This window comes from Myodes glareolus, chromosome 7, assembly GCF_982192425.1.
Source record: "Myodes glareolus chromosome 7, mMyoGla1.1, whole genome shotgun sequence".
In the NCBI taxonomy this organism is placed as follows: Eukaryota; Metazoa; Chordata; class Mammalia; order Rodentia; family Cricetidae; genus Myodes; species Myodes glareolus.
The window spans coordinates 35,304,910-35,593,267 of NC_142032.1; the positions used below are offsets into that span (position 1 = coordinate 35,304,910).

At 44.4% G+C, this 288,358-nt stretch overlaps 1 protein-coding gene and 1 long non-coding RNA gene across 10 annotated transcripts; one reads left to right on the top strand and one right to left on the bottom strand.

Annotated features, from left to right (window-relative positions):
- Positions 1-21,150: 21,150 nt before the first annotated feature.
- On the top strand, positions 21,151-60,883 carry LOC146893617 (uncharacterized). Its single transcript, XR_015738368.1, has 3 exons — positions 21,151-21,239; positions 50,495-50,564; positions 59,259-60,883. It is a non-coding gene; the product is annotated as an uncharacterized LOC146893617 (long non-coding RNA).
- Positions 50,560-219,490, bottom strand: Smarca2 (SWI/SNF related BAF chromatin remodeling complex subunit ATPase 2). 9 transcript variants are annotated; one of them, XM_085693742.2, is made up of 35 exons: positions 219,345-219,459; positions 215,169-215,270; positions 204,097-204,362; positions 199,749-199,878; positions 193,372-193,800; positions 184,191-184,452; positions 177,196-177,322; positions 175,184-175,357; positions 173,637-173,810; positions 171,502-171,672; positions 161,644-161,697; positions 157,637-157,767; positions 157,365-157,422; positions 155,140-155,240; positions 153,826-153,973; positions 150,239-150,402; positions 148,085-148,151; positions 147,314-147,424; positions 143,953-144,195; positions 142,490-142,603; positions 135,073-135,180; positions 133,916-134,002; positions 128,505-128,551; positions 126,294-126,460; positions 120,343-120,506; positions 115,028-115,255; positions 110,292-110,369; positions 105,458-105,676; positions 72,996-73,213; positions 65,335-65,427; positions 57,312-57,417; positions 56,759-56,860; positions 54,401-54,533; positions 52,568-52,710; positions 50,560-51,505 (listed from the first exon to the last, which is right to left on the bottom strand). In XM_085693742.2, exons 3-35 carry the CDS (start codon positions 204,319-204,321, stop codon positions 51,470-51,472), a joined length of 4,812 nt encoding a protein of 1,603 aa, XP_085549868.2. In that variant the 5' UTR covers positions 204,322-204,362; positions 215,169-215,270; positions 219,345-219,459; the 3' UTR covers positions 50,560-51,469. The 9 variants fall into 9 exon arrangements, with proteins under 9 accessions (XP_085549868.2, XP_085549870.2, XP_048294706.3 ...); XM_085693744.2 differs by lacking the exon at positions 219,345-219,459 and adding an exon at positions 217,050-217,309; XM_048438749.3 differs by lacking the exon at positions 215,169-215,270 and having other exon boundaries at positions 65,374-65,427; positions 219,345-219,490.
- Between the last annotated feature and the right edge of the window lie 68,868 nt (positions 219,491-288,358).

The following is a 288,358-nucleotide window of genomic DNA, read 5'->3' on the forward strand; positions in this document are numbered from 1 at the left end:
CTGCGCTCTTGACATGGGTGGTAACTGCTTCCTGCCTTTCCTCTGTTTATCTGTCATGCAGGAACTCACTCCTGCAGGCTATTGTCAGTTTCATCTGATTTCAAAAATATTTATGTGAAGTCTTTTTTGTAAAACCTTTTTATTCATCAGTGTATTTGTGAAAGTCATCCATGTTCTATTTGAAGACTATCAATCTCGTTGCTGGACTGCAGTCAACTTGTTACTGTGTCGTGGTTTGTGCTACTCTGTGAACATCTGCCCTGTTTCTGTGGGGATTGTGGTGAGCAGTCTCCCTGCCCCCCAGGAGTGCATTTCTAAAGATGTCTCTAGCAATACAAAGGCAGGGTGTGAAATTTGGGCAACAGAGACTGAGACTAGTGAGGGCTTCTGTAAACTCAAAGCCCTCCCCAGCTGACACACCTCATGCAGCAAGGCCACACCTCCTAGTCCTTCCCAAAACGGTTCTAGCAATTAGGGGTCCAGTATTCAAACACAAGAGCCTAGTGGAGCCTTTCCCATTAAAACCACCACAGTATCATATTCTAGATTCTCTCTGTTTGGTATTTCCATCTTTCCACAGTTTTCCCCACTATAATATAAAATTACATATAAATTGCATATATAATATTATAATATACAACTATAACCAAGTTATAATAATTAAATTATAATATAAAATGTTTTAAAAACTGTTTTTATTATAATTTCCAGGTAACCAATGGCCTATGTACCTTTAGTTATCTGTATTACTGTTGTTTTCCAAACTACTATTTTATGCACACATGTACACACACACACACAAATAGCCTTAGTGATCAATGTTATACCAAATTTGTTTCTATTCAGCCATCAAATTCAAGGAAAATTGTTTCTGAAGGTTCCTATAGAATACATTTGTTTAATCTCTATTCACATTAAATGACATTACTGTTTTAAATTTGGTTAACTAAATAATAGAAATTCTATTTATAGAATTATTTGGCTAACTTTTCACTTGAAGGTAATTCTAACTAAAATTTGGCATTCGTTCCTGTTCTTCTTTTGTGCCTACTGGATGAACATGGTAGCCTTAGAAGCTAGTATAAAACAGCAATCCTAAAAGAGGCCTGGAATGAAAGGAAACAATTTGGAACTATTTCATGTCATCTCAAAGTAGCCTCAAAGTGGCATTTTGTAATGAAAGAGCAATACCAGCCAGGTCTAACCAAACATAACTTGCCTCAACTATATTCAACATTCAGTAACTTCCCCCTTTTGCTCCCGTCATTTTTCCCTCCAGTGTCACTAAAGGATAATGACAAAATATAAAGCATGATGACATTTAATGAGAGGCATTGGGGTGTTAAGACATTAAGATATGGCTTTTGGATTCTAGTTTTGCACTAGTCCATCTAGCCCAAGGATGGTCAATGGGATTTATTTCACACATCAACACCAATTAATTACGGCACTGTATGGAGAAAAGTCCCAGAGTCACCCGTGGGCTTTGAAGGAGTTTCGCAGTGCTAGACATGCCTACTGAGATGGAATGGTCTGTCACCTGCCATGCGGAGCAGCAGTTCTCGAGCTTTCTACCTTCAGTCGGATTCATCTGGTGATTGCTTACCCAGACCGTATCCAGGGAAGTTAGGGCATTTACATGGGAAGCTCTGGGAAGAGAGGCCCGAGCCACCATTTTTTTCCTGAGCAAGTACACAAAAACATAAACATGATACATTAGTAGAGTGCGGTCATGTCTGACACATGTACACATGGCATAACATTTCAATCAATACAAATATACACATGTCCTCAAATAGTTGTCACTTGGTAACAGTGAAACTTTTCAAAATGCCTCCCTCCAGCATTTGGAAATGTGCTCTGTGTAATTGTTGTCGACATTTGCCATATCGTGTGGTAATACCCCAGAGCGTCGTGCTAGCTGGATCAGAGGAGCCTAGGTCAGTCTTTTTCCACCTCTTCTCTTTCTTTCTCCCCAGTATCTGCGGAGAGTTGTGTTCTCAACTTTTATGGTATCGGTTATTGATTCCATATGAGATCGAGCATGCAGACCTTGTGTTTTCATTCATGACTGGCTTCATTCAATCTAAGGGTCTCTGGGTCTATTCACATGGTCACAAATGACAGGATTTCCTTACTTTCATGGCTGTGTAGTGTTCCATTGCATACATGCACTCTATTTTTCTTTAACCATTCATTACTTCATAGACACCTAGGCTGTGGGATAATCTTTTTGTACACTGTGAAGGTGTGTCTCTGCCAAGGCACCTTCTGATTGGTTTAATAAAAGGCTGTACAACCAATAAGAGAGGATAGCTGGGACTTACAGGGAGAGAGGGGAACATGGGGGAAGAGGGATTTACCAGTGAGACACAGGGAGTCAGATGTACATATAGAGGAGAGGTAATAAGACATGTGGTAGAACATAGATGAATATAAATGGGATAATTTAAGTTTTAAGAGCTAGCTGGGAACAACCTAGGCTAAGGTCAAGCTTTCATACTTAATAATAAATCTCTGTGTCATTATCTGGGAACTGGCAGTCCTAAGAAGACCTGGCTACACACCTAGGCTGCTGTCATGTGTTGGCTATTGTGAACCGTGTTGCAATCAACATACAAGAGCTGATATTTCTTCAGCATTTTGATCTCACTTGGGGGGTAATATATGCCAAGAGGTAGTATTGATGGATTAATAATATTCACTCTATTTCTAATTTTTTTTAAAAAACTTCTCCAAATTGTTTTCCATCATGGCTGCACTATTTCTATTATACCCTCAGTATATAAGAGCTCTCTTTCCTTCTTGCAGTAGTAATAGCCTACATCATTTTTTATTTGTATTTCCCTGATGACCAGTGAGACTTTATTTTTTCATATACCTGTTGGCTAGTTGTATGTCTTCTTTTGATAAAAGTATATTTAATTTTATTGTATATTTTAATGGAGTAAGTTGGTGGGGCCTGCTGTTGAGTGGATACGCTGGATATAGACTCCTTGTCCGTTACACAGTCGGCAAATATTTGCTCCCATTCTTTAAGCTGTCTCCACTATAGTGAGTGTTTCCTAGTCAGCAAGAGGACTTTTAGTTTCTTGCAATCCTAGTAGTCCATTTAGCTCTCACTGCGGTTTTAAGGCCTGGGTCAACAGATTTTTACCCATCACAGTGTCCAAAAGAATTCCTCCATATTTTCTTTTAGTGGTTTCATAGTTTCATGACCTGCATGTCAATCTTGTTACATTTTGAGTTTATCATTGTAACTGGTAATGAATAGGAATCTACTGTCTTTTTTTGCATATGGATATACAAATTTTCTCATACTATTTGTTGAAAATGTTAGTTTTCTGCAGTGTACAATAGATGTCTGTTGGTTCTATTTATTCTGTGGTGAACTTTAATTTAGTGTTTCTCTGGTGATATTCTGTCTAGATGATCTACATCTCCTGTGAAATAATGCTGTTGTACACTGTAAAGATCTGTTACCCGTATTATTTTAATAAAATGTTGATTGGCCAGTAGTCAGGCAGGAAGTATAAGTGGGGCACCGAGACTAAGAGAATTCTGGAAAGAGGAAAAATAGAGAGTCAATCACCAGCCAGACACAGAGGAAGCAAGATGAGAATGCCTTACAGAGAAAAGGTACCAATCCACATGGCTAAACACAGACCAAAATTCTGGGTTAATTTAAGTTGTAAGAGCTAGTTTATAACAAGCCTGAGCTAATAGACCAAACAGTTTATAATTAATATAAGCCTCTGTGTGTTTACTTGAGACTGAACAGCTGTGGGACTAGACAGGACAGAAACTTCCCTCTACTAATGGCGCCCAAATGTTTGGCAAGAATTTCCACATAAAACCTGAGAAAGCTTTAAAGGGGGGGGGGAGTCTAAACAAACAAAACCAGGGTAAAGTGCAGATTCTCGATAACCATCTTTTCTCTGGTAGGTTCTGTTTGCAAGCAGAGGTGTGGCTCCTTTAAGAGAGACTTCCTAACTCAGTGTTAGTAGCAAAAGCTGTGCAGCTCTCTTAAGAGGCCCTGCTACCTAACACTTAAATGTTGTTTATGAGCAGCTGGTAGCATGCTTCTTGGTGGTGGAATAAACCCAGAAACTCTGCGGAGCTGTGGCAATAAATGTGGCTTCTGCCAGCACCTCCATCATGAAGCTAGACTTTCAAAAAGTGAAGAAGTGGTATGGAGTCAACTGCCAAAGCCATAGCTTTAATCCCAGCTATTTAATCCCATCGTTTAGGAGATTATTGTTGTGCAGGTAAATTGAGTCTAGTTATACTTGCTTTATGTATTTAGGTACTCCAGCATTTGGTACATTGTCATTGAATACTCTACTTCCTTATGTCTTTTTATTCCCTTGGTCTTATGGTCTGCTTTATCTTAAATTAACTTGTCTGTTCCTGCTTCTTTTTAAATTCTGTCTGCAAGGAATGTCTCATTTCATCACTTCCTTTTCACTCTGTGTGTGTCCTCGGAGGTAAACTGAGTTTCTTGTAAGCAACTTATGGTTGGATCTTCCTTATCCACTTAGTAATTACTTTTTAATTGGCAAATTTAGTTCTTTTACATTCCGAGTGATTATTAATAGTGAAGGTCTTACAGCCATCTCTCTTCCTCTCTCTCTTTTCTCCCTCTCACTCCTTCGCCTCTCTTTCCCTCCCTCTCACCTCTTCTATTCCTTCCTCCTTTCCCCCCCTCCATAATCTTTCTTGACAGTTCACTGAATTACTTTAATAGTGTGTTTTGATTCCTTGCTCATTGACTGTTGTTTGTATACTATCGATGTTTCCTTTTTGCTTTGTGGTTATCATGAGGCTCATCTAAGCAACACATTTTGAGAGCTTGCTTAAAGCTTCTATCAAGGGTTGCAGATACCAATCTAATATACACTTTACCAAAGACCTGCCCTTCTCTATAGGGGAAATTTATTTCCTTCAACTGATGGAGCACACAGCTTCTGGAGGGAGGAAGGGGACAGACACCCCCACCTAGCCATCCAGATCAGCTGAATCAACCCTGGCAATCAATGAGGTAACTGATGTCACCGTCAGATCTCCCTCACATCTAAACAAAACCTTTTGAATATAACAACAACAACAAAAAAATCGAAAATACAGAAACTGAAAATCATTAGGATGGGAATAGAAACAAAGGTGACCAGTAAGATGGTTCAGTGGGGAAAGGCACTTGCGGCCAAGCCTGATGGCCCGAGTTCAACCCTCAGACCCATATGGTAGAAGGTAAAAACTGACTCCGGCACATTGTAATTGTCCTCTGGCCTTCACATGAGTACCATGGCCTGCACCCCACCCCAAAATATTAATGTGAAGTGTTCCTACATTAACTCGTTCCTGTTTTGGTTTAATCTGAAGAAAAGCTGCTCTGCCGCCGCAGATAACTCCAATTAGACCAGATTAGACCAAATTAAAATACCCACATTTAACAAATGCAGCACTCTTAGGAGGCGGGGGCCGGGGGGGGAGGGGACTGACCCTTGTGCAGAGAGGAACAAGGATTCTGCGGAACTGGGCTAGGGCCATTCATGCCATATTCAGGCAAATAAACTGGCTATGCCCGTATCTTGAAATTTTGAGAAGCTAAATTCAAAGTAATGGTGATATTTCAAGATAGGAGAACATTAAGTAAGGTGTAGTTGTTGCTTTTGTCTTTTTTTTTTTCAGTTTTTCGAGACAGGGTTTCTCTGTGACTTTGGAGCCTGTCCTGGAACAAGCTCTTGTAGTCCAGGCTGGCCTCGAACTCACAGAGATCTGCCTGCCTCTGCCTCCCAAGTACTAGGATTAATGGTGTGCACCACCACCACCTGGCTTGCTTACTGTCTTAAGCCAACTTTCTACTGAGAGTTGAGAACACAAAGCCGAGCAGGAAAATATGAAAAATGTCTGGTTTGTCAAGGAAAAGTCATGAATGTGTTATAAAGTGCAGACAAAGTGAGGGCAGGTGAAGTAGCTGTAACTGTTACAGGGATCATTACACAGAAGAAAATAGGGGAAGAGCCTTGGGGGGACAAGTCTACCCAGCGAAGGCTCCAGGGAGGAAAAATGAGATCTTAATTTGAAATTCTTTTGTTTAAGAAAGAAGTCTATATGTTTACAAGATGAAAGACCCTTGCACAGAGCGTGTTTCATGCTGGGTCCACTGTTCCTACAGGAGTACCTTGGGAGAAGCTTCCCTACATTCTTGCCCACAGGCATTCAGAGGCCACTGCAATTGAGCTGAGAAAGGACCACGCTACCTCTCCAGTTTGCTGCAGAAATTGTCCGTATGGGTCTGGTTTTTCTGGCAGGCCGAAGGCAGCAACAGTGGGGTCGTCAGGACTAACAGCAGGTTCCAGAGTAAAGCAGGTGGGGCCAGCCAATGCAAGGCAAGATCAGATGCCAAGTAGACCTGAGGAGGCCATTGTGGGAAGCGTGGAGGGTGAAGCCTAAGCCGTAATGGAGGCCTGTGGTGCTGGTCTTGCTAGGAATATAGAATCATTGCTAAGGAAAGTCAGAAGAACCCACCTCGCAGAGACAGCATATGTAGAGGATCATCGCATCACCGCAAACCAAGCCTGTCGGAGCACAGATGATCCTACCACATGCTCCGGCTACCAAGCATGGGGCTGCAGGAAATAATTTTGTCCTTCTGTCCAGCAGCTGAGTTTCTGTCTTGCTTTGATCACATCTTCTGCCTTTTGGAGTTTGATTTTTAAAGAGTCATGGGTCTGAGTTACATTTATCAGTGACTTCTGCTCTTTTTTAAAATACCTATACTGAAACCCATTTCAAGGGTTCCAAAACGTTGCAACCATCTCTCTGAATGAACTTTTGGCCCCCTTGGAATTGTGAAGTCCTTCCTGAATCCCAATAGCCCAAACATTTGTTTCTGATACTGCCTCGAAGCTCCCATAAGCTGTCTCATCCCTCCTTATTTTGTTTCCTCTTCTGCAACTGCGTATTTTCAAATACCCCGTCCTCAGACTCACAGATTCTTGCTTCTGTTTGATCTGTGCTGTCATTGGTGCCTTCTGTTGCATTTTTAATTTCACCACATGCTGCTTTCAGTTCAAGACCATGTTTGATTTCTTATTAATTGCTTCCATCTCTTGGTTAGGTGTCTGCTTTGGGGTGCCCTCCCCACAATCACTGAGCCTCTTTGAACAGATGTTTTAAATTCTCTGCTAGTGCTGCCATCCAAGGCCTGCCCGGTCAGCTGCTAACACTTTGAATATGAGATACAGTTCTGTCTTCTGAAAGCTCTGGATGTTTGTCGGCGTGGGACACCTCCTGGGCACTGAAGGAGCCCTATTTCTTCCTGTGTCATGGCTAAAATATGAAACAATGCTCACAGGCTCCTGTGTCTGGTTATTGGTCCTTAGTCGACCGTGCTCTTAGGAGAGACAGTACGAGCTTTGGGAGAGAGAACCCAGACGCAAGAGTGTTCCGCTGGGAAATTCCTTTGAAGGATAGATCTGGTCCCCGTACTATTCTCTCCTTCATGCTTCCCATCCACCATAAACATTCTATTGTGCCATGTTCTTATCATACCTGGCTGTAATCTCTGAGGCTGTGAGCCAAAATAAGTCTTTGACGCCTTAAATTGTTTCCCACAGATTTTTTTAGTTGGTTTTCTTTTTTTACAGCAACACGAAGTCCCAGCACATTCCAGTCTTCTTCAACTGGTTTTCTGTGTTGTTTGAGGCAGAGTCAAACTATGTTACTAAGGCTGGATTGGAGCTCGCCGCATAACTCAGGCTGACCTTGACCACATAATCCTCGTGCCTCATCCTCCCAAGTGCTGGGATTACAGGCAGGTACCATCGAAGCCACCCTAAACTGTTCCTTCATTTTCTGAGCCTATATTCACTTCCACTAGATCAGCACTAGGTGGTGCCCAGGTCCAGATTTGTCAGGAGTTTGCTGTCCCTTCCTCTGTACTATAGGGCAATCCAAACCCAGGGTTGTCTCAAATAGTCTTTTAGTCAATCGTTTGGGAGGCAGGGGCAATATTTAAGGAAGATAGTATGTTGCCACAAGCCCTCTCCCTGTTCCAGGATAATTCCAGATGGCTCATCTGTAATGACTGACCTGTGCTCAGATAATTCAAGGTTCTGTCTAGCTCACTGTGGGTAGTCACCAAAAAGAGACCGCCTTTGTCTTCTATGTCAAACCTCTGCTCACCGAAGTCATAGGCTCTCTCATATCCTGATCCCACAGCCCACAAAGATCAGCACAACAGTAGCAATAGTTAGGATCAAGGTCCATACCGCTATGAGCTGTGTTGCTTGGGTGGCCCTGTGGTTCAAGACCCCTGATCTGTGATGCTGGCTGGAAGAGACGTGATGACCTGGGGCCGCATGTTCTTCCCCTGGCATTAGAATTGCTGCAGAGGCTCCACCCACAGTGGATGAGCCTGAGAATAACTTTCCCAGGTCGAGCTCTACATCCCAGGATATAGTCAGTCTTATGGCTACTACCCCATCCTCTTCCAGAAACAGACTAAGAAGCACACAGAAGATTAGGAAAGTAAACTTCTGGGTATTTCTACAGAGGGTCAACCGAGGCAAGAAAGGAGAAATCCATCATAGCTTTTATTTTTCTCTGCCTCCAGGTACCAAGAGGGAGGTTGTTCTGCTTGACCACATCTCTCTACTAAAATGGGTTGAAAGCTTTGAACTGTGAGTCAAAATAAGCCCCCCCCCTTTAGTCGTTGTAACAGACACTGTATCATAGCATCTCTTACAGTGATGGAGGTACTAAAGGATACCATTGAAGCTGAGACAATGCTAATACTTTGGGGTGAGAAAATGACACTGTGAGCCTTTAACAAGGCAGGTACAAAATTTTGCAGGGTAGCCACTGATTCACTGAGTTGTGCTGTTAATGGTGTATAGAAATAATTAAAGAATGGTTAAGGAATAAAGTTAAGTGAACAGGGCATTGGTTAGTTCTGAGAAGTGGAATGTTTAGTTTACTGGGGGGGGATGCTTCTAAGGTAAAAAAAAATTCACAATTCTTGTGCAGTCATTATTTCTATTTTCCATTATCAACAAATTATTATTGCCTATGTGATTTTTCTTTATATATTTTTCTACCTTTTGGTGGGCTCCAATCGCTCTGTTATTTCTCCCTAGTTTAATGGAAGGCTTGGCTTGAGTTTTAAACTGGAGGAAGGCATTTGTTTATCCATAATGTGCTCTGGTCTTCATCATTATGTGTGCATACTTTTGCCTTACAACTGGGAAAAATCAATATTTTATAAGGTATGTTGAGTAAATACTCGCACGAAGCTTTATAATTGAGTGAAGGGGAACAAATTTATTTTCTTACAAAGCCTTAAGTGTCCCCTCCACCCAGTCGCCGGCTCCTCTGCCACCTCTGCACTTGCTTGTCCGCTCCCTTCAGGCGAGTAACTTGATTCATCCATTCCTTAGTTTCACTGCCATGCTCAGAACTGGGAACACCTGCAGGACAGACGGCTTCAGGAAGAACAGATGTGCAAAGCTGATTTGGAAAAGCAACCAGCGCTGCACGGATGAAGTAAATGGTGGCCCGGGGCCATCCGTGAGCATTTATTAGTCACCTTGGTTCCATTTCTGCACTTAGCACACTGAGCCCCAAAAGGAATGAGATACTCACTTTGCCCCTCATGAAATCACTTGCAGCTTTCCTGCCACCAAGCCTTGCTGGCGGCTTTCACTACGTGTGGATTCCCGTCTCTCAAAAGAGAAGTAATTCCTTGTCCAGATAGGAGGCTGAAAAGAAGGGGCCAGGCCTCCTGGGAACAGTGCGTAGCGGGGAAAGGTGTTGTGGCTCAGAACCGTGAGTGTCGCCATGGGTTTGGAATCGCCATTGCCTCCTCATGAGGTGACATCTGATCCCACAGCTGCTTCATGATCACTGTGTGGCCGCCGCAGGACCCTGTCCATCTGTCCACTGTCACCACGTGATCAGTATTGGAGTACCGCGCCTTTGACAGCAGGTTCTTAGGGACTCCGTAATTTCCCCTGTCTACAAGCTCCAAGATTCCTGATTGAAATTATAAACTGACTGGCAGGAAGAAAAATTGATGAAGGCAAGGTGCTGGAGACAGTGAGTCAGACTCTGGTCTCAGCAGAGTCCCTCCTAATGCCTTTGTCGTCAGTTGCAGGCTACATCATGAGTCTCCTTTGAAATGACCAGTATTCATTTTCCCTTGGCTTTGTCTCCCATAAAATCCCCAGACACCCAGTAGGGAGCAAAGCTGGCCCTTTCCTATGACCCTGTTCTTTCTTGGCTCTCCTGGCCTCACTGCTCCCTTCTCTCACCAGCCCCAGGGCAGTGGCTTTTAGGACTCTCATTTAGCAACACACAGAAACTAAAAACGAGTGTTTAAGCTGAACCTGCTGCCAGAGCATGTGGGCCTGGGAGTGCTGGAGGCTTCCCCATCTGCAGAGCATGGTCCACTGCACAGATCCCATTACCAATAACCAGTTCTCTTCCAGAAGCGAGGAAAGATGGTCACTGCCCACTGGGCTCATGCAGTCCCAGGCTTGCAAATACCTCCAGGAACGTGAGAAAGAAAAGCCAGACCCAGGGAAGGGTTTGGCTGAGAGTAAAGGGCCACATAGCCATAAGCCACCTTAGCCTTGGGGTAAAGAAAGTATGCTAGAGGAAGCTCCCTTGGCAGGCTCCCCATGAAGCCTGCCAGCCTTAAAAAAAAGATGCTTCCCTCTCCTGGCAATTAAAAAGCCACATCCTTGTCATATTCATGTATACTGCCCTCATAAAACTGCAAGCAATGCACTTCTGCAAATAGATGTGGCTGGTCCTCCAATCTCAAGTTCATCTGGGCTAAAGCTTTCAAATCTTTTGCTAATGAAGACATGACATAGGCCAGCTGGTCAGAAGTGGAGCCTAGGGGCCCTGGTGTCTCAGCTTGTCGATGGCCTAAGAGGGATGCCTGGACTCGGGAATGGTGAGAACTTCTCCGTGTGCAGCCAATTTGCTCCACTCAAGGCTTCCTTCAAAGTTCAACTGCTCTTAACTGGGCAAGAAAGTGCAGTGTGAAGCTGGCCATGGCGCTGGGATGGCAGTTTGTTAATCTCGTGTTCTTGAAAGAATTCGACAAGTTGGATAAAGTCTGAGAAAAATTTGCGGACCTCGCAGTTTCACCAAGCCCGAAGACATCAGACGAGGGCAAGTGGCCCAAGAGGCCCCACACTTCATCTCGCAGAGATCCCATTTGCATCTGGCACGGTTCGGGAAAGCATGGCTGTTTCCTTTCCAGTCATCAGAGCCACATGTTTATACTATAAATAAACATGGCATTATCCTCACCATACTGGAGATGGTTCTTTATCTAGAACACTCTAGGAACTTTTTAAAGAGCTAGCCACTTCCTGGTAGAGTTGTGCCTGCTTGTGGCAGATTCAGAAGTCGTGGGTGGTGCCTTAGCCTAGTTCTGTTTAAGGTACCATGGTCCCCTCCCTACTCTTCACAAAGGGGAACCTGTTCCCATTCAGGTCCCTCTGCATCGGTATTTCCATCCCTCCTTCCATTCAGAACAAGGATACGGACACCTGGCTTGCCTAGCTCCTAAGCCTATCTTTAGTCATAAGAGAGAGGAAAGGGAAGATGAACTGTCTAGTTCCATAGTGTTTATATCTTCTAGCTACAAAGAGTAATGATTTGCCAAACTGTTGCCAAAATGTAACCTGTATTCTCAGCCCTTTTATGTTGGCAGCTTCCTGAGCCAGCAATTCTATCACGAACAACCTGGCTTATGATGCTAGCTTATTGTAACATCCTCAGCATCGGTTCACCAGACCTGTGGGGCTTCTCTCAATGCCAACGCCTCCATACTGGAGCCTTTGGGGAAGAGGTGAGCTCTTGAGCAGTTTCCCAGCATTCTTCGGTGCCAGTAAACGTTAACAAGACCCACATAAAAAGATTTCCATGACCCAAAAGGTTTAGGAACCATCAAAATGTTCCTTTTGGAAATTTTCATTGGAAATTAGCATAGTAAAAACTTTATGAAATCCCATAATAAAGTTTTTAATCCAGAATTTTCCAAACCCATTTGACCCTTGAATGCCTTCTACCTACACACCTCTGCAAACACAGTAAAAGTTTTAGGGGGATGGGACACCCCCTAAGGTTAAACTGTTAACAACTGAGCATAGACTTACTTATTAAATGAGGCTCAGCTATGGCTTATTCAGGGGCATCCTGGGCCAGAACTCAGTGGAACATGGTTAGTTCTGACATGGTTCTTATAAACCAGGTACTGTACTAAGCCTTTAATCCTTCTCTTACGTCACTTAACCTTCACCTCAACTCCATGAGCAGGATCCTGTATACATCTATTTTGTAACCCCTTTTTTCTGCCTTGCCATAGTCCCAAAGTGATTAAATAGCCTACCAAGGTCACATGTCTTGTTGGGTGAAAATGAGTCCAGGTTTGCCTGGTGCCAGTCTGTGGCCTTAGTTAGAGAGCCTTCCGCCTCCTGGTAGATGTCAGTCTTCAGTGCATTGGGATAAGGGGTGATATGGATCAGGAAGGCAGAAGCTGCTGACAGCGGGCTTTGGAATCGAGAAGGCAGAGGCTTTGCTGTGTTGACTCTATCCAGGTCAGTTGCTACAGTCTACTTAACCACTGGAATGATGGATCTCACTCAGTACCTACCATGAAGAATCCTAAATTGGGAAATCAGAGCTGCTCGTCTTGGGGTCAGTCATGGGCTTATATATTGTCTCTCCATCCTGAGAAACTCAGGGTTAAGCCTCAAAATGAAGGCTTGTAATTGCTAAAACCATGATCATGTGTCGTGAAACTGAGATAGCATCTAGGTCAGTGTGGTCCCTAGATCAGCAGCATCAGCATCAGCTGGAAACTTGACAGATGGCCAAGCCCTTGGACAACATTCCAGACCGACTGAGTCAGAATCCCTGGCAGTGGGGCCCAGGGAATTATTTTAAGGAGCTAGACATTCAGAAGATTCTTAGAAACTCTAAAATGTGAGGTGCCCTGCTCTAAGTAGTCCCAAATCTCTTTTTATAGATGAGAAAACTGTGTCCCGGAGATCAGGTGACTTAGCCTTTGCCCTGGGGTGCACAATGGTAGAACTAGATAGGCCCAGTAGAACTTCCACTTGTCCAATACCCATAGTCTTTTCTTTTGGTAGCAGTACCCAGATTTTCCTTGCTATTACCTTCTTTCTCATTTTGTTTATGCTGTTTGCATGGGACTAACCCAATGTTCCAAGATTTAAGGGTTGCGTCATGATTTGGTCTGGCCAAATAGCATAATTTATCACAACTGCAATGCCAGTCCAGCCTTGGATACGCCATGAGGGAACAGACATATGACTAAGCCAGGGCAATGAAACAGGCTTATGGGATTTTTCTGGAATCCTAAGAAAGAGGAGTGTTCTTTTTATGAGGTTGATAGCTATCAGGATGCTGTCAAAATGCTCTATGTAGCATGAAGCCCACCCACAAAGACATCCTGTCCTGTCTGAGCGATGCTTCTCACCTTGTTTGCCCTCCTGTGAGCTTGAGAACTTTGGTTTGTACCATCAGCTCAATTGTCCTGGGTGCAGATACCTATTTTATACCCATGGAGACCGTCAGCTCATTTTGTCATGGCATACTTCCTGAACACATGGCTGCCTCTTCAGACTTGAGATTTATATACGGTTTACTAAACATGATAATGGTCACTGAACTCTAAAAGCCATAATGTGGACTGAGATCAGAGTCATTAAGTCATCAAGGACATTATGGTTCTTATCTTGTACCTAAAGCTTAAGGTGTTGGAAGACATGGAGATGCAAGGGGGAAGGTCTTAGTTGGAAGATTAAGTCTTCTGGGGCCTGAATACCCTTTAAGGGTGTATTGAGACCCTGACCCCTCTCCTCTCTCTCCCTCATTTCCTGCCATCATAAAGTCAACAGTTTTGTTCTGCCACATGTTCCCTGCCATGTTTTTCTGCCTTGCCAGAGTCCCAAGGTGATGGTCCAAGCAGCCATGATCTGAAACCTCTGAAGCTGTGAGCCAGTTTCTCCTCCTTATAAGCTTATCAATCTCTGGTATTTTGCAGAGCGGCAGAAAACCTAAGAGGTGGTGATCCTTAACTAATAAGGCCAGAGCCTTAGCGTCGCTCTGGCCCCTCCCACTAAAGAGAAGCATGGACGTCAGAAAGTCTAGGATGCTCTCCAACCCCTTCAGAGAGGAAGCAATAGCTCAAGGCTTTCACGATAGCCCTTCTGCGCTCATGCTGTGCAGCTTATCAAAAATCCTTCCAAGTGTCAAAATATTGGCACTTAGATGTTAAACTCTTCAGTTCCGTTTCCTTCCAGATCAGCTCGTAGTCAGGAGAAAAAGCAGTCAGTCAAGAAAGCAACCTCCAAGCCAAGTCCAAGTGCAAGAGCACATTTCGTGAGCACCGTTTTCCAGGTACTGAGATAGACTTCAGGAAGCCTCATCCCCTAATCCTGGAGCTAGCCCCGTGAGGTGCAGGCTGTCTGCTAGCATCCTGTATGTGCCTGCTGGATGCAGGGCACCATTTCCAGTACTCGCAGATGTGTTTAAACGCACTCACTCATTTTGTCCTTCCTGACTATGACGAGGGTTCCATAATTACAAACCAGCAGGCAGGCACTTTGAATCCTAGGCATCCGGCACAGAGGCTGTTCACTTAACTGCTCTCTAGTGCAGCTTAGGAGGTGTTGGCACAGCAGACAAAACCCACAGGATAAAGATATGACCCGCCTCCTTTCAGTGGTCAGTAAGCCCAGCGTGTTCCAGGTTGGAACCCTCACCCTGAAAGCAGGGACTGAAGTCTGTGATACCTCAAGTTTCTGTTGCTTTTGTCTCTATTCCAAAACACTGAAGATTTTTGTTTCACTACCCACAAAGTAATGAGACCTCCTGAACTTTCTCCACAACAGGGTTTCAGAAATGGAAGCCGACTGGGGATCTGAAATGAGGAAACCTGACACTCGGTTGTATGAGCAGCATGCGGTAGGAATTGGGGCACTGTGCTTATTCAGAACAGACCACAGAGGCCCGGGGTTGAGAGACAAGATGGCCTTGTGTTGGGTTCCCAGAAACGTCCCTAGTTGTTTACAGACACCCCCACTTGTTTCAAGAGGGTAGAAGGAGGGGGCATCTGATGTTGGAAAGCCTGCTTTGTGGGTGGTCTGGAGTTGAGGGTTTTCTCTTCCTCAGTTGTAAAGATTATGTCGCCCTCCAGAGAAGCCTCGGGGAGACCCCAGTGACCGTGCACATTATGAAGTACTCACACTTTAGCCCTGGACTAAATCATGTCCCTAAGGGTTATCTTAGCTTATAGTGAGACTCTGTGTTTCATTCAGTATGATAAGAGCCTTTCTTTTTTTTCTTTCCTTTTTTTTTTTGTTTTGTTTTGTTTTGTTTTTCGAAACAGGGTTATTCTGTAGTTTTTAGAGCCTATCCTGGAACTAGCTCTTGTAGACCAGGCTGACCTCAAACTCACAGAGAAGCCTGCCTCTGCCCTCTGCCTTCCAAGTGCTGGGATTAAAGGCATATGCCACCACCGCCCAGTTGATAAGAGCCTTTCTATGTGAACCAAACAGGATACAAGAACAGGAGGTGCTGGTGAGCGCCATTTACGAGCCCTTGCTGCTCTTGCAGAGGACTTGGGCTCAGTTCACAGCACCAGATCCAGTGATTCCCTACTGCCTGTTGTAACTCCAGCTCCAGGGGGCCTGACATCCTCTGGCTTCTGGATGTGGTGCACATAAACACACTCAGGCACATACACATCAATTTTAAAGAAAAAGAGTAAAGAATGGGAAATGTGTGTTTTCACAAATTTGTGTGATCTAAGTGTACTACTTACAGCTCACATGCCTCATGCAGTCCAGTCTAAAAATCAAAAACTTTGTTTAAACATGAGATTTAGAATATTTATATAAAACTTGATTGTACAGTTCTTGATCAAGAATGTTACAGATGACAAAATCATGTGGCAGTGTCAAAACGTTGGGCACACGGGGAAGCCAAAGCTGCCACACCATTCTAGTTCAGTGGTGATCTCTACAAACCCCAGAATATGTGGGTAGGATAGTCACTAACACTTTTCCCCTCTGAATAAACCGTTTCCAAGCTGTTCCATCCTCATAGCTTAGTGCAGCACCATGCTTAGAATCCAGTTCCTAGCTGAATCTGCAGCTTAGCTCTTCTCAGCTCCTCTTTGTTTTCCATTGATTTCTTTAAAAACAAAAGCAAAAACAAACAAATGAAACATAATTTCAAATTATTTTAAAAACTTTTAAAAAGTGTTTGTCTGCATTAATGTATATGCACCATGTGCATTCAAGTGCCCAGAGAGACCAGAGAGGTTATCCTCTTCCCTGGAACTAGACTTGCAGATAGTTGTGAGGCACTGCCTGGCTGCTGGGAACCAAATCTGGGTTCTCTGCAAGAGAGGCAGGTGCCTTCCACCCTCCTCTGACGCCAGCTTTGGGGGATCGGACATCCCTGGCCTCCACATATGCTGCACATACATATACTCAGGTACACACATAAATAAAACAATTGAATGACGAGTAGGAGATGCAAGAGTCACATCCCTGCTGAGGCATCTCCCCACCCTATCACTATTCTAAATGGGATATAACAAAATCAGTTTCTTAAGATTTATTCTTTAATTGACAAAATACATAAATATATGGACTTATTCTATTCATGCTGTTGTGACATTTTTAAATATCCTGGGATGGCTAAATCAAGTTGACAACATCCATTTCCTCACATACTGACATATTTACCTTCATTTATAGTGAGGAAAATTAAAATCTACTCTTGTCACTATTTTCAGTCCTGTGCTATTTTTAAATTTTGCTCATTATGATGTATATATTTGTATGATATATGGAGGGGTACAGACACACTTAGGTATGTATGGTGCACTTTAGAGGACAACTTTCAGAAGTTGGTTCTCACCTTCTCCAGTGGGTGACTGAACTCAAGCCACGAGGGCTGCGTGGTAAACAAACACTTCTACTCTGGGGGCCATCTTGTCAGGCCCAACAATTAATCATCAGGTTTTATAACAGATACGAATTTATTCCTTTAGTCTAACTGCAATTTTGTATCTTTTGACCAACAACATCCTTCTAATCCCTTCCTATTATGCCCAGCCCCTGGTAGCGTCATTCCTTTCTATTTCGGCAAATTCCACTTTATTATTCTTGTATATAATTGATGTCTTGTGGTATTTGTTTTCATAAAAGACCGTTAGAAAATTTTTTTATAGTTAAATAGTATTCTATTGTGTACACGTGCCACACTTTCTTTAGCTGTTCACCCACTGATGGGTACTTTGCTCGATTTCACACATCCCAGCTCTTGTGAATAAGACATCAGAAAGCGTAGGGACCCACATGCACCTTTGTTGTGTTGATTTTATGTCCTTTCAACGTACACTCAGTAGTTACATCTGGTAGATGCTTGGTCCTGTGGCAGTTCTAGTTTGATTTCTTTTGAGGAATTTTCTATTCGTTTCCATAGCAACTCTACCACCTTACATTCCCAGCAGCAATGGACCAGGGTTCCCTTTATTGTACATACTCACCAATCCTTGTCATTTTTTCAGTACGGATAGTAGCTGACCTAACAGGTGTGAGGTGGCAGCTCCTTGTGACTTTGATTTCATTTAGATTTTAATTAGCAAGGTTGAGCTTTCTTCCATGCAGCTGTTGGCCGCTTGCTCATCATCCTCTTTTGAGAACCAGATCTTCATATCCGTTACCCATTTGTAATTATTTGTAATTCGAGTCAAGTTCTTTCTATAGTGTGCCTATATAGCGAGAGATATGGATGTATAACATGGCATATTTAGAGTGATGATTGTTTCTTCTGTGATACGTAAGTCATTTAGTTTGGCGAAATTTCCCTGAGGTTGTCTTGGAAACTGTGAACTGTCCCAGGTACATGACAGACAGGAACCAACAAGAGAAGTACAGGAGGGGGAATTCGGCTGTCATTAAGATTGATACCATTTGCAGAGTTCAGTGCAGAAAATGTTAGTTTGAGGGGTCAAGCTACCGGCCATCACTAGGTCTTTTGACATTCACACTTTCCTCTAAGACACAAAGCTAACGTTCTGAGGACTCTGAGCTATTGATATTTCCTTCAGAGTTAACAAAAAGCTGGTATCACCCTCCACTCTTGCATAACCTTCTTGGGTTCAGTTTGTATGCTTGCCAGTTATAGAGGCATCCTACAGAGGTCAAAGTGGAAGAGGGGCCATGGAGGAACTGGAATCTCCTGACAAGCTATCAGATACCACAGTGTGATGTGACTGACCCTCACAAGATACTCTATGACTAATACAACATATTTTAAATCCGAATCTAGTCCAGCTTCGTGCTATCATTCTAATATACATCTATTCTTGCTATTTCTACATCTCTCTAGTCATGGTTAGCGGGGATTTTTCTGCTCTCTATATCTCCCCTCCTTTCCCTTTCCCCTCCCCCCTTACACACATCCAGACAAGCCCCTCTTGCTCGCCTCCATTAAATCCCAACCTTCCCAGTTCCATCACTTTCTTTGTTCTAGCCTCTGAGGATTGCTTCTGTAGCTTTTCCCTTGCCTGGGTACAGTCCATAGGAGCCTGATGATTTGGCGCCCTCCAGGGGCACATTTGTCAGCCCCGTCCTACTCAGCGGTGAAGGGGAAGGACCACAGGGGCCTAGAAGGACCACAGGCTTCCTAGTGTACCCGGGATTTTATTTATTTATTTTTTGTTTTTCTTTTTTTTCAAACATTTTATTTTATTTTTTGCTTTATAAATAATATCATCCTCCCCTCCTCCCATTTCCCTCCCACTCTCCCCCTCTCTCTCCAGTCCTAAGAGAGAGCAGGGTACTCTGCCTTGTGGGAAGTCCAAGGCCCTCCCCTCTCCATCCAGGCCTAGGAAGGTGTGCATCCAAGCAGACTAGGATCCCCCAAAGCCAGTACTTGTAGTAGAATCAAATCCCAGTGCCACTATCATTGGCTTCTCAGTCAGCCCCCATTGTCAGCCACATTCCGAGAGTTCAGTCTGATCACATGCTCATTCAGTCCCAGTTCAGCTGGCTTTGGTGAGCTCCCATTAGATCAATCCCACCATCTCCGTGGGTGGACGCACCCCACTGTGGTCCTGAATTCCTTGTTCATCTTCTCCCTCTTTCTTGCTCTTCAATTGGACCTTGGGAGCTTTTATTCCCTCCAACTCTCCTGTGCCACCCCTCCCCCACTCTCAAGTTGTTAGCCTCTTCTCCTGTGGCAATTACGTGTGTGTGTGTGTGTGTGTGTGTGTGTGTGTGTGGTCTGTGAATATATTTAAAAACAACCCACTGAGTCTATTTTTGTTATCTGTGTATATATGATTTCAGGGCTGACCAGTCTTCACTGTACAATAAATCAGGGCGTTCATTTCTGGGCGAGACTAATTCTCCTTTATCCAGTAGTCATTAGTTGACTGTAGTTCTTGGTCTAGGCATGGACCCCATGACCTTTCCCCTTCCCGTGTTAATACATTCATTGATACTGCCATTGTTCCAATCTTGTCCACGAGCCATTTCTAGGAGAAACTGCTTCACAGCAGACTTCTTGGTACTCTGACTCTTACAGACTTTCTGCCCCCTCTTCTGCAATGTTCGCTGAGCCATAGATGCAGGAACTGTGATGTAGATATACCCACTGGGGCTAAGTCCCCCACAATCTGTTTATCTTCTGCATTGTGTCTAGTTGTGGTTTCTGCAATGGTCTCCATTTGAGGGGTGGTAGCCCCGCTTATTTGTGCTGCTTTCCTATCAGAGAGGGTCGTGGGGAGGGAAGGTGAAGCCCCTGGTCCTTCTTGGTGTAACTGGAACTTGTATGAGACTTGAAATGCTGAGAAATGACAAAAACCTAATTCTGTTCTCTCATAACCCTTTAATATCAGAGAAGCACCTTTTCTTTTTCACCTGTAAAGTGGGGTTGATGATATATAATTTGAACACTTGGTACAGAATGAGATTGGATAACCATTTAGAGATTAGTGTGAAATCGTCCAGAGGTGTTCATATTCTTAGTCCCCAAATCTTAGGGGTAAGTCCTTGGTATTTCTGGAGGTGAGGAGAGTGAAGACCAAGCAGGTGCTGCTCCTAGGAGGTCATTCGCTATCTTGAAGATTGGATCAGATCCAGAAATATTGGTCGATCTCAGAATGGAGGGATGGATGCTTAGGTCTGGTGGTCTGTGTGTGAACATGAGGACCTCCACAGTGTCCTGGTCCCCAGTTCATGATGCTGACTGCCCAGCTTTTCCATGGGCCCTGGGCCTGTGTGGGCCAATCAGACAAAGACAGAGGCTCTTGTTTGAGTTTTCCCCTATGGCTTTAGGCGTCACAGTCATTGCTTTGACAAAAAAAGAAAAACAAAACAAAAAAAAAACCTTGGATTTTATCTGTTCCTTCCCTGAAAATCAGGTCATGTTGTTTCCAAAGACAGTTTTCTAAAGGAAGATGTTTGTACAGGGAAAATCCCCAGACTTGCCAGCATCCTCATAGCGATGTTATCAGCCGTCCATGTCAGCACTCCTAGAGAACGGTTTGTTCTCCTCCCGCTCGCGATATCGGTGGTGTGTCTCATGGAAGAGGGTGGGAGGGCTCGGCTAGAACTGACCTGTATAATGAAGAGCCCAAGCAGAGCTTCAGGGTTGTTAAGCCTCCCTCGGCGAAGTTAAATCATCACTAGGACTTGGGCCATCTGTGGAAAGATGAGCCGAGCCGTCTGCTCTCAGGCATTGGTGCCTTCCATCATAAAAATTGCAGACTATCAAAGCTAAAAAAGAAGCTTGAAGCTTTTGTCACTTCAGCTCCTTCCCATGACACACGTGAAAACTCAGTGCCAGACAGGCGGCAAGTTTCCCATGGTCACTAGAAAGGGAAAGCACCAGGACTTGAACCTGTAGCTTTTGACTCCCCCGTACAAAACTATCGTCTCTTTAGCTGAAGGTGCCGAACCTTGAGGAATGAAGACAGAAGGATGTTCTCAACCATATTTACAAGCCCACAGAGGGCCTGGGCTAGGAAAGGTGGGGAGGAAGTGGGGCGGGGTGAGCGGCAGCCCTTTTACAGGCCAGGGCAGATGTTTGGGTCAGCCAGGAAACCTCTCTGAAGTTGGTGTCCTGGGAGGAAGAGAAAGGCTTTGGCTCTGGAACATCTCTTTAAGGTGTTTACGGACTATTAAATCATGTGTATGTGTGGGCGGGTGAGCATGGACCATGGAAGTAAGTGTGTGTGTGTGTGTGTCCGTGTGTGCGTGTTTTAGGGGTGAGCATATGTCTCCTTCACTCCTGTGGCCTCGGTGTCAGCTTGCTCACTCCCACATGAATATTTAATACAGTGTTAGAAGGGTATATGCTGGTTCTGGGAAGAAACCTCCTGTTCTGTTTCTTGTGCATAGATGAGATGTGATCGGTCTGCTTCCTGACTGCCAGGCTGGCCCCTCCCCTCTGCTCTCATGCTTTCCTGACACAATAGTCTGTATCTTCTCTGGGACAGTAAGCTAAGATAGACGCTTTCTCCTCTCCATTGCTTATGAGCCCGGAATTTTGTCATGGTGTCAGAGGACAAGCTACTACAGGGCAAGTTTGTGCTGGCATCTCAAGGAGGAAGGAAGTTCTGTGTGCAGAGGGACCATGGAGAGTGTGGCAGGAGGAAACGTGGCACAAGTGTGGATCCACAGGACCTTAGCGACTAAGAGACATGATAGGTGAGAAAAGACAGCAGAAGTGGGCGGGACATAAACCACACACACGTTCATTTTAAGAGTATTGAAGCTGGTCCTGGGAATCATGGTTGAGCAGGACGTACGGTAACCAACCTTGCTTTCAAAATGATGGTTCTCACTTCTGTCTGAGAGAAGAACTGGGCTGTGAGGGGTATAAGGTGTAAGCAGGAATGGGGAGAGCTAGTAGGAGGCTAATAGAGTATAGATTAAGATATTGGTAGCTGAGAAGGTAGGTTGATTTCAAAGGAAGAAACTCAAGAAGTAAATGGTGATGTTGTTAGGAGCTAATGCAGGAGCACAATGGAGAGAAATGACAGCCACCAAGAAAGACTCCCAGGGACCCCTAGCAAGAATGACCAGGAGGTGGCATGCGACAACTGTGCACACATGGTTGTTGTCATTGGTGAGTGTCCCTGGCCTGGGCTATAGTACTTCCCTTGTGTATCAACGCCTTCCCTTGTTGTCAACAAATGCCCTAGAGAAACAGCATCGGAGGAGGGATTGTTCATGTTGGCTCCTGGTTTCAGAGGTATCAGCCCATCTTCGAGTGGAGACAGTGGCAGATAAGAGCAGTCTTTTGGTGACTAGGAAGTAGAGAAAGAGAATACAAGGAGAAACCAGGGCAAGATATCACTTTCAAGGACACAGCCCAGTGATCTGCTTCTTCTGCAGCCCCCACCCCTCCGCCACCACCAGTAATGCCAGAATACTATGAATCCATCAAGAAATTAAACATTTAACGAGGCAGAGCGCTCACAATCTTATTTCTGGAGCCATCATCATAGACACACTCAGAAATATTCTAGGCATTTCTCCCTCCAATTAGGTTGTCAATCAAGACGAACTCCCATCCCACATGATGTTTAGGATCTGGGAATTGATTTACCGATGCATCCCAAATCCTTCAGGGAATTGTTTTCATTCTGGATAATTCTATCAGACAGATCAATTGGTAGAGTTTTTAGTCAGAGACAAAGCTCAAATTAGAGTACAAGGCTTCCAAGTGAACTATATTTTATTTCTTTTCTGATGGATGTCCTTAGCTCCCACGTTTATATCATAAGCAAAACACTATGGCTAATGGAATTCTTGGAAAGAGAAGGGTATGTAAAGTTAATTTTTTTCTGAGCTTTCACAGGGAAAGTAATGTTCTAGCAAGGTAAAAGGAGGGAAATAGGGTGGGACCAGCTTGCAGAGGTTGGAGAAAGGACTGTGATGAGGGGAAACAGCCCAGTCGGAGTAGTTGAAGAGTATAGCAGGTGACCTAGATGTCCCCAACTCCTCCAGCATATAGAGATACTTCTCCCTCCTTTCATGGCCATTGCCATGAATCTGGAACCTCATCTCACCCTTGATTTCCTACCCAAAGTATTTCTGGAACTTTCCTATCATTCATTCCACTTGTATGATATATCCTGGTCACCTGTCATCTCCAAGCCCAGGCTCCCTTTCAGGGTAGATGCTGCAAGTTCATAACAGTGGGCTTAGTAGCTGCTCTCTCTGTGCTGGTATGTGGGGACAGTGACCACTGCCAGAGTAAGAGTAGTCCACAGTTATGTAGTCATCCGTAGCCTTCCTTTCCCAGGCCTGGGTAATGGCTCCTTCTGAGAATAGTAAATTACAATATCTCAGAAAATTTAGTGGAGGCTTAGAAATGACAAGTATAAAGAGAAACTTGAAATTAGATACAGGATGTGCTGTGTCCTAGATCTCATCACAGGATCGTCTATTAAATGTCTCTCTGTCTAGAGCTTGGCAGAGTGCCAAGCACAAAAACTATCCCACCCATCCCACCTCCTTTCAGTAGTGGATCCATCCTTATACCCCTTCCAATCAGGGTCCAACTCTCTGAGCTCTGCAGAGAGGAATACCAACAAGGAAAGGGATGTCTAATTTCTCATCTGGAAAGTCAGGAAATTGTATGGAACCACACTGTTCTAACCACAAATATAAAGTAGAATAGACAAATAATTAGCAGCCCTTCTTATATCTGTTGTAGATATGAGGTCACGAAGAGAACAAATGGGAAAAAAAAGCCAAAAAGTGGGGGTGGAGGGTACCAGAGAATCATAGAACCAATGACCGGACAGCAGTGCTGGGATAGGAAAACCGAAATGAGAACTCACAAGCATAAGTGGCTTAACGGTAGACAAACCAAGTTTTAAAAATCCCAGGGGTACCCAATCATAGGAAGAGCCACACCAGTTTTGTGAGCTTGACCCCTAGATGCTCACTTACATAATCAGAAGAAACCCCCTGATACTGGAGAAAAACATTTCGAAATATCATATAGCAACTGACGATTCTTAGACCAGGATCGAAATACAAAGGCGGTTTCTAGAGTGTAAGCTAATGAGGATATGTTGAAACTTATCAACCCTGAGAAAGGAAAGAAACACCCAATTCCAGTCAATAATAGCCACCCTGTCTCCTCTCCAAAGAGAGATGAAGCTGGACCACACTGCCGCAGTTCACAGGAAGTGCAAGTTCAATTAAAGAACTGGGCCTGCCCATAGGACCAGCAATGCTACAAGATGGTTTCCCTGCCACACCTTGTCAACACACCACTCATGGCCCGTTGTCCATGGTCCAGCTTGTTTAGTACATCACATCTGCCTGACAGAAAAAAAAAATTACAAAGCATATTATTAAGAAAAAGTAGGGAGTTCTGGGAGAGACAGCATCAGGATTAGGAATGCGGGGATGTTGGGACTGTCAGACTGGAAGCGAAAACAAGAGCGGTTAGAGAGGAAGGATTCTAACGGGGAAAGGAGGCGGTGGGTGGGACAGATGGAGACTGTCAACCAAGAGGAAATGCCAGAGATAAAAAGTACTAGCAGATGAAGAATGCCTTTGAGGGGCAGGGCAGGGCTGAAGGATCACGCGTGCTCATAAGCTCGGTGGATGCTCGCATAGCTGACGATAAAAGGGAAAACGACTGTGAGAATACCTAGAATGTATGAGAATGGTGAAACAATTACACACTCAGGAATACCAGGGGGAAAGAGAGGAAAAGAACAGAAACAGTAGAGGAAGCCACCGTGACAGAGAATTCCTGCAAATCAACGCGGGATGCCAGAACCTTCCCCACAGGCATATTAGCTTCAAAAGGTACACATTAAAATTTTAAAACCTCGAAAGAAACCCAAAGACAAAGAGGTCCTGCCGAGGAACAAAGACAAAAGCTATACCCAGCTTCTCTTCAGAAGCCATGTAAGCAAAGAGGGGGAGGGTAGCATATTAGAAATCTGAACAAGTTGCTATGGCTTACACATGGTTTACTATGAGATTCCGTGGGTTCCTGTGCTGAGATGTGGTCCTCTGAGTGACAATGTTAAGAGATGGTGGGGTGAAGTGGCATGTCCATAGGTCACTGGAGACACTACCGTGTAGTGATTTAAATTGTTCTCAAGAAACTCTTGAGTTTCACCCATGTAAAAGGATTGGGAAGAGTTAGGCCTGGCTACCCCTGAACCCCACACCCATCCCCTGACCCCAACATCTCGCTGGCTTCCATGGTCACTCCCTCTCATGCACATTCTTGGTTGTGAAGCCATAGGCCCTGGAATCCTTACCAGAGCAGTGTTACAGCCACACCCTTCAAAGCTCAAGAGATTTGTGAGCTAAATGAGACTCTTTCATTTGTAAAGTACGCAGGCTTGGGGACCTCATTATAAAACAAGCAAACAAACAAAACAAACAGGCCCATAGACCTGTTAAATTAACTTACAAAAAAAGGTGACTTTCCCAAGTGAACAGAAATCAAGAGTTTGTTGCAGATAGGCCTATCTAACAGGATATAGTGAATTTTTTTAAAGTTCTTTGAGAGAAGAAAAATTAAATAGGCCAGACACACAGGTCTACATGAGCAGAGGAAGGTGCTAGGACAATAGGCATGTACCTCCGTGGCTCTTTTTCTTGGTGCTGGGGACTGAACCTGAGACTTTATGCATGTAGACAAGTATTCTACCACGGAGTCATATCCTCAGTCCTCTTATTTATTTTTATTGCTTCGGCACACACTTTGTTCAAAACTGTAACATCAATGCGTTCTATTGTTTATGTTTCTACTTGTGCATATGTTTATACATAGATACTTTTGCATGCACATGCATATTTTAAGGACCATGGCACAGAAGCAGAAGGTCAGTTTAGAGTATTTGATTCTTTTAAAAAAATATTTATTTGTATTTTATGTGTACTGGTGTTTTGTCCACAGGTATGCCTGTGTGAGGGTGCCTGATCGCTGGAACGGGAGTTAGAGACCAGTGTAAGCTGCCATGTGGGTGCTGGGAATTGAACCTGGATCCTCAGGAAGAGCAGCCAGTGCTCTTAACCACTGAGCACTCTCCCTGGCCCTGAGAATTTGATTCTTAAAAGAGATACTACCCATGAAATGGTAAAGTGTTATCTAAATGTGATACTGAATTTAGTAAAAATATATAATTATTATACATTAAAATTATAAAATATATTATAATTATAATATATATTAAAAAGAAGAAGAAATAATACAGTAAGACAGAGGAAAGCAATTGTTTAAAATGCTCAGTTACAACTACCAAAAATCAGAAAAGTGGAAGATAGGAATCATGAGAAAGGCGGTTGAAAGAAAACGTTAACAAATATATAGATAACTATCCAACTATACCAGTAAAAGTCTTCAGTGGCAGTGGTCTAGTTATAATAATTTTAAAAAATTATTGCATCGGATTAAAAATAAAGACCCAATTATGTGTTGTCTAAAAGAAGTCCACTTAAAGATGAAGCTGCATATAGATCTGAAGTAAATGGGCAGAGATCAATTTGTCATGCTAACTCTAATTTAAAAAGTAAAACAGACATCAGAGCAGGAAGCTTTATCAGAGACAAAAATGGACAGCATGTCATGACCAAAAAGTTCATTTTTCAAGAAAAGATAATCCATAGTGTATTCACAGTCTACAAGAGAGTCAAGTTATGTGAAGCAAGAGCTGATTGGACAGGTGCATCCACCCGTGCTGTTGGAAACTTCAACACCCGGCATCAGTAAAGGACGCAGCCTGATGGCAGAAAATCAGTAAGGCCAGAGTTGAGTTCAACAGTACCATCCATCAGCTACTGAGACACTTTATCCAACACAACAATGAACACATTCTTTTCAACCTAGTAAGGAGCAGTCATCCAGATGGACCATATTCTGGGCCATCAAACACATCAAAGAAACTTGAAAGAATGCTAACCATACAGTGTTTCCTCTCAGACCCCAATGCAATTAAACAGAAATCAATTAACAAAAAGAAAGGAAGAAAATATCATAATATTTGGATACTAAAATACTTCCAAATGACCTATAAATAAACAAAAGACTGCATTTCAAGATAAATTTTAAGATTTAAAATTAAAGGGAAATAAAAACACAATTTACTTAAAATTGGCCCAACGCACTGGAAACAGTGCATCATTCTGAACGTGTTTATTAGAAAAGGAAAGAGAGAGAATTAGTAGCTTCTACTGTGGGCAACTAGAAAAGATGAGCAAATTATGTCCAAAATACGTGTGAGGAAATAAATCAAACTGGAAACAAGAATAAAAAATAGAAAATAGGAAGCCAGTACAGAACAACAGCAAAATTTGGTTGTTCAAAAAAAATCAATAAAATCAGGTTACAAGTGGTGCTTGCTCTTGACTATCAAGTTGATTAGATTGAGAGACACCCTGGGAGAGGGTAGGAAAACTTACTTCTGGTTATATCTAAAAATAAGTATCTAGAAATCATTAACTAAGGGGAAAGAATGGTCCTGGAAATGGTTAATAGAGGGGAAAAGAAGAGAACCTGCAAGAATAGATATCCCGTCCCGGCTTCCTGGCTACCATGACATGAACTGCTTGACTCAGACACATCCTCCTTACTGTGATGCTCCAAACCGTATGAATCCATGAGCAGTACTAGGTATTTATTACAGCAATTAAAAAATAGACAAAACATCGCCTAAGCTGTGCGGAGTGGGTGGAGGTGATAAGACTATCACTGCCAGAGGTGAAACAACCTGGCTATAAATGTCACCCCTTTGAAAGAATCATTAAGTGATAAACTAAAAGAAATCAATTGATTCCTTAAAAGATGCAATCAGTTAGCCCCCCCACAGGAAGTTATAAATAACTTGAAAAGTTTTACTCTACTTGAGAAATTTAACAATGACAACAAAAAAAGAACTTTCTAAACCAGAAAGAATTATGCCCAGAATGGTTCACTGGTAAACTCTCCCACAGACTGAAGGAAAATTATCAATTATAAACTGATGTGGGATTCCCTTTTTATTACTATTGGTTAATAAAGAAGCTGCTTTGGTTGATGGCTAGGTAGAGCGAGGTGGGAAAACTAAAGTGAATGCAGGGAGAAAGAAGGAGGAGTCAGGCAGAAGCCATGTAGCTGCCAAAGGAGAAAGACGCCAGAACATTACCTGTAAGTCACAACCTCATGACAATACACAGATGAATAGAAATGGGTTAATTTAAGATGTAAGAGCTAGCTAGGAATATACTCAAGCCATTGGCCAAAGAGTGTTGTAATTATTATAGTTTATATGTGATTATTCAGGTTTAAGCAGCCAGAAAATGAAAGAAGAGTCTCCGCTTACAATATACAATATTTTTTAAATTTATTTATTATTTATACAGTGTTCAGTCTGCATGCCAGAAGAGGGAACCAGATCAAATTACAGATGGTTGTGAGCCACCATACGGTTGTTGGGAATTGAACTCAGGACCTCTGGAAGAGCAGCCAGTGCTCTTAACCTCTGAGCCATCTCTCCAGCCCAGTATACAATTTCTTTCAAAAGAGAGAAGGAAAGGCATGCTTCGTAACTCATTCCATGAGACTTACATGTCCCAAATCCCTAAACTAGGGAGAAATACAGATTGAGCATCCCTGATTCAAAAATGTCAAATGTTCTGAAATCAGAAACATGTTGAACACTGACATGCCCTTCAAAAAGTGTGAGATTGTGGAACAGTCTGGATTTGGGGGGGGGTTGGTTTAAAATACTTTAAATTCATGCAAATATTCTATAATCTGATACACTCTGAAATCTGAAAAACTAGTTGTTCAAAGTATTTCTGATAAAGAATATTCAGCCTATATTGCAACAGAAAGCAACATCAAAGATCTCTTTCTTAGGAACAGATGCAGGCGGCTCTCCAAGAACATCCCCCTGACTGACAGGATATGCAAGAGCTCAACATTTAGACCCCAGAGTAAAAGGCCACTGTATTATAGGCTCAGTCATAAAGTCATACAAGTAGATCCAACACCTATGCATGATGCTTTAAAACTCAATATACTAGGAACAGAAGGGGAACATCCTCAGTTTACAAAAGAAAATATGCAAAAAACAAAACAAACCCATAGCAAATATCACGTTAATGGTTAAGATCCTCAAAGCTTCCTCACCAAGGCCATGAACAAAGCAAGACTGTCTTCTTCTGCACTGGTCTCCCAGTTTTCAGGAAGTCCTAATCAACACAGTAAAAGAATTAGAAGAATCCAGATCAGAAAGGAAGAAAGGAAACTGTGTTCATAGGTGATGTGATTGTCTTTATAGAAAACCTGAAATGACAAAAATGTGCTGGCAAGTGATGGTTTCACATGAGTAGAATATAAGATTAACAGCAAAAGCTGCCACTCTCAGACATAGTAAAAAAATAAACAAGCGGAATTTGAGGATAAGAGAAAATACTATTTGAACTGACATTTATAAAAAGTACAATATCTAGGAGTAAATCTAGCAAAATGTGTACATAATCTACATGCAGAAAATTGTAACTCAAATTATTAAAGGGCAAAAAAATATGGAGAGAAGAGAACCCCATGTTCATGGATAAGATCTGACATTAATTAAGGGTCAGTTCTCTTCCTGTATTCCAAGTAAAGAGCAAGCAAATTCTTCTGTGGAAATAAATAATGAATTCTACAATTTTTATACAGAGAGGAAAAAAAAAAACCTCAGGAGAGCCAAGACAGGAGAACAAAGTTAGGAAACAGATGGTATCTAATGTCAAGACAGTACGTAGCTGAAGTAATGAAGGTAGTGGGGTACCAGGGAAAAAAAAAGACAAATCGATTGATGGAGGAGAACAGAAAGGTCAGAAATGCATCATGTCGATACAGTCTACTGAAAAGGAGCAAAAGCAGTACAATGCATAATCATCCCGCAAAGGCCGCGGGACAACTATGCAGCTGTACCCACAACCCCACACACTATTCACTTAGACAAAAAACACAAGCACACACAACACACAGTGCACAGACATGTCACACACAAATATACCACATGTACTCTCACCACTTATCATATACACATACAGAGAGAGAGAGAGAAAGAGAGAGCAACACCACATACAAGTTCATAAGCACATACCACACATGTGCAACCAAACAAACACACATCACATACATAGGCATAATACACAAATACACACAACAAGCAATATACAAACACTCTCACAATACACACAACCACCATATACCACATACTGCACATAAACGCACACATCACACACATAAATATGATATATAGAAACATCCCAAAGAGTACACAGATGCACCACACATAAAACATGCTCATATACATGCAACCATGCACACACATCACATATAGACATAACACATACAACATACCTAACTACACAAGCACAGAAGGAATAATACATAGACATATAGCACACAAAAATATACCACATACAAATAAACACATAAACCACACAGGCAAAGCAATTACACTACACACAAATGCACAAAGACACACAGATACATACATACATACATCACACAAACACACACCACATATTACACACATACACACTAAATACACACACACACACAAAATGGAAGATCCTAGAAAAAAACATCCCAAGCCCTTCACAAAATGTATGTGAAGTAGCCTATAGATTGGAATGTAAAATACAAACCTGTCCCCAAAGATAATATCTGCATGAACCTAGGTCACTTTGGGTTTAGTAGTGATTTTGCAGACATAACAAAGGCACAATTCCCGAAAGAAATAACAATAAAATGGTTTTGGCTAAAAGAAAAATATCTGCCCTGTAAAAGATATTCTCACTGTCAAATGAGTGAGATGTCCCTGACAGAGACAATATTGGCAAAGGCATGTCTAACAGAGGGCTGCTGCTTACAACACACAGGAAACTCTTAAGTCACAGCATTAAGAAAACAATCTAGTTTAAAAATGAATCAAAGACTCGACAGAGATTAATCAAAGTCAGCACACAAATGGCACATAAGAAAGATACTCTCTACCTGCTATAACCAGAGACATGTAAATTGGAACAGAGCTGCTGCTGCCATTGACCCAATCCGGAGCACTGCCACCAATAGCTGGGGAGGTCATGAAGCAGCAGGAAGCCCCCTCTTTTGCTGGGAAAAATGTGAAATAGTGCAACTGCTTTGAAAGACAGTGTGCACACAAACACCATAGAGTCCAGCAAGGGTACTGCTGGCTACTTACCAGGGAAGCTGGAACATGTAAGCCAGGCATGGTGAAGCTTAGAACATCTGAGTTTGCTTTCTATTCTGTAATAAAAACGCTGATCAAAACCAACTTTGGGAGCAAAGTTTGATTTGGCTTACATTCCAGTGTCATATTCTAACACTGAGGGAAGTCAGGGCTGGAATCTAGAGGCAGGAACTGAAGCAGAAACCTCGGAGGAACGCTGCTTATTGGCTTGTTCTTCATGACTTGCTCAGCTACCTTTCTTATGCGACCTCGAACCAGCTACCCAGCAGGATGGCACTATCACTACACAATAAGATGGGCCCCTTCACATCAATCCGGAAAATGCCCCCATAGTCTTGCCCCCAGGCCAATCTGATGGAGGTATATTCTCAAACAAAGTTCCTCTTCCCAGAAGACTAGTTTGTGTCAAACTGACAAAATATAATAATAATAATAATAATAACCAGCGCATTAAGTATGAGCCAGCCTTGACTACAAGAAAAAAAGAAAAAAGGAAGGAAGTGAGGGAGGGAAGAAGGAATAAAAGAAGGAAGGAAGGAAGGAAGGAAGGAAGGAAGGAAGGAAGGAAGGAAGGAAGGAAAGAAGGACATACAAAAACCTACAAGTGGTTATTTACAGCAACTTCATTTATAACTTCCAAAACTTTGAAGGAGCCAACCAAGATGCCCTTTTGTAGGTAAAGAGAAAAACTGTGGTACAGACAATGGAATGTTATTCATTGCCAAAAAGGAACAATTGAGCCACGGGCAGACATGAAGGAAATCGAATGTATGTTACTGAGGAAAAGAAGCTAAGTCTGAAAAGGCTATAATCTGTCAATCTCTGGACATTGAGGGAAAGACGTAAGTACGGCAGGAATAGAAAGTCAATAGTGACGCACATTCAGGGCAGCAAAGTTATTCTGGACTTTCCTGTAACGGGGAATGCAGGTCATTGTACGTTGATTAGAACCATAAGCTGTGCGCCACCCAGAATAAGCCTGAATGCAAACTGTGGGTTTGGGGTAATAATGAAATGGAACGTAGGCTAAATAATTTGGACCAGATGTACCCTTTAGGGAGATGTTGACAAGGGGAGGCAATTCATTCAGGTGTGGAGGCAGCAGGCACGCAAGCGTCTCTGAGCTTTCCTTTCAATTTAGCAGCGAGCCTAAAATTGCACTAGAAATTTCCCAGTTTTTAATATGGCCGTGGAAAGCATGTTTTAGAGTCGCAGCTCTGCCCACAGACTGAATTTTCTATTGTGAAACCAGAGAACAGTTATTCTTGCCAGGCTCATACTGTGCATTAAGAGTTCTTGCCTTGTAAGTCTGAAAAGCCCCAAACAATGTTCCCAGCTCCTTCCATCCTCCCTCCAAAGTCACCAGAGGCCCCCAGAGGTGAACCCCAAGCAGCTTCCAGGAAGAAAATAACATGGCTGAAGTTTGAAAAGGTTGTTTCTCTCCCACATCTACCTAAGGGCAGTTAGAAAACCACCAGATTACCAACTCAGTTAGGCCACCTCTTCCCCAGCACATAACCAGAGAGAACAGGGCTTGCGATTGAACAATATAAAGGGGCACTAAGCCCCTGCCTCCAGGATCCTCATGGGCTCCTCCATTCTTAGTTGTCAGGGATGCTTCTGCAGATGGTGGTTTAACAGAATGGCAGCCTGAGCCTGAGGAACGTTGGCTCTGTAGTTCCATGCTCAGCTAGGCTTTTAAGCACTAGGGTTTCCCATGTTGAACGTTGCCCTAATTCATGCCTGACTCTTGTAGAAGACTGATGGGGTGTGGATTCAGTGACCTATATACTCTTGGCATAATTAAGCTGGCAGGATCCGAAGAGCTCACTTAGCACTTCGAAGGAATGAGACACCTAAAACTAGCCAGCTAATAAGAGGCAAAGTTTATTCATGAACTACCCACCTAGGAGCCACACACCGTCACCCAGCCCAGCCCACTGTATTCCACAGCACATCTGAGTTCTCGGATGCCTGGGAATTCCACCTAAATGCTATCCAAGGCTCCTACGTTAGAATTATTTTCCGTCCTCCCTCCCCCCGATGAGAAGGCCTGCATTTGTCAGCACTCATGCAGCAAACACATGCATCACTTTGTTCTCAGTTGCAAAGTCTAGGCCAGTTCCCAGGACAGAGTGACAGGCAGCAGAAACGAGGGTTAGCAAGCTGAGAGCCTGGAGAAGGTGGCCCCGATCAGTCCGATTTCGAAAGAGAGACTGTGTCTTTGTGAAGCATCTCTTGATCAAGGGAAGGCAGAGTGGAACTGTGTTTCTTCCGGGTCACTGCATGGTAGAGCATCTACATCCTGTTGCTGTCTACAACAGAAAAAATCCCCCAAGACTGCTGGAGATGGACCCTTTCTTCTGTGACTGGAAACTGTGTCACCATTTTTGAATGGTGTCGTTGTTCTATAACTTGTAAGATCTGTCTCTTGGTTTAAGTTTTGAGTTTAGATGCTTCAAATAGCAGTGCTGGCTGTAGCGTATAAAATCATCAGGTCTCTGGCTATTTTAGTCAGTTCTAATCTTCAGCACAGGAAAACAAACTTTTTCCTCATTGACTTCAGTCTCCTGGCTATTTTTTTTTTTAAATTGTAAACACGAAGAGACTTTGTTTGTTGAACATATAGTCATTTCTACCCAGTGCTGCCTTGTCATTAATTGTATGCTCAGGAGGTGGATGGCCCGTGTCACTCTCCTAATTCATGATACACTGTCACTAGCCTATAAATAATTAACAAAAGGGGACTTTTCCAGAGAAGGAAACTGTCATGTCCATTAGATTTAAGTCCTCTTTCAGATCCCTTCCTATAACTTTTTATTGAAATTTTTACTATGTAGAATCAGCTTTTGGTAAGGCAATAAAATGACACTAATTCAAATAGTAGGCATGTGGGAGTGGGGAGGCCAGTTAGAATAAATGAAAAATAATGAGTATGGGAGGGAGATTTATTCCTGCAAAGAATTACCATGAATCTCAACTCCTGCTAAAATCAGTTCCGGTGAAGTTCACTTGGCCTCCAAGAGGGACTCACTCCTGCCTAAGCTGAGGGACATCGGTGGGCACAGCAGAGGTTCTTGGTGGCCTGTCTGGGACACCTCAGCATTTACTGATATGTATGTGCTGAGGGCTTCACAACAGAGGCCCACCAGGGTGCCAACTCTGTCTTACGATGCCTACATTGGACAGATAGAGAGAAAGCTAACAGCTCTTGCATAGGAGCCCCTCTGGCGATGGAAGATAGGAACTGATTCATCGCCAGCCTGATGGGACAACTCTGGTCACTTCCTCTATCATCTCTACAGGTTTCCAGTTAGATGATTTTCCAGCGGCCGGAAGCCAGAAACATCCCACATCGCACTGGTTTTCTTTCCTTCGTCAGTTTGATGTCTAATGATTCTTGGGGCCATCTTCTGAGTCCGACCGAACTGAAATAATCATTTCTAGGAAAACCCATTGAGACTATATAGAAAGTAATGGGGGACTCCAAGAGATGATCTTCCTGAGCAAAAGCTCAGGGAGCTGAGATTCCAGGCAAATCAACAGCCACTAAAGCCATCCCAAGCCTGCGGCCTCTGGGTCGTCTGTCTTGTGAACTTGGAGAATGAATTTTATAGGCAATGGAAGGGTGAGTTTAGAAAGGGGGGTTATTATAGGAATGTGGGTGGGAGCTCGAGAGAAAAAAAGATAGAGCTCCTACACGACAGAATGGGGTCCCCAGAAATGGCTCACCACCGAGCTGCTGGACCCAGGGCCTTTGTTAGGACGTGAGGTAGAATCTGGGGTGAGACATGAGGGCCTAGGCTAGTACATCTTGTCAGCCCATGCAGCATGTCCACATGCCTCTCAGTTTGGGTCATGTGACCACACACAGCCTCTAGGAAGCAGGGCTCATTTAAGATGTGTAAAAGAGGGGAAAACAGAACAAGAATTCTTTTTGTCACTTCTGGGTCCTGTCCAGAACAGACCCAAGGATGCTTCCAGCCCAGGATGAGAAACCAGATCCCTGTCTCTGGACTTCTGAACCAGCTTCAATCCTCTACTCTCATCCTGAGGACTAGGATCACGTATATGCAGGTAGATAATGAAGTCAAGACATCTATGGCGAAATGGCGCTCCCATGGGTCATCAGTGAGAAAAGCAAAAAGTCTCAACGTGCTGATAGGCTCACAGTGGTTTGTTTTTTGTAACTATGGGAACATTTTCTAAGTGAGTCTTTTAAAAGTGTCAACCCTTGCCTTTAAGGCCTGCCCTCCCATCTGAGCACGGAGGTCTCCCTCTGCTTCAGCATCTCCAGGACCACTGTCTCTGCCAGTCACTTGGGTGAGGACGATCCCTGTGTTCTTGGGGCAGTGCCTGTCACACTTATGCCGAAGTGTTATTTTAGAACACAATTCTGAGTTTGTTGATTTCCTCAAGTTACATGGGAACGTGGATTAGAACTTTAAGAACTCATGCGTGTCTCCAAAATCTGTTTCTCATCCTTGGATCTTTTCTTTTCTTTTCTTTTCTTTTTTCCTTTTTGGTTTTTCAAGACAGGGTTTCTCTGTATAGACCTGGTCATCCTGAAACTCACTCTGCAGACCAGGCTAACCTTGAACTCACAGAGATCCATGTGCCTCTGCTCCCTGAGTTCTGGGATTAAAGGCATGTGCCACCACTGCCTGACTGAACCTTTTTAAGAGCCTCTATCTGCTTATTCCTCTTACTTAACCGTCTCTGTTTAATTACTTTTCCTTGCTGTTCTGCCATTTGTTCAAACAGAGTAATACCTAAGCATTGTTCGTATGTCTTTAACTACAAAGGGGAAGGAGAATTATTTCAGTTGAGCTTGTACGTTAATCAAACTGTAGCAAGAAGGATGCTCACCCCTCCAATATAGGTTGGCAAGGGTGGTGGTAAAGGACAGGTCCAAGTTGAGAGGGATGGACTTAACATTTATATAAAAATCTATATAACAAATATTGAAATCATAATTTTTTATTAACATGTGTTCTATGAGCATATAATAAAATTCTAAAGTAGCAATTAAGGTCATTTGCAGAGTGTTGACTTCTATCTATCTATCTATCTATCTATCTATCTATCTATCTATCATCCATCTATCTATCTATGTATCTATCGACTATTTCTTTCTGAGACAGGGTTTCTTTGTGTGACCCTGGTTATCCTAGAACTGTCTCTGTACTTTAGACACCTGACTGGCCTTTTCCATCTGAGTGCTGGGATTAAAGGTGTGTGCCACCATTACCTGGTTACAGTCTTTAGTACAAGAAGAACCTTCTTCTTCAGTTTCTTCATTGGTAAATATGCCCTGAATTTGGCCAAAGATAATATCTAATTAGTAATGTTTAATTCTACTTTCTTTCCCATATTACCTCTAATGATTTTCAAGCTACTCTCTGGTTCGGGAACAGTTGTATTTCCGGTTCATTTTTATAGTCTACATGTTGCTGAAAGTGAAACTTGAGACACAATACAAAAGTTTGTCCAAACACAGAACGAGTCAGATGTGCGGCATCTGCGTGAGCCACACTGAAGTGAATGCTGTCGTGCTTCAGTCAAAAGTAGATAAAAGGCCTGAAAATGACGACATCACTGTCTGGAGGGCACAGACTATCTGATTCTATGTGCATGCATAGGCCAAGGAAGGTAATTCTTAACACGTAGAGGAAACACAACCCCGGAAACACTCAGAGAACTCTGCCCGGCAGTGGAGCTGTGGGCTTTTAGAGACCGCAAATAGAAGTGTAAGACAGGAATTGCCTGATTGGCTGCAACTGTACTTCTGTCTAATTTGGGTATGCCTTGATGGGTTGGTTGCCTGTGATTGGCTAATGTTCAACTGTTTGTGATTACTTGAAATCAGGCTGTTTCTCTCTCTCTCTCTCTCTCTCTCTCTCTCTCTCTCTCTCTCTCTCTCTCTAACACACACACACACACACTGTTAAGTTAGGTTTTAGTTTGTTTATATTGAGTTAGGTTGCAGTTTGTTAAGTAGAAGTTCAGATACACAGACGACCTCAGGCTGGTGAACTCCTGCCTATTTAAACAAGACTCTAGCTTGCTGTTTTTCCCAAAACTCGAGTAGAAAGTTAAGCATGAGAAACTAGTATGTACAAACTGTTCTTTCCATGCATGTGCACAGTGTCATGGAAGACCATTCTAAAACATTTTCATGAAAATGAAAAATATTGGCTGGCTGTGGTAGCTTATGATTTTCATCCCAGCAATCAGGAGGCAGAGACAGGTAGATCTCTGTGGGTTTGACAGCAGCCTGGTCTGCATAGCCAGATCTAGGCCAGTTAGGGTTACATAGTGGCATAGTGAGACCCTGCCGCAAAAGACAATAAAAAGTATTGCTTATAAGGTTTACCACTTATAGATTGTGGTGAGGCTGTAACAGGAGAAAGCAAACACAGAATCCCATCCATACACCAGGGACTTACTGTACATGACTTTATTCACGCCGTTCATTCACATGACTCACCCCAGATTTATGTGGTTCCAAATGCATCATGGTGCTCTTGCACCTAAATAAAGTTAACTCCTTGCCCATCTGTGGCCAGCGAACTAATGTAAGAAGGCAGGACCACGGATGTGAGTGGGTCCATCTTCTGCTATGGTGATGTGGATGTGGTGATTCCCTTTCTGTTGCTATTTTTCACCTGTTCAAATTTGTTTCTCTTTGAGACCACATCTCACTATGTAACCTGGGCTAACCTCGAACTCACAGAAATCTGCCTGCCTCTGCCTCCCAAGAGATGGGATTACAGGTGTGAATCACTACACCAGGCTAGGCAAGTACTCTATTACTGAGCTGTACCACTAGACTGTGTTTAATTTTGAGACTAAGCCTCACTAAACTACCCAGGCCACACTGAACTTGGGGCATCCTCCCGCCTACGCTTCTGGGGTAACTGGGATGATAGGCCCATTTTACCAGGCCTAGCTTTTCTCTTTTCTACACAGATAAACTCACCAAAATTCAGCTTCGATAAACTCAAGACTTTCAGCATCCTAGCTCCCCACCTTCAGCCCATATCCCTGATTTTTCTTGCTTCAGGGGCCTTGTTGTAGATTGGATGACTCCCATAGCCTCATGTGTTTGAACGCTTGTTCATCAGGGAACGGCACTCCTTGAGAAGCGTGAGGAAATATGTCACTTCCTGGAGGGTGGGCTTTGAGGTTCAAGCCAGGCCCAGTGTCACTTTCTCTTCCTGCTGCCTGTGGATCTCAGCTACTTCTTCAGCGCTATGTCTGTCTGTGTAGCCCGACATCTGCCTTGGTGCCATCATGGCTCCTGCCATAATGATGAGGAACCAAATCTCTAAAACTGTAAGGAAGCCCCAGTTAAATGTTTTCATTTATAGACATTGCCTTGGTCATGGTGCCTCTTCACAGAGGTAGAACACTGAGTATACAAGCCTTATACTTTTAGCTGGAATTCTCAGCGTGTTTAAACCCACTGTGAAACCATAGCCCCGAATCTAAGGCTATATGATCAGTAAGTAGCTCAGCCTGAGGGCTGGCCCTGGGCCCTATGCTTCCTTTTGTCTTTGACTTCCTGACATTCCAGGAACCAGAAAGACTATATTTTACTGTAGTGTCCCACTAGTTGGGACTCTTTATTTTATTCTCAAATTTCAGTAAAACAACTGACTTTTAAATATACCAGACTAATTTGGGGTTTCTTACCCTGCAGGCTTGCTGCTTGGAGAGTTGTTTTCAGTCCGGGTAGTGACTCTGTCTTTGCTCATGAATGTCACTGAGTAGAGTCTACTCTGACTGCCAATATTCCATTGTTAAGTGGAGATGTATAAGGATGTTCCTGTGGGAGGGGACCTCCTACTCATCCCTGCCGATTGCATTCCGTTTATATCAGTGCAAGATTTACATGCAAATATCCTCATCAGTGATGAGTAGGTGTGAAATAAACAAGTAAGCAAATTAAGATCATGCTCATTACCAACGGCTTTGCCTGAAATATATTAAATGCCATATCTTAGGATCTAATACACTTAGCAAAATTTATCTGCACGCTCTCCTTCCCCCAACCCTTGCCGGTTAAGGACTAATGAAATGCCACTTATTTAATGACACACGTAACGACTATTTCCACTGCATTTGGGAACTTACTCATGCAATCCTCTTTCTTTAATTATCTGACTCCAAAGAATATTTCAAAGTCTTCCCAAGACCTTCTGAAGTTATTATTTCACTTTTGAATAAGATTTACTCTTCCCCTCTAGACACATAATCTCTAATCATTTTCTTCAGAATAAGGTTGACACTTCATTTGTCTCCCAAGCAATAAGACACGACTACCTCTGTGCATAATGAAAGACTCCGAAGCCTAAATTTATTGTGAAGCACACAGCAAAACTAATTGCATGAACCACAGATGTCTAATCAGTATAAAAATTAGAATTTAGACACTCATTTGAATGATAATACCAGAAAGGACTTGGAGATCATTCGTTATCAGCTCAGCTTACAGATGAGAAGAGTCAGTTCTGGAAAAAAACGAAGTAACCTCTGAAGGTCACGGCCTTGCCTCTGACAAAAACCGCTGCCCACATTTTGTGGCTCAGGGACTTCACAATGCGCTCATTTTTCTTCAGTCGGGTTACTTTCTCAAACACTTCCCATTTCAAACAAAGACTGACGAGATTTTTTTTTTTAAAAAAAATGTAGTTGAAAAGAATTTTTAATTACTTTGTAAGTCACTCACATTTTAAACTTTGTGGCCCAACCAGATCGGATGCCATCTGAGTACACTGGGAAAGATTTGTGTCTTCTCTGAATTCCTAAGTGGCATCTTCACCTGCCGTGCGGACAGGTGTGCCTTGCTATCTAACATTGCACTTGCCTATGTCCAGATCTCCGCGGATGTCGAGAAACTCCCCCGGATGACTGTGAGGTTCCGTGGCAATTTCTCCATACGGAATTCTGACATTCTCTGGAATAGCACGGTGGGGCCACACTGTCTGTTTAACAAATGAAGCAGTAGTCACAGACCATCTCCAGGCATGTGTATCTGGAAAATGCCATGGCATTTTTCAAGCCAAGCGCAATGAAGCTTGAGTTGCAGCACAAGCTAGTGGGGGTATTTTAAATAATTAAGGAGTTTAAATTTATTTCTCTTCCGAAATGGCAGTTTTAAGGGAAGTTTAATTAAAATTACATTTTTTATTATTGTTCCTCTAAAATCAGGGATATAAACTAAGACTCCATTGCAGTCACCTAGGGGGGAAAGGCAAAGATTGGATAATATTATTTATTACATTCTAGTTGTGTTATGTCTTCATCCACTCATTTGACCAGGAGGTAATACAGGGGGATGTGGTAGCTTCACTGGAGATGAAGCTGTATGTTCCGGGCCACTGTGGGAGCAAACAGAGAAATAGCTCCTCTCCATCACAGGCACAGCAGACCAAGATCATGGGAAGGGGTGGCCTCTCCGCTGAAGGCAGAGAGATGAGTGAAAGTCAGGCTGCAGCAGCAGCAATGGTAAGAACATTCCAGATAACAGAAGTGCATAAGCAGAGTCCCAGAGCAAGAGAGAACTTGCTGTAGCTACCGAGAGAATTGCAGGAGGCCCAGGGCATAGAATGACATGGATTTCAATGAGAGCTCCATGTTAGGGATGAATAAGTGGCTCTTTTAGTTTAATCAAACAGGAAACAGAAAATTTAGTTTCTGCCATGTGCTTCCCCAGTTTTCCAACAGAAGCATCAAATCTGGATTTTTAGGAGATATATCTGTTTCTAAATGTCTGTGACAATATGTAATGCAATAAAATGTGCTGGCCAAATGTAACTGAAGACTCGCTTGTAATCAGGAACAGTCAGTCTCAAGGTGTGGTCCAGAGGCCAGTGTAAGGTCACTGCTGACATCTCAGAGACCGGAATTCTCAAGCCTGGCCTGATGCCTTAAACAGCAAAAAGTCTATGATACATGGAACGCGGAGATCTGATTTCACAAGCCCTTCAGGTAATTCTGGTGCAGTTGATACTTGCTTCCTGGCAGCCATTTCTCACTGATGACTTGAAATTTGAGTATGCTCATGCCATTTTGCCAGTGGCATTTGGAAAGGGTTTTGTCATGGTCCAACCAGACTAAGGTGCCAACAATGGTTTCACTTGCCTTGGGTGTTCCTCTCTTCAGCTTTAAGCCATGTTTCACATCATCCACTTAACATTCAGATTCCTCTTAACAGCCCCAAAGAAACCCTCTCAAGGCCCCTCTACACCTTCAGCACTTGGCTACTCACCCTATTCACACCATCCGTTGTTATCAACAGTGACAGGCACAGGCTAGACACAACCACACTATCCGCATGGAACAGATTTGATAACTTGCAATGATGCAACAGAATAGTCACCAAGTGGAAAGAATGGTGTGCTCTTTGTTGAGTGATGGTGTTTCTCTCCAGAATGTGTGTGCTACTGTATATAAAGCAGGCATGAAGAAAAAAATATTTGAGGGACTCAACAGCACCATCGAGAGTAACCAAGTTGTTATTTTATTACTAAGAAACAAATTTTTTGCCAGTTGAAATTGCAGCAACATAGACTTTTAAAGATGGGAAAAAAAACCCGTGGGCTTAGTATTAAATCCTTCTGCATAAATATGTAAGCATCGGCTATCTTGTTACTACCACTTTTCAGAACCTTGGGGGACTAAGCTGCTGTGACCCAGTGGGCCTCTAACTTTGGACACCACTGTCCCTATCAAGCATACATTGTTTGCACTGCTTGCCTGTCAGTTTGGAAATCACCAGAAGGGAAACAACTTTGAAGGAAAACCAGGTTGTGATTTTTCATCTACTGCTGACCCCAAACCAGACACCAGGTTTATAAGGCAAACCAAGAGCACAGCACCAACTGGGCAACAAGGCACACCATAGGAGTCTTACTTAACTTTGGCAGCTACCACATCAGATCATAGAGAAGGCTTCTTGACCGGGGTAAGGGAAAGAATAGTGGAGCGTGCAATAAAATGAGGTCCTCCTAACTTCAGAGGACGTACAGGACAGACACACGAGTGGTGGGACTTGGTCTTTGCTCCACACTGAACGTAGGACTCAGTGTAAGAAGCCCCTGATGTCTGTTTTAAAGAAAGGCCATCGAAGAACATTTGGAAGTGGTGAAAGCTGGTCCTGACTCTAAGGAAGCTCTCCTTATCCACATGGGCTATTAAGGACTTTGACTCCTATACATGTTCCCAGAAAATGTGGAAAGCCACCTGGGCTGGTTCAGATGCCACTGAAGGAAAGTGTTGGGGAACTGGACACCCAACACTGTTTTTAACTACCGTGTCTTATGACATTTTGTGTGGACAGAATTTTCTGGAAGTGGCGCTTATGTGCACAAGGAGCCCATGCTTGAATCTGTGTAGTAACTGGGTACTACACAATCCTGGAGTTCTATTTCTACAATTTAACCTCCCTAAACAAACAAACGCAAACAAACACCACAATTGTAAGTTAAGAAATCCCTAGGAGTCCTTAAGTATGAATTATTGTCATAGGCTTCCTTCTCAAGGAGGGCGTCTCCTTGGTGTCACAGTCGCTACAAACACTGCGCATCTGAAGTACACGAAAGGGACAAACAGTGGTGTTTCTACCAAAGCACAGCAAACAGCCATGTTTGAACCTTACCAACAATGAGCTGGTGTCTCCTTTAAGGGCCAGCCTCCCCAAAAACTGCCACTGTGAGAAAGTTTCTTGAGAAGACCAAGGGAAGAGAGAAGCCTCTGCTGGCAGGACTCAGGTTCTGCCAGCCCCAGGGACTCATGGAATGACATAGTCGGTCCCTGCTGTTCCCAGCCCTTGCATTCCTGGGAGACCCAGGCTGTACAGGTTGTGGACTATTCACTATGAAATACTACTCAGCAATAAAAAGGCGCAAAAACAGTGCATCGTAAATCTCCAGAAGCATAATAGGATAAAACAAAACCAAACCACAAGAGACTTCACAATGTGCGATTCTCTTTGTCTGTGAAACTAGGAAGATAGAAAGTGGGCGTTGCCTGAGGCTGATGTCAGGAGGGACTGGGGACAAATGACCCTGAGAAAGCCTCTGTGGGTGAGGAAAATGCTCTGAACAGCTTCTGTTAGCTTGCTTTCTGAGACAGAACTTCATGCTGCCCAAGTGGGCGTCAACCGAAGTAGCAGACACAGGCCTTGAACACCCGATCTTCATGCTTCCCCTGATGACAGGCACACACCACCGTGTCCTGCTTTAATACCCTGATTATAGAAGTGTTCATACTAAGGTATGCAACTCCAAAACCTTCCTGCTATAACAGGCAAACGTGTTGCACGCTTATAAACTAGTAAGTCTGGGGAAAAGGTGCATGAACAATAGCAGAGAAGGAGCAAATTTGAATTGACATCCCAATTTTCCCTTTCCTCAATATGTAGTAACCCTTTTTACTCTGAGAAGTTTCCTCTGATATTAAATCAATGCCTAATGGGAAGTTATCCTCTCTTTATTCTAAGTATCTTTATGTTTGGAATGAGTTTGTTTCTTGTCAACTCTGATAGTCTCTGCCATTTTATTTGGTATGTCTAGACCATTGCCATTCGAAGTGAGGGCTGACATAGTTGAATTAATAATTAATCAATATTCCTATTTTATAGCCTTGTCTTCTGTCTTCCACACGTCCTGCCTCCTATGTGCTACTTTTCATTCCTTAGCGTACCAGTTACTCTTGGATCTTAGCAACCAGACAATCAACTCCAAGGTCTTAGCATGTGAGGCCAACACCCCACCGCTCAAGTACATTTTCGTCCCTCATACCTCTAAAAGGTTTTTAGCTAAAAGCTTTTTAAATAATTACCCTAGAGACAATACATAGCTACAACCTTGTGGGCAGGTCTATTTTGCAGCAGTGCCATACCACAAGGGAAGAGCCTTCCTTACAGCAAGGCCTTCCCCGCTGGCTCCTTCCAGACGGCGTAACATTTTATCCAGCATTCCATCTGCCCACATGCTATGATCATCAGGTATGCTGATGCTGTTCTTCTGCCCAAGTTGTCTGGGTAGGTGAATCAGGAAGAAGAGAAGCCAAATATTTCATCCTCCTCTGAGGCTGCTTTTCTGGGTTCCTTGAACTTTCGAATGACACATGATAATCCCGCATATTTAAGGAGTGGAGTGTGATGTTCTGATAGGCTTCTGCATTGTATGCTGAGGAACGAGGATAGCACAGTCACATCTGTCTTTGAGATGAGAACACTTACAGCCTGCTACCCCGACTGTGTAACAGAATGGATAGAACGTTGTCTTAAGAATAGTAAAATTCAGACCTCAGCCCCATCACCCCGACTCCCTGCTACCCCCTTTCCCCTCTGCTTCTGGTAACTACTATTTCACTCCTATGTGTTACCAAGTTCTTTAGAATCCACATGCCAGATCACTCTTGAGTGAATGCAATGCCCACCAGGCTAACACTGCTATGCTGGATGGCTTACTAGGATTCCTAGTGTGTAGATACAGAACGGGCAGACCATGCAATATTAGCCATTCCCTTTGAGTAGATACGTAGATTTAGGTCTGGATGTTCATAAGCAGTGTAGATGTTTCTTCTGCAAACGGACTTCATGTTTTTTGGCTACGCACATACATACATACAAACATGTACACATACATATGTTAATTATTTGAAGTTTTGGAAGCTCCTTGCACCGTTTTCTGTAATGGTTGTGCTAACTTGGGCTCCTGACAATGCTATGTAAGTGCCCCTTTGCTCCATTTCTGACTGACTCTGAGCCGTCTGTAGAACAGGTGTCCTAATTGGTGAGAGGCAGGAGCTTACCGAAGGTTTTATGTCTTTCCCTGATTACATAAGTAATGTTAAATACTTCTTTCTATGCTGATTGGCAGTTTCCACATCTGAGAGATATCTATGCAGATCCTGAGCCTGTCTCAAGTCAGACGAGGGAGGAGAGGATGCTATTTTGTATATTACATACTTTGGGTCACAATCCCTTTCAGATGCATGCTTTGCAAACACAATTCTGTCCTCTAGGCTCCCTATGCAGAAATCTTCCATTTCGTGACAAACAGCCCCAAAGGTCTCCTTTGCTTTTGTTACCTATAGTGTGAGCATCAGACGTACTTTTTGTCCAGTTCAAGGTCTTGAACCTTCTATTGTCTTTCAGTAGATGTACTTATTGCCTGTATATATTGTATATAGTTATTGTACTTATTGTATAGTTTTTATTTATAGTCTTCTACTTTTTTACCCAAAAGAAGGGAAATGTGATATTTTATTTGTGTTTCAATAAATAAAGCTTGCCTGACGATCAGAGTGTAAAGCTAGCCACACTAATCAACCATACAGGCCAGGCAGTGGTGGCACACACCTTTAATCCCAGCAGCCACACTCGTTAGCCATAGAGGCCGGGCACTGTTGGTGCACGCCTTTAATCCCATCCCTAGAGAGGAATGTAAGACAGGATGACAGGAACTCACTCTCTTTCAGTCTGACGATTTCATAGAGATAAGAGCTCTCTAATGGTTGGCTGATTTGCTTTTCTGATCCTCAGCTTGAACCCCAATATCTGTCTCTGGATTTTTATTAGTCGTGCTACCTCTGGCGATAGCAAGTAGTTCACAGGTCTCGCGCTCACAGTTAAGTTTTAATCCACTTTGGGTTGATCTTTGCATATGTGAGGGGCCCATTCCATTCTTTTCCATGTGGGCAACACCATTCATTTCTTTTTTAGTTATACATTTAAATTAGCTTACAAAGTAACAGGTTTCCATATGGGCTTACCACCCATACTTCATTTGACTTGGCTGTCCCATCTCTCCCTTCTCTGCCTCATCTTCCCCTCTCTGTCCTTTCCCCCAATGTTAATGTTCATCCTTCCACTTTGTTCTCTTGTCTTCTTTGCCCGCCTTTAGTCTCTTCTAGCTTTCTGACCTTTACCCCTCTTCTTGGACACACATATGTAACAGAGGCAGAGATCTGTGTATGAGAGAGACATACGGTTCGAGCCTGGGTTACCTCCCTTAATGTTCCCCAGATTCAAACATTTTCTTGCTAATTTTACTTTTCTTCTGCACAGATGAATAAAATCCCATTGCATACATGTGCCACATTTTCATGATCTTTTCTCCAGTGGACGGCTACCTGGGCTGACTGTATTTCTTGCTGCTGTGAAAAAGGCAGTGAAAGCTGTCATAGGACGTGAGATCCTTTGGGTATATGCACAAGAGGCCAACAGTTTTATTAAAGGGTCTTTCTCCCACTGCATGCCTTTGGTCCTTTTGTCACATATGTATTGACAGTAAGTATGGAATTTTGTTTTAAAGACTTTTTTCTTTTTAGTTCAATAGAACATACGTTGTCTTTACGGCAGTACCATGCTACTTTATTTATTATAGGTTTTTATCATATTACAAAGCTAAGGAGTACTTTCTCCAATTTTTTTGTTTTGCTATTCTTTTGTGGCTTTATACGCATCTTAAGATCTATTTTTCTATGCACTATAAAAATGTCATTGGTATTTGGCGGGGACTGGATCCCAGATCGCTTTGGGACTCTTTCTTCAACAGTACAGTCTCTGCCCTTTATTTTCCTTTTCCCCGAAGGAAAAAGATGGTCCCACTCACAATAAAAACGAAAAACCCTCAATTTTTTATAAGAAACTACAGAAAATCAAGGACAAAGAAAAGAAATCTAAGAAACTATTAATATAATTAGTATGCTTTATTCCCCCTTCTCTCAGTCTTTGATATGTGTGTGTGGGTCCTCACTAGATAGCCCAGGCTGGCCTTGAACTCAAACTCCTTCTGTTTAGACTCCCAAATGTTCCTTCACTTATGCGGAGCAGTTTTCTCAAGGTTTAGAGTACTCTGTTGCTAGGGGCTCTGTTTGGGTGAGACAGCCTCACAACACAGCTCCAGCTTGTGGTGGAGATTCTCCCACCTCTGCCTCCAGAACTCTGTGAGCCTCACACACTATATGACTGCATATCCAAACAAGCAAAAGCCCATGCTTTATCTTGGCACACCTCTAGCAAATTTCAAAGAATCAGCTTGGTTCTTTCCTGCAAGGCATCGGTGCAGCAAGATTGACTGTTCATATGAAGTTCCTATGGTAGAAAAAGGCTGTATCCATTAGCAGGAGACTGTCGGGACTGTTCCGCTAAGCAAACCAAAGATATTTCCCCCAAGTATTAGACCGTATCAGTCAGAACGAGGTTAAAATCAGACACAAACGAAGAAGACTGTTGCCTGTCACACACACAGGACAGGAAAGGAGGTGAGAGATCAAATCCTTCCACCCTGTTATCTATTCTCACTTACGCTGACTCTCTTTAGAATGATGGTGTGCTGAGTGTTCACACTGGACATAGCAATAGAAAAGATGAATGTGGTCACACGCTGCTCTCCTGAAATGAATTAACAGAATCTTGCCACATTTAGATTTGTGGTTTCACACACCAGGTAAGGTGTGTTGGATTCCAGGGCACACCAGGAGTTTCTGCTCGAGTGGGTCTTGAATGAGCCTGAGTCCCATGTCCCCAAGTGATGCTGGTTATGTGGGTCCAGGGAACTACACTCTGTCAAACATCAAATCTGAAACCATCAACACTTGATGAGCCTTTACAAGAGCGGTTCTCAACATGTGAGTTGTGACCCCTTTGGGGGGTCCTGTATCTGATATCCTGCACATCAGATATTTACATTCCAATTTATAACAGTAGCAAAATTACAATTATGAAGTAGCAATGAAATAATTTTATGCCTGGGGGGGGGGGGTCACCACAACATGAGGAACTGTATTAAGGGTCGCAGAATTAAGAAGGTTGAGAACCACTGCTTTACAAACTACCTCTTAATTCTGTTATTCTTTAATGACATTTGTAAGTTAATTTTTTTCCCTAAATAGTAGAAACCTTTACTAACAAGGCTGTATGTGAGCTATAAGGTTAGACTTCCAGACAACTCACTCCACATTGCAGAGGACACTGAAGCTCAAGTGTGTCTGGGGCAAAGTCAGGAACAACCCACACATTTGATTCTAAGTCGGGGTTATGATCTCAGCTTTATAGTGTGTGTGTGTGTGTGTGAGAGAGAGAGAGAGAGAGAGAGAGAGAGAGAGAGAGAGAGAGAGAGAGAGAACAGCTTTAAATTAGGTTTTAAAAACTTTAGCCATGCCTGTTCCAGAGTAGTCACTCACTGCATAGTGACTTTCCATATACAACAGTGGTCCCATAGAAGCGTCTGGCACCATTGCTACTGTTTCACATAAGCATGATCTATAATATTCACACAGTGAGGACATCATACGGCACTGTTTCCCCCAAAGCACTGTGCTGTTGAAGGATGCATGGCTGTATCTGGCGCACTTGCCAGATGTCCCCCAGAATATCCCACCCTAAAGGGCAGACCTATGGAAATCACCTCATTTGGGACCATGAGGCCCCACGCTCTGAGCACAGGTCTTACCTTAACTCAGGTTGAGGCAGTCAAGGTGTGTGCCAAGCTAGGAGCACAGAGGAGACTGAAGTCAACTCTGAGGGACTTAACTGTGGCAAGGCTCCCGGGATCTCCCTGGAAGGGTAGCTCTGGTGTTTACATGAGGGGAAATGTCGAGGAATGTCTTCCACACAGTGTGTACCTGAAGAGCTTGACCGAAGCTATATGTGTGGTAACTATCCTTCCCCACGGGGATAGTCTAAGACCCCTTCCAACTATCAACAGTACTGATTCTGATATAATGGGTCCACTTTATAAATGAACAAAGTTCAATTTATAAAGCGGGTAGAGACAGGCTAACAATAACTGTAGGAAACACTACGCTTTAGGATATTATTTTGATGTAGTTTGGATCTTGAATAGCCCCCAAAGGCTCATGGCTTACATTTCTCAAGGGGGTGCTTTCGGGAGGTAGTCATAGCTTGAGCAGGTGGGGCCTAGCGTGAGGTCTTGAGGTCACTGGTAGCATGATTCTGAAGGCGACTGTAGGACCTTGGCTCCACTCTCTTGCTCTCAGGTATTGGTTTCACTGGGATGTGCAGCCTTAGCCAGAACAATAGGGTGAACAGACTCTAGACAAGAAGCTCTAAAAGTGTGTTCTGGCAACCTTTTCCTTGTTAGGAGTTTAGTATCTCCAGCACTTGCTGTAGTAATGGAAAGGTAACTCAAAAAAAATTAAGAGAAAACCCATATTAATATATTTTTTGAGTGAATTACACATCAGAGAATAGTGCCAATAAGAAGCTAGAGCTAATGGGACAAGCAGTGATTTAAATAATAAAGTTTCTGTGTGATTATTTTGGTTCTGGGCAGCAGGAACCAACAAGTGGCTCTCTGCTCCCACAGTTTTCTCTGAACTGATACTTAATTGCCTCAGAAAGGAAACTTAATATGGCTTCTCCTTTGAAGTTTCCATGAATCTCACAGCAAACCAAGAAATGAGATACAATATTCTGGGATGCTCAGGGTGACCAGAAAGCCAGACAAGAGCTGACAAGAAGATGATGTTTCTCAAGACTGTGTTCTGGGCATCCCACCAAGCATAATCTCAGGAACCCTCAACAGCTCCTTAGAAAACATGCTCGCCCACTTGTCAGTGGTGCAGGAAACTTCCATTTGACTCTGCCAGTGGTTCCTCGGGAAAGGATGCGCCAATCTCTGTGATGTCTTTTTGAAGATTTTAAATAGACTTTGAGATGTATAATTGAAAAAACAAACAAATTTAGGACAACTGGGAAACATGTTGTCAACTAGTCCAACAACTATTAAGAAATGGACACTAATCCCTTCTGCTGTGACTGTGGGACAGTCTCCTGCTCTTAGATTTGTGCTGAGTTGGTGACACGGTGACTTACATCCTCACAGCTTATTAAAACGGGGAGTGCGGAGCACAAAATATTATTAAATCTCAGTGGGAATGGTATGAAGGTATTCACGGGGCCAGTCTCCACATAAAAATGTTACCTTTATAGATTTTCTGATGAATGAGTGAAATTTAAGCTATGAGACAAAGTTGACAGGGACAGTGTGGTTTGATCAGCAGCCGCCCCTCTTTACGTTAGTTAGGAAAGCAGTGGTCTGTCTCCTTTGCCTTTAACAACACACAGATCATTTCTGGAGAAGTCCCCTCTGCTCATGTGATCTGTATAGCAATAACCTTCTCCTACCTCTGCAGGAAGCTGCCATGTCAAGCCCAAAGGTTTCAGTGCCCCCAGACTCATAAAAGAAGAGGCGACATCGTCAAGGTAAGCTATCGGTTTATTAGGAAAGTACCAACACCACATCCTTCGAAATTACTGGAATTTTATTTGCCTCAGGCTTATGACTTGCAACCAAAGACATTGTGCAAAGAAAGCAAAGATTAAGTACACTTTAGGGAGAAGGAGACCATACACATTGGTAACACAGGAGCTCAGGTGACAAAAGAAGCCATCGGGACACTCTAGACACTGTAATATTCAATAGCGTTCTCAATAAAACAAGAGCAAAAAAAAATCTGCAATGTTTACAGTAGACATAAATCTTATACAAGTCAAAAAGCTGTTTTTCTTTTGTTCTTCCGATCACAGAGCATAAACTGGAAAAATGTATATGTAGGTGATATCTAACTACTGTACATTTGTCACCTAGGGAAGTTGCTTATATGTACCACAGTGTAAAAAAACAAACAAACAAAAACAATACTGAACAAATGAACATCGCCTGATGAAAAATAAAATAACCAGTGGCTTTCAGTGGCTTCTCCTGGTCATCAGCACTGTAGAAGATAGAAATCCTCTCACCAGGGCAGATGACAGAAGGAAGCCCATCAAACCGCTACCAAATCCGACCCACCTGTAGAAATATACTATCCACCCACATCTTTTCCATCAAAAGCTTTTGTTTGTTTTTAATCTTTGAATCTTTGAGGCCCATTTGGTCACAATATGTTACAAATGTGTGTGTGTGTGTGTGTGTTGTTCTGTTTTTTTTTTTTATTTTTACACCATGATATCATATGTTTGTCTGGCACTATCCTAAAGCTAGTTCTAGATGAAAAATGAGGACGGAGAAATAACCCAGTGCCCAAAGGGCAAATGAACTCACTGGGGAGAAAGGAGAGGGGAAGAAAGTGTTCGGTTCTGCCACGGCCAGCTCGAGTCCACACTGCTCACTCGTCGTCAGTCCCGCTTGCTTCGGACTGCTCCTGAGAGAGAAAGGTAGAAAGAGTTGAGGGCGCCACATCTCCTTCCCTGGGAAGACAGGCACTGTGGAGGCATGGGCACTCTCTATGCTGAGGAGCGCTCCCAGCCAACAATCCCCAGGCAATGCCTGCCAGCCGCACTTGCTGTCTGCCACTTCGGGTTCTGAAGTTTATGGCGAACTCTTTCTATTTTTATCTGAGCCTCGAAAAAACTGTCCGACAACAAGAGAAAGACCGTGCCTTGAATGTCTGCTCGCTGGTAAGCCATCTCAAGAAAATACAGCGTTTTAAATCTAACCAAAATAGTATAAGCCTAATTCTAGAACTTCCCAGTCGAGCCGAGGTTGCAAAGTGTTGAAGGAGAATCAAATTCACAAATATACTAAAATGGAAAACGGTCTTTCCAGGATGGAAACTGTGTAGGGACTGGGTGGCAGGGAAGCCGAGAGTTAATGGAGGGGACCGGCCAAGCTTCTGTCTGTTGTTCTCCCGGACCAGCAGGGACAACAGCCCTAGGCTGAAGGCTGGATTGGAGAAGGTCCTGAAATCTGAATTCAGCCCTCTGCCATTCCCTCCCTAGGGATCTGCTGAGGACCCAAGTCACATCTACGTGACGATGTGCATACAAACATTAATTGTTCTTCAGAGCGGAGGGTACCTACTTTGACAAAACACTCCTTAAAAATTTTCCCGATAAAACGAAAGCCTCGAGATACCTAATCTCAGGGTGCCACAGCCCAAAACTCGGACACCAAAATGCTTTTTCCTTACCCTCCTCTAACCATTATTTTATCTGATCTGCTATAGGCTTACAGCAAGCTGGGTGAGAGAGATATAAAATATTAACCAGCCATGAAGAAAACTGTATTCGCACCTGCGTGCACTAGGAGATTGAAAAGGGGGGTAGGACTGATGGAGGAGCTTCTCATGTCTGCCGCAACACACACTGCTTTAGACCCCTCGTTATAAGTTTCGAAGCTCTGTTCCCATCCTCAGTATAACCGAGGAGGGGCATGTACCCCAAGACAGCCTGAGAGCCGGGGATGCCCAGGCATGTGCACTCACGTTCTCATCCTGTTCCTCGTCGCTGTCAAAATCACTCACTACAGGTTTGGCTTTGCCTCGATTTGGCCTTTTCTTGCCTTTCCCTGTGTCCCGACCTTTCTCTTCTTTTTTATTGAGCTTGATTTTCACCTTCACAGATTTTGCTAGAGTACAAACCAAACACACCACAGTGAGGATTCGAAATCAGTAAAATTATTATCCCACCTGCAGATGACAAGCCTGGCTTCCCAGAGGGCCAGAGAGCCTCAGGAGCGCGCCAGCTCACCCTGTCTAGTTAATCCCTGTGTCAAGTGCAAGCATGCCTCTATCTGGAAGGTAAGTGTCATAGTCACAGGGAGGAAGACCTCAGCGTAGGGGATGGATCCTTTTCCTGGCTCCTGAGGGCTCAACAGGGCGGTTATCAAATGAAAAAGATACATTAACTATTAACAAATCTTACAAAGGTTAAAAAAGGATGATTCCACTGTGTAAGTTACTCTTTAATTTAAAATTCTAGTAGAGTTCGATTATCATTTTTTTTTAAAGAGGACAAAATGGAAATAAAAAAGACAACATGTTTCCTTTGCCCTATTTCATGTCTCTCTAGTGATTATTTACAGAAAAAAAGTCCTATAGACTAGCACACCAAAAATCCAAGTATGCTAGACACACACACACACACACACTTGAAATTTTCTTTAGTTATTACATGGATCTTCAGGCACGCCCATTGTCCATGCCTTGCTCTTTACTTACACACAGGAGAGAGCCCAATGTATTAGCTCACACATATAGCTTAATTCTTTTCAACACCTGAAAAGTTCCCATGCTCGATTCATTCTATAACTGATTTAATCAGTCCCCCAGAGGTAGGCGCTGTAACAAACAAAGCCACTGTGAAGCCATGTTGGCGGCCTTTGGTGGGGGTACAGTGGTAGTAACCACATCGGACATTCTAACGCTATCTGTCAAATGCACCTTCAGGAAGACTGCAGCCACTTCCGCTCCTACTCAGAAGACTGCAAAGTGCCATGGCTCCAAAACAACTTCTAGAATAGGTAACCCATAGCTCCCACTCCCAACTATTTGAGGGTGAGGTCATGGGAAGGAAGGTGGAGCTACCACACGAGCCAGTGTTCATAGATCTCAAGCCTGGCCATACATATTACAGCGGGGATGGGGGATGTGATCACTGCAGAAAGAATATGTGAGATGAGACTCCCAATTTCTTGGGAGAACGGAAGGAAATAGCCTCAATGGAACAATAGAATTAAGACATTCTGATACATTTTAAAAATGTTTTTAGATCTGTTATGTGTGGAAACTTATGCTACAAAGTATCATAAAACTACAATACACTTCTCACAATACTATAGATTATACCATTTATTTTCACCTCCCAAGTCACTAAGCAAGTAATTAGCAGTCAACCACATGGTGATCTTGAAAGCCTGTCTCTAAGCAGACCAAAACTGACAGGCGTCCTCACTCAGATCAGTTTGACAATTATTTTCAAAAATCAATGACTGACTAAGTGTGGCCTGGGCCAAGCAGCACCCCGTGGGAACTTGTTAAATGTGGGGGTAGGGGATGGGGCTAGCATGTTCTTTAAGCCCTGTGGCTGTCAGGCTACGGTGCTAAGGAGTGACAGGTGGCGTGCACACCAGTGTTATTCCAACATCCAAAGGCAACATGGGCAGAGTTTTCTCAATGAACCTTGGCGGGCCTGAGCTCCGTGGCTGCTGTGCTCAATTTTAGCAGCTGAGAAAACTGGGCACGAGTAGGGAGAGTACCTGGCCTTAAGTATCCGTGGAAACAGCCCAGTACGTGGACAGGGCCCACGGCGGGGCTTACCCTCTGACTCGGACTCCTCTTCATCATCTTCCTCCTCCTCCTCATTGCTTTCTTCCTCACTCTCTTCTTCTTTGGCAATTTTCTGCCGAGCGCTCTTAAACACTGACTGTAGGACAATGGAGTCTTCGTAGATCTAAATGGTCACAGTGTCAAATGTTAAAAACCATAGGCTGAGGCCCGCAGACCCACAACTGTTGTATGTGCCTCCCTCCTTCGACAACACACACACACACACACACACACGCGCGCGCACACACGTGCATGCACGCATGCATGCACACAAACAAGCACAAATGCACATACACACAGATACACATGCACACACACAGCTTTAAGAGATGTCATTATTGGCTCCCCCTACCCGCTCCATGTGTACGGTGTGTGTGGCCAAGCATGTGGGCATGTGGACATCAAGTATCTCCCTCAGTCACTCTTTTAGTCACTGAGGCAGGATATCTATCTGCTAGAACTATAGGCTAGCCCCTAAATATACCCAGATTCTGGAACTCTAAACTGGTCCTCATTCTTGTGTGGTAAATGCTTTCAACACTGAGCCACTCACCAGGTTACCATTAACTCTAGTGAAAACCCAGAGGCTGAACCGTTGAGTCTAAATACTGGCACAAAGATACTCAAAGGAAGACCAAACACACGAAGCCAAACTCAAAGGAGGTGCTGTGGCAGATGGGTGCAGAAGGCAGTATCTTTGACAACAAAATCAGTATTTTAAGCCACGCTTATTTAAGTGGCTCCCTTAAATACCATGACAAAGAAACCCTTTACAAGGTTGTTCCCTGTCTTTGAGCTTCAGGGCAGCCAAGTCACCTAACACAACTGTGCACAGCAGTGTGCAGCTACCCGTGCAGAGACGAAACACCACTGAGAAACAGGAAGTCTACCTAAACACGGTCCTTTCCCTCAAGAAATTCAAACAGAGCCACTCTATGATCCAGCAACCTCACGTCTGGAGAGACACCGAAAATAATGAGACACAGAATCATGGGGAAATGCGTATCCTCCACACGCCCGTGTTCCGAAGATGTACCATAGCCAAGCGCTAAGAGGGAGCTCAAAGATCTGCAGACAGATGGATGACTAAAGACAACATGGCAGATGCAGCCAATAGGATTCAGCCTTTGGGAGGAGGGCCCTCTCATCACCTGCTACAACACTGGCCCTAGAAACCCAGTCACCAATACATGGACTTGAAGTGATCCCACTTACGTAGTCAAACTCATGTGAGGTAAAAGGGTGGTTAGAGGAACTGGGGTGCGGGGGAAGAACTATTAAAGTCATACAGTGTCATCATTTCTAAGAGATGAAATACGGCCACTGACCTGTTAAAGACCCACAGGGGCAGCCTTAACATGACTGAGCTGCACCCTTAAGAAACAGTTAAGGTGGTAAAGTTTATGTTGTCTTTTGACCACCGTTCGAAAGCAATGTGTAAAGGAATGGCCTTTGCTCTCTAGGATTGAATTCTTTTGCTGTCAAGATGACCCACATACTCGAGGAAGTGATATGGCAGCCCGAGGCAAAGGTGAAGACAGCAGGGAGAAGGAAGTATAACATGGTGGGATGGGATGCTGGGGGAAAAAACTGCCAGAGATCTGAGTTGACAAGCCGGGTTGAGGATGAACCGGCTGGGGAGAGATGAGCGCGCACAGGGGAGAGGCTCGAGGCCAGGACGGAGAGAGGTGTGGAGCATCACTGTCAATCCCTGGCTGTGAAAGTGGACGCTGCTCGGCAACAAGCCAAGGGCAGGGTCTCTGTGTAACTTGACCTGGCCTCTTCCTTCTCTTCTGCTGGATATGGGAGCGTCAGGCCAGAAAGACAGACCGGAAAAAGATCAGTTCCCATCAAAGGTAAGTGGAACTGAGTTGTAATTAAAGGAGGAATGTCCTCCTCCTTATGTTCATAAGTTCACTGTTACTTACAATGACTTCCTGACTATGGAGCAGGGAACTCAAAGGAGCGCCCCCCCCCCCATTCTGTTTTAAATCACTGTGCTTTGAACTCTTCACAAAAAGTTACAGTTAGAAAAACGAAGGTAACTATTATTGCATACAGTCTCTGTGAGCACAGACGGTACCCAGCCTCAGCACTGCCTTCAGTGGCTTGCTTGAATTCCTCCTCTAATGGGAAGGTGAGCCTTGAAGGAAGTATGAGAAGAAGGCCACACAGCTACGGCACAAAACCTCCCTCTATTCACACTGGCAGCAGAGAACACGTCCTTTCGGTTTTCAGTGTTTCTGCTGGGGTGGAGGCAGGGGTTCGAAAAGTAGAAACAAGAAGCTTCACTTCCGAGAACCTCAGCGTGGTGAAGGTTAGACACTTCTCAGACAACTTGATACATACCTGAGATCCCTCCAAGTTGAATGTCTGTGCATTGTGACAGAGAAGCATGACATCTTTCTCCAGGTCACCCAGGCTCCGGTACTTATGATTACGAATTCTTTCCTGATGGGAATTTTGAACAAAACAGAAGAGGAATATGTAACTGTCCTTGCTTGTTTAAGGAAGCCCAGGTTTCCCTCTCTCTTCATAGCGGTCAGCCTTGTTAAGTGGGCGAGACTGCACAACCCCCAGGGGTGCCATCGAGCAAGACCACCCTCCCTCCCGTGTTCCTAGGCATGGGGAGGAAGGTGCACAGAATGGGGACTGAGTGGCAATGGGGGGAGATGAAGATTCCCAACAACATGCAATGTATATAAGCTGAGCGTCCAATGATCAGATAACGTGAACGAAAAGGACCAAAGCCATCCCTTCCCGACCTCTCCTGGGGCAAGCCTTGTGTAGGTCAGAGCTTAGCAACCGGGAGACCACTACCCCAGCCCCACTGAGAATCACTCCAGCACAGTCATGCATCTCCTTTGTTTACTCCAAGAAGAACAGTGAACAGAGTATCTACCTTGATCTTTTTGAAATCCACTGGCTTCCTAATTAATTCATAGTATTCTGGTAACTCTTTCCTGGAAGGTAACTGAATGAAGACTTCACTGAGCTGTCGCCCTGAACTGCAGGATGGGGGAGACAAACAGAAACAAAGCAGATGAGGCACTCCTCAGGGAAGGGGTCATTTCAGAGACTGTCAATAAAGCAATGGAGGCTCCACCAATACAGGCACGGTGTGTGTGTGGGGGGGTGCTCTGTATGTGGAGGAAACGCCCACCACTGCACTGGAGGCTGCCCCCCTCCCCCGTGCCAGCTTCAAACCACATGAAAGCACGGTTGTGTCCCCATTTCTGTCACACACACACACACACACACACACACACACACACACACACAAACACACACGACGTGGCAAGTATTCTGTAAACTCCCCTGTCAGGAGATAATCCCTTTTCATCATGACATAAATATGTAAAATAACTTATTGAGCCCCAAGCCTCATTTTAAATGAGTTAGAGGAAAGCACACTGACATGACTCCCATGTTCCTTTTGTCTTCAAATTCACTGTATATTTAGAAAATATGCTAAAATATACAGGGAGATGCAAATGCGAAGCTGTTGTGCACTCCCCACAGTCCTTTCTGTCTCATTCCTTTTACAGTGTTCGAATGCCATGAGTCCCTTCTATTATTCCTTGCCCGAGGAGCCCCTTCACGTCTCCTAAATGCACTTATGTGTGTGGAACAATTTGTGGAAAAAAAAAAACCAAACCAAGAACAATTGCTAACATGCACACTGCATGTTTCTAGCCTGTGCTGCGCCCTCCCCCCCGTGCACGGTGGTTTATTGAAAGCAGGTTTAGTAGAGAAATGCTTTAGCGTTTTGTCATTTGTAAGAACAGGCTGCAGAGCAACAAGGTTTTCACATCACTTAACGCTGGAAGTCAGGCACAGTGAAGGCAACAAAGAAGGCTAATTGAGGTTCAAGATCCCAATACCCGATTGGGCCTCTCTAAATCAATAACAGCTTATGATATATGGTCTACTCATTTTCCACAAAAATCTCGCTGCCCTTTTGATGGCATCTCCAGTTCCTTTGTGAAGCCAGAAACATCACACGGTAATCATAAACCCCCGGCATGTAAATTTTGGATGGTTACTGCGCCAGTGTTCGGGAATGCGCAGAGGCAGTGGCAAGGCATGGGTGACAATATGTTGCTTTAATCCACAGTCCCAGTTGTATAATTAAAAAATAATCATAATGACAGTTATCATAAAAGAGGCATGCGCAGTAACTCAAGCGGTTGCCTAGCAACCGGCGGGGAAAAAGCTGAAGTGCAAAGGGGCCTGCATAAATTAACCGACAATCCTCAGTCAAGGGATGGGCAAGTTTTTCGGCCATAAGCGGGTCACTGTTCTTCTTTCATTTTTAATGCATAGATACCTCATGAATACAACACTGGGGATAAACACAAGAGGTCTGAAAACAAGACTACGGAATGCTAGGAAATTAGATTCTTGGATCTCTGTGGGAGGAACCAAGGTGTCCTCTTACGCCTCCATCCCGGCAGGCTGAGATACCTTTGTGCATCTGTAATTTGCATCATAGTATGTGGTACATTGGTTTACAACCAATTCCACAATTTTCCTACTGCTATGAAATTTATAAACTCATAACTCATATTTTACCTGTTTTAAAAAGAATATCTGAATAGCACCAAAAAAACTCTCTCTCTCTCCCCCTCCCTCCCTCCCTTCCTCCACACCCCCCCACAGAGCACAGCACACACACATACATATTCTAATTCTGAGTATTTCCTTTAAAATTAACATTCTTCAAAACCTAGCATCAATCTAAATGCCAGACCTTTCTGTAGTTATGGCTTTAATACCTGAACCTCAATGACATCGTCAGTGTCATTTCCTACATTCCCAACAGATGGTGTCATTTTTCTATTGACAGATTACAAGCACATCTTTGCTCCGGACCCCCGTGATGGACAGACTCCGGATTTCACCTGTGCTCCCGTGAAGGGAGAATTAAACACCAGGGACTAGACCCAGGAATACACTAGAACTCGGAGAGCAAGAGGCCACAAAGGCCACCTGTGCCCGCCTTCTCTGTCCTGTCAAACCCGCAGATCCCAGGTTCACGAGAGGGACAAGTCCAGAGGTAACCGTGCTCAGAAGAGAAGAGCTGAATGTTCCCAGGCTTCTGGTGCTGCTATTAAATGAGAACGAATATATCTTATCTTACTTAAAAAAAAAAATAAAGCCCCACTGGACTGGACATTCCAGCCTGCTTTTTCTGTCTCCCTCGCCCCTCAAAAGAGAAGGAAGCATAAAGATGATGAGGGGGAAGCTATTGAAGGAAGCTGTCTTCCAGCCCTTCCCAGAATTTTCTCTCCTTCCCACAGGATGCCAACAGGTTCTATAATCCTCGTACTGCACTGTCCTTTGATTTACACACATGTGCCACAGCATGCACAGACACACATGAACATACAACACATATGTAAAAGTAAAAAAGATTAGGATGTTTAAGATGGTCATCGTAGGGTAGCTTAAAATAATTCAAGTCAAACAGCCCAGTGATGGGATGCTAAGAAGTCTAAAGCTGGGCGGTTTAAAGGAACAGGAGGAGGAATTTGTTTGTTTGTTATGGAATTGAAAAACAAAACAAAACACCCAGAGGTTATAGACTTTTAAGTGTAGTCTGTCCAGAAAGTTTTGAAATAAGCACAGGTGAACGAGATCAGAGTAATAGGGGCATCTTTGTGCTCACAGTAACATACTCTGTGCCGAGATTTATAATCCAGGGCAGCGCCGAACCACGTCACCCACAGAGTGGGTCTCAACACTTTGATTGGGTTACCTTGTTCAACAATGTGCTGTAGGTCAAGAATCCCATTTTATTTCCCTAACAAAACGACGCGTGTGTGTCAGATGGCAAGCTTTGATTTCTATCAAATGGGCAGCATGCTTCGCTACTGACTCCTTTAAAGTTGACCAATAAAGCAAAGTGAATAAGCAGAATAATTAATTACATGACAACTTTACCTAAGATACTGTAGTCATAAGAATCTACCGATCACACTTACAATATCGACCACTGCCAGGGACACTCGGAAAAGGACATACACTTGCAAGTATTTTATTTTCTTTCTTCACTGTATATTATTTTTATATTTTCACCTTCAACTCCCAATCCTCCTGCATCATCTTCCCGGGTACTGGAATTACAGGCATGGACTACCAAGTCTGGCTCTTCTGTTTTCTTGGCAGGCATCTTGAGACATTTTTAGTAGACTTACCACCTATCGCTTGACTTTTAGAAATACTGACACAGGCCATCTAGTTTCCTACACATTTTTTTTCTCACTTGACATTTCATAACAGCAAGAGACGATATGAATTCTCACCTCCCTCTGTCTGACGTGACAGCTAAATGGCTTGTCACCTCCCTGGCCTGTCACCTCCCTGGCCTGCCAGCTCCCCATTGCCTTCACCATTTCCTCCTGGAAACCTGAGATGCTGTCCTTTCAAAATATAAGGACAGACTGACTCTCACCTTCTGAGTATTCTGCCCTTTGGCCCTTACAATATCTTTACTTCTGTATGGTAAACGTGTGTCAAAGCTTTTGGTTGATTTGTGGCACAAATCTTTTAGAAACAAATAAAATCTAATGTTTCTCTACCTGAAGAGCCCAGGGCTCAGATGCTGCTTGCTTTAAATGGGTGGGTGGTGGCAGTTCTCTGAGGACCATTTCCCGCATTAGACATTTTGGTAAATTCTAGAGTGCGACAGATCTGACCCATGAACACAAAAGGGTTTATGCATATAAAATCCATCTAATCCCTGCTATCTTCAGTATCAATCCATTTTTTGATTAAAATGTTCACGGAACCGAGTTTGAAGGCAGCATTATCCCTATAAAAGGATACATTCTACTACTTCCAAAGGGGGTTCTTCCCTCTTCCCGAGGGGTCAATTGTGGTGCTGGAGCCTGAGAGGAAGAGAAGGCCTGTAGGGCCAGAGTAATACTAGAAGCTAGGGGAGGCCTTCTGTCTTCATTTGCTTTCTGTTGCTGAGCTAGAATTCCATGGCCAAAGGCAACTTGGGAAACAAAGGGTTTATTTCATCTTAAACACACCTCTCTGGGTCTCACTCTATCACTGAGGGAAGCTGGGGCAGGAACCCAGAAGCAGGAACTGAGCCAGAGGCCACGGAGAAATGCTACGTACTGGATTGTTCAGTCTTTCTTTTTTGTTTTTGTTGCTGCCTTTTTGTTTTGTTTTGTTTTGTTGTTGAGGCAGGCTTTTTCTGTGTCCTGCCTGCCCTGGAACTCTCTGGCCTCAAGCTCACAGAGATCTGCCTATCTCTGTCTCCTGAGTGCTGGGATTAGAGGAGTGTGCTACCATTGCCCAGCTCAGCCTGCTTTCTTATACATTCCAGGACTACCTACCAGGGGTGGCACCACCTAGAGCAGGCTGGACCCTCCCACATCAATCATCAAACAAGAAAATATCCCACAGGGTTGCCTACAAACCACTTTTTTTGGAGTTATCTTCTCAATCAAGGTGCCCTCTTCTTAGATGACCCTAGCTTGTGCCGAGTTTACAAGCAACAAAACAAACAGAACCAGAAAACCTCCCATGCCTCAGAGAGCAGATGGACCAAGTGTCTTTGTCCATCCACCTTCTGTATGTGAGTATAACTCAGTGAGTACCATAAGGGTCATGTCACCAGGAGTCACAGCAGCCTGTCCCAGCAACACTACATCAGCAGGATGAAGGAAGACACCAGAACCCACAGTTACCCACATACACTCTAAAGGAAGTATTAGACCTCTAAGCCAGCGTTGCTCAAAGAGTGTACCACAGCACACCAACGTACAGGGCTATTGGCTATTAACGATGTTTCCTGGAAAGAGAGCTCACTGGGAAAAAAAAATGAGTTTGGGAAACACTGAGCTAAGGAAAATTAGGCTGTTGATGTCACAGCAATACCCCACCCCTACCCCAAGTCTATAGCTGGACTGGATATCCCTAGGGAGCTAAAGACCAGTACTGAAAGTCCTGCTCTGGGAGACATTTTCTCAGACTGAACGTCAGGCTGGAACCTCTCCAGGAAGTCTAGGAGAGAAACTGGCAGCTGTGTGAGCTCTAGAGTGGCTGACAGAGAATGAGAAACTTCTCGGCACCTAGAACTCGAATTCTGTCTAAATGCATCCACCTAGTCACGATGCTGCTTCATGGTCATTCTTCTGGAATCCAGCTGAAGCCTCTACGTGCAAAGATGCCAGGGCACGAGAGCCGTTCTCGCAGCCTTTCTCCTCCATTTAAAGAAATACAGAAAACCTAATGTCAAGGCTGCTAAAAAGAGGTTTTGTCTAAAAGAATTTGTTGGCTGGTTCTGAAAGAGCAGTCAATACTAATGATATAATCACGACATCAGGGGCTGCTAACAGCCACGGAGATGACTTAAGTGTCCTGCTGTGGAGTCTGCAGGGCTGGGTTACCCCCACCACACACATGTATGCAGAAACGGGTATACATGCTACCACATGTATACCCCATTTCCTTTCACCGCCATTCCTAGAGATGGCACAGGAAACACTCGGGGCCCCACCTCAGTCTCGGTCTGCTGCCGTCTAGCAGACGTTCTGAGCATGTATTCTGCCGTCCTCCTCCCCAACGCCACTTCCTTATCAGAATGATGTTTGCCCCTTTACCCAGTACCACCCCTGTAGCTCATTCTACCCCTTAACACGCCTCATTCAGTCCCTGTCTCACAGTGCTAACAGAGTGCCAGCCCCAACACGAACATGTGACATGGTCTAGAACCCTCTCTAGACTCTCCTTTCTCACAGCCTAGCCAGTTCCCTCTGTGGGCGGCATCCACCCCACCAACCACAGCACACACCACACACTGGTCACTGCGTCCTCTCGGCAGAAACCCAGATGTATCCTCATCTGCGTCCTCAACGTGGGACACCAGACAGTCGGCCACCAGGACACGGAAGCTGCCTCGGAGACCTGAGATCTTGAAGGTTACACTCAGGCTCCTCACTTTGGAGTTGACCGCCTTCCAGGTCTGCTCTGCTGCTTCCTACGGAGCTGGCTGTTCTTTCTTTAGACAGGGAAGTCTAGCTGTACACGGACGCATGTCTCTAGAGGCAGTCTGCTTACCCACATCTCCCTCGATAGCTGCTTATGCCCACACTACTGGGTGCTTCGGTTTGTATGCTCTCATCCCCCATGCTCACTCCCATCTAATTCCAGTGCCAACCACAAGCCAACGGAGACATTCCTCGACCCACCGTCCCTCCACTTTACTCTCACCAGGAGTCTTCACTATCGCAATCTATTTTACCACCCCCACCCCATTTTCAATACTTACACAGAGACTGGTATAGAAATCATTGGGATTTTGAACAGAAAGAAAGGACTTTGAGCAACTGCTCTAAAGAAGGGTTAATTTATCGTAAAACAACTCCAAATGCCACACATTAGCTCAGGCTTAGGGGACTAAGAAGCAGGGGGCAATATGGGAGGACACCAGCTCCAAAGAGCATCCACGGAAGCAAGGCAGACAAGACTCTTCCAACCTCTAAAAACGACCATTTTTAAATGTGTATTTAGTGAAAAATGGATTCATCTGGGTCCTAACTGCATAAGGTTATATCCTCTACCCTTAGAAAGCCCAGGCATGACATCAGAGGTTTGCAGTAGCCTTTAAAGTCATTAATCCTCTTTTTCATGGTAACATGACTGCTTTGATGGAGGAGAGGAGGAGGAGCAAAGGGAAAAGGGAAAAGGGAAAAGGGACTCAGACAAATGACTGCTCTGGGGGTGGGGGTGGGGCAGGTGTTTAGCCTCCACTTTGCCATTTAGACTCTAGACTTCCTTTCTAGGTCCAAGCAAGTCACTTTAGTATGTAAACAGCCCAGTCTTAACAGAGTCAGTGTTGTTGCAAGTCTGCCTGAATCCTTCCTTTCTCCTGAAGATAGAGACGGAGCATCCTTGGCCGTGCTCAGCAGGCACTGTGGTTTGTGTGCTTTCTAGGACCGGACACCAACAATCCTGCTCAAGTTTTCTCTCTACAGACTTGTCTTTAAGGCCTTATTTTAAAAGGCCACAGATGGGGACCTGTTCATTCTAAAATACAGGACACAACCTCAGTTCTCTTCTAGTTTCTAGGTCAGGTCCTGCACTGACTGGGTGAGGGTTGAGGGTGTAGACAACATTGCTGAATCATTCGACAACACTGTAGGACAGGAAGCAAAGCACTACCATGATAATTTCAACAAGTCAGCTTGATCGAGAGGGAGGAAAACCCCACCCTCAATGCACTGATAATTCCTAACTGGGCATCTATCTCCCATCAACCAACACCATCGAAGTTTAGCATCTTCAGGGAAAGAACACTTCTGATTTTTCACCCAGCCAGGGCAGAGGCACATGAAAGGAGACAGATTGGCGGAGGAAGCTTAGGTCCCACCACAATGGGACGCTCAAAGGTCACACACCCTGAAATCCAGCCCAGCATGCACTCAGGAGTAAATACAAGAAACACCTGCCCCTTCAACCCCCATGCCAACTGCAATCAACTCCAGGATGCTCAGCAGTGTGAACATGCACCCAAGTTCATGTTACATACATCAGGTCCCTCGAGTGCTTGGAGTACTTGGCGTTAAGCTTCTACACCTGGGTGACATGGAATTACAAGGTCCATCGGACACATACCAGGATGAGGGGTGGAGGGGAACAGGAGGCAGAGACCTACCTCTGAGGTGCTGCAGGCTGGGCAGGCCAGATGACTCCTGCCAGCTTTGTAAGGCACGCATGTACAGGGGGGCTAATCCAGGTGAGCACACCGCACAACAGCCTCAAAAGCAGAGCAGGTATTTAAGGATATGTGTGCCTGCAACCCCATCCCAAGGAGAAGCGACTGGTGGCAGGGGAGCAGTGACTAGGTCAAGGGGTTCCCAAAGACCAAGTCATTGCATCGGCTTGCTTTGTGTACCAAAGGATACCTGTGTTTAGAGACATGGGAATACAAGGCAGGTCCTGACCTGTTTCCTTCTATTTCCAACTGAGAATTACAGGGCACCTTCTCCACGTTACACCTGCGGCAGAGTAAAAAGAACACTAGAGTCAGAAGACCTGTGTCCTCCTCCCAGCCCAGCTCCTTCCTCAGGCTGGGTGACCTGGAGCAATTATCTGAGGGTTAGCCTGGCTGAGCTGATCATACAAAGTATCATTCTGCAAGGATATGCATTTCTCCAACGTGATGGCGGTTGGGGCACAGCTTCCCAACATCTTAGGGCCCTTTCTGTGTCTCCCTGTTCCCCTGTTCCATTTCTATCCACACGTGGTGTCCCTTTTGTAGTTCCCAAAGCGGTGGAGCATGAGAAGCCACGGTAGGGGTGTGTTGGTCTTGTTTGGCCTCTCATTTGTACAATAGGGATCATACTTACCAAGACAACTCCTGACTATGAACTAGATAGATAAGGTGGTCTTGTTCACAGCGCCCACCACAGGAACGGATTCCAGGCAGCAGCCTAGATTCTGGTCACTAAATAGACATTCCTTTCCCAGACTCTTATTTTCAACAGATCACTGAGTAAGCACTCTTGACTGAGAGTGGATTTGAGCCACGCTGAGGGTTACCTGACAGTTCTGGACACTAACACATAGGTGACCTTCTGTGTGGGAGCGGAGGAAGGGTAATCAGGTGGGTGGGTAAGGGAAGCCCTTACGCCTAGGGAAGCCCTCCATCTCTCCATCTCATCCGGGTTATGCTCTAGAACAAACTAGCCGCCTCCTGGGGGCAGACCCAAGCCAGCCCACCTCTGCATGACCACTGTTTGCTTCACCCACAGCAGGAGACAACTGGACAGGGTCAGCCAACACTACACAGCGGAGGTATGAGAGTGTATGCAAAACTCCAAATATGCAGCCTTAACTGGGATGTCTGAAATCCAGGCGAGGACGGGGAGGGCCATGCTAGAAAACAAAGTTGTAAGGTTGCTAGGTTCACAACACGGAAACCTCCTTTTCCAAGGTCAGAAATCTGGAAGCTCTTAAGGAATAGGAAGACATGTTTAGATACAGGCCTCGGAGAGAAGGCTGGACAGCAAGAGATGAGAGACTGGCTTCCCACACGAGCGAGCGGCAGACGTTCCAGGATCTCGGGGAGACAGTGCATGAAGATGCAGGACAGGGAGATGGTGGGTGAAGATGCAGGAGAAACCTTGCCTTGGAGACCCTATGTGGGGAGGGAACTTTGTATCTGAGAGCTAGACTGAAATGTGGAAAGGGACATTGTTTTCTACTTGGGACCTCTGGTTGATGACATTGATTAACACAGAAGCCAAAGCAGACCTGGTCTGCTCAGAAGGCCCAGCAGCAGAAGGAGAGGAAGATGGAAAAGACAAACACCATGCCATTTTATATAATATATTGTTCAGAAATTATCAGGCCCACGTTCTACGCCTGGAGACCAACAGAGGCTGCAATGTAACAGAGGGGCCAGGTATTAAACAAAGGAGATTCTAACAGAAAAAATTCCAGTCATTCTGATACAGGTCAGGAGTCTGACTGGCTTGGGGGAAAACCTGAAAGTCAATCCACAGTGGCTGCTAAGTTATGTCCAAGATTTGAATTTGTGGATGTACTTTGCAAGTTTGTTTTGAAAGGCTGTAGGCAGTAGGCAATGTGGTGTGAGTCATCCCCTGGATAGATGCCTCCAAGTTGTTAGCAGAAGGTTTCGAACTGGGGCACACCTCAGTGAACTTTTAAGGAGAACTCTGGGAGAGAAAACCTTGAAAGAAAGCAGTAGTCTGAACAAGAGCCCAGCCCTTTTGGAGAACCGACTGGTTCTTTACAAACAGTGACTACAAAATACTTCCTAGTATATGCAGGGATTAAACAAGGACAATTGTGATTGGGTTTAAAACAGGCCATATCCTTTAAAAAGTGTTACAATGTAAAGAAATACTGCCTGTTTTTTTTGTTTGTTCCTTTGTTTCTTAAGAAAAGTGTCATTATGATGACTGTTCTTCTCAAAAAACAAAAACAAACCTCAGTGCCTCTGGGCTGTGGTGTTGGTGGGCTCTTGACTCTGCCTTCCTCCACTTCCTGCCTACAGCAGCAGCCCACACCTGTCTTCTCTGCCTGGGCAGAGCAGAGGCGGGAGAGTACCTGGGATGAGGACCCTATGGCTAGACTGTGCAGTCCATCGCTGGAACTCAAAACAGTAAACTTCACCATCCATCAATTTACCACTAAGTCAGAAGGGAGGGGGGAATACATGTCCAGGAAGGTAGGACCTGCCTTGCCTCCCGCACTGTCTGGCAGCACTGTAGCCTCGAATTGGACTAGCCAAGCAGAATCTCCTGCCTTCCCCACTGCCTCATGCCATCATTAGAGTTGGACCTCAGGTCCACATCCTTTGCAGACGGCAGGTCTCATGGAATGTATCTTCAAGTCATGTACATATTCAACAAAAGAAGTTTACAAAAAAAATCAAAGTACAGATGCATATTCTGCTTCCAGATTCTTGGGATTTTATTAGTTTGCTTTTTTGTTGACATTATTGTTAGGGTTTTTGTTTTGTTTTGTTTGAGACAGGGTCTCATTATGTTGCCCGGCCTGGCCTCACTCTGAGTGTCCTTGTGCCTCAGCCTTCTAGGTCCAGTTAACAAGTGTGTACACCATACACCACTGTTTCCAGATTCGTCAGGGATGAGAACACAGGTTTGAAAAGCAAGGCATAAGAAAAATCAAGCAGAGGCTCTTGATAGGAGAGTTGATTTAAAAAAAAAAAAAAAAAAGAACGTATCAAGGTGCTTCAAATAAGTTCAAGTTCAGCTGCAAACAAATTAGATCCTGAAAGCGTATAGATTGCTTCTGCTAACCATGTGTAGGAAACCGCAGACAGGGGAGACGGAGGCAGAGGTGGGAGAGCAGCAAATATCCCTGTTTTGAAATGAGAAATGAAACCCGAGACTGTAAGGCTTCATGTTGACCCTTGTTGAGAACTTAGACTAAATTACTCAGAGGCTAGGGGGCTACTTAGCAAAGATAAATAACATCATTAAGAACTAGCAGGGGGTGTCTTTGAGAGAGCCATGGCAGGCAGGCAGGCTAACCTCATTCCACTTCTTCAGCAGGGTTTCTAGGTTGATAGATGGGAAAGGCTACAAACACAGTGTATTTGGTTGTAGTCTTTCCTGATACCCTTGAGAAGGGACAGATGAATGTGGGTGACTTGATAGGTTGGCCACGCGGAGTTCAATGGCACTTGACCAACTTCAAGGATTACTGGTCAATATATCCACATCAATCCGCACTGATGGCAAGGGCATGCCACAGAGACTTGTCCTGGTTCCTTTTACAAACATGTGAGCAATAGTTTATGTCACATCTTAGGCTTAACAAAAAATAAAACAAAAAAACAAAACCTCCGGAAGACAAGCAGATACTTGTTTAAAGAACAAGAAACAAGCAACGTTAATGATAAGAGCGCACACTGCAAGACGGAGTTGCGCTGAGCCAGTGAACTCAGTATATAATGGCTGAGCGATAGCACCGCTTGTTTAGCTCAAGGCCAAACTTAGCAGCTATTGAGAAAAGACCTGTACGGTGTATGTCTTAGGTGTCCAACACCAGCGGGTTCTGTGTCAAGGATGCTGGAGAAAGCAAAGTAGCTCTTGAGCCATAGGCAGAGAATTTTGGTGCCCAGAATAAGCAAGCCAGCTACCCCATGCTCTCAGAGCACAGTGAGCAGGTGCATGTTTCAGATGGGACAATACAAGAGTAGAATGCGTCGAAGGAGGGACCTAAGTGTCGCTCAGGGAATAAAAGGGTATGTTTCTACTTGAAGAATGTGGTCCTGGGCTGAATAGCCAGTTTAGAACCATTTTAAAAGGACATTTCATGAAATGAGTCCGGACTTAGTCTCTGAAAAGTTTGTGGAATAAATAGCTAAGATTCGGTGGGCAGGATTTAAACATGGCAAAGGACTACCCTACCTAAGTCGATCCTGCAGCGTTAAGAAGTTCCTCCTGAAACTGTGTCCCATGTGGGATCCATATCTGCAGGCTGGAGGACTTTCTGTCACCAGTGCTGCTGTATCCAAGTCACCGGAAACCAGACCAGGCAGAGCCAAAGCCCAGAACTTCAAGGCTGTCCCTAGGTACCTGTCATCCCGATAACTGGAGGCTTTTTCCTGCGACCTGAAAGAGCTCTGCCAGGCCAGGCACATCACCTTATTTTCCATGGCAACTCAGGGCAATGGAAGATGAATCCTTTCCAAAGAAACAAAAGTGTCCCGGGTCAAACCGTATAGAGGGCGAGATGGGAGTTTTACAGGCCTTCAAAACGGGCAGAAGACAAAGTATGTCCACCAAGCCAAAACAAAGCCTTTGGTACAACTTGAGATAAAGGTTTTCTATTCGGGAGAAATAACACAAGAGGAACCAACGGCCATGGCCTTGTACTACCTAACAACCATCCGTTTGTGAGTCACAGAGTCAATGACTCTTCAGGGTCACATTTTTAAACTGTCAAGCTTTGAAATACAAAGCAATAAATAAACACTTAGATTATTATGTTAAGTCTTTGTGGAAATATCAAGCCACATCTGTCCCAGAATCATGCAAGGACTTTTAAACAACTGTTCTTGAGAGTTAATTAATTTTTCTTCTGTATCACTTAAATAGAGATGGAGGGCTCACGCAATATACTGCCCTGGTACATGGTCATCGGTACCCAAATGCCGGATGGGGGCGTTAGACAGAGTTTAGTGCAGGGAGCATTTTTTCTTTAGGCGGGCTGAATTACTGTATCAGTAACTGACTCTAATGCTGGAGAAACCTCAACACAGCAAGATGTACATTTTTTTTCCAGTAGGTTTTCTAAAATGAACCAAAAATATGACACTGTATCTAATTAAGGCCCTCCTAATTTGAGCGCCTCCTACTTGAGAACCAAATTTGGTAAGAGAAATACATAATATAAATAGAGCCCGTTGCTTTTTCTAGAAGACCACTGCCATGAAATATACACGGAACATGCAGTGGTGGAAATTTAGCATACGATCTCCAGAAAGTACCTAAAAATGCAGGAACTAACAAAATGAGTCTTAGGAGGGCACTTTTCAAGGAGAATTCAATAGGCAAATAAATAAAGCCAGGAAAAGAGGAACGGCCATTAAATATCCACATGCTGTAATATTGAGATAGCCTCTGCCTACAGTACAACTAGAGACATGCTCAGTAGCCAGTTCCGGTGAAACCGCAGTTTCTGTTTCTGGCACGAAAACCATGGAAACCAGTATCAGCAAGGACACTTTCTTCTCTGGGCTCAGAGGCCCCTTCACCTGCTTGATTAACTGCAAGCAGTCTGAAAGTTTGATTATTAATCACTAAACTATTCAAAGAATCTGGGGTTATATTAACTGCCCAGGACAACAATGCTAGAGGCTAGGGAAGCACAGGGAAACTGAGGATCAGGGAAGTTAAAGAGTCTGCCAGCTAAGGGACACCAGAGTCAAGGTTGAAATGTAGGCAGCTGAGGCTCAAGGAACTTGTTCTGTGAGCCCCTGAGCTCTGCCCCATCGGAAATAAAGGAGTTACGTTCATGTTCACACAGCTCTGTATGTGGGAACGGGCTCAGGGGAAGTCTGTTGTGGTCATGTACCCCAGAATGTCACAAAGGCAGCCAGCAGGCAATGTAAATGAGCAATGCAAAGCCTGTCAACAACAGGCAACTCATACTCCATACTGGCAGTAGGGATGGCGACAGCTGAGATCTCCCATGAGCAGCAGGTGGAGAGAACAGTCATTTCTTCCCTCCTGCTGAGCCCCCTACTCCCGAAAATTGGTCAGATGCTTCCAGATTTTTAAGCTTTTCCAAAGGGGGGAGGGACTGGTTTGTCAAGAAACGAAGCATTATGAACTTGCCTCCCCAACAACATAAAGCCAAATCAAACAATCTGCTTGCAACATGAGTAGGTGCTGACCCCATAGGCGATTAAAGGCAATAGCATCAACAGTCACTACTCAAAGGCCCAGTATTAAAAGTCTCCACAGAGTCCCTCAGTCCTTCTTAGTGTTCCAGAAGACCCAGGTTAACTCAGGAAGCAAGGTGACCATCAAAGACCTGCCAGAGTCCCGGACACATCTGGTCAGAGAAACAGCTGTTAGACTCCCCTGACAGAATGGCGGAAGAAGTGAGAGGTCTCGGCAGCTCCCTACTTAGCTGCAATTTCCTCACAGCAGAGGTCCATATGAGGTGTAAACCAGGGCTGAACAGAAAAACTTCAGAGTTACTAATTCTTGGTTTGGACAAACAAACAAACAAATAATTCAAGTCTAACTCCAGGTCAAGAATGGACGTGGGGTCAAGTTTCGCTCCCTGGATTGTTAATGAGCATCACTGCATCAAGAAGATGCGGGCTGCCCTTTGGGCCACTTTAGGATATGTAAAAAGATGTCCGCTTCTTCAAAAAGAATACACTGAAGCTGGATCAAACACAGGAGTGTGGAGACTTGGTGGGCCGAGAGAGACAAGAAATTCTGACCCCAAAGGGACCTTTCTCCTCCTGTCCCCATCACGGTTTGGGAAAATGCCACACAGTCAGAGAGGCTTAAGAGCGAAACTCCTGAAGGAAAGTTTTTTTCTTTTTTGTTTTTTTACTTTTTTTTTTTTTTTTTTTTTTTTTTGCTACTTAACCTTTCTAGCTACTTCTTCCTGCCTGCCATGCAATACACCAAAGCTAGAGGGAAAAACTCAAATCACAATTGAGCCCTTCTCGGGCCATTCAGCGGGTACACAGAACAGGAGCGCCTAGTAGAAATGAACGGTCTCTGGGAACTGATCTCTATGACCATGCAGTTTAGGCAGCAGAGATGTCCTCTTCCAGGGGAAATAAGAGAGGGCTTTCGAAGGAAAATACCACTGCTTCAAAGAAAAGTCATAGCAAGGGACCCAAATCAACCAATTTCAGTAGAGCCAAACTGGTGAGCTAGCACAGGTCGACTGGCATTCTGAAGTGTCTCTGCCTCAGTTCCCAAATAATTAAGTTCACTGTTTAAAGTGGTCTTGCCTGTGTCCAGCACCACCTTCTTATTGGTCACACCCAAGAAGTCCATGAAAAATGAGCGAATTTATGGAAATACCACTCTGAGTACATATAGCGGTAATAAAAGAGAGAAGACAGCTTCCAGAAATGCTCCAAACCCAGGCATTAGAAGGAGAGAAGCACAATAATTTTGTACAGGTATCTCCTTTTTTTTTGTTTGTTAATAAAAACAGGGCCTTTATTAACATAAAAGATTTACCTTAAATATATAAGCAATTCTTTTTTTTTTTCAAACAAGTTAACTTAAGAAAAAAAAAAAAAACTTCATCCCATCGCCCCAAGACCTCTCTCGGCAGAACTCCTGGAGAATCCACTCCCAAAGTAGATTTCTTTACAAAGTCATCTAATATCATTTCCTGGCACCTTAAACAACGTACCGCAAAACATCATACAAAATACCACTAACGGTCATTTCTCAAGGTACAAGGCAACTCGCACCTTCCAGGACGAAACTGCAAATTAGAAGGAGTCCTGTAACCCAAGTGAGCATCTTCTTAATTCCTACCACTCGTGGGTTTGGTGGAAGGGAAGGAGCCACACACTCACCTGTCTTTGTAGTTTATCACAGTATCGATGATGGCGTTCATCTGCTTTGTCAGTTTTGGGGGGTTCGGCGAGAGTTTCTCCGCTGGAGGGCGGCCTCGTCTTTTCTTCGCTTTTTCCACATCTTCCTTCACAGGCTCTTTATCTACATTTCTTCGTCTTTTCCTCTTCTTCAGCCGTACTTCCTCTTCCATTTCTTCCAAATTGCCGTCTTCGATGGCCTGTGAGGCAGAAACGAAGGAGGAAAGAGATTCAAGGAAGGAAATAACCAAGGCAAACCTACCCATACCTTTACAATATAAGAGGCAGAGACACATGTATTTTGAATTCATTAGAATACAATGAAACTCACTAAAACTAAAAGTAACCAGCCATCTATCAAGAAAGAGAGAGAGAGAGAGAGAGAGAGAGAGAGAGAGAGAGAGAGAGAGAAAGAGTGAGCCACTACCATACTGGATAAAATACATTTTTTTAACCTAAGTCTATATTGTAAGGCCTAAATCATTAATTTAAAAAAAAAAGAATGGCAGATGTTAAAGTATCTATACATTCAAGAGCTTGCATATGACTGACTCCACATAAAATTTATCTCAATATAAGCAAAATACTCTAAAGGCATCATTACTGTCAGGACAGTAATGATAAACAAAAACCAGGGGCATGTGAAGAAAATAAAATAATCCCCTAAGAATGTATCTCTGCAGTCCCAAGAGCCCCGACCTTTAAGCTTTTACACCAATTTATTCATGATTCACAACATAAATCAACAATTCCATCCAGAATTTTGTTCTAACGTAGAAAATTAGTAAACAAGAAAACAGAAGGGAAGCATGAAGCCAAATCCATGGTAGACGCAATGAAATCACCCGAGAGAGAAAACACACAACTCACAAACAGCAAAAGCACTTTTCCTCCAATTACCTGCAAACGCTCGCTTTAACCCAGAGCCAGCAGCACTAATACAGAGAGATAATAAAATAGCTATAAAAACGGCCAGGTGTGAAGGGGACCTGTTCAGAAAAGGCTAAAAGAGCCATGTGACAGGACCCGCAAGTTCAAACTTTTCTTTTCCTCCTGGTAAGCCTCGAAACTTACTAAGAAAAATTAAGAGACAAAAAGGAAAAACGAAAAAAAAAAAAAGGAAAAAAAAACAGACAAAAGAAAATCTGACCATGGAAAAGAAATTTTCTCTAAAAAAAAAAAATCTTAAAATGACACTTTGAGATTGCTCTCTCACATAAATAACTCGAGTTGCTGTTTGTGCCTCCGGCCTCTCGATATAGCCTCCAGTATGGAAATGCTAATCAATCCTCCCCTCGGTGAAAGAGCTCTAATCATAAGGCAATTACCTTCATTTCTCCACAGCACCAAACATGGCTAATATTTATGATCATGTGAGTATAACAATCAATATAAAGGGTGATTACAGCGCAGACATAATTTCTTTCAGTTATGTACAATGCCTCCTGAAAAAGAAAGGTTTCGTGAAGAAAACCTGGTACAGAACACAAAACACCCTGGCATGTTAAGAATGCCAGTGGAATAAAAAAAAAAATAAAAATGTTTCCAGTGCACTCTCCAATGTGCTAATCCATAGAAACGACATGCACACAGACAGAATCCTAAGGGACAGCCTGAGCCAGGCCTTAATAATCAAAAGACATTTTCCATCACGATTCTACAGTGTTCAGATAACCACTATGAAGGAGGCGAGACCTGATGAGTTATGAAGAAAAAGGAGAAAGAAAGAAAGAAAGAAAAAAAGCTCCCCATTATTTCATTAATATTCATTTGCCTAAAAGCAGGACACCCACTATACAGCTAAACACACTGCAGCTAAGCAAAGAGAAGAGAAAGAAATTGTCCCGCAAATCTTGGAGGCTGAACATGCTAATCATAAATACAGCATGCAAGCCTGTCAACAGTTAATGGTACTGCTCTCCTCCAGCACCCAGCTGCACACAGAAATACGGAGAACACCGGCTTTTGATGTGTTACACACCTACACATGCCTGGGATGTAGTTTCTACTGAATCTTCAAGACGGCAACGAAAAAGGATATTTACCTTACCACTATCAGCAGGCCGGCTATCGGAAATCACAGTTAGTGGGGATAAAATTAACAAGCCAGCAAAGCAGCGAGCTGCTAGTCTCTTCATCAGCTGATCAGGAAAAAAAAGAGAGCTGGGAAAGGCTATGTTTTCATATACAAGTAATTTTATTTTACTGAAAATTTAATACTGGAAGGATTGTGGATACTCAAATCTGCTGTTTCATTCTACCTACGACCAGGCCCCAAGCCTTCCTCCTCCAGCCTGTTTTAATATTGACAACTACTTATCATATTGTTCCCCCCTTATTATTCCAGGCGGCAGAATTAGAGATTTTTGCTCAGGTGGTTTCTGATTCTTGCTTGCATTTGAACAATTAAGCCAATAAGAAAACAAATGAATATTCAAATGTATTTTAAAATATTAAAGCAAGATATGCTTTTTGTTGTATTTTATGCTTCATCTTAGTCGGGGTTTTTTTTCTCCCCTTTTTTTTTTTTTTTCAGAAAAGATCTGCTGCGGCTTTGGAGCAGTCTCAAACGATTTTTAACCCAGGAGAAAAACAGCCCCCCCCCCCCAACTAGATGCATGGAAGTAAGAGCGAGGTGCATGGGCTCAGGTTCCCGTATTTTAATACAGTGTTGTTTTTCTCTGTAAAGAAAATCCTGAATAGCTGTCACACTTCACTTTCGGTTTTCAGACTGCAAAAATTTTTCATTGTTTTTCTTTTCAGTGGGTTCCGTGCGGAGGGGGGAGGTGCTGAAAAGAGTATTTCTGCTCTAACCCCCCCTCCCGACTTAATTCTTGAAAAGGGGGAAACAAAGCTTAAGCTGGTGATATTTGGACTTTAAAATCTCTACGTCTGTGAGTACCTAAGAAGGGAAAAACAAATTAAATTGCAAACAGAACTAGTCAAACAAATTTTTATTACAGCTGCTAATACTGCAGATTCTTATTAAATTTAGGTTCTGGAGTTAACAGGAGAACACACAAAGTACTGACCATTATTCCCCTTAAATTAAGGTTTTTATGCAGGAATGCAGAGAGCTACAAAAATCTTCCCTCCTCCCCAAAGACCCGGAACACATCTATATGCAGGGTTCAGGTTCTGTGGTTTCTATGGGGCTTTTTCTAATGGAAATCAATTCCCTCCATATTTCCCAATGCTTTTCGTACTTCAAGAGTTAGACTTAAGATTTCTCCTGCACGTAAGGGAAATTATGGGGGCTTCTCTGCTTTAAAAAAAAAAATTCTATTTGTTAAGCTAGCTCGACGGACAACTTAGCTGGGGGGGGCGGTATCAAAAAAGGAAAAAAAAAAGGAAGAAAAGAAACCAAACAAAAACAAAACAAAAAACTTGCTACACAATGCTAAAAGTATCACCCCCAGAAAGAATTCCCTTCCAAACCTTTTACCAGCACAATAATGAAATAAATCTCAGGAGCAAACCCCCAGTTTCCGACTGGTGACGTGTTGCGCAAGAGTGCGAGCCCTAATTCAACATACAGACGGCTCCCATGCTGAACTGCCTCTAGATTTAATGAAGTGAATAGGAAGGAAGTCGGGGGAAAAAAAGTGTACAAATAAGAAATTAACACTTTCCTTCCCTACCTAAATGGCGAGGCACAACTACAGGGAAGTTTGGTGAGGTACCTCTTTCCTTAAAGGCACACTGCACTCATTTGGCTCCGGATGTCACGAAAGAACCCCATATGGTGCTAAAAAGGCCCAGCCAAGTTAAAAGAGTTAAGCATACTTCAGCCTGCGGGTGTGCGTGTGTGCCTGTGTGTGCCTGTGTGTGTGTGTGTGTGTGTGTGTATGCCTGCCTGCCTGCTTGCTTTTTTTTTTTTTTTTCCTGAATGAAGCTGGAAATTACGCCTTCCTCCACTGGATGGCAACCTTCTTTCCCCCACCCCCTTCCTTTCTCGCTCTCCTTTCTTTCTTTCAATTTTGCTCAAAAGAAAAAAAAAATACGTTTTCACGAAACAGGATGTGCATGCAGAAGCAAGGGAGGGACAGGCTTGCTCTCCAATGATTCTTAAGAAAGCAGCAGTTCTGACGAAGACGGGCAGGAGGGCAGGAGGCGGCCATGCAGGAACAGCTGCTCTGGAGCAGACACTGGATGCTTGCAAGCACATGGCAGCCCCCGGTAACCGGCCACACGTGCTGGCTTCCATCGTGGCTCTCTGTCATCCTGACACACGCCAACTACATCTCCCACTGAATGACGGCAGGTCTAGAAAGCAGGCATTATGCTCCTTCTCAGCCGGGGGTGGGGTGTGGGGGGGGCGTTGAGGTGGAGTTACACGTGACGTCCCCCCATCACAGCCAAGCGACTGCACGATTGTGAATAGGTAAACAGGGGCATGTGAACAAAAAGGCACTCTGCCCATTGTTCCCACACTTGCCTCTAAATGCACCAGATAGTGTGGCAGGGCTCCCTCACCATGCCCCCCCCCCCATCTCTAGATACACGTAAAGCAGCAATTATGGGGATCACTAGACTATTAATCAATGGTAAAAGGGGGAAAAACAAAAAACAAAAACAAACAAAAGGAATGTTCTGACAGTAAGTCCGATATTTGTTGTACCCCGTTCCTGATACGGATTTTTCTTTTTCCCCTGGGTGGTGGTGGAGGCTCCTCCTTTAGGGGCTCTAGTTGGGGCGGGGGGTGGGGAAAGCAGGCAGAAAGAATGAAAGAGAGACAGAGACAGAGAAGAGAGACAGAGGCAAGACATATACAGAGGAGACACAGACACAGAGAGAAACAAGACATACATACACACAGAACGAGACAGAAACAAGACACACACACGGGGTGGGGGAAGGAGGGAGGGAGGGAGGGGAGATACAGAGACACCAGACACACATGGGGGGGCAGACCCTCTGCATTAAGGAAAGGATGTGAGGAAAAACTACAAAAAACTAAACAGCAGTGTTTATAGGGACAATTCATATCTCCAAAGCCGCGGATAAATCCCAAGAGGCTAAATCAGGTTCCTTCAGCCCCAAGACCTTGACCACTAGGAACACAGACATGACCCCCAAACCTGAAGAGTAATGCTAACAACCAAAACGTAGAATTTTCAAGAGAATTTACAGTTCCATTGAGAGGCATGTTCTTATAATATGAAATAGTAACGATATTATACCCTGTGTCTTTCCGTCACAGGGTATAAGAGCAGGTGGGTGGTAGATCTCCAGACCTAGGACCTAGACCAACAGCTAAGGTTTCAATTATTATCATCCCCAAAAGCAAAGACTTAAGAAAGGTGTACATAAAACTGAATACCCTCCAGGGCAATCCTCCAGACAAATACTGCAAGCTGCCACTCACAGGACCGGAACTCAGTGATCACCTGGGTTGTAGGGTTGGGGACCATAAAGGAGCCCTGGTGTTGACAGCTGCATAAGAATTCCAATGGACATGTGAATTTAAAACAGTGAGAAACAAACGCTCAGTATGTGATCTTACTAAAAGAAATGGCTTTAAAAAGCCAAATTCTCTGCATATTGAGATGAAGAAGTATCCCAATACTTAACTGCAGGCCCATGCGTGTTGCCACGGCCTCAGCACAAAGCGCACACTACAGGGACATTTTTGGCAGCCTTCCCATGGAACTCACATCTTTCAGTACTCTAACAGGTGGCACGTTCAGTCTTGTCCTGCCCAATGACTATAAACCCTCTCAAGAAGCCCTACTTATCCGGTTACCTCCAACCACCTTTACTGAGGAAATGCCCACGGATGTAAGAAAATACGAACAGAGAGAGCATACCTGTTCTCAGATTGTCTGTTTGCTAACAAACGCCTCGCCTCGTCGAGAGATGGGTTCATCTGAAGCCCAAGGAGCTCACAAAACAGGATCCTACCCACATGATGGTAGAATGGAGACTGTGACATGGTGAATGGATGGCACACTCATTCAGTGGGCAGACCCCCATTTATGGAAGACAGGTATGGGCATGGAACCCACATTGGTCTTGAACTGGTCATCATCCTGCCTCAGCCTCCAGAGTGCTGGGATTAAAGGCATACAACCGTTCGCTTATGGGACGCATTTGTTGTCAGACAACTTGAAAGTCATCTGTACTTGCAGCTCGCCCTGAACTGGATTTAAATGTTGGCCCTAGACCTGGATGGGAAGCAAGCAGCCTTGGCAGGCTGCCTTTTCTGATACAGTGAGTTTTCTAATTTCTGTTCAACAGCCTCAGGTCACTATGAGAGCGAAGGGAACCAAGGCATTCCCTTGGCCCCGGTGGCATAGGAAGCCGTTTAAAGAGCTGGGGCGGATGCGAGGTAACAAAGAGAGCCGAGGTATGTAAATACATCATTTCAATGTGGAATTGAAAACAGGAAAGTTAGTATAGGAAGAGGAAAAGTTATCCCAAGCCACGAAATCCACGAAGAACTCATTCACAGGCAGGGTATGATGACACACACTTGTGATCTCAGAACCCTGGGAGGCTGATCACAAGTTTAAGGCTACCCTGTGCCACACGCCATGACACCCCCTCATTTCCCCCATTTCACCCCACCCCCACTTTTGAGCAGTTTGAAACTCAATGCTCTACTCAGGAATAACTTTTCATAGACAGACACTTCCAAAACGCCTGGCTCCAAGGACCCTACCAAACACACAAGACCATTGAGACTGAACTTATAGCCAGGCACATGCAGTGTCCCAACTTATGGAGCAGAACAAAAGAATCAGAGAATCTGTTACCCTGAGAGATCCTTAGAGGAACAATGGGCAACAAGAAATGCTGTTCAACCTTCGTGTCCTGGTACCTCTGATCCAGCCACTACCAAGTCACACATTGCTGAGACCTCTGCCCATGTTCCCTCTGAGCTCTCCAGGAAGGCCTAGGTCATCTCTAGTTCAAGGAAACACCAAGAGCGGGGGTTTTTTGGTGTAACCGGTCATTGCTTACTGAGGGTAACTCTCGTTAACACCAACAGGGAAAAGTGCATTGATTAAGATTGAAACCACACTTGGAGATTACCCAGGAAAGATATGCCAAGACACCTTCACGAATGCGAGGCTTGTGCCAAACCATCTCTACCAGGTGTCTCTGGGGTGGGCTGGTCCAGGAGTTACTGAGCCCTGATCCAGGGTCACATTTTACTACCACATGACAAGTTCTCCAGCCGAGGCACTCACTCATTGGGGATGAAAGCATTAAAGTAACGAGCCTGTGCTAAGAATGGGGCACTTGTTCTGCTTGAATCAGATGTAAAGAATGCTCATGAATAGCCCAATAAGGAGGGAGGAGAACACACACATAAAACAACACAAGACATCAAAGTGTAGTGGTCTGAGGCTCTCTGAGAGAGGAAAGCTTCAGCCTCAACCCCAGTTAATCTTAAGCTATAGCAGCGCCACTAGGGATTTGTATTAGTTCTTTGAGGAATTCACTCAATGTGTTTTGAATGTATACACTCCTTTCCCCAACTTAGAAGTTCTTCGACAATCTTTATGTCATTATAGTTTTCCGTCAGTAAATAAACTAACTCCTGCACTTTTGCCTGAATACCAAATTGTCTGGGAATTATTATCACCATGGTCTTCCATCTAGAGGAGAATGCTCAATTTTAGCCATAAGTAGCTTCCTCTTCCTAGTGCAATTTAAATGGGAAAAAATTAATGTTTTGATGTCTTTACTGGGATTTTACAGCAGCCAGTCTATTTCTAGACGGGGTGTGCGGTACCTCCACACAGGTTCAGGACTCCTGCAGGTTTCACTGTGCTGCTGGTATCTCAGATCTCCTAACACATCCGCTTTCGCATTCTGAATTACTTCTTGTTTCTTCACTCTGTACTTTCACCGTTAGTGTCTAATCCTCTCTTTTGACGATGTTGGTAAACTACCACATGGGTCTACAACTGGGAGACAAGGAGGCAATGGCCTTGTCGGCCTCACATGTGCCAATGACCAATTAGACATAGACAAATCAGCAGCAGCTTTGAAAAGAGTAATGAGCCTCAGACTGAGGCTCAATTCACAGTCACCATGAATTATAGCTCAAAGACTAGCAACATCTGTACGTTATACACAACAATTCATAAGTGCTACACCCATGGTCTTTCGGTCTAAAATCCATCAATTGGGGTCTTAATCCACAGTACCTCAGAATGTGGCTGCATTTGGAGACGGGACCTTTGGAGGAGTAATTAAGATAAAATGAGCAAGATGAAGTCATATAAGTAAGCTCTGAACTTACAGGACTGCTCTACACAGGTACACACAGGACCGTCATGGGAAAAACAGGTGGGCGTCTCCAAGACAGAAAGGGGCTCCGAAGAAACCAGAGACGCCACACCTTGATCTAACATGGTCAGTCCCCAGAGCTGTGAGAAGTACCAATGATTGTTTAAATTCTAGTCTGTGGTATTCTGTCATGGCTAACTAATACAGAATGGCAACTGAAAATGTACTGTTGGAAAGTCATGCTTAATTGTGCCACAGTGGTGGCATTGTGTACCTACTGGCACAAAGCAAGTCACGTGTGTGCACATCCCTTTGAGGAAGTGATGACAATCTTTGTCTTTCTGGCCATTCGTTAAGCTAAGCAGAATGGCTCGCATACTCCATACCTGCTGCCTGGGTAGTCATATCCTAAGGTGGACAGCTTCTCCCTGTCCCTGTCTCACCCAAAGATCTCTCGTTTCCAGGGTGTTTGGGGGGGGGGGGTTTCTAAATAACGTAAGTAAGAGACTGGATGCTGCAGGTGTTGAAGAATACATCCATGGGAGGAGAAGCTGAATGGGGTGGCACCTAGGCCAGGGAAGTCATGAGTTGGAAACACGACTCAATAGAGAACTACATGGTTCAGAGCACATAAGGAGCAAAGGAGAGGAGCTGGTCCTAGGAGGACTGGACTTCCTTACATACAAGACATGCATTTATTTAGGCTGTGCCTAGATAAAAACATGTTCATACACACACACACACACACACACACACACACTTATTCATATATTGCTGGGGCTCCCGGACAAGGAGAATTATAGGTCCTACACTTCTTACTCAGTATATTGAGATAATCTACTTACAACATATTAAAATAATCAATTACTCATTAATTGAGATCATGTAAAGTATGACTGTCTTAATAAAGCCATAAATTTTGGGTCTTGGCGAGTCATACATATAAAGCAAACAAAACTTGATCTCTAGTAAAGTCTAAAATTCATCCATAATTCTGAAGTACAAAGAAATAAGAGTCTGAATTAAATGTGACTAGGTCTTGCTAAGAAACACATGACCCGGGAACCTTGTATGACCTCTGCTCCTTGTTGGTGCTCTAATCCTCAGCAGAACTAGTAAGTAGGCTTGCTATGATTCTACAGTAGAAGTCAAGATGGGGAGAATGAGTTAGCAGATAAGACACCCAGAGCAAAGTTAACTAAAGTTTACTAAAAAACTAAAGTCAACACTCAGTGACTGGCAAACACAGGCAAACATAAGGACTGGCTCTAAATGCATAAAGCAAATGGCCCCTAAAACACATTCCAGAAATGGGCCATCTCGAGTTTGTGAGGGTACACACCTGCCTATCAGTGATTCTGAAGACAAGGGCCTGCGGCATTGACCTCTGAGGATCCTGTTCCAGCAGAGATCGTCTTGCCAGTCTCTCCGACTCAATCCACAGACACATTCTCTGTGTTCCCAAATGCGCTGACACCAGAACCACAGAATTTCTTTTGGGGTTACATAAATTAATGAAATGCAATTGTGGAAAGCAGTGAGGTTCCCGGGCTGGCAAGATGATAAAATTGTTTGCCTCAAAGTCTGATGACCTAAGATCTCCTCAGGATCCCACATGAAGATAGGAGGAAAGAACTAACTCCACGAAATTGTTCTCTGACCTCTGCACACGTGCCGTGGCGCATGTGCACCCCATACATCATACACAAATGTAAGAGTAATGAATAAAGAAATTGTAAGGTTCTCATTTCTAAAAAAGGTGACCACACACTCAAAGATTCCAAAAGAAGTATGTTTCTTTTAAAAGTAATATCAGCATTGGATCAGGCGGGGCTTAACTGTTGTAATTTGGGAAGATTCTGTATTCAGTGAGCTTTGTTAGCATCAGTTTCTCACTTGCTCTAAAAACGCCCAAGCTGGGAATCCTAAGCAACACATTATGGCTATTTTCCTGCAGAGAAGACCACAGAGTGTTCTAGTCAGCAGGCCCGAAGGGGACCTCAGCCTCCCTCGGAACAACATGGCAGTAGGATGCTCCTGAGTCTCTAACTTAATGCTTCACCTGCAACAGTCCACCTGTGACCCCCTGCGGGGCCTCATTCATTTACCTTTTCTCAGCTTCCCAGGTGCTTGCTCTGACCCTGTACTTGCTTCTGATTGGGTAGTTAGGAAGATGCCTTTGCTCCTTTAGGAATAAAGAAAGGGGTCACATTACCCTGCTATTTGGCCCATTTGTTCTTCTTTATAGAATGCTATCATAAGACCTGAACATAGACACTATGTCCGCTGACCCCCAAGGCTAAGAATCTAAACAGGTAAGGGGCACACTCCATTTGCCAGGACCTAAGTCTTCTTCACCTTCTTCTTCTGCCCTGCATCTTCCATTCCTCTCCTCCGGTTGGCTTATCAAGTCCAAACTCATGTGCCTTTAAGCCAAAGAGTTAAAATTACCCAATCTCATAAGTCATTCCCTCCATGGCCTGCGTGGTCCTTGCACCCTCACAAGTCCTATGCTGAAATCCTACCCCCCAAGTCAATAGCGCCAGCCTGTGTGAAAACTGGGAAGTTATTAGTTCATGAAGGAAGAGACTCTGTGGCGTCTAGGATTAGTGTCGTTAGAACACAGGCTCCATTGTGCTCGCTGGACCCTCCGACTACAAGAGCACACCTATGAACAAGAGGCAGAACCACCACATGGCATCTTCTGTGACTTTAAGAAGATTCTTTTGGCCTCCAGAACTTTGAGGACTAGACTGTTATTATACATAGCATACACAGCTTGAGGTATTTCGGTATAGGAGTCTGTAGTAAGACACCAGCAACGTAAACATTCTTCATGCAACAGGAACACAAAATCCAATGTCTTCCAATAGTAGGCTGTATAGATTCCCAACTTGGAGATTCCCTCTTTCACCTGGGATGCTGGTCCTAACCCCCTGTCCCTGGGCACATTGTATCCAGTGTATATGCTGCAGCTATTGCAAACACTAAGTCAGAAACACAAGGCTCTCTCACATCTTCTCACATACAGTGCCGATACCGTACCACCCTCCCTTACTGCTAAACTTCTATTACTGCACTAATGAGTCCACTTTCTGAAAACACAGAGCACTCAGGAGACCACAGGTTTTTTTCTTTCTCAAAGGTTTCTGATTCCCATTCCATCTCCTCTAGCCTTTTCTTATTTTGCTCTCCACTTGCACTGCTCCCCTTCCTGCACTGCCAGGCTTGTGTTCCCCTGCTTCATCTAACCAAAGTTTTCCAACTTTACCTGCAAATTCTCCGAGTTTCTCTCTGGTTCTCTCCCCCACGAACTATAAACGTTCAGGCATATGTGACCAGTGGCTCAGAGACCAGAGCAGACACCTTAAGGAAGGAATCCACATCCTCCATCAGTCCTTAGGGAGGCTCTTACTGATCCTCAAGAGTTTGCTGTCAAAGAAGTGCAGAAAGACGGGTCCTGGTGGAGCACAAGCTATGCGCACCAACCTACTGGGAAGGCTATCAATCTAGCTGCTCGCGGAGAGGAGGCTCCTGTGTAGCTTGGACACAGATCCATAATTTTCAATATATGAGTGTCTTTTAACCAGCCACTAACTAACTAATAGAGGTGTCTGAGCATGTCCCCCAATTCTTAGGATAGATAGATAGATAGATAGATAGATAGGTAGATAGAATAAATTTCCTGAGAAGATCCAGTTTACCCAAAATCTGTGACCCGGATTTCTTTTTGGAGCTACCAATTGGAATTTCTACATCCTACCCAGCACCCGAAATGATTTTTATCATTTTCTCATCAGCCAAGCAAGTATTTGTCTTTGTGGATCTTTTCTGATTCACCCATGGGAGTATCACACCCTCCACTGTCCAGCCTAGAGACTTCTCTATTCTACCAGCCACCCTATAGGTTGTCTCTTAAATGACATGCAGACTTTTCCTCTGTGGTGTCTCTGCTCTGGAAAATGGTCTCTGTTTTGAGTGAATGGGTCATTCTCGCTTCCTTCCTTTCAATAAATGCACCTGGACATTGCAAACAGTTTTGGCTCTGCCTAAGAGGGTGAGTGCATCCATTCTGCCAACTAAAGCATGCTTTGGCTCTGAATTCTTCCTGCAGACCACAAGAAAACCACAGTTTTGGGCTAGGCAGAGCTTCCAGGGGCTGACCACATCCTAGCTCTCCCTCTCCCCTTGTCTGTATAAAAACTCTGTGTTTCCAAATACAGGATCACAGCCTAGAGGAATCACGTCTTTCCAAGCCTCCATGGGTTTCTGTGAGCCTAGGATTCTACCCCAAATTCTCCTTTACTATCCACATCATACGCAGCTCTCAAGGGTTAAAATGCCATGATCTCGATATATGACCTGGACCCTCCTTCCACAATACTTTCATGACATCAACAATCTCATTATGTTGGTTTGATTCTGGTTATAGATAGTTTATTTTGTTTTGAAATCCAGGCTGAATATCTTATCAGGAAATTTTTTTAAAAAAAAATTATTTATTTATATCACTGCTCTATTTGCATGCATTCCTGAATGACAGAAGAGAGTATCAGATCCCCTTTTAGATGGTCACGAGTCACCATGGTTACTGAGATTTGAACTCAGGACCTCTGGAAGAGCAGGCAGTGCTCTTAACCACTGAGCCGTCTCTGCAGTCATGAGAAAGCTCACTAAGACTGATACCTTGCTCACCATCCTGTTGACTTAAGTCTTTGTCTATTCCTCTGCTTTCTTGCAACAAGGACTTGCCAAGGAATGACATTTTAACACCAGGTTTCAGTGATTAATTCAAAGACCGCACAGTGCATGACGAACTAAAACAAGCCAGACAAACAGGGCTAGGGAGGACCCAGGTGTTGCGGGATCATCTTTTTGTACACTGTGAAGATGTGTCTGTCTGTCCTCAGCTGCCTAAAGCACCTTCTGATCGGTTAAAGAGCTGAATGACCAATAGCTAGGCAGGAGAAGATAGTTGGGACTTCCAGGCAGAGGCAGGAACTCTGGGAAAAATCTGAGGTGGGGATTTGCCAGCAAAAACGAGGAGGAAGTCGGACATACGGTACTGAGAAGAGGTAATGAGTCACACGGGAGAATGTACATTGATATAAACAAGTTAATTTAAGTTGTAAGAGCTAGTTGGGAACAAGTCCTAGTAAGGCCAAGCTTTCATACTTAGTAAGAAGTCTCCACGTCATTATTCAGGATCTGGCAATCCAAAGAAAGACCTGTGTAGCAAGATTTCTGGTCGAACTATCCTTGGACGGCCAGCCCACAAATAATGACCCAGAGACTTCTTTTTTTTTAAAAATATTTATTCATTTATTATGCAGTCAATATCTGCCTACACGTGTGCCTGCAGGCCAGGGAGGGCACCAGATCTCATTACAGATGGTTGTGAGCCACCATATGGTTGCTGGGAATTGAACTCAAGACCCTTGGAAGAGCAGGCAATGCTCTTAACCAGAGCCATCTCTCCAGCCCCCGACCCAGAGACTTCTTATTCATTATGAAAGGTTGGCCTGAGTTTAGACTTTCCCTCAACTAGCTCTTATAACTTAATTAACCCATATTTTTTAAATCTACATTCTGCCACGTGGTTCCGGTACTTCTCAGTCCAGCACGTTAGACTTGTTCCGAGTCAGCTGGTGAAACCACACACCTAGATTTCCCCTCCCAGTTCCTCTCTACCCAGAAATCCCCTACTCTCTCCTACCTAGCTATTGGCCACTTAGCTCTTAATTAAGCCAATCAGAAAGTACCTTAGGCAGAGACACATCTTCACAGTATAAACAAATATTTCAGAACAGACCCGTTGTACCCATTGTTTTAGCTTACCCAGCCGCCACCCATCCCGTTTTAGTTTGGTTATTTTAACAGGTACTCCTATACTCTTCTGACCTGTTTTAGCTTTACAAGTTGAGTGATATTAAGAAAAAAAATTCAGTCCAACAGGCAGTGCTGCTATCTCTGAGCTGAGAAGCCATGAAGTCCTCAGTTCAAAGGCAGAACAGTGTCTGTATCGTGATTGAACAAACACAGTGGAGGGCAGCTAAGGGCTGAGCTTCCCAGAAACAAAAGCAAACCACGGTGGAGACACTGACCTACAGGTATCAAAAGCCCAGAGTCCAGCTGCTTAGCAGAAAGAAATCCACAAAGGAGATTCCCTGTAGTTGTGACAGAGCTAACCGTCCTGAGAAGTCTCATGTTCACCCAAGAGGCTCTCTTGATGCTCTCTCTACCCTTACAGTCAAGGCTTTCACAACCAACCATTTCCCATCTACTTCAAGCCCCACTTTTCCAACAGGAGGGCAGAACACATTGGCCAGGTGATCATCAACAGGGGTGGGAAACACTCATCTCTTACAAAACTTAGGTGTGCATTATCAGAACAAAAAAGGCAGTGGATCCAGCACTGAACATTCACTCAGCAGATACCCCTGGCACGAGTAAGAGATGAGATCCCACACCCTGCTCCAGGCCTGAGAGGTGTAGGCCTTCATCTGTGAAATGGGAGAAATCATATCGATTCCGAGTCTTTTGGTGATTAAATGGTGGGAAAATGGATTTACATCATCTAGCCTGGCATTGTTTGACACAGAGAAAGGCAGGAAGGAAAAGAATCCAGAGAATGGGCCTGATTTGGCTCAAAACCAGCCCTGTGAGTGTGACTCAGTGATAGAACACTTTTTTAAAAAAAATGCACACACATACACACACCTTTAAACCCAGCACTCTGGAGACAGAAGTGGTGGATCTCTGTGAGTTGAAGAACAACTTGGTCTACAAAGGGAGTTCCTGGACAGCCAAGACCACATAGAGAAACTTGTCTTAACAAACAAACAAACAACAACAACAGAAGCTAAAAAACAAAACCCAAAAACTATGGGAATGAGTTTTAGTTAAGAATTTAGTCTTTGGAAGAAGAGGGTATGTTTTGCCCACTTTCTAACAATTAGAAACAAACAAGAATAAGCTCACCAGCTGTATAACACAAGGGAGAGAAAAAGCATTTTGAAGGGAGCACAAGCACCCTGTAAGACACTAGAGCCCTATTCAGGGGCAGGAAGAAAAGCCATTTTTCCAGTGTAGAAAGGCACGTCGTTGCACATCCTTCAGTGGCCCTAAATGCCAGAGTAGTCTGCTGGCACCAAGTGTCTGTAAAAGCAGGCTTTCTCCTGGCTAATACCACCAACAGGCTGAGGCTTGATGGGCATCTCAGGTGAAGCTGACTGGGGCTAATGCCAAGTGCGGAGCCCCACAGGAGCTTGAGAACAACCTGGATGCCACGCCACCCAAATGCCACCCAAATGGCCTTTTAATAGGATTTCCCCTTGGCTCTTTCTCCAGTACACACAAAGGTCAGGGAGACGATATTCTCTTCCTTCTGCTTTTCTGTATCTTACTCTTGTTTGTGTGGGTTTTTTTTATTTTTTTAAAAAAATATTTATTTATTTATTTATTATGAATACAATATTCTGCAGGCCAGAAGAAGGCACCTCAATACAGATGGTTGTGAGCCATCATGTGGTTGCCCGGAATTGAACTCAGGACCTTTGGAAGAGCTGGCAATGAGCTATCTGAGCCATCTCTCGAGCCCCTTGTTTGTGTGTTTTTAAAGACGGGGCCATGCTCACATCTCTGACATAAACAGCACAGAATTCGTACATAACCTAGGCACACCTGCTCAGCCTAAAACCAGGGACAGTCAACCTACTCACATTTGGTTTCTAATTTGATGCAAATGCGATGTAAATGGCTGTTGCACCACATTATTTAGGGAACAATGACAAATGTCTATATTCAGGTCAGATTTTTTTTAAAGCCTTTTGATCTGTGAGTGTTTGATTCCGAGGATGTGGACTCTGTGAACGGCAGGGTTGTCGGCACCGCGACACTAAAGCACTGAGTTTTTATTTCTTTACATGAATGCTAACGGATTTGATCTTGATAAGTTAGGGGACAACTTGATGTTTCCAATGAATACACTAGACCTACTTAACATCTTTAACACCTGGCATACACTCTACTAGGCAGTAGTGGGCAAGGGATTTGAAGGCGGCTAGGTGAACTAGACAACCCCAACTCTTGGTCTGGACAGAATTGATGAAGTTCCAACTTGGTGCGGGAGAATTGTCTGTATTCTGTCAATCATGTTTTAAATAAAATGCTGATTGGCCAGGCAGGAGGTGTAGGTGGGAAAACCAGACAGGAAGTGGTAATGATGCAAAGGGAGCAGGAGAATTCTGGGGAGGAGGAAGTTGATTCCTCCCACTCCTGCCCAGATCACCGAAGCTGCAGGATGTGAGCTGCCCCACTGAAAAAAGTACTGAGCCACATGGCTAAAACAGATCAGAAAAACGGGTTAATCAAGATTTGAGAGTTAGCCAGTAAGAAGCCTGACCTAATGGGCCAATCAGCATTATAACTTATAGAGATCTCTTGTGTGGTTGATTTTCTCTGGGGCCTGCCGGTTGTGGGGTACCAGGCGGGGACAGAAAACACAAACAAGCAGGCCCAACATGTTACACCAACTCCCTGTAAGAAGTGGACCCTGAGGCAGTAGCTGCCCCTGCACCATGTTTTACCATGTTGGCACCTTACCTCATGGCCCGTTACAACATAGGACTGGTCTCACTTCTGCAAATGTCATGTTTACCATAATCAGGATGTCTCTGAAGTCCACACAGGGGATCGGTTACTAAGTCTACAGTCACAGCTGAACACCCTCAATGGTCAAGAAGAACAACAATGAAGCATCTCTGAGAGCTAGTCCCTGAGAACACAATCTCACAGAACTGGAGGTGGCCCAAGACAAGGCTGAATCATCCGTCCTGTGATCACCAAAGGCAATGCTCCAGTGTCCAGGCAAGGAAACTGAGTCACTAGGTGGCGATCCAGCTGTCTGACCCATATTCTCCTACTAGACCATCAGAAGTCACCGCAGCGTAGAAGAGTAACTAGCAGTCTCCAAAGGATCAATTTTTAAAATAGTCTTTGTAAAAAGATTCTATAAGACTCAAATGCAAGATAATCTTTAAAAAAAATACGTATCACATATGTTAGAAATGGGATTTCTCTGCTCTTTAGTGTTTCATTGTAAGACCATGAGCTGGTTCTACTTTTCTGTTTATTTCCTAAATATCCTCCTGTCAGTCGAAAGGAGTCGTGGGAGGCTTTCTTCGAGCCATCCCTTGGGCTTGGGAAGAATACCCAGCCCCACAGACCGTTAATGTATGTGGCAGTCATTTTATAACACTAGTAGAACAAAACTTGACCATGTCAAATTAATGCTGTTACCCAGTGGGAGATTTCTTTTGTACTAACCATTTCTTAAGAAAACAGGTCCTCTAAGCTGATCCCTTTGCCAGTCCATCAGAGGCTCTGCATATGTGTGTACCCACTGTGTACTGGGAAACATTACTTTGTAGATGTATTTTCAATAAATAAAATAGTTCATTTAAGAGAGAGAGAGAGAGAGAGAGAGAGAGAGAGAGAGAGAGAGAGAGAGAGAAATGTGATTTCTGTGATGGGCTCTGAGCAGCATGGTGACCTCCAAAATTCTATTTCAGCAAAAACGGCCACACAAAAATCAAGCTTTGCCTAAAGCAAAATGTTGTGGTCCTGTCCATAGAGTTTTTGATTCCTGCAATTCTTTCTCTAAAGGGAAAAAGGAAGGAAGCCATACAGAAAGCATGGTGTTGTTACCCTTGCTCATGGTGTTGTTACACATACTCATACGTGACCCTTGCACAGAATAAAAAGAGGAGCATCCAGTTCATTTAATACTCGGTGTTTTTGAAGACAGTTGAGATTAATCCAGCTTTCGCAGAGGAGTCTAAGTTAGAAGGCAGCTGGTGGAGAATCCAGCAGGACTTCTGGGAAGCAGCTGGGTGTAAACAATGATGGTACTTTCTATGGATTTTTAAATAAACCTCACCCATGCTTTCTGAAAGGATGTTGGAGTCTTCATGTTTCTGAAAAGTGTAAGGGTACTCCCATATCAAAGTAACACACTGTCAGGATTTTTCTGAGTAGGAAATCTTTATGAAGGCACGGATCACCAGGATCTCATTGGAGAGACACCGGCAATGCCTGTCGACCCTGACTTAGTAGAAAGAAAACAGAGCATTCTACTGGCTTTGCTGAAAGGATAAGGGCTGCAGCCAAACCTCCTCTCCTAGCTCTCCCTGCTGCCTGCACCGCATCCATCTACTCAGGCTCTTACCAAGTGCTTGCTAGGAGGGTGGTGCTGCTCCAGTTTCCGGGATACACCAGGCTATCCCAGGAGCTCAGGACTGATGGGTGAGAATGGTAAGGTGTCCTTTAGGCAGTAGCAATGCCATGAAAACAATGTACCTTACCAGACAGTAACAAGCACCATTCAGCAAAGGGGACCAGGCGGCATCTCTGCTGAGCTCAATTGGACAAGGAGTGAAGACCTGGGAAGGAAAGTGCGGGGAGGGGGGTAGGCTGGGGGGGGGGGGCAACGACCAGAAGGACAGCCCTGTGGGTGGGCCAGATGTGTAAGAGTGAGGGAACAGAAGGCCATGACCTTACAGATCGCATACAGGTATTTGGGTTCCGCTCTCCAGTGGCTAACTACAGTGTGGGGGGGGGGGTGGGTGCAGGTGGGGTGATTGGAGTACACCTTCTTTCTAAAAGGTTCCTTCTGGATCCTTTGGACAACCCTCTAACATGACAGGAACTTGAACACATCACACACTCCCGTCTTCATTACTTTGCACCCAAGCTCCTGTTTGTTTTGTCAGTGAATGTGTGGGCTGTATTTCTCCTTCTCTGCAGGTCGAACAGAGCTGACGGTAACACACACCCAGCTGTTGCTGTTGGAAAGTCTGGAGTCTTCCAACCCCGGCAGGAAGACAAACCCAGACCTAAGAGCCAGCAGCCCTTTTCTCCTCTACCAGTCCGAAGGCAGGGATGACGCTGCTGTGGTAGCACTATGCAGAATACATGTTGTTTAAAGCCTGCTCGTTCCCTGAACTGTCACAAATCCATCTTTCCGCCTCTGCTACCCATCAACTTAGACCATGAAACCCAATATGGACAAGTCCGACAGAATGGCCATATACGGGCTGCCCATGCATGCTGTAGCATTGCCAGGGCATAGCTTTCATTTTTTCAAAAACTCTCACTTGCTGTAAGATCCATTCTGCACCAGCCCTGGCAGGTGGCTAACTTGAAATATCATCGCTAAGAGCACCTCTCAACTGCGTTAATAAATTTGCTCTTAATTGCATTAATAAATGTGGTCGGCTGTAACTGTATAGAGTGACCAAGCACATCTAGGGCTCAATGGAATCTATCTCCAGCACATGACCACTGACTTGCGTCTGCTTTTATACAGTTCCTGTTCATGTGCTCATGAATGACAAAGCTGGAGTGGATCATTATTTTTAAAATTGCAATAAACAGCAAAGCAACCCGAGCTTCCTGTGACTTCGGAGGTTTTCTTTAGACAACGAACGGAAAGGCTCCGCACATGGAAGCTGCAGATGGCCGACACCTTAGTTGGAGTTGCAATAACAAAGTACCAGGCAGGGATGGGGCAGACCGCAGAGCAGGGAGGGGGGTCACACTAATGTGATGGTATGTCAACTTGACAGCACAGAGGGATGGATGGTCACGTGGCTGTCAATAACTATTCAGGAACGTGTTTGTGAAGGTGTTTCTGAAATAAGAAATAAGTTTTTTTTAAAGATTTATTTATTATGTATACAGTGTTCTGCCTGCATATCAGAAGACGGAATGAGAATTAAAGATGGTGAGCCACCATGTGGTTGTTGGGAATTGAACTCAGGACCTCTGGAAGAGCAGCCAGTGCTCTTAACCCTGAGCCATCTTTCAAGCCCAAGAAATAAGCTTTTCAATTACTATAACCACCAATGTGACTCTCTCTATCCAATCTACTGAGGGCCAGGGGAGAAAAAGAGGCAAGAGAAAATAGATGAAGATTCTGTTTTTCAGCCAAGCAATTCGTCTTCTGCCCCAGGATACTGGGTACCGGATTCCCGATTTTCAGGCTCCAGAGTCCAGGACTTACACCAGCAATGTTCTTACCCTGGTGCCTGGGGTGTCAGTCTTGAACTAAGCCACATCACCGGCTTTCCTGTGTCCGAGCAGACAGCCAGCACTCACAGAAGTCTCAGCCTCTACACAGTTGCTTTCTCAGTATTGCTCCTGCATCTCTCTCTCTCTTTCTCTCTCTCTCTCTGGCTCCTTGGCCTTCTTCTGCCAGCAGGAAACCAATTTTTTCTTGCCATTCTCACACTGGGGAAAGGCCTGTCAAAGACCGCTTAAAGCAGCTAGCGGCAGGCCAGGGCCCACATGCTATGGCTGCTAGCCCCCATGTCTTTCTGTAAGCATGGGCTACGGAGAAAATGGAAGTAAAGAGCATTGGCTGGGTTGACAAACAGTTGGGGTAGATAGACCCAGCTAACTGTTGGCTGAATGAAGGTTGGCTGGCTTGAGTTGGAGAAACCAAATGCCATCACCCCTTCACAGCCACGCCATTGCCATTCCCTTTCATCCCATCAGTAAGGAGGAGTCCCTTACTCTAGTCTTTCTCTTGTTGATCTAAACCTTGTCTTCAGGACACACAATGGAATTGTTTTCTTCTATTACCCATTAGGGTTTTATCCAAAACGTTCAAATATTTTTCTTACAAGCTAATTCTCCTATTTTAGGATTCTGGTTCTGTGTAACACACATTCAAACACAGAATACCTCCTCACGAACCATGTTATAAGAAAGGACAAAGAAAGCTCCTAGAGGTTCAAAAGACACAGGGGTCATAAGGTGGTGTGGGAAGTCCTTCTGTATATGTGTTGCTTTTATTGGTTAATGAATAAAGAAGCTGTTTTGGCCAATGGCTTAGCAGAATAGAGCTAGATGGGTGGGGAGGGGGACAGAAGGGAGCGACAGGACAACACTAAACTGAATGCTGGGAGAAAGAAGGCAGAGTCAGTGAATCGCCATGGAGCCACCAGAGGAGAAAGACACGAGCTGCTAGCTGAACTTTGCCGGTAGGCTACGAGCCTCGTGGTAAAATATAAAATAATGGAAAAGGGTTAATTCTAGATGTGAGAGCTAGCTAGCAATATGCTATAGTGATTGGCCAAGCAGTGATTTAATTCATACAGTTTCTGAGTGGTTATTTCGGGAGTCTGGGCAGTTGGGAATACACAAGTGGCCTCCCACAACAATAGTGGTATTGAACCCCCTGCAGAACTCACAGTTTTATGTTCTGAGGTCCCCAGGGGAAGTGGCTGTAGCAGGCAGTTGCTCTCATCCCGTCCAGATACTCAGACACAGCGAAAACGGAGTCACCCTGTCCTGATGTACTCTCCCTAAAGCGCGCTGGCCCCAACCCTTATCAAGGATGAAGTCTATTTATTGCTTTGTTTGGGTTGTGTGGTGTTTTGCTTGTTTGTTTTCTGTTTTGTTTTATTTGAGACAGTCTTACTATGCTGCCTTAAGTGGGTTGGAACCTGATATATAGACAAGGCTGCCTTCAAACTCAGGCATCTGTCCATCTCTAAGGAGACTTCAGTCATCTTACCTTATTGATTTTAAATAGAATAGAATAGAATAGATAGATAGATAGATACATACATACATACATACCCCACAGGATTAAATACTAAATATTGGTTTGAAAAAATAGACATGTTTCCAATTTTCTTCTTTCGCTACAGGAGTAAATGGAATTTTTTCTTCATCTCAAGAGGATATGAACTTACTGGGTCTCCTTTGTACCTGTAGGACCAGGGGCAATTTTCCACTGTTATTTTTGAAGACTGAGTTTGACTTGGGAGCTAAATCCTGATTTCTAGCAATAAAATTCAAGATCAGAAATTCTAGACATTAAGGTTCAAAAAAAAAAAAATCAGTCATTCCCACAGCTTCTCCCGCCTCTCGAGCTTTACTGTGTATTTTAGTCAGCCCTCTGAGGACTGTTCCTTCTGCTGAATTCACCCTGCAGAATTCTAACAGAAGGGAACATACTGGGGTCGAATGGCTGGTTAGAGCAATCTGGCCAGTGGATATAAAATAAAAGCAGTTGGGCGTTATTAAAATTCCTTTACTACTGTCAAATATTTCCCCCAAACAATTCGTGACTCTCAGAGCCATTAATTAGTTCAGGACTTCCATCCTAAAGCAGAACCTGGAATGTGCGGAAGCCTAAGTCTATTTTCTAGGGCCTTAGCTCTCCCTTGTGTATAAAAACGGAAATGCAGCTTGCTAGAAACTTCTGCCCCAGTAAATTGGATGACCTCGTTTTAAAACTTAAATGCCATTAAAAAAGTAAAAGGTCAATTCTTTTAAGTCCTGTATCTCAAAAACAAAACAAAAGAGATTACTTAAAGTAACAAACAAAAGCAGGAGAATTATAAAAAGTGTTATATATGTTACGCTTTAGATAAAGTAGCCAAGAAATCTTACTGGCATAAGATAAAATATTTTTAGAGAAAAACTGCATTTCCCAGAATCACAGATGTTCTCAGCCAAAATATAGCTGAGAGATTCCAGGCTGTCTCTGATCCGGGACGGCTCATACTTCATCCAGCCCAAACAGAGATGGCATCTTGTTTCAAATACTTCCAGAAAGAAGAGCCCACAGCCTACCTCTTCATACCTGTGAAATTTTATTACTTCTGATGTATTTGAGCAGAATCCCAAATACGTGATTTGAAATTCCCAACCACTTAGCCATTTCTTGTGGGTTTTATTTATTTCTTTATTTTTAAGTTTTTCAAGACGAGGTTTCCCTCTGTAGCCCTGGCTGTCCTGGAACCTGCTCTGTAGACCAGGCTTGCCTTGAACTCATAGAGATTTGCTTGCCTCTGAGTACTGGGATTAAAGGCATGCACCACCACCCACCCTGCTTTGTATACGCATTTTTTTCTGGTACTTTATGATTGGAATCTTCAGAAACCCGTCAGCCTTCTCCCATCTAGAGTTTGGCACCTCGGCAGCCTGTGCTGAGCGGCAAAATCCAGGGATCTCTCCAGTCTGTATATGTGTGCTGGCATCCCATGGCTTTTAAAATGCCAAAGCAGGGTCCATGGAGAGGCTTACATCTGATTTCCTGATTAGGCCCCACTGTTATCACCCTCAAGAGTCCTTCATTTTCTTTCATTTATATCAAGTTCTGAAAAAAGAAACTCCTCAAGGTCCTCTTCATGGGCAACAGATGTGATCATGGGGAGCTCCATCTGGGGACAAAAATCCTGAGAAATTCATACTCTCATCTGGGAGCAGAGTTATCAAGAGAAAGGAAGGATGTGGGTGAGCCTCCTTTGCTCCCAGAAGCTCCTTTTGACACGGTATGGCTTCCGACGATTCCCGTGTTACTGAAAGGCCTCATCACCATCACATACAAAGTACTTATCAGGGCCTAAATACTCAGGGCATTCTTACAAAACGAAGGGCATTTCCCTTCAGTGCCGGGAATCTGCGCAGACAACTTCATCCCCATGGTGTGTAAAGACCCCACAGCAAACAGGTGACACCCTCAGGAAGGGCATAATGGTAGAGTGGAACTTTCCTTTTCTCCCCCTCCCTCCATTTAACTTTTTATTGATTCTCGATGGATTTCACAAAGGATTTTGCCTCCTTCCCCAAACCCCCAGAGCCGAGGATCAAATTTTGCACTTGCTGGACAAACGCTCTACCACTGAGTTAAATCTCCAACCAGTTAAATGGGACTTCCTAAAATTATTAATTAATTAATTAATTATACACCCCAGCCAGTTTCTCTTTCCTCCCCTCCTCCCGGTTCCTCCCCCACCCCTTTCTGCTCCCACCTCCTAATCCACTCCTTGGTTTTTGTTTTGTTTTGTTTAGGAAAGGGCAGGTCTCCTGTGAGTATCAACAAAACATGGCAAATCACCTTGCAGTCAGACTAAGCACCTCCCCATGTATTAAGGCTGGGTAAGGTGATCCAGTGTGAGGAGTAGGGCCCAAAAGTTAGTAAAAGAGTCGGAGACAGCCCCTGTTCCCACAGTTAGGAGTCCCACAAGAGGGCCAAGCTAAACAGCTGTCACATGTATGCAGAGTGCCTAGCTCAGTCCCACGTAGGCTCCCTGGTTGTCTGTTCCAGTCCCTGTGAGTCACGGTGAGCCCAGGTTCTGTGAGTTTTCTTTTGGTATCTTTCATCCCTCTGGTTCCTACAATCCTTTCTCCTCCTCTTCTGCAGGATTCCCTGAACTCAGTCTAATGTTTGGCTGCATCTGTTTCCATCAGTTGCTGGATGAAGCCTCTCTGATGACAGTTGGGCTAGGCACCAATCTGGCCACAGGAGATGGTCAGTTCAGGCTGTGTGTCTGCTATTGCTAGGAGTCTTAGCTGGGATCATCCTTCTAGATAACCTGGGGGATTCCCTTGTGTCAGGCTGGGTGGGAGAGCAGAGGGCGAGAGCACTGAAAGGGACTACGGAAAGGGAGCATTTCGGGGTCGGGCGAAAGTGGGACTTTTCAAGGCCTCAGATCCACTGTGTGACAAAGGTATGCTCTCCAAATTTTGTTGTCCCCACCCAGCTGTAATTACATACTACACAGAGCACATAATCTACATCGCATCCCAATTATCTCCAAGTGCTGCGGGGCAAAAATCACTCAGCTCAGCAATTAAACAAATTCCAGGTTATCACGAAGCATTTTAAGGAAGGGAAGCATTTTGAAGTTGGCAGGAAGACCAAAGGGACAGGAAGAGCAGAGCAAAGCCTTCCAGAAATTACCGTTAGCTCATCCTTTAGCTTTGCAGTAACCCCAACTTGACAAAGTCCCGGTCCTCAAGAGCAACACCTGCGCTACAACACTAGAAACATCTCAGGTAGAGCACACAGGGTTGAAGTCAAATAAAAAGCCCTGGCCTATCCGATGCCTCATTACCAACCAGTCTCTGCCAATACAGCAAACAGAATGCCTGCTCTCACACACAAGATACATTTTTTTAAAAAAAACTTTTCCAAGAAATTAGCAAGACACCAATTATATCACGAGCAAAACTGGCACGTGCAAGTTTACTGTCTAATGAGGCACTGTTAACACCTTGGGTATACCCCGAAGAAGCTTCCAAATACTGTTAGAATAATGTCTTTGGGTGGGAGGCATGAGACAGGGTTTCTCTATAGCTTTGGGGCCTGTCCTGGAAATCGCTCTATAGACCAGGCTGGTCTCGAAGTCACAGAGATCCTCCTGCCTCTGCTATCCTAGTGCTGGATATCCTACAGGTATGTGCTACCACCACCTGGCTAGACCATATTTTAAGTCACATTAATATGCCTTTGCACAAATTTGAGAACCATCCCTTGTGCAAGAAGGAGAGCCATTGTCTTAAATAAGCAATGAGAATAAGGTCAGTGCTCAGAGACAAACAATGCCTTTGCTTTGTAAACCAGCAGTAGGAGCCCATCAGCAGACAAAGCTTCTCCAGGAGGGAGAGGCTGTTGGCCATTGGGTGAGGCAGGCCTTACCAAGGGCTGAGAAATAGCTAGTGTGAGCTGCTGGCCTTTAAAAGACATGCCTTCAAAGCAGTCTGCGTCTTTACTTCAGCTAAAGGTGATACTGTCTGAAGGTGAATGTCCGCTATATGGGGACATGTGTCTGAACCCTTGGTCCACAGTTGATGGGGAATTCAGAACCTTTGAGACACAGAGCCTAGTTGGCTGATGGAGGCCACCAGAGCCTCAAGTTTCAAGGATATCCCATCTCTGCCCTGCTTGAGCTCTCTGCATCTGAATTGCCACGGGATGTGACCATCTGCAAGCCCCAGCTGTTACAGTCCAGCTCAACCCAGCCGTCATTTCCTCCCCCCCATGATGGATGGATCATACCTCCTGAAGGCTGAGCCTTAAAACAACAATAACAAAAACCCTCTCCTCCCTAAGCTGCTTCTGTCAGATGTTTTGTGACATCATCAACAACAAAAAGTTACTCCTATGGGTTCTTTGAGAATCTGAGAAGGAGACAGCCCAAATCATCAAGTCATTTAATTTAGGTGACCTGGGGAAACTGTGCTCAGAGTAACACTAAATTCTCTATCTGTATGCCTTCTCTTTCCTTTTAAATATGTGGTGATTTTGATGACCCTGAATTGAACATGCTCTAGAATATGCTCAACACCGTTCATTTATCTGCACATGTAAATGACCTCAAACCTAGCATGCTCAGACGTATTTGTGTCTCTACACATGGTGATGTCTACCCATATCGACAGATTTCCCTAATCAAAGCCACTGCTTTCTTTGTTCAGAAGGTATTCCTTTGAAAATTAACCCCAGTATTTCACTGGTGCAGTGCTAAGCCCCTCCCCACTTCTTTGCCTCTTGGTTAGTTTATGCTCATCCGGAAGCAAGCCCTTTGTGTCCTGCCACAGAATTTCTTCATTTCTGAAGGCCCACCCCAACCCAGAGATGGGTAGGTACATGGGGACCACTCAGAAAGGCACTAGAGACCCAGGATGGAGAACTCTTGCCAGGAAGTTTCTGTATGAGAGGAAGGCAAGGCAGAGAGCCTTCTTCCATGGAGGGAAAAAAGGCAGAGGGGCAGAAGTCAGGCCTGAAGGCAGCACTACCTGCTGAACAATGTTCTTGCTCATTTTTACCCCTAGGTTCCTAGGATGGAGATTTCCAAGTGACAGGAACATCTTTACTGTGCTAATGTGGTGCCTTCTGGTGAGCTTTGGTGTTAAGGGTTGGCCACAGAAGATCAACAATGTGACTAGAGTTTTTGGACCCTTAGCCTATTTGTTAGCTGGCTTTTCCATGCTGGGACAAATACCAGAAATAAAAAAGGACGAAAGGCGTATTCTGACTTGCAGTGTCAAAGATTTCAGATCACGGTCATTTGGCTGTTGTTTCTGGGCCGGCAATCTGGTGGAAGGGTATGGTGCAGCACAGTTGCTGGTCTCATGTCAACCAGGAAGCAGAGGGTGAGACAGAAAGACGCTGAGGACAGGGCATATCTTACCAACTATCTTCCTCTGATCAGACCTTAGGTACCCCCAGCTCCCAATAATGCCATTATATGAATCCATCAATGGACTAATACACCGGTGAAATAAAAGACCTCATGATACAATGGCCTCTCAAAGGATGGATCCACCAGCTGGGGAACAAGTCTTCAATACACAGGCTTTTGGAGGGACATATCACACACAAACATAACATTCAGCCTCATCTCCAGAGAGGCAAAGAGCTCACAGACTGAGGTCAATCAACTGGGCAATGGTTTCATTAATCATGTCCATTTACTGAAGCCCTAATAGACACTGTGATGGCTATTCTTGGTTGTCAACTTAACTATATCTGGAATGAACTATAATCCAGAAATTGAGAGCATACTTGTGATCCCAATCTTTGAGGCAGGAAGACAACACGCCCTTTGATCCAACCTTAAGGTGAGATGACACGTGCCTTTAATTCAGACCTTGAGGCTGGAAGGTGCACCTTTGATCTGGGTCATGCCTTGTGACGGTGGAAGAAGGGTGTTTTCTTTCCCTGCTTGCCCTGGCCTTGTTAGCAAACCCATTCCTTCCCTGGCACTGGAGCCTACTTCTTCAGCATTCCAGCATACACTGAAGACCAGCTGAGTCACCCAGCCACGTGTGGCTGAACAGCTACTCGATTCTTGAACTTTCCATTCACTACTAGCCATTATTGGACTAAATTCACACACACACACACACACACACACGGAGAGAGAGACAGAGAGATTCAAGCCATAGGTTCTGTGACTCTAGGGAACCCTGATTAATACATACACCCTGCTCACTGAAGGTTAGTGGACTTCCTGTTTGAAGTACTCACTGATGTAGTGGGAGACCGAGGTACCTTGAATATACGTGTAAAGGTGAGGGGAACCTGCCTCTCTCCCTTTGATTCACACACATCATCATTAAACTAGAGCTGCAGGGGTATTTCCCTGAGTTCTGCAAGCCACTCTAGTAAGGAGCTTACAGGAAAAGGCATGGCGGGGGGGGGGGGTGGGGAGGAGGAAGAACCAATCTCATGGAGGTAACTTGGCAACAGTTAAGGAAGGGGCCCGTTTCGATGTGTCGCGCATATTTATTCCAACATGCTGTTCAAGAAGCAGCCAAGATACAAAAGAGCTAAGAGTCTTTGAGACTAAAGAAACCAAAGACTTAATGAAATATTAGAACACAGAACAGCGTTGCCTGGAGTTGGTGGGCCAGGACACCAGATATCAAGAGTACTGGTCATTAAAGTCTCCGACAGCACCGAAAGGGACTAGATGTACATCAAGACTCCCAGGGACAGCAGTGTCCCATCAGCCTTGTACCAGCTCTCACAGAGACTTATTGCTGGGAAGAATCAAGATGCATGGCACCAAGGTCTGTTAAACAACAGACACCATCTTGGGAAGGACGATATGATGGATGCCCCAAGGTTAGCCCGCTGGGTAAGGGACTATTATACAGACCATTACCAAAGATAGCCCACGACTGGGACACTGCCTACCACTGAAAACATTTAAGCTTCAATGGAAACCGATTTTATTTCAACTTAAAATACTTTATTTAAAAAAAAAAAGCTGTATTTGAAATTGTGATTCTCCCCATTTACAACATTATGAATTAAGAAGAAATGTGTTTGTTTCTGATCCTCCAACTAAACCGACTCTCTCCAGGATTCTGTTGGAATTTTTGGCACATTCCAATTATAGACTAAAACCTGTTTGTGAGGAAACCGTCTTTGTCGGGAAAGCAGCAGTATCATTTACGTTTATCCCGAGGACACTGAGCTGACTGACAAGGTGTTCGTCAAAACTTTGCCTGCTCACTGAGGCTCACAGCTGCAAATGTCTCTTCGTCCTCTAGGCATCTGGGGGGGGGCACATGAAGGAGGCCCTCACAGAGGGATGTAAGTGGAGGTGTGTGGAGCAGGTGAGGACAACCATGGGTCCCCATACCCCTGCATCCCCACACCCCTGCACCATGCCGTTTCCCCTTCCGAGTGGACCTCAGCTGGCAGGGACTCCACCAGCCTGGCTACCTGAAGATTGCCATGGAGAACAAGGGCTCTTACCTAGGGACCGTTTGAGAAATGACCCTGGCTTACATTTTGGGGCTAGAACTTGTATCTACATTCTACTGTATAGTCTGCTTCACTGTGGAAACAGTGGTACTTAATTTGTTGCACATGGAAGCCCTAAAGGGCTAGAACTTGTATCTACACTCTACTGTATAGTCTGCTGCTTCACTGTGGCAACAGCGGTACTTATTTCGTTGCACATGGAAGTCCTAAATTCTAACATGGTACAGCTCTAGTCTCAGCTTACCAACCAGCTAGGAAATCAGACAATGGCCGAGGCTGCTAGGTGACCGAGGATGCGGGGAAACTGGGATGGAGCTGTGGTGGAGGACCACCAAAGGAATATGACAGCACTCTGGGATGTGCAATTGGTGTTTATCTTCTGGAACAACCCATGAATTGAACCTTGAAGGATGAGGAAAGTTCAAAAGAGGAGGGCTGGGATGTTCATGGCAGACCAAGCCTGAGCCCTGCAACATTTCACCCATGGGGCTGTGAAATGAAGACAGAAAACACATTGTTCTGTTCTTCCCAGGGCACAGAGTCAAGGCCAGGGAGGAACTATAGGAAAAGAGAACTTTGTCCAAAGGGAGGAAGAACCAATTATCAAGGCTGACCTTGAACTTGAGGAACACTGAAGACAACAAGACAGTGTGCTTGCTGCCTTTGGGGGACAGCCAGTGTTTTGGCATGGGGACTAGAGTGTGGGCTGAGCATGGAATGGCTGCAGCTCCACTCAGCCACCTTCCAACTCTGGGATTCTATACATCTTCCAGGCTTTAGCCCAGCAAGGCTTTATACAATGTTGCCAGGAAAAAAAATGACTTCAGTCTTGTTAGAGCGTATCTTCCTTCGTAGTACTTGCCAGTCTCCCTCCCAATCGCCAGCAACACAGAACACCTTTACACCCCAAGCCCCTAAGAATCCCTTCAACTTCATTTGATAACAGCAAATACTTACTAGCCTTTTATTAAACAGGATTGCTCCCAGGCCAGTAACAACATCAAAGGACAGTAAGTATGCATTCCCCCCGCCCCCAAGATTTTAGGTCAAGGGGTCAGGGGTCTTTGATTAGTAGCAAGTAGACCACACAGAATATAAAACCCAGTTTTCAAAAGGACTGCCAATAAGATACATTCCACTAAAGTGGTACTGAGAACAGTTTCAGCCCTCTTGGATGACTTGACACAATGCCAGGCACCTTGGGATAAGCATCATAAATATCAGCTTCCACTGAGGAATTAGATCTTTGCATCAGACGAGTTTTGAAATGCGCCTGTGACGGAAAAAGCAGGAATCTGCTGCACACACCCCGAATGCTCTCCAAGCACCACTGGGAAGCCAGTAACGCTCACCTTCTAAGACCATGGCTCACTTCCACAATTCCTCACTAAGTTGCTCTACACGTGGGATACACTGAGGGACAGGGCAAAGGGTCGCTCTACACGTGGGGTACACTGAGGGACAGGGCAAAGGGCAAGACCCTATCCCGACACGAAGGCGTCCCAAGATTCATGCTGTCATTCTTCTTAAACATAACTCGCTATGATCATAAAACAAATTTGGCTATAATCTCGACCAATAAACGGAGGGTTTTTTTTTTTGCCTATCGCATCTGGAGATTATTCCTATCAAAAAATCGATTTTACAATGTGGGCCTACATTAGGATTCTTTCATCTCCTGTAGTAACACTCCAAGTTAAATAAAGAGAAAGGAAATCTAGTTTTCTCGAGGTCAGAAATGAATATTAAACAAAACTTTACATTATAGGATGGGTCTTAATTATACAACTTCAACCTTAACAGCCAAAGGGAATTCGGAGAGCTGTATTCCGAGGCTACCCTCATCGTTGACTAGGCCCACACACAAGTTATATTTATTTACGCGCAATTGTTCAGTCATAAATATGAGTGCTGCCTTCTTAGATTCACGCCACAGAATCCCAGAGACACCATCTTTTCGAAATTCAGGTCACGTCCCTGCCATTACACAACACGCTGAGAGAATCATCCCTCACATGGTGCCAAGAGCACACCTGCCTCAGATATCCGGTCTCAGAACCCTTCCCAGTTCCTCGCTACCCACCTACCCTCTCATGACCCAGGCCTTGGAATCCTTGGCTGTCACAGCCAGGGAATTATGTTCCCTTTGAGAAATGGATGGCGCCTAACACTGGCTTCTGCTCAGTTTGGTCTTTACCCAAATGCACATACTATTTCCAGCGCTTGCTGCTGGCCCTGTCTGGAAAGCATGTCCCAGGCTGTTCTGCCTGTTAGGTACTACGTCTGCTTAAAAGAATATAAACAATAGCTAAACCTTTGAATGAAAGAACCCCACTGGCCATGACATTTCCTCGCAGGGCTGCTATGAGCATGCTGATATTTCTGGGGTACCAAAGGAACACTGTGAGATTTCAGTCCCCAGTCAAAATGAGAAATTATCACTTTCTGAAGAGAAAAAAAAATCCCACAAACTTTAGAATAACATGTTTCCCCCACCATCATCGACTCTAGTCCAGGTATCATAGGTGTACAAAACAGATAAATCACGCCAGACCGAGATTGCACATGCAAACACACGAGGTAACCACTGAGTTTGTATCTCCATCCAAAGTGCAACCCACACTCTCTGGTCTTCAATTTCTTCATCAAAACCAAACAGTACAAAGGACCTTCCATATTTAAATGTGCTATAACCATGAAATCACACAGCCAGAAAACAATGTCGCCCTGAACTCTCTGTACAAGCCATGCAGAATTAAATTCACGACTAAAGACCATGAAGTAAGGGGGAACAATTAAAAACATCTCTAAGGCCCCCTTGTCCATTCTGAGAAAGTGAGGCATGGCCAGACAATTGACCGTAAAACATTAATGTGTCTCACAACTGTAATAATCCCGACTTCTTGCGGCCAATTCGCCTCTAGCAAAAAAGAATGCGCCACTCTATTCTTCCCCTAAGCACTGCCTGGAAACCCAGAGCGATCACGGCACCACTAAGACGACCTTCAGGGTACAGGCCACTGGGCCCTGACACCAGCAACTCTGCCACAGCAAAGAATTCCAGCCAAGTCACAGAAAACACTCCAGGCGTGGAGTGAGTTTAAAAAGCCACACCTACCCGGAGCCACTGCTTCTCGGTGAGGGCGTCGCTGTAGTCCACATCCCGACGCTGGCGAGAACCCCGACCAAATATCTTCTCCTCCTCCTCTTCACAGGTGAGCCTCTCCACTTCGGCATCATCCTTAATAATCCAGGAGGGCAGCTCATCTTCCTCCATCAGGCGAGGCTTGCGCTTTGGATTTCTGGCATCTTCCCTCCGCCGGTCCATGTCCATGCGCTGGGGACAGGGATAACAGTGTCACCAGGGGGAGAGGACTCTGTGGGTCAGAGGTTGTCTTCCACTGCAGACGTGTCCCTCTCTGTCCCTTCTATCATAGCTGGCCCACTCTAGTTCAAACTTAGAGCAGTGTCTACATAAATGATTTCAACATGTAAAATCTCTTTCTCGATATCCATCATTTGAATTTATTTTTGCATCGAAGAAAATACCCTCTTTAATAAGGACTCCTTTTGAATTTAAAACTGTGAACCCTAGGGCCTGTAAGGTGCCTCAGTGAGGATGGGTCGTGGTGGTGCACAACTTTAATCCCAGCAGAGGCTGGATCTCCTCTGAGTTTTGAGGACAGCCTGATCTACCAAGTGAGTTCCAGAGCGGGCTCCAAAGCTACAGAGAAACCCTGTCTTGAATAAAAAAAAAAACAAAACAAAAAACAAAAAACAAAAACAGACAAACAGAAAAAGATGCGTCCGTGAGTAAAGGTACTTGCTCCCAAGCCTGACGACCCGAATTCGGTCCCTGAGACCTGCCTGGTGGAAGGAACGGATCAATTCCTGCAAGCTGTTCTCTGACCTCCACATATGCTGGGAAATAATAATAAATGGGGAATAAAATTTAAGTGTGAGCCCCACCTGTATAATCTATTCCTTCCCCCAAGCAAGTGAACTCTTTGATCAGATGATCATATACAAAAAAACACTACGGATATTGACCTTGAGCTGGAGGGTTTGCAATCTTAATTGGACAGGGAGAAACATTTAGGGGAAGGGTATGAGTGACCCAGGTACCACCCACCTTTACATGTTGAGGAGTCATAGATGAACACACTGGTCAGCTGTCACCAGTGCATCAATTTCTCAGTACACAGTTGTGTGTATGTGTGTGGGGGGAGAGTGTAGGAAAGGAACATACTCCTCAGTTCTTTACTGTTTAAAACGTTCAGCTCTTAGGAAGACCTTAGAACAGCCGCCACCTCCAAGTCGGTCTCTTCTCAACTGGCCAAGATACATGTGGAATGGCTTCCCTTCAAGGCTTTCGGAAGCCTGTGCCTCTACCTCTCGCTTTCTCCTTAGAAATCCTGTCTCACTCGAAGGAAGTGATGTGCCCCCACCCCCCAGACATGGCTTTAAGTGTAGCAGAGCAATCTGGTATGTGTAAAGAACGCAGCACTGCTTCCCCTCTCTGGACGCTAGTTACACGTAAACAGACCATCCCCACAATGAACTAAGTCATTAATCATTCATTACCCACCCGCTCTCTCTTCCTCTGTTTCTACCCTATGGAAACAAGGAGTCAATAAAACGATTTTTTTCCTTAAAAGTTGAAACTGATAGAATGTGAAGGAAATATTTCCTACCTGAACCCAAATGTGACTTAAAAATTAAAGAGTTAAAGCTCCTTAAACTATGCCTCAACATTTCTGGAAATCATTCTGTCTGCAGGACAGGGTAAGCTTGGGGCATGGTGGCATTCCAGGGGTAGGTAAATGTGGCTGCCCTGCTCTCTCCTGCTGTACTTACTTAGCTGGTGATGCTAGACTTAATCCAGCCATCAGAATGCCTGGCCCAGAAACAGATCTACCCACAGAAGCTTGGCAACAGGCAAGAAGAGGCTTTAAGACAAGACCTAGACAGGGGTTGTTTGAGGCAACCTCCTAAGAGCTATCAGGTAACTAGTAAGAATAAAATCTCCCCATGACCTCTGACAAAATGTTGCCACTTCAAGTTCTAGCTAGACAATTCCCGATTCCTAGACCGGAGCTTGTAACATGACCATAGTAGGTCCACAATTGGAGAGTAAGTCTTTTTTCTTTTTATTTTAATAAAAATAAGCCATGTATGTGCTTTTTTTTTTAAAAAAAAGGCAGATTCAATTAAATATGATAAGCTCCAAGCCCTAATGATTGTGTCTCTCTCTAGAGACTATTTTTCTATGCCTTTGTAACTTCTTAAGTTAGTATTGGATAAAAAGACTAACTTTTGATTGAATTGCTATCTGGATATATTTGCCTTATTATAAACCTTAACATTTACAACTAATTTTAGCCTTTGTGGCAAATACGACCTCTAAAAGCCTAATGTTAATATACTGGCTCAAGAAACATATCTAAAGCATGTTGCTAACAAATAAGATATTTAGGTAAAACTCAGGTTATCAGAGTAAAAGGTGAGTCATTTGATGTCTTGGTTTTAGAAGGAGAAAGCAATACCACTGTTTAGAAGAAAGATTATTATTTTAAGGACGCTGATTTGTTTACAGGATCTATGCATTAAAATAGTAAGTTTATATGAACGTGATGCACAGAAATAATTCTCGGTAATAAATAATTCTTAATAATAAATAAAGACTTTAGATACATGAGCTCCAGAGACTTAGCCAGCTTACATTCCATTCTTGTTTTTCACTAAACTCTTTAGTCAGAGTGGCTGACATGGATTCCAGTTCTATTTCCTGCCCCCTGGTGGAGGTGCTAATGAATAGCGAAGTGGCCAAAGGCAGCCAAAGAGTTAAGTTTTGAAAATTAAACCAAACAAAACCCAGTATGGCTCTGCTCCCCCAAACAGATGCTAACACTTAAAAAATGGGTTTGAGAGCTCACAAAGTTAAGGCACCTACAAAAGCACATTCGTCCCTTAGGCAGTCCGGACTGTCTGAAGCCTGTTCTTCCCGGGACACATACTCATTCCCGAGTCAAAGGAAGACCCGGCCTCGGAAACTCTTGTCATTTCGGTCTCAGGTTTTCAATTTCTACTAAAGTCCAGCCTCAAAGAAGGAAGGAGGGGTGCTATTTCTCCCTGATCTCAGGGTCACTAAGGACTGGCTATCTCTGAGCCAAATCTAATTTGGGAGTATCTTAGGTCATAGCAGTGTCGAGTCACCGCCAGGGATACACACCTCTTACCTCAGGGCTCCCCAGACACCCACATCTTACAGCAAGTTCCTCAAAGATGGGACATTTATTTCTGATGGGTACCCTCATCTCCCTATCTAAAAGTGTAATCTACAAACGTGGAGGGTGAGAGCAGAACTCCATGCTACTGCCCTGTCTCTCTGAAATGGCTTCACCTAAGTAGGGAAGAAATCCATTTCCTAAGCCAGGAGTTATTGCTATGTCTGCCTGCATTTTTCTGAGAGTTAATGGTCTTTTATTGTGAATCATTATGTGCGGGCACAATCTGTGTTCTCTAAGACAAAAGCCATCCAAACAAACAAATAAAACCCCCACAAAAACGAACACAAGCATCCACTCAGCTTTAGCTCTGTTCTCAAACCCTCCTAAGCTAAAAAGGCAGAGATTGCAAACCCATTGGGTCATATTTGGCTTAGTACTGTTTTCTTTGGCCTGCAATATTAAAGAATAATATTAGTGAAAGTCCTGGATTTAGTTGCACGCTTTAATGCTGAGATGGCGTCTAACAGTGTGGATTCCTAGCTTCTCTTCGAAACCTGTAATTTCTGGCTCAATGGGTCTCACATCTTCACCTTATAGCCCCAGCACCAGTAATAGAATCTTTATCACACCCCTCCCTCTCCGTGAGTCTTGCTCATGCAGGGTGCATTATCCAAGACCTCAGGGCTTTCCAACTGGTGCCTCTGATCAGGGTGCGCCAGGATTCCCTACACCGCAGCTGTGGGGCACACTCCTTCCTTCCACAATCAGGTTAGATGCCCGCCATGAAGATTAAAATGACAAAGTAATGGAGGCACCTTACACTCCACCATCTGGATCTGCCCTGCCAGCCAGCCAAAGCTTGGAACTGCGCTCTAACCACTCACTCAATAATCCAGTACGTGACTACTGCGTACCCAGGACTGTACTGGTCATTTAAGATAGCGTGTGAAAGCCCAAAGAAGGCGGTACCCACCACTCTGCAGCTGCTGAGCACCCCCTCACCCCAGAAGATGGAACTTGTTCCCCAACCACCGCAGCATGTGGCATGTGGCACACCTCACGTGTAAATCAAAGTCAAGTTTTAGGGAACTTCGAGGATGCTGCATACTTCAAGTGTAAAGCCACGGACAATAGATCCTAAAATACCAAGGTTCTTTAACACGAAGCACGGTTTGCTCTTTGAAACAAGGCCGTGTCTTACTATGTTTTTGCCTGTATATATTCTCTGCAACAGTTTTAAGGGTTGCTGCTGTTCACCTGCTCCCACTAGGAAGGAGCTGACAAGGGCATGCTTACAAGCTGGATGCTCTGAGAACAGGCTGCTATCCAGTCTGACGCTGGACTGCGGTTAGAAGTGGGTCCCAGTGAACTGTGGACCACAGAGACTGTCCAGGGAGCGACGCCGTGACTCGCCCCTGGCCAACTGCTTCAGTACAGAGCTGTGGGCCTAACGCTGCCCCATCTCATTTTCCAAAGGAAGCCAGAAATCAGGATTCTTTTCATGTTGGCAACAAATGCAAAATTTTAAGAACTGCAGCGTGGGCCAAACACAATATGCCTGCAGGCTAAATCCAGCCAGTTTGCAGACTGTGAATCAAAAGAAATGCATAGGCTTCAGTACCAAGGCTCTACCCAGTATGCAGGCTGCAGGCATCCTGGATACCAGAAAGAGGGGGAGGGGATGAGGAAGGCAGTGGTTCCCCACGATTCCTGCAACATTACCATAAAAAGGTCAAACTCTTCTTCCCGGCGAGCAATCATCTGGTTCAGGGTCTCATCGTCTGGTACTTCATCTTCTTCCTGGATTAAAAAAACAGAACGATTGAACATACTTTAAGGACCAGGACTGGATTGTGTGTGTGTGTGTGTGTGTGTGTGTGTGTGTGTGTGTGTGTAGGGGGGTAATTCTGTCCTGTTTCTCCAGACAGAAAGGGAAGGGAAGGGCCCCTCTGTTTAGTACCTGCCATTCATGTGTTGCGAGCTTTGCAAACCCTCTTTGGCAGCAGGAAATCTGTCTAGGGTGGGAAATCTGCTCTCTAAGAAACACCAGCTCTCCTGGGTGGGGAATCTTTTCTGTAACTTTTACAGCAAGCTACTTAATGTCTCCCCGCCTCCATGACCTCATCGGAACATAGGCGTGACATCTACTTCACAGGAGGATGCCACTGCCAGCCGTAACTTCAGAATCCACAGGAGACTATTACTTAATGTTAATCCCACTAATTCCGCCTATGGCACTGCCAACGTGAATGTGTTCATTTTCAGAGATTTACCCAGAACAATGAGTTTTGTCACTAAGTATCAGAACAAGAAAAAAAAAATCATACATAGGTTTGGAAAGAGAACCTTTAAGATGTCGAATCAGTGGTTTTCAGTAGGCACTATTACTGATGGTGGTTAAAACTATGGTCCAGAGCAATTAAAAACTATCGATACAGAAAATACCCCCAAACTCCACCCAATTAAAACAATCTAATGAAGTACAAAAACAACAACAACAAAAGATTACATAAGGCCTGAAAGTTCCTAAATTTTATATTCAGTTAAACAAAAGCACATTATCTGCTAATTTCTCAGAAACCAACAGTTCTCAAGGTCTTAGGAACCAATAGTATGTTGTTGCTTCCATGAGTTTAAAAAATACCAGCAACCTAAGCTAGATGATGTCAGCTCCCAAGAGACCTTGCACACTGCAAGGGCTTAATCAGTCTTAGAAATGAATGCAACTCAATAAAGTATGTGATTCAAGACAATAATTACTTCTGAAAACCCTTCCAATTTAACTCACCCCTATGTTGATGAAAGCCAATCTGTCTAAATATTATATTTCACATGACGAGGGGGCAGACTAGCTGGAGAGGGGGCTCAGCCCTTACAATACCGTGTGCCTGGCTAAAGCACTAGCTAACAGAGGTCTTCACTTGCCTTCACTGTCCCCAAAGTCACCTGTGATTTTCACCCACACAATGAGGCCATATGTGTCCCCGGGCAAGATACGGATTCTCCTAGAAACTGGCAGGGCACTATTCACAGAGACCTGAGTCCCCAGGGCACAAAGTGTCTGGGAAGTTTGCAAGATCTCTTGCTGTATTCTTTGTACCCTCACACTCCAGGCCAGCTGTGAGGGTGGCACCCTGCGCTGCCCTGGACTGTTGGGACAGAAGCCATTCACCGCAGTCTGCAAAGGGCTCCCGTTGGCTTTCCATCAGCACAGACACCAGAGCCTTGTAACAGCTGCCTGACGCAGTCTTAGTCGGGGAGGGACGGGGAGCCCCAGCAGGATGCTAACAGTGAGGAACAGTTAGCAAGGAGCCCCCTGCAGGCCCTACACGGTGGTGGTCTGCATGCCTGAGGGAGATCAGCCTCTCCCAGTGGTTTAGGGGGCACTGAAAACTCCAGGCTTCCTCACCCATCATCTCACCTGGGCAGGTAACATTTCTACAAGGTCTTTCAAACAGTAAAGTAGAATGCAGTGGAGACTCCTGGCTGAGTACCGGCTCTTTTCACTGTATATACTATTTAACAGTGGGCTAAATATTTTATCACATAATTTATTATTTGAAATGTATTTAGTAGTTATTATATTATTTATTCAGTATTTATTTATTACAGAAATACATGTGCTATGGTATATGTGTGGGTATCAAAAGACAACTTGTGTGGGTCAGTTGTTACTCTCTACATTGTGGGTCCTGAGGCCCAAACTCGGTTTGGCCGGCTTGGTGGCAAACACCTTTACCTGCTAAGCCACCTCACGAGCCCACAGTGTTTCAGAAAAGGGCCAAACATACAGACAAAATCAAAAGGCACCTGGCAATCTGACTCCTAAGTCTGTAGCAAATCTTCGACTTTAAAACACCAGGAATGGTGAATGATTTGAGCTTTGTAAAAAGGTTTTAGATGTGTGCGGATGTTTGAGTGCATATGAACAATTTTATTTCTCATCATTTCCTAAAATCCAGCAGGCAACTAGTCAGATATATTTAAGGCAGGCAAATTAGGAGGCACAATAGCAAAACACTCTTCACTTTGCAAAGATTCAGGCTTCTTTTACCCATCAGCCTCTACTTCACACGCAAACATGTATTCACTTATATGTGGATCTGAGCTTTAAAGCCTTTGATGGGCAGCCATGATTCATACAATCACAGATATAGAGCATGGGGCTAGTTAGGGGAATGTATCTTCCTAGGAAGGAGAAATAAAATAGTTACGGACAGATGGGGGCAGAGACTGGCCTGGGAGGATCAGATGGGTATGGAGAGAGAAAAAGGGGTGAGGGAGGGAATACAGGGAGAGACAACTCAAACTAAAGGTCATTTGCGGAGTTTTATGGAAATTCTAAAGCATATATGTATATGAAGGTGATCCGAATTGAAACATCAACTAATGGCGGGGGGGGGGGTTCCTATGTAGACATCTCCTGTCACCTCCTGTCACCTGATGAAGACTCCAGTTCTGGAAATGGGTTACATCTAATCGAATTGTTGGCCAAAGGTGCCCCGTGGGAGCCTCCAAATACCCAGAGTATTTTCAAGACTATTGGTTGCTCTCCATAGACTGATGACAAAGCCCTACTGCTGAAGACCACATCTACACAACTCACTGAACATGGAGAAGTCAAACAGAGGTGCCTACCTAGAGCTCCCCTTTACTGACTAGTGTCTGCCAAGGTCCTGGAAGGCACTCTGCAGGCTATGCCAAAGCAGAAAGGTAAACACCAGTCCAGCTGCAAAGCCTTCGCCCAGCAGTGGTGACAAGAACGTAAGAGGTGCTAGTACTATAGGGTCACAAAGCCTGTGGGACGAGCCAGTAAATCTGATTGGATTTAAGGCCCACTCCATGAGATGGACCCTATTCCCAACAGTGCTTGGGTGGCCAAGAACCTGAGGCTAACAGGCCAGGGACATTAGGAGAAAACCCAACACCACTGTTCTTCAACAAAATGACTCTACTGACATTCTGCTACACTCATAGTTCAGTTTCTTGATCAGTTGCTCAGACATCATCAGAGAAGATTATTCCTGCCATAGACGTGCAGAGAGCAAGAGATCGTGGACCACTGGGTCCTAAATGGGATGTCCCCATCAATTCCCTACCCTCAAGGTTCAGGGAATCCTGTGAAAGAGGAGGCAGAAGGACTCTGAGAGGCAGGGGTGTGGAGGGCACCAAGGAAACAAGGACTTCTCAGCACAGCAGGACCGGCACACCTATGCACTCACATAGAATGCAAAGACAGCAGCAGGTATAGGGCCTGTGCAGGTCTGGACCTGACGGAATTCCGGTTCTCAGAGCGGAAGTGGACACAGGCCCACACCCCTAACCCAGGAGTCATCTCCTGCTGATACCGTCACAAATAAGAGAGTACAAGAGCAAGAACTGACGTGGATTTGGGTGAGGAGCTGGAGAGGACCTAGGAGGAGCTGGAGGACGAGGAGCCATAATAAGAATGGATTGCATGAAATAAAATCTATTTTCAATGAAAAAGATAAATAAAAGATTTTTTAAAAGAATTTAGTTTTTAATTTATAGAGGACTTGAAAAACACAAAGCCAAACGCACCCACGGAAATGAAAATAGTATTCCGTGTAAATATGTAAAATAAACTTAACGCTCTAACTTCTAAGCCTGGGTACACAAAAGCAAATGCATTCATCACCGGGCAGCTCCATGGTAAGAATCGATGTTGCTAGTCTGCATTCTAAATGTTACAGATGTACTTCAAGTTCGCTTCAGGCTGTGTGTGAGTGCATGTGTGGTTATATACCCCCAGTCCTAAAATGAGTGAATATTTAGTATAAAATATCTGAAATTGGCCATCTAAAAGAATAAAATGATGCGATAGAAGATATATAATCAAAACACTGCCAACTTTGGCGAGTTTTGTAAACAGAGACTTGAGGACTCTTTGTTCTCCCCCCTGCTCTGGTCTTAAAAAGATCTTTTCTGTGGAGGTTAAGGTCAAGGTTTCCAAACTCATGACCTAAGAAAACCGTGAAGGGCCATCCTAAAATTGTGTTGAAAGTAGTCCCATCCCTGATTAAAAAGCAACAGCGATAGGTGTTTTGAAGTACCAGAGGAAGAAAAAAAAAAAATGAGGTAGGACCTAGCCTATCTAACTGGAGTTCTACAAAGCATAATTCCTGCAGTCCCACAGTTTTCCTATAGGGGGCAGCACTCACGATACAATAAAATAGACTTGGCGGTACCCAACTCTCAAGAGGAGAGGGAAGCATCCACAGGCTAAGCTTTTGAAAGTCCTTTGGTAATAGTTCTTAAGACACTCATATGAATAACTTTAAGAGGTTTTCTGTGTTTGGGTTATAAGATAGCAGCTAATTTAGTCATTTTAATTAACATCAGCCCAGAAAATTCTTTAAGGAACAAAGACGTTATTTTTAATCCTTTCGAGACAAAAGGTCACTGTTAGATTTCTGAAACTCGGCTTTCTATTGTACCTCATTCTCCTCTTCATGCTCCAATATGGCCTGCAGGAAAGCTCTCCGCTCGTGGCTGGATGACTTCTGATCAAACATGCCCGCCTGGATAACCTTCTGGTCAACATTCAGCTTGTATTTCGCAGCTGCAAGAATCTTCTCCTCGACACTGTTGACGGTGCAGAGTCTCAGCACCCGGACCTCGTTCTGTTGACCGATGCGGTGAGCTCGGTCTTGGGCCTGCAGATCCTGTTTTTGAGAACAATATAAGCTGTGAGGGTCCAGGGACCTGGATTAACCCAGCACACAGGGCTACCTTAGAGGGAGATGTGGGAGGGTTACATAACCGGTCTTTACAAAGGTTAGATTTTGTTTACATGTAAACACACACACACACACACACACACACACACACACACACAAGCTATTATCTTTGGAAAAATTCAAGGTCACTTCCTATTGAGAAAATCTGGGCTTAAATTTACCACACCAAGTGAAGTAATATCATCTGAGGATTTGAAATCTAGCTCTAAAAACAGGTTACCTACCTGTAGGCTTGCCATGAAAATTAGCCCTTCATTGAAGCAAAATCCAATACATCTGATGTCAGAATTAAGATTTAGATTATTACCTACAAAAACATTTTAAGTAGGAAGACACACAGTGTCTTCATTGGCATGTGAAGTGTGCAATAACAACACTGCATCACCGAACTGTATTTTCATGCATTGCACATACATATACATATACATGTACATTTCATTATACATACATACCTACATACATTATACAGATAGTAACCGACAAGCTACCCAATTCCTGGACCTAGCCTTATCAAAGACTCAGTATTTCATTTTACAAGCACAACCTAGTATATCTGGAAATGCAAACGATTGCTAGTAGGACAATAAAGTAATGAACTGGGGGAGGAGGGAGTGGGGGGAAATTGGCACGGTATGCCAAAATGTAAACATTGGGCATGACTCTGCCTCAGAATTCACTTTTGGAAGTTTATCCTGAAGAAACTACCATGGGTAGACATAAATATTTATAAATAAGAATGGACATTTTTCAACATTACCTATTATTTCTGGTTTTTTTTTTCCAAAAAAGTAAACATTCAACAGTACCAGATCACCATTATTGCAGGATGCACAGCAGAGACACAAATTGTCAGAAGACTCAGTGACACAGAGTTGTGGGTGGCAACTACTTGTGAAGGAGCACGTACACCTGGTCCCTAGTGTGCACATCCACCACCGCCATAAACAAGATGAGACCGTCAAACACCAGCACGCCAGCAATGCTTACACTGCCCACTGGTAGAACTAGAAGCTTTATCTGCAATAGTTTTCATTTTGCTTATATGTATTTTAACAGTTTCCTCTACTTTAAACATGTTAATCTTAGGAAAAAGTTTTTTGTTTTTTCAGACAGGGTTTCTCTGTAGCTTTGGAGCCTGTCCTGGAACTCACTTTGTAGACCAGGCTGGCCTCAAACACAGAGATCCACTTGTTTCTGCCTCCTGAGTGTTGGGATTAAAGGCGTGCGCCACCACTGCCTGGCGTAATGTAAAAAAAGGTTTTAGTAAAATCTTTAAATAAAAACTTTCATAAACTTCGGAAGCCATCACCTAACTATAGCTCAAACAAAAAAATGTCTGGGCATGGCCTTTGTAGTCACATGGTCCAGGCGAGGGACCAGGTCTGTCGCCAATAAGTTGTTTATGCTCCTGCCACTACGTGTTTGGGCATGTTTTTAGGACGAAGGTCTATGCTCTTTCTTGCACTCCTGGCATTACACTTTGAACACGACTGATACTCAGCTATAAGTTTGTCCTTTCAACCAGTTCAGGTTCCTGCCATCTGTGCAACACAAGGGAACAGTGGACAAAAGTGTGCCCAGGAGATTTGTTTCTGCTGCAGGGACCTTGGAAACTGGGTAATTAATCAGGCAGAAGTTTACCCCCAAAAGACATGTGAACAAATTCATGTAAACATCTTGTGCTGAACCATGAGCACAGTAAGGATCAGATCACCAGATTCTTTTCTAAAGAGGACAGCGTAAAATAGGGAACTACAATGCGTCCTTGAGGAGGGCTCGAACCTCATCTCTCCCAACACATCTTCACATAGGTGACAGCCAGTAACAGGCTCTGTGTCACCGACCTTTCCACTAGAACTAAGGTGAGTGAGCCAATCATTTCGGTCACAGGGATCATAGTAAAGATTTGGGCTCTCTGAGCCAAAAGCAGAAAGTGTGCTCTCCAAAAAGACTAGTCCCTTCACCAACCACCAGCTTCATATTTATGCTGCAAACATGACAATTAGTCTCTTCTTTCAGGGAGCAGCAGACCAGGCTTGCTCAGAAGGGATAATCTTAGACCAGGCTTACCCAGAAGAGGTAATATTCTGCCCTCTGTATAAAAGAGGCTGATAAAACCACAACACTAAAGTGTAGGTGGTGGCAGATGACAGGGACAAACTTGTTGCAACGGTTTTGGTGGCAGAGGCAGCAATTCGGGTTTGTAACTAGATCACCTGTCTATTTGGAAAGTACTCACAGCTGGCACTTCTAGGATGGAGAGGTTTGGAGGATGTGAGTCCCTAGGTTGCATGACATAAACAAGAACTAAGCACTGTAATTACTGGGTGGGTTACTATTTCTGAAACTTCTCTCTATATTTTTGTTTTACTTTGAATTTTTCGTTCCTTTGTTTGGGGCAGTACTGGAGATTAAATCCCCAGTCTCATACATCTAAACCCTGCTTTTACCTTTTTTTTTTTATTTTGTTCTCTCTCTCTCTCTCTCTCTCTCTCTCTCTCTCTCTCTCTCTCTCTCTCTCTCTCTTCTTTCAATACAGGGTTTCTCTGTGTAGCCCTGGCTGTCCTGGAACAATCTCTGTAGGCCAGGCTGACGTCGAACTCAGAGATCCAGCTGCCCCTGTCTCCTGAGTGCTGGGATTAAAGGCATGTGCCTGTCTTTTTTGTTGTTGTCGGGTTTTGTTTGTTTTTGTTTTTTCTTCAACCACCACCCCCTGACTTGCTTTTATTTTTTAAGACAAAGTATCACTAAATTGCCTAGGCTGGCCCTGAAGTTACTCCATACCACCAAATGGGATTAATGTTAATCGTAATCTTTCTGCTTCTGCCTTCTGCCTCCCTTACAACTGACATTACAGACCTGTGCCATAAGGGCCTATTTATGTCTGGGATTTCAATCAGTAATCTCAAACTTCACACCTCTCATTTACGTGTGATGATGTGAATGAAAATGGTACCCATAGGCCCATAGGGAGTGGCACTACTAGGAGGTGTGGCCTTGTTGGAGGAAGTGTGTCACCAGGGGTGGACTTGATGTTTCAGAAGCTCAAGCCAGGCCCAGTGTGGCTTGTTCTTCCTGCTGCCTTCAGATCCAGATGTATCAGTCTCAGCTACCTCTCCAGCACCATGTCTGCCTGTGTGCTGCAATTGCTTCTTCCCACCATGATGATAATGAAATGAACCTCTGAACAGTAGGCCAGCCCCAATTAAGTGTTTTCTTTTTAAGAGTTGCTGTGGTCCTGGTGTCTCTCCACAGCACTAGAACACTGACTAAGACATGATATTGGAACTCAAGAGCCCAGCTAAGAAGAAGGCTTCTCTGAAGACTTTATGGTTGGCTGTTTTTGTTACACAGCCATGGAGCTTCCAGTTAAAAGCGGAAATCAAGGGACTGGAGAGATGGTGGAGTGGTCAAGTGCACTGACTGCTCTTAACCCAAGTTCAATTCCCAGCAACCACATGGTGGCTCACAAGATCTATAATGAGATCTGGCGCCCTCTTCTGACGTGTAGGCATATATGCAGGCAGAACACTGTATACATAATAAATAAATAAATCTTTTAAAAAAATGGAAATCCAAAGCTGTGCTTCTCATCAGAGCTTGAGGAGAGTCTGATGAATGCACGATTTGGTTGGCACAAACCCACGCCCTCTCCCTTCACTTCCCGGTAGGTCTGACAGTGACACCGACAGGGAGGATCAACCACAGGTCTGTCACCCTGGTAGGAATCCTGCCTGAACTACAGAATGTAATCATAAATATTGAAATAAATACATAAGAGTGGTTTCTGAACTTGAAGCAAGCAGACTCTGCTGGGGGCTCCTGCACTTAGTTTCGTGTCAATCTTCTTGTTCACAGAGAAAGAGGAGGATCAACACTCAGCAGAGGTACGCAGGCTCACTGAACGAGATACCTGGGGTGGGGGAACAGAGAGTAGGAAGCGGGGCTGTCTTTTGATTCTAATGTAACCCTGCACTCCACTTCCGGTCAGCAGCACTTTCTGGAAGTCCCTACCACTCAACCTTCCCCAATTACCACAAGATGAGCATGCTACAGTCGAGGAAGGCCAAGTGCTGAGAAGCCTGGGTGACATAGAAAAGTCTGTGTTCACACGTGAGAAGTGCAGTTCCCCCTTCTAGCAGTTGGAATCCAGGGATGGTGACGATATGAATGAAACCCTGCTGGTATCATTCTACCCAGTATCTTACAGGCAGATGCCTCCTGTCCTAGGGTTTCTTAGGAAACCTGTGACATGAACGATCTAGCCAACATTTATTCTGGAACCACCAAAATATCCCTTTAAAAGAACACATCTAACGCTACCTAGAAAAACAAAAGCTAATAAAAGCAGTTTCCATAGGATATTGTCTTTTTCATGATTTTAAATGACTGAAAAAAAAAAACCCAGAAGGTTAAGTATCCTATATGAACTGTTCATGAAGAAGTTATTTACCTTGCCTGGAACTCAGTTTCCTTAATAGCAAAAATGTAAACAGTAACTAACATTCGTGACCTTTTAGGGTGACTGTGAGAACAAGTGAAGCAAGGTGTACCGGGAGGCCTGTGCAGAGGGAGGCTCAGTGAGGACTAGCCGCTGTCTTCTTCAGCCTGTTTTTACTATCACTGGTCCTGAAGGGTGAACGCAGAGCCCCCTGAAAACCAAGCTCATAGTCCACCTCTGAGCTCCACCCCGCGCCCCTGGAACGTTTTGATTTATCCTTCACCAGATGCAATTTGCTCAACGCAATCCCAAGAGAGGGGATTAAGACAGAAGAAACTGAGTTTTCCAGCCCACTCCTGGGCTCTTGGCAGGCTTGGGTATAACAGGAAAATCGCTGTGCTCCAAGGGAGATAAGAAAACAGCCATAATAATTGGCTGGGCTATTTCTCCTTTGGAGAAATTGCCCGGTCATTTAGAAATGTGCTCTGTCCTATAAATGTGAGTGATGGAACTGATAATCTCGCCCTTCCTCTCCGGAGGGAAGCCTGGGCGCCCAAGTAGACATGCGCACCTGATGAGGATTCCAGTCGCTGTCAAAGATGACCACCGTGTCCGCGGCCTGAAGATTTAAACCCAGGCCCCCAGCTCGTGTGCTCAGCAAGAAAATGAAATACTGGGACCCAGGTTCATTGAATTTCTTCAGCAAGGCAGCACGATCTTCAGACTTGGTGGTGCCTGAGGGGATAAGAAAAATAAATTTGCCAATTAACTCCGGTCCAGAAAAGGCAGAGAACGAGACAAAAATGCCTGCTTCCTTGAGAAATACACTCACAGTTCTCTCAAGCACTGATGAGGTAATGGTTGGGGTTTGTGTAGTTTGGGAAGGAACTTGAAGTATGTTTGCAATTAGAATTAAAAAAAAAAAAGATAGGAAGAGAATGTTTTAATGTTTCTGACCAGACACCTCTGCAACTCCACAAATTCTAGAACATTCTAACTCTAACATCTAATGAAAACATTCCCTGGACTTATGTCTGGACTTAGAAATAACAGATAATTTAAAAGCCACCCATGTATGTACATGTATACTCACATGCTTGGAAACAGTGACTTTAATGGTGCAAAGCAACTTTCCTGAGAGGCATTAGAACGAGGACTTACTTATCCCAAGAGAATCAAAGCAAAAAGAAATCTGCTCTCTACTGCCTGAGCATTTGGGGTGGTACTGAGGGCAGGATGGCAAAGCCGTCCAAGTGAGGGGCTGTTTCCATTCTGAAGACCCAGAGCCACAATCTCTAAAAGTGAACCGACGTGATTCTGAGGCTAACTCTCTGCTCTTTGGCTGTTGGATCCCAGGGTGGTCACAATAGGGAGTTCTGAAGAGCACACCAGGCAGAGGTCACGAATCCCCCCATGTGGCACTCACTTATGGGCACACGTGAGCTACACTCTAACGGTCTGTACCAGATTTATCCAGCCTCTTCATAACACACACGGTGGAAGGGATAGCACCAAACGTCACCAGTGTTCCATCTGCATGTATTTCGTTAGGGAAGTGGTGATGCTGGACTCTGAACGGGCTGATGGGGAAAATCTAAGCACGTTACATGATACTCCCTGGCTGGCTGCTGTACAAATGTTTCTCCTATGCGATGTTCTTTCTTTTTTTTTTAAGGATGAAAACATACCACAATTTATTTCAGAGGCTTAAAACATTTAACTGACTCTAGTCAAAGAAATCAAGTTACCTACTTGGGTCAAGTTCCTAAACACGGGGAATCTGTTTTTCACATTTAGTAAAACTAATGAGCATCCCCAGGAGGGAAGAGAATTGATCCCCCATATACAGCGAGTGGGGATTAGGGGCAGTGGTCTGAGGCTCTCCCCCTGCAACAAAGCAATGCAGTCTAGTCTTACTTTCAAAATTCCACGTTGTGTTTGGTGAGCTGCTCAGATCCTTCCAGGGGGAACTGCAGGAACCTAGACTTAGGGGAGGAGTGGTTTTATTGAGTGGGGCTGAACTGTCTTGCTGAGATTAGAGCAAACAACTTCTTTGTCTGTGATGCTAATGGAAGACATGTTTTGTTTTGCAGTTGGCCTCCTCTATGCTGCGTTTCCAGTTAGTCTTCTACATAGAAAGAAAATGTTGGCTTCTCCCTCACGGTTTTAGAGGCCCCTGTCTGTTACTAATTGGCGAGTTTGCTATGTGCCCTCACAAAACAGCCGAAGTTCATGATCAAAGAATGTGGTAGAGCAAAGTCGGCTACCTTGTGACTAGGGCACCAAAAACATAAGAGAAGAGTTGGGGTCCATCATCTCCTGGAAAAGCGTGTTCCCGGGGACCCAGAGATTTCCCACTAGGCCCCACTTCTTACAGGTTCAACCATGCCCCTGTAAAGACATCATGGGGAGCAAATATTTAACACCCAGGACTTTGCGAGGAAATCGAAGATCTAGAGTTCTGATCCCTCCATAAAGAATTCTATATGAAAACCACACCCACCCTTTAGTTAGGGATAGTGGGGATTGAACCCAGGACCTTGCACACGGTAGATAAGCATGCTATCGCTAAACTACTAGTCCTAAAGAACTCCCTAACCGGATACTTAATCTCCTACACAGGGTTCAGCTTGAGAAGACTGTAACATTTGAAGCTTGTTCCAGGTATGTTCTGGGTCTTGAAATATACTCAGACGTAAGCAATGCCAGTTGCAGCATTAGATTACTCATAGGAAACCATCACTAACATGTCTGTCCTCTGCCTTAAAGTGAAGGAAAAGCCAAGCAAACAAACAAGCAAAACTCTGTCCAAAACGGGGAGAGGAGAAAGGATGGCATCGGTTCCTTAGCAGCCAGACACAGAAACTGGCACTTGGGGGCTCTGAGGTGCCAACCTTTTCAACAGTTTTAATCACTGAAAAATTATCTGGTAAAGATTAAGAATTAAGATCAGAATAGAACCAACTGGGAACTATGCTTACCTAGGACGAAATAAGCTCACTGAAAAATAACAGTGTCAAATTCTTTAGTGGAAGGAGTCCTCGGGCTCTCCACGAGAGACCCCGGACAAACAGATCAAGTATGTATCTTCTGAGTGAAAAAAAACAAAAAACAAAAAACCCCTGGAGATTTGACATAACATTAAAAAAAAAATTATTCAAGCTGCAGGACTGCCTATGAGAAGATTCAGAATGGCTTGTCATTGGTAGACACCAGCCCAGGATCGCTGCTGCTCACCAGCAACCTCTTCGGCATTGCCGGGGGGGGGGGGGGGGGGGGGGGTGTGTGTGTGTGTCTCAGACTGCCCAGGCGAGAGTTCAGCCAAAGGCAAGCGCTCTTCACTGCAGGTGCGCGGGATTTAAAGTGCTCGGCAAGGTGTGTCACTCTGATGGAGGACATGACCCCCTTTGCCAGAATCTGCCAGACTGTCTTGACTGCTAGTTTCTCACTGAGTTTTGGCTGTTTTAGGAAATTTCGTCTTCTGGATTAAACTTAGCCATTTGCACTCACAAAGGGGAAAAAAATCATTTCCCATGACAACAGAGCAAGAGGATAGTAGCTAAATCTGTCTGCTGTGCATATTGAAAAATACTGCTTAGGTTTTAGTGAGAGGCTTTTTCCTCCTGAAACCAAAGTTAAGGTGTCAAATTTGGTAGTGAAAACCTGAAGACGTTTTATGACCTGGACGACAGGGTGGTGTGGGGAGCAGCCGGGTGGGTGAATAGTGACACAGCCATGTGTACAATGTTCTCCACTTCCAAACTGAGCGGCTGCTATCTGTAGCGGAGAAAGCCCGTCTAGGCATCATGGTCCCCATGAACCACTTTTACACACCCTCTTCTCTCCAGAAAGCAATTTTTATCCCCCTAGCTCCCAGCTGGGTGGCCAGGTTCAGAATCCTTGTTAGAATTCTGCTGATGGACAAGCTAGCCTGTATTTCAAAGGTCTCCACTGGGCATGCTCAAACCAAGCATTTTTGGAAGTAGATAATCCCAGTTAAAAACTGGTTTCACAGCTCAGCTTTGTGTTTGAGTCTTTCTAAACGGAGATTGTAATGACAGGCACAAAAGACACTTATTTGTTGAGAAAATTAACAATGCCAGTGAAGTGTTTTCCCTTTTATCCTGCATGTAGCCTTACATAGCCTTACACTGACAGTTAAGACTATTATTATACACAACAAGAGCAACAACAACCAAATAGTTGAAGAGGCAAGCAAACACTAGGCAAGACTGGAAATCACTTTTTGCCACTTTATAAAGAAAAAAAGATGTTTTTTCTTTCTCTATTGAACTTTCTGATGCTAGATGTAGTATGTGTACACTCTGCCTGTGTGCATGTATATCACATGTATGCAGTGCCCATGGAGGTCAGGAGAGGGCACTGTAATCCTTGGCACTAGAGTTACAGATGGTTGTGAGCTGCTGTCTGGGTGCTGGGAAATCAAACCCAGCAAGTACTCTTAAATGCTGAGCCATCTTTCTAGCCCTTCATCGGTTTTATAGATTCAAATGGTCCCAGGGTACAGTCCTCACACTGAGATTCAAAAGGAAGTGAGAGGAGGTAGCAACAGTCAGGCAGACACTTCAGGGTGGCTAACAACCTACAACCCAGGGGGAAATTAAACCTGTCTGCTTTACCTCAGCCATTCTAGGAGTCGGCCACAGTGAGAGAGAGGGTGCCACTCCAAGAGAATAAAACAGACAAACAGACAGACAAAAATCCTACTCAGATTTGATGAAAGAGAGAGACTGGATGACAAGACTATCTAGAAACACATATTCATGTTGACTTAACCACTCATCACTTGGCAACTTTGGAGAGGAAGGGTTAAGGGGCTTTAAATCCAGTGTCTGATGGCACAACCAACTTTAAATAAGATTAAAAAGCTTAAGCTAATTTAATTAGACCCCAAGAGGTAGGCCATACAGAAGTGAAACTAACGGCTCAAGTAGGAAAACATTGGCCAAGTGTGCTTAGTTTATTTCTAATTAACCATGTATGGGGGTGGGCATTGGACTGAAAATAGCCCCAAACCTTCTAACGGAATATAATTTCCCACTCACTTAACAACATTACACGACATCAGATAAAAAGGGGTTATTAGAAAGGCTGGGCTGACTGCAACCAGAGTAACATGCATCCTGCACACAAGCCTGCTCTTAACCCTACATAGCACTTGTTTGTTTGTTTGTTTTGTTTTTTCAAGACATGGTTTCTCTGCGTAGCAGCCCAGGCTGTCCTGAAACTCTCTTTGCAGACCAGGCTGGCTTTGAACTCATAGAGAGACACCTGCCTCTGCCTCCCAAGGGCTGGGATTAAAGGCGTGCACTACCACCGCCCTGCCTTCACTTCTTGACCACATTATCCATTGCTGGACTTTGAAAATTGTCATTTCTTTCATCTCTGAGATACTATGATCAGTATCCAATTTAGCCATGTCATTTAGGGACTATCCCTAAATGTATATTTCCTTCTACTCATATTTGCTTACTAATGTGATATTTAGATTTCACTCATTTTTTTACTCTTCTTTTGGAGACAGGGTTTCACTGTGCAGGCCTTGCTGATTTAGAAATCACTATGCGGAACGGGCAGGCCTTGAACTCACAGACACCCTCCACACTCTGTGTCCTGAGTGTTGGTATCAAAGGTGTGTACTCCCAGGCCCAGGCAAATTTCATCCTTAAATTTAGGCAACTTCTTTGAATAGTGTGTGCGCTTGTTAAGTTGTCGACTTGACACAAGCTAGAGGCATTTGGAAAGAGGGAACCCCAAATGAGAAAATGCCCCCTCCAGACTGGCCAGTAAGTCTATGTGAGGCATTTTCTTTATTGGTGAGCTATGTGGGAGGGCCCAGCTCACTGTGGGCAGTGCCAGCCTGAGGAAGTGACCCTGAGATGCATAAGAAAGCAAACGGAGCAAGCCAGCGAGAAGCATCCCTCCATGTGTGACCTGGGATTTATAAGATGAAATAAACCCTTTCCTCTCCAAGCTGCTTTTGGTCATGGCGATTTATCACAGCAATGGGAACCCTAATAGGACAGTTTGCAAACCCCAGGAAGCAATGAAGCCTCATCTTTTAACAACGTTGCTTGCGCCTATGTCCTATGTAGAGACGTAGACCTCAATGGCAAACTCATAAGTGAACCATTGTACTGTTACTGAATAAAGGAGCCATAGAGCATATCCCTTAAAATATGCCAAAGGCTTGTCAGCAGACCGCAGGGCACATACAGCTGGAACTAGGGAGTTAAGCTCTTTTTCTCTGTCCAATTGCAGTACTCACACAGGATTCAGAATCTGTGTTGGTGTGTCGGGGGGGATAAACAACTGTGCAAATCATGTCAGTGATGTGAAGGGCATCAGAAGACAGAAACTCTGCAGCTAGCAAACCCACGTCCAGCCTTCAGGCCCCACTCCACAGTGTCATTCCTCCTTTGTAGCTGAGATCGGAGCTCAGGGCCCACGGCCCCTTTGTTTGCAGTAGTGTGGTTTCAGACCCATGCCTCCTGCACTTACCATCAAGGCGCAGGTAAAGGAAGTTCCGAAAAGCAAAGTAATCCTCCATGATGGTCATGAGAGACGTCATCTGGCAGAAAAGCAGCACGCGGTGGTTAGTCGCTCTCAATTTGGGCAGAATACGATCAAGTAGCTCAAACTTTCCTGAGGCCCGATACAGCTCAGCCCTGAACCCAAAAACGCAAAACAAGAAGGCAGTATTACTGCTGTCTTCTTGAGAGATCCAGAAGTGCTTAGCTTTTCAGATAGAGCCTTGCACATAGTAAACATTCAGTAAGCAACCGAGGATGGAAGGATGGACGAACGAATGGATATCAGCTCCAAAGCCATGCGAGCGTGTGGAGGGGAATACACTGTCCCTACAAAACCCGTGAAGGGTATGTTGTGCATGCTACATATGTGACATGTGCCACAAAGAGAAGGGAACCTTTCCGCACCTCTAAGATTCTTCAAGGTGTGCCGTCAAGTTAATTTAGGACACCCATGATTCATTCAAATGCTTCCTGAACACCTACTGGGCACCAACACTGTGATAAAATGCGAAACTACATGCTGTGGTCAGGACTATAAAGAAATGCAGCAAGTGACAACGAGAACTCAAGAGTGTGCTAACCCCTGGCAGATCCTTTCAGAAACGAAGTCTTCCCAGAGCACAGCCATGCCCGTGCATTTCTGTCTGTCTGATTCCATCCTACACTAGTCATATCAACAGGTACGGCAGACCTTATGGGCCACAAAACTGAAAATATTTCCTATCTCTCTCTTTACTGATACAGTTTGCCAAGCGCTGACTTGGAGTGCATGAGGTCAGTGACTTCCCTGGAGAGAGAACAACTGAGCTAAAACCTGAAATAACGAGTGAAGAGACAGGTAAGTGAGACACGAGGGCATGCACAGAGAAAGGGAAAAGCCTGGGCATGGGCTCCAGAGAGGGCAGGAGCCCAGTGAGCCTCACAAACTGGTACCAAGTACTGGTGAGTGTAACTCAAGCATTAAGGGAGGCAAGGAGAGGGGGACCTGAGGACAGAGCTGGGTGGTGGGGATGGAGCAGGGACTGGGGAGTCTTTTGCGGACTCTTTTGATTTTCAATGCAAGGGGCCAGGAAGAGGTCCTGTAAACAGGAGTATGACCTGGAGTAGCCTGTTTCACAGGGTTGCCATGGGCAAATATATGAGAGGACTGGGGAGGAATAGGGTCCTGGCTTACTGCAGGAGTACAAGGCAAAGCATGATGGGAGAGGAGAGACAATGCTGTGGTAAGGAGGAATGCTGAAGTAGTACCTTCCTCCACGATAAACCTTTGCTTTCAAATCAACAGAACTGTGTTTTGTAACACTGGAATGTATTTTTAGGGTTGGAACTGTTTGAAGCAGTCACCCATGCATATGCAGTCAACAATACTGAGAATACATTGCGGCGGGGGCGGGGGGAGGATCTATGTCATGGTACATCTTCACATTTGTCTTCCTGCTACCTGTCACTTACTTTGAGAGCTGTCCCTTAATAGCCCTGATCCCCTGTCCCTCTGGCCATGCTGGCAGAAGCAGGAGTGGCCTTAAAGCCCAGAGGACAATTGAAGCCAAGGACTGAGTAGAGCCAGTTGGCCCTAATCCCGGTGGGATCCAGTTCCTGCCGACCCTGCCTGACCCTGGGATTCAATGAGGACACGGACACTCTACTAATTCGTTTCTCCTGGGGTGAGACATGATACATTCTGTGGAGAGTCCGCTTCACTGTCTTTCTGCTGTGAGGTGTGGCTCTGCCCTACGTCCATGCTAAAAACAACAAAAAATCTTTCTTAGATCATACTCCAAAAACGGACTATAAAATCAATCATCCACTTATGGCAGGTGAGACTTTGGTTCATGCATGCGAATGCTGAACATCCACAAGAAATTAGTAGGGGGAAAACATCTCTGCAAGCCCAGGTTACATTTGTGTATGGTTAGCAGTCACCACACTCAGACTCAAACAATGTTTTCAGAACGTGAAAGCATTGGTAAGTCTCTTCCATGAGACCCATGTCCTTTGAATAGACAACTGCTTAGGGCATGCGGAAATTGATGCCCGTAATGTACAAGGGAATTGTGCTTAGCAACTTCTGTTCCTCTGCAGGGAAGCAAGGAGGGCTAGGAGGCTGGATGCTACAGAAAGACATTAGGTAAGTTCAATAACAATACATCTTGAAAGAGGAAAAAAAAAGAGGATTTACCCATTGATGACCCCATTTGAATAGCCCAGGTGTTCAGCAAAGGATTCCTTGAAAAGAGAGAGGAAATTGATTTTAATACGCAATCATTAACTTCTTGGTTTCTCTAGTATGTTTAAAGCTCAGTCAAAGCAAATCAAATGATCCCCGACGAGCAATTCAGAAACTCAGGTCTCTGAGATACCTTTCTGGCCGATCGAAGAGTGCCTGGACATGCATTGGCCAGGAGCCGAACCTGAAGCTGTCGCTGGGGAATCACCCACAAGCTCACAGTCCAAAGCTAAAAGAAGGTTGTAGTAGGTATTAGCTCACCTATGACCTTGGGCTATCTGGGTGCTTCTTGTCTGCCTGTGAAGGAGGGAGAGTGGTAGCGCTCTCCTGGGTGGTGAAGACTGAGTCAGGTGGCAGGAAGAAGCGTGTGATTGGTCCCCAGCTTTTCAAGGACTCTGCAACTGGCTTTACCATATCCTGTATTCATTAATGTATTTTCCCCCTTTCAAGTCTTAATAAATATTTGACACCCCTTAACATATATACACATGGATTTCTCTTAACAGCAGAGTTTAATACAAACCAGTCAAAACTACTATGTAAGCATAAACATAACACAGATATATATACATACATATACATATATATGTGTATATAGTATATATACATATATACGTATATATAATATACATGTATATATACATATATATATATATGCAATAGAAATAAGGGCCATTACGTAACATTCACTGACATCGTCCCTGGCCCTCCCCTCCCTTTCCTCTTTACAAACAAAGTCCTAACCACACTAGACCAGTGGTTCTCAACCTTCCTAATGCTGCGGACCCTTAATACACCACACATAAGGCTAGGAGTTTTTAGACCACTGTAGGCTACACAAAGAGACCCCCCTGCTCAAAATAAAACAGAGTTTTTATTTCTTAGGTTTGAAGGTCCCCAGGGAGCTAACTCCAGTCTCAAAACTGGGGTTATGGAATTATTTGGGATCAATACACAGTGTGGAAAACAAAACAGAACATTGGCAAATATGCATAGCATCTTGAGCCCATAACAGCCAAAGAGTCTGTGGTTGTTTCAGTGTAATTGGCCCCCCCGTAATCTGGCAGTGACAGTGGAAAACAGAAAGCTGGTGAGAATGTAATTGAACAGGGAGGGCATGTTCCAGCCCCAGCAAACAGCAGAACTTGGCAGCTTCGGCTACGGGGTTCTGGCTTTAGAGCTAAGGACAGTAATGGAAATTGCCTCCAGACCTAAGGAACGCCACTAGGGCCAAGCATGTGTCAGGGGTGTCCCTGAATGGAGGCCTAGGAGAGAGGCCATTGTGTGAAGCTGTGATGCTGAAGCCTGGATCGCCTTGGGAAAACCCGAGATGTTGGAAATGCTGGAGTCATGCAATACCTGCTGAGGAGAGCTGCTAACAGGGAATAGAATCAGCCCAAGAGGAAGAAGAGTGTTTCTGTCAACAAAGCTGAGCAATGTTGGGGATTTAAAGAGTGCTCTGACTTCAGACATGGAGATACAGAGTTTAAAGTTTATCTAGTGGTTTTTTGGTCTTGCTTTGGTCCAGTATTTTCTTACTATTCCCCTCCCCTGCGTTTTGGAATTGTAATGCATACTCTGTGCTATTATATGTTGGAAGCATGTGACTTTTTTATTTTGATTTTTACAGAGGGATTACAGTTAAGAGACTGTCATTTGTTTCAGGAAAGACTTTGGACTTCAAAACAAGTTTGAGACTTATAGACTATGGGGACTTCTGAATGCATTTTTTTGCGTTATAATATAGCTATAAAGCCTCTGTGGGTCAGGGAGTGGAATATGGTGGTTTGAAAGAAAATGGCCCCCAAAGGGAGTGGCAATATTAGGAGATGTGGCCTTTATGGGGGCGGGCTTTAAGATCTCTTTTGCTCAAGCTTCCCTCAGTGTGGCAGTCAGTCAACTTCCTGTGACCTTCTGGTCAAGACATAACCAGCACCACATCTGTCTGCACATCACCATGCTCCCCATCATGATGCTAATTGATCAAATCTGTAAAACTGTAAGTAAGCCACCCTAATTAAATGTCTTACTTTTTAAGAGCTCCCGGGATATCTTCACAGTGATGAAAAGCCTACCTAGGACGGGGTCAGTGAGAACTGCAGGTTCTGGTTTCTAGGACTGTCCCCACAACTGGTATAGGAACAAGCACCCATGCAGTCTACGACCACTTAAAGTGCAAACAAGCAGGCACTAGAGAGCATCTGCCCAGAATCTCACCACGCCATTCATTTTCCTGAAGCTCCAGACACCAAGAGAGAGACAGAGTCCCCTTTCCCCCAAATAGCCCAACATGAAGAAAGAATGGCATGCAATTTCATAATTAGTAAACCCCCACAGCTTGATGTGGGATTTCCCTCTGTATGCTGTGATTACCATTAATGAATAAAGAAACTGCCTTGGCTGTTGATAGGACAGAACTTAGGCAGGCAAGGAAAACTAAATGGCATGCTGGGAGAAAGGAGGCAGAGTCAGAGAGACATCATGGAGCCCCGCCATAGACAGGCACTGGAACTTTAGCCGGTAAATCATAGCCACTTGGTGATACAAAAATTAATGGAGATGGGTTAAATTAATATGTAAGAGTTAGCCAATAAGAGGCTAGAGCTAATGGGACAAGCAGTGATTTAATTAATACAGTTTCTGTGTGATTATTTCGGGGCTAAGTGGCCAGGCACCAACAAGCAGCCCCTCCTTCAACAACAGTTTTGTATAGATAAGAATAGTATCTCAAAACTCTTTCAGGAATAGGAGGGTGGGTGACCACTTAACAACAATGCAAGCATTTCAGCATTAGAAATTATTTCTTATACTGCCCTGCTCCCTATTCCAGCACACTCCAGTAGTAGCAAAAGGCACCTTCCATTTACTTAATGTGATTTTTATGAGCTACTTCATGTGTTCCAAACTAAGGAGGCTGGAGAGAAGGCTCAATCAGTTAAGAGCCTTGGCTGTTCTTTCGGATCCCGGTTCTATTCCCAGCACCTACATAGCGGCTCACAAACATCTATATCTCCAGTTCCAGGGGATCCAAGGCCCTCTTCTGGCTTCCACGAGCACCAGGCACATAAGTGATGCACAGATCAGCATGCAGGAAAACACTCATATATACAAATTTAAAAAAAAAGTAACTTTCAAAGTTGATTCACTCGCCAGGCCTAGAATCTGTTTCTCTCAGTACAATGGCAAAAGACAGTTTAGAGTGTCAAGACTTGCCCACCCAGTCACACTGACAAAGCAGCCTGTGACTGGATCTCACTGCTGCTCAGGGTATTCTCCTTCATCTGTATATCTAAACACCAACAGCTTGCCAGTAGGACTTTTCAAAGTGCTCTTACAGTTCCAATACTGCTCAGATCTATAAACATATCCCCTCCTTATCCTGAAGCTCTGTCTCAGCTGTGCTGTGTAATGTTTGATTGGACGGGGTCTCCTGTGCCCAGACACCCCACGGCATATAGAGGCTCTGTCATGTGCATGGACACCGTCCCTTACATTCATAAATATTTTCGTCTGCATCCCCAGATGTCCTCTCTGGCACAGGTACTTACCCTGCATCCATGTCATAGGGTTATCATTGCTGTGATGAAACACTATGACCAATAACAACTTGGGGGGGGCAGTGAGTTTATTTGGATACATATCTTGAATCACAGCCCACTGAGGGAAGGCAAGACAAGAACTCGAACAGGGAGGGAACCTGGAGGCAGGAGTTGATGCAGAGGCTGTGGAGGGGTGCTACTTACTAGCCTGCTCTTCGTGACTTTCTCAACCTGTTCTCTTTTAGTATTCAGGAACACCAGCCCAGAATGTTTCTGCACACAATAGGTTGGACCCTTTCCCATCAACCATTAATTAACAAAATGCACTACAGGCTTACCTATAACCGGATATTCAAGGAGCATCTTCTCGATTGAGGTTCCCTCCTCTCAGATGACTATAGATTGTGACAAGACGACATAAAACTAGCCATCACAGTCTAAAAATACTCTGTCTAGTAGTTAGATACTCCTGTGTCTATGGACCCTCTCTGAATGTACAGATATTCTCCCTTCTATCACACCCCTCCTTAGGTCAATACCTCCCTTATATATGTTCTCCCTGTCTGTGAATGCTATCCCTGTATCTGATCATGGATGCAGTCCCTACATCTGTGAATAGCCTCCTCTGCCCACAGGTATTCTCCTGGTATCTATAGATGGACTCCTATGTACAAGAATTCTATCACTATGATCAAAAATGCTTTCCTAATGTCTCTGGGAGGTCTCCCTCTGCCCATAGATGCTCTCCCTGCATCCATGGATGTTCTTTCTATGTCCAAAAATTCTTTCTCTTATGTCCACAGACACTCCCCAATCTGTGTGAGGATCTTCTTCCTTCCCTGAGGGTTCTCCCTCTTACATCTACAGACACTCTTTCCTAGGGCCACAGTCATGTCCCATTTCATCCATTCAGCCAGCTGGGATGGGCCTTTAATGCAGGGAGGGATAGTAAGAAAGCATCAACTGACCCAACACGTGTGACTACCAAAACCTACTGGCGGTAGGGGACACTCAAAGATAAGTCTATTTCAACTCTTTTTGTCCTGCAATTCAGCTTTGATTTTCTGGAAGGTTCTGTCAATTGTTTAAATATAGTCCTCCAGTGCTTTTCCTCTCAGCCATTTCTCCTGTTTAGTTTGTAGTAGGCAGTGGCCCTTGTGGTGTCCACGGTGCCAGGCACCCGTGGTTCTGCAGATGATGAAGGTGGCTTCTTTGTACTTCCGCTCAAGCCAACTGCCCCACTAGAGTGAGCCTTGTCAATGAAGGAATCTCATCCACATAGAGCAAACAGGGTAGAAAATGCCCTCTCATCTAAAAACAGTGTTCTAGCATCGGAACAAAGCAACCATCTGCATCATCATGAAGGAAGCCAGGCAGGAAAAAAATAGCACTCTATGCCACAGGCTAAAGCCAGCATCTCTCACTAGGATAATATTTCATGAACATCTCTCTCTTCAATATCTATAAACACATTATTTAAGCATTTCTCCCAGCACCCTTCAGAGGAAGCTGGCTGCATCTGTCATTATCTTCAATGTCAGAACTCCACCAGTAACAAGGTAATTCACAGCATTAACCCAAATACACACAATGAGCCGATGCTCCCGACATTTCCTCATGACTTTAAACTCTTGGTTATAAAATTCCAGATACTCAGGAAGTCAGCGCCAAAGTGGATCCACACCAGGAAACGGGCCCATTAATTCTGCCAGAAAAGCCGGAAAAATGCTGGCTGGACATCCTCACAGAAGCTTTACACATATTTGGGGGTGGTTGCCTTTCTAACTAGCACAATAAGTCTCAAAGTACAAGATCCAGACTCACCTCAATGTGCTGAAACATATACGGGTGGTTGCATATCTTTCTCAGCTGCATGATAGTGTTCATAAGTGTCTTGGCACCTCCTTTCCCCTGAGCGAAAAGTGCAACAGAAAAAATGGAACTAATTATTCATTGATCAAGCATTTCCAATTTTTTAAAACTAGGCTTCAAGACCAAGGGTGTACCTTACTGGTAGAGCCTGTCCTGCTTATGAAAGGCCTGGGTACAAGTCTAGCACTGACTAACAGACTGATTACAGGAAGAGCACAGGGCCCTACATCGCCTTACTACTTACACACTTTGAGCCCAGAGTCCTGATGCTATTTAGTCATTTCTGGGTCAGACATAGCATCGCCTTTGTGATTAACTCATTCTACAGAAAAGTAAACCTCACAAAATTAATTCAAGTCGATGACTTTGTGTCAGGTCTGCCCATAGGTGTTATAGAATACTTGATTACACTAAAAAGATGTGTCTCTGCCTAAGGCGCCTTCTGATTGTTTAATAAAGAGCTAAATGGCCAACAGCTAGGTAGCAGACTTCCAGGCAGAGAGAAGAAACTCAAGATGAATCTAGGCAGGTAGACGACACCAGCCAGACACGGAATGAGTCAAGCACACAGAATGGGACAGGGGCAAAATCCATATGGTGAAATGTAGATTAATAAAAAAAAATATATGGGTTAATTTAAGTTTTAAGAGCGTTGAAAACAAGCCTAAGCTAAAGGCCAAGCTTTCATTATTATTTAATAAGTCTCCATGTCATTATTTGGCTGGCTGGACAGAGGAAGAATAATAGGATTACACATTGGATTATACATAGGATTCTGGAAGACCACACACAAAGGATGTGAGAGAGAGAGAAACTGATTTTAAAATGTCCGAAAACATCACTCAATACTGGGCAGCTGATGTCTTCTGCTGAGCTGTCACGAGCAGCCTTTGATAACAGAAACACAAGCCGGGCACAGACCCTCTTCTGCCCCACCCCAGTGGAGTCAGCAGGGTGATGATGGCACCGGCAGCCACCACTGCCACCCCAAAGACCCAGGGCTTTACAGGAAGAAGCAGGAAGGCTCCCTGGAAATGCTCAAGGCCATGGCCATGAGAACATGAGAAGACGTATCACAGTACCCCAGTCGCCCCGCGTTTCCAACATACCTTCTTATCCTTCTCAGAGCCGTCTGTGAGGAGGATCCCCTTGGCCTGCATGTGACGATACAGAATCTTCTGCAGAGCTGACATGTCGCACTTGATCACGTACTCAACCTGGGGACAGAGCAGGATACAGATAAGCACAGGAGGGAAAGGGGCTGCTGGACGATGGCTGTGGAGAAGGGACCGCTGGGACCAGTCCTGGAAGAATGGAGGAGATGGGACAAGGCCATAGAGCAGATCAGAGTCCGCAAGTTCAAAGGCACCAGGATAATGCTAAGACATATATACACAAGGTTGCATGTAGAAAATGTAAGGTCCCAATTCCTAGACTTTCATGCTCTCATATTTGAGGCAGGGCTTCAATAAAGAAGCCCAATATTATTATTATTTAACATTTATTGCGTTACAATAAAATGTTCATTACAATGTATTTTTAATATCTGTCCTGCTTCTTGGTCCTGCATACTTCCAGATGAGCTGAACAGTATCAGGAAAATGAGTGACTGTCCCCAAACCCGATGATTTTCTTTGTAAAGCCATCTTTAAATGGCTCTGTGTGGCCACCTCAGCATTCATCTCCTAGGAAGATTTATAACAGACCTAGGTTGACTGTCATTAACCTCTACTCTGGAGAAACGAGAGGACACACCACTGTGAAGACAAGAGGCGCAGAAGAATGAACTCACAGCAGGACACAACTTCCACAACTTCGTGGCTGCCTAAAGCAGGGCAGGGCGTCCTGTGTGTCTAGTTGTGATAAATAAGTCTTGTTTTCTGCAGCTTAAAGGGATTCCCATGCCCATGATCTGTCACTCTCTTGCAAGTCTTTAGTATACTCTGAGGGCAGAAGACAAGACTTATTTATAGGGTTCTTTTTCCTTAGTCCCAGGAATGCAAATGCGCAAATTTCAAAGCAGATGCCAGATTACCACCTGGATACCTAAGAAGGAGATTGAGGGAAATCGGCCAACTGCCAGGTGTTTGATCAACTGTGTAAAAGTGATCAGGCTGTTCTCAGCTCCGAGGGCCAGAGAGAGGAGGTCACAGATAAAGAAGAGCTGGGCTGTAACATTAAGAGGAGCCTGAGGCCCTGGAGGTACAACTGGTGTCTCTTTACATTAGGCAACTACAGGGAGGCCTGCCTTTTTTTTTCCATGTTAGTGAGCTAAATGGGGTAACCCACCAGGGTGGTTAATAACCTTCTAGGTCAGAGAGGAAGCAAATCTTTAAATTTAACAAATCAGTGTACACTCAGCATAGGCTTTACGTTCTGACATTGTGCTGCCTTCCTTAGGTATAACCGACACAGGTTACACGTATTTAGTGGACCTAGGGTGATCTTTTCCTCTGCACATTCCCTGCAAAGGAATCGCCACTATCCTATCTTTTCAAAGGTTCTCAACTCTCAACAAAAATTTGATTGTGGCGAAGAAAATGTTAAGTGTAGACTTTAACAAATTTAACAATGGCGGCATCAAGGGCCAATATTGATCTCTACGCAAAATGCTTGATGCGGCTTTTCTCACTCAGTCCCTACAAAGTCTGCACGAGGTGGTCACATTTAGTCTCCTCATTTCATAGACAAAGAACCTGAGCATCCAGGAGGTTAACTTCCTAGCTCAAAATACAGCAGCTCTTTCAGATTCACACCATGGATGACCAATGAGACTGATTCACAGGCACGGTCTGGTGTTTGCATTTGCCTGGTATAATCTCTCTGCTGCCTCATTCAGACTTTCCTGAGTAAAGAAAATGCAGCCGATGCTTTCTAAAGGCGTGCCAGGAGAGGGAAGATCCAGAGGCAAGGACAGAACTTTCCATCTTTCAGTCAGCCGCTGTGGCTGGAGGTGGAGTTGTTCAGGCAGCGGAGGGAAGAGGGAAAAAGGCGCTGATACCATGCAGACAGGATGCCAAGCATCCGAACAGGGATGAGAGCCTCTAGGGCAGTGGTTTCCCACTTTCCTAATGTTGTGACCCTTTAATATAGGTCTGGGGTGATTTTTAACCCAACCATAAAATTATTTCATTACTACTTCATAATTGTAATTCTCCTACTGTTAAGAATCATAATGGGAATATTGGATAAGTAAGCAGGGTATCTGATATGGGACTCCCAAGGGGGTTTGAGAAGCACACTTTGAGAAACACTGTTCTAAAGGGCGATATAGCTGCTCTGGAGAGAAGACCCCCATGGCCTACTCCCTTCTATCAACAAGGGGAAGAGAAGCCGGTGAGATCCAAGGACCAAACCTGTTGTTACAAGCTGCACACACGTGTTTTCCCTTCCCTCCTGGAGTAGTCCCTTATCAATTACAGGTGATTTCATTTGCTCTTACTCTTTTCTCTAAGCCTAGGTGCCCATGATGCTAGGAACCCTTTCCGAATCCTGTCGTACACAAGATCTTCTCCCAGGGCCAATGAAATGGCACCATGGGGAAAGGAGCTTGCCTCCAAGTCTGGTGATTTGCAGGCAATCCCTGAGATCCACAACTGAAGGAGAGAACCAACTCTTGAAAGTTAACTTTTGGCCTCCACATGCACCATGACATGTGTGGACACAGGTCCATCATATCACATGCACATGATGTGTACACGCGTCTACAAAATAAATAAATGCAATTTAAAAAAATTCTCCCAAGAGCCCTATCAATAAAAAACCATTTCCTCCTCCATGTTCCTCAAAGAAAATGGTCTGGGACTTTGTGTGATGATAAAACTCATCTTTCTAATATATGGCTATGGATTTTCTCAAGAGTTACTATATATATATATACTAATATTAACATCTCAAGGTATGAGTTGGGGCCCATAGGACAGTGGGCAAAGTTAAAGATAGATGCTTTGCATCCTTTTATAGTGATGCCAACATGATGATATTGAATGGTTTTTATCAGTTCCAACCAGATTCCTCTATGCGCCGTTAACAAAAACCCCGTGAGGGATACAGGAGAAAGAGCATGGTTTTCTTCTTACTGCTCTGTGCTCACACCACCCCACATTTCCACCTCTGCTCCTTGGCAGATTCTCCTCAACCTTCTGGGGTCCAAGAGTGTTAGCCTAGTTAAAAATCAGATCAGGGTTGGGGATACAGCTCAATTAGAGTGGATTCCCAGCATGTATGAGGCCCTGATTTCAATCCCCAACACTTTAAACCAAAAAAAAAAATCAGATCACACAAAGACCACTTTTGAAGATATGCCTGGAAGCCCTCACAACAGCTTTCTGAACCTGAACACACAGGCAAGTAAGAATGACCAGATACTGAGATGCTCTAATGCTCTAGTGGGAGAATCCAACTGACGCCTCCCCTATGACCACCCAGGTCCAGGAGTGACTTTGTGATAGACAGACATACCACCTGATATCAGTGTCACTGTGCATGCTACATATCTATAGAGCATAATGTTATCATTCTAAGAGAAACATAAATATACATAGCTGCCCTAACATTATTCTGCACTACAGCGGGATGTAATAGAGCACCCTCTGCGCACCCTGTTGCTACTCGTGGGCACTGGAGACGCCTTCCTTAAAGCAGCTGAAAGGCAGGGTCCTTCACTTGGCTGGTTGGGTGAGATTGCCTCCCACAGCCACACCAGTATTCGGTGTGAGCAGATCTCATGCCGACCACTCACATGGTGACTTCCATTTCTGGGGTAATGGTTTTATCTGTTCTGAGTGCAAGGGAATGCACAGAGGAAACAGCTGACTGCGACAGAGAAAAGGGACTGACTGAAGAATCCCAATAGTGGTGACGATGTCAATGTTGGGTCTCAGCTCACCCTCCCCAAAGGCAATGGCACCCACGTTAAGCAGTCTGGGAGAGTTCCTCTAAACACACAGGGACAAACAGTGGAATTGCTGACTTCTGAAAAGGGTTGTCTCCTGCCAAGAGACACTCTTGACAGCTATTGAGACTGTGACAATCCAAGGTCTAAGGACAACGGAGGCACTGACTTTATGCACACACTACCCCCTGAGGATTCTGTGTTAGTGAATGACCCAATCAGTTACCACAAGGAGGTGAACTCACTGATTATATTGTCTAAGATTCCCCACGTGCCCCTCTATTAATTCAGTAGAACCTGAGCTTTCCTCAGAGCTCCTGCTCTTCATTCAAAATTGTCATTCCAAAAGGACAGACCCATTAGAACAATGAACCTGGACCAGTGTGCGACAGAGTCGCATGTAGGGAACTGAGATGTTTTTCAACAAACAATTCAATTAATGAAGGTCTCAGACCCTGGAATCCATGCCATGAGAGAGGAAGGATGAGAATGATTAATCCTATTAAGCATCCCCAGCTTTTATTTAATGAATACACAAGGTTTCCATCCACACAAAGCTTTTTCCTACATTCTACACAAATTATGTATAAAAATAAAACCAGGATTGACATCAGCTGGTTCAAGTTCTGGTTAATTTCAGCCACTGGACACGCAGACATGCATGCAAGCATGCACACACAGAGATGCCACCGTACACACAGCCAACTGCATCACTAGTTCTTAAGACTATGGTTCACAGAGGAAAAGAATCAACAGACGACCTCAATGGGAGTGCAAAAGAAGAATCACATTTTCATTTAGCTCAAGTTGCCGTATACAATCCCTTTTCCTTGAACTGGTGTTCTTCCCCGAATGTAAGAAGTGGACTTTGCTGTAGGTAGGGGCTCAGTATATTCCCCTGTTCATGAGGTGTCCCATCAGCCCATTATGAAAGCTGACTTTCCCCTGTAGCACAGGGTCACCTACATATATATGTAAAGATACTCAACTCAACACTGTTCAATATCAAGGAGATGGAATGAAAGGTGTAAATTCATACCTATTAAAATATTAAAACAAACAGTAATGACCCTAACAACCTAGCTGACAACACCAAGCACTGATGAGATTACATTTTGCCAGCAGGACCACCAAGCAGCTTAGGAAGGTACTGAGAACACATGGTTTTATAAGACCCTTATAAACCATTCGTTAACCAAATTACACAGCAATCATACTTCCGGATGTTCACTCAAGTGAAACAAGTCACATGAAAGCCTGAACACAGATGCACACAGCAGCTTTGCTCAGATCGTCAGGGGCTGGAGAGATGGCTCAGCAGTTAGAACACTGATTGCTCTCCCAGAGGACACAGGTTTGTTCCCAGCACCCACCCTGCACAGCACACAAACACCTCAAACTCCAGTTCCAGAAAATCTGGAACACTCTTCTGGCCCCCACGAGTTCCTGCATCATGAGGTACATATAGGTTCCTGTAGGGAAGTGCATACCCACCCACCCACCCACCTTAAAAAACAAACAAAAACAATCCAATGTCTCTCAACAAAACCAAACCCAATGTAGGTAAGCACCACAACTTGGATGGATGGCTTTCAAACACACTACATTGCCTGAAAGAACCCAGGTACAAACTGGCACTCTTTAGGGATGGAGAACAGCTCAGGGGCACATGAGGGTGGGAAGGTAGTGACACGGGCTATTGTCCTGTGGGTACAAAAGAGGGCTGGCACAGCTGTGCAGAAGGGAACAGGTTAGGTGAGGGGGCGGTTGTGTAGTCTGGTTCTTAACACAATGAAGTAGATGTTTGTTTAGACCACAGAACTGTAAACTAAAAGGAGTACAGTTCCACAGAGAAAGTCCACTAGATGCAAACTAAAATTAGGATTAAAACGCACTTTCTTGATCCTTCTTCATAAAAACACTGGCGAATAAAATAGTATAGTCAATTTAGCTTTTTTTTTTTTTAAAGTTCGGGGCATGTAAGACATATACAGTCTGTTGTAGGTTAAAGAAAGAGTTATGTTCATACCACTCCCAAGAATGACAGCTAAATTTCCAACTTTCCCCAGGTTTAAAAAAAAAACAACAACACATTAACAAGGGAATGAAAGTAGAGAATAGATATTGATGAATCAAATTAGGTCATCAACAGTCACATACATGCCCTAGGTGGTTTACAGGCGGAGATGGAAGAGGGTCACAGAGAACACAGTAAAGACAAGAGAATGGTGAGATGAAACCTCAAATGGACAAGAGAGCGGAGCTTCCATCAACAACAGAAACCTGGAGCAGAACAGTCACTCGGGGAGAAAACTAAAACCAGAGACAGAACACCGGGACAGCAGAAACTGTGCCCGGTTTGTGCTCATGTGTCTAGCACTTAGACCACATATTTTTCTGGAGACCAATAGGCTCCCCTGGTCTAAATGACTTGCCAACATCCACATCACAAGCAATGGAGAATGCAGGGGGCTCCCGCACCCACTGATGGGCAGAGTCAACAGTTGCAATTCCACCAAGTTGCCTCCGAGACAAGGTAAAGTGGTTGCCTTTAAAGACATGGATACCTAGAAAGACATCCAGAGACAGTACCACACAAAGAACACTACTGTTACCCAGAGGTCAAGACCATAGGAAAGCGAAGGGAATGATCACTGCACTTGATCCCCAAGACGCAGTCATCAGCAGAGTAAAATACATATACCTAGACTTTTACTAGGATACTCAAGCATAAGACTTTTATTTTCAATTTTTGTGACTATTAATGTATAAGGGATTACGGCATAAAATTCTCGCACAGCAAAACGATCGACTCTGCCCAGTCAGATGGGCTTTACAAAGGACAGGATGTGCCAATCTGTCCAGTAGTTGTTACCCCAAAAATTCACAACCAAAAAAAAAAAATCCCAACCAAGTGTCAAACCCCAATCAAGCTACCTTTCAGAGGATGGAACTTCAGGTGTAGATGGTTCCAGGTTAAGACCAGAGGTACAATAATCAAAATTCAAGTCCAGTACTAACCCAGGCCCAAAGAAACTCAAGAGAACTAAAAACTGTATCCAAAGAGCAGTCTGAAAACTGCTTGCCTAGACGTTCCCAGGTAAGTCCACAGGAACTTAGTTACACCACACACACAAGTGTGCATCCCAATCTGTTGTTGAAAGCAACTCTCTCTCTACCCAAACAATCACATCACGGGTAGTAAACACTGTATGAACTTCTAGGAAACCTGGCAGATGCCTATGGATCCCTTCAATTTCCCTTCAGTGATGACACAAGTACCAATCCTTATCTGCCTTAGAGCAGGACAATTCTGAAGTGCCTGCAGGTGGGACTAAGAAGCTCAGTAACAATAACACACACACACACACAAACCTAAAATCAAAAAGACTCCATGAATTTGATTATTTTATTAAACCGCCCCAAAGTTAAAGAAACCAGACAGATAAAGTTGTGGGCGCCCCCCCCCCCGCACCCCCTAGCTCAATCAAACACAGAGTCTTGGAGGATGTCTTCAAGATACTTTGCAACGGAGCTCTAGGCCTGTCATTTCAGACACGCAACCACAAAGGCAGGAGCCAAAGACACATGCACAGGAGGGAAAAACCTACTACCTTGAATCTGCAACTGACCTTTTCTGGAAGCTGAGATTCAACCTCTTTCTTCAGTCTCCTCAGTAAAAAGGGTCTCAACACCTTGTGCAGACGCCTGATGATCAAAATAGTTTCTTCTTCATTCAGGTCCACCTACAAAACAACCTTAGTTGAATTCGTGAAGGATGCTTCACACAGAGAAACTCTGTTGCACTCACGTGTTTCGATGCATACTGAAATTTCACATGCTATAGAGCCAGGTGAATGCCAGCCAGCGACACCTCCAAGTTTTTTGCCCACCTGCCTCCCCCATGGGAATAAAATGACTGCCAAATAGGTGTCGTTGCCTTAGAGTCTAGTTTTGTGGGAACGAGCCCTGGGGCCAAGTTTCACATTAGTAATATGAACAACCCCAAACACAGAATAAGGACGACAGTAAAAACTGACTTGACTTGAGGGTGGCACAGAACGGGAAAAGGAGGCAGCAGTTTGTGTTTGCCTACTTCAGTTGAATCCCCTGACATTTGTGTCCAGTGCAGAAATGTACAAAAGGACGGGTGTGTGGATATGAAGATGGAAAAGAGAGAGCATCCTTTACACTGGAAGAGCTCTTGGCTCCTCCAGCACAGCCCCTTTCCCTTCCTCTGCCCAAATCTTTGTTCACCTTCCTTTGTTAGCCTCTAGGGGGCAGAATTAATTGACGCTGCTTTCTCCAAATGGGCAAGTCAGTTAATGAACAGCAAATGCACCTACAAGGTATCTCAAGATTAAAGGGCTAAGACTGCAAACATAAGTTTGTCTATAGCATATAAGTGGCTTTTCATTCCTATCGTCAAGGAACTAGCAATCAAAAAGGCATGTGGCCCTTTCAGGGATTTTTTTTTTTGCTTGCAATAGCCCAAGCTTGCCTTACATGAGCTCAAAGAGAAGATATTTCAAGGAATAATAATAATAATACATTTGAGAACAGCTACTCCAGCACTTAAGGAGAATTTGTGTACAGACAAAAATGGTGGCTTACACTAAAACCTGAAAAAAAATGTGCGAAAAATTAATGTATTACACTCAAACTCTACGGACGTACGTCAAAGGGGAGCCCTGAGTTTAAAACAAAAATTTCTGGGTTCCTGTTGAATTGGCTGAGTTGAGCTATGTAAACTGATGAAGCCAACACCTCCGCTCTCACTCTCCCTGTGACATGCTGTAGTTGAATGCTCTGTTAGGAAAAAGTTGGCAAAAGGCAAAGAGGCTGGGATGCCTAATATGAATCTAGATTCAGAGGAGAAAACCTAATCCCAAATGAGACAAGCTCCCACCCATTGACCAAAAAGCATTATAAACCACCCTGTGGGGTTTCTCTGGCTCTTACGTTCCAAGTCTTATGCCCTCTGCTTTCATTTCACCATCACGCTGTGGAAAATACACACAAAGACACATACACAAACATATACACACATAGAGACTTTTTTGCACACACACACACACACAAGTTTGACCAGTACCCTTTCGCCAGTCATAGCAAATGGAGCATTAAACCACTGCTCGAATGTGCTGCAACTCTTGAAGATGGTAGGGAGGAGGAAGTTGAGGAGGGCCCAGAGTTCTGGGAGCTTATTCTGTAGTGGCGTCCCAGTCAAAAGAATCCTTCTGGGGGCGACATAGTGTGTGTTCAAGACCTGAGTCAGTTTGCAGTGGTGATTTTTCATTCGGTGGCCTTCATCCACGATCATGTATTTCCACCGAATCTACAACACAAGAGGAAGAACCAATGTGTGCCTGGTAAACAGAAAGAAATACAGTGGCTCCCGAATGACTGAGGCATGTGTGTAGAAAAGCAAAGATCCAGCCTGGCACATGACACAGAATGATACTCTTTAAGGGACAGGAAGCCCAACCAATGGAGCACTGCCCATACCCTTCAGACTTTTAAAATGACAATGTTCTCCCTAGGACCAGTGATTCAAATTCACCTTTTAGAAACAAGCAAACAGGCCCAGAGAGCAATGAGTATTCCTAAGACTAGGTCTGGCCTCTTTCCCCCCAACGGTCTTCTTGCTACTATGTCATGACAGATCCTCCAGACTTTTGTGGCCATGGCTCCTCTGCTCACAGCAGGAACAGAATCCTTAGATCTGCTTGAAGCAGGCATTAATGGCTGACTGCTGGAAGATGCAGGGCCTCTATCTCCTAGGCCTTCCTGTCCTCTTTCCCAATAGACCAGCTGTCTACTACCTCTAGAGCATGGCTCAGTGTTGCGTTGCTAACACTAGAAAGCTGAAATATTACACACAAAAATCTAAACATTCGGTTTCTTTAAAAAAGGTCAAACTAACAGCACCTCATCTGCCAGGCTGAAGAATCCTGTTCTACTCAAAATGATCACAGGCTCATTGGCAGAAAAGCAATGTAAAAATACCATCCTCCACCTGGGTTAAACCGCAGAATTAAAACACAGAAAACTCCTCAACACGACTAATACTAAAGAAGGCAAAAGTGAGGATGGTGCAATCCTCTTCTCAAAGGTCCTTTCCTCTCTCATACCCTACCTTTCACAGTCTCTTCAAGTTTACCGCTCGAGGGAGAACTATGAGGGTCGTACCACTAAGCCTATCTTTTGCCTACACCAGTGGCTCTCAACCTTGCTAATGCTGAGACCCTTTAATACAGTTCCTCACGTTGACTCCCAACCATAAAATTATTTTTGTTGCTAACTCATAATGGTAATTTTGCTACTGCTATAAATCGTAAATATCTGATATTTCAGATGGTCCTAGGTGATCCCTGAGAAAGGGTCATTTCACCCCTCCCGCAAAGGGGTTGTGAAGCACAGACTGAGAACCTCTGGCCTACACAAAGGTGGCATTGGTTTTGTTTGTTTGTTTGTTTGTTTTTTTAAAAAAAAAGTCTGCTGCTCAGATATCTCTAGATCTGGGGTGAGAGTCAGAGGGAGCAGACAAGCAAGTAGGGCATAATTCTCACCTCCTCATTGGAAGGACCAGTGAAGCTAAGGAAAAGAGAGAAAACCATCAGCCAGGCTGGGATATCCAGATAAAGAAAATCACCAGCACTTCCTGCCCCATTTCTCTACCATGGCCAAGTGTGTAAGAATGACCAAAGGTTTACAGCTAACTTGCCAACATCAGTGGAAAGAGGTCAACAGACAAAAATGCATCCAAGCGCTACCATAGCATATCTATTCTAAATCGACTTTCTTCCACAGTTGAGCTCGTGAAGCAACAAGGAGCCAGAGACCTTTGATTCTGCCGCCAAAGACGTACTAATTAGGTCTACTGCTTGGAAAAATTATTATCCCTCTCTGGAACACCATTTCTCCAGTAACAAATAAAAGCACTGCTTCTTGTTACCAGGCGTCTCCAATGACTTTGAAATACATATGCACAAGACACAAGATGATTTTTTTTTTTTTAGGGATCTCAAAGGCACAAACACATTTCCCACAGTAATATTGGAGACACGTCATTTTTGACACTGCCAAATTCATCTTGGAGCACGAGGAACTGGAAGGCGGCCTTGCTGTCAGTGTCGTCTCAATTATTAAACCTCCCCTGGGCAGGAAGTTCCTTTATGTTATTGCCTATGATACCATGAAGGGAACTCAAAGTTCCCAGAGCAGGGGTTTAATTCAGAGATGGAACAAACCCCAGAAATAGGGACTCTGCTCAATTCTGACCATAACTTAGTTTCAGATTGGAGGTTTCCAAACACCACGCCGTCAAAGAAATTACCACAGAGGGGAAAAATTAAGTTTTCATGATTTGTTCCAGGAAGAATGGCTTTCATCCTTCTGCGTGATTATATTAGGAGGCAACATGGCATAAATGGGAAGGAACCCTTCCCATTGTGGCTAAAAGACAACTTCAGACATACAGATGACGAGCCAGGTAGGTCACTGACACAACCCTTTCTCGGCGCCAAAGAAAAAGCCCCAGGAACAGCCCTGAGTAATTTAAACAATAAATGCCCGTTATTTTACCAGGGAAACACTGAAAACAGATCAAGTACACAAGCTGCAGCGTGGATAAATGCTGAGATGGAGGACACCATCTGGAGGGGGCCTGCTTGCCTTCGGAGAGAGAGGCACAGAGGAATGAAGCTGGGCTGACAATAACCCAGGGCAACAAAAACAATTATTTCTTCCCAGGCACATTGAGGGCTGCTGGAGAGAAAAATCGCACAAGGAACCCAGGTGAATTTTCTTAATAGATGTGGAATTGGGGCTGGAAAGATGGCTGCTTTTCCAGGGGACCCAGGTTATATTCCCAGCACTCATTTAGAGAGAGGCTCACACCCGTCTCCAAGTTCGGTCCCAGGGGATCTGGTGTCCCTTTTGGCCTCCATGAGTGCTGGACGCATTTATGTTCTCGGCAAAACACTCATACACATGAAATAAAAATAAAGGAAAAGAAAGGAAGTGAACTCATGAAAAACGTGCAGAGCAGGGCCCAAGATAAATAAACCAATTAATTGATTAATCAATTAATCTCTCTCCCTTTCTCTCTCTCTCTCTCTCTCCCTCCCTCCCTCCCTCCCTCCCTCCCTCTCCCTCTCTCCCTCTCTCTCTCTCTCTCTCTCTCTCTCTCACACACACACACACACACAGACACACACACACACACACACACACACACACACACACACACACACACCATCATACAAAGTATTAAATCCCATGACCAAGATTTCAGGGGAAAAAAAATGAAGAGAAAGAAACCAGTCATCTAATGATCAAAATTATACTATTGAGTATAATTTGAGGGATACTTTACACTCCAGTGAGATGATCCACAATTAGAGATAAAAGAATTTCTTTCTTTTCTTTTCTTTTTTCTTTTAAAATCATACCTTTGCAAGAATGTGCTTGTCTTTTATAATGTACTCATAAGTAGTCAGGAGGACATTGAATTTGCCACTCCGCAGCTGGGGAACAAGGGAGCGTCGCATGGCAGGGGTACCCTGAGTGGAGAGAAAAATACATCGATTACCCACTGGAAGTACATAGGTACTATTTCTCACTGCTCAGAGCTTAATGGAGCCTAGACAGGTGATGTGCACATAAGGGTATTACCATATACTGATCTATTATCCGGGAAGAAAGCGGTAGCTAAAGCACACATATCTTGACCCTTTCCAGGTCCTTGCAGGAAGGTTTCCCACTTAAGCCCGAGGAAGGAAAAGCGAGGAGGAAATTGCAGCAAGCTAGCAGTGGCTGGGAACCCGCTGCTTGCCTGAAAAGCTCCCTTTCTGTGGGAGCGTGCAGCAGGCAGCCCCAGCGCCCCGGTAATTGCCTGACTTTGCAGGAACATTCGGCACAGTAGCAGCCCACAGTGAGCCAGTCAGCAACACACAGAAAGTGGGATATTTGTCATTTGTATTACTCTCATCAGAAACCTCGCAATATGATAATTAACAATTTTCTTCTGCATTTCACTATCTGAAAGTAATTATGGTTTATTACAGTAATCTTCTTGGGATGATTAACTCTCACTGTTTAGTACATGATGTACATGACAAAACTTTACAACCAAATACAGTTCACAGATGTGCATATGGAATGAAGAAATTGGGGTCCATTTTTGCTTTTCCACATTTATATATAAATACAAAGCTCCAAACCTTGTAAGAAATTTTCACCACAGAAGGAGCCCATTTGTCAAATTCATATGTCCAGTTAGACAGAGTCCTACAAAACAACAACCAAAAAACCACAGTAAACACGCACATACACATTTATATAAATTCAGTAAATAGAAAACTGTTACTCATTTTTAGTCCTTGCCTTCTAGAGAATATAAAATAGCCAAGATACATACATATTAATGTTACAGGTATGGAGATAAGAGGTAAGTTAGAAATAAGCTGCCACAAAGTGTGACAATTGCACACCTCAAGAAAAAAAAAATCTTGTAAGAAGCAATTCAAAAGTGTAGAATTATGTGGTACAGAAGACTGGGGCCTTTCTAGGGTTCCGAAACCAACAATGGCCAAATGATTTAGGATCTTCACAACTAGCCATGTAAGCTCTGAGAAATCTCGAATCAGGGAAGGGAAATCACAAAACCCCACGAACACAGTCAATTGGTCTATCAAAAAGAAGCAGGGGAAGAAATAATGAATGATTTTCTTTTTAAACCCCAAAAGTGTAACCAAAACATCTATGTCAGACAATGCAAATATAGATCGGGTGCAAAGGGCATGTGAATACTACAGAGGCAGATAACTCTGAGCCTTGTGCAGAAAACAGAACGAAAGAAAATACGAAACAGAAAGCCTTGTTCTTCCTGCAGGTCTGAGTTCGTCTCAGGACTGCGACCCAGGACAAGGCAGCAGTGACCAGAGCATCGAGCTGACACGCACACACAGATGCTGACACACACACACACAGATGCTGACACACACACGCAGATGCTGACACGCACACGCAGAAGCTGACACGCACACGCAGAAGCTGACACGCACACACAGAAGCTGACACGCACACACAGATGCTGGCACGCACACGCAGATGCTGACATGCGCAACACAGATGCTGACACGCACACACAGATGCTGACACGCACACAGAGATGCTGACATGCACACAGATGCTGACACGCACATACAGATGCTGACACGCATACACATACTGCCATGCACACACAGATGCTGCCACGCACACACAGATGCTGACACGCACACACAGATGCTGACACGCACACGCAGAAGCTGACACGCACACACAGAAGCTGACACGCACACAGAGATGCTGACACGCACACACAGATGCTGACATGCACACAAAGAGGCTGACACGCACACAGAGATGCTGACACGCACACAGATGCTGACACGCACACACAGATGCTGACACGCACACACAGATGCTGACACGCACACACAGATGCTGACACGCACACACAGATGCTGACACGCACACACAGATGCTGACAATGCACACACAGGAGCACCGCGCTCCCAGGGAGGGTGGCTGTGACAGTTATTTCTCTACTCCGAGTATTGGCTAAAGACCAGGGGGAGCCACTGGTGGGTGAGGAACTGGGGCTATGTTAGAAACAGCAAATACTGGTCCTTCCTTCCAGAGCAGCAAGCCATTGAAACATAAAGCGTACATACAACATTTACTTTAATGCACTGTTCACAGCAAGGATTTGGATGTCTACATGGCTTTAAGAGATACAATAAGGAAAGTGTAGAAATCTATTATCTTTTGGAGGTGTTCAATTGTGTGAGTGTGTGTGTGTGTGTAAGTGTGAATACAAAAAGGAAAACAGTTCTAGAAAAGTTTACAAATTCCCTCACCTTTCCCTTCAGTAAGCTATTTGCTAGGACTCACTCTGCAGCAGAGGTTCTCAACCTGTGGGCCATGACCCCTCTGGATCCAGATATTTACACTACAGTTTCTAACAGCAGCAAAATTACAGTTATGACGTAACCATAAAACGAAATAATTATATGGTTGGGGGGGTCACCACAACACGAGGAACCGTGTTAAGGGTTCTCAGCACAAGGAAGGCTGAGGCTGCTCTACAGGGTGTAAAATGGGGATGGCCAGAAAGAATCACTACAAACTTTACCAGCCCGTCGAAAGGCTGCGGTGGGGCATGGGGTTTGGCTGGGGCGGAGAAGTAAAGCCAACATTCAGATTATGTGTTTCCGGTATTCTGACTCCACGCGACTGTTCCGTCCGAAACGGGACACAAGGGCAAGCCACAGCTAGGACAGTCTCCAAGGTACAGAGCGCTGGCAGGCGAAATGAACGGCAGTACTTACGAGAGGGGAACAATGATGAGGTAGGGGCCATTGAGTCTTTTGTGCTCCATCAGGTAGGTGATGAGGGCGATGGTCTGGATGGTCTTGCCCAGCCCCATTTCGTCGGCTAAGATCCCATTCAGATTGTTATTATACAGGGAAACCATCCATTCCAGGCCCTGGAGCTGAAATGAAGAGTAATCGTTTCAATTATCCGAGATCTGCACAGGTAATTAATACCAGCACGGCTCAAGTGAGGCTGCGACTTCTCAACTTCTTGGTGCCCTGCGCTGAGTTTCCCACAGTAGCAGAGTGGGAGGAGGCACCAGCGCGAAAGGAATTTCAGAGATGAGCCTGTAATCGCCCCTGCTGCTTGGCAGGTGCTCGGTGTTAATCAGATTTAGAAACGACGGGCTAGCGCGTGCTGGTGGGATTTGGAGCAGCTTTGTTGCTCATCCATACTTAACATTTCGCAGTGGATGACATTCTAGAATTATTATAAATGAAGAAAACCCAAACCAAAATCTATTCCAACCACTCCAAGAACAAAAAGCCAATTCGAGGATTAAAGAAAAAAACCAGAAGGCTGAGCTGGTGTGTAGACCACTGATCATCAGAAACTGCTTTCTGGATCATGAACGGCCGGCCCCAGGGTGCCATCCCTGCAGCGATGAAGCCTGTGACCAGGGAGCCAAGGCCACTAGGCTGCACTCCAGAAGGACATTTCTCTTCCTGACAAAGAAAGGCCCCAGGCAGCACACAGAAAGCTCTGCGCTGTGGGCACTTTTGGAAAGCAGCTCCCTGGAAGCCGGCTGCCTGGAAGATGTACAATGTATTTTCAAAGCACAGAAGCAGTGCACCCAAGTCCCAGCTTTAGAATCTCATTTAAGCACAAAAGGAGAGTGAAGTGAGAACACAGACTTATTGCACTACCATGATGCAATGCTGGGTTTACGTGACAGCATCAATTATATGTAACATAAATATACATACATGTTGCGGTCACATTAACCTGTTAATTAAGTTATGCTGACAAAATATTGTGATCTTGTACTTAAAATATTCATTAACCACTTCCTCATACAGGATCACGTAAGGAACTATAGCAGATGGACATTAAGGTAGACACACACTCCCTTCAGAAGCTCATGTCAGGGAGGAAGCAGTACCAAGTAGCCCAGTGTGATAAATGTGTATAAAAGCTGTACCGGTGACAGTTCCCCTTAGAAAGCACAGGGACCATCTCGAAGACTTTTCTAAGCCAAACGGAGGCTTTGGACAAGACCTAAGTCATCTTCAAAGTTTGTGCAGAACAGCAACACAAAGAGATAAGGAGAGAAACAGAAAAGGCCTGAGAGATAATGGGTGTACGGGCAGAGGAAGGGGACAAAAGGGTCAAGTGGGGGAAGAGACGCAACCGCAACAAAGCATGAGGCCAGGCGATGGCCAAGGCCCAAGCCCGGCACTTGGGAGCCGAAAGCAGGAGAATCAGGAGTTCACAAGGTGATCCTTGACCATGCAGTAAGTTCTGTCCAATCCGGGCTATATGAGAACCTGTCTTAGAAACAAAATGGAAAAGCAATGTGTGTACAATAATGCCATAATGTAGCCCATGATTCTGTAGGCTAAATCTAAAAACCAAGTTAAAAAAGAGATACGAAAGGGAGGACACAGTGGAAACCACAGTGGTGGGAAAGATGGGCTGTTTGCTCTCTCACCACCAGCTTGGAGGACATCGACTACATGCCAGAAACATTGGGGGAGGTGGGAGTGGGGGGAGAAAGGAAAGAGATGAGGAGAAGAGAGGGAAGGATGGAGGGAAGGGAAGGGAAAGGAGAAGAGGGGGGAGAAGTGAGGGGGAAAGAGAGAAGGGTGGGCGAAGGAAGGAGGGAGAAGGAGAGGGAGTCTAGATAAAATAAAGGTAAAACCAGAGGCTTGGTAGGAGCTTAGAATCTCACAAAACAGGTGGAAAGACTTGTGCTTTCCTGGACTGCGGAATGTGGGAATCAAAGCATGATTCTCTGGAGGCAGCAGGAAGGTTAAATCTGTCAAGGAGCCTCCAGAAGCTTGCCTGTGAGTACCTGTGAACTTGTTTGTGAGAAATGGAAATCACGAAGCAGACAGGGATGGTCAAACTACAGGAAGAGGAGCTTCACTGTCAAAAGCCCAGGAGGAAAGGGGCACTTCATCCTGAGGGGTGGACAGAGCCTAGCAAGGAATGAGGTGTGCACAGGGCCTCACATTTGCAAGGAGGAGTTAGATTAGAAAAGGGAGCAATCAGAGTGCCTACACAGGTGCAGAGAGGCAGGAGGAAACCAGTGTGGCATTTAAATTTATTTATGGCGGCCCTCTGGGTGCTTACTTCCAAGATTGAATTCAGTTCCCCGAACCCACATCGTAAAAGGAGAAAAGCAACTGTTGCAGGTTGCCCTCTGACCTCCACGAACAGGATGTGACATCAAATATAACAAAGGATGCATTACAAGATATCAAAGAGGTGAAATGAGATTAAAAAGAATACTGTGACCTCAACAAGGGGGCGTGCCTTACAGGGCAGTGATCTTGTAAGCATGTTCCAGGAATTCCAGGGAAACCCTAAGACTTCCCAAAAACAAGCCAAGAGCTACCCAGGCATCGCCTGCCATTCTTCCGGGGTTGCCGTCAGCACAGACAGGGCCCAAGCAATGACGGGAGACAATGGCTGACCATAGGAACCTGGAGATGACTGATCATAAGCATGTACTTCTGTAAACGCATTCTAGATGACACTGTTTTTTAAATAAGATATTAGTAAGCAATGACAGAAAAGAGACCCTGGCAGTAGCAGAGAAAGATGTTCAAGAATGATGGAATCCGACTGTGTTTATGAAGTTACTTTTCCGCAGGATGCTGATGTGTGTGATGGAGTGCATTTATTCCCCCAGTCCTCAGGTAGGTACTGTGGGTGGACAGAGAGGAGTCACTGCCAAGGTGCTCATGCGGCTGGCCTGGGACAGCCCACAGTCATTCTAGTATGAGCAGTCTGAACTTCCACTAACCCTCATCAGTATCCAATAGTTTAGTTCTGGTAAACGGTATCACCTATGTTTATCGGACCACAAAACCTTACTATTTTGTTTTAGTTTTTAATTTTTGAGGAAGGAATTCAAGCGACAAAGGCTCTAAGAAATACACTCCAGATAGCCCGGCAGAGTAGTAGAGCCAGAAGACAGGAGATGCCCTCAAGTTTAAACAGGTCAAAGAAGCACCTGGCACACTTACAGCCTAGTGTTCAACAGAAGCACGGGGGCCAACAACTCAATCGTACCTTAAGGAAAAGGTATACGTGCAGGAGACGGCACTCAGAACCCTTACTATCCTGCTATTGCCACAACTATAGCTGAAGCAATACTGCATTGACTTCAGGTTCCTGGGTGACAAAACCAAACAGCGAGGTGCTGCCATGTTGACCACAGCGCTCTGAAGGAAGTCCTGTGCAGAGGAATGTCGTCCTGTCTTTGGAACCTCCTCTAGAGTTGACTAAGGCTCCTTAAGTGGGGAATACACACCTGGGGATGACATGTACGCAAGACCAAGGCTTGCTATGGGGCCGCAACCACGCTGGTTACCTGGTAATGCTTTAGGGTGCCGTTAATGAGGAGGGCAGACTGCTTCTCTACCCTCTCAGAGATAGCATGAGCCACTGTGTAGTAGGACTGTGACCCTCTGGCACTGTACTGCATGCTGTATTCATCATCCACGTCCTGCTTGGCAGTCCTGAGGAAGACAAAGTAGAAAGCCCATGGACCCATGAGTCTGCGTGTTATGTCATCAGAAGTGACTTGAGAGTCGAAGATTGCTGCTGTGGGTATCTGCCCTGCCATTAAAAACATTCTTTGTAAAGTTCACAAAAACTGAGCAGGGCCATCACCGTCTTATCAGCTCCACATCATACATATGAAGAACCTGAGCCTCACACGGAGGTTACTTTGAAGTTCATAAAAGGGACACTTTGCCAATGAAGTTGCCCTGGGTGTCCTCTGGATGCAAAGGTAAATTTCATACATAGGCCACTAGAAAAGCTTGGGGGACTGAAATAGGAGATGACTAAGGAGAACATTAGAGGGGAAAGAGAGGATAAAGGGGTTCTTCCTCCCACTAGACCTCGCGGGGGGGGGGGCCTTTTTACCCAATGCACATGGAAGAGCCACTGTCAGTTCTTAAAGGTGCCACTGAACAGCCAGGGGTGCACTGGAAAACAAAGGCTGCTAAAGTGGGGCACATAACCTGGGAGGGGGAAAACATATCAGAGCATCCACTTCTTCTTTCCGGAGAGTCTCATTGTCCAAATGTCCTGTTCTGTCTACTATTTCAGAACGACGCTCCTAAGCTAACAGCCACACGAGCAATGGGGTGTGTGGACCACTATAGGAGACTGGGCTGGAATGGGGCTCCCAGACAGGAGAAACTGAAGCTAAGTGTGGACCTGGGCAGAGTGGGCAGCTGAAGAAGCTATGACATCCGGGATGACACAAAGATGGTGCTCACACTTGGACTTCTGGGTATGTTGATGGCTTTGAAGGAGGCAGGGAGGGCAAGTCTCGGACCCGGGGGAGGGGAAGGTAAATTTTATTGACCTAATCTTGGATAGAAGTACAAACGACAGGCATGAAGCCCAGAAATGAACCTGAGCAGGAGACAGGATGGTGGAGTCCAGGGACGGGGTTGGGGGAAGGGAACAAGGAAGAGAGGGAGAGGAGAAACACAAAGCCCTTGATCAGAGGAGTCCCGAGCTCAGAAGTGACCTGTGAAGAGCCGAGGGGACACTCAGTTGCAGTGTGAAGATGAAGTCGGTTCCTGTTTTTAAACAGGATTTGCAAACAGAAAACTCCCACCACATGAACCTCACTGTATTAGTGATGGAAACTCCGAGGGCCACGTACTCAATGATCTGCTTGGCATCCTTTTCGGAAACTTCCTCGCTGTTTGGATCCAGCAGTATCTTCTCTTCTGTTTCCTGCCTACTAGACTCCTCTTCTTCATCCTGGAAGAAGACCAGAGATACAGCAAGGTCTCTATTTTAACGAGTATGTTTCATGATTACTGCTTTTTATAAAGAGATTAGATAGTATTTTACTTCACAAATGAAGTGAACAGATCTGATTAAGGGAGGAAGTAAACAAAACATCGGCCTAAGTCAACTGAGTCACCATTTCACCTCGGAATGAGAGAAAAAGGGATGCTACAGGGGTTCTCAAGACCCATACTCCCAAGGATAAGGGTGTGCCATAGCTGCTGTTCTAGAACTCTGTACTCCGTTCTACAACTTAACGTCCTCCAGAGAATGCCCCTTCTGATGATGGCGTGGGTCCCCGTGACTAAAGAGGATCTGACTGGCTGAGCATGCTACTTTCTGAGGCTGCTTCACACCACACACTCCTGAGTGTTCAGAAGCACCATTACCTTGGCAAAGGATCTGACCATGTCCCTACCTCTTGAACATATGATGAAATATTCATATGCCCACTACTAACATGGCATTCACAACCAGTCTGAAGGTGAACATGTATTTCCTAACAATTGCCTGAGAAATGGACACACGTGACAAGTGCCAATGGGGACATCAAGTCAATGACATCAGATCACTTGTGTCATGCCTTCTAGAAATGAGGTGCTATAAGTCACTCACTGGCTGGTGGCCTGGGGCTCCTGTCACTCGGTTGGATTGCATCTCCTCCCAGATGTCAGGAGGTATCTGAGGATGTCAACATTGGGTGGTAAGGGCTACCTAAACTGCCCACTGTACCTTATATTTATAGTTCCAGGCTCTTCCTCAGAAAGAAAAACCTTCTAACAGATCATTTATGGACCTGTTCATTTAAGCAAACAAGAGTGTGTGTGTGTGTGTGTGTGTGTGTGTGTGTGTGTGTGTGAGAGAGAGAGAGAGAGAGAGAGAGAGAGAGAGAGAGAGAGAGAAAGGAGAGAATAGCTGGGAGATATTATTATGCCACAAAAGTATGGTTATGTTTATCTAAATGAAATTTTTATTGTTCTCTAAAAACAATAAATGTTCATGTATATTAATTTAGAAAGCAAAGATTCAAAATACAGAAAGAAAATGTCCATTGCCTTAAAATCCTCGTCAGTTCTATTAGGCAAGGCTGTGTCAGTGGCTGCTTGGCAACCATCTGTGGCATGCCACACTAGAGTCCTGAGTGCTAGTCCAAACCAGACTCAGGGATTGATTGTACTAGCCAGACTCAAGCAAAGGATACAAAATCACTTCATCTTTTTTTTGCACTAATCAATCTTTTCTTTTTTTTTTAAAGATTTATTTATTTATTATGTACACATGTTCAGTCTCCATGTATGCCCGCAGGCCAGAAGAGGGCACCAGATCTCATTACAGATGGTTGTGAGCCACCATGTGGTTGCTGGGAATTGAACTCAGGACCTCAGGAAGAGCAGGCAATGATCTTAACCTCTGAGCCATCTCTCCAGCCCAATCAATCATTTCTTAATTAACCTAACACTAATTCTTGTTCTCTAGTGAAAGTACTTAAGATTCTCATTTTATGTTCTAAACACATTAAGTATTCCTTTCAAGAAACAGAAAAAAATATTTCCTTTTGAGAAACCAGCATATCCAAGGATTTAAAATTAAGAGTCATGTTTAAAGAAAAGTCCAGACGTACATTAAAGTCTTTATGCTTGCCCGTGTTGCCTTTTTTTTTTAATTCAGGCCCCAGACTCATAACTTCTAATGAACTCCAAGGTTTGGAAGACTTCAGAAGTTCTCGAGCATTTAGTGCTCACAGACCACTTGGGGATAAGGAACTGCCTTTCCCAAATCAATCCATCTTCAAAATTCTCCCCGAAAGACCTTTACACCATCTCTAGTCTAACCATAGCTTGTCTCTTTGGTTTCAAACAAATTTAGGGTTCTTCAAGATGCCTCACCAGCCAGGGAACCTCAAGAGATACTACAGTCACTAGGCACACTCCACCAGAGCCTATCCAGGTGCTTAGACCCAGGCATAACCTGAAAACAAACCCAGGAGGAAGGGGCTGGAGGCTTCGGGACTGAGCCCACATTCACGAGGAGACACTTTTTCCTCCGTTAACTTTCAGGCCAGCAAACCCCAAAGAGAGACAGATGTCCACGTACCTCTTCCTCATAATCGGAGTCACTCTCTTCACTGTCAGACCGGGGAGCAACTTCATAACTAAGGGCAAGCAGAGGAGAGGAGGGAGCTGATCTCTGAGTAATAAACACAGGCATTCGCGACGTAACCGCGATATCCTGCTTACAAATAACCAACGCAGATGCAACACTTCTACACCATCTCTCAGCAAAGACCGCACAGGTTCCGTTTGGTGCCACACCCACCCATCGTCCAAGAAGCCCCGAGAATCCCAGGAACTGTTTCTGCACCATACCCAGGATTCATCTCCAGCCAGGCATCCAGCTGACTTGCTTTGGGTGCTTCGGGTCCAAAGAGGACCTTGCCAGTTTCCGTGTGTGTCACTTTGACAGGCAGGTCACTCATTTGGCTGCTTTCGTCCATCGGCTAGAAAGAGCAAAAAGAAATCAAGTCAGCCTGAGATGATAGGCAGCTCTCGGGCCTGTGCTGGTTACTTCTCGGGCTCTTGGTTGTCCAGGATCTGAAACGTTTTTCGTGTTTCAACACTTCCACACCCAATGTGTCTTAACGAGCAGAGAAAGATCACCACTCACTAACAACCCTGAAGAAGTAGATGTGATGGCGCATGCCTGGATACTAGCACCCTGGAGGCTGAGGTCAAAGGGTCACAAGTTAAACACCAGCCTAGGATACACACTGAGACCCTGTATCAAAAAGATCTGGGGCTTTGGCTGTGGCTCCATAGTACAGCACTTGTCTAGCATGTGAATTTGACCGTCGACAGAAAATCTCAACACACTGGCACCTAAGGTATGAGTACCAAGGCTCAGATTTTCTAACGGGCTGTACTTGACAAGACTCTAAGTTAGAAGACACAGAAGTTCAAGGAAGCTGGGGTGCAGGAAAACTGCCAATAAGGTGGCAGCAATGCCAGTAGAGGACATTGACTGTGCCGAGCTCCTGCCTGCCCCAAAATAGCAGCCATGTCTTTACCGGACCAGCTGTATAGGAAAATATAAAATTAGGTTAGAGCCCTAAGGCAGATTCTCCAGGTAGCCTTTATCCTGTTATACACTGAACACTTCTAGCTCCTAGCTCCAAACGCAAAATTTGAAACTTTCTGATCATGGATATGATGGCGCAAGAAGAAAATTCTATAATGGTACCATGGGAAGGACCATCCACAGTTAGTTAAAACACAAGCACACTAACATGATACATAAAGCCACCTTTAGACTATGCCTTAAAACCTATGTCAAAAGAAAAATAAGGTGTATATGAAATATTAATGCAGTGTATGCTAAGACCTAGGTCCTATCCCCAAGGTAACTCATATGTATGTCAGTACTCCAAAGTCCAGGCTCCAAAGGCACAATCTGAGACACTTCTGGCTGCAAGCTTTTAGGACGAGGGATACTTGCCCTGGAACAAATTCCATTCTTATTTCAGGCAAGCAAGGCTGATTCGGGTCATTTAGAACTAATCGTTCCCGAGACCTTCACCTAATACTCCCCAGAGAACAATTCCTGTAAGTTGTGGTTTGGAGAGAACAAAGTGTAGCCCGTGCTATCTACTACAAAACAGCGTGCTTTATCTGAGATCAACCCACCAGAATGGGGTCTAATTAGACCACTGGAATTGTGTGTATGGTAAACAGACAAACAAACAAACAAACAACAAAAACCCCTTCCTATCTGAAGCATGAAGAACTGGCCAAGACAAAGAAGAAGTTCCTTAGCAGACACTGCAATGTAAAATGGCTCTCTCAGAAATCAGGAGTTACATGAAGCCACCAAGGTTATAGATGATGTGCCCTGGGAAAAGTCTGTCTGAAAGGGGCTGGAAATGGAGCAGTCCTATGCAAATGGCTGCTCTTAATTGTAGGGTGACCGACTTCTAGGAGCAGGGCCCTGGGTAAGACATTTGGAAACGCTTCATTTGTGTGTGCATTCCACTGTCTATTTCCCGAAGAGTAGTCAAATGGATGGTGTAGGCATTTCACTACTTCAAAGAATTTTCCCTAAATTACTCTTAATTAGTTTTGTGGTCAGATAGATACATGCAACACTAGCGGTGTAATTAGGATTGTCATATAATTTTTTCTAATTAAGCAAAGAAATGATAAGGAAAAACAGTGGGTTGGTGTTACTTTCTGCATCTTAGAGAAATAACCCCAAAGAACCTCAATCCCCTGTACTTCTCTCCGCCTACTCCCTCAACAAAGCACCAGCAGCAGCAGAACAAATACTAGTGACCATTCACAAAGATAACTTTAAAAGAAAAGGCTTGCCCCGGCCTGCCAGTTTTCCTCACTCCTACGCTGGCTAAAGCAATAGTTCTCGGTAGCAGCGCTGGGCACAGCAATACGGGTCTTCCTCATTAATGTAAAAGGTCATCTACACACTCGAGAGGGAAAAGGGAAATCCAGCATTCGTCCCGTTTCCCTGGGAAAAACCGTATCTTGTTACTGTGGGCTATTATAATACAGCGTGTTTTATTGTTAATGTCACACCTCAGAGAAAATTGGAAATAACTGTGGGTGGAATTAGAACCCTGGCAAAATCACAGAATAGGCCCAGAAGCAAAGGAAGAACATTCTTTCCGAACAAACTGAGCAAGGCGCTCCCCTTTGCAAAGTTCTGCAAACGGAACTCACACATGATAAAAATCAGCGTCTAAAGACAGACCCATGTCGCAGGCCCGAGATCAGAAGACAATTTCCACACGAGGTTAGGGATGAGAGGACAAGACGGTCTTCAGTTACCCTGGGTGCCTGGAAACTGCCGGTGATGTGCAGCCTTGTCAGAGAAGCCTGGGGTCCTATAAGCAGCTGTTGCTTCTAAGTGCTCTGATAATGCAGCGTGTCTCCCCCCCCCCCCACCCCGTAGCATCCTGTCTACAGTTTCTTACACACTAACCTTTACCTGAGCTCTTCCTTCCCTGTGCTGGTGTAGAGCAGCTAGCCCAATACCCAGTTCTAAGAGGTTTCTGCATATCACTAGTTTTACCTTTCTTCCTGCATCTGGCCGTGGGAACACACATGGAACCCATGTACCCAGCGATTCTAGAATGAAACAGGCAATCCTCCCATCACCCGATACTTTAAGCAGGCTTCTCAGAGTCCACAAGTAAAGGTTGGTTAAAACAAACTCTCTGGATTGGCACCTCTCCGTTGTGTCACTGGACAGATCCCTCAGAGCTCAGTGGAATATCAGAAATTCTAGAATATACAATGAAGGCCAATGCCTGGCCTGCTCCACATGCAATCTCTATTATAAGCCTATAGAAATACCTCAAGAAAATCCACAATGTGAACTGCTTGGCTTATGGATTTTTATGATTCCAAATTAGTAATAAACTAGGGAAACTGAGCTGTATTTTATGCTTCTGTATTATTTACTTGCCCAATGTAACCACCGAATTGCTTTACCCTCTCATACCTTCTACGTGGTCACGATCTATGTTTATCTGCCATGCAGAATGGTATACAAGAAACTATCAGTTGATCAGGAATCTTGAGACAGTGTTATTTCTAATTGTCTACTACGTTAATGGTCTGTGGTTTGAAGGAAGATACTTTTAATCTCTCTCAGTTTCCCTCTCCCTGTGTGTGTGTGTGTGTATATATATATACACAGGCATGTGCTCCTTCATGTGTGTGACTGTAGGCATATGTGTAGAGGACAGAAGACACTCCTGCATGTCAGACATTGTCTTTCACCTTGCTTGAGAAAAGGTCTCATGTTGTTTGTCACTCAGAATTTCAGGCTAGCTGGTCCCCAAGGTGCAGGGGGTTCCTCTACCTTTGCCTCCCACCTCACTGTAAGAACACTGGGGTTACATACACATGCTAACACATGCGTCTTTACATGGGTTGATGTCTTCTAACTTGTTCTCACGCTTGCACAGTAAGTGCCATCTCCCCAGGCACAAATGGACCATTTTTACTTTTTAAAAAAAGGATTAACTAAGGGACTCAAGAGATGGCTCAGCAGTTCAGAGTACTTGCTGTTCTTGCGAAAGGCCCAAGTTTGGTTTTAGGCATCCAGAGGCTCATAAATGCCTATAACTTCAGATCCAGGGAACAGAACCCTCTTCTGGCCTCTATGGACACTCGCCCCCAACAACAACAACAACAATGGGAAAACATGCAGACACACACACAAATACTCACATACACATAAATATAACTTTTGTTATAAAAATGAGGGGCCCAGATTAATGTACACAAAGAATGGTACCACAGGTTATGATTGACTCCTCTAGCAGAACGTAAGAGCCAGTGGGTGCCACTTCCCTTACCTCTCCATCTGGTCCCAGGGCCGACTCCCCTCCCTCTGCATTCTCTTCGGCCTTCTGCAAAACAATAATGTCAAGTGTTATGTATCCATCAAGAACACAGGACAGGAATTCCCAGCAACTCCCACATCTAACTATCTCATTGCCCTGTGCCTTCCTCTCAAGAAGCACAATGCAAATGTCTTTCATTTTTGTTTCTCTTTGCTGAGACAAAATACGCAGCATAGTAGCAACGTGTAGAGTCATTTAAAGCCAGATGTGATTCAAGGCCAGCCTACTAGAGATCTGTGGATCGCATCTTTAGAGACCCACAGAGCCCAAGGCACAGCACCATCAAGAAGGCGGCATCAGAAACAGTTTCCCGTGTTTGGCACCGAAGACAAATCCTGACATAATTAGTTCGACTTTCCTATTCCCTGAGCAAGTTTTCATCAGCAATGAAGAACGGCATTCTAAAAATGTCCATCAACAATAAGCTCTGAACCGCTCCTCAGTCATAAAAATACAAACAAAACAAAATTCTGTGAGTTCCCGGGTGGTTTCTGTTCTACCTAATTGGCTTTGATAATATATAGTATTTCCACAGTGTGTATGTGGGGAAATTGATGTGTGTCTACTGTGTTCTCATGAAAAATTCCATCGTCTACCATTGCTTAAACACTCCAGTGTCGTAGTCCGTTAACCTCTATGCGCCTCAAAGACAAGCAAATGAGAAATTAGTATGATGTCAGATTATACACAGAACCAAGTCCCATATGCAATATATACAAAATGGTGAAAAATGTCTTCCATTTACGACACCTGACAGGTAAAATATTTTATATTCAGAATCTCTACTTTAAGGTTATTACTAAAAAAAACTATACTAATTCTTTGTAATAAAATATGGGAGAGAAAAGTTCCAGTCATTTCCTTTGCTAAGATACTTAGGGAAACAAGCTTTCTAGAACTCTTTTAGTTAATTGAAAAATATACACACTAATACAGAATCAAAATTAACTCTCCTTAGCTTACTTCAGACATTCATTCTATTAATACTTTTATCTTCTATAAAAATAATTAGTCTCTTTTTTTTTGAAAGTAATTTTATTAAATTATAAAAAGTTTCCATTTACGCCCCTCCTCCCAACACCCTCCCAAAAATAATTAGTCTCTTAAAGCAACTTCACTGAAAATGATTTTTCCACACTGAAGAAGTCTCACAAACCTATGACTTTTTAAAGTTATTTCCAATGTAATCTATAATTTTCTTACGAAATAACACTCTTTGTGTCCCTACCATACACATCTCCCTCCCTCTCTCTCTCTCTCTCTCTCTCTCTCTCTCTCACACACACACACACACACACACACAGAGACAGCAAGGGGTAGTGATTAAGTATAAACAATGGAGTTTCGACCAAAGATTAGAAAGATAAAGGCTCCTACACTTAGACCTGTTGGAGACTTGTCTCTTCTGTCTTGCTGACTAGAGGAGAAAGTATGTGCAAGCTCAGAGGACTGATACCCGGAATCACGCGCATGGGTTCCCACCTAGCCTGCTGAGGCACTCCAACAAGGGCAGAAACCTTGTGTTCAGAAGAGAAGCCAGCCAGTACCAGACACTAAAGGTTCCATTTTCGGAATTCTCCAGCACTATGCTCCAGAGATGGTTTTAATTAATGAGAGAAAGTCAATTAATCCCACCATTCTTTCCATAGAAACCAGAAATAAGCTACAAATTTGGCCAACAAAGAAAATCAAATGAGACAATGAAAAAGCCAATTTGAAATAGCTAGTGAGTGGAACTGGATCACCATTTCAGTGAATAGCACATTAAAAAGCTCGGAGCGCCATAAACGAATGGAATCAAAACTATTCTACAGCATACTCTCTTATGAATATACTATGAGCTAGCCAGAGCGTTATCTAAAAACTGCCTCACGATCAGACCCTTTCATTACTTAAAGTCCCCCAAACTAATCTATTTTCAATACCATTAGGCAGCAAGAAGCAAAGAGCTATTAGGAGTCCGGCCGCCCTCAGTTCTGGGGTTAGATGAGTTGCATGTCAATCACAGCTCTGACTGCACCGGAGACCTTAGCGGTGGAACCTACAGCAAACAAGCTTCTCTTTGCCTTAGTTTCTGCAGTAGGAAAGGACCACTGTTTGAGCCTGCTCATTCCAGAGCTCAAATGGTACATGCCAAAGCCACAGTTCAGGATCATGAACAGGAGCTCAGGAGCTATTGTTATGCCTATCATTAGGACTGGCTATGGCACTGTCTGCAAACTGCCTCCTAAGGCTACGAGGTCAGCCACTTCTGTTGGTTCAAGGAGGACTCATACCCACAAGGGTGTCCAGAACTTAAGAATTACTAAATGAGTATTGACCAAACAATAAAAGTGTTGTCAGGGTTTATCATCATCGGGAGCCAAAATATTCTCCAAGTCATAAAATGGTTAAAAACACACACATGAATCACCATTGACCTAGGCTCCTGTGTCCCTCCCTCCCTGTCCTTGGACCCAATCCTGCCACATGATTATGAGACTTGGAAGCCAGGTGGCAGTCTGCTCTATATAGAGAGACGCCAGTCCCTCCCATCATGCTCTGGGCTTCTGATGTCTAGTTGGCACGCTATCAGAAATCCATGTTCTCACACCAAACTCATGTTTTAATGTCAACACAGAAAACGAACCCGAAATTCCTTCCCCTTTTCACGAATGGACACGAGAGACTGTGACGTTCACTTCCATTGGAACTGACTTTGGACAGTCTCCGGGCCCCAGGGGAGACAGCTGGGTGCAAATGGGTCAGAAGTGACAGTGTTCCCACTGCCTGAGAAAGGTTCTCATGCAGTTGTCTGTGTCATGGAATCACAAACACATGCTCTACTACTACCACCGGGTGCCTACACTTACCCCGCTGATTAAAACAAAAAACCCAACTAGGCGGGCAGTGGAGGCACACGCCTTTAATCCCAGCAGGGACAGGCGGCAGAGGTAGACCCGGGCACAGGGACACTGAGTCTGAGGGCAGACTGGTCTACAAAGTGAGTTCCAGGACAGTTAAGGCCACACAGAGAAAACCTGTCTCAAAACACCCTCCCCCCCCCCAAAAGAAACAAACACACAAACAAATCAAACTAAACCACTGCAGTCCATTCATTAGTCAAGACCAAAGGAGCCCTGTAGCGGCTTCTTCTTATCTAACAAAACGCTGCAAACTAATTATGCTTATGTGGGGATGGATGTATAATTAACCTACTCATGTCAGGGGAGATGTGTGATGCAAATTACTCCCAACTAAAGATTACTCATTACCAAAAATTGCTAAGACTCAAACAGATTCGGGCTCACAATTGCCAAGGCCGATGTCAATTTACACTCTCCACTTTAGGATGTCCACAAACAGAGCGGGAATGCGCCTTCCATTCTGGGGGCGTGTAAAACGGACAGTAGGGCTACTGGAGGAAGGATGTCCAGAAATAGGAAAATCCTTGTCAGCTGAACTCAAGAAGACAGACTTCAGTGGGGCAGTCTGTTTAGAAGACAACACGGAGGCTGCAGACAGCTTCATGGCAGCTGTCTTACAGTCAAATCATGAAAGAAGCCATTTTCTCCCCCAGCAGGTATCGCCCACAGTGTGCAGGAGCAGCATCTAAACGTGAGGGCACCTTAAAGGCTCGTTCTGCTTTTCTGGAACCACTTGGTTTATTTTTCCTGTCATCTAAGTGGGCCTCTGAGCCCCAAGACAGGTGCTCAGGCAATAAAAAAACGCTTGGGAATATCAAATTAGCAGGCATTTGCACACTGTCTGTGTGGCGTCGTGCAGAGAAAACCAATTTGAACATTTGACTTAGGTAATTGGTCAAGCCAGTTGAACAGGACTCGGGTTCAAACTGGTTTCACCCATTTTTGACACTGAACTGGCCAGATGAATGGGATCACGTCAACAGTGTGCTCACTGCTCCCCAAACAGTCCTTACACCCACACGGGCAGCACTGACTACACTGCTTTGATCCACCTATGGGGTCCTGGAAGGAAAAGCTGCAATCAACTACAGAATCTTTGGGGAAAGAGTGGAGATAAAACAATCGGAAAAGGCTGAGAGTAACTTGAATTTGCAGCAAACGTCTCAACGACATTATTCTGTTTCGCTGACAATCATACCAGCAGGCTTTGATGGTTGTGTTTAATATCGAAAACGGTTAAAAATCGCATTTCCAATCACTGTACTGAATAATGTACCATGTCAAGAAAGGTCTCCCCTTCAATGTACAGCAGTCTTGAGCTGTACTTGTAAGAGTGGATGGGAGGTGGGTATGGGGAAGAAGAACAAATAAAAGGATTTTGAAAATTGATTATATTGAGGTCACTCAGCAAGATGAAATTTGCCATGTTTTTTCTCATACTAGATCCTCTCTTCTAATGTAAAAACAGATAACGTAAATCTGGGTATGAAAGTAAGTCTAGGCTATGAAACTTACACAGACTGAGAGAAGAGACCCGAGGGCACCGAGGACAGAATACAGAGTGTAAAGGAACGTAAGTCACATAAAACAGAAAGGAAGCAGGGCGGTGGTGGTGCACACCTTTAATCCCAGCACTCAGGAGGCAGAGACAGGCAGATCTCTGTGAGTTTGAAGCCAGCCTGGTCTACAGAGCATAGAGTTCCAGGACAGGCTCCAAAGCTACACGAGAAAACAATGTCTCTAAAAATCCCGTTCCCCCATTCAAAAAGGAAGCTCTACAATGAGTGGGAGGGTACAAGGAAGAGAAGGGTGATAGGAGAACAGCGGGGGACCAGGAAGAAACAAAACCAAATGCTGTATGAGGACCACCATAACGGAAAGCTAATGTTCTGTGTGTTCGTAACAATAGAACAAAACAAGGCAAACCCATGAAGAAAAGCACTACCTGGCAGTGGTGTCCATGTCTGGCTACAGCACATGTCCATCAATACCACGGGTTTTCAAGACACATCAAAGACATCCAACAAGGATGTTATGTCCACTAGCATACCCCTCGTGGAAGAGGTTGAAGGGAGAACTTTATATTGAATTTTTGCTAGGCATCAAATAGTTCTAGACGCTGAAGCAAGACAACTGAACAGAGCACTCGGTGGGGGTGCCTCTGGCAAGAGCTCCCAACCACAGCTTATGCAAAAGCTGTGCCCCAGGCAGGATGAGAAATACTTTATGATCATCCAGCAGAGGTCATGCAAATCAGAAAATCCCCTCTGAAGGAGCTGCTGCTGAGCCTTGTGACCAGCAGAATCTGTCAAAATAACAAATCTTCGTGCCCTTTCTACAGGCCCCAGTAGCCAAAGTATCTGTCACTGTCCTACAAGACATCCTCTACTTATATACAACCGATCCTCCATTAGAAAAAGAAACAGAATCAGCTGGCCGAGCTGGTCCCTGTCACCAATCCTAGCACTTAAGCAGTAGAGGTCAAGGTCACCCTTGGTTATGTAACAAGTTCAAGGCCAGCCTGGGCTATGTGTGACCTTGTCGTTAAAAAATAAATAAACAGAAAAGTAAGTGAGCAATTTATTTATCCAACCAAAATATGCAGGTTAAAATAGTCTTTATTTTTTAATTTACTATATTAAACAAAATCGTGTGTGTGTGTGTGTAAGTGTGTATGTGTGTGTGTGTGTGTGCGCGCACGTGCACACACACACACACACACACACACACACACACACACGTCAAGCACATACATGGAGGCCAGAGGGACAATGCAGGAATCAGTTTCCTGCTTCCACCATGTATCAAGCAAGTCAGTACCAGGCTTGGTGACAAGTCCCTTAACCTGCTGAACTGCTGAACCATCTCCCCAGACCAGGACTTGGTTTTCAATAGCAAAACAAACAAAACATATGGAAAGACCACGTGTATCTCAACCTCCTTCCATCCATTTGTCACAAGACTGCTTGGTGTAGCAACCGAGATTTGCTGAGCAGTGCTGTGTGCCAGCAAGGGCTCCAAAAGCGTTAGAGAAGTTGCTACATAAGCCTTGCAACAGAGTTGGGGCGGGGGAAGTATTTCTGTGCCCTTGTCCTGCTTAGCTTTTATTGTCTACTTGATACAACTTAGAGTAGGCTGGGAGAAAGGGAGACTCAGCTGAGGGACTGTCCAGCTCAGTTTGTGGCCATGTCAATGAGAGAGACTTTCTTGATTGATGTGGGGAGGCCCAGCCCACTCTAGGTGGTACCATCCCTTAGAAGGTGGGACAGGGCTGTCTGTATAAGAAAGCTAGCAGAGTGCGAGCCAATGAGCAGTAGTCTTCTATAGCTTTGAGTAGTGGAATGTCATCTGGCTGTGTCAGCAGAAATAACCCTTCCCTCCTCTAAGGTGCTTTTGGTCACGGCAACAGAAATCAGACTAAAGGGGACCCTTTTGAAGGGTAAGAGACAGGAGCACTCTCTAATACACTTTTAATGATATACCCTGCAAGGGACTAATAGCAAATTAGTATGCAAACACTTTCTTATGCAGCTCTGAATTTTAGAGGCTACGTGCTAGCGTGATGTGAAAGGTGGGTCCATGCACAACCCTGTTTGTATAAGCTTGGTGGTTTTATCTAATCCCACCCTTTTTTCTCTTGCTTCCTGGTAGCTACCTGAGGTGTATCTATGACCACCTTGGTGAAGCAGAACCCTCAAGGCCATGCAGAATGCTCACGGCAGCATTCACCCCGAAATGCCGAGCTTGCTTTCACATAACACACAAGCTCAATATTTGAAAATGTATTTCTCCTCTGACCCTTAGGTATAGACAAGGAATTGACTTTTTTTTCTCTTCGATTCCAAGGCCAATAAAGAAAGGCAAGGCTGAGAATGAGAAGATTCTAAGTAATTTATAAACAGACACTTCATAGAAATGCACCAAATGGGGAAGAGAATTGAATTAACAAGGTCAAGACGTGCTACAGGGAGCTAACCCTATTATTCATGAGCAGCAACTGAAGAACGAATCCTCCAAGAACAGCCAAGGATCTGTTATGCTGGGCGATTAAAATTGAGAGGATAAAGGAAAAACCCAATTAGATACTAGTTTAACACTGGAAGTAGAAAGTAATCCTTATCCAATCAGACTTCAAGGCCGGCCATGCTCCTTTTCGATCTCAGTACCTTCGTTGCCAGCATCTTTACAGCAACCAGCTCTGGGCTACGGCTATGACTTCACTGAGTGCTGCAGGCTTTCTCGAAATAAAAAGTGTACTGATGCCTTGTTTAATTTTCACGATCATAAACAGGGACAGCATATGATCTTAAGCCAGGGAGACACTGGGGGCACAGCCTGCACCTTACAGTGGGGGAGACGCTGGGAGCACAGCCCGCACCTTACAGTGAGGAGATTCTGGGAGCACAGCCTGCACCTTACAGTGGGGGGATTCTGGGAGCACAGCCTGCACCTTACAGTAGGGAGACCCTGGGGACACAGTCTACAGCCGAAGCACTGATGTTCCCACCACCACAGAGAAGCTGGAGCAGATGACTCTCAATCATTCACTCTGCCGAGGGGAGAACTCCAGATAACACTAAGGGTTCAAATAAACAGCTTTTAAAAGCAACCCCTTCCTTTGTTGTCCAATAAAGAAACATCTGGAACTATTGACTTTACTCTGAGCAGTCTTAAACCTTTCCAGGGGGAGGAAACAGTCCAGGAAGGACTAGGAAGAGCCTGTTTCTTCCCATGATTCCCCTCCCTTTCCTCCCTTTCTTTTACCATTATCCATCCCACTTCTGCTGGGAGACAGTCTAGGAAGGTAACAGAGCCCTGCCTCCTCCTTAGTCCTGCTAAAGGCAAAGGGCACACAGGTGCCGGTCATCCTGACATCCTGAAAGCACACAGAAGGCGGCTGGAAATAAACATCCTTCACAGCGATCAAGTGGGACCAATACCAGGAGATGCCCAGAGCTCTCAGTGGACAGCTGCTGACTTGGTATCTGTTATTTCTTTGCCAGGTAAATTGGCCTTCCCTCCAATTTGACTTCCAGTTTTTCATATCGTCACAGGTAAAGATATTAATTTGGGGGAACAAGCTTAATTAGTGGCTGCAACACTTCTTTTTTCCTCTAACATACTCCCCCGGCTCCTATCTAAAAGCTGATAAACAAAAGCATAAGATAGGAAGGACTATTTGCAAGGAAGCACAGCCACCCATCCATAGGCCCTGCTAGAATAACCAGAACCGAGGAACCTGCTACAGAACCACACTCTGCACAGCACAATGCAAACATATCGGTCTAACTGTGGCCACTCAATCATTTCTTTCTTTGCCTGTGGTAATGGGACTATCTAACTCCACAGCAGGAATCTATTAATTATAAACGAGAAGCTCAAATCTGGGCCATTAGTTTTTAATCACAAGGAACTATAAAGAACTTCCATGCTACAAACACTAACAGCGACAACCTCTGCAGAGCAGGAAAAACTGGAACCGTCCTTGAATGGGGTCTGCTTACAGGATGTTCCAGCACTGTATCTGCTTGCCTCTGTGCCCTTTCACCGGCTCTGAAAGTTCTGCGACGTCTATAAGGCTACCCTGACAGGAGAATGAGGTACTCCTCAGTGGTACGTCTAGATCCAAGCAGCGAGCCACCCGTTCCCCCACTTCACAATAAGGTGAGCTATCGCAGATGAAGGGAATCAGGTACAGGAAGGGGCCGCCTCAATCATTTATTCCTCCTCCTTAATTATGAAACAGGTATGAGAATTCAGAAGCCGTGAAATTAATTATTTTTTTGAAAAACATTCTGTTCAATTATTCAGTGTAGAGAGTAAATGATTCAATGCTACCCCACACACAGACATACACACATTTTCACAGTTCTAATGAACGGTTTCTGTTGATGTGTGTACAGAAGTTATTGTGAGATTGAAACGCAGCTGTTTGTGCCTCAGTAACCACCAGGCAATGGTTCCAGGAGACCTAAGTCTGTGGAGACCGATATCTGAAGATGCCAAGTTTCCTGGGCAAATGTCAGTGTCCCCGTGTCACTTACTGTATCCTCCTGCATACTTTAATCGTCTGGTGACGACGTATGCTACCCCATGCAACCTAAATGCCATGTAAGGTTGTTCGAAACACAATGCCAGGGAAGTGTCTGCATACGTTCAACACAGAGGATACAGTCTTCTTTTAGGATGCTGAGCCCTCTATCTGTGGGATGCTGACTGAACACTTCAACATCCAAGAAGATCTAGATTTTTCTGGCTCATACTCAGCCACTTACTGAATTGAGACACAATACTAAGTTTTGTCTGTCACCTCTGATGACAACTAGGCTATATTTAACATGAGATTGTCCTTGTCTTTATAACTAGTAAAACTGATGTCAATATCCTTACCTTATTGAGATACCAGGACAAAAGAACCGAATTCAAACTTCCATCATTTTCATCTTTCCGAACAGACTGAAATGTGTGAGTGTCCAGAGCATCCCAAAGGTTTCTCACGTGCCTTCCCTTGGCTTCCTACTGCCTCTGCATTGCATTTTCTTCTTAACTTTACTCCATTGTCTTAACTTAGAAGTCCCTGCCACACTGGCATTAAAACTATACAATACTCATTTGTGTCTTATATTCTTTTTTTCTCCCGACTGTGCATACTTGATTTGAGATGTTACACTATGTTAAATGGTAGCAGCCTAGACTGTGAACGACTCCACGGCCATAACCTTTTTATACCCTTGTCTCTAATACATCATCTACTTTTACACCCTACTAATCTACACAACTACCGCAGGTGAGTAATCCAAACCTTCCGGAAGTTAGAAGTGGTTCTTATCAGAAAGCAATACTCATCTAGAGCCAGTCTTTGAACCCACATCTCTGGCTACACATGTCAGGAAGAAGAGCTCACCTTCTTCCTCCTCCTCCTCTTCTTCTTCTCTTTGGCAGCTTGGGCCTGCTTGTGCTCCCAAACCAGGTTGGTCAGATTGGCCACATACTCGTCAGTCTGCTGCAATAGGTACGCTAGGCGTCTGTCTTTCTTTTGGTCAATGAGTTTCCTGTACCCCTCTTCATCTTCGGCCTGTTCAGGAAGGAGAGAAGGACGAGAGCATGATGCATGGACACTCACAGGTCACTTCACACTCCCCTCTACTGTTCACAGCCTGAATCTGGGGATACATAGGGCCAACCGGATGAGCCAGACTCCACCAGCTACCAGTGAAGTCTGCAAGTTGGCAAGTAGAGGGACGTGCAACACGTTGGGCCCATGACTCTAAAGTCTGCAGCAAAATTACCGCACAGAACCCCACTGTGTGAGGGATGTGATCACACACTTTGAAGTCAGCCCTTTTGTGTTCTGGGCTTCTTGAACTGCTCAAAATTAATGCAAAACCCAATGTGCTAATTAACAAGCCTAGGTGGAAGGAGACGAGCCATTTAGGTCCCGAACTCTGGTTCTACTGAGATAGAAAACAAACTCCATAATTTCCACCTCCATCTCCCACTAAATAACACGATGAGATCAAGTGGAAGGAAACTTTTGATGTCCTCTGAGCCACTTAGAGAGAAATCTCTTTTAGATGGTCCAGCAAAAGAACATTCCAAAATGCTTTTCTATGACGCCTGAATAAAAAGAGAACACCGTACAATCTCTAAGAGGTGGCTCTGTCCCAGAAGAACTCGGGGACTCAGCTGTAGGGTGTCACTCCAGCACGTGGCAGAGCGACAGTGGCTTCATTGCTTTTCAGTCTAGATGCTGTCTGCCCCGTGAATGAGCACGAACTCCAATGCTATTATAACTCTAATTGCTTTTGGCTATGGTTGATCTCACTTGAAGAAAGAGTGCTAAAAAAAAAACCTTCAGTTTCTCTATTATCTGTATATTCCATCATTTAATTACAAAAATTAATGATTTGCAAATGCTTAATCATTAGTGTCAAACCAATATGTTGCTGGAGTTCTAATACAGCTTTCCTTCGGTTGAATCAGGCAAATTTGCCTGTTGATTGCTCCGCTTACTACACAATAGTCTCCCTAACTCGAGCAAAGACTGTTGACAGTATTCTCCACCCCAGAAATGGAGAGTGGGATGGAAGGTGGTGAGACTCTAGAACACCTCATATGGTGTTTACTGTCAGGAATCTCCCAAACTAACAGAAATAAAACACCGACTAGGACCCCAGCAAGAGAGACAGTGTCTTAAGAACGTCAAGAACTGAATGTATGAGATGAGGCTTATTATTCTGACCCACTCGGGAATCCTGTCCCACCCAGAGCTTTGGGTCTCTGATTACTTGTAAAGCTTAGTTACTTTTCTAAATTCCATGGTGTGCTTTGTCCAATTCCAGACACAAGTGATCAGTAAAACCCAACACTCTGGTCAATGACCTAAACCTGCCCGTGACTGCAGGCAGAGCCATTCAAACCTAACTGCGAAAGGAAAGAGGTAAAACAACTTTTGGGACAACAGAGATGCCGCAAAAAAAAAGGGAATAACTTAGTAAATTTATATAATTACACATAATTAGTAAAACTATGAATGCCAAGTAGGAGGGGAGAATGAATATGAATCTTGGCTTCAAAGATATAACCTTGTAAGCTATTCATTCAGAACAAAATCTTAGCCGTTCATCTAAAAAATATCGCATGTTTAAAGGACTGCATTTGCCATGCTTCCTGATGGGTTTGCCAAACTCCTGCAAAACACAGCTCTTGCCTTTCTCTGAGAAGCTGTGTAAGTGGATGATGATGGTACCCCCGGGCACAAAACTATGGCTCCTCAAGGACAACTCTGGATGATTGGGTGCACTGTGTAGAAAAGACAAAAAGTTCTCATTCTACCCTCCAGAAGTTCAGACACCTATGAGTGTGTGTGTGTGTGTGTGTGTGTGTGAGAGAGAGAGAGAGAGAGAGAGAGAGAGAGAGAAAGAGAGAGAGAGAGAGAGAAGCAAGCCACTTCCCTTTATTCTCTTGATGCCTTTGTCACATTCTCAATGCAGAAAGATGCAAGAAAAGGACTTTCCTAGTCTCACAAGGGGCCCTTACCATCAGCCTCCGCATTCTCTCCTTCTCGATCCGCTCCGTCTCCTTCTTTTGCTCCCTTTCGGTGTTAGCGTGCCAAGTCGCCACTGCTTTGGACAGCTTTTGGATCTTCCCAGCCACAGACCGATGATATTCCTTAAAATCTTTCGCATGCTGCAAAATACTGTTCAGGTATTCCTACAGGGTTCACAGGAGGGAGAAAGGGATGCTTTGGTCTACTTTGCAGGGAAGGGTCTGCACAACTGAAGATGCTGGAGCACGCACTGACATCATCAAAGTACATAACCTATGGATGATGGAGGCCTTCCTCGGAGCCTCTGCAGCACAGGTTATGGGCTATGGGCTAGTGTGATTGTAAGCCTAGGAAAGAATGGCTGCCTTTGAATGTCCAGGGAGTGGACATTCAAAAATGGGAAAAGGAAAGACTAACTGAGTTATGGGCTAGTGGGAAGAAAGACTTCCTTCATCTGTATATTGTAAACCTAGGGAAGAGATGCCCCCTTCACCTCAAGGGTGTGGTCATCTGAAATGGAAAAAGCAAGGACAAAGGATGACCTATAAAACGTCAATGAAAAAATTTACAACCCATTGTTCCATCTCCCTGAAATAAACATGGGGGTTCTGGGCATTTCCAGGGAAAATCACATTTCTTCTGCTCCAACTTAAATTTAGAATGTGATGCACAGTAAGTTTCTACAAAGCTGAAATCGCCATATGCAATCTGAACTCACTTTTCAGATGGAGGGGAAATATGTACCCTACTTACACTAAAATCTTTCGTTTTTTTTTCTTTCCTTTCCTTTCTCTTCTTCAAAAGGAAACTAAGTTAGGCACAAGATTAAGCACAATAAGACCATCATGAGACAAAATCAAATCCTACATCAATGTTTCCAAGCCCCTAGAAAGGAATGCTCTTGAAGACCCACCCCTGTGAATCTTCCAACTGGGCCCTTCAAAGAGCCCAGAATACTATAGAAAAATAAACTCCTGCTGGGGGATGGAGAGATGGCTCAGCAATAAAGAGCACTCGATTATCTTCTAGAGGGTCCAGGTTCGATTCCTGACACCCACACAGTTGTTCAAAACCATCTGTAATTCTAGCTCCAGGGGAATCCAAAGCTGCCTTCTGGCCTCTGTGGGTATCAGGCATGCACAAGGCATGCACAAGGCACACCGCCATATATGCAGGGAGGGACAGGGAGAAGGAGGAGGGAGAGGGCCAGTAAGTAGTGTTCCTCCATGGTCCCTCCTTCAGTTCCTGCCTTAGTTTCCTGAATGATGGACTGTAACCTGCAGCCGAATAACCCCTTTCCTCCCCAGGTTGTTTCGTCAGTGTTTTATCACAACTCAAAGCAAAGCAGGGCCCTCTTCCATCTCTAAAATGACGTCTCTGTCTTATAAAATCTCCACGTTAACTTTCTGTTCAATGACACGCCCCCGATACCCGCCCCCTCCCCTCCCCTCCATCCCAACTTGGCAAACATCCTGACCCTAACCACTGACCCCATGGGCCACCTCTGAATAGGAAGGGGATGCAAAGGTCTAAGGACCTGGTGCTTCTGCCGGCGTTTCCTCTCCTGTTCGATCTTCTGTTGCTTCTCCAGCTTCTCTGTCATGCGTGCCTCGCGCAGGGTCTGGCGCTTGCTCCGCTTGTACGCTTTGGAGTTGAGGGCCGTCTCCAGGGTGGTATCCCTCCGCATGCAAGCCACGACCTCCTGTCTCAGCTATCAGGAGAAGGGCAGTTAGCGAATCCCCGTGACAGAGACCAGGTCCTGGACCCTGACCTCAACTCAGTAGAAACAAAAAGGGGCCTTAATGATTTTTTCTCAATCCAGTTACAGTTGGCTATTACTAAAAGCAAGAACTGAAATTGTGCAAATCTACATGGTGATTTTAAAGACAGTATAAATCTCTTTCCTCATAATTCACATCAAAAAACAATTTTAGTGCTGTAACAATAAAAAATAAATGAGGATGCTGCGCTGGGTTAGAAATAAAGTTATTCATCTCATTTAATTATAGTAATGATGTTACTTAGCCGATAAACCTCTTAGTCTTTTTTTAACTGTCATAGTATCATTCTCTTCTACAAGAAGAACAAGAGTTCCCATCTATTCATGTTCCAAGCAACAGCAGAAACTCCAACAACGTAAATTCCTAACTTCTAATAAATGATGGGAAATGCCAGTGCGGGTTTCTGCCCTCTCTGTACTGATGTTCTTTAGTATTTAAACCTTATGCTGCATCAGTGGACTTGCTTTAGATTCTCATTATAAACAATGGAACTACATTACATATTACATGCAGTAGGCACTGGGAACTTGGAGGTCCCCATTACAATCATCGCGCAGTTGAACCTGGCGTCGGCTGCATCTACCCAGGAAACTTTGCAGGTAATAGACTTTTTAGTAATGTCAAACAAAAACTAGGGAGCACCCGGACTGCAGGACAGGAAGTCACATCTCATGCTTGAGAACGCATGCCTCTATCAGGCATCTGACAAATCTGTGCCAGGCACTTTATTCATTCCTGTGATAAAGTTTCCTCTGACTAAGATGTAATGGCCCCTTCGATTTCTTCTTCTTTTTACATTTAACCTGAAATCTGCTCTCTGAAACCCCTAGCCAACAGCACCCAGATACCAGATGACCTTCCAGCACATGCCACCCCAGGAAGTCAACTGTATACTCCGGTCCAGAGATGGAGGCCTTGTGACTTCAGTCAGATCTTCCCACAGACCAAATTCAACACTTTCCGCTCATGCTCGCCCATGAACAATTCATCCTGCATGCCCCACACTTTAGCGCAACCCGTCTGGTTGACAGAAGGCGCTCCTGGTCCCCTTTGGTTTAGACAAGCAACCTGTGGGTGGGGACTGGCACCCGTGGACAAAACTCAGCCAAGGGAAAATAAGTTCTCTTTCATGACGCTACATGCCTACCGATTCAGAAATCAGAAAGTAGATCATTATAGCAGATCTCAATAGTGAGCTCTAGGAGACGGCAACTCACTAATCAGTCAGCGTGTGAGTGGGTCCGATGTGGCCAAGTGCCCCTGAGTTAGGTTTTGATGAATGATTAAGGTACACAACAGCGCTTGTGTGTGTGTGTGTGTTTCTACAAACATGGGCTTGTGATTAGGAAAGAGGAAAGAGACTATCGTATTTTCTGTTTCTGGGGTCACAGCTTGCTCTGCATATTTGGGTTTGCCAGAAACACTATCCATCTACCGCCTCGTTCGTTTCCTCGGAGCCGTGAAGGCAAGTCACAGCTCTCCACAGTCTGTTGTCACGGTTTTCGTCCACAGTACCAAAATGCAATAACTGATGTTGTACACTATAGTACAGGAGGAAAAATGCTTCCGATATACAGAAGGGGGAAAGAAGAGTGTAGTTCCTACTCATGACTTACAGCTAGGAGCTGTTGGTCTGAAGACACGCTGTTTTACTAAGTTCTGAGCTTCAAAACGGTATCGAGCAGAGTCGTGGAAGCTCATGGATCTCACTTTCAGAACAATGACATTGATTTTCGACACCACGGATTCACCGGGGAAAAGGTATTACCTGACGCTGGAAATTGAGTAACCGAAGCGCTTTCAGTTCCACCGTTGCTTTGGTTCGTAAATCCGGTGGCAAAGAGCCAGGCAGACTTTCCAGTTCTTGTATCCTGTGTGCTATGCGAGCCTGAAGTCTAGAAGGAGAAAATACAGAGGAGGGTGGGAGCAAGCGGAGACCTACATTGCGATTTCCTCTTCTATAACCAACAACAGCTTTAGGTTTAGGTTCATGTATTCCATACACTGACAGCCGATTTCTGACCTCCAACTAGGTTTTCTTTTTTTTTAAAGAAAAAAAAAAGAGTTTACATTCACTTAGTTATGGGGAGTCGGGGATGATGGTGCACATGCTACAGTGCACATATGGACAGAAGGGGATCGCTTGTTGAGTGCCGGTTCTCACGTGCATACCGGGATGCCTTTACCTGCTCAGCTATCTTTCTGAGGTGCCAACAGGATTTTCTAATGTGAACCAAAAAAGCCACCTTTGAATTCTGGAAGGCAGACACTTCATACTACTCAACACTTTGAACTTCTATGTAGCTTCTAAGGCCTGGAAAGGAACCTCATGCTACATCGAGAGGATGCAGGAGGGGGATTAGAAGTCCTTGCTTGCTCTCAACACAGAGAGAACACAGAGGCAGTCTGGCTAGCCGCCCTATCCCAGCCTGCCATGGCATGCAAAGCCACGGCCACAGTTCTTCCTTCTGTTTTGAGGTGACAGTGACTATAGCAGCTAAAGCAGAGTGGCAAGCGCAGCTCTAGAAGCCGAGGCCGCAGAAGTGAGCCAGCTAGAGACATTCCGAGAGAGCCCTGCCAACCACATCCACTTCCTCTGGGCAGGGCTTGTTTGAGAGAAGACAGCAAACTGGGCATCTGCAAAAATCAGGGGCAGCAGTGAATAGCATTTCCTGAAAAGGATGCTGGGGGTTCTCATTTTAGGCACCATCAAAAATGTAATTGCAAGTACTTCCTCCTAATGAAGGCAGACTAGAGAATGAAAGGCAGCTCTCTCTTTGGTCCCTGGCTGCTGTGGCTCTGACACATATAAACGGGTTTCAAGCCTTACTTTTATAAATCCACATCACTGAAATCTAGTTTTAGAATAAACTCCTCCCCCAGCTTTGGGACGAAACTGTTTGAGAACAGAATTGAAAAGAAAGAAATGATAATAAAAGTTAGTGATAAGTTAACCCACTAAATACTCACTCAATGTACTAAGTGCATGTAAATACGTAAAGAACAATTTTGAATTTTCAACACACACGCGTACACATGCATGCATACACGCGCACACACAGGCACACAGAGGCACACATAAAGAAATGCTGCAGTGGCCCCACATTACTAATGAGGAAACTGAAGAAAGTACTGTCTGGTTTTGTGTGGTAACTTGATACTAGCTAGGCGCATCAGAGAGGAGGGAGCCTCAGCTGAGGAAATGCCTCCATGAGGTGCAGCTGTGAGTATTTTCTCACTAAGTGATCACTAAGACAGGGCCCAGCCCATGGTCTGCGGTGCCATCCCTGGGCTGGTGGTCCTGGGTTTTATAAGGAAGTGGGCTGAGCGGGCCAGGGGAAGCAAGCCAGTAAGCAGCTCTCCTCCATGGTCTCTGCGCCAGCTCCTGCTTCTGGGATCCTGCCCTGTGTGAGTTCCTGTCCTGACTTCCTTCAGTGATGAACAGCAATGCTGAAGTGTAAGCCAAATAAACCCTTTCCTACCCGACTTGCATTTTGGTCATAGTGTTTCGTAGTAACAAGAGAAACCCTAACTAGGCACCACAGAGCTAGAATGGAGGAATTCAAAATCAAGGTCTACGTGATATGGATTATTATCCAATTGGTTTTTCCCATCTACCTATATAGCCCCAAATGTCTAAATAGGCAACACACACACACACACACACACACACACAGAGTAAAGCTGAAACAAGTTTTTACATTTAAAATCACTTTGCTTTGTAATCTTATTATCAAGATCACACTAAAGGAACTTAGTATTGCAGTGGCAGAAGATGGTGTTACCCACAGTTCCATTATGCTACATCCTTGGTTCTAGACTCCATGCATTTGAGGATTCTAGAATGTAAACCCCTCCTAGGTATTTTGGTTTGGTATGACACAGCGAGTCCAGTACTAAACTCTAGGAATGGCAGCTTCTGATTCCTCCTGCCAAAGGACAGGCTCTAGGGCACAAACAGTGCCCATAGGACATCTGGGTTGACGGTGCTGAGACTAGCCCACACTGAGCTGGATGGGAAGTTGGAGGGAAGAGAGAGACGTGAGGACCCAGGAGTGGGGGCAGGCTGGTGGTCATGGAGTTTGAGTACCTGGGCCACTGCAGCAGGTAAGAGCCAGGGGTGCACTTCTCAAAGGAGAAATGGTTTAGCATTGCACCTCAAGACTTCCCGACACAGAAGAATCTCTCTTTTTCTATGGAAGAGGCATCAAGTACAAAGTGCAAACTCAGGAAAAGAGGGAGAGGAGGTTTTACAGTGAAGTAATACATACTCGATGTGGCACACGGGCTGGATGGCAAAGTTACGTGGGGGGGATGTTGGGGGAGGGTAAATATACAAAACTATCTCTGTTGTTGTTGTACTTAATAGAAATCTTCATTTTAAATAATGCTCCTCTCCAGACAATTTCATCTCCCCATCAATGGGATTCAGCAGGAAGTCCGATAAAGAGAGTCAGGATTCTAAACTTCCCAAAACAGCAGCAAGATGTAATCCTGCCTGACTGCAGGAGACTCATTTAGCGTCCTCACGAGCACAGAAAATTGAAGCAGAATTAGGTCACTCCGGTTTTTCATACAGACGGAAGAGTAAATCAAGAGAGGTTACTGTTCTGGCAAGGAAAAGAGTCCCATTAAAGGCAACAGATATTTGTTCAGGTCCAGGGGAGAAGTTTATGATTCCTGTAGGAGAGTTATTTGAACAGAAAATGACACTGGTACATTTTGTTCCTTCAAGGAGCCGAGTGACAGACACTTTAAAGAGCGAGGGAGAGAGAAAGGAAACATGTGTAACTCTGGTGACTCTTCTGGCAGAGGGGCTATCGGTCGTTTCTGAGGAGGAATTTCCAGGGTTGTGGTGGCGACAAGGGCAAGACAAGGAAACACACACACACACACACACACACACACATACATACATACACACACACACAAACACACACACACGAAACAAGCTATACATACATGTCTCTTAAACCCATTTCCACACACAATTCAGTTTGGAGACCAGAGGTCTGATGCAAGTTAAAAAAGCCTTTCTCAAACCCTTTTAAGTGTGAAATGCATCTTCCACATATATATATTTGTAGAAAGGTAACCAGTTTACATGTCAGTGTGTAAGCTCCTGAAGTGCTCTTTGATTGACCATGGAAGGAAATGAAGCTGGGTATGGAAGAGTTAAGAACTGGTGCCCAAAGGTGGGGGGTGGGGTTTGAGGGCTGAGTGCAACATGCAAAACTGACACCAGAGAAAGAATAAATTTCCATCGGGGGGGGGGGTGAGCCAAAAGGAGAGCACCCAATCTAAAAGGGAGGTAAGTATCTTCAGTCCCAGGGCTGTACTGGTCTGTGGCCAGTGAGTACACAGGCAGGAACTCACTTAAGCTGCAACCCAGAAAAAGAAGGTTGATGGGTCAAAATTCGGAGTTTATGGCAAATCAGGAAGAGCAGCCAACTGGCTGAAAGAAATATAACATTCTAATAATTTCTTGCCATTTTTGTAGACAAGGACCGTAGCCAAAGAAATGAACATGTTATGGGATTTCTATTACATGATATTTTGCTCTGTCAAAGCTTATGAAATCCCAAAAGAAATCTCTTAGAACCTTACTCAAATCTTTAGCCAGGTGACAAACATGCACCAGGCAGAGACTAGTGCAGGGGGAAGCCTGGTGGGCCAGCCCATCAGAGGGGGTGGGCTGGCCCATCAGAGGGGGTGGGCTGGCCCATCAGAGGGGGTGGGCTGACCCATCACAGGGGGCAGGCTAGCCCATCAGAGGGGGTGGGCTGGCCCATCACAGGGGGCGGGCTGGCCCATCACAGGGGGCAGGCTAGCCCATCAGAGGGGGTGGGTTGGCCCATCACAGAGGGCAGGCTAGCCCATCAGAGGGGGTGGGTTGGCCCATCACAGAGGGCAGGCTAGCCCATCAGAGGGGATGGGCTGGCCCATCAGAGGGGGCGGGCTGGCCCATCAGAGGGGGCAGGCTGGCCCATCACAGGGGGCAGGCTAGCCCATCAGAGGGGGTGGGCTGGCCCATCACAGGGGGCAGGCTAGCCCATCAGAGGGGGTGGGTTGGCCCATCACAGAGGGCAGGCTGGCCCATCAGAGGGGGCAGGCTGGCCCATCACAGGGGGCAGGAGAGAAATGAATCTAATACCTGTCCTGTACGAGTGTGTGAGAAGACTTAATGTAACCCCTCAGATGATAAACTTAATCTCTGCAGTTGAACACTGTCTTCACAGAGGCAGAAGCCAGCTATTGTTCCATGACCAAGCAAGATAAAGCGTGCCTCTGTAACGCTGCCGGCACAAATTCATTCTTCTCCAGATGGCCATGGGAATACATAGGCCAAAGTTCCCACCAGGCTTTTGACAACCCCAAAAGCCTTGCAGCGCCAGCTTTATAAAAGTGGATGCGTTTATCAAATAATGATAATATGAAAAATGACTATTTAACCACATTCTGAAAGGCACATGATTTTTAGTTCTTTTTGGTTTTGAGACAGGGTTTCACTGTGTATCCTAGGCTGGCCTTGATCTCGTGATTCTCCCGCCAGAGCGGCATGCGGCACCATGGGCCACAATTTAAAAGAAACTGGTAGATATCATCTTTATTAACATAGGAGAATGGGGTAGGTGAGATGACTCAGTGAGGGTAAAGGCACTTGGCTGTGGGCTTAATCTCCAGGAAATACAGAGTGGGAAGGAAAGAACCAACTCTCTCCCACAGGACCACACTTGGGAAGTAGCACAGATGTGCCATAAAATAAACAAATAAACAGAACGAAAAAAATACAATGAAAAGTTATTATAGGAAGATAATAAAGGTTGCAAACTTCTTAATACATTGAAATAGGCTAAGAAAGAATTGCTTAATACTTTGGAAGACAACCCGTTAAGCCACACTTCTAAAAATGGCTCTAAAATGAGATCATAGGAAAGCCCTGTAATTAAAATTCTGGCAATAATAACAAAAAGATTTAGGAGTCCACAAAGCGGTTTACGTACACACACACACACATGCACATGTATGCGGGGTGGGGGGAGACTGAGTAAGAGAGAAAACAAAGCCAGGTATTACATAAAATGTCTAGGTACAGAGACTGTCTTCTGAGGGTCGCTTTCATAAGCCAACAAAACTCCAAGCATCTTTGAACTTTCAGACAGGGCAAAGACATGACAGATTTTAGGCAAGGTAGAATTCAGAGTAACCACACAATTCTGCTCTTTCTTATAACTGGCCATCCCCAGTAATTACTTTGTATGACTTTATTTACTCAACAGCATCTGAGGAGTTTTTCTGCCATGGGTGTCCTTACGTTTAACTTTAGGACATACAAGTATTGACCCAACGGACTCTGTCTGTCCCTGATGCTCAGGTCACAAGCTGGGACTGACAACAGACACGCTCCCAATGATGACTAGCAACAGAAATGAAAAAGCAAAGTCATATTTCTTTGCCAAAAGATGACTTACTTCTAATACCTGGCTACTGGGATGTCTCCAAAACAACTCTCCAAATCAGTCATGGTTTATTAAATTTCCTAACAAGCTACATACCTTTAAGTAAAGATTAAGATAGTGCTCTTAAAGAGAATCCAAACACTGCTTACTGGCTAGCGTTCCCTATTTTTTAACATCTAATTTTCTCTTAATTCAAGTAATTCTAGGAGAATAATTGACATCAATATTACTAAAAATTTCCAAAATATATTACCCTTCCTGACTCTATGAAAAATATTACACTTTTTACCATGTTAAGTCGCAGAAAAGTGATGCAATCTGATGAAGACAACTGAGCTGTTTCTGACAGAGGATGCTTCCAGGCAGGTGGCAGAACCCAAAATCTTAGCTTTGCTTCATCTTAATACTTAATGAACTCACTTTTTCATGGTTGTTAGTCATTTGCTTAAGTGGTCTGCTAAATAAAGCCTGTGGGCCAAATCTTGTCCCCAGTTGCTTTTCTAAATAAAATTTTATTGGAACAAAGCCAAGACACCATAGTCTATGGGTGTTTTCCCACAAAAAGGGCAGAGCTGACTATCTGTGTCTAAGACATATGGCCCTGTAAAACATTAGATGTTTTCCATCTGGTCCTTTTACAGGAAAAGGTTTGCCAATCCCTAATTTAGATACAACTGTGTCAAATCAGGTGACAAGTGTCTGGATTAGGAGTTTAACTAAGGATTCCATCTGAAGACGGAGACCTAAGGCTTACCCTGAAGCTGGGCCAACCTCTAGACTAAAACAAAGGTGAATCAAGGCCCAGATCACGCTATACCAATCTATACAGTATGCTTCTTTTTAGGATGGACCCAGACAATATACTCAACTTGATTATCTCAGTCATCAGCTGTTCAAGAACACACTGACAATCAAGGACGAGCTACTACACGATTCAAGCCTGAGATGATCCACCCTGAAATTAAGAAACTCTGGACTGGGCTTTTGATCACTGAATTCCCAGTACCTGCCAAGTGGATGGGACAGAAAAAGGTTTCTGATTGAACGAGAGAGAAGTCAAAATTTGTCCTGCTCCTACGGCTTAAGGACCTACCCAAGGGCATGTGAACATTCTCTGCAGGTGTCCTGAAATCACTGTTGCAGAGTGCTCTCCTGTCTCCCGTGCTACTGGGACATTGTCCCATGAGGCATGTCAGTCAAGCCTCCACCTCACCCTACCCCGCCCCGCCCCGCCCCACCCCGCCCCGCCCCGCCCCACCCCCGGCCCTGGTGATGGCCTGTCTTGATGGCCGGCCAGCAGTACCTGTACTCTCGCTCCTGCAGGATCTCCACGGGGTCCAGGCCTTGAGGTTTCTGGATGGGGCTGATACGGCTCTGCTTCTGTTGCAGCTGCAGGACCGGAGACGGCTGCCCCGGGGCAGGCTGCTGCACCGAGGGCCCGGGCACAGCTGTGGCCGTGGGCTGGGCAGCGGCTGGGGGTGCGGGCGAGGGTCGGCCACTGGGTGCTGGTGCTGATAGCTTCTGTGGGGTGCTCTGGCCAACCACCATCAGGTCCTGCCCAGGGCCTGTGGGACAAGAGGGACATGGGCAGGACAGGACAGAAGAAAGGACACCTGCTGACCATATCCAGCTTCTCCAGCCCTCAAGTACTACCTAGGGATGGAGGTCACCAGTGTCTTAAACCCCAGAGGGCTGACTAATTGAGGGTACAAAGGAGGAAAAGGAATGAAGGGCAGAAGTGAGAGAGGAAAAGTAATCCGGCATGTGGTCCACAGGGAAATGGCATGCACTAAGGAATAGTGTCAAAAGCATCTAAAAAAATGACTCCTAGTTGTAATAAATCAAGGAAATGACAAGATGGTTTTTAATGCCACATTCTGTGGTGGGTTTTTGTTGTTTGTTTTTTAAAGAATCACAGGTGGATTCAAACTTCAGAAAAGAGAGTTCTATAACCAGAGGCAAATGGGCGTGGCCCTAACGTCTCACTTTGCAAAGGGCTACTAAGTCCCTGCAGGTCAGGTCTCTGTCCCAACTGCCTGTGCTGGCTACGGGATCTAGTGAATTCAGGCTTACTTACAGTGCATCTCCAGAACTAAGTTTTACTTTAATCACATAGTAGCAAAGTATTTCTAAAACTATCCAACATTTACAGTGCATCTCCAGAACTAAGTTTTACTTTAATCACATAGTAGCAAAGTATTTCTAAAACTATCCAACATTCGGAGTAAAATAGACTCATTTCTCCTAGTAAAAATCAGCAAATATTAAAGAAGGCCTTTCTTTCTCTTATTATCAGACAACGACAGGCAATCTTGAACCTATCTTGGAAGCTTGGCATAGTGGCACAGTCCTGTAATTCCAGCACTTGAGGGGTAGAGGCAGGGGAATCAAGAGTCGGTAGCCAAGTTGGACTACAGGAGAACCTGTCCCAAAAATACAAGACAAACCTTTAAGAATTACTGAATTCAATTCCAGCTGCTTTTCTGCATTAAGCTTTGGGAATTTCAGTTAACTGCTAGAAACAGATCTAAAAGAAGCGCTTCAACTCTCTTCCAGGTGAGTTCTCAGTTTTCTTAAAATTAAATATGATTTCTGAAGCTACCAGGTGAGTTGATAAATTTTTTAAAAAATTAAAAATAAAAAATAAAAATGAAGAATCTCAGTCAGCAGATGCTAAAACCACAAATGGGCATTCATTCAAGTATTTCCCATATTCTTCCTAGCGGAAAAAAAAAATAAAGCCGTTCAACACCAAAACCAGTCTGAGACTTCAGAGAGGAGCGATAATTAACCATACAAAGGCATGCATTATGGAAAATGGAATGTATTTCTTCAATTTCTGACAAATTCCATTTAGAAAAGGACTTCAATGACAATCCAGAGAAAGCCATAAGCAAACATTGTGACACAAGGAATGTGAAGAATCAGTACAAACTGGCTCAGGTTAGTGTCATTGTGTGTGTGTGTGTGTGTGTGTGTGTGTGTGTGTGTACTGGTACCTCCATCACAACAGCACAGGCTGTTTTTCTTTCCCTTCCAAGAATTAGGAAAAATTTCCCAAACAATATAGACCTAGATACATTTTTTTCTTAACCTAATTTGTAGTCCTGGCCTTCTTGGAGGTAGATTAAAAAGACGCTCTGGGGCGAAATGTATGACTCTTTTATTTTTATGTCCAGGATGTGCATACCATCATAGAAAGATTTTTTTCAATTAAATTCTTTAATTTTTGTTTCCTGACAGGAAGATCTTTTCCAAAATCATATACCCTCATTACATGTTTTCATCCATATTTAAGAAACCAATTTCTAAACTTTCGAGCCCAGGGTTGCAAACACTGGATGAGTTATGTGGGAAGCTTGAGGCACAGTAGTCTCTAAACTAGGAAACGTGCTGCCTTTGCACCGTTTATGTATAGCTGGTCAAATGACAGACAATATAGATCTCTGACATTTATTTTTGAATTTTAGTTACAATTATTTATTTTGGGGGGCATGCATCCCAACAGGGCTCATGCGGAGGTCAGAAGACGGCTTGCAGGGGTTCTCCTTCTACCATGTGGGTTCTGAGACTCAACCTTGGTCTTCAGCCTTGGTGGCAAGGGTTCTTACCCACTGTGTGAGTCAAATTAAAGCTATTCAAACCCACGGTTTCAGTATACTAATGATGAGTTTACTACTTTTAGATTTTCAAAATATCAAGTATATTTTATAAGAAGAGGATTTGGGTGCTATTGGTAAAATGGTATCACAATAATTACTTTAAATTCCACTGCCAAAGTCTTTTCCCCCTTGTCTAAAGTTGATTTTGTTCAACTAAAATCAAAACGCCCGAAGAGTGAAGCAACAGGAGACATTCACATGTTCCGGTCTTCATCACCACCACCAAACCCCTTCCTTGGCAAGACTGCCTGGAAATAACATTGGCCAGTGCAGGAATTTACGTGGTCTGGAGGCACATTTAAGTCACTGTTTGAGAAACTGTATTTAATCAAAGAAAGGTGCTGCCAGCTGGCTGTTTTCAGTCTGCATATCTCCAAGACAGGTCTGGGATGTACCTGGTCATACCTTATACAATAACTCAATATAAAGACATTGTATCCTGGTGGGATCATCCTTAATATTGAGAAACAGAAACTTCACCGTGGAATTAACGTATTCCAGGGTCTAACTTAACAGGACTAGGAGGGGTTAGAGGGCACTTGCTCTTGCAGAGGATCCAGACTGGATTCCCAGAATGAACGTGGCATCCAATAACTATCTATAACTCCAGTTCCAGGGGATCTAACACCTCTTCTGACCTCTTCGGGTACTAGGCACGTACATAATAACATACAATACATTTAAGGCCAAACACTCGTACACATAAAATAAAATAACTCTAAAAAAAGACAAAGTTACCAAAAATAAAAAAATATTGTCTTAGCCTTAGCACCCACTGGCTGTGTGAAGCTGACCAAGGCACCAAGCCCTGGGTCTGCTTCCTCATCTGCAGAATGGGAACAATAATAATAATCTCTCTTATAGAGAGGGTTCAGTGGGATTTCTGATTATAGGCTCAACTTTTCATCCTTATTGATCAAGAGCAGAGGGAGAAAAGTCTAATTTCATAACTGTACACCAGGCAACAGAGAACCCCATGACATAAAAAAGGACTTCCAGAATTCGGGTACCATATTAGCTGGCAGCTGGCAGAGGATTCTTTTCTGGGCCAAATTTCAAAACATTCCTGTAGTTTCCTGCAACTCAGCACAGATGCTCCTTAGGTCAGTGGACTTGTCATGTGCCTCCTGCCAACTGCTCTCAGGGCCACGTACAAGCAAACTCTATTTCCTAGCTACACAGAAATTCATTTACTGTGTGGGTCTGTTTTCGCCTCTCCCCGACTGACTGTATAAATACTTTCCTTTCCAGAAACCAGGACACTCACGTAGCTTCCTGCACTTACATTAGGATGTCAGCCCCCTCTAGTAGGCTCTGTGCCTGTCCTGTAGGAGGTTTACAGACAGCACTGGACTCCACAGAAACCACCCACTGTGCACCAGACAGCCTGGGGTTGGCTACCTAAGGCCTTTCACCACCCTTCAAACGGAATAAAAACTGTTTCCAGCTCATCTCTTCCCCCTCTCTCCAGTAGGGAACAATTTAGGCTTATGGTCAGTATTCAAAATGCCTTCTACCTTAGGAGCCAAAATGGAGGCTGTACTGCCTGACTCTCCAGAATGTGGTGCCAACACTGCATGGGGTAGGGGTGGGGATCTTCAGTGGATGCATCCCATCCCATCCCACCTGATAAGAAGCAATAGGGCAACACACTCACTGAAATACCTAGGCCTCGCCTACACAGAGTCTCTGTGCATTCTGAGGCCACTCAGCACACAGGATAATCATGCAAATATTTCTCCGCATTAAATAAGAATGTAAGTGATTTCTACAGGTTGGAAAAAATGAATATTTAAATTGAACATATCAAAAAGTTTCAGATGCCAAGGAGGGGGGGTAGGGGCAAGCATTTAAATGCGGGGGGGGGGGGGCGGGGGAACCACTTTCTTTTTTTACCGCCGTAAGATTGTTCCTTCACTTCTCCAAACCACAACTTTCTCAGTTCTCGTTTTTATTCTGCTTTAATCCCTAAAAGGAAAAAAGAGAATCAAAACGAAAAGAGAAATGTGCCCTGGTCTGGAGTTCTGCCCACAAGAGCAAGGACAAGGCTCCTCTTGAGACGAGGCCAACTGCCCCACCCCCCAAAGCAGGAGCCTTCTCCAGCACACATGCTCAGTGTTACAGGGCATCCTGCTAGGGAACAATGTCACTTCCTGTGAGTCCTGCTGTGGGGTGGATTTGGGGGAAGATCAAGCCAGCACTGTTGCATATTCTCTTCCTGCATTAAGTGCACTGGGACGTGGGATGGAAGTATAAGATCCTACAGAAGTGCATGCACTAAAACGTCTTTTTTTTTTCCTGAAAGATTGGCAGGGTGTGTGTGAGAAAATGTGCTTTTTTTTTGCTTTTTTTAAGGGGGGAAAGGGTACACAACATTAGTCAAGTTTCATATTGACTTTAAAAAATCCTTATGTTATTTTGGCTTATCATAGATGCCAATAGGAACAAATGCCTTCATCCAATAAAGTTGTCTGCTCTAGATCAGATTTCTGCATAAGTATTGCAGGTTGGGCACTCCTGGCAGTAGCAGGGACATGCCACCCCATTGGGAAGAGATACCTTCTTCTTTTACCCATGGCCTCCTTGCCCACTTAACCGGAAAACATCATCTACCCAAATATTTTCATTTCTTACTAAGCATGATAACCGGAAAATACAAAAGACATGAGCAGTGGGTAATAAAACCAAGTCCCTTTGTTGCTAGGGATGTGATAAGACAGGCACGGACAAAGAGGTGGGTAATTAAGAAGGGTACCCCATCTTGTAGAAATGACCCAGAAAATGTCTGCACAGTTAGGTTCAGAAGACACAAAGTATTGTTGTGTATGGATGTCCTCAGATCCACAGTTAGGTTCAGTAGACATCAAGTATTGTTGTATGGGTGGCCTCAGAGAGTAGAAACTTTGCCCTTGAAGTTTCACTACTTCACTCAACCCCATTATTAGACCCTTGGGTGCAAAGGCTTCTCAGATGCAGAATTCAGCGGCCTACCTTCTGTGAAGTACTTTCATGCTGAGGCGAGGTCACCGAAAGGCTACTAATGTCTTTGGAGGCCTATGACGTGGCAGGTGATACCCCGAGACAGGCTCCGTGCCCCATGAATTACGCTCATAGAGCAAAATCTTCTCAGCTCTCTGCCCAGTTGTCAGCTATCTTGCTGTAAGCAGCTGGCCTCCGTGTGAAGCCTGGTTGTTAAAACCACTCATGCGCTAAGATGTGAGAAGCGAAGATGACCGATTCTGTTAACAGCGTGTCCTGACTAAGAGTGAAAAGAAGCCGGGATAGGACACTGCGAGCGTCACTCTTAACACACAAGAGTGAAGAACTGAGGCTCCCATATTTTGCGGATGTTTTCCCTAGTCTTGAGAATTGGGGTCAAGAAGACACCCTTTGGGGGAAATAGTGAAGAGCATGAGGTTTCAAGTCACAGCCACTAGGATCTAGACCTGGATGTCCTCCATGCAGTAGAGAGGGCATGTGCCAAGAACGTCACAGAGCCTGGGTAAGCGAGAAGGTTCTCAGTGAGTCAAAGTTACATATACAGCAAAGTTTTCCTTCTCTTTGGTCAAATTTTCTAGAGCTTTAGTTTCACAGTTAAATATCTACCAAGGGTTCAAACTGTCATGTCCCTGCATGGGGTTTGGGGTGTCCTTTCTAGTCACGTGATGTGGTCCCATATTCTCCTCCATCTATCAAAGGGCTCCCTGCTAGTCATACACAAATCTGTGTGTGAAATAATATTTTTTTTCTTTAAAAACTCAACTACTAACTGATAGTGTTGGTGCCTGCCTGTAACCCCAGATCTTAGAGAAAGGTGGATTACTAATGGGCCAAGGCCAGCCGGGGATTCAAAGGAAGAACTTGTGTTTAAAATCTCTCTCTCTCTCTCTCTCTCTCTCTCTCTCTCTCTCTCTCTCTCTCTCACACACACACACACATACACACACACACACACACACAAAAAGAAAAAAGAAAAACAAAAAACCAAAACAAAACATTGCTACCTTCTAAGTGCTTGTGTCTGCCCAAATTCCTATGCTGGAATCCAAACCCTCAAGTAAATAGTATTAGGAGGCAGAGGAAATTAAGCCATGAGGCAGAGTTCTCATGAATGATACCAGTAACCACATGAGAGGCCACAGAGAGTTCCCCCACCCCGTGTACTATGGGAGGGTACAGCACAGGTACCTCCTAAGACCCAGAAAGCAGGGACTCACCACATGCTAAATCTGCTGACAACCTCAGGTTGGAAGTCCCAGCCTTCACAACTATGAGACACAAACTTCTGCTGGTTTTGCTTTGGGTATTTGTTTTATGATAGGGTCTCAGGCATCCCAAGATGGAATCCAAACTCACTGTGTAACTGAGGATGACAGTGGCCTTCGACCCTCCTACATCTACCTCCCAAGTGCTGGTATCACATAGGTATATGCCACAGCTGGCTTAACATACCCAATAAAATGATTTTTTTCTGTGTGTATATGTGAAGTGCGTGCGTGTGTGTGTGTGTGTGTGTGTGTGCGCGCGCGCGCGCACGCGCGCACGCATGCATGTGGAGGTCCGAAGGAATAGGTGTCCTGTCATTCTCTGAGATCTCCAACTAAATACAGAGCTCGATTGTCAGCCAACAAACACCGAAAATCTTCCTGTCCCCCTACCAATCCCTACCCTACAGAACCCAGATTACAGGTGCACACAACCACACCTGATCTTCACTGGGGTTCTAGGGACTTGAACTCAGGTCCTTCTGCTTGCTGTGCCATTGAGCCATCTCGGTAAAGAGACTCATTCCTAACGTTAGTTATAGCTACAACTAACAAGAGTTCATCTTCCTGATATCTCCATTTTTGGAACTAATTCTATCAGAAAATAAACGTTTAAGACAAAACAAAACACCAGTCAGAATCCTTTCGTCTTACCCGAGTTCCTAAACCTAGGACAAATATCCCAAATTCATTGATCTCACAGTAATTAGCTTGTCAGTTTCCCCAAATGAGTGAAAGCCATTCATGGAAGATGGTATCAGTGTCTGGGGAGCATCACACTCCCCACAATTCACAGCTCTCAAGCTAAACCATAAGCTCTGTTTATCTAGTTCTTTCTAAAGATTTAGTTAATTGATTGATTGATTGAGTGATTGGAGAAGAGGTTCATATATGCCACAGAATGCATGTGCAGGTCAAGGGCCACTTTATGGAGTCATTTCTCTCCTCCTACCTTTATGTAGGTTCTAGGAATGGAACTCAGGGTTCATCAGGCTTGTGGGTAAAGTACCTTTACCGAAAGCTAACTTTTTGTAAAATTATTTATTTAGTTTCATTTTATTCACATTGGTGTTTTGCCTGTATGTATGTCTGTGTGAGTGTATCTTATAGTTACAGACAGTTGTGAACTGCCGTGTGGCTGCTGGGAATTGAACCCAGGTCCTCTGGAAGAGCAGTCAGTGAGCCATCTTTCCAGCCTGTTCAAAAGTTATCTTGAGATGCATACTAGAGATGCAATCTTCATAGAGGAACACTCTAAAGTCCTTTGTACCTCTGAGTTTCATCAAATGAAAAAAATCAACTCTCCAGAAGGTCATGCATGGGACTACATCATCCTGGCCAGTGTGTAATCATAATTTCTCATTCTCATCCCAGAGAGTCTAAGAAACAGGTCACATGGATCTGTTACCTCGCTATGAATAAGTGTTACCAATGCTTCTATCATACAGAGCCTTTTATGATAATAATGAAGACATAATGAGAGCCAGTTTTCCGTATCTGTGAGTCCCAATTCTGTGAATTCAACTAATCACAGACAGAAAATAGTTGGAAAAAAATTGTATCTGTACTGAGTGGGCATAGACTTCTTTTTCTTGTCATTATTCCCTAAACAATACAGTGTATCAACTATTCAGATAGCATTCATGTTATAGTCAATATTTCTCATAAATAATCTGCAGATGATAAAGCACACAAAAGGATATGCATGGCTTAAATGCAAATGCTACACCACATTTCATATGAGGGACTTGAACATGACGGATCTTGGTATCCACTGGGGTCCTAGAAGCAATCTGCTTCAGACACAAGGAATGACTGTAATTTGAAGGATAATCACACCTGGGAGATCTACTTTATATTCTCATGCCAGAAACGGCTTTGTGTCCTCTGAGAAATTGGGAAGCAACTTCCTTCTGAATGGTGAGAATTAGATACATGACCCCCATCTCCTTGTGGCTCTGTCAGAAAACTCAAGTCATCTTTGAAGCTAAGCCACAGCAACGATGGGGGGCTCTTATGGGCTCTCCATTTCTGACCTGGATTCTTGCTTCTTTAAAAAAAAATTCCCATGTTTCTGCTTCTTTATTTGATTTTTTTTTTACAACAGGTCTCATCAAATGCACAAATGTTTTTCCAACAAAAGATGTAAGAAATAAATAAACCAACAAATACTGAAAGACTCAGCTGGGGGCCAATTTGAGCAGGGAGTTCTATGGATGGGTGCAGACGAAACAGGGGTTCCTAACCTGGAGTATGCTGATGGGCTTCTAAGCAACCTTGTACCTCTTAAAAGAGAATGCAAGATCATGGGAGAATGTGCTTATGTGCTTTCTCCCCAGATTCCCAGCTTGCGGGAGGGTTTCTGACTAAGAAACACTGCTCTAGGATCCTTTATAGCAGGAACCAAGAATCTCAGCCAATCTCAGTGAAACAGAAAGAGGCATAGAAAAGAATTCGGTCGGCCGCGGCCTTCCACCAAACTAGTAAGTCTGTGTGCTGGAGACTGCTTCTCCAAACTGGACCACAGTGCTGTTCATTCAGTTGGGTATTAACCTACCAGATGGTCTGTTGTAGCTAACAAGGGCTGGCTGCTGCTGCTGTGACTGTGACTGCGCCTGCTGCTGAGGCTGCTGGGGCTGCTGCTGTTGCTGCTGAGGCTGCTGTTGCTGTTGCTGCTGCTGTTGTTGCTGCTGCATGCCAGGCAAGGTCCTTTTCCCCTGGACTGCAAGCTGCAGTGTTTCGGGGAGGGGCTGGCCCCTGGCCAACATTTTGTAAGCTAAAATCTGAGCTCGAAGCTGATGCAGCTGGACAGGACTGAAAGGCGAGGGACCTCTGTTAGGCTGGTTCATGGCCTGCTGCAGATCTCCTGGGATGAGTGGCCCTGGCTGGTTCGGTGGCATCTGGGGTGGGGTTGGGCCTCCTCCAGATACCGGGCTGGAGATGTGCTCTGGGGCTCCCAAAGGAGACGGGTGTGGTGACATATAACCTAAAATAAAACACAAGATCACAGGCTGTAGCGGATGACCCCGAGAGAGAGGTAGTCTGGAATACTCGAATAATCCAGCAAAGCAATACTACATTGATAGAAATGTAAGGTATGGATAAGCTGACAATTGCATATATCTTAGAAGTCCAATCTCTAATACAGCTTATCTGTAATTTAAAATTCTCTAGTAAGCACATTAAAAAGGTCAAAGAAACAGGTAAAGGTAATTTAAGAGCAGTTTAGATAACGCTCACAAGACTAGCACTTCAAAAAGAGGGACTCTGCATTGTTTTTTCACCGCAGGTCTTTGACACCCGGCATTTCAGGCTCACAGAACATCTCGCTTCCTCGGGCCACATTTCAGATCATCAACAGCCACTCGTACCCTAGAAGGCAAACTGTCCATGGTGATTGTATGCCGGCAGAAACGATGACGAAGGGCAGAGATTCTGCATCAGAGGCAGCACCAAGCTACCCAACAAAGCACGCAGAGGTCTAACGTGGCTCCTTGCAGGATAAACAGTGTCTTCTGAAGAAATCAAACATTATTTGGTTGATTATCATGCAAGCTGTGACTAACAGACAATTACTGGCGGCCTGGTGCTGCCGTTACTGTGCCATGACTGCTCACGGCATCCCAACTGAGTTTGTCCAGCAACAGGCTGAGCCCAGGGCTGAATGCAGGGAGTTTATACGGGAGGTGCAGGGACACTGCCAGGAGTCTGGAGAGGTGATATATGGGAGGGAAGGTCGCCAATAAAAAATGCATTACCAAGCCAGCTGTTGCAGCAGGCCTTGAAGATTAATCCACAGCAGACGCTTAGGGACACAAGATAAATAAACTACCTGCAATTATTCCAGGGAAGGAGTGAAGAGGTCAGGGTATTGAAACTCCATCAGTACCAGTCACTGGTTAAATCACTAGTTATCACTAAGGCCCTGGGGGTCGTCTGTGTTCAGAGGACTATTCCTCTGTAGGTAAGGCAGGTGTCACCAGGCAGGGGCGAATCAAGATGATGCCAGCCAATGCACAGCTGTAGGCACAGAAATGGCGGAAGTTCCGGAGCACACAGGGGTGAGCATAAACTGCTGTGTCAATCCTCGGCCCAGCCCTTTGGCGGCAAACCCTGCTACCTCATGCTCAAGGTAAGGCTGCGGAGGCTCAGAGAGTGAGTGGGTTACTCAGTGTCACACAAGTAAATCTTCACAGTCAGGTTTAAACCAAGCCTGTCTGGCTCTAATGCAGACACTCCATAATCTAATCTACATGGTGTTACGTCAAAATAAGCCAAGTATTTAAAGTTTCAAAAATCTCCCAGCATAACACGTAGGATACCATATACAAAAGAAGTCACCGACTTGAGTTTTCAAATGTAAAACCAAACTGAGGAAATAAAGAATATTTTTCTTAAGGAAGGAAAATTAAAATGCACAGAAAAGTTAAGGGAGTTATTTCAGAAGGTGGTGTGCTAAACAATACCTACAGCATGGGACCAAGTGCAGTGTGAGGAAGATTCAGGATGGAGGAAGGAACCAAGTGCCACTGCAATCAAACAGCTGCCTTGCGTTCAAACGAAGTACCGATATTAATAAAACAAAAGCAGTCCCCAGGCAGAACAGGACAAACACAGAAGAAAGGACTTGATCCTTCAATGAATGTGTGAATTTGACAGTTCTCAAAAAGGTCACCGCAGGCCTGGTTACGAGATAAGGGCTGTGTGTTTGAACCCATGTCCAGTCTGAAGAGCAGAGCTGCATGGTCACAGAGGGCCACAGGTGGGTGACCCTCACACACCACCGCCATTCTGAGTCCCAGAGAAAATATGATACAGTTACTGTTAAATGAGGTCTTGCCATTTGGAGAACGAACAAATTTAGCATGTTATCCCGATAAGAATGGATGTTCTTCTGTTGATGGCCAAGAACTGGAATATCATGTGAGGAGCTCCTTCCACGGAGGAAGACTGCTAGGCCTCAACACCCAGATCCCTACTGCACGAGGGAGCATACAACACCAGGACTGGGCTTCTAGTTAGTCGTCTATGTAAGTGAGTCACGGCAATCTCTCTGGAGCCAGCCTGTTAGACTAGTAGGAATATTCCAACATGCTGTTATTTATAACGATGAATCGGGTATCAATAAGACTCTGAACTTTTGCTGTCAATCTTTCCTTGTTAATGAAGCTGACACCCACCCCTTAAAGGTAAGCTAGTACAAAATGGTCGCTGGTTCACGATACATCTTTCTTGCTAAATCTAAGTAGGCTACAAGAAGGAAAACCTTCTTACCATAGAAGCTTACATTCTCAAGGTAGGAAGGTATGACACTGGGGGTTAAGAAGAGTCTCCTGCTGCCCACCCAGCCTTTCCTGTTTCCTAAGCTGTCAAGTAAAAAGCTCATCCACAAGCCACAGACTGCCTGACACAATGGACTGAAATGCTGGACAAACCCTCATAAACGCAACTGCATAAAGCGGCTTATCAAGCCACTCTTGGAAATCATGAAAAAGGCTTTGCTGTGAGGTTGAGCCAAGAAAATGACCACGTTACAAAGGCAATTGAACAGATGAACTCAAATCTCATAAAATAAAACCAAAGAACCTACAACAGACAGTTTGCATCTAGAATGTACTCTGCAGGTCTTTATGTTGGATGCAGGTTTGGACCTCACTTTGGTACAAGTGGGAGTTGATAGATCTTTAAAGAGGTGGTGTCTACTGGAGGGAAGTTAAGTAAGCGGGGTGCTACTGAAGGGGATATTAGGACCCTGATTCCTCTCTCTGTGTCTTTGCTTCTGGGGTGCTATCAGGTAAGCAGGCCTCCTCTACTCCCTGATCTTTGCCACCTCAGGCCTAAGTCCACAGAGCCAAGGTGGATTGAAACATTTGTCATTCATTCATTGAACCCAAATAAACTTTCTCTCCAAGAGGATTGTCTGGAATATTTTGTAATAATGCAAAGCCAGCTAGCATACCTGAAAACTGAGATATCAACACAGAAAATATCGATGAATCTGACAAGAAGGAAACTGACAGAATAAAACCCATACTACAGGATCAACCAATAAAGTAAGAAATTTTACCTCAAATTTGACAAAGAAGAAACTGGGGGCAGAAAGAAATGGCTTCCCAGGATTTACAGAGGATGCTAATAGAATCTCTCTGTCACTGTGACATTAAAAATATGACAGTGGCTCAGCCTCAGAGAGGTTTTTTTTTTTCCCTACATGAGTAACATCCCATAAAACTTGAGGAAAAACAGAATCTAAATGGTGCATCGGCATAACCTATCTTGGTAATTATCCTTAGTTGAGGAAACAGAGGGAAGAAATGGCCTCCATGTGAGTGGACACTTGCCTGAAGACGACACCATGGATGTAGATGCCACTCTTCTCGAAGTTTTATTTGATTTCCTTATCCAAAGCATCACAAAAAATGGCAGTTTTCCTTCACTAGTCTTCAAGAGTTACTATTGCTCCAGTTTCTCCTTGCCTTAGAGAGAGGCAATAAGCTCTCTCTTCTTTAATAATCTCAAACTTTTTAAATACCAATTTTATATGTACTATCTACATATGTGTATACAGACACGCACACATGCCTATAAAGGCATTCTCAAACCACTGTGCTAAAAAGAAACAGAGCTTTCATAGTGACCAGGAGGTACACAATTAAGTATTTACTGAGGGGAATGGTTTTGCCTTCCAACCAACACCCTAAAGTCACTTAGCATCTACTGCACCGTTACAGCTATAAGCTGGACTTGTCTATACCTGTGTGTTTAGGAAGAAGTTCCCACAATAGGATTTTTAAGATGCATACTATTACTAAGTCGAAATTCTTTTTAGATCATTACTTAGAACAGAAATGCATTATATTAATACTGCTTTATTTAAACACACACACACACAACTTTTAAATAATTTACTCCCCAGTCTGCAGGGTACTTTACTAGTCTATGGAATAAGAGTACACTCTAGTTCTGACTCCACTGACTAAAGATCCTCCCAATAACCGATGTAATTCACACAAAAAAATGAGCTCTAGTTCAAAGTGTACAATTTGTTTTTGTATCTAATGGAACAGTTTATTGAGTGTGCATAGAGTTGTGCACTGGCCATCCGGTCAAGCACTGGAAATCCAAAGGCAAATAGGCTATTCATAAGATAGGAAGGGGAGCCAAGCTACTGGATAGTTTTTAGGAGAAACCAACATGAAACTGTTCTCAGTTTTAACAATCAGGGGTCATCATTCCTTTGTCTGAGAGCTGTCACTCAGCATCACCTCTAGATGTAGGACAATGCCCAGAGCAGAACACGCTCAAGCCCCTATCTGGCCTTAGGAGTGACTGCATGTAATTCCTCCATACCTTCCAGGTACTAAAACTGTGGTCTCATTATCGCTATGAGCACACAAGGCCCCTTAGAACTTAAATGGCGAACCTAAAGCTGTCGTCACAATTCATTCTCAGCACTCATGAGTCAAACTTCTCCTTCCTGGCCTTCAAAAGGCCTCACTTCTTCAGATTAGTTTTCTACAAGGTCGAGATTCCATGAATCATCTCACCTGCCAACAAGAGTCACATCAGACCCTAGGATGTTTAAGGCTGCAGATAACAGAGTTACACCCTGAGGCCAGTCTCCATGACCTCTGATTTATATTTCAGAAAGAAGGTAACTATGAACTCTGTTCTCTAAATCTTCTCAGCCAAGTTTTTCTATCATGGATTTGACTGTAAACGGAGGAAAACTTAAACACTTAATTACAGGGAATTATGCATGACGAGCAAACCGCAGGTGTCCCAGAAGAATATCCACATACCAGTGTCAACTGACCCTAGATGACTACATGGCCTTCGTGTGTGAAAATGACCAAATGACGATTCTGAAAGCAGGCTATAGTGTATTTGAATGGCTCTGAAGTATCTTAATATCCCTTTAATAGAGAAGGAAGGAGACATGACATGAATGATGTGAAGGAGAAAAACTCACATATTAATTAGCTATGGTGAGGGCTTGAATTGTGTGTGTTGCTCACACAAAGAAATACACATTGACATCTGACCCTCTCTACCTGTGAATGCCTCATCTTCTGGATAGAGGGTCGATGTGATGTCACCAAATTAAGAAGTTCTACTAGATTAGGGTCTATCTTGACCCAAATACCAGAGAGGAAGAACTGGATACTGAGACGGACAGTGAAAATGCCTTGGGGAGATGAAGGTGGAGGCTGGAATGTTTGTGCGAAAGTCTGTGAATGCCCAGGTTTATTGCAATCAACAGGAGCAGGGGAGGATTCGTCTCTGGAACCTTAAAAGATGGCAGTCTTTCCTGACACCTTGGTCATGAACTTTTTGTCCCTAGATCTATGAGAGGTTAGGTTTGTTTTGGGCAACAGTTATTTGCTACGGCAAGCCTAGGAGACCTACAGAGTCATCTAACAAGAATGGCAGGTAGTTTCCTTAACAGAAAACATCACCTTTGACCGAGGATGTAAGTGTCGCCTCAAGGGACACAGGGGTTTAGTTCATCTTACTTTTATATGCTGCTGTTGACAGAGACCTAGATTCCCTTCTGGCCCTTATCAATTACCAGCTATGTATACTCAGAGAAATACGGAAACTCCCTAAACTTTAGCTCCCTCAATGAGTTGGGAGTGACATCATTTACCTTACAAGATCATAATAAAGATTCTCGATAAATGACATGAAGCTCCATATAGCATATTTGGATGCATTAGGTTGGTAAAAATTACTAGGACTTTGAAAATAAAATTACCCAGATGAGTAATTTTTTGTTGGGTGAAGAAGGTAGCAGATTTCTCCAGAGAAAGAAAGCTAACTGGATTTAACCATCTTTAGACACATAGGTTAAAGCCGTAATTAACCTACCATCAGGAAAGACTGAAATTGTATGGTACGAAGACAAAACTCCACTGTGCAGGGGACACAAACCTTGGCTGTGCTGATCCATTGGGCTCTGTGGAGGGCCCATCCCCGGGTGTGGTGTGCGCAGGCTGGTGCTCTTCATAGATCCACAGTGGGCATCTTCCACCATCCCCTTGTCGTGGATCCCATCCATGGGCTGAAACATGCAGAGAGCATCCATTAGACACCCATAAGGCAGAGTATTTCTAACAAGACCATCAAAAGATATCTCCAGTCTTTAAAGATGTGACACAACCATCCACTATCTCTTCTACAGTCCTATATTATGTACTTCATAAGTAAAATAAGAAAGATTACAGCTATAGGATCAGCAAAACCTCTCTAAGTCAAAAAATAAGGCTTTAAAAACTGTTTCATTCTTTGACCAATGTTACAATCTGTTAACCTGACAATTAAAAAGTACCGTTCACAGGGTAGATGAATATTACTCCCTCATACCTCTGTAAATAAAGCGTGAAACCCGTTACATATTGAACTTATTCTGGAGTCCAAATGAAGGCTACATGAAATGTTTGAGGTGACCTATTTTCCTGCTAATTTTTCTTCACTGGATGAATGAACTAAGGAAAGTTAAAAAGTTGAACCAGAAGGTTCCATGGCAGTTGGGAAGGAGAAGAACATACAGGGCCAAGAAGCAACGGGGGGGTGAGTAATGAAAAGGAGGGAGTGAAAGCAGGGGTGTGGGGGGAGATATGCTGCAGGGGGAGGGAAGAAGAAGAGACTAAAGGCACAGGCTGAAAATAAATAACAAGCGCAGGGGCTGGACATTGGACCAGAGGCCCAGAGTGTGATAGGCATACAATAAATAGCGATGAACTGATGTTAATCCAATCCAGAATCAGGCAATGGAGCATGCGCTTGGAAAAGGAAAAGTCTATTCTTCCCCCAACTGTAATAGCAATTTTCCAAACAGCCTGGAAGGAACATTTCCAAGAGTTTATAAAAACCAAATGACTTCAAGCAAGAAAGTATGAGTGTTTGCAGTTTTGGAGAAAAGAAAGTTAATTTCTGCAGAGTCAAAAGCATGCACTTGAAAAGAGGGAAATTTTTACCATAAAGAGGATGCTCAGAAGAAAAATGGGAAGAATCTGGTATAAAGAGTGTCACTGAGTCTGTTAAGTAGTAATAATAGAGAGGAAATCAAAGCCATGCAGCAGATGTATTTAGACCACTTGTTTACTTATTTTCAGTGATGTTGAAAAGCGCAAAGCTGAAGCTCAGAGGGAGATGGAGGAGGAGGACAAGGAGCACAGCCGCCTGAAAAAGAAGGAAGAAAGTGAAGGCATCTGGCCCGCAGGTGTGTGCTCCCCGGGTTCACCCAGGTCCTCAGGCAGAGAGCTATCTCAGGGGCTGCAAGGTGGGGAACGGGGTGGTAAAATCTGCAGGGGAGCTCACAGGCAAGACCAACACCAAACAAAAGGGAGTACCCAGGAGTGTAGAAAATAAGAGAGAGAGAACGGACCACGGGACAAAAGCCATGGGCCAGAAGAGATGACAATCAGTAAGACTGCCCAATAGAAAAGCAGGGCAGGACCAATCCTCACTCACACATTTAATTTTTAAATGCTCCAATCACAAAGGTTAACTAAACACGTCCTCCACGTTTTGTTTTTTTTTTTCCTTTCCTTTGGAAGGTGAGGCCTTTATCCTCGGGTCATCCCAAGGTTCTGTGACACAGGGACAGAGTCCACGAGGGCAAAGTGGACTCCAGAATACATCCCACAGTTAACAGAACAGGAGCTGATTCAATGACTTCAGTACGTCAAGATGTCAACCCATAGTACGTCATGGAAAATAAGAGGCTTTAGTTCTGTAGACATGACAAGTCAAACACAGATTTTTTTTTTTTTTTTAAGGAGGGCAGCCAGGCATGGTGACGCAGACTTGTAAGCCCAGCAGTCCAGAGGTGGAAGGAGGAGTCCAAGGCCATTCTGGGTTACACAGCGATGTCAAGGCCACTGTGAGATATGTGAGACTCTATCACAAACAAACAAACAAACAAAAAAGAGGGGGCACGCACACTTGGAGATACTACAGAAGTACATCACTAAATAAAAAGATGTTTCACAGTAATCAATAGAGACAACATGGTTCTGTGATTAGAAAAAAAGCCCACAGCTGCCTATGCATACCTGTGCTAAGCCTGTCCTGTTGCCAAATACGGGAAAAAAAGGAAGGCGTGGAATGCGTGTTCAGCTGTTTCCTTGGGTAACTCACTCATTTTTCTTGGTACCGCTCCACTTTTCACGATAAGCAAATATTTGGAAATCACGATATTTGGAAATCATCAAGTGACTTTTTAAAGTAGACCTTCCCTTTGGGGTTCTAATGCCCTACCTTGAAAATGACCTGAAGTCCTACAAAGTAAGGTACGACCCACCCCTTCCCCTGAAGATGCTTTTGTTTCAAATGAGTATCTCCTAGCACTTGGCTACTGTGACGGCTAACTTTCTGTGAAACCTTGACCACTGGTATCTGGATACTTGGTGAGGTTTATATCTATCTGGGTATGTCTTCCAGGGGTTTCCAGATAAGGTTAGCATTTGAATAGAAACTGAAGAAAGCAGAGTACCCTGGCCTATGCAGCGGGCATCATCCCAAATTCATGCAGAGGCTGAAGACAAGAAAAGGCAGAGGTCGGGAGCAGGTCTATTTTCTCCTGACCTAGACTGGGAGTGGGTCTCCTGACCTTCCACCAGAGCTTACAGGACTGGCCTTTCACATTCCCACTGGCTGCTCTGGGTTTCCAGCCTGCTGACTGCCAACTGTGGGACTTCTCCAGAGGCCAGTTCCTCAGGAGAAATCTCTTATATGCCATTGGGTCTTTCTCCAGAGGATGTGGGCGCTCATGCTGCATGGACAAGGGGCCGCCCCGCATGTGACATCATCCTCAGGGGTGCAAAGCCAGCACTTGCCTCATGAAGCAAGACTTTCAAGAACACATGATGCCCTTATTGGTTTCCTTTGATTGGTTAACCTTCAAAGAAACACTCAAAGAGGAACTTTCTCAAAGAGGCTATCTTTAGCATTTCCTATAAGGGCTCAAGGCCAAAGAGTACCTATGTGATCATCCTTCCCACAAATATCTCATAGGGAGGGAATCACTAGAAACTATTCTAGAAATGAACAAGCAGATCTTCTGATTTAGAGTGAGGCTGCTTCATAGAGGCAGAGAATTCCCAAGATTCCCCATGGTAGCTCAGTCACCACCCTGGAGACTGAGCAGGACTGGGCAGGACTGTCGAGACTCTGGGACCAACCTGAGCTATCTACCTATCTCACCACAACGGAGACTGAGCAGGACTGTCGAGACTCGGGGGCCAACCTGAGCTAGCTACCTATCTCAATACACCAAAATGGGAAGAATTCCCTAGAAACTATTCAATTTTCAGAGTCTTTTGTGAAAAACACTTAAAGATTTTTATCTATTTATTTATTGTCTGTGTGTGCCACACGTGGGGATGTCTGAGGAGTCCAGGAAAGGAAGTCAGATCACTGCAGCTGCAGTTACAGGTGAGGGTGAGTGGCCCAATGTCAGTCCTGCAAGAACAGCAAATAATCGTGACTGGGATCCACCTCTCCAGGCCCTGCAATACCTTTAGCAAAAGAAAAAGACCTGCCACTCTTCAAGATCTAGTTTTATCAAATAAATTTCAACATTTTTAGGGAAGAAGAAATTTTCAATATATTGATTTATGGATGACAAAATTATATGAGAGATGGAGGGGAGAGTTTTATTTACTAATGTACTTAATCACCAAGACAAAATACCTTTAACCCTCTAATCCCCCAAACTGCTCACATCACACTGTAGACCTTTGTATTTTAAAAAGACATCTTTATTGTTGGGCCATCTATAACAGCAAAAGTACAGCAAAGGCAGTGTGTTTTACACTAGTTTGGGGATGGTTGTTTTTTTTTTTTTCTCTTGAGACAGAATCTCCTTACATAGCCCTGGTTGGCCTCAAATGCATGATCCTCTTGCTTCAATCTGCCAAGAACTGGGATTACAGGAATGGTTTTAATACCAGGCAAATTAACACAGATTTCTTTTTTGTTTGTTTGCTTGTTTTTGTTTTTCAAGACAGGGTTTCTCTGTAGCTTTGGAGCCTGTCCTGGAACTAGTTCTTGTAGACCAGGCTGGCCTCAAACTCACAGAGATCCACCTGCCTCTGCCTCCCAAGTGTTGGGATTAAAGGCATGTGCCATCACTGCCAGGCTGCAAACTAACACAGATGTCTAACTAGATCCTCATGTTAACAACAGGAAAAAGCAGGAGAGTCCTCAGGACAGGACGGTCCCCAGCCAGGCCTGGGAAGACAGGTCAAGTGGGAAGGAATGCTCAAAATCTTACCTTATGCAACTGGTGCATGCCTTCCTGTGGGAAGTCTGCGGAGCCCATTGTTGACATAGGATGTGAGACGCTGGGGGGTCCAGGGCTGGGCCCCATCATGCTGTGGACAGAACCTGGAGACGGTCCTGGTCCTGGACTAGGCCCCAGGATTGGTCCAGGAGAGGGTCCGGGCCCTGGGGAGGGCCCAGGGTGGGGCATGGCAGCTGGGTCTGTAGGTGTGGACATCTACTTCTCCTGGCTCTGCCAGTCAGCAGAGTGACACTAAGCTGGTGAGAAGGGGGAAAGGAAAGAAAAGATGTTTTAAACATGATGCTCAGATCCAAACAAAACAGTTGTTAGAATTTGATGGTGCCGTTTCTATAACTAACATCAAACAGAACGACCCTGTCTCCTCCAGATGCTTGAATGAGTGTGATATATATCCCTGGGCCCCAGTCTTTATGAAGACCACTTGTTTTAAAAAAACACATGCTTTAAGTGATTCCCCAGAAAATAAATCATCCAGGATACAAAGAGACTGGCTGGAGCAAATGGAATTTAACATATAAGCAGGATCTAAACAAGTCTGAATATATGACTAAACACAATAGACACTTCATTATAGACGGGCTTAGACACCTTAGAAGTCACCCCACCTCCACTCCCCCACCCCAACTCCCCAAACCACTGGAATAGAAAATCCTTTACAAATAAGGACCCCTCCAAGACTCATTTTCATAAGTCAATGAGGCAATAAAAAACTTCACGAAGAATTCTAGATGACTAAGGGGGTGAGGGAGATACAGGTCCACCAATAGATAATAAAGAGAAAAGTCCCATTATAGAAAAGAAGAAAGATAGCCGGAAGGTGGTGGCATACACCTTAAACCCAGCACTTGGGAGGCAGAGGCAGGTTGGTCTCTGTGAGTTTGGAGCCAGCCTAGTCTACAGAGCAAGTTCCAGGACAGCCAGGGCTACACAGAGAGACCCTGTCTTGAAATAAAGAAAGGTAGGAAGGAAAGAAGCAAGCAAGCTATGGGGCTCATACTAGTATGGGTTCAAATCCACTGCGACACAATTACTAGGTAAGTTCTCGATACTTCCTGGAGTCAGATGAGACAGCACATGCAAAAAGAAAAACAACCAAGTCCAAAACTACCACAGTCTGCATGCCTTATCTACCAACCACATCTACTGGACCAGAAGTCATCAAATCGAACAAAGACAACTCAGCCTCCTCCCAGACAAGTAACAGAACCAGAACCACTCACACTGTTATGGTTTCTGATTTGTGCTAGGCCTCTGGTCAAGGATGCCAGAGGGTAGCTGTCTGTGTTTAGGTATGGACATTATGTTTCTCCAGACTTACCTGTTTGCTACTCTGTCACCCAGCCTCCAAGCCTCCCCTGCATTCTCGCACTAGGAAATGACTGACTGAGTCATGGCACCTTGGATAATTCACGAAACAAAAACGAGTAAATAAGATGTCTTCTAAATTCCCGTAGAGATCAGCAGTCCTAGCAACACAGCCGAAGGCCACTACAGTAATACCTGTTCCGTGTTCAGGAGTTGTCCCACTGGCACAAATGTACACAGGGCAAACATTTTTGCTGTCGACCTCACAAAACACAGAATGGCACCCCCCACCCCCCGAGTGACTTGATTACCTACCACACAATGGCAGAGATGCAATTAGACTAGCAGCCTACGTCATCCAGAACAGGGCTCCTCACAGGGAAGTGGGAGGTGGAAAACCCACATCAGCTCCATTCCTGTTCGATTACTGAACCTCTATACAACCAAGACCCACAAAAGAGAACCCCGCTCTTCCAGCCTGTGTCCCCTGCACCTTGAATGTGCACCCTGGGCTCGGAAAATACCCAATAATAGTTGGGCCTGGCACGTCACACCTGCAATAGCAGCACTTGGGATGTTGAGGACGGGTCACTGAGACACCTAGGCCAGCCTGGGCTACAGAGTGAGACTGCACAAAACAAACACAAACAAAACCTCAGTGAATAAACAGCTGACAAAATTTCAAAAGCAAGTTGATTCGATTAATCTTGTAAATAAACCTAAAGAGCAGCCAGTGTTCGGGGTGTATACAGAATGACATTTTTAAAAGGTAGGCACAACCATAGGCCACTCTGGCGAACACATCGAGGTTAAAATGGGAACTCAAGACACATGCTTCCTCAGAGAAGGGTCTGGGGTGAATTATAACCTGAAATGCCCTACGAACCAAAGGTTATTTACTTTCTATGATTAACAAAGCAGGTGGAAGTAACTTTTGTGTTTGCCTTCCACCTACCTCGCACATAAACACACACGCGCTCGGTCAGCTTTTTAAACTTAGGGAGCTGACGTCAGTCCACGGGCACTACAAGTTAGAACGTTCTGCCGTGGACATCAACAAACTGATACACCCCTTCATTTTTCAGTGAATTAAAGGAAATTACTTAGTTCCTGTTATGGTTTGTTGTGAAATCGGCTTCAATGGGTATTTTGGTAATATAGCACAAGTTTGAACAATGAAGACACACACACTCAAGTTAGCCTGACAGTCCTACTGCTTACGTTTTACATTTTTTAATACATATAAATCCATGACTGCATTCTGCCTATTATTTTCATCTGGATTCTCTGAGACGTTGTGAAACACATACAACTCCAAATAAATATTCCTCTTTTTTTATGGAAACTAAACTTCTTATGAGGAAAAATATCTTTGGAGGGAAGAGGGAAGCTCTGGAGCACATAAGTGGAAAGCTAACACAGGAGTATGTTACATGGAAACTCCATAATAAGAGATTCCGTCGGCTCAGGGATGTAATGAGTGTATAGGTCTAAGGGAAGCAGGATAGTTTAACCCTGGGTCATGTGACTAGAGAATGGTAAGGATTAGACTCTCTGAGAACTGAAGGTGATGATGGCTGACTTCCACCTCAACTAGGAACCCAGAGATCTGGGTTCTGTGTCAAGTCTACTACTCTGGAATGCTGGAAAGGTACTTTCCCCTGGGATCCCTTGGTTCTCTCACGGCTTATGAGGGGAATATCTCAAATGACCCCTCCATCTATCTGTGACTTGGTGTCTACCACCATCCAGATGGACTCAGAGTCCCCGTCTGACCCAGTGCTTGATAGAGCTCCTGAATGGGCTTCTACGTCAAAACCAGAACTGCCAATCACTCAAGCACAGACGGGAAGGCGACCTCACAGAGCTGAGACCAGTAGTCCTAGGCTTATTCTTTGTCCACATTTCTGCTGGCAACTTTATTATTTAGCTCAAATGCACAATCTTCTATTATAAAGACAGGCAGGGCTACGAATTACAAAGGTACAAATCTCAAGGCTGAGGGCATGTTATCACTGAGTCAGCCACGAGGGCTTCAAGCCTAGGCTGGTCAACTCAGCTTTCCTTGCGTCTGTCATGTCCACTCAAATCCCTGCCCCTTTCATCCTTCTTCAAAGCACCTGACAGTGGAGATGACAGGGTGGTCATAGAAACATGGTGGGAGAGGAGCAGGGCTCAGTCTGGGAGAGTTTGACCAAGTTAGGAGACTGATCATCTATTAGAGTTTTCTGTTGGGGACAGAGCTGTGCCTTGTCTCGGATGGGAACAACCTATGCCACAAGGGCAAATACACTGAAGGAAATATGCCTGGGGGAGAGAGAGCACAGCTGCTGCCCAGACGCAGGCAAGTGCAGCCCTCTCCCCTCACTGCTGTGTTACCCTCTGCCTCAGACTAGGACTCCCTGAGGGCCAGGCCACTGTGTTCTTGGCAAGAATTCCTCAGTAGTACACCCTGTCTTTCTCATTCAGGCATTCTTGCCTTTACAACGGGGGAGGGCGTGCTTTTCAAAGCAAAAGGCCATGGCTGCACTTCCCACAACTCCAAACCCCACAGCCATCAACCCCAGACTCCCTCTCCCTTCCCCCTTGCACTTTGAAAAAGGCTGGGCACCTCCATCTGCATAGTAAAAGGAGTTTAAATCCGCAGAATTTTAAGGGTCACCACCTCAACTATGACAACCCAGAGAAAACTTAAGGCTCCAATCTAATTGCAACCCAGGAAATTCCAAGGACCTGCATGTGGGTGGTGGGAGTTAAGCACACCTCCTGGGCTTCATACTCATTCCAGTCCCTTGAGTGAAGGGGACAGTGTGTCAGGCTCCCGTGGAAAAGGTGGAGCCAGGAAAGAGCCTGGCTGGTCCAAAGTCACATGGGTCGCAGGAGCAGAACTTCTCATTGGACACTTTATCCTCTGATTCTCTCAGTGCATCAATCAAATAGGGTACCTACCAGCCGAAGTCCATCACTACCCTGTGGGGGCCCACAGAGGCCAAAGGTCAGAGAGTTTGGGACTTGTTTTTAGTTCATTCAAGGTTATTGCGCTTCTAACTCAAACAAAGGTCCCACATAATTGTACTCACTCTCTCTCAAGAGGTATGGCTAGTTGCTAGACCCCTAGTTCCTGGAATAGTGGAGTAGTATGTTCCTATGTAAAACAAAAGTCTAAGCATCCAACTAAATTCCCATAAGTCACAAGTGATTTCCATTCACTTGGGATTGCACCCAGGGAGTGGTTTGCCTAAGGAGTGCTTGGTCTTAGTCCCTGGGATGAATGTAGCCCCTGATTTTCAATTTGTTTGTTAATGCAGTCTTTTGTCTTACTCCTACCTTTTGGGGTCAGGGGTCTATTAACTAGTTGGAAATTAAACATGGGCGAATTTTCAGTGCTCACTGAGAAATTCCCTCCCGATACTGTCCTACAAGTGTCTGCGTTTTATTATTTTCATTCGTGTCTTCGTAGTCTTTACTATATTTCTAAATCCCCACACCTCCACTCTGGAGAAAGGTATTTTTGTCGAGGCTAGCCCCCAACACCACCCAATCAAGGCTTGCTAAGCTCTCTACTTTCCTGCAGAGTTAAGGGAGTGGAGAAAGCCACGAGTGACTGGATTCCTGAGTGAACATGCGTTGTTCACACAAGACATGTCAAGTACCATGTCTGGGGCTCAGAGGGAGGCCAAAGCCTTTCTGGGGGCTGGGTGCAAATACTGACAGTGTGCAGAGAATGTTCACCATAGCTTTCTCTCCCCAATCCCAGATGCTTCTAGCCTCAAGAATGCTTCCCTTCAGAGACTGCTTCTACCGAGATGAACTAAACTGGTCTCCTTGATCCAACTGTACACCATAAACCCTGCTTCCTTGTTTAGCTGTATGTGATAACCCCCATCTCATTCTCCAATGGTATTCAGTAGCCCTGCCTCTCTGTTCAGTTCCCTATGCCAACCATGCTGACCATCCCGGCTGCTGCGGTTTCTCCAGAAGAGAGCCCAGCCCAGTCCACTCCAGCTTACTACCTGCCTGTGCTTCTCCTCTCTCCATCCCCCCCACCCCCCAGTTACATCCAAATCCCTGGGGTCGCGCAAGGCTGCATCTCCGGAGCTCCTGTGCCCACCACTACCACCATCAGCTCCACTTCTCTTTACTGTTGTATGTGTTTTACAACATCTCAGAGAATCCAGATGAAAATCATAAGCAGAATGCAGCCATGGATTTATACATATTTAAAAAAATGTAAAACGTAAGCAATGGGACTGCCAGGCTAACTTCAGACCAAAGAAAGAGACTGAGATCCCTAAGGATACAATCAGGAGAAGCTGGCCGGTCTCCAGTCTTGACCACACTGATTTAGGGGTAGCATGCCTCAGCTTGAGCCTGGCACCTCTGTAATGTGTTCCACTGCTGGGCCAGCCAGGGGTAGACAAATAGGAGACAAAGAACAAAGATGGAAACAATGCCACAGGTGTTTTGCAAGGGCTAGGATTTGGCTGGGACATTATTTTATTTATCATGGGATGAAGTAAAAGAGAAGCCAAACCCTAAAGAGATTCTGAGGTGAAAACATCATTGCCCAAAAGTGTTTTGACGCTTAACCCAACACCAAAAGATCCACTTTTTATATTTATTCTCAATTCTACTGAATGTCTCAGGCAGAGTGGAGTTAAGGAGAACAATAGTAACAGACAGACACACAAACAGGCACGCGCACACGCGCGCACACACACACACACACACACACACACACAGCCCTAACAGGAAATTTATGCATAAAAGGCAACAAGAGAAAAAGATGGAAGATCTTCCAGAACTAAAATGGGTGCAGCTAAATGTCGCCAAGGCAATAGGGCGGGAGGGAGGAACGACACTCAAAGAGGAGGCAAAGACTCGGGGAAGGGTCGTTGGAGACATGAAAACAAAAAATAAAACTTTCTAGAAACAAGGAGAGTTGGGGAGTGTGCACTAACTTGGGCAATACCTCCTAAAGTGCCCTTCACCAGAGCTCCTAAGGAAGCCTGGAGTCAGCCCAGGACTCCAGCCAATCTTCGCAGGGCTCTCACTTTACAGGAAGACTTGAGGCCAGGCTAAAGGTGGACCATCATAAATAAGAACTTAGCCCAAGGCCTAAGAATAACTCAGCCTTTGCCAGCGTTCTGGCTGCCACAGGACAGTGATAAGGCTTGGGATAAGTGATAAGTCAAGATAAGGGTCCTTTTGTGTCTGTCTGCTGAGTCAGAAGTCTCTGCTCAGAAGGGCTGCTTGGCTTCTATCTACATATCCTTCTCACTAGAGGAACTGAACTCCTACACAGGAGGTAGCAGCTTGCCTAGAACTGGACAGAGCAAGCACCATTAGTGGTGGTAGGCGGGCAGTATGGGGGAAAACAGTGAGGATATAGGACTGGGTCTACCTGGAGCCTCCTGTTCAGAAGCCAAGGCTGTCTGCCTCACGGTTAACCATCAAGCAGGCCAGGCTGCTGCTTGGCCTGAGACGTGTAACTGTAAACAGTTTCCGATACAATTTGTGATGTGCTGGGTCTAAAGCTAAAGAAAGTTGCTCCACCCAAACCCTAGGGAAGCACTGAAAACACATTCTCATAGTTCTTCATGTTGGCTTGCCATTCATCTCAAAGTCATATATGTTTTAAGTAGTGCTTGAATGAGAACTTTTCCGTTCACTGGGCTTCTGTGAACTTGCTTTCATGGGGGAAACAGATTTAGGACATGCCTGAGCTGCTGCCCTGCCTTTAAATAAACTGCCCTGGGACCTGTCCTTGCCCAGAATCAGACCTGGCAATGGCTGGGAAGAAGCTCGGTGCACAGGGCAGGTAACAATAAACTGAACTACATTAATTAGCCCACCCCATCCCACCCCTGCCGCCCCCTCCCCAGCCCTGCGGTACTCCAGCACTGCCTAGGCTGGATCCTGGCTTCACCTTATCTCCATAGATACCTGAGTTCCCGCCCTACACTAGTCCTCCACCTGTGCTAGCGAGGACCATGGACATTTCCACACAGGAAAAGGGGCGTTAATAAGAAAATCCAAAATGTAGGAGGCCACTTCAATACAGAAACAGCACACTTCTCTAATCTGAGACTCAAGGATTAGGGACAAGCAAAGGTTAACTCACTCAAAGGTTAGCACACACTGCTAGGCCCTTGGCCATAAAAGAAGCCAGCAAATCAAGCCATCAAAAGCTAGCTTTAAAATGGGTATCCCGAAGCGTAACCAACCACTTGCGCACATTGTGTACCTGCCTGTCCACCCCAGACAAATAAAGACTCTTTCCCAAAGCAATCTCATCTTAGGATGCTGGAGATAATCAACTTCATTTTCTCTTAAGAAAATGTCATCTATACACTAAACGTATATATATTTTAAAAAAAAATATGAAATGCATGCCTTAAAAATCTGGTTGACAGACTCACTTTTACTTAGGGGCAAAACTCAGCATTTAGGCTTACAAGTGGAGTGAGCCTGGGTTATACATGTGATGGACAGCCTGAAGGCTCCGGGGATTGAACCTAGGAAATGAACCTAACCTGCACATGTTAGGCAATCTCTCTACCACTAAAGCACACCTCTAGCCTAGTTGATCTTTAATATGCCCAACCTTCCCTGACGGACGCAGTCACAACCAACAATGAACCCTTTGAATCCACGGCAGTAAAAACTGACAGCAGCCGTTTATGAGTCTGCCATCAATCAGCAGGTCCAGCGAACCTCTTTAGGTTCCAAGTTCCTTACCTACTGCTGCTGCACACTGGAAAGCCAGGAACAAGTTTAGCTTTGAGAGGAACTAAATAAAATATAAGATGTGCAGATACCTTGCGAGATTATGGTAGACAAACGCTCATTACTGCTAGGATCCTTAGAAGATCTACAAGTCTCACTGTGAACTTGAATACACAAGTTACCGGATAGTTCAAACTTACTGAGAGAGGCTGGAGAGACAGCCCTGAGGTTAATAGCACCGGCTGCTCTTCCTAAGGACTGATTCATAGCACCCACGGGGTGGGCTCAGGATTGTTTGCAACTTCTGGCCCCTGTGAGTACCAGGCATGCACACAGTACACAGATATACATACACACAAAACATATACATGTAAAACAAGGAGATATTCAGTTCCGAGAGACAAGACTCCAACATATTTTGGGCAGAATATTCATGCTCTAGTCTAGACATCTTGGCTCTCTACAGTCTTCAACTTTCTTGTAAAACTCTCCCGCTGGGACCTCTTGGTCCAGGCAAACTGGTCCAAGCAGGTACAGTGGTCGACCCAAGGCTTGTTCAAGCTTAGTCCCCGTGACTAAGGCTTTTCTTCTAATCCCAGATGACCTGCATCCACCACCCCCTTTTCTGCTCTTCTCTTCCACAACCCTAACTCTTCATCAGTCCCATGAAGTCAAGAGAGCTGCTCCTGGCCTCCCTCTGTCACAGGGCTCAGCAGGCCACTCTCTTCTCCTGTGTTGAGTACATTCTGGAAAACACATCACTTTATACTGACCACTGAATTTTTTTTTTAACAGATTTTTGGACTTTGCTTAATGGCATTTCAGAACAGAACAGCAGACCACAGAATAGCAGCAAATATTTGCCAAGCTATTATGTGTCGAGTTGTTAAAAAGCCTGGGGGCAGGGGAGGCTTTCCTCCCAGACATCCAATTTCCATAGGGATGGCTCCTCTCCCATTGGGATGGCAGAAACTGCAGTTGACCACATCCAGCAGGCAAAGAAATGTACAAGCATCCCAAGCAAGGAAAGCACAACTGAATGCAAATCCCCCGAGGATCCCTTCGGGTAACCTGGGTACCAACACCCTACACACAGTTCTTCTCAGTTAGCCTTTTCTCTCTTTGTTTTCTACATAATTTTAACTCCCAAATGCCAACTCCAGTTTTTAAAAAGAGGGGAGAGGATAACCACACCTCAGTGGCCTTTAAACTCTGTTCTATCTCAGTCTCAACTTCTGGGGATTCCATTCGTCAGCTACAAACCCCAGACCATACTTAGAATAAATAACTTTTTTTTGAAGAGTTTCAAATACTGTAGTCTTTGAACAAATGTAGATCATATACTGGTATAAGACTGGTTACCCCCATAAAAATGCAGAATTCTTAGACACTTGAAGTCACCCAGAAATATAGCCTGAATATACCTGTCAGAATGTCCCACCGGTGTCATAGAACCAGTAAACTACCGCAATGCAAACCAAGTTTTCCAGAACCCCAGAAATAAACCATGGGTTAGGGATGCTGCTTGGTGGTAGAGTATTCGCCTGGCATACACAAAACCCTGGGTTCCATCCTTAGCACAGGGTGTGGTGATACACAGCTGTAATTCCAGCAGTTGGGCTATCGGAGCAGGAAGGCTGACAACTTAAAAAAAAGAATCAAAATCTGTATCACTATCCAACTCATCATTCTAGATGACCATGTGAGAGAATTAAGGAGGGGTTTCTAGTCAATGTTCAAACACCTCACCATTTGGCTACTGGACTTCATTGGATCCCTTCTATGTTTTGCTGAGATACAATTATCCAAGCATTTAAACTATATTTAGAAAACTTAAGTACTTGAAAGTGATGCGCGTGCGCGCGCACGCGCGCGCGCACACACACACACACACACACATCTGAATACTTTCAAGGAAAGGTACTAAATCAACGTGGACGAATGATAAAATTCTAAGAAAACAGTAACAGAGACATAAAGTCCTTCAAATCCAGGGTGCAAGCTCCCATTTGACTTGGTGATAAATATGCCCTTTCATAATAAATATACAATAAGGCGAATAAACATGCTCTCTCACAAACTCTGATAGAGCGTAGTGTTAGACCCCTAAGTTCTCTGATAAACACAGTCACAACTTTCTGTATAGAAAAATAACAAACAACACCTACAACTTCCTAAACATCCTATCAAATAAATTACCAGCATCTGTATTTTATATACCCAATGATTATATATACTATACCCAATCATACTCAAAATCTTATTAACAGGCTAGATATTAAAAGTTCCACACACACTTTTTTTTTCCCTCAAAGATGACAGAAAAAAAATCAAAAGTAACCTCAAAATATAACTTTTCATGAGGGGTATTTTTCTCATTTGTTCATTAGAAATTACCACAGGAGGGAACCATGACCCACAGTTTTCTGAGGCCACTCGTGCAAAGGGACACACACTGTCCATCTCCTACAGCATCTTAAGTATAAAAAATGATATGAATCAAAACTTCTGGTGGTTCAGGCTGGCTAGCACTCTTTCCCCGTGCTGAGACAGGGAAACGATCCTCAGCATGGTGCCTGAGATAAGTCAGTCCTTGTGGCAGCATGTCAAAATGTCATAAACAGTGATTTATTATATCTCTAGAGTAGCACAAAGCTGCTGACCTAGGAGGGCTTGACAAAGGCCTTGTTTACAAAGGAAGACGTCTAAGAGAGAGAGAAAACTGGGAAGGCTGGAGGACAGCACCACTTTCATAATTTATGAAACTTCTCTGTTTACGGCCCTTCTCCAAAACACAATGCACCTTTAAAATGAGACGTCAAAATATTACAGTATTACAAAGCACCACAGCCTCCTTCTAGAAGAGAAAGTTGCGCTTCTACTCCCCCTACCCCCAACACATCCTGCCTGCAGAATGGTTTATTTTAAACTTCATCAAAGAACTAGAACTTTAAATAAGTACCTGCAGAGGGGTTACTTTCTAGGTATACTGTGTCAGGAATACTTACAAGAGAGAATTCAAGCGCCAACCAGAAGCACGCTTTTATTGCGGTCAATTCTAAGCCTCAGGTGTTGGCCAGAACACTTTTCAAGAAACTTGATGAGAAATGCTGAGGGGAAAAAAAAAACCCACTTTACAAAAGAACAAAAGGAAAGATCTAAGGGTGCTTTGAACAGGCTCGGCGGCGCATGTTTTCAGTGAGACACCACAGTGCAGCCAGAGCCAAAGCTGGACTCTGAGTGGGACAAGGCCTGGGAGAAAGGCAGCATGAGGGGGTCATTCCCTCCCTGCCAAAGGTTCTGACACCCCACATCCTAACTCATTTAAAAACTCTCTACCAATATGGCAACATTTTTCAAAGGCCCAAACAAAAACTAGATGTACCTCCACCCTGTGGACTATTTACCCCTCAATCTACTGTAATAATTACCTGATAAATAATTAAGGGTGTCTCTAGATCTCCTTTTTGCAGTAGTTAACATTTGAGGTGGAAGGGAGCATTTTGCATTTTGTTTTTTACATTCTTAAGTGATTTTTTTTTTCTTAAATTTTTTCCCTCAGTGTCTATTAACTGTACAAAATAAGGGGTTTCAGTATGGCATTCTCCTAGTGTTTATAGTTGTACCTTAACCCAATTACCCTCCCTTGTCCTTGGTCCCAAGTCCCCCACCCCTTTATTGGGCCCCCCTTCCTCTACTACCCAAAGGCAGTATTTTAAAAGCAAGTCAGCAAGCCTAGAGGAATAAAAGGGCAATTAGATTCTGAAAAGACAAAGTGTGTCTCTATTTGCATAATAATGCCACCTAAGAATCAACCCAGCCACACCTCCTAACCCTTCACCAGCTTGTGCTTCAGAGTAGCCTGGGAGGTCAGTCAAGTCCCTAGTGAGTAGCAACTTCAGGTATGGCTTCACGAACGGGAGGAAAATGTTGCTGAAGACGCTGGAACGTGCATTTGTAAGTATCTGCACACACAGCATCAAATGTGGCTTTTATATTAATTAGAAGAGTTCTCACTGTTTTCTAAGTCCTGGAAGGTTTGGACAGGAATTCTGTGCTATCCAACCCTAAGCAACCCTCAAACCAGCTTACTTATCTCACAAAGCAAGGCATACAACAAAGTGAAAAGAAGTTTGAAAATTAACTGAAACCTTAAACATTACCACGCCGCGCAATAAACAAACGTGTGTCCTTAACGTCTTCCTTATGCTCCATTGTTATGCATACAAAGGAATACGTGCCAACGTGAGGACTAGAAAGGGCACAATGATGACACCTCTACAAAACGTTGCTAACTCGGTCAGGTCACTCCGCTTTTTCAAAAGCACCACCTCCCTCCACCACACCGGAGAGGAGGGGAAAAAAGGGCACAGCCTGGCAAAACTCCCCAAAAGTTATATAAACAAAAGAGAGAGAGAAGCCCAGTGTGGGCTTCGCACCCATGTGCTACTAAAATTACATAACACCCCGGTGCAGACACTGAATGAGGAATGATTCTGCACTACACCCCCCGCTCTCTCCACTCCTACACCTTCCTCCTTCGCTTGAAACACCCCAATGCCCAGCGAGGGAGAGTGGACCGCTTGGGATGTTTCTTTTCTTAATGAAGTAAATCCTTGGAGAGTTGGAGGGACGTTAAGGCCCGAAGTTTGAACGTGCAACAGCCGCAGAGACTCTCCGAACCTGGAGCCAAAAGGACTGACAACGCCAGCCACCCGCGAGGCCTCCTTCTTCCCCGCGCGGTGCCTCCCGCTGGAAAGTTTTCCCTGCGATCCATTGCCTGCCTGACTTTGCAAGGAAGGCGAGCCAGAGACCGGAGAGGGCCCCGCAGAGAAAGACCTAGAAAGCTCGGCGGGCGGTGGCGGCGGTGGGAGGAGCAGGCTCCTTACCTGGGCGACTCGGAATGGCCCGCGGCTCAGGCTGGCAGCGCCCGGGGCGGCGAGGGAGCGGGGTGCACACCACTGCTTAGGCCGGCGCCCGCGGCCCTGCCCCCGCCGCCTCCTCTTCCTCCCTCGCGCGCGTCATGTCACGGCGATCAAACATGTCTGTGCGCTTCGCCGCGGTGACTTCCTGATTCTCAGCCGCTCGCGCGCGCCACGCACTCGCCCTCGCCGCCGCACGCACCGCCACTGCCTCCCGCCCTCTCGCCGCCAGACCCCGGCGGGTCTGCGTCCGGCTCCCGGGAGGGCTCCGGCGGGAGGAGCAGCCCGCGCAGCTCGCCACGCACTAGTCCCTAGCGCACTGCACACTCGCGCCAGCCCGCCGCCCCCTCCTGCCCCTCCACCCGACTTGTGGCCCTGCCAAACTTTTTTTTTTTCCGGGTTGATTGGTGTCCAACTTCCCTCCGTCCCCATCCCCCAGGCAGCCCCACCAGCCCCGTGCTCACCACCATCCGCAGCCAACAGCAACCCGGATAAAAATAATAATGTAATCCAGGCGGCGGGGGCGAACGCAGACACCCGCACCCGGCGATCTCCCGCGGGTACCGGAAACCGGTGCGAGCGCCCGGACCGGAGCGCGGGTGTCTCCTGGAGTCCGCACCGCTGCGACCCGCCCGGCGCGGTGTCACTGTGTCCAGGCCGCGCGGCCTGGTGCGGGGCACCGGGGGGCACTGTGATGGTGTGCGCTTAATGGCTGGAGGGCGCCCAGGGGCTGGCAAGCTGGACCGGTGATTTGGGGAAGTGCATCGCGACACCTTTGCAGATGGCGTGGCCGTTTTGCAATGCCAACGGGAGGGGAGGCGGCCCGACATTAGGGGGAGATAGGGGAAGGGGTGAACTAGGTTGGGATGGGAATAAAGCAAACTCGAAAGCAGGGAGCGAGAAGGAAGGGGTGAGTGTCATCGCTGGGAGGAGGCTCCCGCTGGCTCTCCCCGCCTCCCTCCTTCTCCACCCCCCATTCCCTCCCCGTTGCAGCCCTTTCCCTTCCCGGGCGAAAGCAACGGCCGCTACCCGGGTGCGCACGGGTCCTGTTGTGACAGTCAGGCAGAGAGGATTATCCGGATCATGGCCTCCCGAGCCCTTAGCCGCCGCAGCTCTCCCGGGTCCCTGTGCGCCCCTGACACCCAGACCATCCCAGACGCCCCACAGCCGCGGCTTCCGCGGCGCAAGTCAAGGAAAGACACCAAGCAAAAGAAAACAAACCCAGAGAGGCGGGGGAGGGAAGGCTAACGGAGCCCTGCGGGCACCTCGGACCTCTTTCCTTGGGGCTTCCTTCCACCCTCCCGCAATGGGACCCGGGTTGAACACCCTGAACTTCAATACCCCAGCCCGCGCTGCCTCCAGGTACCAGACAGTGAGGTCCGTGGCGCCACGACCACAGCCCCCGGGGCAGCCCCTTCGCCTGAAGGCCTGTCACCAGACAACATCCCCCCCCCCCCCCGCTCCCCCTCTCCCCTGCCCGAGGGGGACCCGAGGAGTGGAGGCAACACCTCCGAGCCCGCAGGCACTGACTCCGCCGTAGTGGCCGCCGCCAGCTCGGTGAGCCAGCCGGGACTACAGCCGCCTCCAAGGTCTGCTCGCGTCCCCGCAGCCGGAGCCCTTTAAACAAGTCTCTGGCGAGTAGCAGCCGTGTTGGTTGGCGCCCTGCCGCCAGCCCGGGCTCTTCGCCCTCCTTTCTCGTTTCCTTCCAACTCTAATGGGGAGGATGGCTCGGGGTGAACTGTCGCGTTTCCTTCCAGCTTCCCTCTCCGTTTCCCCCCAGACTCTCTCCTTCTCCTGCCATCAGCCCTCCCCATCTCTGCTTTTTTAAGGGGTTGGGGGATGCAACCTGGTCGAGAGTGTGTTGCAACCCTGAGTTGGCAGCTCATCGCTGTCAGCCTGCCCGGGGTCAAGGCTATGGCTTGTTGGGATTTATTCCCCTTGCCCCCTTGAAATAGTAATTATTACTGTTGTTATTAGAATGGCAAGGTTCGGCTGAAACTTTCTGGTTTCTTCTTCTATCACCGCCCGGGAGCTGTCGTTAGAGCACCTGAGGCCCGCGAGGAAGAGGCGGGCTTTTTTGTTGTTGTAGCGGTTGGCCCGCCTGTTTGTTTTGGTCTTCGAGCATGCACAATAAATAATGATTAGGATAAGGATGCATAATCCGGGGCGAAGGCGGCGCGGTGCCGGAGGGGTTCGGCTGCGACTGCAGCAGGGAGGCCGGAGCCGGGGAGAGAAGAGAAAGGAGTTGTAAGTTATATTTACCTTGCTCGCGAGCAGTGTGCTGGCTGAATCTTCCCTCTCTGAGTCACCCAGAGTACAGAAACAGAGGGAGCGAGGACTAGATTATGAATATGACTTCATTGATGACAGCCGTCCCCTCCTCTTCCTAAACTCGGGCTCCGCCCCGCGTCCCACCCTCGCCGCCTCCACGGGCGCCGGAAGACGCGCCGCAGTTGGCCCCGTGCGCCGCTCCTCCCTGCCCGACCCGGCGCGGGTTGGCGGGACGCTCCTGTCACTCGCCTTGCTCAGCGACTCCGGGCGCGCGGGGGGAGCAGGGGGCGGTGTGCAAGAATGTGGATCGAGACAGCTCTACTGTATGCGTGGATCCGTGTGTGTCTGCGAGGCGCCGGCTCTCCGCTCTGTTTGTGCCTGGAGCAGAGAAACTGCGCAGGACAACGCAGTCAGCCCGCAGCCCTGCTGGACTCGGGCGCTGCATGTCCCTCGGCTGACTGTAATCATCCGAGCTCCTCAGGGGAGGCTAGGGGAGCCCCCGAGCCAAGGGGAGGATAGCCGTAGTAATAGAGCATAGTAGTTCGGGGGAATGTGGAGACCGTGCTGGAATTTAAGTGTGCCTGCGCCTGCCAGCTCGAGCCTGCAGAGAGAAAGGGAGGGGACGGCGGGGGCAGGGCTCCGAGTGGCACCAAAGCTGTTTGTGGCACAGTGTTGACCAAGGGAAAAAATGGGCATTATCATACCAGCTGAAACTTTTTGGACAACCCCCACCCCCACTTCTCCCAAAGCTGTCATAAATCTGCATTCTTCCCAACCATCCCAAACCCCTAGTGAAAAGGGAGGCGGCACAAAGAACGAGCCTGCCAAATCTGTCTCATCCCTAAAGGACTGCAAGCGTCCAAATGCCAGCGACGAGAAACAGCTGAGAGGCTGGGCGCCTAGTAAATAAATAAACCCAAATAAACCCGCCTAACCCCTCTGTTTACTTCTGAAAAGCACGAAGCACTCTCACATCCCCTCACCTGTCACCTTCAAGTAAAATATACACAAATATATGTCGGGGGGAGGGGCAACCCCGTGGGGGTGGGGCGGGAGAGTCAGGGGGCAGCAGAACCATGGGATCTGCTTTTGATTTAAAAAGGGAAATAAATCTCATTCTCTACAGACCGGAGTCTCCTCTCTCTTCCACCCCACATTTAAGACCAATTAAGGCTACAAACTGCAATTTGCCTGCACGTAGTGGTTTTGAGAGCGAGTGCTTCAGTCTCCCTTGAAATGCAGTACATCAGCTGGACCCTAGGTCACTATTTGGTGAGGCAGTTTTATTTTTAGTTTTATGAAGTGTGAAAGAATGTTAGGAGATTTTAAATCAGGGGCCTATTATATTAGACTCAGATTAATGTAGGTGCTTGCCTCTTAAAATTAAAACTGCTCCTATGTGGTCCTGTTATGAAAAGTATGATTTATCCCTTATTTTGCAATGTAATGGCTTAAATTAGTCATTCAAAGTGCACTGTGACTATTTGGTTGAGGATCCCTCCTACCCTGGAGTAAAATCCTGTTTTAAGACGGTTTATAATTTTACAGAATTGACGGTGTGAGTGAGCAACAGGGTCTGAAGTGCCTTTCTAAGGATGCGCAATCTTCGGGACTGGGTGTGTTGATGACAAAGAGCAATGGGGAAAAAAATGTCAGATCTGGTATGAGCTCATTAAGCTTCAAGAAGTGTTTATATCGCTGGTCCAGACCTGGGAGGAAAGGCTGGGAAGGCTCCACTTTTACCCTGCAGGGAGAGCGAATGATCACACATCTTACAGTTTTATAGTTTTCCAAAATGCTCTTACTTGCTTGTTAAATTCAGCTTCCTTGCTTTTTTGTGTACCCCAAAGTGAACTTCTAAATGAAGCAAAACAAACAAACAAACAACAAGGACACTAAGGGACTAGAATAGAGTGTGCCCCAAAAGGTGTAATATTGTTCCTCTCCTTAGGATAGGCGAGTCTAACAGTAGCTGGGAATATAGTCTGAGAAACACTAAACACAATTAATAGTGTAGTAAATGTATAATCTAAATACTAACTTCTAACTGCTTAATGCATTTCAGCTCTATAGAAATATAGCCAGAAGCCTAATTGTGTATAATAAAAGGCTTTAACCTAATGACAATGCTTACCTTTATTCATTAACAAGGATTAGGTTTTAAACTTTAAGGGCCCAATTTGTTTCCTTCACATGTCAACTTCACAGCCCAAGCTTAACAATTTAATGATGTTACACTGTCTGTGTGTGTGTTTGTCTTTTTCTCTGCATCTGTGTCTATTTCTCTCTCTGTTTCTCTCTGTGTCTCTATGTCTCTCTGTGTGCCTGTCTGTGTGTGTGTGTGTTTTCATGTTCATTTTTCATTTGCCTCTGTATGTATTTGACTCTCTCTCTCTCTCTCTCTCTCTCTCTCTCTCTCTCTCTCTCTCTCGTGTGTGTGTGTGTGTGTGTGTGTGTGTGTGTGTGGTGTGTATGTTGCAGGGGCTAGTTAGCCCCAAATGTCCTAGCATTCACAGTCTCCTGCCCCAGGTATGCCACACCAGTCCAGCATGCCCAGCATGCCTTTACCTTATTCCCTTGTGAGTAAAATTTCACCTCCACTTAACCATGACAAATCTTAGAAAGAACAGCCATCATCTTTCTGACAGTAAAGCTAGCAGCCATTCCTCCTGGCATTTCGTCAGAGAGAAGGGAAGGAGAAAGCCTTCCCTTTGCTATATGTGTGTTTTCCAGCTGACATCAAATTTTGATGCAGTACTTGGAGGGGTCGCTACCCATACATTATATGCACGGCTACAAAATGAAAGAGCACAATCTATGGTTGGGAGCGCAGATTAAATATAGATATTTGCCTCTCTTTCCCCTCACATTGGCCTAAGAATGCCTCACCTTCTCCCTTCGTGTCTCTCCTCTGAAGAATTGTCTTGTCTGTAGCTTACACTGCCGCAAGTAAGAATTTTATCAAAGAACTCTTAAACTCATGAGAAACGAAAAGGCAGCAGCGTTTGCTCCATATGAAAAAAAGGAGTGTGGAGTATATCACATGTGCTTCATCTCTACGGTAAAGCAAAATATAGCAATTGATGATGCTAAGGAAGAAAATGAGAGGTTCTTTTATTTTGCAGAAAATCATAGAAAAACAACTATGGTTAGAGGCTAAAAGGACCAGGGGATGCTGCACAGGATGCTACATTCCCAGGAAGCTTTTTCTTGGGGACTTTGATGAGTCATAATGTGTTCTCTGAAGTTGCTTTTCTCTTTCTAGCTTGGTATCAAGGGGTGGAAGTTGCTTTTTCATGTCTGCTTGGCCACATCTACTTGTTATGTAAGTCTGCTTTGGCAGATGAGAATGTCTTTACAGAGTAGATACTGAGTTTAAAAACTGGTATCTGGTTGCAACACCCTCATGAAGAAAAACTGCAGGCACAAAATTTGGAAACTTCTAGTCCCAAGAGAGTATTAATGTGGACTAAAATGTTATGTAGCTTCAGGCTAGAGCAGGTAAGGTCATTTAGGGAATGAGTATTTCATCTGTAGTAATAGAGATTGAACTTTGACAGACTGAATCAGCTGACATTTAATTTAGTGAAGAGTTTAGAATTAGCAAGAAAACTGATTACAGAAATAAACACCCTTCTCTCCCCCCATAAACAATCTGAAAAAAAAAATCTTGTCTCTCTATAAACATTTCTCTAAAATGCCATCCTAATTTTCTTTGTGAGCATATGATTGTCTACTTCAAAATCCATATATATTCCCAATATATCCCAATATGTTTATCTTGGGATAAACATCAAACTTCTTAGCATAGTATTAAAGGCCCCTGAAGGGCCAGGTCTCTACCTTCTTTGTTGACTTTCCCAAAATGTTGCTCTGTGGGAGATCTGGTCTACCTGAGAGTACCTATGGAACTCTATAGATAGTCTGATCCACCTGTGACCCAACATCTTTCTAGTAGTCCTTGTGCCCTTGTAGACAGAAAAGCTGCAGGTCCAATTCTGCTCCCATAGCAACCACTGTGTACCTCCATTAGAGCACTTATTACTTTGATGCAATTATTTGTTTGGTATCCTCCACTAGTGCCTGTAGGGTATAGAATAAGTTCAATTCATCGTGGAAACCCCAGCAATTAGCTAAGTGGTAGCACAGTGTATTTTTTTAAAAAAAAACAAACCCCCTCACTTTGTTAAATGAAAAGATGAGAAATAGATAATAAATGTATCCAACATAAAGAATTCAGCAGGTCTTCACCACAAGTAATTACCATGTTAAAGAATAAAATTACACAATGTTCACACTCTTTATGATATTGTTCAAGCAGAAAATGTTTGTTTTTCGTTGTGTTCTGTTCAGAAGCTTCAAAGATGAGAAGAAGCTGCCCTTTTGTATAAGAGTATTGACAAGAAGTTTTGTTTACATTTGAACCAACCGAACTAACCAGAAGGAGCAGTGGTACAGACATGGTAGCTGTGTGTGTTAATAGACCCAGTCAGTCCTGACAGCAACTTTTGTTTGTATCTCCTTTGCATCACACACCAGAAGCTGGGCCAAGATCTTCATATATATCCTTTTATCCCTTTAACCAGATGAGAAATGTGACACCAGCCCCATTTTCTAGTTGCCTGTGCTGAAGGGGGTAAGTAATGTAGTTAAACAGTGCTCTCCAAAGTGGAGAAAGCAAGGCAATTCATTGTAATATGAGAAGGCTATTAGAAACTCTGGTTTTGCTTCATGGTCTTAAAATAATTCTCCTGCTACAAACCCCTCCAAAAAAAAAGAGTACAATAAGGACTTAATTTATTCACTGACTGTAGAGGCTTTAGGTGCCTCCAAAATAAACTAGTCTTATGCCATGCCCCACATTGGAAGAGCACAGAGAAAAGAATTGTCATAGGCAGGAGGAATGCTAGCACCCTTCAGTGCCTTCCTTGGCATTGACATCTCTTTAGGCTTTGACAGTGCTTCGGGTTTACAGGTTCTACCATAAGTGGATTCACAGATGACATTAGTGTCTCTAATTTTAGCCAATCAGCCCTCTTATTTATGAATCAACTGACTTAAAAAGATTTCTGAAAAGAAATCAGAGATTAAGATGGCAATAAGGTAAGCACAGGTGAAAATCAGGCTCCAAATTGCTACTCTAACCCCTATGAGTTCTTTCCAGCCATGTTGAGAAGTGAAACAATGAGAGTCTAATTAGATCTCACAAAGAAATCGGTCAAAAATATCCACAATTACCCAAGACTCGTTGAGATAGAGAATGATATTCACTCTTACTCATGATGAATTCTGACTTAAGCATTCATTTTGTGTTCAGGCGTTCCTTATTGATAATATGATGTAATCATAATTAGTGAGATAATTGAAATTTTTCTCTCATCTTCATCTTACTCCATCATATCTGCTCTGTGTTTCATAATATACTTGATATATTATTAGTACTGAACTTGAGTCTAATAAGGAAATATACACAAGTCATCCTTTATCTTACTTCCTTTCTAGGTTCAAGGGAAAAGTGATCAAACAACTTGGAGTTGACTAAATGAGGAAGTCAGAATTTTTTAACTCACCTTGATAGCTCTCCAGACTCAAGCAATATGTGTGTTCATCTAAAAACCACTTATTTATTTAGTGGTTAGTTAGTTAGTTAGTTATCTATCATGTGCTTACCTGTCATTCATAAAAGGTTCTTGATCCTTGCTGGAACACTGGTGGGGGCAGAGTATAAGTCATCTGAGAATTTACTGTTCCAAATTATGTGACCATGCTAACATGTACTTTTATTTTAATAGTATTGAATTAATTCTCTGAAAATTTCTTACGATGTATTTTGATAATATTTACTTCCCTCCCCCAACTCCTCCCACACCCACCCTCTCCATCCTCATCTTCCTACTTTGAGTTTTGATCCTTTCTTCTTCACTTTCCCATGGAGTCCATTTTGTGTTATCCAGCATCTCTTGGTAGTAGGGACTGCCCTGGAGTGTATTTAATCTAACAGGGGCTGGATCATCCACAACCCTGATCCCCACAGCAGCTATCAAATGCCAGTACCTCCCCAACTGGTAGTGAGATTTGGTGCCCACCTCGCCTCACTCCCTCCACACTGGGATTTGTTTGCCTTGAACTTACAAGGCTCTGGTATAACCTGCCACAGTCAACGTATGTCCTACTGTCCTGTTGTATCTGGAAATACTGTTTTTTTGAAGTGATAAACCACCTATGAGTTTTACAATATTTTGCCCCTTCTTCCACACAGATTCTGGAGCCTTGGACGACGAGGTGTGAGAGAGATGCTATTAGGGCTGAGCACAACACAGTCTCTTAGTCTCTGCATGTTGATCAGTTAAGGGTCTCTGTGTTAGTTGCTGGCTACTCCAAGAAGTTTCTATGATTAGGGATGAGAGGTGAGCTAACCTGTGGGTATAGAAATAAGCCTACTTTGTCCATTTAGCTGAGTGCTAGCATTGTTGTCTCCCCTAGGATCTGCGACTTTTCTAGCCACAGGTTCTTGGTGTCATTAACAGTCCCAGGTATGGGTACTACTCATGGAGGGGACCTTATTTCAATCAGAAACTTGTTAGTTATCCCCGTGTGTGCTACAGTTGTGGACATAGCTTGTCAAGTCAGTCATCATTACACCTTATGCAGTTCACTACTGAGTGAAATTTATGACTACTTTTCTACACTGGTAATATGTATAGCACCTTCCAACACTATGAAAGTTAGCTAGTATGGCTGGAGCTCCCAGATGAGTACCAGTTCGAATCATGTTGCATGATTCGAGTATGTGATATTTTCAGCAATATGCTTGTGGACAGAGATTTCTGTCCCGCCTGGTCCTGCAGTCATTCAGTCCCAAAGAAACACACAGAGGGCTACGTTAATCATAAACTAGTTGATCTAGTAGCTCAGGCTTCTTATTAACTCTTATAACTTATATTAGCCCATAATACTTGTCTGTGTTAGCCACATGGCTTGGTAACATTTTTGGTGAGGCAGTCACATCTTGCTTTCTCTGTGTCTGCCTTCCTCTATGTCTGGGTGACCACTGCAAACTGACTTTTCCTCTTCCCAGGATTTTCCTGTTCTCCCTGCCCCACCTCTACTTCCTGCCTGGTTGCCCACCTATACTTTCTTCCTGGTTACTGGCCAATCAGCATTTTATTAAAATACAAGTGACAGGGTACAAGCCATTGTCCCACAGCACTCCCCCCACCTTTAAAAAAAAGAACTCTGAATCAGATCTCCTTTGGTTAGCTTTCGTCCTGACCATTATCTATAACAACTTGTAACCAACATTCTAAAGAAAGGCAAACATCCATAATCCATTTTTTTGGGAATGTGGGCATAGTTTTATAGGCTACTTCCTGCTGATTTGGGATGGGCATTGATAATCTTATGGGGACCTAAAGAAAATTTAGAATTTTGATCAAGTCCTGACTGAAGACAGCCAGCAGTCTTGAGGCTGTTCTGGATGCAGAATTCAGACATCTGAGCCATCTGCTCCTATCAGAAATTTCTCAGGGGATCTTCCTTGATCAAACCTGGTTTTTCTTAATCCAGAATGAATCCACAGCTTCTCATTTCCTGTAAAAACAAAAGCAAAGCCTCTTCTCCAAAGTAACATATCTTTTGACTTAAATTTTAAAGTCAAAGCATTTTCTTTTTTTCTATTGGATTAATTTAGCAGCAATTAAAATCAAATGTCTTTAGAAACTTTTGCTCCTTCCTCAGTCATCGAACAATTTAAAGACAACATTATAATATACAATATTCAGACTCTGTGTATTTTTCGTCTTTACATGGTTTTATTTTAACCTCCATTTATTTTAATTTTATTTTTAATTTTTGGCTTTTTGAGACAGGGTTTCTCTGCATATCTTTGGCTGTCCTGGAATTCACTCTGTAGATCAGATTGTCCTTGAACTCACAGAGAGGAGGCCTGCCTCTGCCTCCCAAGTGTTGGGATTAAAAGTGTGTGCCACCACACCTTGAACTCACAGAGATCTGTCTGTCTCTGCCTCCCAAGTGTTGTGATTAAAGGTTTGTGCCGCCATACCCACTACTCTCTCTTTTTTTTTCTTTTAAGGACTTTATCCTTTCTTTTTCCTCCCAAGTCTACATATATTTTTAAACACAGTAAAAAGTTTAGACGTATTCTTCATCGTTGAATCTATCTTTACTGTATATCTCTCTTTTTCATACCATATGTGTCTTTAATTTGTTAAGCGATATGGCTAGGATTAAAACCATGGCTTTGACAGCAGGATCCAGCCCATTCCTTGGATTTTTTTTTGAGAGTCTAGCCTCATGGCAGAGGTACTGGTTGGAGCCATGTTTATTGTCACAACTCTATGGCGTTTCAAGGTTCCTACCACCACCAAAAAGCATGTGGTCAGCTTTTCATCAACACCATTTAAGTGTTTCGTGGCAGAACCTCTTAAAAGAGCTGCAAGGTTTTGCAGCTAAAGCTGAATCAGGAAGCCCCTCTTAAATGAGAGCGCTTGCCTCTAGCAAGCACAGCCCACATGAGAAAGTGCTGCTATCAAGAAGCCGTGCTTAACTCTATTCTTTTCTATCTAGAATAACTTCCCAAGCTCTCTCAGGCTTATAAGTGGATTTAGTCAGTTCCACATTGGAGTTCACTGCTGAGTGAAATTTATGACTACTTTTCTTTGTTGGTAATATGTATAGCCCTATGAAAGCTATATAGTATGGTTGAAGCTCCCACATCGGTACCAGTTCGATTTTTCCATGTTGTATGATTTGAGTATGGGATATTGTCAGCAATAGGCTCTTATTATCATGTTCTGGAGGGTAACCAAGAATATTGGAAATAACCTATAATGGTTGTGGGTCTATGGGATCCCATTGGCCAACAACTCAAAAAGGGACAACTCATTTGCGGTATGAGTTGGGTTTTATTTGCTAGCATAGAGTATCTAGTTAGGGTATTCCCCTCCCAATGTAGGCTAACTCCATTAAAACCTTCATATGTGCATATGTATATATTTTAGGATGCTCAATATCCATTTTCTTCAATGGGTCCATATGCTTCATTATATTCTCAAGGAGCTCTTCCCTCAAGGTGGTAAGAACTATTAAGAAGCATCACCAGTCTAAATAACCCATGAAATTTTTCTGATAAATCAATCCTCTCCATGACTTTTACAAAACTGTGCAAATTAAACTCAAATACTGTGCATTCAACTCAAAAATAAGCCAGCAGTATGTAAACACAGAAATAACTACTAAAATTACCTTAGAAAACTATATAAAGAATATGAGATAAGTAATCTGTTTTGCATGGTGTGGGGTTGTCTGTTCCCAGGTAAAAATACTTTCTTGTCCAATATGGCTCAAGGGGCAGACTTTACTGGGGCAGCAAGGGAAGGAAGAAAAGGCAAACAAATCCATGCAGAAAAGCTGAAGTTGGCTGGACTGGGTTCTCTCATGGAGAAACCACAGCATTCCAGAAGCTCAGCATGTACAGTTGAACAGAGAGGCAGGGCTATTGTATACAGCTGAGTGAGAAGGTGTGGCTTTCACAGGCAGATAAACAAGGGGCTGATGTTTATGGTGTACAGCTGGATCAGAAGGCAGGTTTAGCTACTCTCCAAAGAGTAGACTCTGTAGCGGAGCCGTTGTCAGACCATAAACATCCACAGGGAAGAAGATATCGTGACCTAATTCTTTTCTGTACACACAATTAACAGGGGGACTTGGAACCAGAGGAATGTATTGCCATTATCCCACAGGTTGGGTCATTGGCATGACCATACTTGTAGCAACAACACACATTCCCTCAGGACTTCAGTCCCTCGGGGCTTCCTCCACTCCTCACAAAAGTACATTCCATAACAATATGGCTTCGTTTTAGCTTTCAGTACTGTTTTTAACCAAAGAGTGATGAGCAGAAAACAAGCATAAGATGTTTGGAATAGGTTTAGAAGCATCTGGATTCTGCACCGGGCAGAAAACTTTTATCTCCCTTCCAAAAAACTGAACTGAACAGACACTGACTTCAGCAAGTGTTGGACATAAAGAAAATGATCACATTTTGTGAAGCTATGTGCATATCCATTACTCATCCCACCAAAATTGTTGTGATGTGTGTTGGTGTGTTAGGATTATACAGATTATTTAGAAGCTTTGGGTGAAAGTCTTTCCATAAATACATGGAGAAATGGGAACCTCTGATAAAAGAATATCTATCATACCCAGAACTTAAAGTTTCAAAATATGTCTGAATCTAAAGAAGTCAATATGTATATCCTGTCAATATTTTATTAAAGCATGCTTTAAAATATATCTTCTGCCAGGGACATTTTCTTATTTGTAACCTCAATTTTTTGTTGTGCCAGTTTATTTGAGCTTATGGTTCCAGACAGCAAACCAGAAGTCAAGTGGCACTGTAACCCCTCAAGGCCCTCCCCTCGTGGCATAGTTCTCCCAGTAAGGTCCCACTTCCTAAGGTTCTATAACCTCCTCAAAATGGTTCTTCCCAGGAGAGCAAGCCTCCAAATACCTGAGCCAATGGGGAGGGGCATTTCTCCTAACACTGTATAATTTAACCATCTAGATAAATGACTATTTATGCTTCCAAACAACCTATTATTGCAAATATTCAGACAATCACAGAGTGTATATTAGGATTTTACTTTGAGGGGTAATCCTATAACTTCCTATAGCAGTCAGTGATTTAAAAAGTGCATGTCAATTTTAGAACTTCTATCTTCAAAACGAAACAAGCACAATACACGAGGACACAAGGTCGAGTATTGGATTGCCCATAGCTACCTCCAAGGTTACAATGTTGGTTTCCTCAGCCTCTGGTGGTATACCATACCACACTGTTTTCCTGAAAGACACAAAGAAGAAGGTGGGGAGGGGTGGATAGAGAGATGGCTCAGCAGCTAAGGGCACTGGCTGCTCTTCCAGAGGAACAGGGTTAAATTCTCAGCATCCACATGGCAGCTCACAACTCTCTGTAGCTCCAGTTTCAGGGGATTTGACACTTCACAGCCATGCACATAAAATAAATTTAGATAAATTATTTTTTAAAAAAAGGAAGAAAAGAAGGAGGAAAGAAAAATCTTAATCCTTAGAATCGTGTCTGTAGCTCAGTGACAGTCATCAGGGCTACGCTAGGTGAATCTGAAACCATGGTGATTCTCAGAATGATGGTGGAGACATGACTGTTGCTCAAATAGTAGGAACAAAGGGAAGACAACATCTCTTTTCCTTACTGAAATTTTTACACGATATAAATGTTTATATACTTAAGGATACCATGTTCTGTTTTGATGTACATGTACATTGTGCAATGCTCAAATAAGGATAAACATATCTCTTCAAGTTAGCATTCCTTGTAGTAAAAGCGTTCAAAAATCCTTATTACTATCCTTATAATTATCTTTAGTTACTGCACTTCATACTGGAAATGATGAAACTTCATGCCTTGACCAGCCTTCCCCTACATTCTCTCTAATTTCCCCAACCTTTAGTAACTATTATTGTCTTCTCAGCTTCAAATATATAAATATATATATATATATATATATATATATATATATATATATATATATGAATGATTCCTCATGTAGCAAGAGCAAGTGGCACCCTCTGTCTTCTCCCTTCTTCCTGCCCTCCTGTCTCTGTCCTGGAAATAACTCTAAGTAGCCAGTTTGGCCAGAGCTGACTGCAGCTGATGCAGTAGCCTGGGAAGCACAGCCCAAGAGGACCAGCCTCTATTGACTCTACAGAGCTGAGTTGGAAGCGAGGCTTACCTCAGAGAGACGTGGTAACCAAAGAGCAGCTTCATGAAATAAGACTTGCCTTTCCTGAGTGCAATGCCCTGTGGCCCTCAGAAGTCAGTATTCTCTGTTGTCTTCCTTCCTTCCTTCCTTCCTTCCTTCCTTCCTTCCTTCCTTCCTTCCTTCCTTCTTCCTTCCTTCAACTTTGGCCTCATCCATCTCACATCACCTCTCATAATTTACAACGAGTATAAAAATACCTTTTGGAACAATAAGAGATACACATTTCAAAGACTTTGTACCTTCAGCCAAATGTTTTGCTTTTAGGATAGGTGTCATAGTTACATCCTCGTTGCTGTGATAAAATGCTTTAACCAATACAACTTAAGGGAGAGTTTGTTTTTGCTTACAGTTCCAGAGGGTAACAGTCCATCATGCAGGAAGTTGATTTTTGCTTACAGTTGTAGCGAGTAACAGTCCTTTATGGCGGGAGGACACAGCAACAGACAGGGAAGGCATGGGGGCAGAGCAGGAGGCTGCTCATCACAGTGCATCCACAGTCAGAAAGCAGAGAGGGATGAATGCTTGTGCTCAGCTTACATTCTCTTTTGTATGTAGTCTAGAATACCAGCCTAGGGAATGGTGCCACCCACAGTGGACTAGGTCTTTGTACACGGATTAACCTAATCACAATCATCCCCCACGGGTATGTCCAGGGCTCATTTCCTTGGTAGTTCTAGAGCTCAGTGTGTTGGGAATTAAGATTTACTATCAAAATAAGTTATTAAAATGTGGATCTTGTGATCAGGGGTTTATGTATCATATTATATGAATCTAGCTAAAATAGAAATATTTTACTCTCGCTTTTGACATATGGATTGCAAATGAATTGCAATGTCTTGCAAACATACAAATCAAACTTAGCTCTTCTAATGTATGGTATGTTTGAGCTTGGGTGTGCACAGGTGTGTATGTGCATGCACACACACACATGTGCCCAGACATATGGAGCCTAGAGGTCAATGATGCGAGCTCCCCAAAGCTTTAAGTGCATGCTACCTCCTTGCTTCTCACCTGCCAACATGATTTCTTTTCTCCTTGCATGTTTCTACCATTGCCATCTTCCAAGAGTGAGATAGTCAAGAGAAGCCAGAACAGAGCAGATGCCAGTGCATGCTATCTGGGAGCTAAACAAACTTTTCTTTGTAATTTATCCTGTCTTGGCTGTTTCATTATAGCAATGAACAACAGATGGATTACTTTTTGTTTGATGGCTTTGTTGTTGTTGTTATTGTTTTTTGGAGACAGGGTATCATTCTGTAGGTCAGACTGGCCTGAAATTTACCAGCTTTCACTCAGGGCTTCTACCCTAGTCTGCCTATGGGATTACAGGCTGGAGCCACCATGTCTGACTATAGGTTTTCCTTATTGTTGACACTGAAGAACTCGCAGCATGTTTTGAGTAGTAGTCCATTTTTTTTCTGATTTTGTAAACCAGATCAGATCCTCATTATGTTGCTATGGATGGCCTAGAGTTCTCTATGCAGATCAAGCTGAATTTGCACTTATCCTCCTGCCTCTGCATGCTGCATACTATGATTACAGGCATATATCAAGCATGCCTGGCTAATTTGAGTAATAGCTCTTTAATTAAAAAAAAATTCCTTCCTTCCTTCCTTCCTTCCTTCCTTCCTTCCTTCCTTCCTTCCTTCCTTCCTTCCTTCCATTATGTGAGTTCCAGTGGCTGAACTGAGGTCTAACTGAGCAGACTCTCCAGCTAAAATATTCGCCCTTCACTGTGTGTGTCTTGCAGTTTGTGACTATCTTTTCCTTCTCTTGACATTGTTCCAGTGTAGATGAGACATTTTAAATTTTAATGAACTCTAGCTTGCCAATTACTTCTTTCATGGGTTGTGTCTTTCATGTCGTCTCTAAAAGGTCACATTATCTTGTTTGTTTATTTGTTTGTTTTTCGAGACAGGGTTTCTCTGTAACTTTGGAGCCTGTCCTAGAACTAACTCTTGTAGACCAGGTTGGTTTTGAACTCACAGAGATCTGCCTGCCTCTGCCTCCCGAGTGCTGGGATTAAAGGCATGCACTACCACCCACCGCCTGGCGGTCATGTTGTCTTAGAGGAATTTTATGGTTTTGTATTTACATTTAGGCCTGTTTTACATTTTGAGTTAATTTTTACACAGAGAAATTACTTTATATTTAGGTCCCCTTCCCTTCCACCCTCCTATCCCTCCCTTCATTCTATTCTTCCTTTCTTCTTTCATGTTGTTAGCCAATTGATTCAGCATGACTTGTGGAAAACACTGTGTGTCGGAGCAGAGGTATTGTGTGTGTGTCTCTGTTAGTGTGTATGACTATGTGTGTAGGTTATAGGTCAATCTTAGATGCTCTTTAGGAGCTGTCAAGGTTGTTTCTTTCCCAGTTTCTTTCTCACAAGCCCTGAGGCCTAGGGCTTGTGGCTTGATTTGCTGGCTACTAGAGCACTAGAGATCCTCTCGTCTCTGCCTGTCCAGGGCTGAGGTGACAAGCACCTTTCCTATTCCTACCTTTTTCTCATGGCTGCTGGGCATCAAACTCAACTCTTTTTGCTTGCATGACAAACACTTTATTGGCTGACCCAACCTTCCAGCTCCAAAAGACCTTTTTTTTGATATTACCTTTGCTCCTTTTGTCAATGGTCAGTTGATTATATTTATGTGAGTTCATTCTGGCCTTTCTCTTTGTTTCTTTGATCTCTATACCTGTATTTTGTTTTGCCAGTACCACACTGTTTACATAACTGTTGCTTTAAAGTGAGTCTCCAGGTTCCTCTTTCATTTTTCATTGGCTATTTTAGGCTTTTGCTTCTCCGTATAAACTTAGAGTCTTTTCATTGCCACCTACAAAATAATTTGCCTGGATCCTGATTGGAATTACACTGAACATCTAGATCAAGTTGGAAACACTGGAAATGCAAATGTGAAGTGATACTGAATGAAGCAAGCATCAGCATTTGCACATCTAGTTAATTTACATTTTAAGTAAACACGGACAAATCCGCTTCATATCCGTTTGAAAATCGAAGACAGTCTTTGACAGCCCTGATGATGGCAGGAACCAACAAGATAGCAAGATGAACTTCCCATCACCAGCAGAGGATCTGGGCACATCACCTCCCTCCGGTTCGGGCTCTGTTCTCTTCTGGTGAGGTTCTTCCCAGGAGAGACAAGTGATCTTGTCGAGTCATACCACCCAGGTGCCGGTTATCTCCATTTAAAAAGATCTGGACTAAATAATCAATAAGATTCCCACCATATTAAACGCTGTTTCCTCGGCTGCGGATTGATGACAATGTTCTAATGGTACCCAATACAAGCCATCATTGGATTACATAAAGGGACAGGTGCAAGGCACACACCACAGTGCTAATGCAGACCAAACACTCAATCGATGAATCTACTCAAGGAATCAACCAACGAAACTACCATTAACCTTTCCGACGCTATAAAGAAGCTAGCAACAGGGAACTTTCTTCATATTAATTTTTTTCCATATCTCAGAATTCTATTACTTTATAAATTACTAACCAGGACTGGCCTTTTCTCTTAATGGGTCTTAACACTCCCTTTTTATCCCAGACAGATTACATTGACTCTTTCACAGACCTTGTTATGCCCTGTTTTGTGTATCTTCTTGAAGAAACTCTCAAGATTCAAGCCTTCTCTTGTTAAGATTTGCTTTGATTTTTTTTGTGATGGGTGGTTTGCTTGTACGTATGTTTTATGTACCATGTGTATGAATTGTCCGCCGAGGACAGAAGAGGGTGTTGGAACCCATGTAACTAGAGTTATAAACCATTCATTGCAAGTCACTAGGACTCAAACCTCGATCCTTTGCAAGTGCAGTGGGTGCTCCTCACTGTTGAGCCATCTCTCCAGTCCAAACATGGAGGCCTTCTTGCTCAGTCCTTGCTTTGCATACCCTTTGAGAATTCTTAGCCATTCCAGGGCTCACACTACATTCTGTAAAGCTTTACTCCTCTCATAAATGCCATTTCTCACAGTGTGATCATAGTTCCAGGACCCCCACTTGCAAATGGTTTGCTATCATTTTGCCGTACCTAGAGCACAATCCACCGTTTTACCTAAAATTGATGCCTCCTTCGAACATCTCATTTGCTGTCAATAAATTTTTTTTATCATTTACACAACACTTTTGTACTGACATCCTACATTACAGTGACTACATTACAAAAAATTCTGATTAATGGGAAATTTTCAGGTAATTCCACTTGGCCCACCCATTACTATGATATTTGTTTTCTTTCCAACTTTTCTCACAACATGTGTTAGGCGCCAGTCTAATCATGGTGCCCAATTGGAATTGGAGCTTGCCTGTGGTCCCGAGTTTTCCATGAGGGTCTTCCTTGTGGAAAGCCTTCTTAGTCGATTATCATGTTACCATCCTGTTTCTAGTAACTACCATCGATCGGCATGCTGAACTGACTCCAGTCATGTTCCAGCACTGACTTACATGTCTTTCACAATGTTCTTTCAGGAATACCCGGGGATTCTTTGTGCACTAAAAATGAAGTCCAGGCTTCTTATCAAGCACCAGAGGCCATTTTCAGGCAGGAGCCTCTTCTTTCCCACCTTCTCTCTTATTTCAGAGACTTGTTTCAATGCAAGATAAACCACTAATAACTTTCTGTCCACAAAATCAAGATGGTAATTTCCTCACTATCTCTCTTCACAACAGTCTACCTGCCGCTAATGCCCACTTCCCCTTCTACCCGTTGTGGTTACTCTGCCCGTGTGTGTGTGTGTGTGTGTGTGTGTGTGTGTGTGTACTGTCCTGCACTTTCCTAGTGGCTCATAATGAATGGTCTGAAACTCTAGTTACAGGGATTTCAACACACGCTTCTGTCTTCCTCCACAGACAATTCATGCATGTGGTACATAAACATATATACAAGCAAACCACACGCACACACACACACACACACACACACACACACACACATGCACACACATGTGTTTGTAATTTATTTAACTGCATTTACGTGTTTGTTTATCTTGTTAGGGCATGCACATGCACACACGTGCGTGCATGCTCACACAAACACATAGAAGCCAAAGGCTAATTTTGTTGATAAAATTCTCTTCTACTATATGGGTCCTAGGGATTGAACTCAGGTCACCAGACTTAGCAGTAAGACTTTTTAACTACTAAGCCATCCCACAGCCCCTCTGGTATCTTTTTAATGATTTCCACTTGTAAGCACTTACTTAACAACCTCCAGGATTATATCTTGTTCCTCAGTGCATCCTCAAAGCTCAACACAAAGAGTACACTCAATCCATACTTGCTCATAATGAACAAGTTAGTTAACACAGCTGCACTACCTTCTGTGACAAGCAGGAAGCCTTATGAGAAACATCAGGGAGAAAAGCCACTACAGGTCTCCTTAAACGCTGTCAAAAGTCCCAAGAGAGTTACAAAAATTTTACTTGCGTGGAAGAGACAAGATCAGTGGAAGCGAGGAGAAAGGAAGGAAGGGAGGGAGGGAGAGGAAAAACAAGGGATAGAGAAGGGAGGGGAAAGAAGGAGAAGAAAAAGAGAATGGAGAAAGGAAAGAAAAGAAGCAAGAAGCAGCAAGGGTCATTGAACAGTTTCACACGCTGTAGTTCCCTATACTGCGGCCCAGAGAACTGGGAAGCAGCCTAAAGCTGTAAGATCTCTGTCAAAACCATGTTTTCAGGCCTCAGCTTCTAAAAGTAAAAGGTCCTGAAATAAGACCGCAGGCTTTTCCAGTGCCCTTGAGAGTCTCCAAAACCCAAAGCGTGAAGAAGACTCAAAGCTTGGGCTCCCAGCTGGGATCGCCTGGGATGCAACTTTAACTCTATGAAGAATTGCTTGCTTGACCACAGTCAGGTTCCCCAGCTTTCCTACGCTTTATTTTCTCCTGCTTTGGAAGAGGACCGAGTGGCTTCGGAATCTTAGAATGTAATTACCAACCAGCTCTCTTCTTCAAAATCTTGGGTTTGTAGCATGTTTCTGTTTGCTTGTTTTTGAGAGAAGGTCCCTCTATGTAGCCTTGGCTGGCCCAGAACTCACAGGGTCAAAAAGGCTGACCTCAAACTCATAAAGATCTTCCTGCCTTTTCCTCCCAAAGGCTGGAGCTAAAGGTGTGTGCCACCACACCTGACTTATAGCATACATTGATTCCTATGATGTAACTATTCCTAGAGTAACGGATTTCCAACTACATCAGGCTCACAAAATTCCTGGAAACCTAGCAGTTGGCTTCTACAGGTTCCTCACTAACAGGGTGGCTATGAAGCCGAAATGAATTAATTAATGCACATGAAGTACTTAGAACTTGCCCTGGCATACAATGTGCTTGGTTTGATGACTATTAGCTATTTTGGGCTTACCATTTTAGTTTGCCCTCTTCTATGGAAATGGGGGATTGAAATAGTATATTGCAAAAAAGCAGTTGCCTTGAATTTAGTTCAAGCCAGCCTCCTCTTAATCACATGCCTCGTGTTCCTGACTGCCAAGCAGCACCATTGACTTACTTGATTTCCTTTCCTTTTCCTTAATTCATCTTTTTGGAGCATTCTAAGAATCAGAAGACTGGCTTAAAGCCACACACCAGGAAAGAAAAGGGTTTGCAAAAAAAAAAAAATATGGCTAATCCCAAATGAATCATTTTTCCTGAATAACCATTTTAAGAAATGCTTAAGAATTAACTCAACTAGCTGGGGAAGTTTATTTGGGTATGATAACACATTGCCCATTTTGAAAGGAAATATGAATTGTATTCCACCTAGCCTTATTTCAAAATAATTTTACTCCCTGATATTCTTCCTGACACAAAATAAATAAGAATTTTTATTAAAAAGAATCCCCAAATATATTACTGTGAGCAATATGACTTTCTGCCTTTTGATTCCTGTGAGTATTTCTATGACTCCACCAATAAAATATCTGCTTACGAATATCACTTACTGGCGATTGCATCAGAACTAATAGTTATGCAATAAATATTTGCTACCTGTAGACAACATGGCAGTTTTTGATCCTTCAGCCGAAACTTGGCCAGCTGACAGCTCTATTCATCACTGGGAGCCCCAGACTCAGTCATTTTTTTTCTGCAAAATACTTGGCCTTCTCTCCCTTACCTGTTCTGTGCAGCCTTCCTCCTACACCCTCCCAAGTTCTTTTCTGCTTCTTTCGCTCACAATTGGGTCATCATTTTGCCCAGGCGGTTTTTGTTGTCTTCTCAGTCCCTTCCTGAGTTGTCCATTTCCTCCTGTTCCAATGACATAACTGGTTACTCCTCTCCCGAATACCATACTTCACTGCCCCCTCAGACATCGGGGAAATGTCAGATTATGAACTTTACTGTTGACACAATGCGGGAGGTGGTGAGAAGCCAGGGCTGTCATCGCATGAAAGTGTCTGCTTGAATCCTCTACATTTAGAGAACATAGAAATGTCTCCCCATGCTTTGCCTGTCATTGCCACCCATCCCTTGCCTCAGGTCCTGGGGGCCATCCTGCTGTTCTCTGACTCTGCGGCTTTGATTGTCCTAGATAGCACAAATGGAACCACACGCTGTCTGCCTTTGGGACTGGCTTGTTGCTGTTAGCATGATGAGATCGTGTTTCTTGTATGTTGTAGAATGGGATAGAATGTCCTTCCCTTGAATGACTGAACTCTACTGTATTGCCTGAACACATCATCTTATTTATTCATTTGTCCATCAGTATACAGGAAAGACGTCCATGTTTTGGCTACTGTTATAATGCCGCGAAGGATGTGTGTGTACAGAGCTCTGCTCTAGCCCTCATTTTCAGTACTTTGGGAAGATCTCAAGAAGCAGATTGTTGGATCATATGGTAAATCTATTTTAAAATCTTTTATAATTTAAATTTTTGCATTTATTGATTTATATGTCTGCATGTACATGTGTGTGCTTGCATGTGTGTTTTGTATATGTGAAAGTAGAAAAGAATGGTTCACAGGATTTAGTTCTCCCCCTCTCCCATGTGGGTTTCAGGGATCAAACTAAGGTCATGAGATGTTTCTCACTAAACTATCTCTCCAGTCCCCTAGTTCCAATTTTTAAGGAACTGTCATAATAAATTCCACAGTGGCAGGGCCGCTTTGCATTCCCATCAGCAGGGCACGAAGGCTTTTGAGAGAATCTCTCTTGGAGTACAAGGACAGACATTATCATTTCCAACTTCTCCACATCCTCGCGAGCATCATCATCATCATCATTGTTTCTTCTTTCTTTCTTTCTTTCTTTCTTTCTTTCTTTCTTTCTTTCTTTCTTTCTTCCTTCCTTCCTTCCTTCCTTTCCTTCCTCCTTCCCCCTCTCTCTCTCTCTCTTTCTTTCTTTCTTTTAAAAATAGAATCCAGTTGTTCAAATTTGTTTCTCTTTTGCTGTGATAAAACACTAATCAGACCAACTTGAGGAATAGAAGGGTTAATTTGCCTTATACAGGAGAATCAGAGTCCATTACCAAGGGAAGTCAGGGCAAGATTCAAGGCAGGAACAAATCCAGAGCAGAAACTGGCACCGAAGCCCTGGAGAAATTCTGCTTACTGACTTGCACCCCAGAGCTTATTCAGTTTGCTTTTTTATACAACCCAAGACCACCTGTCTTGGGATGGCACCATGTGCAGTGGAATGTGCCCTTCGACCCCAATATAAGAATTAGGAAAAAGCTTCAGACCTGCTTAATCTGATAGGAGCATTTCCTCACTTGCAGGTTACCACACGTGACTTTGATTTCTTTCCAGGTGCCAAAAATTAACCATCACTTCAGCCTAACCTGAATGGTGTATTAACACTCGTTACTGATTGTACCAGTGATCTTTGTGCTTAAACAAAAATCTACGAATATTCATTTCTACTATGTACCAACTCAACTCCATCTTCAGATTTTCCACAATTTCTTGAAATATGGATTATCGCCATCTCATTTTTTTTTTTTGTTGTTCAAACGTAAAAAAGCTCAGGGTTTCATTTCCAAGACCAAACTAGAGACTACAGAATCTATTTAAATTCTTTCTGTGCTTGCTAGTGATGGTTTACTTTTTTCATTGGTCAAAGTCGTTCTGCCTGACCATTCAGGTCTGAGAAACAGCTGTCTACAGCCAAAGGGCAATGGGCGATGTCTCTTTGCACTACAATTAACCTGCTGCCCTTCCTGCTTCCTTTTCATCAGCTCCACTTTGTGTAATTTTATAACTCGAATGTAAAATATAGTGGGTTTGAACAAAATCTGTCTTATGCTAAAATCATCAGTACAACCATGACCTAGAACAAGTTAAGAGGCACCGATTTGAACTCTGTGTTAACTCAGTAGAAGTCTAGGCTGTGTGTATTATGGTTAACAGTTACATAAACTACTACTCATAGGTTAAAAACTGTACAACTCTCATATTTTTATGCTTACTACCTCTTTCAGTTTGGCTTATTATTGGTAGAGCCTTCTTTTGAAGATAAAAAGAGACAAGAGGCTGGGGAGATGCCTTAGTAGATGAAGGGCCTGCATTGCAAGCTTGAGGGCCTGAGCTTGGATCCCCAATGCCCACATAAAATCCAGGCTGAATCCCAGTCTTGGGGAAAGACAAAATAAGTGGATCCCAAGAACTCATTGGTGAACTTGTCTAGCCTGTCATTAAGCTCCAGATTCAGTGAGACATCATGCCTCAATAAATATGATGGGAAGAGATAGAGGCAGATATCTTTGGCCTTTGACATCCACACCCACATGTATACCTAAACAAGCGCACCTACACTAACACACGCAACAGCCACGAGAATGTCCACCCACCCCAGAGAAACTATATAATAGGGAGATGGAACCCTTTGAAGAGAGATTGATAAGAGGAAAGAGTGTACTTATCCTAAAGGTCTATAGGAATAACACAATCTAGAATTACTTGGGAAGGGAGTCTCAGTAAGGGACTATCCAAATCTTTGCTTGTGGGTACATCTTTGAGGGATTTTCTTAATCTGGTTAATTTAAGTAGAAAGATCAATCTTGAATGTGGGTGGCAACATTTCATGAGTGGAGCCCCAACTGGATGAAAAGGAGAGGGAGTTGAGCCCCCAAATGCATGTGCTCCTTACCCTGCCTTCCTGATTGTAGACCTGATGTGATCAGCTCCCTCAAGTGTCATCTGTCTTGACTTCTAGACAACGATCTGTTACATGGACCTGTGAGCTACATCAAACCCTTTATCCCCCAAGCTCTTTCTGGTGGGGTGCTTCATCACAGTGAGAAAGAAAAGCAAGACAGCTGCTACCATGTGATAGGTGTGTCCCTCCATCTGCACACCAAATGGCTGTGTTCCTGGGATCTGAAACACTCATCTTTCCTTTACAGGACTGGCCCTAATGTTGGGCCTAGAGTCGTGCAAGGAGGTTGGCTGTCTTAGCTCCCCCACTTTTCTTCTCTCCTTTTGTAGAGACGGCACTCCACGAACTGTCCTTACTTCCGTCCATCACTATTTAACGTTAAAATGCCACTTCTCAATGGAGATATATTTATTCTGCTCCCACCAGCTTCATTTACATTTTAGAAGTTTTCTTTTTCACTTACCACACGAGGCACTGAGTATTTACTCCAGACAGGGTACTCATTTGTTCTTCCAGAAACTTCATTCTGAGTCAACAAACTCTTCACTGAATAGTTACTGTGCATAGGGCGATTAACCATATTAGAGTTCAATTAGGAACTAAATTTTTTCCTCTTTGCCCTCAGTACCTAGGTTCCCCCCCCCCCCCCGCCACTCCACAATTTTTAGTAGCATTTATTACTATTTCCCTTCCACACAAACACCACTGTATTCAATAGCGCAGGTAAGGGCTTGAAATTTCTCAGATTGTTTCACAGGTTTTCCTCACAGCGTGATTAGACTTCATTCATTTTGTCAGGTTCCCTTTAATGTAACTGTTTTAATTAGAAGTCCTTTAAGTCACTTTACAATATGTATTTCAAGGCTTCTGTCCTAAATCTCTCCATTCCTGTATAATTCAGTTTCATCTTGACATCTCTGAAACTTTAATGCTGGGAACTAACCCCCATACTAAAACAGTGTCTTATGTACAGTCCATTCAGGTGACTGGGTCAACAACACACAATTTCCCCTGAAATTCTAATAGTTCTTTGCATCTTAAAGGTTCCCAATACTAGTTAAGATTATAAAACATTAGAACTAAAAATTAAAAGCACAATAGCAATAAATAAGCTGAACATGATCAAAGTTGAAAATGTTAAGCTTCAAAGGACGCTAATCAGGAAAATGAAAATCCAGTCCAAAGACTGTGAGAAAATATTTGCAAACCACCATACTGACCGTGGCTCAGCATGAAGATACAAGAATCCCTTACAACTAGATAGCAAGGAGACAGATAACCCAATGAAAAACAAGCAGAGGATCTGAATATACATTTCTTTAAAGAGATATATAAGAGACCAACAATTACATGAAGAGATTTTAACATTATTAATAAACACATAAATGCAAAGTCATGTCACAATAAGATATACCTTCATTCTGTCTAGTATGATAAAAATAATATCAGTTTTTAAGTAGCAAATCAAGAGTGTTGGTGGAGGTGTAGAACCTGTATATTAGAACCCATATATCGGAAGCTGTAGATTACTGGTGGGAACCCAAACAGTAAACCGCTGAGGAAAATGGTGTGATAGTAGCTCCTTACTCGGCGAAGAATAGAGTCACCCAGAATCCTATTTCTAAGGATAGTCTAAAATGAATTGAAAATGCTCAAACAAAAATTTGCATGTGAACATTCAATATTCAAAGTAGCTCCAAGTTGGGGCAACTAAAATATCCAACAACAAGTGAATGAATAAGTCAAATGTAGCATGGCCATCCAATGATATAGTATTCAACCCTTAAAACTGACTGCAAGTTTATGCTGTCACATCCACAAATCTCAGAAATGTTATAGAACTGTTATAGAACCAAGACACCAAGGTTCCATTTATACAGAACATCTAGCATAAGGAGATCCACAAAAACATAGAGTCATTTGGCAAGAGGGAAGAGTGGGGAGTAGCTGCTTAATAAGGATGGGGTTTCCTTCGAAGGTGATGACAATGTTCTTAGACTAGGTAGCTACTCACGATTGCACAACATTCTTGGTTTAACTTACAGTTAAAGTGGTAAATTTCATGTTGTATGACTTTTTCCCTTGAATTTTACCCGAAAGTCTTCTTATTATTATTATTATTAGTCGCTGTCTATGTGTTAGACACAGTGGGTATGAAATTGATTAAGGTATTACTGCTTTCTCTGGGCTTTGAGGTGCTCAATAAACTGACAGCTCAAATAATGCTGAGTGCTGGGATGTTCCCAAACAGTCACACAGCTGCTAGGGGACCATCCCATCTTGGGGGACAGTGTGACATCATGGCCTTCCACAGGAGGCAACTGAGCAAGATTCTAGGCAAATAGATTGAGGAAGCAGTTAATTCCACATCTTCAGAGTGCTCCTTTTGTGGGACAGGCTCTGGGCTCGGGCAGAAACTCAGTGATGGACAAACAAGGAGGCTATCCATAACTCCTGAATATTCCTTCAGGAACGATGCTACACATTAATCAAGTTATCAAGTACCCACACTTGAAGTGAATTCTATGAAGAAAAACTATCCCATGAAAGTGTGAACATAAGCTGCCTGTGGAGCTGGGCTGGGAGACGACTCCTTGCTGGTTAGCTCTCATGGTGTCGGCAGGTGCTGTGAGCCTCCGGGGAGAGCTACCATCTAAGGTCTTGTTTTTAATGACATCGACCACTGGAAAACCTGTCTCAGAAATCCTTTATTCAGAAAACCTCAGTTGCATATGGGAATTTATTCTTTTTGTTTGGATATATTAATTGTATAAAGCGATGAGTTTCACTGTGGCATTTTCTATTTTTTAAAACCATTATGTATTTGTGCATATCTCTCTACTGTGGACATACATATGTCTGTGGGCACATACATGCCGTGGCACGCATGTGGAGGTCAAAGGACAATCTCTGATGTCCGTCCTGACTTCCATCTTGGTTGAGTCGGGGTTTTCTTGTTTGTCACTATGTATGCCAGACAAAGTTGCCCCCAAGATGCAGGGGTTTTGTCTTTGCTTCTCCTCTCTTTGGAGGAATGGGAGGACCACAGGTGCGCATCCTACTGTCTGGCTTTTTCATGAATTCTGAGCTACAAACTGAGGCCTGCTTACTTATGCAGCAAGCACTTGGCTCATTAAACCACCTTTCTAGCCTCAACATGACATTTTCATACATGCCTATGACTTTTCAACCACATTCATCACTATTACTTTCTCTGATTATGAGGTGATAATTTCAGGGCAACAAGAATTCCTTCATATGGGATAATCCAGAGAATAGGACACACATTACCACTGTTTGAAGCTTACCAAGAATAACTGAAATCTGAGAAAGCAATCAGAAAAAAATGTTTTTTGATGTGTGATCAATAGTCTCTAAAATTTATACTTATATACAATTTATTGTATATTTTATATATCTTATATATATATATCTTAGCTGTCTTTGTCTGATATTTCTGATTTTAAAAATGGAAGAAAGGTCAAATGTGCACAATACATTCAAATATATATCTATATATCTATATCAACATATATATCAGAATTTATGGACTCTAAAATTCTATACCAGTCTCTTTTCATGGAAAATACTAGCAGAGCTAAGGGCTTATTAGTAACCTCTGCGGCAGGCTACTGTGAAACTAGCCAGCCTTTCTCTTGCTGATGTAGCAGATGAGAAGGAGGACATATGATGGGAATAAGGAACAAGAGAGGCCTGAGGGGGAAAGTTCAGTCAGGCAGCCGGGGCAGCAGGAACTCTCAGGGAGCTTAAATTATCCCTCTGGCCCTTCGCATCCTCTGCTCTTCTGTGCCTTTCTCTGTGCTGGAAGGAATACAAACCTCTTCTAAAACTTGGTCCTCTTACTTCTAGTTAGTAGTAGTGGGAACTGGGACCCCTCTGGGAATGCTGGGCACAGGGACAGTGCAAGTGAGGTATCCATTCTCCTGGTTGAATTTGAACCTGGCAGTAGGCTTGCATCTCTGCCTGTGGTTTTGCTTTGGAGCAGGGGTACCCTCCTCTGTGGGCTATTTTTCCAGAGCCTTCCTCTCATCCCTCACCTCCTAGGCCTTCAGGTTCCCAAGATCCTCCATTGTCAATCCTCCGGAGATGTCTTAGCACATGCTGTTGTTTTCTGAACCCTTGTCTTCAGTTGTATAGAAGATCCTCTATTACCATGTTTCCCATGCCTCTGAATACCCAGGTTATCTCCAACCAAAAGGGAACCCTCAGCTCTGACAAGCTGATCTTCTAAAATCCCAAGGAACAGAACAACAATTTTTACTGACCTCTTTCCTTGGCCTTCATAATGAAAATGAAAAAGGATATTTAAATGTAATCAATGTTAAATTATTGGTGGGATAATGCTACCTTCATTAGTGTCTACTTTTCCCTGGCAAGCCCTGCTCCCTGAATAAGTGTAAAGAAGTTCAAGGAACTAACTTGAAAAATTAAGTTTTGAACATGTTAAGTTGGATGTATCTTGGTGATACTTCCTAAGAGTTCCATGACGATTTTTTTTTAACCTCTGAGTTCCACATCAAAAAATATTCAGACAGAATCTTTAAAAGCATTAGGTTGATTTTAAGTTCCTTTGCAAAGTCAACTGTTCTGATTCTAAGCTTTATGTACTATCGTTCATTCATGATTTGAGTGACCAAATTCTCTTTAGGGGATAAAAAGGCATGGGCTTACACATTCAACTCTTCCTGGGACTAATTCCATAGTGAGGCTACCGGGAAGACGATTTTCAGAAGGACAGAGATAAAGATGAAGGCTAAAAATCAAAGGGAATCCTGCCATCCTTACCAAAGTACCTTGTTCTGGCTCTTCCACATGCTCCGGCTATTTGCAGGCATTAAGGATTTGACACTTTCAGTTTTCATTCAGAAATCATTCTCCTGGTTACATGGTGTAAACAGGAACACAATAGCCTTAGACCCAGGTACCATGACGTTCTTGGCTAATAGGACTGGCATTTGCACACTGCATTCAAAAGCTGAATGAACTTGGGTGTGAATGTGTAGTTAATAGTGAGACTTTAGACAATGTTGAGTTCAGTGTGATCCTTCAACTTTGTCTCTGCTTGGATTTCTTCTGTCAGAAGCAGTTGGTATCCCTCATCTTTAGTTATTTTGTATTTAGGTATTATTATTATCTTGGCGTGCATATGTATGGCGGGTGTACGGAAGTCAGACGATAATGGAGGGAGTTGGCTCTCTCCTTCCAACATGTCCATTCTTGGGACTGAACTCTCGGCATCAGCCTTGGCACCAGTGTCTTGGTGGTTGAGTTATCTCTCTGACCTGGGTTCCTTGTCTTTCCTTATTGGCTCCAGTCAATTTCAGTGAGCCCAGAATACTTATTGGGCCCCTATGATTCCATCTTCCCAACTCATCATTCTTTCTCTCCTTCTCTTCCCCATCTCTCTGTTGACTGGGCAAAATCCCTATGTAACTGAGGATCGCCTCCTATGCCTCTCTACTTCTACCTCCAGTATGCTGGGGTTACAGACACGCACCACCGCGGCCAGTTCACGGACAGAGCAGCGCTTCACACTTGCTCGTCAAGCACTTGCCAAGTGAACCCCAGCCCTTGCACCCCCATCTTCTCGACTTTGCTTGGAATAAAAGTAGAGCCTCCCTGGGTTTAAAAAACTGCTTTTCTGGTTAATGAGGATCATACGGTTTTATTTCTAATTATGGTAGTCCCTTTGATAATGTCATGTTTCTGGAAGAGATCGGAAAGTTTGCATCCTTAAGTGCCAAGGCAGCAAAACAGTTGCGGCATATATTAAACTCCGAGTAATTACAATATTCTATCAAACTCGTTAAAAGCAGGAGAGAGGCTTTGGCATGAGCTATCTTCAGAGTCTCGGAGAGCAGAGCAGGACAGCCTTTCTACCCGATGTTTAGGAGACAGGATGGGGCCGAGAAAGCTGCAGCTCGGAGCTTGTATATCGAAAGGAATCATGAGGCAAGCCTAGGAGATACCTTTCTCATCTCTGCCGGCTCCAGGAATTATTTATCTCTCCCCTTTCTTAAAGAATAAGGTGACCTTTCCCTGCTTCTTTGGTAAACATGAAGAATCAAAACCTCACTGGTTTAGAAGGCCCTGCTTGGATCATACGCCTCTATTGTAGTCTGTGTATACTGAGTTTCGGTGGACGTTTCAAAACATTCCCTCGGATCCCTCCTCTGCAGCTTTTTGACTCCTCTCTGGGGAGATCCTGTACCTTTACTTTGACTTTGTATCTTGCTAGTTGGTTCCCCTCTGTTTTGATTTTACTCTATATTTATCCTTAACCTGCAAAACAGAAGATGGTCTGGCAACCATCTTCCCCCTTTATACACTGGGGTGAACAGTACCACCCTTATCATCGGGGGGATTACAAACTCAGCTAATTAGGTGCCCTCTCTACCCACAGAAGCGCTGGTCATGCTAATTCAGGTGAGGCTTACTTCTAGGAAGAGGCCAGTATGGTTGCGTAGAATCCTGATGGCCGGCCTGCGTAACCACACGTGACCTTTGAACTCAGCGTCAGCATCTTGTAGGTGAGCTATGAGATAACAATCCTCTACCTGGAGCAGGAATGAGCCTGGCGCCAAGGGGAGCGACTGCTATGCTAGAGTTGCGTTTCCAGCTTGCAGCAAGGCCATAGAGAACCTGCTTAGGAAAGAAAAAAAGTCAACAGATACTTCAGGATTGCTAACATAGTTTAATGTGTTCACATGAGCAACCGGGGGAAAAAAAAACAGAGAAAATTTGAACAATGAAAACTGGTTACATGTAGTGAACCTTTGCTCCTTCAGGCAAGAGGCAGCAGGAACATCCAGCACCAGGGACCTGTGATTGAGCAAGAGGTTACCAGCTGCTGACTCTATCAGGGCTACCATCAGCTTGAGTTCTCTGCAGACCTCCTTAAGGCATACTGAGTTGAGCAAGACCCTGTGTTCAATCTTTAACCCTGAGAAGAGAGAGGGGGACGTGGGGGGAGGGATTACAAATAGATCAGCGGCAAAACGAGGTGTAGGGGCTGGGGACATGGCTCAGAGGGTACAAGTGCTTGCTATGCAAGTGCGGGGGCCTTAGTTTGGACCCCCAGCCTTCAAGTTAAGGGGATGGTGGTATGCCTCTGCCACCCCTAGGTGCACCCTTGGGGCTCACTGGCCAGCCACTGTAGGCCAATCAGCCAGCTTCAAGTTCAGCAAGAGACCCTGTCTCCCCCCCCAAAAAAGGGGGGGGGTGGAGAGTGGAAGAAGGCACTGGACACCAACCTGGCCTCCATATATGTCTGCACACATGGGCACACATATATACCATGCACAGACATGCACACACAATTAAAAAGTAAGTATGTGTTATATCCTTCTAAGAATATCCATGCAGGGCAGGGCGGCGTAGGGGTTACTATAACGGAGAGAGCTCTGGGCTCTGCTTTGTTTGGTTACTTGGTTGTTTGGTTGAGAAAAGGTCTTGCTGCAGAGCTCAGACTGGCAACAAACTTAGAATCTTGCTGACTCTGCTCCTCTAGTTCGGAGGAGGTTACAGGTATGTAGTGTACACATGTGGCTAGAATAGTGACCTTTGACTCCAAGGCTGACAGTCTATGCGTCACTTGTATATCTCTGAAATGCAGTTGTTGATGGTGTGGGTGCCCATGAGTATATGAGCATGACTGTAGAAGCTACGGGCCCGGAGTCTCCCACTGAACCTGGAGCTCCCTGATTCAATTAGACTCACTGGCCAGAGTCCCAATGACCCTCCTGTCTCTATCTCCCTAGCACTGAGGTGACAGATGGATGTTGTCACACATGACATTTCCATGCATGCTGGGATATGAACCCAGGCCCTCTCCGCTACTGCCTGGACCATCTCCTCCAAACTCAGTTTTGTTTTTAATCAGCAAAACAGGGAAGGACACTTTTGTTGACATCACAGAAGTATTTACAGTCAAGTGTCTCAAGCTTCTCTGTGTGTATGAAAATACATCTTTCTGAGAGATCTTGTTAAAATGCAGAGTCAGTAATGGAGGTGGAGCCTGAGATTCCATTTCCAGCACTACGTATCAGGTACCAATTTCTGGTCCACTATTGTAATGTAGGAAGGACTGAAAAATGTGTGGGTACAACAGGTGAAAAGTGATGTCATTAGGTATAGTAGTATTTCTATATCCTACTTAGTTTTTTTTCTAAGCAACACTTGGGATGGAAGCATGCCTTTCACCTCACTTTTCAGTGCTTCAGCTAGCACCTGTATCCACAGTCATTTTTTAAAAAGTCTGATAAAACAAGGCCAATAATGGATGATATCTTACACAGTCTAGCTCCTGGAAAGAAGGACAGGAAGGCTAAAGGAAAGAGGAAGCCAAGGACAAAGGTTAGAAATACGCTGTGCTTCTTGGAAAGAAATAGATCTTTTCTCTTAAAGACAGGTAGATGGGATAGAGTTACCGGCAATCAACAATAGGTTGAATGGTGGACTAGTAAGCGTGAGTAAGAAAAGGCAACCAGTCAAGTGTATTTCTATAGATGATGATGAAGTTAGGGATGCTATTCAGAATAGCTTTGACTTGATAGAGTTCCAGAAATTATTTCTGATATTTCATTAATCTGAATGGCAGTATCTACTCAGAGTCCCTGGGAGTGAGACAAAAGCGTGGGGGAAGTGACTTTTATCACAAATATTTGTAAGATCAGATCCAAGATCCCTGGCTCTGACCCGAAAGCCAAGAGTGTTTATCGGGTCCTCACTGTGCTGACAACCTGATTCCAGGTACAGTCCCTTTCCCCAGGGCTTTGTGGCCCACGGCTGTTCTGCCTGCTCTTTGGCGAGGTAGCCTTTGATGGCAAGGCAGCCTTTGAAGTTCTGAGAAGAACTTACGGAGGACTCAGCAGTTCTCTCTAGTAAGATCTGGACTAAGGACAACGACAACAAAAGACAAAGCTCCCAAGGATGCTTTACTCAAATGGCACCTCACTGTATCATCCAATCTCAGAGTCTCCTGCCACCCAGAGACCTTGCCGCCTCTGCCATCGCTCTTGCTCACTTCCTGCACCAGCGCCTTCACGACATTAGACGCTCGGCCTCTGCTGTGATCACTTGTCTTACACGTTTAGACACAATCTCATGAGGGGGGGTCTTTATCACCTTCCTTTCTGCAGTGTTCCAACAGCTGGGTTTACAGCTGCATATAGAAGGTGCTCACTAAGTGTTCTTTGAAGGAATAAATAAAGGGTGAAGGTTTACAGAAGGTCAAAAGTTAGTAATAGTTTCTTAGAGAGGAAAGGCTGTGACTATCACTTGGGAGGTGAGGCAGGAAGATAACTCAAAATTGAGCATAACCTGGGCTAGACAGTGAGATGTTTGCCTCAAAAATCATTAAAATAAACAATACCCTCCTCCCCAGTGTGGAGCGAGACTGTGAGAAGGAAACCCTAAGTGTCTCATACTGTCTGTGGAGCCTTTGCCTGGGTATGTGTAGGGCTCATCTGATCTCTCACTTAGCTCCTTCTCCTCAGATAGGCAGCTTTCATACTCATGATGGCACCTAATATAACACCCTCCCTGGGACCCACAGAGGTTTTGCGGAGGGATGAACATAAACAGGACACGTTTCTTCTGGAGTCTTCCAAAGACAGGTGCTCATGGAATATGAACGAGAGTTCTCTACTTCAGAACATCCCACTGAATACAAAATAACTGCTGAAGACCCGCAGAGAGGCTGCGCCTTTCCTTCGCCTCCAGGAACCACAAGAAGAGAAGGAGGAGAAGGAGGAGAGGTCATTTTCTGCAGGAAAGACTTCTAAGGATCCCCATGTAGCCCCTACTGCCATTCCATGCAGCATCTCCCTAGGCAGGCAAGAGTACTGAGAAATGCACATCTGACTCCACGTTTCCCAGGATCATGCCAGTTGGCTCCCAGTGCGTTCCTGTTGAGACCCGGCTTTCCTCCTACCTTGGGATGCCTTTGAGGTAAGGATCAGTTTAACTCTAGGGCCACTGGGGAAGCGACTGGGGTGGCCTTGGTTCCCTCTCTTAACCCTTTAAGGGTGCCGCTGATGGTGTCTAACAGGATGGAGTTTGTCGTGACCTGACCTTGGAAGTGGTTTGGTGAGAGTTGAGCTCCCGCTTGTCACTCCTATTTTCATTCTTCACGTAGTTTGAAGATTTAGCCCGATTTCCAGACCATCTCCTACCCGCGCTTGAAAATGGCTTTATTTCACACTCTGCGGCAGGAGGTAAGTGGGTTTCTATGTGAAAGTGATGGTGCCAAAGACATTTATGAACATTAAAAAATGTCTGAACATGGCTTAGAGCCACTCAGCCTATTTCTCATCCTGCGCCATGCCTTGTGGAGCACATGTGAGTTCAGAGCTCTCTTTGAAATCAGTGGCAGTTATGAGCTTGGAGCAACTCTGTGGGGCGCTGAGCACTATAATAAATGAGCCCTTTTGAAGGCCAGCCATTGTAGCTGGCCTCTTTCTATGCTGTGTGGCACCGATTTCTCGGGGGTGTGCTGTGGGATGGGAGTGGTTCACCAACACAATGCTCTCTGGGTTTCAACTTTGGTCTTGAAAGTTGGGAAGGGTCTAGGAATATACGTTCTTTCCATTTCCTTAAAAGAATCGGCCTAAAGCCTTTGCTATCCTTTTGATAGCAACCACCGGGATAAGTCATCCCATGTCCACATGCCTCTAGTTAAAACTAAACCAAACAAAAGCTGCCTCCCCCACTCCCACCCCGACCAGGGCTTATGGCCTATGCAGCAGCAGAAGCAGCAACAATTACAAGAAGGAACCCCAAGCAAAGGCTTAGCTATCATCTGCCAGGAAATAAAGCAGGCTTGTTTGCATATAGGGGATTTTCCCCCCAGATCATTAATTTAATTAAAATCAGAGAATATAAACAGATAGTTTTTATGTTTCTCTGTGACATTGAAGGCCAAACTGATGTTGAAAACAAGAGATCTTCTTCTTCTTCTTCTTCTTCTTCTTCTTCTTCTTCTTCTTCTTCTTCTTCTTCTGTTTTTTAAAGCAGGGTTTCTCAGTGTAACAGTCCTGGCTGTCCTGGAACACCATCTGTAGACCAGACTGGCCTTAAACTCTCTAACTCTCTGAGATCTGCCTGCCTCTGTCTCCGAGTGCTGGAAATAAAGGTGTGAGCCACCACTACCCGGCTAATAAAAGATTTCTTAAGGATGATAACCTTAAAACATGTTGTTTTCCTTTAACATTTGTTAGTGTGTGTGTGTGTGTGTGTGTGTGTGTGTCTACATGCTACAGTACATGTGTGGAAATCAGAGGACAATTACAGGAGCCTACTCTTCCTTTCCACCATGTAAGTTCCAGGGACAGAACTTAGGCTGTCAGGCTTAGTTGCCTTACTTGCTGAGTCATCCTCTCACCAGTTGAAGTATGGTATCCTTAAAGCAGCATTCAAGCTTGTAGCTTTTACTTTTAGTTAAATATTTTCTAAATGGATGGTGTCAATATTTTTAATAAGTAAGTTCAGCGAGGTAAGTATGGCCAGGCTGGTTGCCTGTCAAGATCGTTTAGAAGGCAGAATTATCGGTCCCAGTTTCCCAAGCCTCAGTTTGAATGACTGTCTGTTGCCTCCTGCATAGGCTGCAGAGCCAGCCAATCTTTTGCTGAAGCTTTTCTCGGCTTCTCGTAGCGCTCTTTGCTTCTCACTGGCAGATCTACATGCTAGCCCTACTTAGCCAGAGACCGGAGAGTCCCAGGATAGAGCTGCTGTGTAAACTAATGACAAGTGACCCCCAGGGCAGACTGCACCCCATTGCAAAAGTTTAGCCCTTTCTTGAACTGCTAGTCTACCCCAGCCTGTAATTATAGTGACGTGATACTTACCTCCAATGAAAAATAGGCAAGCAAACGTTGAACCAAAAAGCCCCCAAAGGAGCCAATCAAAAATAATTGTAAGAATTAGGTGAAATAGGTTTCAGGGAAATCTGCGTTTCAGCATGTAAATGTGAAACCGCAAACTTCCTCGTCCTTTCTACTGCCTGTGAAGTTTTTCCTAAAATGGAGAGGAAAAACATAGAATAGTGCCTTCACCATTACTGATGACATAAGGCATCCTGTAGTTCAGTTAGTCTGCTTCATGTCAAGATGATGTTAGGTGGATATTAGATACAAAAATAAGTGGTGTGGATAAATTACAAGTGGAAAATCATATTAAGTTGAGACCAAAAGGAAATTAATACATTAAAAGGTTGCCACACTTAGAATAAAGACAAATCACAAAATCCTAACCAAAAATTCAGCTGTCATTAATGTCACCCACAGCCAATGTGTACTGGGAGTTGACCAGATGGAGTACTGAACACTTTTGCACTGACTATCTTGCACTATTATTTTTGCTTTTGTATAGATGAAAAGAAAATGGACGCCCAGAGAAGTTAACGGGCTCAAGGTTATGTTGCTAATGATGGATGCATGGACACAGTCTGGTTTAGAGGTTGTGCGTTTTGCCATCTCTATTCCTGTACCAAGGAAACCTACAGGCTTGCTGGTATTGCTCAAGAGCAACCAATCATCTCCTGGTATTTAGGTCTAAGAGAAATGCTCTTGGGGCCCTCAGGAGAGGAACCCAAATGGTACAGAGAGTTGAGTGTATTTTTCTGAACACCCTTCTGTGATGCTAAAGGAACTAAGGCATTCAGGGCTGTCTCTTGCTTATTGGGTCTCCCAGTGTAAGCCAAGGCCCAATGCCAACACACAATTTAGGAAAAGCAACAGTTAAAAAAGATCAAAACAGAATGGCCCCGGAGTTTAGCTTGGATGGTTTACCTTGATCTTGAGATGTAATCTAAACTATCTGAAGAGATGGATGGACTTCGTGTCCTTCAGCAATCCTCTGTGGACCCTCCTACGCTGTAAACATCTCACAAGTGCTGTCCTGCTGGGGGAAAAAGAAAAATCACAACCACACAGACTGGAGACCATAAATCTGGATTGAAACTAATCTCAGCTGTGCCTTTAATGTTGCTTGCCAGCCCTATTACATACACTTCTCCCATGTCCCTCAGCTACTACTCCAAGCCTTTCCTGCTCTTCGGAGTGCTCAATCTTCTGTCTTCAGGATGACCTTGATTTGAATTGAGGGACCAGCAGCAATCAGAGTGGCTTCTTCCATTTCACCATTCATTTACCCAAAGCCAACTGTACCTTCTCCATCCTCCTTCTATAAGCATCTCGAGCAACTCCACCCATGGGGCTAAGGACATTTTTTTCCACCATATGGATATCCTTGGGGGAATTTGCTTCATCAACGTTCTTTGAACTGCAATACTCCTTTAGTTATTCTTAATCCTCAAGGGTGTTCCTTGTCAAGGAAAGCAAAGAGCAAGCACATGAAAACCCTGGACCAATTTTAGTCCTCTCTCTTTCACATACTAGCTATTATTTTAGAAAACGCTACCCGAATTTGCTGTCTGAGATGCCACATCCTCCACTCACCATCTGATTCACCCCACCGTGGTTCTACCCATTTCACTGCACAGGCAACCTTGTCTTCTTCACCTCCAAAGCCAACGCCCTGGGCCTTGTTCCTTTTCTGTTCTTAGGACGTTGACTTCTAGGCACCCCAGCTCTTCGTTCTCGTCCACTCTACGTCTTCGCAGGATGTGCCTTGGTGGGTGCTGGTCCTCTGCTCTCCTCTGAAGTCAGCGTCCTTTCCACCCGCTTTATTCACCTTTGAGAGAAGTTGTCCTTGCCAACGCTTCACATCTAAATCGATCTTGAGCCTCTAAACATTTTCTAAAGCATTCTACACAGATGGCCTATGGGCCATGAAAACTCAGGGAGGCCAGAGGTTCCATGCAGTTCACCTGTGCTTTGGTGCCACAAAACCTATTCTCTCTCCTCTATCTATTAGTGAAAGTTTGGGGAGCTCCATTCTGTTTCCCAAGCTGTAGGATAAAGAGATTTCGACTCCTATCTTTTATCTAAACAATACACTCTATTTATTATTTTCCTTGCATAACGAAATGGCCATGAGTAAGTCCATAAACTCCCTTAATTCCTGGGCTATTGTCCTCAATCTTTCCCAGGTTTCCAGGAATTCCCATCTCTGATCTCCTTTTCCTTTTGGCCTCGGTGTTAAAATACTAAAATTTATCATGTTACTTCCTTACTAGTTGAGATATGTCTTTCTTCTCTGGGTATAACTTAACATGTCCATTCCACCACCATCTTAGAGTAGATGCTGTTTTGGCCAGGTGACAATGGCAACTAACTGTTCAGACGTAGCTTGCTATTTGGTAACAGTAACAAATCTATTGATAGTTCCTAGTAGATGGATGAAGGGATGCTCACAGACTCTTTGCTTGTAGTCCAGTCATTATTTTGTCCTGGACATGGAAGGTTAACTGAAGGGGAGATTCCGCGATGGAACTTCCATGAGATTCTCATGATGAGTAGGACTTTGCCATGATGCCACTGCCTTGCCATCACCCACACTCCTGTAAATGTGTAAGTGCCCATGTCTGTAATAAGCCAGTAACCTCACTGGCTCTCCAAGCTGGACTTTGGTGGAATTATTCCTTGGTCTACTTTCACACTCCTCCTGGGTGGCGAGGCATTTGTTTACATCTCCCTAGGAAAAACTGGCACAAGAGCATCCCATGACTGATAGATAGAGTTTAAAATCTTCTGTCTGTCCAGGAAACACCTATTCAGTCGTGTTTCTTCTTCCTCTGCAAGGTTTTCTAGGGCAGATTAGGTGCATTATTCTGTCACTCAGCTTTGGGTGCCATTCAATTGAGTATATCTCACTGTTTTGCCTGTTTGCAAGTCTGACCCTTCACTTGTTCAAACACCTTGACAACACACCCTTGCCTTTCTTAAAACACACCCTTGCCTTTCTTAACTTTGCATCTTTAGTGTGCAGTATACTAGTCGCTACTCAATAAACGCTGAGTCAATGAAGACATATATGTATTTTAAAGTATATAATATTGATAAGTAGGAAGACATTTACTCAGGGAATCACAAAATATTGTCCTGCCAAAATTAAACTCAGGAATGTCTTCTTGATTATATGCATAACCCTTGAGACACACTTAGGGATATAGCCTGACCACAATTTGTGCTGCAGTCAGAATGTGTTTCCCGAATCACTCTCGGTACACGCATTTGTTTGTAAAACGTTCTATATCATGGTGATGATTGTGCTTAATGTCCTTGACTAAAAGAGTGCAGCTTTGGCAGTGAATTAACTGGAGTGGATGCTGGGAAAGGGATGAGGTAAGAGGCCTACACACACCTGTTCTGCTGAGACACTTCTCTTTGTGGAGATGGCTTTCGGGATTTCTTCCAACAGTTCCCTTAGCTCCTAACGTTTACATTTCAAACACTAAGCTGAGCCCAACCAGATGCCAAGGTCAAAGGTTCAAGGCCCCTCTCTGGGATGGCATTGCTTTTCACTCAGTCTCCACGTGCAGTGGTGGGGAAGACCTGCAGAGTTTTGTTTTCAACATAATGCTTTCCCACTTTTCTAATCCTGTGAACTTTCGCTTTAATTCCTATCACCCCAACAAGAGACCAATATTCAATTACTTCTTCTTAGCAGCTCTATCTCCTTCCCAAGGGAGGCATCTGTACAAACTTAAAAGATGATATACTGAGCTATGAAAAGTGATAAGATTTGCCAGGAAGCAAAGATTAAAAAAATAATGTACAGTTGCCCAATACTTTAGGAGTGCCTTGGAGGCAGGTGACTTGTGATGGGCATCCATTTTCAAATCAGATACCTGGGGCAAACTTCTTACATTCATAACTAGGGCTCTGCCTCCTACTTGACTCTAAGATTTTCAGCATAGGGAAAATGAAACACTAACATAACCTGTCTATTTGGACACTTCGTCTAGTCTCTAATGGGCTTTCAATCCCCACATCTTTTGTTACTACAGTCAACATACAACCATGATGCTATTAGCAGCATACTGGCTGACATCTTCATCTTTGCCACATTCTTAAGCTGATTTAATGGTGGATGAAGCTGAGCCTAGAGCCTGTTTCATTCGTTGGAATTTTGACCTGTCCTAGAGCTTTCTTAAAACTTAAATTTTAATGGTCAACTTGTATTTTAATGATTAAATTTGCTTACCTTCCCTTTTGAACCCTTCAAAGAACATCCAAGTTACTAATTTTGAATTAAGATAAGCATTCAAAAATTAGAAATTAGGGCCAGTAAGATGGTTCAATGGTGGGAAAACACTTGAAAAGAGCATGCTGCCCCGAGTTGGATCCCTTAGAAGCCTCCTAAAGGAAGAAGGAGAGAATAGACTCCAAAAAATTGTCCTATGACCTCTCTATATATTCCCTGGTACAAATGTGTGCACAAATAAGGCATTAACATGTGTACACACATACACACGCACATACACACTCACGCGCACACACACACTAATAATAGATGAATAAAAAAATTTAAATGAGAAATATAGGAGAAGAAGCCAAATTGCAAAAAAAAAAAAAATGGAATAAAAAAAACCTATTACCAGTGTCTCTCTCTTCAAGTGAGAAATGTGAGCCACAGCACAATGGTCCTAGTTGGTTAAGACCCAAAGCACCTAAGCATTTTTAAACGCTCACTCTCTGGCTAATGAGTGCCACAAAGAGTCAGAACACACCACCCGCTAAGGCTAATGATGTCACTCCTCTTACCCGCCTGGTAAGGCTATCCCAGGGTTGAAGTGTGATACCCGATGTGATCGCAATTTGCCTGTTACAAAGCTAGGGGCTTCTATGGGCTGGAGAGGTGGCTCCACTTGGGCTCAAGGATGAAGACCTGAGTTAGGATCTCATCAGTGTGCGAGAGGCTGGGCGTGGTCACAGGCATGTTGTAACCTCAGGCGCTAGGGGGATGGGAGGAAGGATCACTGGGGTTCCAGCTGCCGGTCCAGTTCCAGGTTCCTTGAGAGACCTTGCCCCAAGTGAATAAGGCGGAGAGTGACAACTGCAGGACACCTGATGTCCTCCTCTGTCTTTCAAAAGCACAAGATCACAGCCATCCGCATCGTCACACACCAGATATGCCCCCATCACCACTCTCTCCAAAATATGTAATATTACCAGAACACCTATTTCTTAGAAGGTTAGACTTGGGGTCACTACTTTCTACTGTGGCTCCGTGGGCTGTCATGCAATAGGTTTCAGGAAACATCAGGTTTATGGGCACTGCATAAGGTGTCCCCCAAAGAATACCAAAATATGCCACCTGCAGAGATTTTATTTGCTTTAAAGGCCAAGGATCTTTTCTTGATTTTCAACGTGCAAAAGACTTTCTGTTTTTGAAACAATAAGTGGTACTGACATCTCTCAAGACTGAAAGCGCTATTGTCTCCTCTGAAGCACCACCTTATTATTAGGTGAGGATGCTGTTGGCAGGAATGAATAATTAGGTAACTCTTTGTGGGCACATTTTATTCAGGTCCCAAGGGGAATATACGATTGTAGCATCTCCTTGGATTATTTCACAAACATATGGCAAGTGAGGCACCTGAGCCAGATGTACAAGCATATTCCAGTATGTCTGTTTCAACTTAAAACTGTGAAATACATCAGATGGCGAAGCTATTTTGGTCTTGCACATCCATCATGGAAATAGCGTGGAGGCTTCTTTCCTTTGCTGTCTGGTTTACCTGGACTGGAAGTAATCAAGAACAAAATAGTTGGGAAATCACAACTCCCAGCCTAGGGTTCCGGGCAGAGTTCAAGACCTAATGAAGTATATGGTGTGGATTTACATGGGCCTCTGCCGGCTCCACATCCTTTATTCATGTCTGGTCCCACTGTTCACTGCTGGCAGGCCTGGAATCTCAACTTACCCATGATTATTTTCAATTCTCTTCCCCTATCTTGTGCACTCACTCCCCTGGAGATGCATATGTGTAATTTAATATGGAATTTTTTAATAATGAGAAGTATTCTGTACTGATTCTGTAGGGAGTTTCTGTTGTTCCTTTTTTTTTAAAGCCTATTTTATTATTACAGCATCGGTGGTTTATTTTACTAAAGAATTTGCATCTGATAGTGACTTCTTGAAATCACACTGATCAAAACAGAAATACCTCCTCTCATTTGCTAGCGGAAATGCTGTATTTTCGGCAAGAGTGGCATGATTTTTAATCTGAGTTTCCCTTGTCCCAGAATTAAAAGATCTTGATGCCACGAGGGCTCTCAAGTGTACAATACCAACTCTTGATCTACAAAAATGGAGAATATGCAGGCATTGACAGCTGTATTTTCCCTCTTGGACGTATGTGCAAATTCCATCAGTGTTAATGAGCACTCTGTCCCTTTGCTGAGGAGAATGTCGACCAAGTCACGATGGAATCTATCGCTCTATTGAGCCTAAGAGGAAGGGGGATGTGTCATCCTCTTACACTCAAAGCAGGAACTGGAAATACGGATTGCAAGAGTATGCAGACCGTATAGTGGGCAGCCCCTGGGGAAAGGGTGCCCACTTTCACAGTGGTTGTAGCACAGAGTGGAGATTTTCAGGCCGAACTATTATAGTTGGTGAAAGTTGAAACTGACAAAGGAGGTCCGCAGAACCTCAGAGATTCTGGTTTTGTGTAGCCTCAAAATAAGGAATTAAAATATTTATGAACTTGATTCTGCCTCTCTGCTTGGCCCCCTTTTACAGTGGCAGTTCCCTGCATGACGACAGATATAGATGTGCAGTTCAGATGTGTTCCCAGCCTGCGAGGAGCCAAATATGTGGTGCACCTGTGTTTTCTTGGTCACCCTGCTGTCGCCGGGTTATCTTAAAGCCTGTGCTCCAAAATAATTAAGAGGCAGGGGATGGAGGATGGGAGACAACGGCAGGATTACCGTTTTCCTCCCTTCCCTCCTTTTTTCTTTGATTTCTTCTCATTTGGAAACATAGATTTAGAACATAGATTTGATTTCAGGCTAAGGTGTTAGGCTTATCCACGCAGCATCGAATCCCAAGGTGGAACCCGCAAGCGGTCGGTTCACCCTTGTCCTCTACCTCCCTCTCGGGGGTGCTGCTGCATTTCTAAGACACACATCTAATATTGCAGAGCTGCGGAGGTCAGGGCACTCTCAGCACATGGTATCAGCACACAGCCACACAAGCTTAAACCACACAGAGCCTCCTTTGTAAAAACCACCAATCCACCAACTCTTCCCTGGGCCCGCTGGGCCACCAGTGTATCCCTGACCCTGGACCTCAGCCAGCGTCGCACTCTGATGAGTCTGAGAAATGGACTTTTAGCATTGGGAGAGATCACAGAAAGTGAGACAAAATGACTAGCAACGAAGGCCAAAACCATCACAGAAGCACGGACTCTGCCCTCACCTCCACGGCCCCTCTGAAGATTTAAACTTCTGATAGTAAAAGCAATAATGCGCTGACCTTAGAGGCCAGAGGTTCTGTTGCCAGGAGTCATTTAAAGAACCGTCCCCCTGTAGCCCTAGTAACACACCAGCCTGACGGCTGCAGCAGCAATGGCGGTGACAGCCACGGGAACTGGAGTTCAGTCATATTGGCACAGGATTCTGGAAAGGGGTGGGCAGGCGGGAGGGAGTCTATTGGCCTAAAAAGCTGAAACATCTGCTGGAGTTATTAACAGCTTTTTGGCTGAGTTCAGCAGCAGGGCACCTTGTGGTTGATAGATTCTTCTCTCAGCAATTCAAAACAATGCAGTTAAAGCAAATTTCTCATTTTCAGAGCACAGCTTAATGAGGCATACAGTATTTTAAAAATAGTCCCACTTAAAATGGTCAATAGCAGCGAGTACAGGCGGTGCCTACGTCCAGTTCTCTGTTTCCTTGTTAACTTCGGCAGGGTGATTATAGAACATGGGCCTTTCGGAAGACCACGTAGCTTGTAGTTAACTCACGTTGTGGGGACTTAGCATTATTTGTGACGTTTATATAGATTATCCTGGGGTGTAAATATTGGCAAATTTGATCAAACCATTTAGAGACTTGATGGTCTCCCTTCCCCGAAGTGCATGTTAAGCCACTGTACACTCAGAAGTCCAATACCAGGAAAGGTTGCGAGGGTCTGTATTTTGCATAAGAAATGAAACCAAATACACAGACAAGCCAGAATTGGAGAAAGTGCCAGGATGGAAGTCAGGGGCCAGGGTTCTAGCCCTCATCCTACTATTAACTGGCTGTGCAAGTCCTCGGAGGGAGTTACTTAAGCTTTTTGCATCCATTTTTTTTTCCTGTGAAAAATAATGAGGCCAATTAAGGAGTATGTCTCCAAATGTTGCCAGCCAGCTCTGCCATCCTGGGACCAGCAGGATTCAATTCCAACTTTAATCTTCCTTATGAAATCCATGAATTCTAACCAAGCTGAGCCTGTGCTCTTCAAGGCATGGCAGTACGTGTGGCATTTGGGCGGGGGCATCAGACAATCACTGTCAAGTGAGACAGTTCTGCCCCCCCCCCCAGCCCCCTTTCTACCACTGAAGGCACCATATGCTGTAACAGACCATGGGCAAAGTACAGCCAACCCCGGCTGGATTTATTAGCCTGCTGGGTTATCTGGCAGATGACAGTGTCCAGCCCAAGGAATGGTCAGGCATAGCTCTGTGCCCTACTGGTCCCACATGTTAACTCCGACAGAAGGCAGTGGGTGGCAAGGGAGAGAGGGGGCAGACTCAACATCTGTGATGGAGCTCAAGGCAGCCCCATTCCTCTTGTATAGTTTGCCCCTATGCCCAGCGCATGGAAAGGGAGCAAGGAGAAGTTTGCCAAGTCATTGCATCCCTCAAACAAGTGGACGATCTGTTCTTTCACTGCAGAGGGACTAAAATGAGGATTCCCCCGTCCCCATTTTGATTCAGGAATCTTTAAGAACAGATATGGTATTCTTGTTCATCCCAAAATTATTTTGGTTTATTTTAAGATAGATTTATGCCCTGGTAAGAAAGGGTCCACAGAACACAGGGATGACGGGGGTGTTTCCTGTTTCACTAATGAGGTCGTTTCTGTCATTAAGGTTGAGGCCTGTGGTTCAAGGTCAAATGCTTCTGCTTCTGTGATTAAGGTTGAGGGCCTGCGGTTCAAGGTCAAATGCATCTGTCTGGTCATCTCCTTCAGTAAGATTCTCAGGTTTCATTCAAAGCTGCTCGTTGTACAGTGGAGAGAGAGAGAGAGAGAGAGAAAGAGAGAGAGAGAGAGAGAGAGAGAGAGAGAGAGCGCAAAACCAGGGTGTGGCCCCTGATTCCTGACCCACTTTAAAGGGGAAGTTATGCCCTGTCCAGAGCCCCATGTCTGGTGGCTAAGGAGGAGGAGGATGCCTTTAAGTTTCCTGTTGCAGATTGCACTTGGGCATTATAGGCTCATGTCACGTGGAACAGTATCTATAAAAAGACACCACACCTGGCCAAGAGGCTGGGAGATGCTCCTGAGGGCAGTGGGAGCCTGTGCTGCAGTGGAAAAGAGACTCGCCCCGAAGGAACTCTAGCCAATAGGAGGATGGTTGTTGGCACAGTCTCACCCATCACTGGGCAGTGACATCCTGGAACCCTGGGTAACCAGACCCAGGATCCAAGCAGCTTGCAGGGAGCTGGGGTTTGGGTGGCTGTCATCTGCCGGGCTGGCCTGTCTCTCACAGACAGAACCTGTGAACCTGTGGCTTTGCGGCACAGGTGATCCTCTGCAATGCTATGTTCTAGAGCAAGAGTACCCAGGTCATCAACGGGTGTGAGGCTGCCATGGGCTGGGGCTGGAAACCTTACTCAGAACAGTGTAGCCACCATGAACTCTAGTGGGGAGCCACATCTGAACTCTTCCACAGAGATGCAGGTGAGAAGGAAAGGGTCACCTAACCTCTGCTGAGGACAGTGAGACTTGAGTCCCCAGTAATTTAGGGACATCGACTACCCAAGCCTCATATTCACTATAGCTTAGCTTGGGGCTGTAGACTTGTCTGAAGGCCTGCATAGCCTATGATGTTGTTCAGCATTTTGTACTAAGTTGGGGAAGGTCCGCAGCAACCAGGCTGCAGGATACTGCACAGACGTAGCCACAGTCAGAGTCAGAATCACTTTAAGCTGACTTTATAAGGGTTCCTAAAGCAAACACTGAAATGCAGCTGATGGGAAAAATTGCCAATGTAGTGTCACACGCATGTATACATATACCCCCAAAATCTGTCGGAAGGCAGCTATAGACCTGTCTTTATGTGTGGACATATACATGTGTGTGCATGTATTTCCAACAACACATCGCCCTTCAATTTAGGGCTTGAATGAGCCTGAATAGGAAATATGTTTTGTATTAGTGAATGAAAGTGACAGCGCTCTAGTTAAACTTTGACGTAGTCACCAGCTGCCCTATTAAACTATAATTCTAAGGCCTCAAGGGCATCCACTGTAGCTCAATTCTAGTTGGTCTTAATAACAAAAACTCAGAGTCAGATATTAGGGGGTGAAAGTTGAAGGATCAGAGAAGTAGAGCGGCCAAACCCTAGAGAGTTCTCACCTCTATCAATGCTCAGACCTAAGGGGTGATCCTGTTCTCAGGCTACCTCCTCAGACTGTGTCCTGAGACTGTACTGAGCTCCTGTCTCCTTCCACCTTACAGTCCTGTGTCCAGCCATATCTCGTCTGTCTCTACCTTCCTAGTACTGGGATTAAAGGCGTAGGATCCCTAGTGTTGGGATCACCTTTGTATGAACTCTGTTTCTCTTTTAGACAGATTCAATTTTGTGTAGCCCAGGGTGACCTTGAACTAACAGAGATGCCTCTGCCTCTGTTTCCCAAGTCCTGGGATTAAAGGTGTAGGCCACCACTGCCTGGCCTCTAGTGGCTTAGCTCTGTACTCTGATCTTCAGCAAGCTTTATTTGTTAAGACACAAACAAAATCTCACTACATCTGCAGCGATTAGTAAAATCAAACAATAGAAACTCATGGGTTATCATTGGATCTTTAATAAGCTAATAGTTCATTTTGAATACAGCCAATCAACCTCTGTATTGTGATATGCCTGTTTCCAAAATAAAGAAATAGTAAGCACTACCACCCGCTAGTATAATATAGGCCACCACACCTTTTCAGCAGTAACATACACATTTTCGAGTTTGATAATATTTGAATTATAGCTTAATACCTGACAACAGGGACAGTTAGTCTTCTGCAACTTGAAATAAATCTTAAATCAAATTTATTACTTAAAGGGGGACTAGTTCTTAGCGCTGCTGCATCCACAGAAGATAAAAAAGTCTAGAGATAGCACCAGCTTGGTATTCTGCAGCAAAGCAAGTATATTCTTGTCACCGTCCAAGGGACAACACAGGTGAACCGGACTTGTCAACTGTTAAATGAAATGAGAACCACTAAGCCCACTTATCCATGGTTACCCAGTGAGGTTTCTTTACAACAGATTAAGTTTAGCTTTAATGAAAACAACACTCTTACAAGACATTACCAGAGGGCGGACAAGATGGCTCAGCAGGTAAAGGTGGCTGCCTTGCAAGCCCATTGACCTGGAAACCATGTAAAAGTAGAAGGAGAGAACCCACCCTATGAAGTTTTTCTGTGATTCTACATAGGGGCTGTGGGGCGTGTGCATGCATGCACACATGCAACACAATAATGATGATGATGATGATGATGATGATGATGATGAAATAAAAAACTTGCATACAAGACATGGTACCAGAGATTTAATAAGCAGATAGGACTAGTGACATCATCTTCCCAGGAAAAGGGGATGATAGATTAGATCATTTTTTAACTCAAGTGATTAAGGATCATGTTGCCTAGGAAAAAGCAGGACAAGGCAAATCGTGAAGATTTGATTGGCAGCTGTGATGAGGAAGAACACTTTACATCAAGGGAGTAAATGTTGGCAGGGCCTGCACAGTGAAGACAGGTGAGTCGGTCTGCTGGCCAAAAGGAAGGATTGCCTTGTTAAAGTCTTGGAGCTCCAGCTGACAAGAAGCTTAGCCTTGGACTCTTAAGAACTGGATTCTAGAATAAAGGTTCAGTGAATACCCAGGGCAAGAGCAGGCTGTAACAGGTTACTCGGTTGTAAGGCAGAGAGAGCTCTAACAAAAGGAGACAGTGAAGTCAAGTAGCTTTCAATATAACGGTGTGGGCATGACGTGGTCCCGGTGATGCTGATGATACACTATAAGTGAATGTAAGGAACTCCCAGGGTAAAGAAGTGTTTCTTTAAGAAGGCTTGGTGGTCAGCTGCAGGCAGGTGAAAGGACCTGGAAAAGGAGGTTACACTCAGCTACAGTTGTTGAGAGTGAAATCGTTGACCACACTCCATAGACCTGGTGCTGTTCTATTCTCCACCGAAGCAGTGGTGACCGTCTGGGCTGCTTGGGAGGACCTGGGCGTTGGGGCCTCCACTGACAGGGATAGGGCCCTTGTGAAGAACAAGTGGCCCTGCCCAGAAGACAGCGGCTTGGAAGGACTACTAGGTAACCCAGGTGAAAATGTAGATTAGGCAGGTTGCGGCCAAGAACAATGTCTTAGTGGAGATTGGTGCTGGGAAGAGAAATTAGAAATTTCTTTTGCCATGGGAGATATAAACCAGGCATCAAATCTTTTCCCCACTATTCCCACTTAATGTGACCTCCAGGCTCCTGTATCATTAGGTTTATTTCATCACCTGAATCCTCTTTTCTTTTTCTCAGACCCCATTTCTTTAGTCATGTCTTCTGGTCACTAAATGTTGCTTATCAAGGAAACATGATATCTGAACAATTTTATTTTTTTCTACCAAATTATGTATGACTGCCTCAGGAGAGCCATGTAATATTTCCACCCTATGAAGTGCTGAGGGTTTGCATTACTCATGTTTAAAAGGCATACAGAGATAAGGAGGGTCATACGAAACACAGCTTCAGATTGAGGGTCTCTTCTAATTTGGGTTGTCTGGGATAGACTAAATCAATACCAACTCTGCATTTCTCCCAGGGCTGCTGTGGCTGCTGCCTAGGACCTAACTTTGAGTGTTTGGGGGGCATTATATTATTAAATTCCCAAGGCTTTCTGCCGTTGCTGATTTTTAAACATAGGCATGGCACTTGAGAACAAATATGGCGAAATTGTGGTAATGTAGACTTCATGTGAAAATGGACACGGTATTTAGCCAAGTAAGGACTCATCAAAGAGCAAACATTGCATGGGATATGACTTCTCTATTAGGTGGTCTGAGTAAGTATTACACAAAAGTATCAGAAGTGGTGGGCAAAGACAAGAAGTGAAGATGGGGCAATTGTGTTAGTGACGTGTGATCCTGATTATCCTGCTTTAACAATATGGTTAACATCTTTCATTGCAAAACCCCCTTCATTGCTTAGCTATTTGAAAATAAGTGTAATGTATCTTTGTTGTTTCCTTTTAATGAGGTGTAGGCCTTAGGTGGACATCACAACTCAATGAAAACTGTATTGAAGTAGACTGGATTTCATTGATAAAGTCTGAGGAGTGTTTGAGGAAATGCTGAGATCTTGCCAATGTCAAAATCTCCATGCTGCTCTGTCTATGTTTATCAGGGTTTATATTACTGTGCTTCTCAGTAAAAGTTTACAGCTCACTGGAAGTACTTCTCCTATATATGTGTTTACATATACACACACACACATTTGTCTCTGTGTATATATATTACATATGTGTGTATATATATTTAATATTTCAGTGCTTCCTACTTCTATATGTCTACCTTCCTATATCTAGAATTAACTTGGCTTTGGGTAAAAATACTCATTTGTTGGGAATAGTCTACTATACCCCAGAGTATCACAACTACTATTCCATCTCAGTTATATTTTCTGATCAGTTTTAATCTTTGCACACATAAATATGTGTGGCATATGTACATGTTTGGGTGGGCACATACACATGTCTACATATATGTGTTCATATGTGTTCATATGCACATGCATATGTGGAGGCCAGAGGTCAATAATGAGTGTCTTCTTTGCCACTCTACACCTTTTGAAAGATAATTTTAATTACATTTTCCACCATGTATTTATGCATTTATTCATTTTTTTATTTTGGTGTGTGTGTGTACATGTGCCAGGATCCTCCTATGGAGGAAGGCCAGAGGACAGCTTTGGGAGTCAGCTCTTTTCTTATACCATGTGGGTCCTAAGAGTTGAATTCAGATTGTCAGTCTTGGTGACAGCAACCTCTACTCACTGAGAAATTTTGTGGGACTCTTCATTTCGATTTTTGAAACTTTTTTTTTTTTCTAAACATGGAGATTCCTTTCTTCAGCAAGGCTGGCTGGCCCGGAGCTTCAGGGATCCTCCTGCCACAGATCTCTAAGACCAGGATTATAAGTGTGCGCTAACGTGCTGTTTCCTAACAGGATGTTAGGTCATCACGCCTGGAAGCAAGCACTTTAAAGACTGAGTTGGCCATGTCAAGAACGGTAGAAGGGGAAGCGCATGCACAGCTCAGGTAAGGGCAGGTGGTTTCTAACAGGCGATGCGTAGGGGCACAGAGGTACTCACTAGAGTTGGAGAGGGAACCTGGGAGGACTTCTCAAACCGAGTTAACTAATGAAGGACCACCACTAGGGGGCGCTGTGCCCAGATTGCTAAACTAGGGATCCCAGGACTTTGGGGGGCAGATATCTGAGGAGTTTGCCAGAGAGATGGGGGTGGGGCAGGAGAAGTGGCACAAGGACAAAAGTGGTCAGGTTTGGGGGATGAGCTGACAAAGGCTGTAAGAGATGCAGAGTTGGGGTGCGATGGAGGATCCCGCAAAGGTCTCCTTGCCCCAGAGTGAGAAATGAGGCCGAAGGGCCAAGGGAAATTGACTTTTAGAGAAAAGTGGTAAATACAGTTTTGGACATTGGTTGACCATGTCACAGAAGCTGCATAAGAGGAAGTCATAACAAGAATTTGGACCTTGGGAGAGCTCGTGTGTGTGTGTGTGTGTGTGTGTGTGTGTGTGTGTGTGTGTGTGTGTGTGTGTGCGTGTGTGTGTGTGTGTCTGTGTGTGCTCTGCCATGCCTTGCATTGTGGATGTCAGAGAACAAACAACTTGTGGGTGTTATTTATTTATTTATTTTTTACCTTCACCGTGTAGGTTTTGGGATTGAACCAGGGTCATCAGGGTTGGCAGCAAAGCACCTTTACCCGTGAACCATCCTTAAAATCAGTGCTTTAACACTGTATCAAGGACTCAGGATTTTATACCTGGCTATCCTCAGTGTATGAGCTCAGCTCCATTCCTTGCCAAGAGATGGCTGTCATTACTCTAGTATTCCACATGCTCATCAGAGACATAGAAGGAAACAGGCCATATCTTGGGTTACTCCCTCCCTCCCTCCCTCCCTTCCTCTACCCCTCTCTTCCTCCTTCCCTTTCTTCCTTTTTCTCTCTCTTTCTCTCTCTCTTTCCTTTCCTTCCCTCCCCTCCCCACTCCTTCCTTCCTTCCTTCCTTCCTCCCTTTGTAATCAGTACGGCCCTAGGAGTTTTACCATTTAAGTTTAGTATTAAATTGTGGTGGTGAGCGTGTGGGCTCTGAGACTGTGTGTCTGGGTTTATATTCTGATTCTACCTACTTGATTGAGCAAGTATTTCAGTCTCTCTAATTCTCAGTGCCCTCTGCTATGGAGTTTGGAAGCCACTGAACCCTCCTTATAGGATAAGCTGCTGCTTATCCAAGTGCCCGGGGGCAGCTCCTGGCAGACGTACGGAGAGTTCAGTAACTGTTTGTTATCACTATGCCTGTAGTGTAGTTGTTCTAACTGAACACATACCCACCCCTTAATTAGTCACTAGCAAAGAGGACGGTACTACTATGATTAACTTTGAATAATCAGTATTTATCATAGAAGTAACACACAGCGAGGATGATCTGAGGGTGAGAGAGATGACTCAGCGGTTAAAAGCACTTGCCATTCTTGTAGTGTACCAGGGTTTGGTCCCTAGCACCCACATAATTGTTTACAAAACACCCCTAATGCCAGTTTCAAGGGATCTGATGCCCTCTTCCGAACTCCAGGAACAACAGACATGTACATAGTGCATATACATTCTTGCAGGCAAAACAGTCATACATATAAAATACATTATTAAAAATATATCTCTATCTATCTATCTACCTATCTATCCATCTATCTCTCTACTTACCTATCTCTCTCTACATATGTGTGTGTGTGTGTTGAAATAAAACTTTGCCACTGTTAATGGGGATGCAACCATGGCCTTGGAAGGTGACTGACAGTTTCACTATGTACAAGCTGAGTTTATTATCAGTTTTCAGAATGATACTACGAGACAAAATGATACACAGAATATTAGGCTTCCTGTACTATTGATACATGGACAATGTGCGTATGTTCAGACAATTCATGCTTGAATCCTATTAAGCAAACCACGAAAGCACATTTAAAACACCTAAGCATCAATTCCAGGGTCCTCTCAGACATCACTTTACAGCATCTTCTCTTTCTGCATCAATTTGCAGAGCCCTTCCTGCCTCCCTTTTCTCTCGGAGTTCTTCCCACAGGTGATGTATGAAGGAGAGGTGCTATTACCATGCTCAAGGGGATGAAATTGAGGCTTTTAGAAATCTCATTAGAACCTGGGATAGGGAAGGAAGAGGTTGCAGAATTCAGGCTCAGAAATCAAGCCCCCCATTTCCCAGTAAGATGCTGCGTATATCATTCTGCCTTCTCTATAAAATAATAACCATGATCAGCCACAGCCCCCTACACTCCTACAACCAAGATAAGATATAGCATATCGATTGTATGCCAGTATCACCAATGTGACACTTGTAGCCCAGCTCATTCATGCAGAAGTGAACATGTACATACCTTTACATGTCCATACTCTAGGACTACCTAGACAGTTTTGTCATTGTGGGCATTCATCCAGTGTCCAGGGTTCGCTGTCATATTTAATCATTTATTCATTTGTAGACAAGGGTTCATTACATAGCACAGGCTGGTCTCCAACTCACCTTCTTGCGCTGGTTGTGCCCAAGTCTGACTCCTAATTCCACACCGCAGTGGACTTTGTAGCAGTGGGATTGGATAAAAGCCTCCAGAGAACTATGAGAAATTGCCAGTGACTTGCATTTCTTCTTCATGATCTTTTTTGTGTTTATATTAGACTGAATAGCTGGTGGGTTTTCCAAACCCAAATTAGCATTTCATAGGAAGTCTTTGGCACATTCCACAAGGCTACTATAATCGTCACTGTTTATATCAAGGCACACTCTATGTTTCTGCCAAGGGCCCAACTGGGGCCCTGGTCTTGTGGACGCCTGCATTAAACGTTTCTACACACCCTCCTCCTCCCCAGTTCTAAAGTCCAAGGCTAGCCATGTTTACAGTTTTTCTTTGCCTCCCGGACTCGGCTGTGATACTCAAAGTCTGCTTCAAGTGAGCAAGGAATGAGGCCCCAGGCTCTTTACTGCCTTCTAAATGCAACAAACAAAACCCCAGTTATAAATATCAAACCCCTGGAAGATATCTCATCTGGAAAAGTGCTGGCCTCACAAGCTCGAGGATCAGACTATGAGCCCCAGAACCTATATACACAGGCCTGGCAGGCCTGTGAGCCTAATGACTGGAAGGTGGAGATGGGAAAATCCCTGTGGCTCTTTACCTTTAGCCAGTGCCTGGCTGACAAGCTCCAGGCCAAGGAAAGACCCTGTTTCAAAGATGATAGACACTATTTCTGTGGATGACACCTGAAGTTGTTCCCTGGCCTCCAGTGGATGTACTTGAACATCTTCAAACATGCATGCCACTCCCCACCTCCCAACACCACCACAACCACTAGAACAAAGATCACTCCAAAAAATGTCTTGATGTAAATAATGCTACCAAGGGCTGGTAAGTTCACAAGTAGAATCCTATTGAGACTCCTGGTTGTCTTTTCGATGTTGAGTGGAATAAATGGAAAATTGCTCTATTTTTTTCTAAGACAATGTATCTCTAAATCTGAGGTCTCAGCATCTCACTTTCTTCCCATCCATTTCTGAGAGCATATTTTCTTAGGAATGTTCCATCAGTAACAGGTAGTCTGTTGTTAACTCCCAGCATCGAATAGCAAGTTCTCCCTGTCTCTCTCTGATCTACTGATTTATCATGCATATGTGTGTCTACCTGAACGAAGCAAATTTATGTACACCACACACATGCAGGAGCTTTCAGAGGCCAGAAGAGGACACAGAATCCCTGGAACAGGGGAATTACCGGGAACAGAGTGGATGACCTCATGAGTACCACAAGAGCAGTTACACACTTCCAGCCACTGGGCCATCTCCTAGCCCTTATCATTTTGAGACAGCCTGAATCTAAGTATCCCTGGCTGCCTAGGATCTTAACTCCTTGCTCCAGCCTCTGAGTACTAGGATGATGGGCATGTACTGCTATGCCCAGAGTGTTCCCATTTCTTCACATCTGAAAGTCACCTTATCTGAATTCAGGTGAATCACAGTTAAGTAGGAATACAAAGAAAAGCTATCATTAAGTGTACTGTGTGTAGCTTGATGGTGGCGCATACACTTGCCTGGCATACACGAGACTCTGACTTCCATCTAGCTGTGTGTCTTTCTCCTAGGGAGACACAAGCATATGTCTGTTCACCTCAGATAGGGCGCTGATTACAGACCACAGGGACAATTCCCCATAAATCCCTCCTAGTGAACTAGTGACTGTACTGGGACTATTTAGAGGAGTATGCGGGACTAAAGTGTGGTTATATCACCAAAAAGCTCAGCCCAGCGTGGGCAATGACTCATGAAAGCTCCCTCTCTGGAGCTCCCTGCACAGCTCACAGGCAGCCGGCTGGAGAGTCTCCTCTGCCCAGACAGCCTGGTAATTGAAATGACTAATATAGCCACGGGGAAGGGGCCTTGGGAATCTTCTAAGTTTCTGGGACTTCCTAAACCTTGGGAGTTTTGTTTACTTTCTGAGCCTTCTGTTTGTTCACTTCCTAAGTCTTATCAGCTTCACAAGCCACCTTTCTACCTCTAGGACATTGGTTCTCCACCTTGCTAATGCTGTGACCTTCTAATAACAGTTCCTCATATTGTGGTGACCCCAACCATATAATTATTTTGTTGTTATAACTGTATTTCTGCTACTGCTATGAATCATAAGGTAAATATTTTTGGAGACAGAGGTTTGCCAAAGGGGTTTCGACCCACAGATTGAGAACCACTGCTCTAGGAGGAAGGAAAGAAATGTTTACTTGTTCTGAACTTTCCTTCTATACCTTTCCCTAAGAGAAATCATAGCTTTGTCTAAGGATTGGCAATGATCTGAGAACCAAATCTAACTATTCCATGGCTATTTTCCTAGGGTTCTTTTGTGTCACCGTAGTAGAATTGAGTCGTCTCATCAAGAGAGCAAGGGGCTCACAAACATGCAAGTGTTTTGTGTTCTTTACAGGGAAGTTTGCTAAACCCTGTGTTCAACAGCTCTCTGGAAAACACTTTACCTGAACCTAGGGCATCACAGTTCATTTTTCTAACACTTCCCTTATCCCCCAACACATTGAACAACCAATTCGCCTCACTTCACAGGTGTGAAAGCTTGAATGTCATTACCTCAAGACCACAGTGGTGTTGACAAGGTTGGGACTGGTTCAACTGGATGTTTGTACACTCCGCAGATGACACCCTTTGTGGGGGAAGTAGTGGCTCTTCTTCAGCTGGAAGGAAAGCGTTCACTGTATGCTATAGCTCAGATGGTTCAGGAAGACTGTTGGCCATTTTTGTTTCACTCTTGAATTCTGAAATCGGCTAACTCACTTCTCTTCTCCTTACCAGTCAGGGGGCAGGAGATGCAAATGATGATGGAGATGGATAGCTGCAGGTTAGTTCTTAATGTCATCTTCATCAGGGGTAGGATGAGAAGGCATGGGAGTGTTCCCTAGAGTCCAAGGCCAGCCACTGATGTGTGGGCACATCAGAGCCCTGCTGCCGCTTCGGCTTTGATTTGTCCGTGGTTGAGAAGACCAGGGTGGCCTCACTTTGAATTCAGTCTCTTTTCGTTGTATTAATCAGGCTGTTGTGTGATCATAACACAAAATAATGGTCATGGTTTCAGTAGGAAAAGAGAAAAGGGGAGGAGAAAATCACAGTGATTTGCATATTACCGGTTCTGTCCCTCTGTGGACATATACCGCTCCTCATATCAAGTGGGTGGGAGTGTCTAACTTCTTCTCCCTCTAACCTGGCTGATGTGTGGCATGTTTGATGGACAAGCACCCTCTGGGACTTCTGATACACTCCTGGAAGTTGACAGCTCACATTCGGGCCTCTGGGAAGGCTCAGTCTGAGACATTCTGTCTCAGAACCAACCAACCACATTATGGACTACAAAAACTGTAGAGCGGCCATGAGCAGCACCGTTGTCAAGAGCCCCTGCTAATTTTCAAGATGACAGCCAGCATCCATAGGCAGCTGCATGGGGGCCTCAAGTTCAGCAGGGCAGGAAGCATCTTCTGGCCCAGGAAGCTGTGGCAGTCAACTGTACTGTTCTCTCAAGTCACAACATTTGGACGTGGATTGATGCATCTATAAATGATAAACAAATTAAGGTCGAGGAATTAAAGAGCAATTTAAGTATAGGCTTGAAGAAAGAAGATATGTTATAGACTGCATGCAACCAAACAAAGGACTTATCTCCCAGTCCGAAGCAGAAAACAGACCTCCCCCCACCCTGCACGCTTGAAGAATTAGCGAGATTTAAGGCTCCACTTGTCTTCTTTCCTCCTTCTGGGGAGGGTGCTGACTGAGGTGGGGGTGTGGAAGGTGATGAAGACTGCTGAGAAGATTTTATTTGAACTAATGCCTCAAAATTACATCGGTAGTAAGAAAAATTTCCCTCGTGTGGCTGTTTCAGGCTTGAGAATTCTTACCCTTTGGAGAAAACTGAAAAATTAACAGAATAGAAACTTGGAACAATTTTTTTTTCAAGTTAGAAACAGGAATGAAGGTCTCCAAAGTTTTGGTTCATGAAAGGAAGGGAAAGAGGAAAAGAGTGTCACATCCTCCAGGGGATAGCGACGTCCATCTGAGGACGGTTCTCGTGGCCTGAAGGCTGCCGGTGGGAAAGAAGAAGAAATGCTTTACTCTGTTTGCTGGTCTTCACGCGTACTCTAACCAGCAAGTGCAGTCAGATCAGGCATTGCTCGGGGAATCACTGTGTGCTTTTCGGTCTCTTTAGTGTCTCGATTTCAATGGGCTGGCTTCCTTTGCAGGAAGGAAGGTGTCAGTCATAGTCTGTAATGGAGGGTATCTGAAAAAATTCTCCCTTCAGCTTAGAAGAGCACAAATGTCACCACTATGTGCTTGAGATTTTAGAGGTGAGCGTGTGCGTGCGCATGTGTGTGTGTTTGTGTGCGTGTGTGTGTGTGTGTGTGTGTGTGTGTGTGTAAGTAGAAAGGTAAGATTAAGTCTTAAATTTCATTCATCTCCGACTCCCACCCCAAGCATGGAGCTCTGTCTTCTTAACGCCCCTTCCTGCTGCAAGGCATATATATGTTCTGCTCACTCAGATCTCCTCCGCATTCGCCGCTACCTGTCTCTCGACAAGAAGGAAAGCTATTGTCTAAGACCTTCACCAGTGGTCCCCCTTTGCCTACCCATATCGTCCTAGTTCAGCAGTGTCCAGCCCTGAGAGAGACCGAGAGGAAGGTGGAAACCAAAGCAGGGTCTTTCTCTCTTGGTTGCTTCCCTGCTGGGTCACCTGGGGACAGTGGTGTATTTGGCTCAACAACCCAGCTTCCATTGGGGTGACTCTCTTCGTCCTTCTAGCAGTTTTTGGTTCCGGTAGCAGCCCCCCTCCCCCAAGCCCTCTCTTGGGTTTGAGGCTGGTAACAGCTGTGCTTTTATTACCCAGGTTGCTGCACCAACCCTTGTGGCTTCTCTGTAAATAGTCCCTTTATTAAATTCTCCTGGAAGGATCCTAATTTGAGCGTGCCAGCTATTTCCTACTGGGAACCTCACCAACACACTATTCTATATGAATGGCCATTCACATCTTAATGTAAATTCAGTTCAAAGTTTTCCTTTTCCTTGACTCTTTGCCATCTCAGTTCCAACTCCGACAATCAAATGATTTGTAGCCTCATAAATTTCATAGATAAACAACTGGGTGGGCGTCACATCGACGAAAGGTCAAGATTAAAATCCACCCCTCGTGACTCGCACCCAGAGGGTCGTGCGCTAAGTCTAACACCGACTTTATATAATATCACACAAATTATCTTTATGAAGACATTAGTTAGGCAATTAATAGTTAAGCAACTGGGGGCAGGAGCCCAAATCCGTGGGGCTATGACGGAAGATGAACACACGGATACACAGGAGGAGGGATAGTGGGAGCAGAGGGGGTGGTGGGGGAGGAGAACACACCAGAGACTAATCCTTTCTACTCTGTGATGGCTAAGACCAACCAACCATGACAGTGTGCACCGCTTCTAGAAGTGAAAAAACAGGTTAGGAAGGCCGTTTCTGCCTTCTCCAGAGTGATTCCTTCAGAACTACTGGTTTCTCAAAAAAAAAAAAAAAAAAGTTGGATGATATTGGCAATGTTCTAGAAGGTCTTCAAAACGATTCCTGAGTTTTTAACTATTCACTTGCTCGGTGCTAAGCGGGAAAGTCAAAGGGAGCACACCGCGTGCCCTGTTAGTAAGGGAGCCGACAGTCAACACCTAGGTTATCATCCCGAACCGTTTGGTCCGGTTCGAAGTCCTCCCTCCACCCACCCATTCCCACTTAGAGTCCATTTTCCTTCTTTTCTCTCGTTTCCATGCAAATGTGGCTGTAGTTGCCTTGCTCTCCTTCTTGACTTCCAAACACACATGCAGTTTCTCACCTCATGGCCTTTGCTTAACTTTTCTGTTATCAAAAAGTCCCTTCCTCCACCTGGCCAGGCTTCCCAGTGGGTGGTGAGGTCCCAGAGGAAGAGATTCTAGATTGCCTCCTCTGGGGTAACCTTCCTGCCTAGTCCAGTACCTTGCACATTTTAAATACGGCCCCTTCCCCAAGAAACTGTAAAGTGAACTGGAGTGGAGGATTCAAATGGCAAGCTTGCAGAAACTGTTTCTAATTTTCTCTGCTTGAGGAAAGCAGGCAAAGTTAAGGCTTGGAATTAAGAGAGGTAGACCACAAGGAGCCCATAGTATCCTAATCCTTAACTCTTCTGTCTCAAAGCAACGTCTGCATATCTGCCCATCTAGTCTTCTCTGTCTTTCTAGTAGTTGGATGCTCCAGAGTGATTCCTCCAGTAAGGAGTTAAGGCTGGATGTGGCCCAGTGCCCAGAGAAGTCCTAAGGGAGGCCAGAGAAAAGCAATGGCTGAAGCATTATGGAAAATGTGACATTCAACTTTCAGTTATTCCCCGAAGATGGGGCCCTGATCTAACGTTTACCCTGCACCTTTTAATAGCATCTGAGGAGTCGTTAGAAGCCTTGGGTGTCACTGTTTTAATTAAGAGTAAAAGTTCTGCATGGAGCAGACGTGCGGAGGCTTTCTCGGCGGTGATCCTGGGGGAGAAGCGCAATGTGGGATAAATGTGGGCTTCTAGCTACTTACCTCGGGGCCCAGTGCCCACACACGACTTAAAGCAGATTTTAAAGGAAAACCTCGTCCAGCAAGGACCACAAAGCTGCCGTGATGAAATGGAACGTTAGCTCTTTCCTCTGACTCTGCCTGTGCCCTTGAAATTCAGTATTACCCAGTAAAACTCTTAGAGTTAACTTTTTTGTTAACTTCTATCACAAAGTATGCAGAAATCGAATGGTTACACTAACCTACAAGCTTAGAGTGACTTGTGACAGCATCTGCTACACACTCGGGGTCTCCTTCTTAAGTTTCATCCTTGGACACCTTGCCTCCATGATTTCTGTAATTTTTGCAATCAGTGAGGTAATAAAATGTGCATATGATTATTCCCCTTTCAGGGCTGCACAGCCTGTCACTGTTCGGCAAACCCAGGACATACTTTGGAGGCATGTTTTCTTCATCTTACCAGTTACCTTTCATGATAAACAAAGAAACTATCTTTCTAAAACCCTAATTTATTGGAAAACATAGTTGCTGACTGAGCAGATTCCATAACCTGACTACCTTCTTCAAGCTTTGGAGGGAATCCAAGACTATTTCTTTAAGTACAGTGCAATCTTACAATAATAAAATACTGTATTTGAAACATTCCTCAATAACTGCTTACATTAGGATGTTACAGAGTTAGCCATTACGACTCTATCCAGGGTACATTATATCAGAGGCAAACACTAAACTTTTAACGGTTTCCTCCTTTGGGGACTGCAAAATCACTACACATGGATTAATGTGTGTGTGTGTGTGTGTGTGTGTGTGTGTGTGTGTGTGTATGTGTGTGTGTATACACACACACACATACACACACATGTATACACTAATATATAAGACATAGTCTAGGCTCTGTCAAAATGGCATCTTGCCCTTTGCAGATAGCTACATCTGCAGAAACATGCAGCCATGAGTGTGCACGTGTGATAAGCTCACAACGTTGAACAGAACAGTGCAGCATGCTAAGTACAACTAAACAGCAACACCCCAACCCCCAATCCAAAACCCTAAGCCAAAGTCATTTACCTGGGACTTCGCACGGTCCAGTGGTTGCACGTGCAGGAAATCCCTCCAGAGACACAGTCACTAGTGTGTTAACGTCTTTGATTACTTTCATATGGTGCACTTGGGCTTGTTAACACACAGCTGCCATGCATCAGAAGGGACCAGGAACAATCTGTTGGACAATACAGCAAAACGACAGTAGATGAGTTTCAGACACACCCCATGCTAGAAACCAGGAGAGGGTTTAAATATATTTATTTTTAAAAGGCAAAGCAGCAGAGATTCGAAAAGTGCCAAGTACATCAGGAAATATCCCTCCAAAGTCACTGGCCTTTTGTGGTCTGAAATGTCCTTTTAATATTAAAGTCACTCTGCTGTATTCCTAATGGGGGAAAAAATAGAAACCCTTCAGGATTGATTAATACAGCCCTTTCTCCCCTCGAGATAATTTTGTTTGTTAAGAGCAAACCTGACAGTTTGGGAAGACTAATTATGATCCAAGAGCAACCCAGGCCTCCGGAGCAGTTCTCAAGAGGTGAGCCAGTGTATGTGGCAGCTCTCAAGCCTGGTGACACCTCAGGGGCCCGGGTACCTATGCTATTCTTAAAGCTTTCTGATGGAGATGATTCAGCAATGTGTCTGTTTTAGACGCTCACTCAGTGTCAAACTGACCATCAAAAAGGAGTGGGGAAACATCACTCAGGGTCCCTGTGGAGGTGACAAAGAGAAATACATGGGAGAGACTTGAATTCTGCCTAAAATCGTTTCTGGTTGCGGAATATTTCTTAAGCAGGCACAGTTTTGGAGATCAGAGTTTCCATACAATACACCGCCGGGTTCAATGCTGCTGGTCTAAGGAAGCGATCGTTTCTATCATTGAGAGGTTGCAGGCTCCCGTTTGTGATGTGCTTGCTGGCTTCATAGCCCTGGGTTAGAAAGGGGCAGTTCAGGACAGCCGAGACAGCTGAAGTTTCAGCAAAATCAATGTTAGAGTACTGACCGGTGAAGGAAGTTCTTGTACATGCATCCTGGAGACATGGGTTTTAAATGGCATGCCAACACAGGTAAACAAGTCAAGATTATGTATTCTGAGGCAAAAGTTGCCTCAGGTCCCGTTTGCCAGGAAAAGGAAGAGGAACAAAGATGTAGAAATGATTCTTTTTTTTTTTAAATTTTGACCTATGGTAAACAATTTTCTCAATTGCAGAGAGATTGACCATCATTTTACAATTGATCGAGCATTTCTCGAGGGGCATTTTCCTTGTGCCAGTTGGTAATGGGCAGGGACCACAGCCATGAATGAGCCTGATGAAGACCCTGGTTTCTTTGCTATTTACATATTGTTGGATGACCCTAAGTCATGGGGAAGTAGCTGAAAAGGATTCCAGCAGGGCGATCCGAGCTAACGAGCTAACGATCAGTGTCATTAAAACCACGCAACTACACAATAGGAAGGTGACTGTGGAGAACACAATAGGCTAAAACTCTGGGAGTCAGCAAAAGGCCCTCTGAGGAAGGGACATTTCAGTTGAGATCAGAAGGACAAGAAGGAAGGAGCCCGGCATTTTTGGAAAGCTCTGGGGGAGAACAGCCCCCATCAACAGAAAAGGGAGCAGAAAGACCCTAAGTGAGAGCAACTTGGTGCAGGTATATTCAGACACCAAGCAAGGCCGGTCAGGCCTGAGCATAATGGGAGTGGCATGCTGGGCTTTTATTGAAGCAGTCTGCATGATTTTAGATTGCAGTCTGGGAGCTCAAAAAAACTATTAAGCACTTTTAAGCTATTGCACACCATGTCTGATTATGGATATGATTTTAGCTGTTACCTATTGTCCCGACTGTCGGAGAAAACATCTGCTTCCTCAGGAGAAACACACTGTCGCCACTTGTGTTTGCTGGTTCTTGCCATGGCGCAGAAATTCTGGATCTCAAGCCTCTGCAGAGCGCCCCTCCCCCACGCATCTCTGGAGGCCCCGAGGGTAGCTCACATATGCTCACAGATAAATACATTCTTGTTTTGTGGCTGTCTGATCATTCTTTCAGTCCAAGCTGCCTGATGAGAACCACCCCATCTTCTGATCCCACTGACCCCCCATCATGGGGGCAGTGACCACCTCTGCTGGGAACAGCCTCCTGGAACAGCATCGTCACCTTTGAAGGCGCGGGAGACTTGTCTGTCCAGAGTCCCTGAGGTGTTCAAATCACAAGGAACGTCTGCAAAATGGAGGGGAATGAACTTTCTACGCTTGCTCTCCTGTAGAAGGACTGAGTAGCCAGGCTATTTTTGACAATTCTTTTCCAGTTGTGTGACAGTCCTGGCAGGTCCCAGTGACAGCGCCACCCTGCCCTTACCTCATAGCTGTAACACAAACATGGGTGTGTAGAATTCCACCCAGGCGGAAGCGGCATGAGGAGCAGCACGCTGTCCTCAGATCCATCCTTTACGCCACTTGCAGGATTTGATAGTCAGTACCTCCTCTTCTGCCGAGCAGGTCTCTGTCTTGGGAACCATTCCAACAGAGGCTTGACAGGATCGTGCTTTCTAGCTCCCCCATATACCCAGGCATGGCTGATCTCTATCCTGGACATCCCTTTCTCTTCATCTGCTCTTCCATGTAACAGTGTCTGCTCAGTGTGTGTCAACTCTGTGAAAGCCCATACCTCCTCCAGGTTCACCCGCCACAGCCACTGATGCAGACACATGGAGCCAGGGGATGAGTGCAGCTGCCCCTTGTTTATGTCCCTGAGCCTCTAATGGCAGTGGACCTTTTTGTCTCTTCACAACATGACCTTTACTCACTATGGGATCTTTAGGCCTGTGATGACCTTAAGGCACGGATATGACACTCTGTGGCTATGTAAGTTCCTCTCTGAGCCTTTTCCCCTTCTGTTACTGTTTGGAGTTGTCTGGAGTTGCAAAGCAGTACCACCCAGATGCTGTCTCATTAGACAGAAAGGCTAATGCCCCAGGCTACTGCTTCAGCTTCACGGTTTCTCTGCAAAAGTTGAGACTGTGCCTCTGCCTCGTACCTCCACGAATGCACCCTTCCTGACTTTTTCCTGATAGGTATCAGGATATAGTCCACAAGCTCCCACTTTTGTATCACATTAGGGCAGGGTGGGCTATTCAGCTGAGTGGCGGCTTTTGTGCAATTCACAGATGTGTTATAGAACTGGGGCTCTGCCCCTTGCTTGGAAAAGGCTATCAGCCTGAAAGTGATGGTTCCCTGTGACTGGCCACGGCTGAGCAATGCCGCTGTATGCTACCTTGATGGGAGTTGGTAAGAGTTGTTCTTTTTCTTCTCCTTGTGCTTTTCTTGAGGCTAACTTAGGATCTCCTCGTATTGTCTCCATCTTCCCAAGTCTCACCATCTCACAGAAGGAAGACATTGCATGCCCACGTCTGTTTCCAGCTCATATCTCATAATAAAGCTTATCGTTAAAAGAACCAGTGACGTTAAATGCTCCCTAGACAATATTCATTATGTTATAGCAAAAGAGATTCTAATGGTGGTACCTCAACCCTGAAAGTGGGCAAAATCGTGAGTACTTTAAGATTCTTCTGAGGTTCCTCAGCTGTGAAGTGGCTTTCCTTGTCCTTGGAGAAGAATGACCAGCCTAGCTCATGGGTATCAATCTGGGCTCCCAAGACATCAGGGAAGTGGCTTTCTTTGTCCTTGGAGAAGAATGACCAGCCTAGCTCATGGGTATCAATCTGGGCTCCCAAGACATCAGGGAAGTGGCTTTCTTTGTCCTTGGAGAAGAATGACCAGCCTAGCTCATAGGGTATCAATCTGGGCTCTCAGGACATCAGTTGCTCAGAAGTTAGACAATTAAGGTGACACTGTATAATTGTTTTTATCCAAGCCCTAGGAATCTTTCAGTATGGTAGGAGAAAAGAACCTTCTCTGTAAGCTTTCACCTAATGAAAACTTCTCAGGTAGCTCTTCCAATTTCACGGAGTTTCTCAGAGCCCTTAGGTAGTATCAACTGTTAATTCAGACATATCAGGCTCATTCGCAGGAATCATCTTTGTGTTCCTCCTCATGTTTGGTGTTGCAAACGCTGTGTGATGTCTACTTCTGCCTCTCCCTCCCATTATTGATGGCTTGCTGGCTGCTGTACTAATGAAACTGCCGCCTCTGATGGGCCCAGCTGCTGTCTCGCCAGGCTAGCCCCCTCATAGCCCCTGTGCCAAGAGTGCCCAAGGAGCCATGAGATGCCCCAGCTGTCCAGAATCACACTGTGCAATGATGGATCTGCTTTTCTTCACGTAGGCCTTTTATGATGCTGCTGTATGGTCTCAAAGCAAGAGTGTACAGTCTTTGCACTTCTCAAATGGCCCTCGTGAACAGTGATACCCATTTCATTACTGACACAAACTCTCCTCAGGACTGAGGCATTGGATGGTTAACTAGGTTAGGTGACAGATACTCTGAGGTATTAATACCTCTGTCCCTGATCCAGGCTCTGTTCCTGTCCCTTGTATTTGGTTCTCTGTCCTATTCGAATAGTATCTGTCCCAGAAGCTGCTTAGGACCACATGAATCGACCTGGGTACCTACCCTGCCATTTTGCCAAGAATACAAAGCCCCTCACTCTCCAGCTCATACATCTCACTTTCAGCCTACACGCCATCACCCTGACCAGCTGTTTTATAAAAGCAGTTGAAACCTTCGACCACCATTTTGGTGATGTCTTAAGTGATAAAATACATTAATGAGAATTTCAATCAGCAATTCTCCTCCATGCCTCACAGTGCAGTAATGTTTCAAAAGGTGGTAATTAGGATTAATTTGTTTGGTGGTTAATGAGGTCATCGTGAATCAAAAACGGAGAGTAAAAAGTTAGTGTGCTTGCTCATTTGTATTCAAGAATATGTGTTGCTGATGAGATGGTCAAACATTGAAATCCAAGTGGAATTCATAATTGTTCCTAAAAGCTTACACTTGGTCATTAACTGAATGTTCTAGAATTCTCGGTTTGGCATTTCAGAGGCCTCCCCTTTTTCTCGTCAAATCATATTCAGAGATGTTCTAGAAGGTCACCAGAAAGCCCTTTTAACCAAAGAAGTGGGACGTGGACGTTCCAGAGTTGGTGTTGTTGATAAGCAATGCAAAGAACAGAGCGACAGAGAGCTAACTTGGTGACTCCACATTGCTTTCCCACTTCTTCTTATAAAGTTTTCTTTGCCTAGCCCTAAAACAGCTGCATACTTGAGCAAATTTAAAGTTTGAATTTACATTTGTGTAAAATTGGTCCAGAGATGTGTTGGTACGCGTTTAACCCCCGAGATACACGTGTAGACCCTACAAAGGCACAGGCTATGTACTCTGCGGGAATATGCCTCTAACTCGGGAAAACAAACATAAACCTACCACTTGTGGGTTACATTAGGGTGACCCGTTACAGCAAAATTTTACTTCATTAGAATTATTTTTAAAAACCTTCCTTCTTGAACTCTATTTTATTTTTAGTTTTTCTTTCAGGAAGCACTTTTTTTTTTCAAAGTTGGTTTCACGAGGACTCCAAAAGATTTCTCAGTTGATATACTAATTTGTAAACCTCTCTACTATAATAAAAAAATAATTAGAGGTAGACATTATAAATACCCTGTGTAACATAAAAAGACAAACAAACAAGACAAATTTCTAATGAAAGTCAAAGAACAAGCCTCAACGGGGGTGGGGGGAAGGCTGCCATGGCAGCATGCTTTAGACCAGGGGCTGATCCCTTCAACACAGGAGCCACCAGGGATTTTCTAGCAGATAGGACAGGACGGCAGGAGGAACTCTGAACCAGCAGATATGTAAGTGCTCTGAGCTTTGACAATCATGCCCCTACTTTGAAAAATCTCAAGTGCATTGGGGGATGGGAAGTGAAACCCAGGCACGGCCAGAGGCAGCACCTGAGCTCTGTGGGCTATAAAGAGAAGCCATGAGCAAGCAGAGGGCCAACACACACGCAGAACGAAGGAGCTGACAGGCCGGAAGAGCACTCTGAGAGTAGCTGGCCGTCAACTGACCTACATCTTTCTCATCTGGTGAGCGTCCGACTATGTGGAGTCCTTTTAGTAACCCCAGATAAAAACTGTGAGTGGAGACATAGGCACCCGGTATGGGTGGCATCGCGGGGACTCTCGCAAGTGCACACCAGGGAGACTGAGGCTACTGAGCAGTTTTCTCCATGATGTGTGCTGTGAAGATCCCTTGATGTGTATGCAGAACAAGAATGGGGAGTTTCAGCTGTGCAGATGGAGCAGGTTATGAGTTGCACACCCATTCTTAGACTCAGCCTTGACGGTCACAGATTTGTAGTACCAAATAATGACAAAAGACATTACTGGATGCTAGGTGTTTGTGGTTCAGTTATGTAAATTTTCAAGAATCTAACTTGACGTGAAGGTTAGGAAATCATTGAATAACTTCCCAATATCAGTTATTGAAGGTGGGTTTTTGATATTAGGTTAGGTGTCTCATCCACACACCTGCAGACATAGGCATTATGCCATGCAATTATTTCTTAAAAACATCTAAGAAGGGTGGGAGCCATGGCTTAGTGGTTAAGAACACATACCGCTCCTTCTGAGGCTACTCTGCAGAGGACCCAGGTTTGAGTCCCTGCACCTACATAGGCGGCTTACAACTGCCTGTATCTGCAGCTCCAGAGGATCTGGTGCCCTCTTCTGGCATCTACATCTACACATATCCACACACATGCAAACACATAATTAAAAACAAATCAAATTTTTAAAAATTTAAGAACGCATTGTCTTTAAAGAAAATTCCCAAACCAATATTTCCATAAACCCCAGTAATATGCAAAACCAGTAAATACTTTTGTTTACTGTTTCTTAATGGAACTTCTCTCTAGCCTTGACAGACAAGTAGACATTATAATAACATTTTTTAAATAAGAAGTAATGCTAAATGGCCAATCTTTTATTCTACAGACAGAGAAGTAGAAAGCTGGCATAAACCTTAATAATAATGAGGATGGTGACTAAGATGTACCGAGTTGTAACCATGAGCTAGATACCATAACAAACATGTGGTACAGGACAATTGTCTATATTCTGTCAATTATGTTTTAAATAAACACTGATTGGCCTGTAGCCAGGCAGGTAGTATAGGTGGGACAACCAGACAGGAAGTAGAGGCAGGTTAATGAGAACAGGAGAATTCTGGGAAGGAGGAAGCCCATTCCTCTGCAGTTTTACCCAGATATGGAAGAAGGAAGATGTGACCTACCCTGCTGAAAAAGGTACTGAGCCATGTGGCTAGCATAGACAAGAATAATGGGCTAATATAAGTTATACGAGTTAGCAAGAAGCCTGAGCTAATGGGCCAATCAGCTTATAGTTATGTAGACCTCTGTAATTTCTTTGGAACTTAATGATTGCGGGAACTGGGCAGGACAGAAAACCCCATCAAGAAACATGTAATTATTTCAATTGCATAGATGAGAAAAACCAAAACCTCAATGAGCCCAAACAACTACCACATGAAGAAAAGTCTCAAGATGCTGGTTTATACATTTATAGGTGATCTGGGGAGCTTTCAGTGAATTAGTAGTTGATGCTAGGGGCAGAGTTGGAGCGCTAAAGACACTATCTGAGGAGGGGTTGGTCAGATGCTCAATGTGAGTTGGTAAGGTAAAGACAGGAAGCCCTATGTTATTAGCCACAGGCATGCCAATGAGGAAGGCATCAGAGTGGGAATGAGGTACCAGAAGGAATCACTTTGGAATGTGACGTCTTTGAATTGCTAAGGAGGTGCAGGATGGAACCCAGGGCTGACACACTCAGCACCTGGAATTTCAGGAGTCCTGTGGAAGATGCCTGTGCTCAAAGATGGAGTTGGTATAACCCGGTCTTCCAAATTGCATAGACGGTCCCTTCAGGCCATCAAGAAGTGACCATGGGACAGGTGGTGATGGCACACGCCTTTAATCCCAGCACTTGAGAGGCAGAGGCAGCAGATCTCGGTGAGATCGAGGCCAGCCTTGAGTTCTAGGACAGCCCGAGCTGTTACACAAAGAAATCCTGTCTCGAAAAACAAGCAAACACCAAATGCTTCCTGTTCTTGCAGAGGACAGTTTTGGTGTCCAGCACCTACAGGGCAGCTCATAGCTCTCTGTAACTCCAGTTCCAGGGGATCCAATGCCCTCTTCTGGCCTCTCATGTGGTTCACATATACACATGCAGGAGCACACTAATACACATAAAAAGTAATAATAAATGGGCTTTAGAATATGAATCTGACATGATGGTGGTGGCGCACGCCTTTAACCCCAGCACTGGGAGGCAGAGGCAGTTTGATCTCTGTGAGTTCAAGACCAAACTGACTGGTCTACAAAGTGAGTTCTAGGACAGACAGCCAGGGTCACACAGTGAATTCTGTCTTCAAAAAAAATCTGACTCCAGAACAACAAGGAAGGACCAATTATGGAATTAGATTGGGAGACATTAGGGCTAAGTTTTCACCTTCCACCAGATTTTTTTATTTACATATAGTATATATTCCCATGTCTTCCTTACTCTATAGGATTTTACCCTCAAGCTTGTAATGATTATGTAGAGCAGAAATTGTACTATCCTTTGCATAGTACATAGTGGCTGTTGGAATTACTAGCAGCATCTGTTTTAAGACACCTGAATTGCCGTTATTCTTGAAATAGAAAAAATAACAATAAGATTACTTTCTAAGGCACCTGGGTCAACTGAGCATTTATTGTAATTGAAAATATCCCGTGACTTCACAAATGGAGAGTTTGGAATCACTTCCCTAATGTCTGTTAGCCCCACTTACATCTTTTAAGCCCTCACTGCTGAGGTCTTTCAGCTCATTAGCCCAGAGTGATCATTTATGTGCAATACCATGACATCATTCCACACAAAGTTCCACCAGAAATCCTTTACCTTCTTCTCTGTGGCTCTGGCTCATCTCTAGCTCTCCAGGGCATCCTTCCACGAAGGGTGCCAACATCCCCAGCCCAGCCCAGCCCAGTTTTCTTGCTTGACTTCCAAGCTCACTTTGGACCAATCAATTTCATCATTGTCACCTGATGTACCTGCCTGCAGATCTCAGATACCTAAATTCATGCAGGATCAAATAGGGCCATCATCCTTCTACCCCATCTCAAATCAGATGTTCAGATGTCTGGGATTTGTGCCATTGCGGTTCCATTCGCTTAGGCCAGAAATCTTGGATGTTCCTTTTTAGCCACCCCTCTTCCTGCCCAGTGTGTACCAATTTAGTGTAACTGCATTTGATGTATCCTACCCAGCTTGCCCTCTTCAGATTAATGCACTCTCTAAAAGGCACCCAGAATGAGTCTCCTAAGATGCTGATCTGATGATGCCTTGCCAATAGTGGAGAGACCTCCTAATGGTTCACTATGCTCTCAGGAAAGGAGGATAATTCCATAGAGTGACTCACAAGAGGTCCTTGTTCATCTGGTGCCAACCACTGTCTCTCTCCCTGCCTAGCTTCCTGACATCCCACCATACTTCCCTAGACTCCTATGGCGCTATAGATGACTCCCTCCTATCTATGCAACTTAGTTTTCACCATGCCCTTTGCTGATATTCACACTGGATCTCCTTCACCTTCCTTAATTCCCATTGGTGCTTTTCCAGCTCAGATGTCACCTCATTTCAGAAGCCTTCCTTGCCCAGGAGCCTGGGTTAGTCATTCCTCCTGGGAGGAGTCCTGTGGAGACAGATTCTCTTCCCCCCCTCCGTGCCTGGGCTCTTGTTTATGGTCAACTGTTAGAGTGCCTAATTCAGTGCATGACATAGGGTTCATGCTCATACTGGTTACACTTTGCACATCCTGTATCTAAAATGCCTACGAATCCACCGAATAATGACGACATCAGTATCCATTCAGTGAGTAAACGTACCCTTTGAGTTCCCAAATGCACTCTACTAATATGATGATAGCTGAGGACTGCTGTGTATTTCCTTGCAACCTTTAGTCCCGGAAGCATTTTAGTGGAGACTTGAGTCATTCTTTTCAAGCTTGCCTCCATTTTACAACATGACGCTGCACCTGTCTCATCCTCTTTCCATCCCGCCCTTAGGTGCTGCCATGTCTCCACCAGCCCCAACTACACCATCTGGCCATGTCGGAGCCATTACAGTGTACAGAACCATTTACTTCATGTTTAAGGCCTGTGTTGACATGGCAAATACCAGTGGATCATCAAAACTTTCTAACATGGATGATCCAGGTCACCTGTCATGTCACGTTGCCGTACAATCATAAGCCTCGGTGACATGTTGGCCGTGTATCCAGCTTCCGCGTACTCTTTACATTTAACCATCCATTAGCTGTGGGTGACTTCCCAAAGGGAGATCTCATGTTCTTTTCTTCTCACATTCTTCTACTTCTGAAAGATCCTGGAGAAATGGGCTGAATAGTCAACCAGGTCAGATTTTGTGTAGTACTAGCTGAACCCTAGAAAACTCATGTGCAATTAAGAAAACCTTTCATTGATTTATCTTGT

What these genes read in the sequence shown, in the direction of transcription:
- Smarca2 (XM_085693741.2), bottom strand. Translation starts at nt 204,321, where the DNA reads ATGTCCACACCTACAGACCCAGCTGCCATGCCCCACCCTGGGCCCTCC. An exon ending in AATCTCAGCTTCCAGAAAAG is followed by an intron (nt 135,181 to 142,489) that starts GTCAGTTGCAGA and finishes CTCTGTCCCCAG; the next exon opens with GTTGAGTACGTGATCAAGTG. An exon ending in GCGACTGGAATCCTCATCAG is followed by an intron (nt 115,256 to 120,342) that starts GTGCGCATGTCT and finishes TCTCAAAAACAG; the next exon opens with GATCTGCAGGCCCAAGACCG.